The sequence below is a fragment of the Melanotaenia boesemani genome, chromosome 24, assembly GCF_017639745.1.
Source record: "Melanotaenia boesemani isolate fMelBoe1 chromosome 24, fMelBoe1.pri, whole genome shotgun sequence".
NCBI classification, from domain to species: domain Eukaryota; kingdom Metazoa; phylum Chordata; class Actinopteri; order Atheriniformes; family Melanotaeniidae; genus Melanotaenia; species Melanotaenia boesemani.
The window spans coordinates 9,374,318-9,581,720 of record NC_055705.1 but is presented as its reverse complement, the minus strand read 5'-3'; the positions used below and the strand labels follow the sequence as shown (position 1 = coordinate 9,581,720).

Sequence of the window (207,403 nt, the reverse complement as noted above, 5' to 3'; positions counted from 1 at the left end):
AAAGTGATCATTTAACGTAAAAACGTGAAGAAAAACCCAAGTGAGCATTATTATTTGCTGTTGATACAGTAAAAATGGACAGATTTGAGGCATAATCACGATTAATGATTAATCGTGATTAATTTGTAAGCTGTGATTAATCAGATTAAAATTTTGAATCACTTGACAGCCCTAATAAAATAAAACACATAAAAGCAACATTTTAGCATGAGTGCGGAGCATGAAAAGAAAAAGCACATAGCACGTTGCACTATAAAATTTACAAGTGATATTTATGGCTGCCCACATACTTTTATCCATCATGTTCATCTTTAAGATGAAGTATTACCCTCCTGTTTTGCGTTTAACTAGATTTGTTTTTCATGAATTACAAAAACATGTAAAGAATTGTGGACTGTATCATTCAAGGCTTGAAAAGCTAAAATAAATCAAATAAAAACAAAATTCTGATAAGTTTTCAGTGTTTCATTTTCAAAACAAGTGATATTAAGTTTTATTTTAGCAACACAACAACAAGAAAAACCTTCACAGATGTTTTGTTCTGATAAAAAGTCCAATGGTAACAGCAAAAACAACTTCAGTGGTGAATGACACGTAAATACAGCAGGGTTGCCATCAGCAGTGCAACAGATCTGTGATCTGTTTACAGGATTGTGGAGTTTGAAGCAGCGACTCCCCCTGGTGGTGAAAGTTGGCCACTGCAGATGTACAGAGTAAAAATGATGACATGTGTAACCTTTTAGGTTGAACACACAACGCAGTAAATGAAATGTGAGTCTTTAAAATGAAACGTAATATTTTGTTTTCCTTTAGAACAAGTTAAATAAAATGCAAACAAAAGAACGACTGGAACTAAAAGGTGAAATCTGCCATTTAATAGATATATATTTAATTTAACCTCATTATCTGGCTGTGGACTACGTTTTGGGAGTATTTGGACATTAAGTTGAAAATAAGAAAAAAAAAAAAAAGCTTTCTGCTGCTTAGCAACAGACACATACATTTAGACAGTTTGTGTCTGCAGCGCCCTCTTCTGGCCATCATTAGATGTTGCATCTTTAGATCAACTTTCCTTGTCTCCTCCACAGACAAGTGGGAGAAATCATATTAATGCCTTGCTCTTTTCTACTGTTAGATAGTTAATATGCTGCTTGTTGCCTGTTGGTGCTTTTTAAGAAAAGTTACAAAAAAAAAAAAAAAACTTTATTTAAACCTATCTTGGAAGAAGTTATGTACGATGCCAGCTTTTCAGTACAAACCTGTGGGGTCACAGCTGTTTCTAAACAAATGGATTATTTTCCATTTTTAATTATTAAACTTGCTGTTTATCTGAATTCAATCATACAGCTTTGATTGTTTATGTTCCTCTCATTCAGTTTTTCATGGTTCTCCTTGTAAAACAAAAAAAATGAAGATTACCTACTGATTGGTGCTTGAACACAGCGAGACGGTGAGCTACTCTGCATATCATGAATAATGTCTAAAGCAACATATACGGCAGCTAAAAACAGTCATTGTACTATTGTGGTAGAGATGTGCAAGTATTTGTTGCTAATGAATCAGTGGGACTGCCTCCACTACGATCTAATCTAAATTTTTTGACATCTCTGGTCAAAATGTCTCTTATCACAGTATTTTTGATTGTACCGAGTCTGATCTGGACCTTCCCAACACACAGCAGTCCAGTGAGTTTGTGGTTCATCCCTGACGTGCACCTCCAGGAGGTCCCATCAGGTTTCCACTTTGCCGAAGGTGCCGTCGGGTGGTCGGTAGTGTTTGGGGAAGGCTTTGAGCTGCAGCGAGTTAAACGCGTACTTTCTGCATCCAACGTTCTTCACAGTGTTTTCTCGCCTGCAGCCCTCACTGTGGAGACAGAAGGAGCAGGAAGAGGAAGAAGAGGAGGAGACAGGGGGAGGAGGGTGTTCAGAGAGAATGACAGCAAAAGAAAAAGTAGGCATGATGACTGATCTGACATGTTGATATGTTTGCTGTGGAGAGGGAAGTGTTGTAATGTTGCTGATGCCAATGTACAACCCCACTTCCAAAAGTTGGATTACTTAGTAAAACGTAAAAAAACAGAATGTAATGATTTGCAATGATCATGAATCCATATTTTATGGAACATAAACAAAAAGTCAAGACATTTTACCATTTCATGGAAAATATGAACTCATTGAATTTCATGGCAGCAACACGTCGGTAAAAAGTTGGAACAGAGGCAGCAAATGGCTTGAAAAGCAATTGGCACGAATAAAAAGATACTGGAGGAGCATTTGACAACTAAGGTCAATTGGGAGCAGGTCAGTAACATGACTGAGTATAAAGGGAGCATTTCAGAGAGTCTCTCAAACGTAAAGACAGACAGAGGTTCAACAATCTGAGATAAACTGTATCTAAAACTTCTGGAACAATTTCATAACAATGTTCCTCAATATAAAAATTCAAATGTTTGTTAAAATCCCATCATCCACAGTAGGGCTGGGCGATTAATCGATAAAATCGATAAATCGAATTTTCCATTTCTGGAGATTTATTTTTATGAAAATCTGGATTTTTTTCCATAGTTAGTTAGCAGCAGACTTAGCCCTCCGTTCACACCAGAACGGTGTTTGTCTGACAGATTTTCAGTGAAATGACCCTTTACTCACGCCTGGGATTTAGCTGTGCATAAAACTGCAGTGAGAAATGCTGCTCTCTACGAGATGCAGAAGTCAACTTAACCCACAAACCCTAGTTAAGAGACAACCTTCATCAGGGGAATAATTCCTGCAGTGGATCCTGTATGATAATGATCCAGATGGAAAGAGATCACGGATGCATTGTGTCGCATATTTCTATGTTAGATATGAAGTCATTTATATGGTGGAAAAGCTATGACATTATATGCTTTATTTTTGCTGGCATTCATCTATATAAACAAATAAGTGTTTTTAATAAGTTTATTTATGTTTTGTAAAAGAAAAGAAAAAAAATCGATTAAAATCGGAAATCGGATTTGGTTATAAAAAAATCTGAGATTTTATTTTTAGGCCATATCGCCCAGCCCTAATCCACAGTGTGTAATATCAAAAGTTTGATTGAAGAGAATCAAGAGGAATCTCTGTATGCAGAGAACAAGGTAAATGCAAAAACTAGATGCAAAAACTGGAGCATCATGGAAGCAGAAATCCAGCAACCAAGGTCCAGGACTGTAGAGCAGCTAGAATCCTGCTTTAGACCAGAATGGGACAACATTCCTCTCCTAAAACTCCAGAAACTGGTCTCCTTCCTTCCTAGATGTTTCCAGGTAGTTAAAAGAAGAGGGGATGCTACACAATGCTTAACATCACCCTGGAACTACTTTTTTACAGACGTCCTGCTGCCATCAGATTAAAAACAAGCTAATTTTTTCCATGAAATATTAAAATGTCTCAGTTTCAACATCTGATATGTTGTTCCATTAAATTGGGAATAAATATGGATTCATGAGATTTGCAGATCATCATATTCTGGTTTTATTTTAGTTTTACACAGTCCCAACGTTTTTGTAACTGGGGTTGTAAAAATAACTAAATAAATAAATAAAAGAGCATAATCACAGACACACTGACGAGTACATTTAGGACAGACCATATGTGCTGCTAATTTCTTGCTTCAAAATGGATCTTTTCTTTTATTTCTTTCATTCAAAGTTATTTGTCAAGTGTCATCAGCAAGAATCTGAAGCAGCTAAAAAATAGGCAGAAAGATGGAAAAACAACACTAACGTCTGTTCATGTTTTGCAGATGGAAGAAAACATAACCATTTATTTCAAGAGGAGTACGACTAAGTGCACAGAGACAGGAGCTTTTTCTTGGGTTTGTCATACATTTGAAGCAATATGGATGCAGGCATTGTAGTGCTGATCTTAGACAGATGGAACAGAAGAAAATACTGACAAACCAACATTATAATTTCCTGTTGTGTACTGACCTGGGTTATTGCTCTTAACACCAGAAAGGCTGAAAAATCAGTGTTCAGAAGACTGTTCAGAATTGTAATATGCGAGTATGTCTCAAACTTTACTTTGCATGCCATATATAACCAAAACCACTCATTTACGTACACGACATGAAAAAGGCTTAGAGGCTTGGAAATACCCACAAACTTTGATAATTAAAATCTAATAAACAAAAATGTAAAAATATGTATATAACAGTAAGATGATTAAAAACAGGCTCTAATATAAAGTGACAACAGCAGAACAGTTATGCACAAGCAATGTGTGTATTTATATACACTCTGGAATAAACAGAATAAATATTGCATTTATGCAAAACATGTATTTAAATATGATTTATGTACAGTGGTACAATTAGATTCTCTGAAACATCCTGATAGCTAATATTTAAAGAAAAAAAAAATCACACAAAGGCAGCAAAAACAAATAAATCAATAATACTGAAATTTCTTCCTGTCATGCCCATGATCTAATAATATGCAGATGATATAATTCTTTATTTTTCAATTAACACTAATACAGTTTTTGTCATTATGCAAAAACGATTTTGTCCCTGCTCCTTTCTGATATGTTCATATTAGTTCTTTTCTTCGTAAAATAAATGCTAACCTGTACTGAAACTCAGAGGTAGTTCTACAAATGGAGAAGAAGACAATCCTTTAAGGTAGAGATACGGAAAAACATATTAATAACAAGGGGTTTTTAATAGTTTAATTTGAATATTTTGGAATGTTTTTATTAGCTTTTTGTTAAGAGGATGTAAAACACTGCTCTGCCCCATTAGCCAGTTAGCTTAGATTAGCTCAAGTCTTCATACTGAACATAGATTTTACAATCCAGTTTTGAAACAGATCAATTTTCATGAATTATTTTGCCTTTGGACGGAGTCAAGTTTGACGTTTCCTGCTAGTTTTAGTGTTTTCACAATGCAAATTTATCAGTTATGGGCACAAAGCCAAAGGTTTTGGAAAAGGGAAATAGGAGGAGAGCTTGGTGTCTTTCAAAGTTTCAAAGTTAGCGATCCACCGACTATTTCCTCACATTTCACTTACAGGAACTAACAACTATTAATTTCATTCCAAGGCATAATTCAGGTAGCAGGTGATAGCTTTATGATAGGTTATCATTTTAACTCATTTTCCTAACATGCCAAATCATTTCTTTAAATAGAGAAAACAACCCTGTTATTCCACCAATTCACATCCAAATATTATTCTATAATTCAAAAATGTGGAATTTTTCTTTGTATTTTCTTATATTCTGTGTTTTTCATGGTTTATCAGAGGCTTTTTCAGCTTTCAAAAAAGCCTTGAAACAAATATTAACAATAGTGTTTGATCCAAATAATCTTGTAATTAATTGCAGATCAGTTTGAAAATTTGACCATTAAATGATGTTTCATAGTAATGAGTGAATGTTGGGAGGTCACAAGAGCTGGAAACCTCCCAAAGGAGGCTATTTTGGTCCCAATCTAATTCTTTTATGGGTCAATATTAATGATACAGAGCCTCCTCGCTTCAAGGAGATTAACAGATCAAGATATTAATTTTGACCTTTCAAACTTGCAGGTAAAGCAGTCCGAGTGTTTCAGATTTTTTTTTTTCTATAAATATTTTTTATATTTTTAACACATTTTAAAAGGATAATTTGGAGGTACACCTTCTGGGAAAATATAACTGAGTCTAAGGGTCCAGGGGACAGCAATATGGACGTTTATACAATGTGCAAACTTTGTCATTGGTTGGTGAAAACCAAAACATCAAACTTGATTAATTTTAATTACCTGAAACCGATATGCATCTTAAATGATAACTTTTTAATCATTTTACTTCTAAATATTTCCAGCACCTCAAATGTGAAAATCAACTATTCTGGCAGGAAATTTAATATCCTTGAGTTTTGGACTGAATAAGCTCTTTAGACATTTTGAAAGAGGAGCAGTGAAGCAGTTTGGCTCGTTATACTTTAGTAAAGTGACAAGACAATGTCTGAATAAGAAAACTTATTTTTTAAGAGAATTTTTATGTTTATTCTTTTCTTGTTTCATGTGAAATAAACCAACAAGAAGCCTAACAGGGCTCAAAGAAAGACGTTGCATTCCTTTTAAGGATTAAGTTCTTAAATACTACATTGAACAGAACAAAATCTGATAGCAGCCTTTGGCACAAGCATGACTTCATCCATCATTCAGTCGCGATCTATCAGACAAAATCAGTTCCTTCACTCTGCAAATCTTGACTCTATAAAGCTAATCCTAAAGTAAGAGCTGGTACAGATAAATGCTCTGAAGGACGCACAACCTGCAGCATTACTCTGCATAACACATTTCACCTGGATATCCTACAATGATACATTCTAGCATTAGCCAATTAGAAGCTGCATCTAAAAAACCAGAAGAATCAACTCTGACAACTGGCGAGACAAAGCTGATCTCCATTGCATCATGATTCAAACTCAAGGGCAGATTTAGGGTCAGTCACTGACTTGGTGCTTCTCTGTTTGTCCATCAGTGAGACAGCTGATTACTGCCTCCTTCTGGGCAGGTGATAAACCATAAGATTTTATAAATGAACTGAACTAATGAATAACAGGATGCCAAAAGGAATCCAGATCAAGGAGCACACCCTGAAGATTATGTGACAGAATTTTTGTTTTCCCTGTTAGTAGGAAAAGCGAAAGCAGAACAACAGAATCTAAAACCAGCCACATCTGATCACTGCAAAAGAGAAGCTCATTATGGATTGGTAGGAAGCCAAGATTACCTCTCTAAAAGCAATAAATACCACCACCCTCGATCAGGGAGGCCACTGAGGTCCAGAAATGGGCCCCATCCAACTGGGATCCTGCATCTTATCACGCACCTGGGATGCCATCCTGGTAGGCATTCTTCATTAACCCCTTTAAAATCCAAGAATATCAACTATTACAGAATTTTAATGCCAATATGTTTTCAATGTTCTTGGTTTTGTCACGTTTCTACTAAAGTGTAGCTAAAAAAAACAAAAAAAACAACCTGCACTTTGAAGTGCGAATACCCCGAATTGGGACACATCTATAATCTACACAAAAGATGGATTTTTGTCTGTCCCCTACGTCCTTTACGTACCAAATTACTCTGATCTCTGCACTGCCCTCTGGTGGATGTACCGGCAAACAACCATGCTAATGTGATTGACGCATAAAAGTGTAAGGGCAGATGTGTGAAATGAACGTACCTACTTATGTACGTAAAGGGAGCATAAATGGTTTCATGGCTGAAAATATACTTGCTTTTAATTACACGTATGTGTGATTGTCATGGCTGCCTCGTACATAGATACCTTGTTTTTGTATGTTCTCTTAAATTAATGCAATGCTTTCGCAAGCTCCAAATATGTGAGTAACCACTAGGGGCAGTGCCTGGACCAATTTAAAAAGAAATACGGTAAAGGGTCTGAAGGACGTAAAATTGTTTCAAAGACAAGACACAGCATTCAAATTTAACCAAATACTAAACTCCTCTATTTTTCTCATGTTTATCGTTTTGTTTAATTAAGCAACTTTGCGTTCAAACCTACATGAAATATTTGCTATGAATGAGTTGAATTAGTTCAGTTCATTTACATCTGAGCAAACAAATATTCGTTTTTTTATTCTTATTTTTTTACTTCATGTAAACAGAGTCAGTGACTAACCCAGATCTACTGCAAAGTGCACAAGCTAAAGTAGAGGTAAAAAATACTCCTACGTTCTACAAAAATAGATACAGACCAAATATTTGGTTAATTTTGGCATAAAACAAAAGCTTTAGTTCTTTTTCCTGCAAGGAAGTGCCAAAGCATGTGGAAGACGAGAAATCAAACAAGCTAAGAAATGAAATTAGCTTATTGTAGGAAGCTTGAATCATAAAATAGACACTCATTTCCATTATAATAGCTACTATCAGTCCTTCCTGAAACACTATTCATATATAATAAGTTTATTTTTACACATATTCACAAGTTTCATAAATATACCGTTACTTTTTATCTGCTCTTTTGTCAGCTAGTGTTGAGTGAAGACAGTGAAGAATAAGGCAGTCGGGCCACCAGGGGGCGCTGCTTTGCCATTAATGTTGAATTCACAGCGGCACTGACAGTAAAGCTCTTGCACATGTAAGGTGTGTGTTTTTTGTTTGTTTTTCTTGCACAGATTTAAAGATGTACGTTCACACTAAGCCAGCTGAAATAAAAAGAAAACATCCTCCAGCTTTTTAAAATGAATATTTCAACTCTTCATCTTCTGGAATCGAACTAAAATGAGCTTTTAAAGACTGAGCTTTTCGAAGATGATGATGCAGTCTGACTTTGTGATCATAACATCTTCTATTTCAGAGATTAAGAAGTGGAAATAATGCTCACATGGCAGCATTTATAACAGCAGGGAAGCTCATGGATCAAAATGTTTTAAAACAAGCTGTCTCAGTCTCAGATATCATTTTAAAAGCACTAGAGGATGCATGTTTCTCAACTTCCTGTTCAGCAGATTTAGTGTGGAAAGAAACTGGTCCCAGGTTTAACAACCAAACAGTTAGTGCTCATAAAGGAGATGAAACAAGGAGAGGATGTCAGGCTTGGCCCTTAATAAATGGGGCGTTAGTTGTGTAAAGCCCTTAGTCAAGTGTGAGCATGGATTACACACTCACACACACTCTCACACAGTTTCAGAAACCCTCTGGTTAGTCAGCGAAAAGCATTCCCAACCCCTCCTCGTAAACGTTGCCATGTTTTGCAGTCAGCTGAGAGCAGCCGTTCAGCTGCAGCGGAGTTTAGCCAGGAAGTACGCCAAGCTGAGGAAGATCCACACGACCAGGAGGTTGGGGCTCAGGGCCAGCAGAGGCAGCGAGTACAGGAGGCTGGGGTCCAGCCGCAAGTCGCGCACCGGCAGCAAGCCACTCAGGTTCTTCTGGATCACCCCTTCTCGAGTCCCAATGCTGCCAAGTCACCGGGGTTGGGAAGAAGAGGAAAAGGCGAAGAGCAGCAAACAAGGTTGGAGGAGGGAGAGAAGTAAAGATGGAATAAAGAAGGAGAAAAGTGATGGATGAGGAAGAAAAGTGTTAGGAGATAAGGAGAGCGGGTGAGGAAGAAACCAGGCAGCGTGTTGCGAGAAAGCCAAAACAAACAGATGGGACGCACATATGCAGGCACAGAGGTGAGATGGCAAATTAACAAGCATCATGGGAAAAATCACAATGACAGCAGCGACAGAAAGCAGCTTCCACGAGGTGACATCAAAACAGTAATATTCAGGTCAAAATAAAGTCATGGAAACCACCGGGATGAAAAAAAATCCAGCAAAAATGAACAAGTTGTACAAACGAAACGAAAAATAAATACAAAAGATGTCACGGGAAACAGAGGAGGAGGAAAAGGAGGAGAGAGAAAAAGAGAAATTAAGAAAGATGTTCTGTCTGAGAAGGAAAGAGGAAAATACAGCAAATGGTTCACCATGTTTATAAAACTCTAAGACATGGGATGAAGATGGATGAGGAGGAGGAAGGAGGAGGAGAAGCCAGGAAAAAATAAAAAATCACAAATGAAAACCAACAGCCTTTGTAATTTTGAAGTCTAAATAAATAATTTCCCACAACAGACATGCACTTAATGAGCTTTAGATGAACTTTAAGGCTGTTTTGTTCATTTACTTTACTGAGTTCAAACCAGTCGGGATGGAAAAGAGGGAAAACGAGACGAAAGGGAAAAACACTGCCAGGCTCTTCTAAAATGTGCATCTGAGCTCAAACAAATCAAAGTAAAATCTAATCATCATGCTCATCAGCTGATGAAGCAGAGGAGAGGAAAACAGGGGGAGATGTGAGAAGAAGAAAGATGAAGAGACATCATACAGAACCATGCGAGGAATCGGTGGGTTTATTGCACGAATAGACACTTTTACCAACAGATATACAGTATCACGCCGTTTGATCACAACAAAAAACATACAAACAATTCTGGGTTTGACACAGAGATGCTCGGATGTCTAAAGAGGCAATAAAAGCTGGAAATGACATTAACTGTAGATCGATATCAATCACTATGTGTGGGGGTATAAATTCCCAGCACAGCTCAGCCACCATGTATCCTGCAATGACGACGTATGTCATCTTGTTTCTCAGAAATACCGTTTTATTCACCCTTTCTTGTTTTGTAGTGTTATTTATACTCAAAATTTCGCTTTAGTCTGCAACAGTTATCTCTGTAAAGATGAGACAGTAGCACATTTCTTTCATGCAGCAACAAAGAATGACCTTTACCACTAATATTGTTTGGGAATGAAAGGAGAAGTAAAAGTAAAAACTCTGAAACAAAGACAGAGCAGCCGTGTTCAGACCAACTAACAGGCATCTGCAACCTTCACATCGACTCTAAAAACTTCAAAAAGCCTTCAAAAAGTAAAGTAAATTACATCTTACAGATTGTTTGTTTTGCAGAAGAATTTGCTAATTTTATTAGTACATGTGAACAAAGCACATGTCTAACTTTCTATGAGCTTACAGAAGCTTTCCAGCAAAATCTGCACAATGTAAGGTGTTGCTCAGTGAGGCGCCACACTGGGACAGAGTGTAATTTAAACTCACAAACACCTCTGAAAGCATGCAACAGCCCCTTGCACAAACACCTAACACCAACTATGCAACACTTACAAAAGAGAGGAGCACTTCTCAGATGTGGAAACTGTGCTTGTTGTCATAACAACAAATACTAAATCTCTTTGTCATCCTCTTACGGGGAAGAGAATTGCAATTAAAGAATTTAGAAATTTTAGACATCTTGCATATAGACTACTGAAAATGTGCACACACACACACACACCATGCACCTGTTTAAATAAGTGATGATAGTAGTGAATGTGGGATTAAAATGTGTGTGTGAGCTGACGCTAGTATGAATGAGAGGATGTAAAGGTGTGCATGGAGTTCACTTCAGCGCTGCATTACTGGTTCAAGTGAAGGAGAAAAACCAAATCAAATCTTTCATTATCTGTTATTTTAAACATTTTTATGTGGAGCACAAATGAGAAAATTGTTAATTGTTCATTTTTAGATTTTTGATTTTGAATTACCTATCATAGACATTTGTATCAACTCCTCATTCAAACCAGTATCAGCTCATGTATTTCCCAGCATTAATCAGACACTGAGATCGTTGTCACTCACTCAAACGGGTAGAAAGTGTCTCGTGTGTGTATGTGCTTGGTTTTAGTTGTATATGTGTGTGAATTTTCAGTAGTTTATATGTCAGACGATGCCCTTGTATTGTGTGAGAGTTGGTTTTCTGTTTGTGTGAGTGATTATAGAGCTTTAAGCCTGCATTTAATGTACATTGCAAATACATTCTGTCCTATACGGCACCTCATAATTAACAGAAACCATTTCTGTGGTGAAAGAAAACACTAAACATTCAGGATGATCGATGTTAATGGGACAGTAACAGTTGTTTCAACACACTAAAAAATTACAATCAGACGACAACCTAATGCCCTACATAGTCTTAGTGTAAACTTTTTAACAATAGGACATAATTATATATTTTGCAGCTTTTTTGTATGGTAGTAGATGTAACCACAGAAATGTCTCTGTCTTATATTTTCTATGATTAGTTACTGAATCTTTCCATCCTCAGTTGTAGAATTAGTTTAGCTTTTAGCCACATTGACCCTCAGAAACTTAAAGAAAAAAATGTGCAAAGGACTCAAATATTGGACATTGATGCAAGCAGCATATCCTCATTTTCCGAATGTGGAAGGCAGTCTTATAAGTTAGTTTTCTATTTACAGCTCGATGTTTACACAACAGAACAGGGTCATGCACCGTCTTGCAACAAGAACTCTCAGCTGTTGTAGTCGGTGGACACAACATGCCAGCTCCTATCGTTTCAAGTGAGCTGTCAATCAAAAGCTATGAAGGCTTGCTATAGTTTCAAATCATTGTATTAGAATATTTACACGTAAACAAGGATTATAACAAAGATTACGTGAAATTTGAACGTTTTCTGTCAGGAAAGCTCAAACTAGGTTCATGATAAAGAGGTTTTTATAAGCAAACTGCTTTTGTTTTGCTTGCTGTTGGGACTGATTGTATCTGCTGCGATTAGTAGAAGAACAAGAATCACAGCTTTCCAGAAGCATTTCATATCAGCAACCACTTATACAAACACGTGTGTGCACAGCAGTGGGGAGGAAACCTTATTCGGAGAATTTCAGCACCTAGCTACATTTTTCTTAGTGAACTTAATTCAAGTCAAATCTGGAGGCTGGTTTTACTTTTCTGATTTTTAAGGGATGCAACAAATTCATATGCTACCACACAGGCACCGTGAGGGCGTCCTACCTGCGCATGCAGTCGAGGGCCTGCGTGAAGACCTGCGGTGCCATGCCGTGCTCATGCTGCAGGATCAGGCACTGCTCCAGCGTGACAGACATGGCCGTGCGGTCTTTGGCGCTTTTGCAGCTGGTGAAACGGACGCCGTTCAGCCGGCGGCAGATCTGGGATGGTGAAGGAAGAGAGAGCGTTTTATATTTTTACACTCGGATTCCTCACGTAAATTATGTTGCAAACAGCACATGGTTTAGATTATAATCTTTATAGGACAGGAGACCAAACTCCACCTCGGCAGCTTGCCAGAGGATGTCTACGTTCTTGTTCTTCCTGGCGTTGACGTTCTGACCCAGAAACCTCAGCAGCTCAGGAAGACAAGTCTGGGAACGAGACCGCGGCAGGCCTGGAGGTATGTGGAGCAAAAAGCATGAGATCAGCTGATACACAGAGTTAAGCTTCAAAGTGACAAATAAGACGAAAAGTTTAAACTTTGGCTGAATGTGACGGGTTTATGAATATAACTGTAGCCAGTGGAGGTGCAGCTGAATTATCTCTTAATATCAGAAAACTTGTGTGTAGTTTAACAGGGAAAACTTTAGATCAGAAGGTTACAAACTATAAATATGGTAATCGGTGTTTTGAACTTGTTACACTCCTGGCAGTGTGGTGTATTTATACTCACAGTCTTCAGGCAGGACTTCTTTAAACTGTTCATAGTAAGAGTTCAGCCTGGACAGACTCTCCATGTTAATGATCTCCTGCAGGGATGTGTCTCCAAACCTGAAAAAATAACAACATATACACAAAAGTTATTTTACCTTCTCAAACATCTCTGCAGCTAAATCACATGTAACCTCGTCTTCATTTCGCTCACTTCTCCGCCAGCGTCTGCTGCTCATTGATGCCGACGTTAAAGTGCACCGGTTGGACCCTCAGCAGCATGCCGCTCTGGATCTCACGTGGCAGTGCATCAAACATGGTGCCTGGGAGCGGGATGCGCACGTTGAAGCCGTCCCTGTTTCCCGTGATGATGGGCAGCATGTCGGGGGTGGAGCTGCCTGTTGCCTGGGTAACCTTTGTCAAAATTAAAAACAGGAAGCAGTTTGAATTAAAGTTTAAATGTTCACTTTTGAGTGTCTATCCTTCCTTAGATGGTTTTACACAATACAAACTGTATATTTCTACCTTAAAGGTGACATTACGCAGGTCCATGATGCCGATGCTCATGTCCTCCAACATGGCGAGCTCCTCTCCTACACACACACACACACACACACAACCAGGGTAAGAGTTCAGGGTCCAACAGTGGAAATATGACCAGAAAAAGCCGAGCTTGCTGTGTTAGTACCGTAGGTGCTCAGCAGAGACTCAAACTGAGCCAGCAGGCCGATGGTGTAGAGCTGTCGCAGGAACCCGTTGTCACGGAGACAGTTCCTCAGTTTGATAATGAAGCCACAGATGAGAGCGGTGAGCTGCAAACACACATCAATATCAGGTTTGGGTTAGAGCTGGAGGAGGTTGTCAGAGTTCCACTTCCAGCTTTCAATCACTCCTGATCTCCATGTTTAACATTTTTAAACCTTTAGGAAGTTTAATAATTATTTCTTATACATATCAGCCATTCCTTTTTTAAGTTCATTTAGACTTGGAATTTCTTCTGAAGGGAAATAAATGTTTTTAATGAGATCTGTATGCATCTTAACACAATCAGTTACACTTTTGATAACAGACATCTGTAATGTGACACAGTAAATAAACTTGTTTTTGTGGTCTATGAAAGACTGATTATTAGACTTGTGAGTCACTTTCAGATCAACATATGGTTTTATTTTTAGATGGCGTAGCTTCACTGCTTATCATATTATATAAGTGAACAGATGCTGTTGGTTTCTTTGCATGCGTGTGTGGAGGAAATCGGTGTGTGTGTGTGTGTGTGAGCACTGAGCTTTTCAGCATTGTGAATAATTTAATTAAACTTGATGAGAATATAAATAAGATTTAGATTTTTCACTTTTTAGACAAACTCCAGGCTGCTGTTGAAAATCAGTTCATGTGGCTAAAAACAGACTGTAGGTTGGTGTAAACCTTTGGGTCTGTCAATGCATGCTGGTGACAAAATGACAAGGACGAAAGACATCAGCAACTATTGCTGCCCATCAATCTAGAAAAGGGCTGCAAGGCCATTTCCAAACTATGTAGAGTCCATTATTCTACAGTGAGAAAGATTATTCAAGACAGCTGCCAATCTTCCCATCAAGGGACGTCCCACCAAGTTCAGTCCAAGGTCAGACTGTGAAACGCTCAGAGACCACTGAAAACCCTTGAGCTACATCTCAGACTCTCCAGGGCTCATGGTAACGCAGCTTAAGACTACAAAGCTTAAGACTTGTGAAACATTTGGCACCATTCAGCAATACCATCTTTCGAATCTTCTTAAGTTTGTTCTCAAGTTGTACTTAAGAAAATTTTACCCTCCGTCAGATTCAGAAACATTTTTGCATCTTTCCTCTTTGATTATGAAGAGATTGGTATTCACCAGAGTATATTAAAATGATGTGTCAGTTAGCAGAAACACACAGAGGCCAGACTTAGATCAGGTGAAAATAACAAACAGAATCAACTGATTGAGTCACTAATTTGAAGGTTTTTGACTTCTATTAAACTGCAGAATATTTTTCATCACTCACTAAGTGCTGCTTTAGAAAACATTTCACTCTTTAGTTAACTGAATGGGTTGTAGCGTATGTGACTCACAGCTGTGGTGTGAGCTGAAGTATCTGATAAGAGTCCTTTCTGAAAGAGTGACAGTGAGAGGCTCTAAATGTACTAATGAGTTCAATCTGGGCAGAAATCACACACCTCCAGTCTGTAGGTGTGTAAAAATTCTCCTTTTTTTTTTTTTTAAATCCTGCAGTGCTTCAGTGTGTTTGATAGTTGTATTAATGTTGTACAGTCATCCAGAGTTTGACCTCTGCACCCATTTACAATATTTACAGATTTATGACCTCTACTGTGACTCTATGATTAGCTAATGGATGCTTTTATATAAATGTGTGTGTGGGTGAGCATGACTGAGTCACCTGATACTGTATGTGTGTGCATGTGTGTGTGTGCTGACCGTCTGACAGAAGACGACGTCGCGTCGGTACTGCAGCGAGACGTCCATGGATATTGTCGGAGCGCTGTCCTGCATCAGAAGGAACACCATAGACTTTTTGGCCTTATCGCTCATCATGGCGACACACTCTGTTAGCGTGGTTAGGAGGGGGTACAACGCCTCGCTCCACTCGCCTGGGAAAAGTGCAGGTACAGACAAATAAATGCATCTCCACTCAACAAAGGAACATTTAGGACAAAACACTGTAAATGGAAGAGGGTTAATACATTTAATTGGACTTTTTAAAACAGAAACAGATAACAGATGGAACAGAGACACGACAGGAAAAGCAGAAGCGCGCCAGATGTTTTTCAAATCATTGATAAAGTAACCAGAACAGGACCAAAAGCAGAAACTAATCCGTTCAGACAAGTAAAACACTGACCGTCTCGTGTCTTTGCTAACCAACTTCATCAAATTTAGAAAATATAAACCAATTTAGAATTTAATGCAGCAACACACTTTATAATCAAGGCAATGACAGAAAAGTTTAGAGAAATTACAGCAATTTAGTTTTTGGAGGAGTCTATAATCAACAGATGAATTGGTGATAGGTAAGGGTGTCACGGTTGGGTATAAAAGAAGCATCTACTAAAGGTTTAGTTTTTTCCATGCAGATAAGGGTCACAGCCCAACAACTAATACCAAACTCAACCAAAAATTCATCAATAAATCCAAAATGTTTTTTTTCTTAATAAAAAAATATCACAAAGAATTTGTTTTTACCATCCAAAGAGCAGAATGTTGTTAAAAGGGAAATCTTAGAAAATAAAGTCCACATATGGAAAGTGGTCTCTGTCTGTTCTATATGATGTTTGAACTTCATGCAAAACATTCATGCTGCTGGGGTCAATACAACCACATGGAATCTTGAATACCTTGGAAAACCTTTTTCTCTCAACACAGTCCACTGCTGCATCCTTAAATAACCCCTGAAACTGGATTACACAAGGAGAAAGACAAACATTTGCTTCTGGGTAAAAACTGAAATCTATTTCTGTAAAGATGAAAAAGGATGTTGTCAGGAAAAGCTCCAAAAACCAGAGTCTGCGTTGAATTCATTTGTGTGCAATGACCGATACAGAAGACTAGATTAGCATATTGGAGACACATGCTACCATTAAGGCAACATCTTTTTACAGGACGTATCCCCTATTATACAAATCCACAACTTTTTTTTTGGTGTGGTTGCATCAAATTTTTTAATTTACTTGTATTTTTAAAACATGAAGTTGGTCAGAGAAGACACTGAAAATAATTTGTTTGAATCTGTTAAATAAATAAATTAAGTTAATGTCTGAATACTTATTAAAATTGTTTCCAAACTTTGTAGGAAATTTTGTTAATAAGCCCAATTTCTAATAAACCAAAAGGCTTCGTAAGCTTTTAGAAATATTGGCAAACCTAACAGTTAAATAAATACGTTATAATGTACGTGAATGGTTGAAAGTATCTATTTGATTATAATTTAATTAGGCTTAATCTCCGAGAGGGTTAAGGGCAAGGTGGGTCTTACCTGGGTACGCCTCCTCAGCACCGGAGCTTCCATCTGGAAGAGGGGATGGAGGTTTGACATGCATGATTAGCAGGCGCTGTTAGCCACAGAGGGCAGCAGAGACACACACAGAAAACACTGCAGACCAGGGTCAAACATCTACTCACCCCAATAAGGGAAAAATGCAAACTATTAAATGCAGACTATTTAAAGTCCAATAGATCACATTTTAATATAGAATGTGTATTAATTAGTAATTCTCTTAATACATTTCCACTTATAAGACAGGACTGCAGAGCAAGAGGCAAGAGCAGCTATTTTAATATAAAACAATACCTAAACAGAGGAACTATTTGTAGGAACTGTCTCATTGATATAAAGTACAATGATATAATTTTTTACGCCAGTTTTAACCTCAAAGTTTCCAGCCACAGTAGCCGCTGCAATAACAGTCTGTTGTGACAGAATTGGCCCTGATCATAAAGCCACAGAGTGAGTTATAACCCACTTAGAAGTTTGATGTAGGTTAAAACAATACTAAATATATATATATATATATATATATATATATATATGGAAGTTAGGTTCTTTTCCAACACACAGATAAAGACTGAGCATGTGCAGTGTTTGCAGTAGAAGGAATTGAGGGATTTCTGATTTGCTTGCCATTATAATTGCTCCCTTTCTTCCTGATGCCATAAATAAATTTTGACTTTTATTTTTAAAGCTTGAGTCTGGATAGACATCTGACTCTGGTCAACAACAACATGTCTAGTAAGACCAACATTTTAGATACGACTACTGACTGAGAGGCTGGCTGCAGCACTGTGGACAAAGATGAAAGATGAAACACTGAACATTTAACATCTGCACTGAAATAGTTAAAGAACACTTTAAAGGAGGAGGTGAAGCAAATGAACAGACTTGAGAGAAAAGCATGAAAGAAAGCAATAAAATGAACCTACAGGTTTCCTGTTCAGGGCAGGAGGGATGTGCAGAGGTGATGGTAGGTGGAGAGGGAGAGGAGGAGGATGGTGGTTCAGATAATGATGATGGTAATGATGGAGATTCTTCTGTCATACTTCCTGGGTTGACCCAGAAAGCTCTTCTCTTCCCATCATCTTCTCACAGCAACATACAGAAGAGTCATTTCATGAACTCTCTTTAACTCATTTAATTCATCTCGTTTTGTCCATGACAAATGAACACATCTTAATTAAACCACACAGGCAAGAAAGAGCAGGAATGTGTCACCTTTTTTGCTGCTGCCGCCCTGCTGGTCACTCTGGGTACTGTCCTGGCTGCCGGCGCTGGGTCTCCTCTCTTTCTGAAGCAGCTTGTCTACACGCTGGATGATGCACTCCAAAGATTTATCCACATTCAACCACACCTTCTCCTAAGAGTAGACACGCATTTCAAATGCTGCTCTTTCTGTTGTGGATTATATGTAAGAAAGGGTGTAAAGTAAAAATCTGATGGACAAAATAAAAATGATGAGGAACCTCTAAATAAATTATAGCAAAGGAAAAGATTAAAGCCAGAGGCAAGAGATGAATCACATCAATTTTGAAGATATATGTACTTTATTATATAACATCCGGCTGCTCAAGGATACAGATGCTAAACACTGATAGTTTGTAATAACTGTAATAATGAAGATAACAGATACTAATGACTGCATTAGTCTTTCACCGTTTGTGCCTCAAAGGCAACTGAACTATGTTAAATATGAAGATTATTTAAAACAAGATTTACATCCTGTGATAATTTAAAATGAATTTGTTCCCACTGAGCGAACAGTGCTCACTCCTTCTTTTATGACTGCACGAACTGCATCTTAATTATCTATTATAATGATGACCTGGTAGAAATAAGACCGGCTATAAGCATCTCTCTACTTCTTTGTAGTTTTAGCTTTATTTGTTATTTTAGTTAAACTTACAACATCTTCATCATGCTTCTCCAGTAATGGCTGCTCTCTATTAATAAACTTTCCTTTCTGATGAAGTTTATAAGTTACTACTGGCATAGGCGACCCTTAGCCATCCCTTTATGCTACCCTACCTTAGAGTTATAGTGCTTGTTGACCCGTCTTTTCTGCCCTCTCCATGTTAACCCTGTCAAGACAGATGGTCGGCCTTCTTGGTTCTGTTCCTGGATTTCTGCATTTATTTGACTTATGTACTAGATTTTATTCATAGGATTTTATTTAATGGATTTTTACATTCCTTTAATATTCTTACCATTGATTTTATTGATTTGATGAACTATAAAGCTAATGATTTGGTTGACATACCAATGAGCCTCCTATTGTTTCCTTATAATCACTCATCCTTCGAATGATTATTGTTTGTTGTTGTGGGAAAACTGCAAATGAAAACCTAAATAAAGTTGTCTGAACTGAACTGAAACTGAGGCTACAATTCACACAGGTTCACCAAAACTGGACAACAGAAGATGGAAGAACGTTGCCTGGTCTGATTAGTCTCCATTGAACTCCAAATTAGCTCCAGGTTCAGGCTGCTGGTGGTGTAATGAAGTTGGGGGTATTTTTGGCACAATTTGGGCCCCTTACTACCAACATCACATGGTTTAAAACACCCTTTATGACCACAGTGCATCATCTTCTGGTGGCTACTTCCAGCAGAATAACACACCATGTCACAAAACTCAAATCATCTCCAACTGTTAACTCTTGTGTAAATGACGTACCCACTCTTCTTCATGCCAATCTACATGCAGAGAAGACCGGCTGTTACGACCGCTCCACTTGGCGAGCAATGTGTCCTGGTCGTTGCGGAGAACTACTTGTTCAGACTCAGCGGAAGGAGATGCTTTGGAGGCAATATACTCTGGGCGCGCTGCATTCAAGGCCTGAATGGCTGAAGCCAGCAGCTTGCAGTCGCACACTGTCACCAGCTGGCGAGTCTGACCAGACGAGAGGAGATGCTAGTTTTATGGAGCACATAAAGATAAAATAACTTCCAAACACAAATGTCTTTAACTACCTTATCAGCCAGAATAGTGAGCGTCCTTTCCAGTCCGCTGGCTGATCGGTCTTTGGCGGCTCGGGAAAGCCTCTCAGCGTAGTAGCTGACCTGAGTCTTGAGCGTGTTGATGTGGGCGATGATTTCTTTGGCTCGGACGATGTCCTGGGGTATGTAGACGATGGACTGTGAGCTGGAGAGAGCACTGCTGCAGGAAGCAGAGATAATTAGCTTGTATCGGAGCGTATGCTGATGACACTTTTTTCTACACTCACTATATAAAGAATTGGCAGCTCTGACTGAAGAGTTTTGTTTAAAAAATGAAGGGAGTAATGTTATCTGCCTGATTTGTGAAAGACACACAGATAGATATTGTGTTTGCATGCACATGCCTGCTTTTCAGCGTGGTTCTAAATCAGGAAAAAGAACATGAACCTAACTTGAGTAAAGATTTCAGGGGTGAAACTATTTAATCCATACGTTCACAGACTTTTTAAAAGTTATTTGAGTTCTCACAAGACAGAAGCTGTGACTGATTTCCAAACAGAATGTAATTTTAATAAAATGACTGTGTTGTAGGGCTGGGTATCGCCAGTAATTTCCTGAATCGATTCGGTTGACAACAGCCTGATTTGATTATATTAAATCTGATTGTTTCTATGTCGATGCATTTACAGATATTTATGTAACACCAAATTTTCTTGAATATTAAGACATTCTGATAACTAGTTTCATAAAACACAGAGCCTGTTTACATGACCATCAAAATCAGATATCTGAGTGTAATCAGATTACTGTAATAATCTGATATGACCATCTACATGCACTTCTGAAATATTTGAAAGATTGTTGTCTAAATTCTACATTCCAGTATCAATATTATTTTGGTGATGTCACTTCCTGTTATTTTCAAAACAGTCGGTTTTGAACACAGTGGAGCCGATGGTCTTACTGTAAGCTGCTAATCTGAAAGGTAATAAGCTACCAAATAGTTTACAGGTGAATGTTAATTCAATGGTGACTGGGAAAAAAAAATAGAATTTAAATAACCTCAGCAAAAGAAGCTGGTTTTGGGTATATAGGTGTGTGAACATAATCCACCAAAAACCATTTATGTTCCTTATTTATGAAGTTTCTCATTTTACATTTTTATTATTGGGTGTTCAGAAAAAAAGTTATTCTGAGTGCTATTTTAAAAATCCAAATTTGGCATGATCGTGGTGAGAGAAGCTGAGTTTGGACGGAAGATACACAGACACACATTTTCAATTGTTTGTATGTGCTACGATCTTGCCGAGCTTCAGTAAGTCTCGCAAGAGTAGGGTTACTGTTGTCCCCGGAAAAGGAAAAATATACATTTATATATAAAAAAAATGTCAGAGTTTTATGGATCGATATTTGTTTAATTACATTTGAATTCATTCAAATCCATCGATTCTTTTAAAACCAGCTCTACTGTGCTGTTAGAAAAATGTCTGATGATTTGTGGTGGCACTGAGCAGTGAGATGAAAACAAGCAAAAAGCAGTGCAGCAACTCACCATCCTTCCTCATATATGCTGATCAAAAAAAGTAACAAAAACAAAATTAAGAAGAAGCCACAGAACTCAACAGCAGAATTAATGCAGGAGTTTAAGAAACAATAAGTTCATTTAATGTAAAAATCAAAGAAGGCCAATGCTTCACCTGCCTAAAATATTTGAAATAATACAGATTGAATATGAATGAAGCTGAAAATAAATTTAACTGAGGGGAGAGAACGTGCAATTCTCCTGTTATTCCCACATTTAAGTGGACTTACTGTTTCTTGGCCTCCTCAAACTTCTGGCTGAGCTTCCTCAGCCCGCCATTTTTAAAACCCTGGCAGTGAGCAGCCGGAGCGCCGATCGTGATCACATCGTATGTGTGTTCTGGAGAAAAAACAACTTAGTCTGAGGATAAAGAAGAACAAAAAAAAAACCAACAACAATCTGCGTTTTCCATCTGTGCCTCACCAAAGCCCAGCTCATCCTGCACCCTCATCCTCTGCACGTGGAGGTTGGTTGGCATGAACTCAAGTTTTCTGTCTGCCTTCAGGTTACTGGCTTTGAATGACGGACCTGACGTGGCGAGCACAGTCTTACTCAGTCTTCATTTAAGGCTCGCTCAATATCTTTACTGTTTTACCAACATTTAGACACTAACCTCTGTAATCGTTGAGGTCAGACAGTGTTTCCTGGTACGCTAGGATTATGTTTTGGTACTGAGAGACGATCTGTCGTCGCAGGTTCTCCCAACAGGGGGATAACTCTCCCAGCTCCTCCAGCTCACACACCCTAAACACACACACACCAACATCCATGCAAAGAGCTCAGATTATGTCTCTGCAGAGATAATACAGGTTTTATTGAATTAATTGAAATGATAGCTTTGACAGTGTTCAGTAAATGAAGAGTAAATTATTTAAAGGACATAAAGAGAAAAAAACCCAGTGTTTCTAACTCTCCACCTGGGAGAAGTTAATGCTTCTCCTCACCCTCTAATGTAAATTAGACTAATTATCTTGGGTTTTGTGTTGTAGTACTTTGGGCTTTAGCGCTCTGATCATATAAAATATCAACTAAATTGTAAATACATTAACTCCAAAGGATTCTAATCATTTGCAGCTGCGTTTTTGTGCATTCTGAGTCAAATGTGGTCTATGAAACTCTCTCCCGGTTTTTGTTTGGTGTTGATATCCCATCTAAAACCAAATATATGATGGGTTTTATTTCATTGTACAAAAATATTTATATACTGTGTGCGAGAGTAAATTAGGATGGGTTGAAAAAGGGGTGCATTTGTTAAGATTTTTTTATTTTTTATCATATTGTTACAGAAAAAAGTGGGAAAAACTTTTTCTATTCAGATTTGATTAATTTTGGGGATTTTTGGGCCCAGTATGTAAACAAAGTCGGTTAAAGTGGAAGAAATAATAATTAGATTACATAGGTGAAGCTGTGCCAAACATGGCAAAAACATTAAATACAGTCAACAACACTTTTGACTCTATTTTGTCTGTTTAGATCAAATATCTTCACATCAACACTTGACCTTTAATTGATTTCATCACACAGGCCTGTAACTAGTTTTTTTATTCACTAGTGAAGAAAGAAATCTGAAACAATCTTTTAAGTGGCCACAAAAACATAAACTGTCTGATTTTGTAGGTTAAGTTGCTTGTGATACAGTAGAAGAAGTACTGGAAACAAACAGGAAAATAAATGTGGTGGTAGGCCTGTCGCGATAAGCAATAAGTCAATTAATTGCACGGTAATTATGGCATTGTCATTCTATTAGTTGAAAATGGTCTCAAAATGACAACATTATCGCTTTGTGCAATATTATCGTTTATCGCGATAATTTCTAAGAAAATTTATCGTCCAGCAAAATTTGTTACCGTGACAGGCCTATGTGGTGGTCATCCATAAGTGATAAAAGGAGAAAACTATAAGGAATTATTTTGTGTCTGGTAATATCTGGGATATCATATTTGTAGCAGAAGCAGTTGGTGAGTCATTTTGATCTTTTCCAGGTCTGACATGATAACAAAACTAGTTCCATTACACCCAAATGTCCATTAAAGCTTCTCTGAAACATACAAAAAACACCTCTAGAGAGGATTTAAACTTTCTTTGATAATTTCATGGCACATTTCTGGAAACATCCTTTGATTTTAACACGTTATATTACCCTTTTCCATTTTACATCAACTAATCAAAAGAATGGAAACTTAGCTAGTGATGGTGAGGGAATATTATTAACTGATGACCTCTGATCAGTAAATGTTGGACATGTATGCAGGGTTCAAAATTAACACTCGCCAGGTGCCAAATGTGAGTAAAATTTTTAATTAAGTAGGGTAAATATGTGGAGATTTTTAGCAGGAGCCAGCCAAAAGAAAAGCACGGTGAACTGGAGGGTAAATCAGCAGGGCTTACAGCCCCAACCAGAAAGTTTAGTGAAAAGTGACGGTTTGGATTTAGCGGCACCTTCTGTCTGCTTCATGGCCCGGTTCCGCTCGCTTCTCACCCGTAGGTGTTAACACACCTGCGTGTGCCGCGCTGTCAGCACAGCAGCACTCTGTTGGACGTGATGTTAGCCTGTTAGCTTAGCTGTTTTCAACCTGAAGGGTGACGACAGTTGCATAACGGGCGTGACGTGACTCCGCGAGACTACGAACAGCTGTCAACCGATTAACTTATCAATATAATAATAATGATACTTATTATTGTATTGATCAGTTAAGTTCATTATAAATCAGCTTTTATGGTGATTGATAAGTTATTTATATTCAGTATTACTGATTTATCATGGATCAGATCAATAAGCTAACAAATTTTGTTAAGTTTATTTTTTAAACAATAAAATAAAAAACAAAAATCAGGGAGTATGATCCCACCAAGGCTGTAATGCTGTGGCACAAGGACTGTTAGGAGCAGGAGGCCAGACTTCACAGACTGTGTGAAAGCACGGAGAGCAGAGAGGGACGAGTCTGGTTAGGTTTTAGTTAATGAATTCAGACATTAACACTTTTTCAAATAAAACCATTTTTCTTGTTGCCTTTGTTTAATGTTGTTGTGACTTCCACTTTCAGTTTGGATACAACACTACACAGTATTATAGAAATACCATGTCTAGAGGTATGTGTGTGTAAAATAACTTAATATTTTGGCCTGTAAAAAATATGTTTGGCTGGTGGATTTTTTTCATCTACCGGCCGACTTGGCCGGTGAATCAAAAAGTTAACTTTGGACACTGCATGTATGTGCGTACCTGGCTGCGTCCTCCTCCAGCAGCAGTTTGACAAACTGTCTGGGAATGTTGAGCGACAGGACGCTCTCGGCCATCTGCTCCAGCACTCGCAGGTGGTTCCCGTCAGTGGTGGGGAAGCGGTACATCCTGGACATGGTGCCTCCAAACACTGGTCACAACATAGACACGTTTCCCAGACATGTTTGTAACAAGAGAACAGCTTTAACGTATATATGAGAGTCAAGTTTATCTTTACCAACACCTGCTCATCAGCCTCAGGTTTTCTATAAACAGCTGTGTGGTCTCACCTGACCGAAGCAGGCTGTCTTTGCACAGTGAGGCGTACTTGATCCGGACTCCCATCGACTCCGTCAGGCTCTCATCCACAGGTAACACTGTCTGCAGGACACACACACACACACAAACTGATATTAAAGCTCAGGTGGGAAACAATCAGCTCCACCTCTCTGCCTGCTAGCTACATCAGATTTACTTCCTGGGCCCTGTAAATGGACATGGACCAACTGGAAGCTGAAGTAAATGTTATTTTTCCTGGAAAGTAAACAAACAAAAGGTTATCACAATAAAAACAAACAAACAAAGCACATGAGTCTCAGCCTCTTACCCGTCCGTTGATGCTGTCTGGCAGGCGGCCGATAGACATCCTCTGATCTGCCTTGTCCTCCATCTGCCAGGCTGCTATGGTAACGCTCCCCACCCGCTGGTTTTCTGCAGATCTGTCCATCCAAACGATGAGATAAAACTACATTATTTTACACATCGAAGAGCTTAGATCAGTTTAGAAAATGTTCAACAGACCAAATTACTTTTAAAGGAGCTTTAAAAAAAAACACTGCTGAGGTTCTTTATTTTATTTTAAAGTGGCTACATTTTTATTCTGTTTACAGAAAACAAATTATGTTGTTTTTTTTTTCAAAATCTTTTTATTTGGCTTCAAAATTAAAATATAAAAAAAAACTAAAAACCATTTCTGAAGTTACTTCCTTATCCAGTATTTTAGAAGAATCTGGAACTGAGTTCTAGATATGAACTGTCCAAAAGAAGAAGATTCATTAATGTTCAGGACATCTGAACATTTCTGTAAAGACTCATATTCGCTTAGTAAGAGCTTATCACCACTAAAAACCCTTTATTTGACCAGATCAGGTCTGGTTCTTAAGTTATCCAGACATTTACCCTCCCAATATTGATATGTACTAAATAGAGAATTTAATACTACATTTAGAGAATATAAACATAGCAGAGCTCTTAGATCCAAGGACTCGGGTCAGCTAGTCCAGACCAGAGCCCAGACTAAATATGGAGATGGTTACTTCAGGGTTCTTCATGAATCAATGAAAAATAATGATTTTATGAAAAGGTGACAAGAGAAGTGACTTGTTAACATTTTATTGGGATCAAAAAGAGCCGATTAAAAGCATATCAGAGTATGTAAATCTCTTCCCTTTAGGGTCCTTCTCTGTTAGCTTCTGCTATGTTGTGGCTAAATTTTAGCTCATGAAGTGATAAAAACCACAGCTGGTGTTTTTCTTTTACTCATTAATTTGCAGTTGTTAAGCAAGAAGCCGACAACACGTGAGTTGAGCTAATTTTGATGTTTTTGTTTTATTCACCAGGATATCCTCGCGATCTTTATAAAGAAGATGGCCTAGACCGGGCGTCTATGAAGGATCTAGAGTACGATGCAGGATTTGGTATGAAGGGTCTAAATCTAAACTACAGTTACAGACTTCCATGTTTTTACCTGCTTGTTTTTGTGGAAGCTGATAGATATCTCCAGATATCAGAGAACTGAACTGATGGGTAGTTCTCCAATTCAAAACTTAAATCTTTCTTAGATAAAGTAGAAAAATCTACAGTATGACATCACATTAAGCTCTAGTGCATGAACATCTAAACTTTAGAAATACTCGAAGACTTATACAACAATGGCCATTTTGATTTGTTTGACCACTGCTTTGTTTGCCAAAGTGATATGAATCATATGATATGAGCAACAGAAATTCAAGTCTTAGCTTCTTAAAGTGTTTTCATTTTTAATGCCTGAAACTGAAACATAAAAGATTTTAGCGTCCAGTAATAAGCTGTCCAGAAAACCTGAATGGTTTCATTCAGGATTCCTGGAACTTTGGTGATATCGAGCTAAATACCAACAGGCTGAATGTTTTGGTTTCAGAGTTCGTTACCGCAGTTCCAGCTGTAATCTGTGGCTTTTCTCTTGTAGCAGCTCCTTTACAGGAAATAGTGCAGAGCCCAACATGTACATCTATACAGAGAGAGAAAAGATAAACAGTTAATACTGATGCTCAGCTAATGCTGCAGATCACAAAAACTAGGATCAAGAAGCTGCTCTGCTTTGTACCGTGCCCTGGGAACGATCCTTCACGTCATAGACGGCCAGCTTCACCTGCGTCTGCTGGTTAATGAAGGAGTCCTGGAAGAAGGCGATGCTGCTGAGGAAGATGGGGTTACTGGAGCCCTGAGGAGAGATGCAGGTGCTTCAATTTGACATTTCTGTCCAATCAACACTTTTACTTTTTACATAGTATTGCTCTAAGCATTTAGGTGTTTTCTAATCAAAGAAACAATGTGCCTGTTATTGAAGTCAGTGATGTTCAAACTCCTGTTTCACTGTGACTTTAAGAGGGAGGATGGGGAGTCTGACCTCTATGACTTCAGTCTGGGCGTGTTTGGTCCAGAAGGCCTGCGGTGGCGTCGTGCAGCTCACAGCTACAAAGCTGTTGGGTTTTCGATCTAAAGCAGGAGTCAGCAGGTCTGTGCACACTGGATGAGAAGACACACAAACTCTCAATAATCGAATCAAACTTTATTTATAAAGCGCTTTTCATGCTGAAGGCAACACAAAGTGCTTCACATGATAAAAAAACGCAATTCATGCATATTAAACATAAAACAAGCCTTTACACACATCAAAATAGATTGCATAACAATAAAAACACTCATTTAAATCTTTCACACAATTGCACGCACACACGTGTATACACACACACACAAAGCAGCCCCCCCTTTTTGCACAAACATGACTCCCTAATTTCTGTCTCTAAACTGAATAAAGGTATTAAATACTAAAAGTAATAAACATCTGTCTTGATGCTACTGTGAGGAAACAATATCATGAGGATCCGTCCACACCAGGAGCCAGTCTACCCATGTCCACAGAGACCGCTGCCACCCAGACAAGGGCGATCACCACGGCAACAACCCCCAGACCGAGCAAGCCAAAGCCCCAGCGTGGAGGATCCGCATGAGGAAAACATTGGAGTAAAAACAAAGATTAAAAAACCTTAAGAAACAAAAAGGACAACTAAGAATAAATGAATGAATAAATAAATAAAGTAATACAGTTGAGTAAAAATAAAATAACGTGAAATAAAATGTAAAATAAATTAAATAAAATCTAGTTAAAAGCTAAGCTAAAAAAAGGTCTTCAGCCTCTTTTTATAAACATCAACGGTCTCTGCAGTCCTGAGGTTCTTTGGCAGGCTGTTCCACAGACGAAGGCCATGATGATGGAAAGAGGCCTCGTCGGATGTTTTGGTCCTCACTCTTGGAACAACTAAAAGGCCGGTACCAGAGGGTCTCAGGGTCCACGAGGGTTCATAATTTAAAAGAAGGTCCAAAAAATAAGAAGGCCCAAGACCATTAAGATATTTATAAACCACTAAAAGAACCTTGAAATCAGTCCTGAAACACACAGGGAGCCAATGTAGTGATTTTTAAAACTGGTGTAACGTGTTCCCGCTCTAACACACAAGTTCTTCGTGGTTTCTTGAGGTCTTAAAAGTAAAAAGTCATTTGTTTTAAACTTGTGTTACTCACCCACGCTGAACTCCAGCACAGGTTCATCTGGGTCCTGACTATTTCCTGCAAAGCAAACAAAAAAACAACATGTGGCGATTTAAGTAACTGATTCTGTGTTGATGATGATGATGATGATGATTGATTGGCCTTCAGGCTCCAGCGTCTCCTCACCTGCGAGAGCCAAGCCGATCATCTCGTTGGACAGCTCGAAGGTGTTGGCCCGGTACACAGACCACGGTCTCTGTGTGCGCGAGCCACTGCGCTCCCTGACCCCCGCCATGCCGGTCCAGGAAGAGTGGGCGACGGCAGGAGGCGGCCCCAACAGACACACTCACACTTACGGACACACACTCCCATGTGATGTGGTCCTCCTTCTGTGCAGATCCACAGCGGCTCCACAAGATGCTTTATGTGTCTAAGAGGAAAGAGGAAGTGCTTTCTTGTTAGGATATTTTCACCATACGTCTATTCTTTCTATGTTCATCTTATCATTACTGAGGGTTTATGGGCATCGTTCCTGTATGTTGTTTCAGTTGGTGAAGGGCTACTGTGTGTTTTGAAGAACATAGAAAAGTAAACATAATGAGCTCTGGCTTCACTCAAAACCCCTGCAGTTTATTTTCTCTCCCTCGTTCTGAAGCTATGATGGGTGCAAAGCTAATCTGGAAGGACCAAAGATTGTTGACATAAAAATAATGGTCCAATTCTTCAAAAGAAAAACCCCAACAAACCCTGACCCATATGATTTCAACTACATACATTCACATGCCAACATGAAAAGTGTATGGAGAACAGAAACAAGGAACAACACCCATAAAAGCAATACTGAAAGAAAAGGCAGCTTGTACCAGAACAATCATAAGCACCTGCTTCTGAGGTAAAGAAATCAGCACTTTATTCTATTTAGAAATGGAACGGGACAAAGAAACCACAGTAAAAGACCTAGTTTTAGTTTTAGATCATTCCTTTGAAAAAAAAAATAAATAAAATGACCCCAGAATGGTTTTCAATCTAAAGAAAATGGAAAAAGAAGTGAGGAAGGTGGTGTAAGAGAGGAGCAGAAGTATGTCTGCTGTATATAGAGAGCACTAACAAGTGAGGCACATGTCAGCTAGCGTGCAGTTGAGCATCTTCTGCCAGCCGCCTGAATCTCTGCACGTGTGTTTTGGTCTGTGTAAACACATTAAAGTACAGTATGTGACAATACACACCGTTAATCAGTGTGTTTTGTCCCCTCAAAAGCAAGCACATTTGCATTTTGAGTGTTTTTATGTTGCTCCATGACTGCATGTGCTTCTTGTTTCTTTCATATTTCTACTTCTGTGGAATCTGCAGCTACTTCTGCAAAAGTTGTTTCTTCCACCTTCTGACTCGCTTTGAGGTTGTTCCTATAAATCAGTCAGTTTGTGGACAAGAAGTTGGCCTGCTCTAACACTCCTGCTTTAGCTCTTTCTGTCCCATTTTGGTAAAAAGCAATTAGCCTATTTTTTCAGTGAGATGCAAGGGACAAATGGAGAGTCACAGTGGTCTAGTTTAACAATACACAAATGGAGCTCTCTAGTGTATGATAGTGTTGAATTGTGCTTCAATGATTGTAGAAACAACTGCTTTAGTGATACAGGTTCAGGTTAACACGTGTTCCACATTTCCAAATTCATCATAAGAAAAAGGTTAATAAAAATGTATTCAACAAAAATGATAAAAGCCTTAAATATAGACAAAAATGTGTTTTTCTGATAGGATTCAGACATGTTTCTTCTTGCTTAGTTGTTAAAAACTAGACTTTAAAAGATGCAATATTCCCTTAAAAAAAGGCCCACAGAGGGGTCTTGTTTTAACTGTGGGTCTGGGTTAATTCTTGGTGGCCTACTTCCTGACATATGTGGTCCAGCGCTGACAGTGTCCCACTTTACAAGTGTCCTACATGTGTGAAACATCTGGAGCACCTGCAGTCTTGTGGATGAATGAGAATCAACCTGATTTGCATTGAAATTTGAATCAGGTTTGCATGACACACACCTAGTAGCTATTATCTTGTGCCCTTGTGATCTGATAACAATAAAACAGCTCCAAGTATGTTTGTTCACAACATTTCATGTGTGTCCTGCGTAATCATGTGTTATCCAATCAGTCATCTTCCTTGTATGCTAGTGAACATGTAGCCTACTCCCAGTCAGCGAGGCAGTAAACAGAACATGATGATACTCATGATAAACAACATGGTAAGTTATCAAACGCCTCTCGCTCAATCAGAGGGTTTTCCTGATAACACCACCATGGCATTGAAAAGTAAATATCAGATCACATCTGATGCACCTGTCCTGGTCTGTGGGTGTTTTGTTATGTTTTCAGTTCAGTTCTTGTTTTGGTTTTTTTTTACATTATTTCCTTCGTCTGTCCCTTTTATGTTCGGATTAGCTTTCATTTCCTGCTTCCCTGTCATACCTGGTTTGCATTTATCTTTAGTTCCTCAGTAGTTATGCTCAAGGTTTTCCTTTGTTCAGGGTCAGATTGTTGATTGTGGCTCTTGTAGTCAGGATTTGGACCACAGCACAGAAACTACAGGTAGCAGCAAATGTTTAGTTTTAGTTCTGCTAGATCTCAGAAACCATATTTAACACAGTTAACCAGATTAACCTTGTAGACTGACTAGAAAATAGAGTGGAAAGCTTCAGTCTGGTTCTGATTGTTTGAATCCGACATTTCCATTAACTTGTTGAATCTATGACACCATGAATTGAGGCCGTTCTGGAGGAAAAATGGGGAAAAACATCCAATCAAGCTGATATTAGAAACAATGTTTAAAAGACACAAACACACGTGAATCCATCTGAACTGTCAACAAACAATAACACACACCAAATATAGCACATTAACCAATATAAAGAAGTCTTTCTGATAATACACAAAAGGATATCATCAGGTTTGATAAAGGTCTGCTCTTTGTTTACAAACCCTGAAGGAACTTTCCAGCCTCTCAGCCAACAAAAGTCATTTTTTCCACTCCCAAAGCCAAAAACACCACATTTAAGAGGGTTCTTTAAAGCCATCCAGGCTCTTCATAGATCTCTTTCTGTTCATCATTTGTTCTGTCAAACTCGCCACAACCCAGAAACTTTTTCAGGACTCTTTCTGGGATTCAGTAAAAGACAAATAAGCACCATATAACAGAGATGCAGTTGATAAACATCCATTTATTCCTACCGATTCACTCCACCAGTTCCTGTTAAAGCCACCAGATGACAGGGACAGATTTAAAGTTTGGACCAATAATTTGACATGGCGGGGCCAGGGATTCACCATCCTGCCACACCAAAAGCAGCAAACGCTGAGCCTCGCTGAGGGGGAAAAGCAGCCATATAAGGCAGCTCCAAATTTAGCTTGGACGAGTTGTAAGTGTGTGTGTAGGTTTGTGAGTCACATGAACTGGGGCACACACACACACACACACCGTATGAACCTCATCGAATCCTATCCAGCGCTTCTGACATACAAAACACAAATCCAGGATTTACTAAGTGGATTTTGGTTTATTAGATATATAATATCCATTAACAGCAACAGATACACACAGCCCTTATGCACATTGGACTCTATTCTTTAACAAAAAAATAAGCTCTAATTGCACAATATCTAAATCTAAAGGGCATAAATCAGGTGTACCTTTCTAGTTTTATATCACAAAAGAAAGATATTATAAGGTCAGCTGGAATTTTTTTTCAAACCTGTTACATTTCATTCAAATCTTTATTATATATCTTTATAGACAGCTTGTCTAAAATTGATATGAAATGCCTTGTTTGCATCTTGCCCGGTGGTGTTTTTATTTAAATGGTGACAAAAGCCTTTTAATAGGTGGTTTTAATTCACTAAAACAGTAAGATGGCATATCAAAAACAGCTTGAATGCATTGCTGTTGTAAGACAAATGATTCCCTGGTTCTTTCTCGCTCTTGGTCTGAAGTAAAATTGGTCTTTAATTACAAAATTCTACTTCATTTTTAGGGAATATTCGACTGTCAGTGGTCATCTCAACTGTCTGACTAGCATGATGATGAATCTGGAACTCAGCATCCCTCCATTCAAAGGGGAATCCCTCACATCTTAATTATGAAATATTATCTTTCTACAGAGATGATTATCTAAAGAATAAAAACGTAGCTTTACTTTTCCCTTCCTTTTTATATATTCTATAAGAAATCACAAGCGAAATGACATTTAACTGAGTATAAATTTATTATCATTACCTGCACAGTCAAAGGAAAGCAGGTCTTCAGTTTTGAGTAACCAAGTGATTATTTGGTCTTTTTACATGAAAAACAAGGAGAAGTACATGTTTTGAGCCCTTTTATTAGAAAGATTTAAGTATACTTGGACTGCTGTTAGGGTAGTAGTAAACAGTGATGTCCTGGTAATTTCTCATCTCTGAGTTTTCAATCTTAACTGATCAGTCTGGAAATTTAGTTTAAGTAAACTTTAGTGAGACAAGTCCACCATAAAGAATAGTAGGACTTGTCATGTTGCTGATTTATGAAGCGAGCCAGTTTGTTCTGGTTGAACTTTCTGAACCTCGCAATCCGTCCGTGTGTTTACAGCTTCTGGCTTTGGTTTCATCGTCAGGCAGAAAAGACAGATTTGGGGACAGAGTAGAGCGAGAGTCTCGTTGACCATACATGGTGAAACGAACATTTCGCTGCTTCCTCTGGCAGGATGCATTTCACACACTGAAGAGGCATCATACCCAACGTTGTTGTGTGAAGAAGTGTAGAAGTGTCTGATCACATCTCTCAGACAGATAGAAATCACTCCAAATGGGGTTATTCCTTAATTCTAATAAAATAGCAGAAGGGAAAGCCCAAAACAAATCAACATGGATCTCATTACAAAATATTTATTTTAACTATCTGCTCAGTTCAGCTTATTATTTTATTCTAGCATTTGTGTCCATATAACCTACTGATACTGATTGTTGTTGTTGATGGTGCCTTCATAGTTTCCTTATGTAAAGCTTTTTTACGACAAACAATTAGATTTGTTTGAGTAACAAAGATCACAAGACTTTAGTTTGCAAAAGGGCCAACGTAGTATAGTGAAATGTCTTGTTTTCCTTTACAAAAACAGCAGCCAAAGAGCATCAGGGGGAGAAAAAAAGCTATTTGGTTACTGACACCCTTAAGAGTTAAACCCTTATTAGTGAGCCACTTCACTTTATTTCCAACCCATTTCTCAGCTAATCTCACTTTAAAAGCTTTAAGGTGTACATTTGCTACAGCTATCACTGTAGCCTCTGAGGTTTGTAGTTTATCCACTATGTGTCTTGATATAAGACCTTTACTTATGCTTGGTTAAAAAATTTAAAAGGATACTACTACTTGTACTGGCAATGGTAATGAAGGATACTAGTAATAACACAAGCAATAACAACAATATATTACTGATGTAAATGCCTGTGGTCATCCAATTTCTTATAATCATTAATGGAGTACCACAGGGCTCAATTTAAGAGCCTCCAAAGTCTCCATTAAATATAACATCAACCTTCCCATGGGGTCGATTCTATCATTTTTTTTTGCAGTTTCATCTGCCAGTGGCAATGACTTATTTTCAGTCTGCACTTGATCACACCCTAATCTATAACTAATAAAGCTTTTATTTGGACCACAACTTGCTCTCTTAAAGTCTTATGAATTTTACAAGATACACATTCAACATGTAACTGATTAACTTGGCTATTCATACTGAATCAAAGACTAAGTTTATTCTTCATTAAAGTGTAGGTCTCATCACTGTACACCTCAGCAACTCAGTCCATTTAGTCATGTAGGCATGGTCTAGACGACTTGTTGAAGTTCAAACAGAGCATCAGAATAAGTAAGAAAGAGGATCTAAGTGACTTTGAACGTGGCATGGTTGTTGGTCTATTTCAGAAACTGTTGATCTACTGGGATTTTCCCAACCAGCTCTGGGGTTTACAGAGAATGGTCTGAAGAAGAGAAAATATCCAGTCAGCGGGACTGAGTGTAGATTTCATTCATTATGCTGTAGTTCTCTTTAAGAAGACTTGAACAACGTCCTCACAGACCAGACAAAATAATCCTTTCATTATAATAATTTCTATAATTACAACCTCCAAACATCCCCAAACTGATATCTACAATAACACTACATTTATACGTTTCCTTAGATGGTGCTTATGTCCTTACAGCATGTTAGAGCTAGACTTAGGGTTTTAATCCTGTCTTTTTATTTAATATGTTCATGAGGTCTCACTATATTTTATCTGTGTTGATTGTTTTTCTAACACATTTGTCTGAATCTGTTTTCATTAGGGCTGTCAAAAATAACACGTTAATGGCGGTAACTAATTTATGTAATTAACTGCGTTAATATTTTTAATTGTGTTAATATTTTTAACGCCATTAATGCATGCGTGGCATAACAAGTCCCATACATCCGTATAACGACGGGATGTGGAGAGGCAAGACAAAAAAGAAAAAAGATGAGTCGGCTTGCTATATGGGTGGATTTAAGAGTAAACACAACATTAATGGAGCAACCCATGGAAGTTGGCCCCGTGGAGAAGGAGGGTATTTTAACACGGTGAGAAGGTTTCACACCCACACTATTCCTGGTTTTTTTTTTGTTTTTTGTTTTTTTCTTTTTTGAACCGTCCTGGGATTTGAACAAACATGTCTGCTCTAGAGGATCTCTGGTCGTCTCCATGTTTGTGCAGCAGCTGCTTCCTCCCTCTCCTCATGTTGTTCCTTTAATCAAGCTGTCGGTGATCAGCTGAATGGCTTTTCTCTCTTGTTGCGTTTAATTATGGTTCAGTTGAGAAAGAGGAAACTAGCAGTTCAAGGTTCACACCGGCACATGTTTACCCCAAAGTGTTGTTTTTGGTAGGATCTTCTCTAACACAATAGCTGGCTGGTGGTAGACAGGGTTTATACTTCAGCTATGCAGGGGCGGGTCTAGAGAAGTTTTGAAGGGGGACCAGGCAGGAGCACTGACCGGGAAAACGAGACCTTTGTTTTTAGGTCTAGATTTCAGAAATACTGAACTGATTATTATAATTAAAGTTATCATCTAATGTAAAAAAAAAAAAAAAAAAAAAGCGCTTACATTGGGTGATGTTGCTCTAGGATTTTTATCACTGCCGCACAAACACTCACACTTCAATGATCAAAGGAAAAAACAGTTTTTATCCAGATCATCAGTTTAATCAGAGTTTCTCCATCAATGTTGACTTCAGTCATCCAATCAGGTGATTTTATGACAGATATTATCACCATGGAGACAGTTGGTGAGATGATGTTGGATGAATTCTGCATCATGATCTAGGACATAGTTGAGATGATGAAGGACAACATATAAAAGTACATCACATGCTGCATTCACTGACCCTTGGATTAGGGGTGGGCGATATATCGGATATACTCGATATATCCCGAGTTGTTTGACCCGAGATATATAAAATAAGCATATCGCGTACATCGAGTATAAATAGTCAAGCAGACTGCCCCGCTCACAACAGCAGATGGCACTCACCCCGCCCGTACAGCGCATGCGTGTTGTTACATTACGTGAAACGGGAAAAGAAACTTGGAGACAACGGAAGTAATACCTGCAACGTGCGAACTTATAAATGTTAGGGGATGGAAGCTGAACGTGGTACGGACGATTTAGTTATTAAGAAAAACAGCTCTGGATCCATCATCTGGCGGTGGTTCGGGTTTCGAAAGGAAGACGTTGAACAAAATGCAGTTATTTGCAAAATATGTTGTAAAACCGTTGCTACAAAAGGCGGCAGTACCACCAACTTGTTTCACCACCTGAAATGTCATCCTCAGCAACATGAAGAATGTCTCAAGCTCCGCGTGGTCACATCTCCACCGACACGGAAGAAATCATCAGACGAACTGGCAGCAAAACAAATGACTTTGGTTTCTTCGTTTGCTAAATCAATCCCATACGACAGAAAAAGTTCAAAATGGAGAGAGATAACGGCTGCAGTAACAAGGTACATTGCTAAAGACATGGCCCCAGTTAGCGTTGTGGAAAAGCCTGGATTCCGAGGCCTCATCAAAACACTTGACCCAAAGTATGATTTGCCTGGTCGCAAATTCTTTGCAGAAAAAGCGCTACCAGAATTGTACATTTCAGTGCGAGAAAAGACAGCAGAAAAACTCAAAAACGTGACCCACTTCTCTACAACTACGGATCTGTGGACCAGCAGAACATGTGAGCCTTACCTCAGCTTAACTATACATTACATCGACAGTTGGGAGCTTAAAAGTGCGTGCCTTCAGACAAGTTTTTTCCCTGATGATCATACAGCAGAGTTAATTGCACAAGGACTGCAAGATGCTCTCAGTTCATGGAATTTGTCAGAAACTCATCAAGTCTGTGTCACAACAGACAATGGGGCTAACATAATCAAAGCAATGAGTCTGAATGGGTGGAGAAGGCTACAGTGTTTTGGCCATCGATTGCACCTTGCTATTGGTGAGTATTTGTATAGGTTTCCCTCCTTCTAATTGAGATATCATTTATATTTTTTATAACAGTGGTTAATATAGCTAAGATACTATTTTATATTTCAGCACAATTAAAATTAAAAACTTTGAAACCGTTTCAGTATTTTTTATGCATTTAAACAGCTTGAGTACTTTCAATCATATTTTTCATGCAATTAAAAATATGAGCATTTCATTATCTATTCACATCCAGTTAAAAACTAGCCATTCTTACGTTGAAAACAGTTTGTCATTCATATTGTGGTGTTATTGACAATATATATTTTGTAAAGCATATGAGTTTTTTTTAAACATGTCAAAGGTCAGATCTGTGGAGGATAAATTACTTAAACAGTTCTCACTATTAGGCTGAATGAATAATTATTTCTATTTAATCTTTTAAATCGTTTCCCCACCCCTTGCAGAGAGAAGCATGAAAGATCCCCGCATTGATCGAGCAGTTGCTGTTTGTAAGAAGATTGTGAGCAGCTTCTCGTTCAGTTGGAAGAGGAGGAGAGACCTGGCCACTGCACAAAGAGAGCTCAACATTCCTGTACACCAGCTGATCAGTGAGTCTCCTACCAGGTGGGGATCCCGTCAGAAAATGATTGAGCGAGTGCTGGAGCAGGAACGAGCCATTTCTCTGGTTTTGTCTTCAGACAAGAAAACACGTCATCTTGTTCTGACCTGGCAAGACCTGGAAGTTTTAGAGTCAGTGCAAAAGGCTCTAAAACCCCTTGTGGAATTTACTGATGCTCTGTCTGGTGAGGACTATGTTACAGTGTCCACAGTGAAGCCTGTGCTTCATCTTTTCAACACCAGCACCTTGGCAGTTCAGGAGGATGACACGCCACTGACCCAGTCCATCAAAGTCTCCATCCTGGATTATTTAAGAGAAAAGTTTGCTGACCCTGCCACTGATGCCCTGCTAGACATGGCTTCGTTTTTGGATCCACGGTTTAAAACCATGTACATCAATGCAGAGAAGGTGGAGGAGGTCAAGTCAAGAGCCATATTGGAGATGGAGGCGCAGGCGATGCTGTCTGACCAGGGCACAGCACGGTCAGCTGCTTCACAGTCTCATGAAACACCAGCAGTGTCTGAACCAGAGCCACCAAAAAAGAAAACTCTTGGAAGTTTCTTTAAAAAGGCAGCAAACCCCTCTTCCACAGCTATATTGTCACTCAAAGAGACAATGAAAGCAGAATTGTCCATCTACTTGCAGAGTCCAAATTTAATTTTAAATATATATAATGCACTTTAATTTGTAAAGTTTTGAAATGCCTTTCAATGGGATGCTTGTTAAATTATTTTTTGTTGTTGTTGATAGCCTAAGCTGCTGTTGTTAGATGTTTAAGGACCAGGTCACAGCAAGGAGACCCGCTGTGTTGTTAAAGAATATGAGTGTAGATCCCTGGTTTAAAAATAAAGTTTGTTAAATTTAACTTTATTGTGATTTCTCCTCCCCCTTCCTCCCTTTAACAGTTTTCTTAAATTATTTGACTTGAGTCTTTTTTATGTATGACAATGTTAAAATCAACATTTACACAAAATTTTAGAGGAGATTTCAAAACTTTGAGATATATATCGTGCATCGGGATATAAACAAAAATATATCGGGATATCAGTTACAGGCCATATCGCCCAGCCCTACCTTGGATATCTGTCATTAACCCAAGAGAAGGTCAGTTAACAGTAAATATTTGAGCACTGGCTCGTTCAATACAGTAAAAAAGGGGCATAGTCATGAATGGTGATTAATCATGATTAATTAATTTGTAAGCTGAGATTAATCTGACTAAAAATTTTTATCATTTGACAGCCTTAATTTTTATCTTTTTACCTGATTAAATACAGTTTCGAACAAAGCATGTTTACTCAACAATATACTTGATTTTACACGGTTACCATTTTAACTATTTACTAGTCACTCCTTGAAGTGAGTGTTTGTTGAGCCTCAAATATGATGCTAAAAATTTTATTTTTATAAATCTGCTGAATAAGTCCAGCTACAAAACAGCATGGATAGTCAAGAATTTTTAGACTTAAAGGAAGAGCCACATGAAATCCACAATCCTCAGAATAATAATCTATCATTTAATATCTGAAAGAAATTATTAATAACCACTTCCCTTAGTAATTCTGCTTAATGTCTTTGAAGAAGTTAGTATGGAGACAGCGTGACGATAATAAGCTCCGTGTTCGTACTAACAAATCACTTCCTCAGCTCTGGCTGACATGTAAAACAGAATGAGGCTGCACAGTAACTACCTGGCCTTTATCTTCAGTTTCACTGCTGGTTTATGATATGAATTCCACAAAACTATCCGGTTTACTCTGCATCATGCTCACACAGGAGAACTGGTCAAAACTACTTGGTTAGATTGACATGATTTGCTTCTTCATTACTTAGATATTTCCCTAAACTTACTGTGAGCCAGGGGCGAGCCGAATCACTATTTACTTGACTTTAATCAATGCGACACGTCAATTACGATTCCTAAATGTTCAAAATCGATTATTTTTCATATTAATTAAATGACAAGAACACAACAGCAAAGTGTGGCTGAAACATAAAAGTTCCCATGCCATACAGACATATTAAGGGGCCATACAGACATATTAAGGGGACGTACAGGAAGCTTTCATTTATAAGCTTTGGCAACATGCAGACAGTCTGTGTGGAGAGCAAGAAGCAGAATAAATTAGCCGAAATATAAATACCGACAATAAAAATCAGGTTTAGGTCTTTGAAGCTTCAGTTTGGTGGATGAACATACCTACCTACTGTTTTAAGATTTTAATAACTTATGAAAAGGGACCAATTTGACTATGATGTCTGCTTTTAAAGTCATGGCATCATGTTAATCAGTGACATGAGCTGCTGAAGACCTTAAGACCGCAAGATTTTGGAATTTATTGGCCTCAAGCAGCTGTACGATGCAGAAGAATTACTGGTCAAGAATCAACAAATTTTACATAAAGAGATCATGATTACTGTAAACTAAATTTCTTTGGATTTTTACAGCTGGTCAAATAAAACAGCGTGCAGCACATTATCAACTGATGGTTGGGTTAATAGATTTTCTGATGATGATGAGTTATGTCTACTTACAGTCTACTGCTGGAACAAAGGGAAAAGAGAAAGCGAGCTAATCCAGAGTCAGATATAACAAACTTACAGAGGAGGGGGCAGAAGTCCAAAATGGGGGATGAGGTTTTACAGTTTATACAGACTTAATTTGTCAACTTAGTATCAAATTAATTTAATCTTTTCACATCCTGAACATGTCTTTCTTTAAAAACCACAAGTCAAGGAAGGATTTGCTACTTCTAACCACAACACCAAACCCGGTAAACATAAAACACACATCATGTCTGTCATGAACACATTTGCCCCGGAGCTGCTTGACAGAAGCAACAACAAAGCTGTTCCCTGTGTGCGAGTGGACCCTCAGGGATCAGCATTAGAATAAAGGATGAATAATTTCTTTAGAGGGACGGGGCAGCTGTGGCCCTTTCACATGAAAATGAGGATCACGCTCACAGACACAAACATGTATTGGGGTTTCACCCCCTCGCTTTCAGCCTAGCTCTTCTCATCACACCTCCAGCTATTTTTCACTTAATCAACATTAATTTCTGGATTTGGAAGCAAAATGAGCATAAACATTTCTCATCAGCTGCACTAACAGGGAATTATAACTAAGCCCAGAGGTAAACCTTTCAACATCTGGTTTGATTACCTCCTACTGAAGTTAGCCTTGTTGTTGTTACTGCGGCAACATCTGCAGCTGTAGACAATCAAGCATCAAGGTCTCATTTATTCCTGCAGCAATTATGCGTCCGTTTTATTACACATGTTGTTACTGGCTGTAAAACCCCCAGGGGCTAATAAAGACATGAACTTAACATTAGCTGCGTTTCCATTACAGTTTTTCGCAAAATAAAAGCGATATTTCTAAAATTTTTACAAAGTGCAATTGCGATTTGCAGGTGTTTTCATTGAATGGTGTTTAGCGCAATAGCCGTTATTCACGTAAAATCTCATCCTGCGATTAACGAGATTAACGAAAAAGTGTTTCCATTACACTTTGCGACATATCGACACGTCTGAAAAACGCCCTCATGAGAGTGTAAAAACCTTTTAGTGATACTTAAGAGGTTTTTCGAAATGTAGGTGTTTCCATTAACTTTTTTTTTATTGCAATATTTACTTTTTGTGCAATTCGCGGGGTAATGGAAATGAACCTTTTGACTTTTTCAAGCAAAAATACAATTTATTTATCTATTCATTCATTTTCTACACCGTTTATTCCAGTTCAGGATTGCAGGGAAGCTGGAGCCTATCCCAGCAATTAGCAGGTAAGAGGCAGGTACACCTGGACAGGTCGCCAGTCCACTGCAATAACAGCAGAAATTCCTGATATGTGGAAACAAAGTCGTTTGCAGAGAATGAGGTCTGCTGCAGAGGATGCCCTAAACGGAGAACACAAAACAAACCTGCTCTGAGTGTGTGAAACTGTCTGCATTAAAATACGCATCACTTCCTTCTATTGTATAGGGAAGTGTTTAAAACATCTTTCAGTCTGGCCAATCTGATACCAGCACCAACTTACACAAACCCAGTTTCTCTATAATAGATTTACTTTTACATTAGAAAATTGAACCTCACAGCTACTTCTGCATATATTTTCACTTATAACTGACTCAACCACTTCCCAGCAGCTACCTTAAACTGAAATAACTTGCTTTAAACAAAACTAAAATCTAGAAAACAAAAAAAATGACAGGACAAGAAATCAAACTCCAGCTTTAAATCAACCAAACACCCTCCTCATAAATGCAGTTAAAGCAAACATACACAGTTATTTATACATGAGCAACATCGGGATGGAAATCATGATGGTGTAAGAAAGAAAAAAAGAAAAAAAAACTAGTGTGCAACGCAGCGCCAAAGGAGACGAGCTGAATGCAGAAGTGAGCATTTGTGGTCAACTTACAAGTCGCTCTGTGACGAACTGAGAGAAACTGCAAGCATCGCTTCCTCCGACATGAAGGAGGGATCGATGAGGACTTGCTGACCATGAACTTCAACAATGATGTATGAAAACAGCACTTACACAAGCGCCACAGAATATCTGCAAGTCCATAATAAAAGTAACTGAATCCTTTTACAAGATAGTATATCTAGACAGACAGACAGACAGATAGATTGATGTAGATAGACGTCTGTAAAGAATAAACCACCTATTAATAAATGGAAGGGGAGTCCAGGTTTATAAACATGAAATTTTAAAAAAATCTAAAGAGCAACTTTATAAGATTTATAAGGAATGACCTCCTGTACTTGCAATAAACTTGAAGGAGCCTCTAACTGAACATACTATTGTTTCTTCACTATGTTGTGTAGAGCGGTGATCCCCAGCCCTGGTCATCAAGGCTCATTATCCTGCAGGTATTACATGTTTCCCTGCTGCAACACGCCTGGTTCAAATTAAATGGATGTCTGACAAGCTCTTAACGATTCTGCTGCTGAGCCAATAATTTGATTCGGGTGTGTTGAGGCAGGGAAACATGGGAAGTCTGTTGGACAGTGGGCCTTGAGGACCGGAGTTGGGGATCCCCGGTGTAGAGGATATGAAAAAACATCATTTATGGTCAGCAAGATGTGCTGCGTTCTTCTCTGAACAATCAGCTGCAGATCAGTTCCCAGCACAGAATCAGCCTTCTTGAGTCAGTATTTTTCCAACCATTAAAACAGGGGACGGCCCGGCCCTCTCAGGAAGGTCAAGTCAGTTTTATCCTGTCCTCTGTACATCAGGCACGCCAATATTCCCCTGCTTGATTTGTCTGCCTGATGCAGGTAGATAATGGCATCTTCAACCCCAAGCCCATCCTGATAAGCAAACTGTAACGGGTACTGACACGTCTTCTCTTGCTTATTGCGACTATATTTTCTCCTTTTTTGTTTGAAATACATTCAGAGTAGCTTTTACACTATCATAAAAAACTTTGTGGTGGCTATTCAGTTGCATAACATTGCAAAATAAGTACTTGTTTTTAATGTCATCTTATCTGAAGGCAAAACACTTCCAAACAATTCTGGCCTTTGTACTTAAATGATTTGCGCAGCAACAGATTATGACTCAAGTCAAATGCCTCAAGCAGAAATACAACCTGCATGCTTTCAGCAAACTTTCACGAACACAAACCCTATTAAATTAATTCCCTAATGACAAAAATTTTCCATAAAAGGAAGAAGGAAACAGACAGAGTGTCGGGTGGCTGACATGCATCACAGATTGACATTTGAGTGCATCATTTTTACCTGGTATTACAATGCCAGTCAACAAAGGCTGTGTAGTCAGCTTTCTTGCCTGACTGCAGCTGTTTGCAATCATTTCCTCATGCTGATGTGTCTATGGTGTAGCAGAAGACCAGCGAGGTGTGACAAGACATCCCATCAGCATACAGCATGATGGTGCACTTCTTCCCAAACACAACTAAGACGTCTCTCTTCAGACATAAACCAGAAATCTGACTGTGTGTTTGCATGAGTGTTTCTGGCTGATAAACAGAAGGCAGCCTAACTTACACACATGAACCCTGCTGCACACTCAGTCTGCAGCTGGTGGATGTAAACAAACTCACGCTGCAGACGCCGTCACGAGGCAAAGACACTGCAGCTGCTGCCAGCTCTCCTTCTCACCCTTTACGCCAACGATCGCTCCGACAACTCGCTGATTAACTGTTTCTTTGGCTGATCTGAAGCAGCTTCCTTAACACATTTATCATGTTTAGCCTCATAAGCTGGACAAATAAATAAACACCAGCTGTGTACGCCATCGTGTCAATTGCATGGTGGAATCTACATCACTGATGGCTGATAAAGGCAGATTATTAAAAAATATATTAAAAAAAGCATTATTGATCCTGTTTACATGACCATCAAAATCCGATAATTGGGAGTAACCAGACAATTGTAATAATCTGATCTAAATGCGATATTTGAAAAACCTTTGTCTACATTTTCCAGTCAGATTTCTTTCAGAGTGCTATGCAGTGATGTAACTTCCTGTTATTTTCAAAACAGTCGAACTTTGTTGAACATGGCGGCGCTCACGTTGTTAGCATTCCCTGTTAACGTTGGCGCTAATGAACCTTAAAAATAGACTACATTTAATGCTTTATACTCCGACTTTCAGCTGCTACACGTCGTCTTTTTCTTTGGTGTTCTGCTTGCGTTGCAATAATGTTGCTTCTGTCTTTTTAATGGAAGAGGATAGAAAGCACATGCACAGATGTAACAAAAGTAAACTCAGATACGGGTCTACATGCACAAAGACATCAGATTATTGGAGAGAAATCTAGGTGTAAATCTGATTTCTCATAATCTGATAACCGCCACTCTCTGATAGAGGATATTGGATTATGACGTCTACATGATCATCTTAATTATCTGGTAACTCCCAGAAATCCGATAACGATCAGATTTTTGGTGTGCATGTAAACGGACTCACTAACTTTTGAACCAATAATGTGATTTTTATCATAACTGATTTTATAGTTCTTTAGTTCAAAATTAAAAATTGATTTGACATCTGGTTTCTTTATACTTTGCTTTTAAGCAGCCAGACTTTCTTTTTTTGAAGAAGGAGCTGAGCCAAAAGGCAAAGCTCTCGATTTACCGGTCGATCTACGTTCCTACCCTCACTTATGGCCACGAGCTGTGGGTAGTGACCGAAAGAACCAGATCGCGAATACAAGCGGCCGAAATGAGTTTTCTCCGCAGGGTGGCCGGGCTCTCCCTTAGAGATAGGGTGAGAAGCTCGGTGATCCGGGAGGGGCTCAGAGTAGAGCTGCTGCTCCTCCACATCGAGAGGAGCCAGATGAGGTGGCTAGGGCATCTGGTTAGGATGCCTCCTGGACGCCTCCCTGGTGAGGTGTTACGGGCACATCCCACCGGAAAGAGGCCCCGGGGAAGACCTAGGACACGCTGGACGGACTACATCTCTCGGCTGGCCTGGGAACGCCTCAGGATCCCTCCGGATGAGCTGGTGAAGGTTGCCAGGGAGAAGGAAGTCTGGGTTTTCCTGCTTAGGCAGCTGCCCCCACGACCTGACTCTGGATAAGCGGCAGAAAATGGATGGACTTTCTTTTTTTATCTTTTAGGGCACAATCGCACTGGCACTGTTTGGTCTCCTTTAAGTGAACCCTGGTCCAATCCCATGTATAGCGTGGTTCATTTGGAGCAGTGTGAATGCTCGTTCTCACTATGATCAGCTTAAAAACCAAAGATATTGCAGGTGAAGACCTGCAAATGAACCCTTACAGTGTGAAAGAAAATGGACCAAAGAACCCAAAGAGATGACGTGTCATAGAGCAACATCTTTGATACCTTGCTTCCTCTCCTGCTACTCATAGTAGACAGTTAATTACAAAAAACACCAAAGTAAAAACAGAAACTTCAAAACTGCAGCAGTTTATTGTTGACCTCATGTTGTGGTCCTGTGTTTGGCAGCAGCAAAAACACACACACATACACATTCATACAGATTTCACTTTTGTTTCTGATGCTTTTCTATTCTCCCCTGCACTCATGAATAATTAAATTAACTGAGGCATGAGAGCAGCCAGCATTAGCAGACCACTGATCTCTGCACCGCCTCGGCTGACGTTTGGGAAACTGAGCATGAAAAAGCTTTGTGTCTACAAGCGTGGTTAATTTTACATATGAGCCAAGAAGTCTGAAGATGTTTTGCAGCTTATTAACCCCCCGACTACCAAACTCTCAGACGGCTGCAGCATCTGTTGGTAACGCGGCACATGTGACAAGATGCACTGAAGCAGATGAAGACGGAGATGAGGATGAATCAACAGACTTCTGCTTGGCCTTCAGCTCAGAGCTGAGTGGGAGATTTTGATGAGTCACCACACACACACACTGATACACACAAATATGACGAAGGTGGAGGAGAACACCAACCATGTGGTTTTAAATCAAATCACCATCCATCCATGCAGAAGAGTCAATACTGTTAGTAACTTCTACCTCGAAATTAATTCAATCCTCATGTCAAACTTTTTCTCAGAAAAGAGACGAGCAGGATCAACATGTATATTCCCGTTACACGTGTCATATTCCAATTACAGTGGGAATATGACACGTTATAACAAAATAGCCTTATCATGTGACATCATGTGAAGTACGTATAACTTAAAATTTCCTGATGAAGACGGTTTCATCCACTGAAATCTCTTATATTTTTTAGTTTTAGATCTTATGTGTCTTGATGTTAAAGGCTATAAAGGCCATTTTAAATATGCAACGTGGATGATTCATCAAAGACACATCGAAGGAAGAGAGAAAAAGAAAGAGGGAAAAGGACAGAGCGAGTGAGAAGAAGTGTTTGATTTTTAAAGGCTAGAGAGAGCTCAGAGTACAAGTAGGATGCAAGCTGGATGCCAAATTAGCCAAGAAAGTCTGTTAAGTAAGTCAGACGTGCCTCCTCTTTAAGTGTTCGAGACGTAGACCCGTGGTACACAAGGTCCGCTTTACAAATCTCACATGTATTTAATTTATTTTATAAGTTTAACGTGAAGTTATCCCAGTCCTCTGCCACCGTTTTGCTCCCTAGTTCGCAGCCACATGTTTCCCCTGGCGGACTTCATTGCGCATGTGCAACTCTCAGCAGAGATTAAAAAAAAAAGAAGACGATGTCTCACTCTAGTTTTTTTTTCCCCTCTTTGTGCATTGTGCAACTCTCAGCAGAGATAGGATTAGAAGGCGATGTCTCACTCTGTAGTTTTTTTTTGGTTTGTTTTTTTTTTGCCGACAATAGTCGACAGCTAAATTCGTTGTCGACTATTTTATTGTCGACTAATCTTTGCAGCCCTAATGTTTTGTATTTGAATGTTTCATCAAAACATTGTAATCCCCTTTAATAGGCAATGCTGCACCATAAACTCATCATACACTGTTTCCTCCTTAGGAAATGTACAGCAACTCCCACCTGACAAGGCTTCAAAAACATTTACAGCACCTTTTGTTCACTAAATGCTAACACTTGCAGATAAAATCTGAGAATTATCCCAACATCTTGCCTAAATAACAGTTTTAGACTATGCCGGTGTTTATTTAAATCTGGAAGTATATAAAAAAAAAAACAAACATTACAATTGTGGCCAAATGTTTGAGTGAAACATCCCACTGCAACAGAGGTAAAGCTGCAATCCAATAAGGCTCAACTGTTTTTCTCTCTGAGCACCTGCTTCAACAGACATCATCCAAGTCTTTAAATGCAACAGACCTGCATGCTGCTAACACCCAAAGGGAGATAATTTCGCTTGAATATAATCTGATTATTAAGTTTTAATTCGCTGGTTATCCACTTAGATGTTTTTGCTCCCAAACCACAGAAGCACGAGCCCACTCATCTAGGAATTTGTCTTTTACTGCACCTGGCAAAAAATATGGAGTCACCCCTCTCATTTAGCTATTTTATTAAAAATAAATCAAGGGAAAAAAAAGAGAGAGAGAACTCTGGCTACGTTAAACATCCAAAAATTAAATAAAGTCTTCATATTTAATAAGATTTTCCCTCCTTTTGGGTGAAATAAAAAAAATATAATAGATAAAATTAAACAAAAGCCTTCCTTTTAGTACTCTGTTGCTCCACTTCTGGTGTTTTGTGAGGACTTTGTTAAAGAAAAATAATGTTTTTCATCAATCTGGTTCCAACGTTCTCATATATTAGTGGACAGATCTGCCGTGTTAGATGCATGGATCTTTTTCCATTCCCTAATTTTTACTATAAAAATTTAAGAGAATGGAAATGATACCTGAGAAAAAGTTTTAACTCTCTGCTTTGTGACAAGGTGCATCATAATCCTGAAAGACAAGCTCAGCATCACCAAACCTCCTCCTGACTAATGAGTCAGAAAGCCGTGGTCCTTTCTGACATAAACTCCATATAATCAATGATGGTGGAATTTTTATTTTCTTCAGGAACTAATCTCACTGTTTTTTTGGTCCATTTTCATCTCATCCAGTGCGGTGATTCATCACTGAATACCACTTTCATCCAATAACTGCTTCCCTTCAGCCCACTGTGATCTGGTTTTCTTCTGTTTAGCTGTTAGTGATGGTTTATATTCGCCCTTTTGGGTGTAAATCTCATTTCCTTCAGTTGCTTTCCTACAGTTTAATCACAACACTGAGTCCTGTTTTTGCTCCTTTCTTCATTTCTCTGTTGCACATTTTCTCCTGTTTCCTGTGTTAGGGCTTTAACTTTTGTCTTCTTTGGTCTGCCTTTATATTTCCTGTTTAAAGTTTTTTTTTTTTAACTTGCTTCAACATTTACACACAGCTGACAAGATTTTCTTTCATATACCAAGCTGAATTCAGTTTCACTAAAGGTTTTGCAATTGTTTCCATTTTCTTAACTAACGTCTGTCTTGCTGGGGCCATGTTTCCTTACAAATTGGCAACTGCTTCTTGAGGTTTGCAAGACATAACTGCAACCTAAACTTGTGCTGGTATTAGAAATCTTTATATCGATCAGAAAGAAAGAATATTTACAAAATCAGAATGACAAGCTGTAAAATAAAGTTATGCCATCTCTAATGTTTGCTGCTTTATATACAAATTAAACAGCTGAACAGACATTCTTATCATTTATTTCTTGCCAGAAGCAAGGCAAACTTTAGCTCAAGGCATCCTCCAACGTAGACCTTTGACTCCAGCATCACCAGCTCTTCCAAACCAAAGTCCAGCTGACCTTGACTCCTACACAGTGAAATTCAAAACCAGCAGGACTGCAGTGAAAGCTATGAGGACCACAAGTGAGCATCCAGTCAGCATCCAGACAGGGCATGCAGCACACGCACATACGCAGGTTAACTATAGAAAAGGAAGCTTTCAAGACATCCATATAAAATAATAAACATGTGCAGCCGTATCATGGCAATATTTACATCCGCTGACATGCACACTATGGCTTGCAGGAAAATGCACCGTCTCCTAATAAAGTTACGTAATACTGGCGGCAGCAGAGTCAGGCTGAGATCTGAATGCCACACACAATGAGATACTTACACGTTATATTTCGTTTCAGAGAAGGTTATTAATGTTTTATGAGATTTTGCCTCAATCAAAACCAAATATTCTTCCATACTTAATGTCCTCCACGGTTGTTCTACGTCTGATGTTAGTCTGTTGTGTGACATTGTTTTCCGCTGTATTATATTTGTGGTTTTAACTCCAGAAATATCACTGAACTCTGTCTTATCTGCTAGAACACCCACATACAAACTAAACCTTCCGTTCAACAACTTATGGCTAACAGTATAGACACTGACAAAGTCGTTGTCGTTAGCTCTCAACAGCCGACTAAACCACCGTTATGCTTCGTCATACAAGTAAAAATTCGCATTAAACAGTCGTAACTTACCGGTTCAGTCGCGTTTTATGGTAAAATATCCGTTTAGAAGCAAAATATACAACTGTTGGGAGGAGAGTAGTCCTCACACTGCCGCACTGTTCCTATTGAGATGTAGCCGCAGTAGCAGCAGCGACTGCTCCTGGCCACGCCCCTTGTCAAGTATCCCGAGAACGTCATTACGTAACACGCAGCACCTTAAAAACAAAAAAAAATTATATATATATAAAATTACTATTTATATATCTATTAAGAAATAATGTTAAATGATGATGAATACACAGGTTGGTGGGCATTTTGCATGACTATATTTAAAATGGAAAAAGTGATAACAATTTTTTTTCTTTTTATAGTATGATAGATATTATAATAAAATGCAGGTTAAATTTTAAATAACAACAAATAAATAAATAAATAAATCCGCATTACATTGCATGATATAATTAGATTAGAATTCGGATTCCTTACGATATGTGTACAGATCGTAATAAAATTAAATATTGTACACTTTACTCAATGCTATAAGCAATATAGAAAATCAATGGATATTTTGCAAACGGAAGCATGCAGTCAGTGAATAAAAATCAATCCTTTTTACTACCCATTTACCCTTTAAAAGTTATTTAATTTGGGAAAAAAAAGCAAAAATAATTATCCCCATGTTAAATGTAAAACATATAATCATTAATCTTATTTTGGTACCTTAGTTTAACTTAATCAAAAATCGAATTATCAGTTTTCACCACAGTGACAATAGTAGAACAGAGACTGACATTGTCAAGTATGTAAATGTTTGCATTAATGACATCAGATGTTGTATTGCTTAACTTTACAAAATCATGTTGTAAAATTAAGCAAAACAACAAATGCAATATATCAAATGGGTGAAGAGGAAACTGGATTAAAACAACCAAAGAAACCCACGGGTAAGAATACAATGTGCATACAATATATAGAACTACATGTGCTTCTAGCTAGCTTCTAATTTGTACAATAACTTGCAGGCCATTACTAACCTGATAAATTCTAGCATTGACCTCTGCTGCCATCATGTGGTTTTAATGTGGTACTGCAGGTTTCAAGCCAAGCAGTTCAGACCTGCAGTTAAGCTTTGCACCAATCCAGCATCATGTAACTGCCTAAGACACATGTTGACAAAGATTTGTGTACTTGTTAGATTGTGTGTCTAAGTTCTTGAAACATTTATAGTAGTAAGATGGTTCAAAATTGGCTGTGGTCACTGTGTGTCCTTTTTTTAAGGGATGGCTGCTCATGGCCTGTCTTGCCCTGGGTGGCATCCAGGGGTGCCTACTGTCACCAACAGCTCACCTTCTGGAAGGAAGTTTGCTTCCCTCTGGACTTACATCCCCAGACCCCTCTTCTTCCCTGCTCTCTCACACACACACGTAGTGATTTGGGAGGCCTGCACGTCAAGCTGGGTGGAGCAAAGGAGGCCATCTAAGTGGCCTCGTTGGCTGCACCCTATGGCATCTCACCTCTCAGTTTTAATTACACTTAGACATCAAAACACAAGAAACACAACACAACTTCTGGGGAAGTGTGCCATGTAGCCTCGCTCCCATCACGATGTGGTTACTGCCCCTCAATTTTAATTGCAAACAGTACATTCAACACACACACCTTGGGCCCTTTGTTCTGGCCGCCCTGGATGGCCGTTGCCTGGCGGGGTCAGTGGCCGCCGATCTTGGCCCGTGGGTCGGGTGGAGGGGGCAATTTAACAATTTTAAGGTTTCTTTCATTCATTTTATTCCTATGATGCTATTGTGTTGGAACCTGCTTCAAAGACTGACATTAGCATGAAACTTGAAGACAATGGACATGCATTGCATGAACCAGAATGTTCTTTATTTTGTAGTTTTCTACTGAATAGAGATGAGAGAGTAAAATAAAACTTCAAAAGGCATTAGTATGACGCGTGGCCATTGATTCTTTAGACCTGTGAAGCTACACTCATTCACAACTGTTCATCTGTGTCCATGTTTTTTAAGTTTCATGTTAACGCCCAAATTCTTAGCCAGTGACCTCATGACCAGGACAAAGTGTGACTCTTTCCTTTACATGTCAGTTTCAACATGCAGCTCCACCCAGTTGGGAAGGCAGACATGTAGAACAGGTTCAAGCAATAGTTGAAATCAGACTTGCACCTCAAGCCTGATTCTGCTGAGACTGCATGAGGATGACTTGTTTTCTTAATTACAAGTAAATCTAACCTTCACTTAGACCGGTGATGGAATAGGATAAATTAAAAAATATACAATTTCTCAGCCTCAATAGGAACTTTTAGTCCATTTTTGAAAGACACTTTTGGAAGTACTGTTGCCTCCAGCATGATTTTTGTTCTCCTGCTCTGCTGCACTGGAGGGAAAAGCGAGCTTCAGGAATTAAAACCTTCAGTGCCGCCCAGTTTACACCACACTGGCAAACCAATATACAATAACAATCCACCTCAGGCCTACCCTGAAGAGGAGAGGACTAATCTCCCTGTGTTTACAATCAACTACCCTCGGATTCAGATCCCCTTTGAGTTCACACTGTGGGTACTGCTGGCCTCCTTTGCTAAAATTGGTATGTTGTGGATGAGCTGCTTGAGAAAATATGGTTTATTTCAGTGGTTTTACCCTGAATTAATGCAGCAACATCACTCTAAATAACAATCTAGAAGGTTTGGAAGTCAAATCTTGCAATGTTTTCTCTCTAGGTTTCCACATTTACCATAAAATCACCATCTGGATCCCAGAACCATGCCTTCTGATTGCCATTGGCCTCATAGTTGGCGCTATCATGTACTCAGTGAATGAGGAAACCCCCCTGCAGCACTTTACTCTAGTGTCTTCTTCCTTTATATGCTCCCACCCATCATCCTGGAGAACAGCTATTTCATGCCCATAAGACCTTTCTTTGAGAACATCGGCACGGTACTGTGGTACGCAGTGGTGGGAACTCTGTGGAACAGTATGGGCATCGGGCTCTCCCTCTATGCCATCTGTCAATTTGAAGTGTTTGGAGTTCAAGACATCAACCTGCAGGTTATCATCTTTGACTTCTTCTGACAAAAATGTCCAAAGTATATCAATAAGTAATAAATAAGGGTATAGCAGACACATTTGAGCCTAATCTGGTCCATTTATTACTTACTTACGGCCCACATTGTGGCCAAACATGATTTGTTACGTGAGTTTAAACTCTTGTTAGTGTGTGAGTAATGATTCTAAAGACTATATGATACCAGGAGAACCTGCTCTTTGCCTCCATTATCTCTGCCGTGGATCCCGTGGCTGCTCTCTGCGTGTTTGAGGACATCGAAGTGAATGATCAGATCTATATAGTCATCTTTGCAGAGGGACTCTTCAACGATGCCGTCACTGTGGTGAGCGCTAAGGATAGCTGAGGTTTTCTCTCATTGGGCTTCAGTCACAAACTGGCAATGAGCTGCTAACCTGGTGAATAAGTTGATCGGGATTCTTTCCTGACAGTGACCTCATGAATCCATAAGAATCTGGTTAGCTGCAGTAACTCAGAATGAATCGGTTATACTACAAACGACACCTGAACAAAAGTCACCAGCCTTGGTGTCACCAGGTCAAATTAAAACTTATTAAAAGTTTTAATCACTGTGGTCTTTTATTAAAAGTGAAATCTTTTCTGTCTTTTAACAGGTTGTGCATGCTTTTATTTCTTCTCATCTGGATTATTGCAGCGCTCTTCACTCAGACATCTGCAATAACTCACTTTTCCTTTTTTAGTTAGTCCTGAACAACTTTTAACTGGGGCCAGGAAATGCGAACAAATCATCTCTATTTTAGCTTCTTTGCACTGGCTGCCTCAGGACCGGCTCTCCTCAGGGCTGTGTGCTGAGCCCCTCCTTTTCACTCTGCTGACATATGACTGCTCGGCGAGACATCCCAGCTGTCATATAGTGAAGTTTGCAGATGACACAGCGGTTGTGGGATGCATCAACAACAACGATGAGTCGGAATACAGAGAGGAGGTGGAACACCTGGTGCAGTGGTGCAGAGAAAACAACCTCTGCATCAATGTGAAGAAGACCAAGGAGATGGTGGTGGACTTCAGGAAGGATAAGCGCCCTACTCCTCCATGCACATCGGAGGAGTAGCTGTGGAGGTCATCTCCAGCTACAGGTACCTGGGTGTGCACATAACCGAGGACCTCGCCTGGAACACCAACACTTCCCAGCTGGTCAGGAAAGCCCACCAGCGCCTCTACTTCCTTAGGAAGCTGCGGCGAGCCGGACCAGGGAGCGCTGTCCTGAGGAGCTTCTACCGCTGTGCGGTGGAGAGCGTCCTCTGCACCTGCATCATCGTGTGGCACAGCAACTGCACCGCCACTGAGAGGAAGGCTCTGCAGAGGGTGGTAAAGGCTGCACAGAGGACTATGGGGAGCAGCCTTCCCACCACCTCAGACCACTACACAGCACGATGCAGGGGGAGGGCCCTCCGCATCATGAAGGACTCCACCCATCCAGCACATGGACTTTTCCAACCCCTCCCCTCAGGCAGGCAGCTGAGATGCATAAGGAGCAGGACCACCAGGTTCAGGAACAGCTTCTTCCCTGAAGCTGTCAGACTGCTGAACTCTTGCCATGCCTTGTAGACTCCTCCCCACCCTTCCCCCTCCCCACCCCACCCCACCCTACCTCCCCATCTCTGAACATCAGCCCCCCCCCAGGGGAGTTCCTGTCCACATGTTTACCTGCTGTTCATATAAGTGCAATATCATTAATATTAATATCAGAAGTGCTATACTTTGGACTATCACTACCTCATGCACATACATACTTGCACATGTTTATCTAGGCTGCACATGCTAACTGGGCTCTTTAGTGTTTAATGTTATTTTTATTTAAAAATTTGCTGTTTACATTCTATTGTATTTAGCTTATATTCTATTTATATTCAGCCTATATATGTCATGTCTTATTTTAAACCGGGACCTCAGTTCTAATTTCGTACCATAAACATGTAAATGTGAGCTGGTATGACAATAAAGATCCTTGAATCCTTGAATCCTTGTACATTTTAGAATTGATTCATATTCTTTGTATTTAAAGCTTTAAATGGATCTTGTCCATCTTGTCTAAAGATCCACAAGCCCACATGATTTGTATGGTCCTCTGTGTGCTTTAATTTATTTTATCTTTTCACTTATTTTAATTGTTTTAAAAAGAGCTGGTGGAGCTAAAGAGAAAAACACTTGTCTCTTGTTTTTATTTGAGTAGTTTATTTTTAGATTTAAATTGTTTTATTTTATTAATCAATATTGTTTTTTGAGGTGCAGCACTTTGGAGACATGTCTTTGTTTTTAAGATGTGCTTTATAAATAAAGAGGATTGATCATATATCTGTACGGACACTGGTACAAATAAAACAGCATAAATACAATGATGTGCATTTTTCATATTAACATACTGGGATTTGAATATATGCTTTAAGCACATGCTATTAGCAGTTAGCAATTAGCTCATCATCTCTTCAGTTCAACTATGCCTTGACCAACAGGCAAGGTAAGTTTATTTGTAAAGCACATTTCATGTACAAGACAATTCAAAGTGCTTTACATAAAACTTTACATAAAACAGTTCACACTGGAAACGAGATCGTTCATACCATTTTCTTTAAATCTCAACCTCCTGCATAAGCAAATGACTTATTTTTACCCTCATTAATTCTGTGAATTTCTCTGCTTGACTGGGTGGCGTGAACTGAATCCCTGTTTTCTCCATTTTTGTGAGGAAATTTCATCCAGTAACAGGTTTAGTCAGGTTTTACTTGAGAGGCAAGTTTCACTGTGCACTAGCAAGTTTTTGTTTTTATTTTTAGCTGCATCCGGTCTGTCAAGGATGAATAGATAAGAAACACATTACAATCTATGTCAAAAATCTAGATGTCATAAAGCAGAATCTTGTGAGATTTAAACCGTTTTAATGGCCTTGGGTTGAAATTGGCAAAGCAGCTTAACAGGCTTTAAAGTTGCTATTAGATCTTCCTTTATCTAGAGCAACTTGACCCTCAAACAGGGCATTTTTACTTCCTCCAGCCCACACTTTATGCACGTCTTTTCTCTCTGCAGGTTCTCTACAACATGTTCACCTTTGTGGCCAACATGCAGATCGTTGAATCAATTGACGTGTTTCTGGGAGTTGCCCGCTTCTTTGTGGTGGGGCTCGGGGGCATCCTCTTCGGCTTCCTGTTTGGATTCATGGCTGCATTCACCTCAAGATTCACCAACAAAGTGTGGGAGATAGAACCCCTCTTTATCTTTATGTACAGCTACCTGGCGTACTTAGTGGCTGAGCTGTTTGCCATCTCCTGCGTCATGGAGTAAGTAAAGTAAAAATGTCAACAAGGTATTGCATTAAGATGGGCGTATATGATAAACAAAAGCTGGTTATATTGGTTTTTATTTGTAATCTGTCATTTTCACCCCTCCTTCAGTTTCAAACAAGGAAAATTACACTTCACTACCCTTTTAATGGAACACACAAACAAAAACCCAACACTGTGGTTTTTCCCCTACTTACATCGTTGCTTCATGTTGCCAATAGCTGCCCTCCTCTTTCATGGTCGGTATGCAACAAACTGGTTTGTCCACATAGTTTTCAACATTCAAGCTTAGTGTGAGATTTGTGGCATCATATGACAACATGTTGGACTCCTGCCAGATAAAAAAACAAACTTAACGTTCAAACTAAGAGGAAAGGAACCCCCATATCTGATAATCTAATTAAGGGAAAGGTCTGAAAACAGTCCTAAAAACAGTCAAAACATAAATAAATTAGATCTAATCAACCTGTCACTAATCTAGTATAGCATATATTGTCTTATACCCCTTTGGTGCTGTTTTTATTGAGTCCCTTTCACTTTTAAAATGGCCTGTTTGGTTTCACTGCAGGTAACTATGGCAAGTATTTCTGACGTTCATTCAGCACATCATTTTGGTACTAATGATATTCAACAAATTGTTTAAAATCTACTATAAGTAATGCAAGTTTATTACACAACATATTTAAAATGTAGATTATTCTCATAAAGGCAACAGAAGTACAGATATGTTGGATATGTTTGAATATGTTTTATGTCTTTCAGGGACACAAAGACAACAAGAAGATTGTGAAATTTGGTTCTGTATTGAACTGGATCTAAGAATTGGAGCATTGTGATCTTTTCTCCTTGTGTGAGTTTCAGGTCTCTTTTTATTCAGAGAAAGTACATTAATACTGGATCCTACAAGATGTAAAACATTAAATATATTTTTGTTAACCATATCTAGCCAAGCTATTTATCACCAAGCAAAAACCAAGATTCTTGACATGAATATTAGCTTTCAGTGATCTTCTTTCTTTATTGTTAAAATGGTTCTGTGAGTCCTTAGTGGGAGAAGTGTTTCAAGATTCCAGTTTAATTCAGGTGAAGAAACAACAGGTTCATCAGTCCATAACAGTTTAGAGAAAAGTTATATATTATAGCTGTAACAAGCAAACCTGTTATATGAAAAAGGGTCTAAGAATTGACCTCTATGGAGCTCCATATAACTATATATATGAATTAATGTACTATCCCATATTATTTTCACATTGTGACCCTTATCGTTAGCAACATAAAGTTAGTAACATGAAAACTGTAATTGTTGTAAAATAATGAAAATGCCTCATAAATGTCCTTCCAGCTATGCGTTTAATTTATTATTTTTTTATATATATATATATATTTTTTGTTGATATTTGCTTATAAAAATGTACCTTGTGAGGAGCTAAGATATAGAAATATCTCATAGTGCATGTATTTCACCCAAGAAGCAACATATAATGACATAAAAGGATGCACCACCCTCTTGTGGCAAATAAGACTAACACATTAAATTTCTGTACTTTGATCAGTATGATATCTTTGCAGGTATTCTGGTGCTGAGCCAGATCGTCAATCCGTTCCGCACAATCCAATTTCAATTTAAAGGACCAGTTTGGCCTTGCGTACGGAGGCCTGCGAGGGGCAATCTGCTTCGCTCTGGTCTTCACTTTGCCAGACAACATTAACAGAAGGAACCTGTTTGTCACTGCTTCCACTGCCATCATCTTATTCACAGTTTTCATACAGGTTGGCTGGAAAATTTCAGGGTAGATTCCTTGTGTTTTCTTGCTTCTGTAACTCTCTATCTCGTCTTCTCCTCCAGGGCATCAGCATCCGGCCCATCATGGAGTTTATAAACATCAGGAGAACCAACAAAGATCTCAACACCATCAATGTAAAGATTCACACCAGGGCAAGTACCAGCTTTACTTTCTAGGTGCCTCTTTTAGTAGCTGTGACTGTAATTGTTTAATAACGTGCTGAATGTTTTGACCAGATGATGGAGCACATAGTTTTTGGAATTGAGGACCTTTGTGGACAATGGAGTCATTACTACTGGAAAGACAGGTACTTAAATATAATTTAAAGATGAGCATGAGCTACTTTGTTTTTCTTTTTTTTGTGAGACTAAATAACACAAATAAGACATAAAAAAAGCAGAACATGGAGAAATAAGATGAAAATATCACAAATAATGCAGCAGAGTGGGTATAACTTAAAATAAAAGAGCAAGAAATGTTAAACAGCATCAACAGCACCCAGGGCAAGGATGGTCAGTTCATTCTGATTAATATGAACAATAGTGTTTAGTATTAAGACTGCTGTAAAGCTCTGATTCAGAGCTCATGCTCCCATTTAGAACAACCCCAGACCCCAAGGAAGGAGCCTGTTGATCAGGGAGGTTGCAATAATGTCATATTTGTGTAGTCATCTGAGTTTTTAAGCCTCACTACTGAAATTTGGCAGATTTTTGGACTTTGGTGCCTCCCATCAATAGCTAATAATCCCATCTCCTTTCCGAGCTCTCCAGCAAGTCAAAGTGGACTTGATGCTGACTCTTTGTTCTGTTCCTTTCTCTCTTTCTTTTCCTTTTTTCCTCCTATAATGTCGTTTTTGGTTTCTTTGCTGAATCAGCCATGGTGCCATCACAATGGTGCACCAGGATGGGAAAAGGTAATGATGGCTCCAGGAATGTAAATAGTAAATGTCTCTGTGTAATCAAAATAGTCACAAATTTTTAAAAATAAAAAAATATGTAGTATTACTTACTATTGTAATAAATAATAATAATAATAGAAGAGAAACGAATGAAAACAAGAGAAAAAAGTTAACAAAGTTTAATAAAGTTATTATAAATTATTCTTTTGTGTGTTTAAGGTTTAAAAACTTCAACGACCGCATTTTGAAGCAAATCCTGCTGCAAGACAACAGAGCAGAGTCCAGTGTTGTGTCCTTGTACAAGAAGCTTGAGCTGCAAAATGCCATCGAGTTACTGGACATGCCGATGGGAGACATCAGTGCAGCGCCCTCTATCATTTCCCTGCAGTAAGTTATCGGCAGTGTTGGGTAACTAATACTCTAATGCGTTGCTCTGTAAATAAAATAACACAGTTACCATTACTCCGTTACTCGCTAAATACATTTTGGGCAACAGCTGTGAGCTTCTTCTTGTTCACAGCAGTGATGCAGCACCACATGGGCGGTGTTGCAAGGCCGCTTGTTGGGCTTGTGTTTTGCTTGTAAATACTTGTAAAGTCGTGGGCTGTGGGTTTTTGGGCTTGTTTCCTTAAGGGTAGTTGCTTACTTGAGCTTCTCTGCCTCAGTTGTGAAGCCATTCTGATTCCATCACAGCTGTCCACAGTAAAGAAGTAAACCCTGGATGTGGAACGAGAAACGTGACAGGAACCAGGAACCAGTCAGGTTTCCTTGGTTTCCTTGCTTTCCTTGGGCGTCCGAACCAGCACGTCCCTACCTACAAACACATGCGCAACTTTGCTTGACAGAGAAACAGTGACAGTGCCCCCGAATAACTAAGGAAATATTTAAATAAAAAATAAATAATAAAAAGTAGGTGAAAGGAGCAGTGGTTCTCAAACTTTTTGAGGAATGACCCCCAAAATAACCTACCATGGTGTTTACGAGCCCCACTGCTACACAACGACTTAGTGATTAATTGCAGCATCCTCTTAATGTGAGGCTGGAAAACTGTCCGAATCCTCATAAAGAAGGAGAATAAAGTAGTTTTTGGTGGTTCACTGCTGTGACAAGGCCCCTACATGCTCAAAATCAACTTCTCTTGTGGTGATAATGTCAAATTCAGATTGTTAATATGGTGTGTGTATTAACTTTGTTAATGTCTTAAAGAATTTAGATGCGTTCAAAGATTTATCCTTTCAATAATAGTTTAATTTTGACAGACCTGTTAAAAATCCCAAATACATTTGATAAATGTAGGTTATATATTTTTGACAATTATCTGGCAACCCCTTGAAATGTTCTTACAATCCCCCATGGGGGTCCTGTTGAGAACCATTGTTTTGGAAGGCTCAACATAGCAGCATAGATTTAATTTTTTAGCAGCTGTTTTATTACTTTTTATTTCTATTTATTTATTTATAAATAATCTGGTGGTCTGACTGAAATAAATTAGTTTTGAAAAATCACTTTGTGTTTAAGTTGTTTTGCACAAGACCGTAATTTAGTTATAAGGATATTAATCAGAGAATTTTTAAGAATGTTCTTTTAAAAAGTAACTAAAAAAGTTACTTTAATAGTAACGCATTACTTTTTGCAGTATGTATCTTTGTGAAGTTACTTTTTGATTGAAGTAACTAGTTACTTTTTTTCAGTAACTAGCGCAACACTGGTTATCAGTGAAAATCTTGGGAGTCTTTTTCTGGACCTTCAGTGAAGGGAGACTGGAAGTAAACATGACAACGGGCTTCATAGGAGGAACAGTTAGAGATTATAATGAATAATTAATCAATTAATATTATTAATAACAATATCTAATGCAGTATGGTAACATGATAGGTTTCTAAAGGAGATGAAAATACAAAATAATAAGTATTTTGTCAGAAATGTTGTGCTTTAAGTCTTGACTTCTTAGCAACCCACGTTATTTAAAATGATGTCTCACTCCCAAGATTTGAAGTAAGACTTGCATGAAATGTTCGTATCTAATCTAATTTTACTGCTGCCGATGAAGCTGTTTTCCATCAAAAGGAAAGTGCTATCCTATTTGCTGCTTGTCTTAATGCAAAGAGGTATAAAAAAGCATTACATTTCATCTCTCATCCTCTCTTCATTCGCCCACCTGCTCGCCAGTGATGAGAAGATGGAGGCGTCTCGACCGAAGAAGAAGTTCCTGGCTGCTGACATTAAGAAGATGCATGATATGACACAACACAGGGTAAAGAAATGGCCACCGCAGCTCTTAGAATGGGGATGTGGTCTGTTAACCTTCCATAATCTGTTAATGTCCATCCAGGAATGGATGTGATACTCGCTTTGTCCACCCACCCTTCTGTGACTGGCCATAAATTTATACACAGTAGACACGAAAGGCACTCATCCATGTTTGAAATTCTTCTTTATATTTCTAGTTTTCTTTCCTGCTCGTGATTATTCTTCATCATTCAGACTTCAGCAAGTCGTCTTGACCATGTTTACGTTTCTCAATGAGTTGCTGCCATGTGATTGGATGATTAGATACTTGTGCTAACAAGCAGTTGAACAGGTGGAGCTAATGCCAAAAACATGGAACAGCTTGAAACTTATTGGCGTTTCTTGGTTTTGTTTCTGGTTTTTGCTTTGTGAGTTTGTTTTGAGTAGACATTGTAAAAGTGAAAACTTAAAAGTATGGATAGCCATCAGAGAATGCAGTTTCAGGCAGCATCCTGTAAAAAAAAGAGGATGACAAGACAGGAAGGACTTGGCCCGAGTGGTGAAAACAGCACAGGGGATTGTGGGGGGTCCTCTCCCACACCTCGACTCAATATACGACGGCCGGGTCCAAAGGAGGGCCGGTCGTATAGCTGCAGACCCCACCCACCCAGGACACGATCTGTTCGTGCCTCTTCCCTCTGGAAAGAGGTACAGGAACATCAGAACCCACACCAACAGACTGAGACACAGCTTCTTCCCCAGAGCAGTAAAAACCATCACCCCATCCCCTCACACATCCGCCCCCCATCCACCCATAGACTGAGCATTTACCCCTGCAGACAGACATTCCCACTGCACTGCACTTTAATACTGTGCAATATGTGTGATATATTCATCCCGGTCACTGTTACTTTTATTCTTTTATTCTGTTTGTTCTATTTTTTAATACTTTATATTTATATGTGTCTTACTGTGTGTCTTAAGCCGAGAGCTGCTGAACAAAATTTCATTGTGCCTTGAGTTATTAATTTTAGTGGTGGGCTGATCCTTATCTGAGGCTTTAGCATGTTAACAGTAATAAAGAAAAGTTGAGCTATTGGATAAAATGGTTGAAGGCTGAAAAAACAATAACATTAGTATCTTTACATTTATTGTCATTTAAGTTTTTTCTTGTGTTTTGTCTGGATTTTCAGCTGTTAATCTAATTCCTGACATGCCTTTTACATCCTTTCATGTTTTCCAGACGATCGCTTACACCAGAAAATACCAGATACCAGATGAAAGCCAAGCCAGGGAGGTTGTGATTCAACGCCATGCGAGCATTAGGCGCAGCCTTCGAGCTAGAAGCTTATGTGATCAGTTGGGTTTTTGTGACTAAAAGAGCTTCACTCATAGCTTACAACCTTTTCTCCTTCTATTTGTCTCACCTTCAGTAACTTGTCTTTCAGCCACGGCACAATGTTCCCAATTCTCAGAAGTACTACTCGCTCCAGCCTGAAGTGAATCTGGAGGCTGAGTTCAGCCTCAGAAGACGAAGCCATGGTGGGTTTCAGCATTTTTTAACTGAGTAACTTTGATCGATATGGTTGTTTTACAAAAATAAATACAACACTGACTATTTTTCTTATTTATTTAATTTCAGCTTCAGCTGGGTTAGCTCGCCTTCAGTCCTCTGGAATCATCAAAGGAAGGTGAACACCATCAAGTAACTGGGAAGTTAAGAGGAGAACCCATCTGCAAGTCCACCTACACCAACCTCTGGAGTAAACAGCAGAGACAGGAAAGCTCCGGTCCCAGCTCCCAGAAGACGCAGCTCATATCGGGCAGAAGAAAACAAAGACAATGTTGACTATAAAGATCCAGTAGGAGCGAGGGAACCACTGTGTTCTCCTTGAGGCCGGGCTCCTGAAAACTGACCCAAGAGACAATGATGTGGGCGATGCACTGCTTAGACGGTCATTACAAGAGTCTCGAGGCTTGGGGTGGTTTTGACTGTAAGACGCTGTGACTTCGTGTTTCAAGATTAAGGAAGTTCTTCCACTGCTGCCTACAATCATCTTCACACGTAAAAAATAATTTTTTTCACATGTTAAATGATCACAAAGAAAATTTATCATCACTTGTAAAGGCTGTTTGTAACAAAAAATCTTAAAAATAAACATGCGACACATAAACCGAGATGTCTAACAAAAGAAAAAGGATAGTAGAGCTTTCTTTGCCTACATAATAAACAATTAGTTTCCCCATGCCTTTATTTAGCTTTGAGTAAATTAATTATGGAGTAAACTATGACTGCTGAATGCTGCCATCATTTAAATGTGCTGTAGGAGTTTTTGTTGATTAATATAAAGCATTTGACACAATTAATCATTCCTTCTGCAGAAATTGGAGCATTGTGGAAAAAGAGGTGTTTTACACACTAAATTGTATAAGAAGTTATTTAAATATTAGGTTTCAGTACGTTAAATTTAATAATAATGTCACATTTTAGAAAAGTAACTTGTGATGTTCCACAGGGTTCGGTATAAGGACCTAAGCTATTTATACTTTACTTAAATAATATTGGTGCAGTATTTAATAAGTTGAAATTTATTATGTTTGCAGATGATACAGATTTATTTTGTTCAGGACCAGACATAAAAGACAGGAGTTGATCAGGTGAAAAAAAATGGTTTGATATCAATAAGCTGTCATTAAATAAAAAAGTATATGAAACTAAATTCTTGGAAGTAATTTTAGGTAATAAATTTGTTTGGAAGCCACATATAGAATATATAAAAGAGAAATTATCTAAAACTCTTGGTATTATTTATTAAACAAGTGATTTTTTTAAACAAGAATTGTCTGCATATATTGGATTTTTTTCATTTATAATGCTTTATATGTCATATTGTGTTGAGGTTTGGGGAAATACATACAGAACATACAGTATGTATACCCTATAATTAAACTCCAGAAAAGAGCTTTCAGAATAATAAAGCTTTCTAACATGAAACCACTAATAAATTATTTATAATCTTTTGTCTTAAAATTCTTATCGTATACTTACAAGCTAAATGCACATAAATTAAGTTTTGTATTGTAAATTGTAACTGACATAAACCATTCATTTATTCATGCTTGTGCATTTGGATCATTTAAAAGAATTGTTGATGATATTTGTTGTGTCTGCTTCAACAGATGGCAGCCTTATGGTGTGTATAAAGATTTTGGTGTACAGTTTTGGTCAAAATTAGATGCAGGTTGAGACGTTTGAGACTAAACAGTCAACTGTGAGTCAATGTCTGTTTTTATGTCTGCTAATGTTTCACCAGGCGGCGATTTCGTCGAATGTTGAAATAGTTTATTAAAAGCGAAATAAGTAGCATTGACACCTAGTGTTTCAAATCAGAACTGCAGTCGAAAGAGGAAAAACATGGAGAGCATCCCCCCTCCTCACCCTCTGAGAGTTTCACGCAGGTTGTCGGTTTGTGAGAGGACGGCTCTTTTATATATAGTCTATGGGGGACAGAGAACATAGCACCAGCAAACATGATGATTCACACAGAGTAAGTTGCTATGCTTTGCAATGCTAGCGCTAATTTCACACGCTAATTTACATTAGCATAAAACAGAGTGTAAACAAAACCGTGGGGAGTCGCATATGATTGGTTAAGGAACCAGGAAGAAGGAAAGAGCTACACCGTGCACCAAAGTTATTCCTTACTTTAAAAGGAGAGAAACATGACGAAAATATTGTTAATGTAGAGAGACAGATTGTTTATAGGGAAGCTTCCTTTTATCCCTTACAACATTTTAAAGCATTTTTACAGAAAAACAAAATCCTAATTATTTAGCCTAATTATTTAGACAAATAAGTTAACAAAAAAAAAACTTTGAAAGAAGAAAAATCCTTCCTAGTGTTCCCAGAATCAAAACCAATAAACAAATGTTAGCATGACTGGCTAACCGGCTACTTATGTACAGCACCTTTACTGGCCCCAATAAAAGAACCATTTCATGAAGTATCCACATTATTTTATTGTTTCTGATGGCAGCAGATCAACTGGAACTGAACCAACTGATATCTTATTTTTCACTGCAAAATCTCCACACACCTGAGATAATGCATGGTCCCATAATACTTTACGTTCTGAATTCACAGGTGGCAATAACTTGAACTACCTATAGATTGGTGAGGTGAGTCAGTGACACCGTGGGTCCTTAGCCTTATGTTCCTTTAACTTAGAAGCCTTTTGGATTAGAGGTGAAACGTCTTATTGAAGTAGAACTGAGTTTGTACAAGCTCCCAATGTCTCAGTACATTCTCTTCAGTCAAGATTACCAGTATCATATGCAAGCCCACACCATGATGCTCCCACCTCCAAACTTCCTTGCTGGTGTTTTTGGGTTGATGCTCAGAGCCATCTGTCCTCCATACATTCTGTATATTATGGCACCCAAATAGTTAAACTTTGGTCTCATCTCAGCAGATTGGTCTCACAGGTTTGTTCCAAATTCTGTGCAGCAAATTTTAAAAAAGACTTCACGATTTTTCCTCAGCAGTGGAATCGTGCATGATGAGCATTTACAAAGACCATAACTTGTTTTCTGTGAAACAGGTGTACCTGCTAATTCCTTTCTGATGCTCTCTACAAGTGGTCCTTGAGTCTTCTGATCATTCTTTTCACTTCATGGTCAGAAATCTTGAGAGGAGCTCCTGGTCATGGCCAGTGTATGGTCTTTTTTTCTTTTTGTCACATTATGGTCCCAGCAATGCTCACTGGAACATTCATTTGTTAATAAATCCTTCTGTAACCAATGGCATCAGTTGTTTTACAATAAGGTTTCAGAAGTATTTGCTTTTACCATCATGAGGTGTTTCTTATTAAACAACTTGTTTTATGAGTCATAAATTGAGACTGTAATCTATAGATTACTTCCTAATTACTGACACATTTCAGCTGCTTTCTATGCCTTATTGCACAGCCTTTCTCCAGGTGTTAAATCATTTTTTAAGTTTAGAGTATAGACTGTTTTCAAAATGTACTGTATTTTTGCTATTTAGTTTAAATATTAATATTTTCACAAAAATTGTTAATGCTTTAAAAAAACATAACATGCAGATGGTGCAGATTTTAAGCATATGTGTTTGTGTGCTTAATGTGTGTGTGTATTTAAGAGTGATGTTTGTAAGTATGTAAATCCATACGTATGTTTATGCGCCATGTAAGGGTATGTTAGTAACTCACGTGACTTGTCACACGACAAAGCGAGGCACCGAGACGACTGCAAAGTCAAGCTTTCTGCTCGAGGTTAACATCACCAGGATGTTAGAAAAACACAAACATTTCCCCACATCATGTTTTCAAAATGTAATTTCAAATCTTAAGTGATTCCTTAAAAGAAAATACACATCCCAAGACAAGAAGACCTTGATTAGTTATTGCAGTAAAAGCCTCTTCTCTTACACTTTATCTTCTAAAAAAAAAAAAAAGCAAATTAGAAAAATCTAAAAAGATATTAGCATATCTAGCTTTGGTTTCAATCTTTTAGGACACCATCAAATACTGTATGACCTGAATGGACAGCAGGACACTGACCATTATATTTAAGGAGCTGAATTCAGCCTTTAAAAAAATCTGTTGGCGGAACAAACATAAAATGAGAAAGTTTCTGTGAGAGAGAATGCTGTCTTTATTAATGCAGTAATTTTCAAGGTCAAGTGTGGTCATTTCTCTTGAATTCACAACTTAAATCAGTGCTTCCCTCTTATGTTGTGGTAATAAAATCACTGGCTTGGTTGGACTAACGTCCACAAAAACAACCAACAATAGTCAGATGTTGCAATCTCTGCATTTAGATGCAAAAATCAGTTGCAAACAGCTAATGTGAAATGGTCTGTCATGGAAATTTCCATCAGGACATCAATGCAGTTACATCACCTGATGCATTTTTAATGGAGTAATATTACAGTGTTTTTGTTCCAGCATTGAAACAGTACATTTGAAACCAGGCAGAAGGTCCCTTCTGTACTATTAAAGTCATAAGAGAGGAATCGGAGCACTAACTGCTTTAATGTTCTTTTTTATTAGTCCACTTAACTTTTTTATGGCCTTCTGTGGCCACATAATCTTTCAAAGGTTACATCCTCAAATCAGGAACACAGCCTAAAAAGCTTTACATGTGTTTGCACTCTGGTCGCTTTATCAGCTCCACCTGTTTAACTTCTTGTTAACACAGATATCTAATTAGCCAGTTACATGCAGCAGCAATATAATATAATATACAATTCACACACACTCACCAACACTGGACAATAGAAGATGTAGAAACATTGCTGGTCTGATGAGTCTCCATTTCAGCTTCACATTTAGATTGTAGGCTCAGAATTTGGTAGAAACATGATGAAAATATGAATCCATCCTGCGTTGTTTCAACAGTCCAGGCTGCTGGTGGTGTAATGGTGTGGGAGATATTTTCTTGCCCACTTTGGGCCCCTTCGTACCAACATGGCCTGGTTTACCAGACGTAAAAAATTAAATGTTGATTCATTTTGTTTAGTTTTAACTCTCAGAATGAAAAGCAAACTTGAACCAGATCATTTTAGAAGTCTTGGTGGCTTATGGTTGTCAGATATATACTGTATTTCAGACTAGAACCACTCAGAGCTTTGCACACCGGCAGTGTGAAATATTTATATGCTGGCGTGTACAAATCTGGCCTAAGTCTTCAGTTAGAAAAACTGCAGCCTTACTGGAGTTCCGTTAACAATCTATATTTGGATCCAACGTGTACTCTTTACCAGTATATGCCAACAAAAAAAACCTAGGAAAATGGGAAATAGAGAAAATAAAATTTAAATATACATACAGAAAAAGCTCACTTGTGTTACCTCCACATATAGGTGTGTGTAATTGTGGAAGGGATGCCTCTGCAAGACTGGATGAGTGTCGGTTAAATGAACGTCTGTAATCTATGTCTGTTTATGTCTTGAGAGATTGGAGATTTATATGAATGCAAACTTTTAAAAATATATAACATACAACTATAATCATGGAGCAAATGACAATAAAAGAACTGAAAAAGTTTAGCAATCTCAACCCAATGGCCCCAAATTCATTCCACGCTTAGGCCAACACTGTTATGATGTAAATGAGAGAGGTATGTATCTCAGCTAAGTCAATTTTAAAAAGTGAGATGTACACAGTAGGTTAGTTCACACGGTGCTCACACACACACACACACACACACACACACACACACACACACACACACACACACACACACACACACACACACACACACACACACACACACTTCTCCTGCCAGTATTTTGTGTTTTATTTTTCCCATTTCCCCTCCATGAAGTTTGTGGTAAATGTGTAAATGTCTAATCTAGATGCATTAAAAGAATGCATTAATATATATTCAGTTGGTATGTGATGCATTAAAATAAGTGTACCGTGGAGAGCAGAAACAGCCCCAGTCAGTCAGCCACCGAGCCCCAAGACAACCCAACCACCGCTGTCCCATCCAACACCCATCAGGCCACGACCAACCCAGGCCAACGGTGGGACATGGAGCCACCAGCAACAAACTTAAAGAGGATATGATCTGACTGCCATTCTAATGACAAGATTAATGTTATTAATTAGAATATTATAATAATAAATTATCTTACTAATTGAATTTTATTTATTGTCTATGTTATTTACACAATATGTATGGCTCTGCTTCTTGCCCATGGTGTATAGGTGTACAGATATATGGTACATGTGCTAGTTGGGATTGGCTCTCAGGCAAAGAAGACAAGTAGTTTCATGATGGTAAGTAATTAGTAAGCTATGACCAAGATGGATGTGTGTCACATGAGTTGTTTTGTACTGATGTGGACAGATTTTCCATGGCACTAAATTATAAAGGTAAAATTTTTCAAGTAATGTTAATGTTCTTCTTGATTTTCAGTTAATTCTAATTTTTTTTAAGATAGCTAGCGACAGCAGTAGTATTTTGCTCTTGGTTAGTCCCCTTATTTTAGATATATTCTTCAGGCATTGAAAGACTGATTTGGATACTCCTCTAATATGACTTGAAGTTTAGCTCTTAGCTCTTAACATTGCTGACTGAAGCTTTTCGAGGAGCCGTGCAGTATTGGGCCACCTAAGACAAAAGTCAGGGACTGATCACCCCTGACTGGGTCGCCCAGGTGAGGGTGTCTGATGGTCAAAGACCTGAAACACCTTATGACCACAGGTTCATCACTGAAAATTTGTCTAAGTAACACCAATGGGCATTTTCTAGAACCAAGAATTTAGACATTTTCAACCTGTAATCTGCAAGGCAGATCTAATAAAGTTACTGAGTGTATGTCTTTGTACAGTACTTTGTAAATGCAAAGAAACTGATTGCATTTAAGATTCAGTGTAAAAAAAATTTCAATGACAAGTTTTTCTAACATCTCAAGCTCTGAGATGATTTGCTGTAGATATTGGGAGTGGGCAGAGGTAGATTTATATTGACAGGACAGCAGAGAGGAGACACTGTGGGCCCGCTGGGGCAGGAAGCTTTGAACAGGAAACAGACAGAGTCTCCTCATCTCAATGTAGAAGTTCAGCCGCAGTTCATGGATCAATAAAATTTCACTGAAAGGTATATAAAAAGAGGCAGCAAAGGAAGATACACAAAGCAACCGCAAAAACACAGAATCAGCTACAAGCACACAATGCAAAATAACCACAGAGATGCAAAGAACCTACTAACAGTCAAAGTGGTATCAGATGACTTTTTTTAAGATTACAATAAGATTGTGTGTTAGCGTCCAAAAGTGGAAAATTACTGAACATGTTGCTGGTTGTCATGGTGAAAGATATGCTACCAAAAAACTGTAGAGTTACCTTCTTCCTGGATGATCTGAATGAAAATCCAGACAGCTTATCAAGTTACAAAAATTAAGCCCCACATGCTTGGTTTAATGTTTACTTGTAAAAACAAGGAAATACTGCATGTGTCATATCTGTTTCTAACCTGCAGGTATTTGAATTATACACCATAATACAGACTGTGTAATGAGGCAAAGCCAGCAAACAGGCATTTATATACTCAAACAAAATGACGATTACTTTTCTAAACACATACAGTATAATTGGGTAACTTATCACGTCTCTATTTTCTTTTTTGTCCGACAGATAAGAAAAAAGTTTTCATTAACTTGAAATCTTTTAACTAGAGCTGAGCGATAGCGCAGATTTTGGTATTGATACGATACCAAGTATTGCCGAAACCAGTATCGATACTGAAAAGCAATACTGATACTTTTTTGCTTTTTTGCTTAATTATCGTTGATTATTATATGTCGTAATTAAACACAGTATGAAGATTATTGTCAAGTAAAACTAAAAACTAAAAAATAAAATAAGAATCATTTTTATTGACAAACTGAACGGCAGAACTGAAAAATTAAAATTTAAACTTTTTTAATTAGTAAACAATATAAAATAACAACAACAAAGTAACAAAAAGTAGAAATATAAAAATAAAGTATTGGTTGGCTCTCGTTCACATTCTTTAGCTTTTTAGCCCCAAAGCAGCCTGTAAGAAAAATATCGATATCATCGATCAATACCGATACTCACCTTGGTATCGATAATATTGATATTTGGATGGATCCAGCCCTAGCTTCAATGCACCTGTAGTCTTCCTCAGAAGGGTCACATGGTGTTTCTGTGACATGTCTTACTAGCTGTTTACCGGCTGTTTTATCCAGGTTTGCCAGACAAACAGTTGGGACTCTATTCATCTGAACCACCCAGTGTAGCTCGACATACATCGGTGAATAAAACTGTTCATATATTTCTGATATATTGGTTAAGGGTGGCTAAAATACAGCTTCATGCACATATGCAGCCTACTGATGGAGAAGTTCACCAGCAGCTTGAAATACCTGCTCTTAATATCATGCATCTGCCTGATGGAGACTCACCTTGATCTGGCTTTACCTGAATAAACTTGTTTGCTTACTGACTCACATGCAAATGTTTTAATGGTAAGATGATCTCAATTAAGTTTTCATTAAATTTTTCATGAAATTTTTACTGCATGGAAACTGGGACAAACAACCTAATAGTTCTCCTTTAACTGAGCTCACCTGGAAAAGTAATGATCACACCGATCTGAGATATTATCAGTGATTAGATAAGAGAAACAACCCAAACTAAATCTCTTTACATCAGACTAGTTGAGTCACATGGTGCCCAATCACCAGGAAATATAAACCTGCAGTTAGATGCTCTGCACATGACTGAAACTGACAAGCTGCAAAAGTTGTTTTCAATCTCATGACTGACATGAGTAAATGGGGCTTATTACGCTTGATTATGCTGTAATTAAAAAGGTTTCAGTTCGATTAGCTGCATTTCATAGTTCATTGTATTTTCAATGACAAAAAAGGAAAGCACATAACTTGTGTTAAATGGACGTGTTGGGAAAGTTGTGGTCATAACAAAATTTTAAATATACAGAATTTATTAAGATAAATAAACCCAGTTGGGATATTTTTATGTTTTTAGTTCCAAAGACCAGGCTGAAAACTCACATTTCTTTCTTTTATCTGCTATGTAGTGAGTCTGTTTACATTCAAGTCAGCGTCATCACATTATTCATGCTGTCAAATTGATCAAGAGCACAACATCTTAGGGGAACTTCTGCAGGTTTAATGATGCTTCCAACTCCTTGTGAGCCTTTAATTACGTTTTCTCAAGTAAACAGAGCGGCAGAGAAAGATTTTCTCACATGCTGGGATTTCTGTGGGGTTTCTGGATGCAGGCATTAATCTATAATTTGGTTGCTTCAAAGAGAAATGCAGCTCATGACTATTATTACTGTTGCACTTGGTATTGGATTTAAATGCTCTTCAGCAATCATTAAATGCAGACATAATACTTTTAGTCATAAAAAGTCCTGGACAAAATAACTTGGACCTTTTCATAAATGAAGTGCTGTAATTCCTAAACTCTTCATCTGTATTGGTATGGGCTGATTTAAAGAGCCTATAACAAATCATCTGGAGTGAAAACACTCTTAAAAATTAATCAATTAATATAAAAAACAAAATTCCCAAAGCAGCTGCGTCAGTAAATATTTCTAAATTACTATCCTGGAAATATTTTCTTTGATGGATTATTAATTTCAAGTTTCACTTGAATCCATAACATGTTGTAAGGATAATTATATCCATATTAGAAGAAAGTAATCTCTTTAAATTCTTTAATTTTATCTGCCAGGACAAAAAATACAAACACAGAAATGTAAAAAGTCCCATTAAAATGAATAAGACAGCACATGACGTATTACTCTATTATTCACTGAATAAAAACCAAACTACAATGAAGAAGCACTGTGGGAAAAATTAATTTATCAGGCATCAGCAAATGCACTTTATTAAATGATCATTAACAGTATAAGTGCCTCTATAAAAGCAGAAGTTTGCTGCTCTGAAGTTTTTGTTCATACAATGCCAAGGAGGAAAGACATCAGAAGAGATGCTGCCCACCAATCTGTGATGGTTTCGATTACCATTTGCAAACTGGAGTCCATCTTTTTAAGGTAGAAGTGGAAATATTTCAAGACAGCTGCCAATCTCCCCAGGAGTGGATGTCCTAGCAAGTTCAGGTCAGACCATTTAAACCATCTCTAGCTCTCCAGTCCTCAGGTGACTTGTTAAATGTTAAATTTCACAACAGTATAATTAGAAAAAGACAAATTGGAGGAGAAAGCCTCGTCTTTCTAAAAAGAAAAAAAAAAAAAACAAAACATGGAAAAACAGCTTAAAGCTGCATCTGAACAAAGAACAAGATGTCTGGAACAAAGTGGATGATGATTAAACCGAAACTAATCACAGCATAACAGCACAAACACCTCATACCAAGTGTCAAGCATGGTGGTGGAGGGTTGATGATCTGGGCTTGTTCTGCAACCACAGGACCTGATCATGAACTCCTCTGGATACCACAGTTTTCTACTGTCAAATATGAGTTTATCTGTCCTACAGCTAATACTAAAGTCTCACGCAACAGGACAATGATCCCAAACAGAGTGACAGATGTTGACATGATCCAGTCAAAGTCCTCAACCTGGTTGAAATACTTTGGTGGGACCTTCAATGTGCAGAACAAGACAGGATTTTTTTTTACTTGTCAATGAGTAAAATTATACAGGCGTCTTCATGCCCAACAATAAAATATGGTAAGTGGTCAGCTCATCCAATGTGAATCTGGAGCATAAATTCTTAATGTCAACAACAGTTTACTGTAACAATCAACAACATATGCATGTGATGAAATTCATGAATGTTTCATGTAGGAAGTTGATCCCTGATCTACACGTGAGCTTTATGGCTCTATAGATGCTGCAGGCACAACAGAACATTAAAATGAAAGCTGGATTTGTAGCTTAAAGGTGCTGCTAATAACAATCTGCTGGTTATTTTTGCAGCAAACGCAGGTGGAATTCAGGTTACTTAAAGTCGGACTGATGCATTGTGAGGGGCAATTTCTAGTTTGTAGAAACATCAAAGGTAAAACTATTTTCTTTTTTGTTTTTTTCTTTAAAAAGAACATTTCAATTATCTTTCAGTGCAGCTTGGTTGCTCTCAAACAGAAAAATGTTTCACTCCTTTATCTGCTCCTTTCTTCTGCTACTTGGACGCTTTTTAAATTATGTAATTCAATAGATAAAATGAAAAAAGTAACTGGAACAAAGGAGGGGGGAAAAAAAGGCAGGAGGCTGTCGAATGGTCAAAGGTTTAAGCTCAACATGAATTCAAAGTGAGCCCCTTTTAAAAAAAACATGTAAGAGAGCTTTGAATGTAAGAGAAGTGCTTTGAATGTACAAGCTCAACCCCTACGCCTGCAAAATCTTCGCCTGAAGCAAATTTGCATTCTGATCAAGAAACGTCTTCGTATGTGGGAGGCACTGGCGAACATCCTGGTTTATGAACTGTCTGTTAGCTGCATGTGAAGCAGTAGTTGCTACAGAAGAGGAAAGGAGACGCAGAGAGAAGGGGTGGGAACAGCATGTAAACCCATTGAGATCATTCTGAGCCAGAGAAAGAAAAACAAAGGGGTGAAAATAGATTGTTAAAATGTGTTGCTTCTGCTGGAGCTCCAGCAGCAGCGAGGAGGAAGATTTCTAGGGAAAAAGCTCTGCAGGATTCAGATCTCAGTATAATTAGGATCAGTTTCTGCTTTGGTCAGCTCTGAACCGAGAAGCAGCCGCAGGAAGTCAGAGGAAACTTCAACCTCGAGCTGCTCGTCCAGGACTTGATGCTCTGCTTTCAGATTTAGTGAAACCGGGAAGCAAAAATGAACCAAACTGCATCTGTTTCGCATCAAATTGATTGTCAGCCCTCTAAGGATAGCAAGGTAAGATGGATCTGCTCCTCTTGTAGTTGGATTTCTTCATCTTTTTAAAATCTTTGCTGAATTATCTGAGTTTTCACACTTTTTTAGCATCACACCACCATGACACAAAATCTGTTTAACACGTTATAGCTGCCAAGCTGTAAGCCGGGTGCTTATTTTCAGCTTTTCACACTTTCTCCAACAGTAACTTTCATCCACAAATCTACATTACACTTTGTCCACAAAGGTAGGAAATAAGAATTTGGATTTTAGTTTGTATTTATCTGCTAAAAACAGCTGAAAGGAAGGATAATTAAAAAAAGCCAGAAAAGCGCTAAAGAAAAAAATCCAAATTTTCTCCAAAAATACACGATTTAAAGGCTAAATAATTAGGATTTTTTTCAGTAAAAATAATTTAAAATGTTCTAATTTGTTGCGAGGGATAAAAGGAAGCTTCCCTACAAACAACCTGTCTCTCTACATTAACAATGTTTTTGTCAAATTTTTCCCCTTCAAAGTATGAGTTACGTGACGGAATAACTTCGGTGCAATCTGTAGCTCTTTCCTACTTCCTGGTTCCTTAACCAATCATATGCGACAACGCAGCATTTGGTATTTTATGTCAGCAAAAGAACAGCAGCATGCAGGTATGGTAGCTAGTAAAAGAAGGTAAGAACTGGAATTCTGCTTAAATTAACTGAAAAGTTTGTCTTTAATGTAGCTTTTTGTTTATACTCTATGCTATCGCAAAGTAGCGTGTGAAATTAGCGCAAGCATTGCAAAGCATAGCAACTTACTGTGTGGGAATCCTCTGTTCACAATAACGCTATGCTCTCCGTCCTCCATAGAAGAGCCGTCCTCTCACAAACTGGGAACCTGTGTGAAACTCTCCGAGGGGGAGGGGGGAAGAACGTTCTCCGTGTTTTTCTCTTTCGACTGCAGTTCTGATTTGAAACACTAGGGCTGTGTCCGAATGTGCACCCTATTCCCTACATAGTGCCCTATATAGGGGTCAAGCTATTTTGTCGGAGTGTCAGAATGTCCAGAGAGAAAAAGTAGGGCACTCAAAATTACCCACAATGCATCTTGAAAAATAGTGAGCATCGATGGTCACTAGACGGGTCAATATAGACGACAATGCATTGTGGGCAGAAGCTCAACATGGCCCAAGAAGGTGAAACAATTGAGCTGCGCGAAATTACCTTTAAGCAAACAAAGAATAAAATACAACAAAAGGAATATAAATAAAAATATTTACACACAACCTTGGATTGGATTTGGAATGACATCTTGACGCGGGTTGTGGTTGCCATGGTGACGGTGGTAGTCACGTGGTTTGCGGCGAGGAAAAATTAGGCAGCTTCATGTTCGAATCGCCAAGAGAATGAGTGCACTGTGTAGTGTGCTACGTAGTGCAGCCCTATGTAGTGAATGAGAGGATAGGGAGTAACGTGGACATTCAGACACAGCCATGGTATCAATGCTACTTATTTTGCATTTAAACAAACAAACAAAAAAGCTAATAAAGAATGACTTGATCTGTTCAGTTATGCCTTCACATTTAATCTATAAGAACATTTTATTTTTAGGAGTCAGAAAGGAAGACAAATCTTATTTTATGACATTTTAAAAATATATTTTTCTTTGCTGTTTTGTTGCACAATTGTTTTTAATCTTAAAAAACAGGAAGAAATGTATTTGTATTTTATGGAAGTTCCATAAATTACACATTAGTCTGATATTTTTTACCCGTTTAATAAATGTTTTATGTAATTTTTTGTTTAGTTTATTTAAAATAATATTTTAAAATCTGATTTTAATTAAAAAATTATTTCAAATAAAAACAGGTTATGTTTTTGTCTCATTTTATTGTAACTAACAAGAAAACAATATTATTATTATTATTATTTTTTTTATCTTTATGTGGGAATCATCAATTGCACAAGCAAGATCAACACAGTTTAAATCTAAACAAGACTAAAGATAATGAAATTAACTTCATACTTTGGAGAATGCTCCCATTAACTCATCAGAAACAACTGAGCTTATTTCTGAACCCCATGTTGACCATTAGATAAAATGTAGGTTAAGAAAACAGATGGCAACATAAAACTTCTAGTTACAAACGTAGAATCTGTAACAAATGTTTTAATAGAACAATGTAATCTCAAATTTATGTCTGAGTATTTTAGAAACTGCTGATCTACTGGGATTTTCACACACAACCATCTCTAGGGTTTACAGAGAATGGTCTGAAGAAGAGAAAATATCTAGTGAGCAGCAGTTGTCTGGACCAGAATGTCTTGTTGATATCAGAGGTCAGAGGAGAATGGGCAGACTAGTTGGAGATGATAGAAAGACAACAGGAAGTCCAATAAGCACTGGTTCCAACTAAGGTCTATAGAATATCATCTCTGAACACACAACACGTCCAACCTTGAAGCACATGGGCTACAGCAGCAGACGACCACACCGGGTTCCTCCTGTTAGCTAAGAACAGGAAACTGAGGCTACAATTCACACACACTCACCAACACTGGACAATAGAAGATGGAGAAACATTGCTGGTCTGATGAGTCTCCATTTCAAGTTCAGGTGATAGGGTCAGAGTTTGGTAGAAACATCGTGAAAACATGGATCCATCCTGCCTTGTACCAACAGTTCAGACTGCTACTGGTGTAATGGTGTGGGGGATATTTTCTTGGACCACTTTGGGCCCCTTATTACCCATGTTGCATGGTTTAACCATCACAGCCTACCTGAGTATTGTTGCTGACCATGTCCATCCCTTTATGACCACAGTGTAGCATCTTCTGATGCTACTTCCAGCAGGATAATGCACCATTTTCACAAAGCTCAGATCATCTCCAACTGCTTTCTAGAACATGACAATGAGTTCACTGGACTCCAATGGCCTCCATAGTCACCAGATCTCAGCAGCTTTCAGATGTGGTGGAACTGGAAATTCTCATCATGGATGCAGCCGACAAACCTGCAGCAACTGTGTGATGCTGTCATGTCAATATGGAGCAAAACCTCTGAGGAAGGTTTCCAGCACATTTTTGAATCTTTATGGTGGCCCTAATAAAAGATTCTTAAATAGTGAAAATAGTGAAATTCTGCTGTAATGTTTTTGTTTTTTTTCCTTCATTGATTATACAGAGGACAGCCTTGAAAATAGCATCTGTTATACATATGTGAGCAGGGGTTAAAGTGGGCTGGAGCCCTCCGGAGCTGAGCTCCAGCACCTTAGTGATCAACGTGCGTGGCTCTCTTATAAGTACTGAAATGCTCAACAAATCAGAGCGCAGCATCACCCTCTGTGGGCCCGTCTCCATTAACACGCAGCATCTACAGAGCCAGTCACGCCACAGTGTTTTAATTTGAATGAGTGAATGTGTGTCGATTCAGAGATGAGTTTGAAACGATTTTTAAGCCCAAAGCCAGAGTGGCTAATTGGGAGGTCCACATAACTCTTGGACCGTTGTGCCAATTAAAAAAATGAATGAATGAATGAATGAATAAGTAGGAACAGGGCTACGCTTTGATCTAAGTAGTTATATGAGAAGACTAATTAGTAGTGATGTGTGGATCACTACTGAAATATCTATTCCTCCTTTACCAACACTTATATAAATAAACTTTCAGGATAGTTAGGAACTACTTCTTCTTCCGCCTGCCATAGACATGTGCGAAACAAGGCTTATTCAGTGCAACACTCAGTGATGAGTGGAGATATTTCAGCCCCACAAACAGCAATGATGTGCAGGTTGATGTGTGTGAAGACCACAAAAATCCTCAGACATCTGATAATCAGTCATAACACAGAAGCAGAGGTGATGAGGTTGTGATGAGGCGAACTAAAGAGGAGGAGGCAGGTGCTGCTAGGGAGGAGACACACGTTATTCCAAGTCCTTTGGCGCTGCAGACAGGTACTCAGAGGTGGTCGCAAGCAAAATTTCTCAGGGGCCCCTCCAACCAGTGTTCATTGCCCTTTTATTATGATATTGTATTCTTATAACATTAAGATGTTAATAATATTATCGTTAAAGGTCAGTTACAGCATTCAATTCTTCAATTGAAACTAACAACAGTGAGGGGGGTGAATTTTATTCTAACTCATCCGTTTGGATGTTATTTAATCTTGAAATTCAGCATAATTAGCTGTGTGCCATTTTGATTGACAGGTATCTAATAATAGAGTGTAGCACAACTGCAATTTTTAGCCGGCTAACAGCGCGCCCTAGCTTTAGCCCGCCTACCTCCGTTAGCTTGTTAGCTACTGTTAGCTCGGTTAGCTCTTAGCTACTCTTAGCTACAGGCAGCTTGGAATTTGAAGGGTGTCAATCATCCACTTCACCCTCACAGCCCCTCTCTCAGCTCCACCTCTTTGCCCATTTTGGGATTTTCCAGGAATAATGACATGCATGACGCTGCCAAGATGGTGACGGTGGGAACAGTCCAATGAGCTTCACTTCAGCTCTTCAGAAACCTACAGGTGATGTCATAGAGGCTCCGTCAATCTTTTATATACAGTCTGTGTGGTGAAACCTGCATTATGACTCTTTAGGATTATGTTTAAAGCTACAGAAGAAGCAGAAAGCGTACTGGACATGGAAAACAAAACATTAACACCATTTACACATAATTACTTTCATCTTGTACTAAATATCAGATTTCTGACCCAGGAATTCTGTAATTTAATATTCTTAGCTTTACTATTATGAATTGTCAGATTTAATTTGATATTATCCAAGTTATCCGTTGTTATTTTCAACCTCCTGACACCCAGGTAGTCGTCAGGACAGACTGAGCTTCTGGATTATCTGCACTACTTACCACTGTCTTTGTCTCTTCTATACTCTTTCTGTTTTTCTATCTTTCTGTTGTCAGTGCCACATAGAAAACTAATTTCTATAAACCTGCTCTCTCCTCTTTGTTTACATAAGACACACCTCTACTTGCAGCACGACCCAGAAATTGGGGGTGGAGCTCCTTTAGGGAGCACCACTGTCATTGCAAACTCTCCATATTGTCACTGCTCTGTCTTGATTTAAAGCTGGTTGGTGCTCAGGGACCCCCTTCTGGCTTGGGGCCCCAAGCATTTGCGTGGTTTAGGTGCCGCTGCAGGTACGATCCAGGTACTATCAGAGGGAGAAAATGTGGAGCTGGTGGATATGTAGCAATGCCACAGGTTTTTGGGGAAGTGATTTACATCTGCAGCAGATTTAAGTTTTTCTGCTGATGTTTAAAGAACAGAAGTTTCCTGCAATCTCAAAACTACGGCTTCCTGTTTTGTTTTTGTGCAGTAATAAAAGAAATAAGTCATGAAATAAAAATAGCTGCATACATTCAGCTTGGAATAATATATCCCTGAGATCAGTTCAATACATCAGGCCAGAGTAGATCGTAACTTAGACCAGGTGTCATTGAACTGTGAACTTTTGAAGAAAAAAGACTAAAAATAAAGATGGAGGAAGATGAAGAAAAGAGAGGGCAGAATCACTAATTACTTTCAAGGGTAAGGATTGGTTTGAAACAGATAGATGAGCCAATGAAAAGCTGATGGAGTCATTATAGCGTTTAAGTAAAATAATGGTGTTTTTTGGTTAAAATGTTAGATTATTTAATATTTTAATTATTCATTGACTCCTGTTAGTAGCCATGCAAGTTTGCTTTGTGTGGGTTTTACCTGTAACTCTGTATTTTTCTCTTGAGCATAAAGCCAATATTGTATTTGTTTTGCAACCATTTACTTCAATTTTAGGGATTTTAGGGATCCCCCAATTGTGAAATCCAACTTTAACCATGGGAGTGTCATTATACATGGAAGGTACAAGTTTGTGTTTGCACGTTGAGCAAAAGCCTCCCTCCAAAGTTAAAGTTGGCAGAAGGACACCAGATAGCTGTATTCCTTTAAGTTTTCTTCAAATTCATGATGGGTTATGGTCTGTTGTTTCTAAACATGCATGTGGTTTTAAATGCAGAACTTAACTAAGATGTGATTGAAGAGTTATCCTGCAGTTTTAGTGTAAAAACATGATTCTGAAGGTAACGTTTAGGTTGACTACATACAAACAACAGCTTCAGAGCAGTAAAGAATTTAAAACAGCATCTAAACAACCTAATACATGACATTTACTTGCAGATGAGACTCATTTGTACAGTTTGTACATGTATAAAATGATCATGGAAAGAGCATTCCTTTGTATTTCAACATGCAGTCTGTTATTATTATGATCATTATTGCGCATTTCAGCCTTTATGTGCCATTTTAGGTGTTAAATGACCCATGAAATGTTATGGGTTCCCTGGAAATTGCATTCAAAAGGCAAAGTAATAGCAAATAATGTGTTATTTGAGTTCTTCTTATGTAATTTGTGATGCGTGACTGATATAAAAGTGTAAAAGTTATTGTTCCTCGCTATTATTGACTTGAAAGAAAAGGCAGTTTAAATATTTGTTTAATAAAACCTTTAGTAAGTAAATTATGTGTCCACTTGCAGCGTGTCTAACCCATAATGCTGAAAAATGACCCTATTTGGTGCAATATTTGTGGGTTAGTTTCTTTATTCAACATCTTCACAAGTACAGTCTGTATCAGAGAGATGTTAATATTTATTTGCATGCTGGGTTTTATTAAATTAGATGAAAAGAAACATAATTTTAAATAAAAACAGGCTCATACTGGTCAAAATGTTGATTTTACATCATCTGATGGTGGAGTCAGAGGATAACATGAGGATACGTGACACATTTAAACAAAAGGCTATAAGTTAAACATAAGCTGCAAATTTTCTTTCATGTCAGCTTAATTTAAACTATTGATCTTTGACAGATTTTAAAGCTGATTTCTAAATTATTCAAACGTATTCAGACGAGATCTACCAGCCTGCAGGTTTTAGTGTTTCCCTGCTAAGACACCTGACTGGTGGATCTCAAGGACTGATGCTGGTGACCACTGGTTTAGAGGCTGATCCTGTCAGCTGAGAACAGGAAACCGAGGCTACAATTTAAGGAGACTCATGAAAACTGGACAATAGAAGATGGAAAAACTGGTCTGATGAGTCTCCTTTTCAGTTGCACAGGAATAATTGAATCACATCTCTGAAGGAAGATCTGCTAATAAGAAAATGTTTTTGAGCTGAAATCGGATCCTCAATTTTTTAAATATATTCTAGTAAACGTGGACTGAGTGTAATACTTAGTCATGAGGATCAGGTAATAACTAAGATGTGATTCTCGAGGCTGATCCTACAGTTTTTTCCTGTCAGCTAAGAACAGGGAACTGAGGCTACAACATAGAAACTCAAGAAAATAGAAGATGTAAAAATGTTGTCTGGTCTGATGAGTCTCCATTTTAGCTCCACACTCAGATGGTAGGGTCAGAATTTGGTGGAAACACCATAAAAACTTGGCTTCATCTTGCAGTTTGGGCTGGTGGTGTGCACAGTTTATTCTCTTGACACACTCTGGATAGGACATTCACACCAGGGCAGTCCACTAGACTCGCTCCAATTGGGAACTCGGTTCAGTTGGGGGGGGTGCAACATTCATCTGGACCGAGGCTGCATTCACGCTGCACTACACACAACAAAGAAGAAAATTTGTTCATCTATTGGTTAATGCAGAACAATGTTGATTTCTAGAACATAACAGCAAAATAGGGAGCTGCATCAGATCCTAGCATTCTTAGAATTCTTCCACATCATCTCCAACTGCTTTCTTGAACATGACAATGAGTTCACTGGACTCCAACGGCCTCCACAGTCACCAGATCTCAATCCAATAGAGCAGCTTTGGGATGTGGAACGAGAAATTCTCATCATGGATGCAGCTGACAAACCTGCAGCAACTGTGATGCTGTCATGTCAATATGGAGAAACCCTCTGAGGAAAGTTTCCAACACCTTGTTGAATCTATGAGTCCAAGAATTAGGAGGAAAAAAGGGTCCAACCTGGTCCTAGCAAAAAATAAAATGGCCAGTGAATGTAAGATATCTTGTGTTGTTTCCACATGTTTCACTTTAGTTTTACTCCTGGCCAGAATTCATAATAATACATTTAAAGTTTATATAAAAAAATAGTTATTTATAATCATCCCAACAAGTGCAAATTGTAGAATAAAGGATGTCACACTGTTGTGATTAATCAGCATACAGAAAAAGGTTCAAGCTCTCCTCTAACAGAAGATTTTTTTTCCTTTCTGGATCTCTAGAGAAATTTAAGGATCAAAGTGCTGTTGTGTCTTTTGTGATTTTGAAATGTTTTGTCGTATTGCTTGACATTCTCAAGCAGTAAAATAGTGACAGTTCAGGCGCCAACATTAAAGTGCTTCATTATCGCTGGTGGTTTATGCAAAGCGGTTCTCAGCTGCAAGCAGATCCCTCAAACAGGGCAACCCACAGCCAAGAAGAGCATAATCCTGCACAATCCAGTGCTGCTGCTGCAGCCCCACAAGTCGGGTGAAATAATCTGGCAGGAGGAAGCTTTGATAAGAGCGAGAACTTATGCAAAGAAATGTGTCACTTTTTCAAAGTGTTTCCTCAGATACATGAGGATCTGATAATGTCTATCACCAACTTTTATTCTGCAGCTTTTTTTTTTTTAAGTTTCTTTTGAGTTCTCACTTGACATAATTGTGGATTTAAGCAGCACAGATTGACACATGGGTGCAGATGCATTATTTAACCCGCAATTTAATACGCTCAATAATCCAGCTCTTATTATCAAGCAGCTGCTTCTTTAGATACAGTGCAAGGAAAAATCCACCCACTGCAAAGCTGCTCAAGCTAACAGGAAGATACACACTTATATTTTTAGTGTGATTTGAGCTTTGTTGCTGAAAACTGTGTGATTCTCTTGAACAACAGCAAATCAGACCAAAGCAAGAAAGAAAAGACTGAAACCTTTTGGAAAGTTTCTTAGAAATCCCTCTATCTCATATAAACTGGGCATGTTTGGACTCAGATCCTGCCCCTTTGTTGTTGAACCAAAACCATCCATCCATCCATCCATCCATCCATCCATCCATCCATCCATCCATCCATCCATCCATCCATCCATCCATCCATCCATCCATTCATCCATCCATTCATCCATCCATCCATCCATCCATTCATCCATCCATGCATCCATCCATCCATCCATCCATCCATCCATCCATCTGGAGTATCCCAGGGAGTTCCCAGACCACCCAAGAGACATAGTCCCTCCAGCCTGTCCTGGGTTTTCCCGAGGCATCCTAACCACCTCACCTGGCTCCTCTCAATGTGGAGGAGCGGCAGATTTACCCTGAGCGTCCCCTCATGGCCAAACTTCTCACTCTTGCCTCTAAAAGAGAGCCTAGAGACTCTGTCAATCTCCTGTATCATTCTTCCCTCAACAAGACCCTGAGATACTTGATCTCCGTCACCTAAGACGGGTTCTAATTCCACACCCAGACAGGAAACTCCATCTTTTTCTGGACCATGATCCTCATCCCAGCCACATCGCACTCAGCTGTGAACCATTACAGCAAGAGTTAAAGATCACGGCCCGATGAAGGAAACAGAAACACATCATCTGCAAAGAGCAGAGATCCAATCCTGAGACCACCAAACCGAATCCCCTCATCACCTCAGCTAGAAATTCTGTCCATAAAAATGATAGATAGATAGATAGATAGATAGATAGATAGATAGATAGATAGATAGATAGATAGATAGATAGATAGATAGATAGATAGATAGATAGATAGATAGATAGTTAGATAGATAGAAATACTATCAGTTGTCAAGTTTCATAAGGAAATTTTTTCCAGGTTTGTTGAATTAAAGAAAATGTGAAACAACTAAAATGTAAAGAAAAATCCTTCAATTAATGCTGTATTTACATTAAAGTAATAAAACACTAGTGTAGAGGCAAGGATGTGTTATTCTATTTCCTGTCACTAGGGTGTGTGTGTTTGGAGGTGTGTGTGTGACTGGAGCTGAGTGATTGTCTAATTAACATCACCTGTGTCTACCTGTGTTGTTTTGTTTGCTTGGTAAAGAGAGTGAGGGTAGAGGCAGGGTGCCGATATTTTCTGTTGACCGCTAAAAGTTGACCGCAAAAGGTTTTACTGATAAGGTAACATGTAACATCTGATAAGTCCAACTATATACAATAAACACCCTTAAACTGCAGCAAAGACTCTGGATTGTCTTTGGATTAAGCGTGTCAGACAGACCCCTGTGCTCTCCTCTCAGTGACAAAGTTTGTAGTCACTATAACTAGAAAGCTGCTTTCAATGAGCAGACAAGGGATATCACTCGCCAGATAAATAAAGATGGATCTTTATTAAACTCTGTAACTTCACATTTGAAACTTTTAGTTTCATTGTTACCAAAAAACAAACATTGTGTCTAATATATATAAATATTTGGCTTCTTTAAGAAACACATAAAGGTAAACAGACTGTACGAATGTGGTAGAAATACAAAATTGCTATTTATTTATTTGCTCTTTTAAACAGTCTAATAAAATGTAAAGAGTGGCTTATCTTACCAGAGCATATTTTCTTCCTCTCCATCTACCCATTTTCAGGGTCTGCTGTGGTTATGATGGTTGTTGCTAAGTAACTTGTTATTCTGGGACATTTTTATCATATATATCTCAGTTAAATCCCATTTGCACAGGGTCAGAAGAGTGGGAGTGTTCATACGCTGGAATTTTCTATGAGTCAGTAATAGGAGCAACAAGAACTGCTTTAAAATAAAATGCAGTGGAAGATTTAATTCATTTTGAGAGATTGAGTTGACATCAAGATGAACTTTTTTTTGTTTTGCTTTGAAATGATTCAGAATATCTAAACCTATTTATATAAAAAGACCAGCCTTGAGCTTAAAACCTAAATTAAAACACTGAATAACAAGCAGGAAGCTTTTTTGTCTGTGTGAATTTTTAAAATTAAATTATATAAAAATGCATTTTTTTTTTATTTGAGTCCATTTTTTTTCTCCAAGTAACACACAAAAAGCTAGAAGGTAGCACATTAATTTATCAGATTACATGTGGAAAGGTGGAATTATAATTATATTTCCTGTCCACCTACAGAATTTTACACACACTACTAAGCCACATTAATTTAGTGCTAATTACTGTCATGTCTTAATTTCTCCTAAACTGAAATTGGGGTCGAGAACTTATAAGTTTCCCCTAAAGGTATGTGAAATGCACTTAAAATAGGTGCTAATTGCTGCCATGTAACTATTTGTGTTAACAAGCTGTAGAACAGGTTAACCTAATAAAGTGTGGATTCAGTAGCATTTTTAACAGGACAGATGATACTAAAGCAACAATACTGAACCTCTGCAGATTTTTCTACCTTGGTGCCCCCTAATGAAGCCTAATTCAGCAACTGTCTTGCATCCCGTCTCTTCTCTGGGATCTCTTCTGCCAGTAAAAGTCAGTCTGTGTCTTGCTCTGTTTCTTTCTCCGGTGTTTCTCCAAGAATGTCCTCGTTTTTTTTGCTGAATCAACCATTGATTCAGTGTTGATTTCCATTTACTAGCTTAAAAAAAGTTGTGAAGTGCAGCACCTGAGGCTCAGGATGCTGCACTTGACTCCAAAAATATGCATAATGAATGTCAGTATGCTAGCAAAACAAATCAGATGAACAGAGTTTTGGGGGTGGCCTGGCTCAGTGGGTAGAGTGGCCATCTTGTAGCCTGAGGGTTGCCTGTTCGATCCTCCGCTTGTTGAGCTCATGTCCCTGAGCAAGACACCGAACCCCAAATTACTCCTTATGGGTCGTGGTTAGTGCCCTGCATGGCAGCTTCCACCATCAGTGTGTGTGAATGGGTGAATGTGATGTATAATGTAAAGCGCTTTGGGTATCATCCCAGGTACAGTACAGCGCTGTATAAATACTGACCATTTACCAGAGTTTTAAGGGTAAAAAAATACATAGTTTTTTTCTTAACAACAGATAAATTACCAACAACAGTGATAATATTTGAGTATTTTTGTCTAGAACAGTGGTCTGGATGTATTATGTACTTGTTGCAGTACTGGTTATGAAATAATCAGATTGACAAAAACTGCATTAAAATGTTTGCAAGTATCATTGAGCTGTTCACAGAGTGACTTTCCACCGCTAAGCTTTGGTTTAGAGTGTTAACATCACACTGCGTCACACAGTCAGGAACTTAGTGTGACTGGTCATCTCTCACACAGCCTGGTTCTTATGTTAACAGCGTAGGATGTGCAAACAACAAAATCCTCTCTGATTTTTACATGTCCAAACTTCTAAGCTTCAAGCATTAAATGTGTGGACTTGTTTAGGGTTTTCGCCAAGTGTGTGTGTGTGTGTTAGAGATTAAAGAAAATCAAAGACTAACTTGTTGCTTAGCTTTATGAGGCTCTCCAGCACCGTGAAGATGATGATGATGATGCTTAAGAACACATTAGTCACCTCCTCTGATTCTTACATGCTAATAAGCTTTTTAACTCAATGTCCATCTCCATGGTAACAGATGGTGGTAACAGCATGGTGCTAATAATAATACTCTGTTATTATGAAGGTTGTTTAGCACCTACACAGGCAGCTGAACCCTGGCAGGATGGCAATATGTCCTCTTCCATAGGTCTTTGAGGTGATAGTTAAGTACAGTTGTTGCCTCATCACAAGAAGGCCGGATGTGATTAAAGTTGGATCCCAAACTCATCGGCCACTTTATTAAGTATACTGTGCAATTATTTGGCAGATAAGCTATGTGTGTAAACAATCACATGACAGAGACTCCATGCATTTAGACATGTAGACATACTCAAAAAAGACTTGCTGGGGTTTAAACTAAGCATCAGAATGAGGAAGAAATTGGATTTAAGTGACTTTGAATGTGGCATAAGTTCACTGAACTCCAACGGCCTCCACAGTCACCAGATCTCAATCCAATAAAGCAGCTTTGGGATGTGGTGGAACGGGAGATTCTCATCATGGATGCAGACGACAAATCTGTGGCAACGGTGTGATGCTGTCATGTCAATATGGAGCAAAACCTCTGAGAAGATTTCCAACAACTTGTTGAATTTATGACACCAAGAATTGAGACAGTTCTGAAGGAAAAAGGTGGTCCAACCCGGTACCAGCAAGATGGACCTAAAAAATGGCCACTCAGTGTAACTAAATAATGTAGCCTTGGACATTTTACCTTGTGGGTTCAATGATAAGATGTGTCTATATTAACTTGCATTTGGTAAGCATGTGCTTAAATCAAATTTAGATTGGAATAAATGTGTAAATGTTGCACAGGTGTCTGAAGGAGACTCTGGTGACCCTCATCGTTTCAAATTGTCTGCTACTGTGGATTACACTGACATAGAAACAAGGAGAACAATAAAGGTGCTATAAATCAGCAGCTTTTATATCCTGAATAACCTGATTCCATAAAAGTTATTGCATGTTTGAAACAAGGACATGCACTTAAAAGTCAATGAGTGCACAGCTGAATTTAGCCAGCAGAGGGCAGTCTTACACAAGCCTAATCTGCACTGTTGTCTAGACATTTAGATAGAGGTCACATGTACTTTAGGCCTAAATAAAAGCATTAGAAATAAATATGTGGAAAAATAAGTAAGATATTGTTAAATATTAATAAAACATTCAAATAAATCCTGACATTTTAAGCCAGTTACATGCCATCTCCCCCTCTTTTTTTGATTTCTGTCATCAATACATTCACAATGCTATTGTCCTTGTTACACAGGATAGCGTTCGCTTAGGTGTGTTTTATTTTTTGGGTCAGTGAGTCACAGTGTGGCTCACGTGGTACCAAAAACCACCTCAGGAATCATGTCGGGTTATACCGTTCTGAAACATAATTGCCTAGATGAAGGTCAGTGTTGTGAAGGCTGCAGCCCAGAGGCTCCACTGTGCTCACACAACCCTGCACAATGATGGATTTCACTTCACACAGATAGCTCAACAAAATACGACATCCAGAGACTTTTTTTCTGGGTCTCTCTGTGTTCAAATATAGTTTATATATGTCTAAGAAAATAAATTAATCAAGGCAGTGCTGTTCATGTAATAAGAGCACAGAAGTTAATAAGTTCATTTAAAACTGAACCTAAACGAGTAATTAACAGATTTAAGATGCACACTGTAAAAAGTCCAAAATCATTTGCAAAATATTCAGCTTTTACTCAGAATTTAAGCTGCATTATCCTGCTGGAAGAAGCATCAGAAGATGCTACACCGTGGTCATAAAGTGATGGACATGGTCAGCAACAATACTCAGGTAGGCCGTGGTGGTTAAACTAGGCCATGCTGGTACTAAGGGGCCCAAAGTGGGATCAGAAATTATCCCTCACACCATTACACCAGCAGCAGCCTGAAATGTTGATACAAGTCAGGAAGGATCCACGTTTTCATGATGTTTCCTCAAATTCTGAGCCTAGGTAGAGCTGAAATGGAGACTCATCAGACAACGTTTTTCCGTCTTCTATTGTCCAGTTCTGGTGAGTCTGTGTGAACTGTAGCCTTAGTTTCTCTTCTTCAGACTGTTCTCTGTGGACTCTAGAGATGCTTGTGTGTGAAAATCCCAGTAAATACTCAGACCAACAACCATGCCATGTTCAGGCACTTAAATCCTCTTTCTTCCTCATTCTGATGCAGTTTGAACTTCAGTTGTCTTCACCGTGTCTATGTGATGAAATGCTGCCATGTGATTGGCTGGTTTGTGTTAACAAGCTATTGAACAGGTGTATCTAATAAAGTGGCTCATGGGTGTATTTGTATGTTAGAAACTTTCAGTTTAAAAGAAATGTATGTTTCAGCTTCACAGTTTTGTAGTGGTGATTGAATTAGTAATTCATAGTAAGCAAATATTCCAGATGGTGCTGACCTCGGTGGGCCTGGATTTCAAATCTGTTCTTGGCAAACGTTATGTCTTTTAAGCAATGAACCACTGGAAAACATGGATTTTGTACTTTCTAATGTAGAAATCTGAGTTTTCATCCTTTTTCTGTTTTTTCTGTTTTTGTCCGAGTCCTCTAGATGTCATAAAACATCCAAAGTTGAAGACTTCTTCTCTCCTATAAATAAAAATAACCCTATTAGTAATCACAAGTTCCTTTGTAGGTCTATGGTAAAGATTGTCTCCTAAAAGAAGAAGATGAAAAGTCTCATTTTAATCATGCTTGAAATGATGACTATGATTTTAAAAAAGGGTTTGGAGGATATCTGGCAATACAAAATATGGAAAAAAGTCCTTATCATAGCAGCCATGGCAACATATTAAACAAATAGATAAAAACATTGCTTTATAATGCATTACACAACAGCATGATGTAAACTGCATGAACTGTGGGTTTAATGATATTAAACCTCCTACAAAGCAATTAATGTACAAATAATAACCATTTTCAATGTTGGCATTCATCAGCTTTTATGCCACCCAAATATTAAAGATGATGAGATGCCTACATTTTTCAGTCATACCACTAAAACCAGCCACATACGGTTTAGTAATGCTTCTCTTCCTCATTAGTGGGCATCGACTTTACAATTATTTAAGAAAGAGTCAAATTTCTTCCTCCTACCAGCTGTGGCTCACATCTGAACTTATCTTTTATTCCCCATTTCTTTGATTTTCATTGATTAAACACATTGGTCTCTTTGCATAAAGTCTTCAAAATAATTTTTCCCTCAAATTCTATATGAATAAAGGAAATAGTGCAGAAAAAAAAAAAAGAAAAGAAAATGTTCAGTTAATTGCCACCAGCTGTCAGACACAGTTGGTCCAGCGTGGAGCTGAATAAAAAGCAAAGAGTGAGATAAGGACGGGCTGAGCAGCCTGTAATGCCTCTGGTTAATATAAGCTTTTCTCTTAATCAGTAATGACCTCTGTGATCCGCAACTTCTCCCCAGGTGGTAATATCTGAGGTTGGAAGGGGTCAAGAAAAAAGGGAGTGGGTGTGAAAAACTCAAAAACTTTTCTTGTTAAGCTCTTTAGCTTAAATGAGCCCTGATGGTCACATGGACTAAACTGTCGTGAAGTTTGAAGTTTGGGGAAGTTTAAATGACGTATTTTTACTAATTTACATGTTGAGCCCAAAGATAAACAGCATGAACATTTCACAAGGCCGGTTGTTTAAAAAATTTTATCTGGATAAAAGCTATCTGGATTTGGGAATCCCATTTTTCGGGAGGGCGGATCATGTAATCTAGCTTACTTTAACCCCAGTTGTTCAAAGCAACATTGGACTGGATCACTGTAATCCAGAATCCCGTTTTGCAGAATCACCAAATCCGGAAGAACAACAGGTAGAAGAGCTGGCATGAGGTCACTTTAAGTGATTTAATGATTTTTAAGTGATTTTTAAGTTATTTCTGACCGCGCTGCCAGAATATGCATGTGTAGTTTAGCCTACCCTGTGCCTTAATGGATATTTCACCAGCTTTAGTACCTGCTACAAGTCCCCCAATTTCCAATAAAGATCCAAATAATGTAACTTTGCAAGCTGATGAGTGGCTGTTGTGATTTTATGTGTGTGTGTCCAAGTGTTAAGAATAACTGACAGTCAAACATTTTATCACCAAGGTATTGCAAGTCCAGTAAATCTGTCCCTGCTAGTCCCAGCATTTTGATCTTTTCAGAGTATGCTCAGACCATGATCATCAATAACTGTTGTGAATTTGGGGCTGCAAGTGGATGGAAGATATAGAAGGAGGTGCATATTCTGGCAGACCCCGCTGCTATAATATAACCCCCCCCCCCCAAGTAAATCTGTCCCTATGCATTCTGTCAGAATGAGGGACGAGGTGAAGGGGTGAAGGTACAAAACAGCTGACCATGACTATAATGGGCGGCACAAGGAAAAAAGTTTCAGGCTTTGGGATGTTTATTAAGGGGTGACAAGTTTCAACAAGCTCCCAGTTGGGATTCAAACCTGCTCTGACTGCTTTGAGGGGCTGTGGTCATTGTATGCAAGGCCATTGTTCAACCAGTTACTCAAAACCTCTCCCTGAGCACTGGGAGAGTGTCATGCACAGCGCCTCATGGTGATTTCAGATGGCAAATGCAACACATTTGAGTCAACTATTTAAATCTAATATATTATATTATATAACCTTCCTGTGGGATTCATCAGATACAAGGACGGAGAAATGGACTGTAGAGGCTACATAAGAGATAGAAGTTCTTCCTGGAAACATGTTTGGAATCAAAAATAATGATGACTAATAGATACTGAATTTAAATATCAGACAATTTCTTTAACTTAATGTCTTTTCATATCCTCCTAAAGAAATTGCTTTGTTAATTTTCTCTTCACTTAATCCAACCTCATGACAGAAAGGGGCTAATGATAATTACAATTCCTACTTTCTTCCCTCAGGTGAACACACACAGCTAAATTACACCAGCTCAAACCAGCTGCTTCTGTTATCGTATTCAACAGTGATGCTCGGCCATTTTGAAGAGTTACGGCTGCTGCTGAAAATAAAGGCATATTTTTACTTGTAGTTAATTCCAGTTTCTTTGACAGCTCCACTTCTATGTTACGTTAGCAGCTTTTCTTCTTAGCTTTAAAGCAGCTTAGTTTCTTGTCAAGCATCTTTGGAAAATTGATAAGGAAACGTTCATTATTGAGCATGAGACGTAGCCTGAGCTATACAAACAATAATCTCATGATAATTACAGAAAAACTGCCTGTGCAGCTACCTTTAGGTGTAGTTAACTTCAGCAAGCATTTTAGCATTAAAGGCCTTTTTCCTTATGGGTTCTGTGTTTTAGCTGTAAAAAAAAAAGTTCTGTTCTGTTATCCACTGGTGGATTTCGACATTTTGGGTACCAAGGGAAATTTTTTTAATTAATTTTTACTTTCTAGAAGTAAAAATGACACGACACCTTGTGGTTCAGATGCGAATTGGAACTACATGATCAGTTCTCATGATGGGATTTAGCACAGCACAGTGAGTCAGCAGTTATTGAGAAAATTTAGCATGTGCTGTGTGAACTGATGGTGCCTTTATAAAATAATGGTAGATTAACTCAAAGATTCAGTGTTCTTTATTTTCATCATAACTTATTGTGGATACAATGTGTATGTGATTTAATGCATTTTATAGAAGTCTGTAAGCAGCTAATCACCTCCTTGACAGTGGGATATTAGCATGTAGCTGCATGCTAATTTAAGAGCACAGTGTAGCAGTTACTTGCTATGCAAGTGAGCAAGATTTCATTGGTTTAAAAAAATATTTAGGACTGTTAAGGGAGGTTTATTGTGACTATTCATATTAATACATGTTAGAATTAAAGAAATTATTGCCACACCCATTTGTATTTTATTTAAAATGCTGTAAACTACCTCTCTTTAGCTGGTTCATCCTTCAAGGAATTGTCTCAAACTTTATCGAATTTTGGCTTCAATGTATGTTTTGTTTGGAGACCACATACCCTCACGCTCTCAGGTTATGTTTCATCAGTATTGATGAATAAAAAGATAATAATAAAAGTAAAGGACATCTCCTCTCTGGAGCATATTTCTCTGACCGGAATCAATAGTTCATATTATCGCCACAACCAGCATTACAGCCTAATGTGGAGAATCATTACAATTTAACACTTTAACACACTTTAATTTTCAGTCCTTTTTTATCTAATAACTGTAGCTATTTTTTCCAATTGTCTTCACTCCAATAACCTGTTTTGCTGTCATTCAAGTCAGCCAGAAGTTTCTTAAAATTTCTTTCTAGCAGTTTGCCCTAACTGTGAATACAAGGACTCCACCAAGGCGGAGGTCATCTCTTGGGTGGCGTTGGTCTGTTAGCAACATAACTCAAAATGTTATTGATGGATTTTGATGACACTTTCAGGAAATCTCAGAAACAGAATAAAGAACAAGTGATTCGATTTTGGGGGCGATCTCAATCACCACCTAGATCCAGGAAGTATTTTAAAGAAATCTTTAATATGGGGAGATAAGGATAATTTTGTCTAAACGTTCTAACTAAAAAATAAGGCCCACAATGATTGCCTCTGCTGTTAGCTAGCAACTTGTGAGTTTGCTGATGCCAGCACTCATCGTGCATTCCCGTTATCCTTAAAACCCGGAAATCCGAGGAATTTTTGCCAGAAATGACCCTGTAAACCCATAAGTTTCAGAGGAACCTGAGATTCAAGAATAAAATGGTTGCGCCCAGTACCACTTGTAGTCCATATCTATCTTTATTAAATTTTTTTCCTAATATGTTTAATGTCCGTTAAGTTTCTAGTGGAAACAACATTGAGCTGTTGTTGATAATCACGTTGTTACGGCAGGTTTATTTGTGAAAAATCGCGGCAATACGTACGGTTTATTGATCATTACCACAAAAATTGGCTTGTGTTCTCACAGTAACATTTTCACAAAGGGGTTTGTGATTTTCTATCTTTATTTCGCATATGTAGATGCTCACAAATTGTCTGTTTTGGAGGTGTGCATTTGATCCAAGCTGGTGGAACTGGAACATCAATTACCTGGTAATGATGTCACCGGCTCTCAAACGCTTGGAATTGACTACTGCTTCTTCTTCTGTTGGCTCCAGGCCAGTCTAGAAACTTAAGTGACTCACCATCTAGTGGTTGAAAGTGGTATTGCAGGAAAGTCCCGTCCACTCCTCAAGTTTCTCGTGATAAAACTCTTATGAGTCTCATGAGTGTTTATAGGTACTGCTTTTTATGTTTATTGACAGATAGATTGATTGATTCTCAGTCCCAATGAGAATTGATGAAATTTTAAGTTTTTTGAAAGCTTTGACTATTCCTCTTCCAGATTTTGGAGATATCACAGTGCTAAAAGAACTGTCAATGCAAGTTAATAACAAAGGATTATCTGTGCCTGGAAAAAAATGAATAATGGGTCTTTATTCATGACTTTAAAACTCTAATGAGCTTAAATTCTAATGATGCTGCCATCACTGCTGGAAAAGTCAGTGTCAGTCAAAGACAAGTGCTTCAGTGCAACAGCTCCTCTTATTTTAATTTCTATAATCTGCATAAGTGGTTTGGGTTGACTTTGAACTCCTGTTCTGCAGCTTGAATCCTTCCATCTGGACTGAGGTCTCTTTAGGATTTTCGCACTTTTTGCTGTATTTCCTGCTGCCTTTCTGTACCTTGATTAATAAATTGGATATTTGCAGTTTTAATCCTTTTATTAAAGGTTTATAAAGTGTTGTAAACAGATTATCTATGACATAAATATATAGCTAAACTTGAGTTTGGTCTTTGTTTCAGTCACCAAATAATTATGTTGGATATCTGGTTGGTTTCAGAGATTAGCAAGCAGGAAATCTACACCAATAATAGACTTGTGATGGTTTACATTAGGCAAGGCAGTTTATTTGTATAGCACATTTCATGTACAGGACAATTCAAAGTGCTTTACATAAAACAATAAAAGCATTACTAATATTAAGAAATAGTAAAAGGCAGCAAAAAACAGCAAGAATCACAATAAAATCGTAATTACATTAAAATAATTAAAAGCAAGATGAGTCAAAAAATTACCGTGCAGAATTCATGCATAGGCGTATGAGAAAAGAAAATGTTTTTAACCTGAATATAAAAATGTCTAAATTTGGTGAAAGTTTAATCTCCACTGGCAGTTTGTTCCACTTATTTGCAGCATAACAGCTAAATGCTGCTTCTCCATGTTTAGTCTCCAGGTGTTTATTAATACTGGCCATCTTGTCTTTGCTACCAAACATTATCACAAAGTTTTTAATGAACTCTGTATTGTGCAGTTTGCAAATAAATAGAAAGGAAATCCCAAGTAAGAAGTCCCAAAACAAGTATTTCATTGGGTTACAAATACAGTAACATTTGGACAGTAAAATAATAATGAAGCAAAAGTGATATAAAATAAATATAAAAACAAAAAAACAAACAAAAAATAAAAAAACAATATAAGCCTGGGACAGGACAAGTGCTAGACAACACTAGATTAATATTATTAAAATGAAAAAAGAAAAGAAAAAAAAGAAATAATAATAATACATTTTTTAAAAGCGCCTTTCAAGTCACCCAAGGATGCTGTACAATAAAAGAAACAATAACATAAAAACAGCAATTTAAAAGAAACACACACATACAGGGATAAAAACAAAGGAGAATGTAACTACAGAGTGTGTGCTAAAAGGTGAGTTTTAAGTTTGGATTTAAACTGAGGAAGAGAGTTTATGTTTTGGATATCTGGTGGGAGTGGATTCCAGAGGTGTGGAGTAGAACCGTTGAATGCTCTCTTCATGGTGCTGAGACTCCATCCACAGCACACAGTGAGGTGGATGGAGGAGGAAGACCCGAGGGAGCGGGAGGAGGTGGCAACATCTGACAGACAAGGAGGGGCAAGGTTGTGGATGGCTTTGAATGTGTGCAGAAGAATTTTGAACTCTATTCTTGATTTAACTGGGAGCCAGTGCAGCTGCTGTAGGATTGGGGTGATGTGGTAAAAGTAGGGGGTTTTGGAGATGGAGAAACTATTAACCTTAGAAAGCATAGATGTAGTTCCAATGAGGAGGATTTCTGTTTTACTGCTGTTTAGTTTCAGAACGTAAAATGAAGACTGAAGGAAGGAATGGGTTGGAATCAGATTTGCTAGAGAGGTAGAGCTGGGTAGGTTTCATTGCTTGCTGATGAAGCAATGAAAATGGATGTTGTATTTACGGAAAATATTGCTAAGGGGAAGGAAATGAGGAGAAGAGGCCCCAGGACTGAGCCCTGGGGCACACCAGATGTAACGGAGGAGGGGTGGGATCTCAAGGACTTGATTTGGATGAACTGAGTGTGGCCAGAATAATAATGAAACCAGTCCAGAGCTGTGTGGGAGATGCCAGTGGAAGACAGTCTATTGAGGAGTGAAGGCTGCACACAGGTCAGTGAGGTTGAGGATAGTGAGTAAACCAGAATCAGCAGGTCATTGGTGATTTTAATGACAGCAATTTCTGTACTGTGGCGGGAGCAAAAACCAGACTGGAACTGTTCATAGAGAGTTTTGGCTCAAATGGATGTGGAGTTGAGTGGCAACTATTTTTTCAAGAATTTTGGAAATGAAAGGTAGGTTAGAAATGGGGCGAAAATGATTGTAGTTGTTGGGATCTAAACCACTTTTTTCAGTATTGGGGAGACAGCTGCTGTTTTAAAGAAAAGGGGAACCGTTCTAGTAGTGAGTGAGGAGTGGATGATGGTAGAAAAAAGTGAGAGCAGAGCAATAATGCAGGATTTAACCAAGAATGTAGGAAGGGGGTTGAACTTACAGATGAGGTCTAAGATTTCTGAAGCATTTGGAAAATAACTGAGAGGGTGTGAAACGGTCATAAGAGGAGCCAGATGAGAAATCATAATTGAGGAGCTGGTGGATGTTTTTTTTTTTTTTTATTTTCTTGCTAAAGAACAGCATTAGGGAGTCACAGGTGTTGGATAAGTGCAGGTGGGAGGGGAGGGAGTCTGGGGGTTGGAGACAGTTTTGGTGTTACCATCACTGGAACAGATTAGATCAGACTAGTAGGTGGCTTTGGAACGTGCAGTTAAGTCCTTGTAATATTGTAAATGGATATTGTACGTTGGTAGAGTACCAAAGTATAATGTTGGTCAGTCTGAATGAGAAAAAATAAACTTGCCAGCAGGCCCTGTCAAATTTGCAGTGTCTCCAGCATAATTGGCTGGAAGAGTGGCAAACCCAGTTGGTTTTAGGGTCATAAGCAAGAAAGAAAGGAGTTGCCACCTGTGATAGGAAGATTTATTACTTTCCTCCAATCAGTCAGACCTAAGATCCTTGCTATGTAAAAATACCTTGATTCTGGCACTCACTCAATTGAACCAATTCTCCAATTGTACTGAGTCTAGCGGACTATTAGAAGTAAAAAAGGTCTTTGTAGGTCTGACTTTGCCTCTCTGTGGTTGAGTTACTCTGCAGAAACACAGCAGTCATGTTAAGTTGAGAAAGCAGATTTTAGGAAAAGAGGACCTTAACAAAAATCAATTTTCTTGTGACAACAATAAAAAATATAAACTTAGTTATGAACGTTTAGAGAATTTCTTTAAGCAAATGTATTAAAACGATGCCTTTAAGGACACCAGATGCTCCTTTTATATATTGTAACTTAAAAAAATTCCATTACATTATTTTACAGCTTCATAATGGCATTTCTAAATAAAAAAAGGTTTAAGTGCTAAAGAATCTCCTGTTACTTTTTGTTTTAAGTTAATCATTTGTTTTTTTTCTGCAAAAGAACTTACAGTACAAATAGAAGTGATCAACAAAAATGAAAGTCAATAATTACTGTATGTACAGATGGCGCAGAGATAAAACAGTTTTTACAGCGTAAATACAGCTGGTTGTATAAAAAGATCAGTATGTACAAATGATAGTGGAACAAAAATGGTATCTGTGAAAGGTTTCTAAATATTTTTATAAAGTGAACGGTTGACTGAAGGGAAGCAGAGCATGACCTCTTTAAATGAAAACATTTAATCTAATAAAATTTGCCTCTAAATGAATGTACGGCCTATACCACTATGTGACTTTGTTAATTCAGCAAACAAAAGCTTAAACTGTTTAATTTTTCTTTTTATTTTAAAACCCAATTTAGTCCAAATTAGCCCTCTAACACAGAAACCAAGTAAATTCATCTTCTTCGGACGAATTCCCCCGACACAGACTATCAGACTAATGATGCCAAGCGAAACTGGGTTGACTGATTTCACTTGTGAAAGACACCACTTTTTCAGTAGTAAAATCAGAACAGAGGGTTTTTGTGTGTGCATGTGTGTGTGCTGGATGGCTGTTTACTCAGGATAGAGAAGCCTGGCAGATATGACAGAAGCAGGAGAGTAGGCTTCAGTTTTACTTAACTGTTTGACAGAGCAGACACTTCTTCACTGTGTCTGGACCACGTTGCCACTATTAAACCTGAAGGAGCATCTGAGCTTGCTGGTTCGTTGGAGTGTTTGTCCTGCTGAGACGTCAAAATGATGGACCAAGAGCTCAGGTTCCTGGAGGTGAGATGCCAATAAGCTCTTATTTATATACCGTTAAAGGGCCTTCAGCAGCCTTCTGGTCAAAGCTGGAACTTGATTTTTTTTTTAAAGTAATGTCTCAATTTAATCCCTTTTTTGAAGAATATTTTGCGTTCAAACAGTCTGACCTTGTAATCCTTTATAAGCAGTCTTCAGAGTTTTCTTCATTATAAGAGGAACGTGTTTCTTAAGCCACTTAACTTTGACCTATGAATCATTCAAGAATAAAAAAGTGTCCTAACACAAGAGATGAGCTAGTTTACCAAAGAGCCCATTTTAAATGGGACCTTTAAGCTCTTTTCTGCAAGTAGCCTATCACAAAGACACATTATTGTTCTAATTTCTTTATTCGCATCTCTGAAAAACACCAAAGATAACACAGTTTAACAGACAGAAAAGATATTTTTGCAACAAGTGAGGGCTAAAAAACTATACAGAGCAGATGAGGAGGATCTCGAAGTAATGTCCTGAAGAAATAAGAACAAATCCTGGACCTGAGATGCATCTGGTGGCAGCCAAAAAGCCATTCCTAAGGAAAGGAAACAGGGAGAGAAGGCTTAGGTACAGTGTAAAACAACAACAACAAAGCTGTAATATTCCAGGGTGCAGCTGGGGCATCAGGAAAAAACAAAACCAAAACAAAACATTGTAAAAATCCAATGGGAAAAATGCAGTTTATACTGGATCTTTAGTTTTATTTTGGCTTTTTAATCTTTAATGAAAGACTTTAGCACACCCAAGTTCTCCTCTTTAACCTCTAGGCCACATCTTTTTATTTAAAGTTAAATTTAGCTGTTTTTTCTTAAAAACATGTAACAAACTCCTTTTATGGGAATTAAAATATTTCCCATAATATAAAATATTAGAGGTTTTTCATGTTATTTTACATTCAACATGTAAATCTGTTTTTCATTTCTGTAATTTTATTGGTATTTTCCTGTATTTAAAGTAGGGAAAAACCAAATGACACAAGAACTCGACTAAAAATCAGTGGCAACAGATTTGATAAATCCTTCCCAGATCCTGGACCTTAGTGTTTTTGAAGTATTATGAAATAACAGGAATAGAACAGAAGTCCTTCAAGAAGCCTGGAGATTACTTAAAGAAATGAGAAAAAAAGGGGTCAAACTGCATCATAAAGCTGCTCAAACCAAATATTCACTTTCAAGCTTGTTAAAACAAACATTTATTGTCTTATAAACTGGATTTCTATTTAAATCTGCACATATTTCAACAAATCACTACACCTACCTCCAGTTATAGAGAAATGTGATGTGGCTGAAGACTCTTGCACAGTACTGTCTACATGAGATCGAGCCTTTCAATGCATAATAAGGCATGAAATCAAGCTGAGGGACCTCCGTCAGAGAGGCAGTCGTTTCTTTCATGTCCCAAGAGAGTCTGCTGCCTCCACAGAGAACTAAAGCTCAGAGAAACAGTAACACGTCCTCTGGGACCTGAAGTGTGTCAGGCTGTTGTTGTGAGGGTGTAACACACTGTAAGAAATGTTTTTGTGAGATTTAAACATAAAATGTTTGTGTTATAAAGTCCACAGCAAACAGTAAACCTGGAAACTCACACCTCCACTAGCTTTTGTTTGAAGATGCTTTTCTGAGGAGGTTATGGTGTAGTTTTTCAGTTTCTACATGACATCATGAGAATAATAGTAGAATCAAATGTAGACTGTGTTTATTCCACATTACAGCAACAACATTTCACAATATTTTTATGCAATAAACAGCAGAGATATTTCCATCCATGCTACTTTTGTTTACCACACATGCAAATTAGGGGAACATTGTAATTACTTAACCACTTTTTAAAGCTTAAAACACAACATATCTTCAATCTTCCCCCATGTTCTCCTTCCAGCTGGTAGCAGCCAGACTTGAACTGGTACATGAGTGATTTAATCTCTCTAATAAAACCTAACTTTTCTGTGTAGGGGTTCGGAGTGCAGACAGTGTTAAAATAAAGCAGCTTGGGTTTGTTGCAAGATGTCTGCGTGTGTAACTGACATCTGGAGTCAAACTGTTAGACCTGCACGGCTCCCGAGTCTCTGAACCAGACTGTAGTTTGTTTATCCCGGCAGTAACATCGTCTTCCTCCAAACACTCAGCAGGATGAAGCTCTGCAGGGCCTCAGGCTGGTTAGTGGGTCACTCACTCAACCTTGGCCCACTTTTTTCTAGGTTAAGGTTGTTTTTCCCCGACAGCTCCCACTGCTCACTTGATAGCATATTTTACTGGTTTAGGATTCTATGATTTTTGTTTTTTTTTTGCAAGTTTACATGTTTATTTTTGTGCAATCCCTGCATATAGATTAAAACGTCCACGTGTGTTGCATGTGCATCGGGCAGCATCACACTTTCACTAACTGTATTGTCTTTGTGCAGGAAATTTGAAGCAGAAGATCAATGTTTTTGGTTTCTCTTGCAGAGAGACAAACAATGTAAAATGAACAAAAAGGTTAATTAATGCCATTATTTGAAACTGTTTTCATTTATAAGTTTAATCTCTTTTGTCCTTTTGGATCTTTTCAGTCCATTTCATGTTATTTGTGTAACGAAGCAGAGTTTCTGCTACATTTACTATAAATAAGGATCCTGGAAACTGTGTTAAAATAATCAGAAATACAAAACATTTTCCCCTTTTGGCTTTGTTAAATAGTCAATTATTTCTTTTTAAATGGTTTTATTTGTTTTTTTACTATGTATATTTTACATAATCCAATTATTTAATTTACATATTAAATTATACAATTATTGTAAGCCCAATCTTATAACAAAATCTGAAATAAATTTATCCATATGTACAAATTGTAATAATGTCAGAATGTCTGTGGGACATTACGCTACATCTTTAAGTACGATACTGTTGTACAATATAATGTTTGGGAAAATTTTATGTAATGTAACACAAAGACATAGAGTGGTTGGAAAAGAAAGAAGTGGAGTAGGAACGTTTATGAAGGTTGAAAATGGAGTAATTTGTGTTACTTTTGACCATGAAACACAAATGTTGGCATATTAGGATTTTAAAAAACAGATGTGAAGCTAATCTGGGCTCAAAAGAGCCATAATTTTATAATTGTATGCCTTTACGCAGCTGTTTAAGGTTAGGTTTTAAAATGTTCTTTTTCTTTTCTTTTCATGACCACAAAGCACTGTTTACAACAACCAACCACACAAAACAAGAAACAAAAAAACAAACCTTCTCCTCATGAAAATGGACAATAAACCACCTTCTTTTCACATACCCCACTAAACAGAGATGCATCTCTCTTTGCTTTTTGTGTCAGGTTTCTTTGGCATTGAAGTGTTTTATGTAGCAGTACTTTCCAAAATGTGTCGTAATGTTTTTATTCCTGAGTGCAGTCAGCTTTTAACTTTACATTTACACTCACTGACCACTTCAATTCCTCGTTAACGCAACAATCTAATCAGCCAATCACATGGCAGCAACTCCATGCATTTAGCCATGTAGACATGATCAAGATGACTTACTGTAACACAACTATCACTAGGGCCGGTTGTTCAAACGTAATCTGATCAGATTTTGATTGTCAGATAGGATCAAATCTTGAAAATGGGTTGTTCAAAAAGTAAATCTGGATTCCGAAATCGGCTTGGATCACGTGATCCAATCCTGGTTGTTATCCGGATAAAACCCTCAGTTTGGGTTGTTCAAAACTTTTGAGTTGGATCTGGATAACTTTGATGCAAAAAAACAGGATTACCCTACAAAAGGTAGGATTACAAGACGGGTTTTGGGATGAAAATGCGGTAGAACCTCAAATTTGATCAAACAATAGTATCTTTTCAGTCAGTGCATATGCTAATATTTATATGTTGCACCTGACTTGTTTAAATGTTATAGGGATAAAGTAGATAAAGTAGCATAGGCCACCTATTAAGCCTGTCAGCATAGTACAGCAAGAATAAAACATAACACCTGTCCTCATGAAATAAACCCAATAACAAAAACAAATATATCAATCCATTTTCCTGTCAGTCATCACTGAATATTTAGGGAAGAACCTGTCACAAACAATGTCTAACAACTGCATCCCTTACTACACATCCTGTCCATTCCTCATTCAGAAAGCCGGAGGTTGGTCCGGTTCCTCAACATGGGGCTCAGGTCCGTCATTAACATTGTCACAGACAGGGACATTGCACTTTTTTTTATTGAAGACGTTCCTATAACATCCACAATGTAGTTGTTAATGGATTAGTTCTATATTTGTTGTGGCTCCGATGAGAAATCATAAAATTATACACAGAAATGGATGTTCATGATTTCCTGTGTGTTGTCACACAGTGAAAAGTACCTAAAATTACACCATACGGGCTTTTCTACCTGTTGTTCTTTACATAGCTGGAAGCCCACATTGATGTACATGCTGGAAATCCACATTCGGTGGATCAAGGTGATCCAATTCAACGTTGTTTTGAACAAACAGGGTAAAAGTAAGCTGGATCACATGATCTGCTGTCCTGAAAAATGGGATTCCCAAATCCAGATAGCTTTTATCTGGATTAAATTTTTTTGAACAACTGGCCATTACAGAGAAAAGTCTGAAAGAGAAAATGTGCAGTGAGCAGAAGTTGTCTGGACCAAAATGACCCTCTGTTGCCATGACAACAAAGGACCAATTGACCCATATTCTGACAGAGATAAAGTGTCACATAGTCTGACACTGCTAAAAAAAAAAAAAAAAAACTTTTTAGGTTTTCCAGTTCCTAAATGTTTCAGTCACTTTCCATGGACGGCATTTTCCAAAATATTCAGTTTTACTGCTCAACCCATAAGAGCCCAACGTGACACAAAACCCCATTATAATATTTTTAAACTGTTACATGGTAATAAATGGTAGATACCCCCCCAAAAATGTTAATTTTGTTTTACATTTTGTTAAAGGGCCAGATAAAGACCTCATATTTAAAAAAAATTGACTTTTCTTACCATTTTTTCATGGGTCGGGCCTTTAGGGGTTAGAACTACAATTGCTAGTAGGTAAAAGCTACAAATAAAAAGGAAAAAAAACAAACTATCTGCATTCACCCATGCAAAACTAAAACTTCTTCTGCATTAAAAACTACATAGAATTATTCTTTGCACCAGTAATAAAAAGACAAGACAGCCATCACTCAGTGGGTCCAGTCTCAGAGCCCTGCAGGCTCCCATCCATGCAGCAGGTTAATTATATTCATCTGGCATCCCAGGTGTAATCCAGCTCTGCTTAGACATCCGGAGTGAAGCACAGGCTTGTTTTGGCTTGTGTTTCAATGAGACAAACTCAACTCTTATTTCTTTCTTTTTAAACTTGTGGATTATGCATTTTTATACAAATTCCAGAGCAGAAATGTAAAATCTGTGTTAGGAGTGTTGAAAATTGAGTTGTTGGTAGCATACATATCTCCAAAATTTCACAGCCCTATTTTACAGCAAAAAAGAAACAAGGACAGTAATTAACATGCAGATTTCACAGTGGTCGATGATTTCAGTGCAGACATGTGAATACTGTTCGACAACGGGCAGAGAAGCTTGTAGTGTGATAGCAGTGGAGAGAATTTGGGCCTTGGGGACGTTAGTGAACTTCCCAAACACCGGCAGAGGTCAGCGAGAGATCACTTCCATGTGGTCTCTGATTCCATCTGTTAAATTTTTAATGGAGACAAAAAGAGAGTCCAAATCAAGCTCTGAGGATCTGTTCCTGTCTCTTTTTCTTCTTCCATCCACCTTCAATCTGCCTCCCTTCCTCCACAGCTTCCATCTCCCTCAGCCCTTTTCCTCTTATTTGCTTTATTTTCTGAATTTCCAATCAGCGACACAGCTTCTTTCCCTTGCTGCCAGCTCTCCAACCTTGTGCCTCTCCTCACGTCTTTGTCTAAACATTACCGCTGCTTGGTCCTTTTCTTTCATGTTTAAACACACATGCATTCATGTTGCTGCATGTCAGATGATTCTTACAACTACAGTCCTTGAAGCTGATATTATTGTCTTTTAAAGATGCATTTGGCTCTGGGAGGTAGCTGAAAAGACAAGAAAAGCTCCATCAGTCTATGCTGAGATGAATCTGAGTGTAACTAAAGATTAATTTATCTGATTTTTGAGTAGATAAGGCGCAAAAATATGAGCCTTGATATAAATATATATTTTTAGATGTTTTCTAATTCCTCAGCATGACTATCAAACTGACCTTGATCTATAATAATTAGCGTAATGCCCCTTTGTCAGTTTCGTCTGGTAGACTAAATCTCATCAATATCCTCTGCAGGACAGCCTGCCTACTGAGTGTAATTGACACATAATAATGTTGCACGCCTCAAATAAAGAGGAGCATGCCCGTGAATCAGAGCGGGGATTCAACACAAATTTCTTGTGACAAGCTAATCAATCATAATGCAGCACAACAGGAGAGTGAAACTGCTTCATCACCTGGATTTGTGCCTTATAAACAACACTATTTGGCGTTTATGTGACATAGAACTAACCTTCACATCAAAATCTTAATTAACTCCATTCTAGTATTTAATGTTTTGTTATATTAATTGAGAAAATGGTTATATTTTTAATATACTTCAAAAAGATATATAGCAGTGTTTGAAGATGCCCATGAAAAAGAAATGGTAAATTAAATTCATTAACTAAAAAATAAATAAAATTATTAAGTTTATCCTTAAATTGGAGGAGTTGGGGATTATTTATGCTCCCTTTACTTACGTAAATAGTAAATAGTCCATGTCAAATTTAGTCCAACATCAATACCCATGACGTAATGACTTTCCGTCATTTCTATTGCTGTCAACCCTCTAAAACTAAAAAATAATTAAACAAACGTAATAAGAAGTATACAATTTTTACCCATACACAGGCCATTAGTAGAAAAATATAGACACCTATGCAACTATCCTTTTTGAATAGTTGTCCACTTTAATAACCTCTATGTGTGAAAGGATTTAGGTTTTGTGTCCAGTTTGCCATTGCCTTTTATGAATTCTTTTTTTTTTACAGGCCTGTGCCTCACCAGCCATCCTTTGATCATGTTGCGCCAATTAATTGCTTCACTTCAAAGCAGTTTGTGGAGATATGCTCAAAAAATCCCCTTTAAAAATGTTTCTTTGGTGTATTATATTCATGTACAATTTTACTTTGTTATTCTGGAAAATATGATTTATCATTATTTTCACGTTTTTGCAGTGATCAGACTGGTAACTGTTCTACTTTGACTTGTTAGCTTTAGCTTCAGTCTTTTAAACTTGAGCTTGAATATTGTTAGTCTTTGATAAAAAAAAAATCACGAGTAAAATGAAACATGTCTATATATTTAAAATGGTATTATTATATATATTATGTTTAAAAGTACCACAGAGCCTATGTTAGCTTAACTAGCCTGCCTAGCTTAGTTAGCTAGTGCAACAAAAGCTACTAGCTTGATTGTTTCTCACTTTTTTTGAGAATATATTTATTTATTTGGGAATATATTTACAAAGGGTTAAAAATTGGTATGTCTTGTGCTCTTGTGACTTACAAACCATCAGATTGGAACAAAAACACCTGGAGCTGTCTGATGTCTTTACATGTGATATTTTAACTGCCTCTTACACAAACACACACACAAAAAAAAACCAATGTGAGAACATTGAGAAATGCTCATGTTTTTAAGTTTCAACTTATCTCTTGATTGTTTATACCTGTGTATCAAATTTAAACTTTATAGTTTTGCATTGTAGTTTTTATACTGATGTCTGCTGCCGGCCTCTTGGCCAGGTCACCTTTGTCAAAGAGATAATCTCAATGGGTTTTTATCTGGTTATATCAAAGTTCCAATAATAATAATAATCATTTCACCACATTTGTGCTTTTTGCAGCAATTTTCATTAGGAATGATAACAAAATATAATGGAAAAATATTTTAAACAAGCAGGAAATCCTAAGACAATGTCTATTTTAAAGCAAGCCATCATGTTTTACTAAACCTAACCTTGTAGATTTAACGTCTGAACCTGACCAAGCAATAAGTTAAAGCAAAAATCAATACTAGCAAACCGCTCCAACAATTCAGTGCATTTTTAAAGTATTTTAAAACTAGTAAAGACTCTATTTAAGCAAATTTATGTCATGAATATGCATGAATAGAAATATGTCACTGCTTTTGTTTAGTAGTGTCATAAGTACTTTGCAATGTGATGACACAGTAAGGTGTTTGGTCCCATGAATCTTTTTCACCCAATTAATAAAGAAACTTTTCAGGCAAGTCGATTCTCATAACATGATTCATGGCAGATGTTAAATGCCAGAAGTGACCACTTGGGAAAATGATGTAACAAGGCTGCGTGGCAGCAGAATAACAGTCCTTCTACTACACGCTATAATTCATATTAATGGCAGATGGTTCATAATAATCAGGCTTAAATCAAGTCGTTTTGAATTTGCTGCGTATTTTGGGGTTTTATGAAAAAGCTTCAGAACTGATCATTCAGATATTTTGATAGTCCTGCCTACACTGATTATGTGCTGCAGGATTGACACACCAAGAATAGACATCAGAAAGGGGCAGGGCTTTCTAACAATTACTTTTTTAACTATTTAAATAGATGTAAGAAACAGACTGTAATTTTTCTGTTCTCATACTCATAACTCAAACATTAGGAGACAAATACCCACAGACTAGCATGTCTCCTCCATCTTCATTTGCATGGTTTTTCCATTTTCCTCCCCCCTGTTATCATTATTATTTTTAGATGGGATAGTGGGCACATTATGTGCATGTGAATGTGTGTTGTGTCTTTAGGGCTTTCTCTATGACACCTATCCATTTTCATTCAGCCACTTGGCAGCAGGAAAGGCCAGCTGGTTACTGATCTGCTGGTTTCTGATCTCATCTTCCCTCATTCTAGTCTGGAGGCATCCCAGATGATGCCTCGGTCCGCTTTATTTTCCAGTGACGTGGGGAGCAATAATCCCATAATTTATACTGTGGGATGCTCCAACACTTGATATCACAGAAGGGCTCTTAGTCCCTGAAGTGATACTGTAGAAAAAGTAGTGTGACATCATCAGAGGTAAAAATATCACAAAGAGAGCTACACACACTCTCTGTAAGTCTCCATGGATTATTACACTGCTGTACAACCTCACTGGAAAGCCATTGGTACAGTTATCATGCTTGGGGATTGAACCTTAAACAATAAGATTAAGTTGAATATTAAAGAGAGATTGCTACAAAGAAAGCTAAAAACTTAACTTTTGGTTCAGTTAATGACTAAAATATTGGCTCCTTTTGTAGTTTTGTTTTAACTTGTTATTTAAGATGTGATACTTTAGTATATTGTTAGGGGTTTTTAAGTAAATATCCAGAACTTTCTTTGAGCCTTTATCTTTTTATGGTGACAATGTAAACTCATGAAGTTGTTTGAAATGTTTTCATTTATATTTAACTGTGCTTGGACAATAGGGTCATGGGTAGTTCAGGTAGTCAGATGACAAAGTCCAAGGATAAAGATAAACTTTATTAAATTTAATTTAATTCTGTTCATTTCAATTAAATTCATTGTAGTTTTATTTGATTTAATTTGTAACTATAAACTTTAATTTAATTAAGTGAATTTAACTTGGAATGTCATTTAATTCAGTTTAATTTAGAAGTGTATAAAGACAAACAGATTTAATTTAATTAATTCAAATTAATTTCATATCAGTCTGTTCAGCTCAATTTAATTTGATTTGGCTCAATATATTGGATGCAATTTAGAACTGTCTGACGACAAATTTAAGGAATGACTGTACAGACAGAGACAGAATATTTAAACTACTCATATGTCAATATTAAGTGGTGTAAACAAATAAAAGGCCCAGAGAACTATTGGTTAATACTACTATGATCAGAAATTCTGGGTACTTGTGGCAATAAATAAATAAATGAATGAATGAATGAACGAATAAATAAATAAATAAATAAATAAATGAATGAATAAATGAATGAATGAATGAATGAATGAATGAATGAATGAATGAATGAATAAATAAATAAATAAATAAATAAATAAATAAATAAATAAATAAATAAATAAATAAATGAATGAATGAATGAATGAATAAATAAATAAACGAGGGCCCATCAGAACTTCTCTTGGTCTGTGTGTCTGTATGTAACATTAAATAGTAATGTGTTTATTTGATGGCTACCCTTTGAACGGAAGAACAAATCTTTAAGCACCACGGACAGTGCCGTAGAGGACACCGGAAGTTTGTCTTAATTTTAAAAATAAAAGCTGATAAAAATGTGGTAAAAAGTTTTTATTTCCTGTTGCGTGAGTACAACGAAATAATTAAGAGGTAATTTTATTTGTAAAGCGGCTTTCTTTAAAACAAACCCAAACAGTGAAAAATTAAAATAGCCTAAAATAAATAAGGAAAAAGCATTTAATAGAGGGCTGAAAAATGAAACACACAGGACTTTGGCTTTGGCACTTGCTTTATTAATAAGCGTTGACTTTTATTTTGAAGCTCATACCGGAAGTCCGTGTTGGTCTCGCGGAACTTGATGCTCTGCTGCTAAAATGTCTCGCGCCGAGAGGTTTTTGGACGTTATTATTAGGAGAGACGCTTGATTCAGACAGAGACACGAAGCAGAAACTCCAGTACGATGACGGCGTCCAAAGACCCGACCAAGAAGAAGCCGAAGGACTCTCAGCAGGACGAGGTACTGTAATAACAAGCCGTTTGCTTTAGTAACTCAGCTGGTTCCTGCGTGTGCGCGGACAGACCCTTCAGTTATCCCGAGACACGGTTTACAGGGACTGGGAAAACCAGACGATGCGCTTTAGTGCGTTATATTTGATTATATTCTTAAATATATATAAAAATATATAGTTATTATTTTAAATGTCTCAGCTGATTTGTGCTGTTTGTTTTCATGCTGCGTTCAAATACACAGTTAATTACAGTCTGTGAAAGTTTTATAATTTGAGATCCTTAAATCAGGAATGAGTCTCAGTAATTACCACTCCGCTAACACTCCGTGGTGCGTTTGTGTGTGAGCGCAGGTAAGAGCTGAAGCTGTTTGATCTCAGTTAGGTATGAACAGGATTACATATAAAGTCATTATGTATCTCAGAGGGAGACCTGTCGCCTCTGACAGGAGAGCCCAATTATCAGGCTGTTTACTCAGGAATGATGTGTACAGTATCTGAAACAACATGAGTTCAACAGGATTCAGTTTCTCATCCTTTGGGACTTTTTTCTTTTTATTTAGTTTTAGGAGATTTGCTGTTTATGCGTGGTCTATAGCATTATAGGCATATCTTTATTTGGTCATTTTTTTTTTATCTCTTTTTGTGTCTGCTTTGGTCATTCTGGTCAGTTTTTAGATGTTTTATGTCTTATCTTCATTAACTCGGTCCTATTGTGACTCATTTTGTATCTGCTTCATTTAATTTAATTGTAGTGTTTGTTGCTTATTGTCTCAAATAGCTTTTGCATAATTTTGTCCACCTTTTTTCTGATGACAGAAATAATGTTTTTGCTAATTTTTTCTGGTCTAATTTTGCACATTGTTTTGGCAAAGGTGTTGCATTTGTCTTTATTTGGTTGCTTGCATTTCTCATTATTCTCTTTTCTTGTCTCATTTTTATGTTGAGTCATTGTGGTCCTTTGTAGTATGGAAATGTTTTATTTTGATTATTTTGAATTTATAACTGCTTTTTCTTTTCTTATATATGTCTTTTCTGTTAATGCCTGTAGCATGTTTCCAGTTATTTTGTGCATTTTCATTGATTCACGAAATTTCTCCCAGTTTTCTGCTGCACAAAACTTACCTTGTCTGATTGCAGCATATTGTATATTTCAGTAAAAGTCTTTCCAAAGGACTTTTTAAAAAATTATTTCCTGATTACTTGACCAAATCCAAAGTTTTTTAGTTCCTTGTAGGTTACCATAGAAACACGACTTACATTTATAACCTACTTCGTATCAGTTTATGTTCTGTTTTGGATTAAATGGTCGCAATAAAACAGCATTGTTTCATTAAATTTTTATCCTGATGATTTCCAGACAGCTGTCAGAGTAAGAACATGTAAATGTCTTCACTCTGAAGGGTTTAAAGTTAATGTCTGACACATCAGCTGACCTAGAAGTGCTTGATTGACTCTAGATAAATCAAATAGCCGACAGGAAATCAATAATTTAACCATCTGAAAAGCCAACCATCATGTGAAATTTAGATGCTTATCAAATGTTTGGTTTTATTAGTTAAACTGAACCAAAAATACAATATTGAGCCAATAAATGTAATATATCTTCTATTTAATATCTGACTGAATGTAAAAATAAGCCCTTTTTGATCAAAACATTTGATGTAGTTTCTCAGCTGAGTTATCAAATAACCAAACCTGTTAAACCCAAAACTGTGCCACCAAATTAACTTTGTAGTTACAGTAAAACAAAAACTGAGTTACCACGGAAACCATGCTTTCATTCAGTGAATGCAGAACGAGCTACAAAGCCTTTGTTTCTATTATGTCCAGATTTGTCAACAAGTTCTGTATTTCTGCTGATATCAGATCTAACACAGATGATAGTCAATCAATAATAGCATGCTTTGATTTACTGTTAGAACTAAGTGCATTTCTGTTCATGTTTAATGGTTTTCTTTCAATGTTTTTCACACCTCTACATTCATATAACCTGTTCGTCTGAACCAGAGCCGTCGATATACTCAGAGTTGTAACATCCGTTGACTTCATTGTAAGAGCGGTCACGTGGGTCATGGAGCCTCCAATAGTTCCAAACAAACCCAGAGCTGCTAGACTCTACTACAGAACAGACAGCAGCGGATTACCGAGGGTGAAAACTAAATAAATATATTATTGCTGCACATATACTTTTGTCAGTGAATGCATTATTATGTTAATGTTGATTTAAGTGATGATCAAGTCATGTTTGACGATAAATTAAATAAGTGTAACCAGCACAATAATTTCATACATGTTTGGAGGAAAATATTCATACCAACCAACAAGCTAGCATTTAGTAAAGATCAGACATGATGGTCCTCATTAGCCTCTATATTTCTTACTGCTAACCATCCTTACAATTCACTTTTTTAAGGTTAAATGATTAGCTTGTTAGGGCTTACTTTCATCTAATTATTAAAGCCAGCCATGTGGTAACATGTAATGTCAGTACAACACCGAATATCAGACAGTACTGTGTCTCTCAGCTGCATTTCAATAGTTTGTATGTAAATCCAAATCTGCTAAATTATGATTCATATATTCTTATGTTTTTAATGTCTTTGTAAAGCCCTTTGAATCCCCTTGTTGTGGTACAAATAAAGTTACTTTGCTTTGAATGTAAAAGGAAACATCTCACTGAGTAACTACTTGATTTAACTAAAAACTCACCTGACTTAGTGGTGGAACTGGCACCGACAGGCACAAGAAAGCAAGGGAAACCTTTCAAAAAACAAACATTTAATGACATAAGACAACAGGGCAAAGCAATAAAGTAAATACATCAGTTCCAGTGTGCATAATGAAATTTTAAAAATAAATCTTGGGGAAGGAAAAATGACAAACGTTAAAAGTCTGGGATAACTTCTCGTTAAACTTACAAAATAAATAAAATACATGTGAGATTTGTAAAGTGGACCTTGTGTACCATGGAAGTACGTCTGCAATGCTCAAACATTTAAAGAGGAAGCACGTCAGACTTAACAACCTTATGCAAAATTTCAAAGCTGAAAGTGAAATAAGATCCATTTATAAAAATCATGAGATACATAATCCGACTGGTCGACTAGTCGTTTTAATAGTCGGTGACTAATCGCCCATCAGAATAGTCATTAGTTGCAGCCCTAGAGACAAGGCAGTTTTATTAAATAAACAGTTTAAATAAAATTTAATGGAAAAAAGTCAGTAGCCTCTGGAGAATTACGTAACAGGTCATCTGCTCTGGAACTATTGAACGTCTCCAGTAACCCGGAAGTGCGCCGCCATTTTTTGTACACGGGAGTCAGTGAGAGTGTCGTGACTCTTGAGTATATCGACGGCTCTGGTCTGAACCATGAACTTAAGATAATGCCCAGTTTTTGTGATTAGGTTTTTAGGTTTATTTTTTTTTTTTTTGGGGGGTGGGTGGGGGGGGGGGGGGGGGGGGGGGGGGGGGGGGGTTGTTGAGCCAGCTGACATCTTGTTTGAGTATCTCATGAGTTGGTTTTTTATTATGGCTTGATTTTTCTTTGTCTGTGTTTTTAAATGTACATGTTTGTTTAATGTGGAAGTTAATGAACGTCAATACAAAAGACCACAATGTAAACATGCTGCATTTTAGCTAAAACTACTAGTTTCCAGCTATAGTCCCAAGGCAGGTAAAAAGACATAATACAAACAAAACCACACAAGAAAAATAACACAAGATTTAAAAATGATCAGGGGCTTGTTGTTTTTTCAACCATTGCTAGAGACGAGCCTTTAACAACTTAAATTCTAAAAGAAAGTTAGGACAAAGTTGGGTAAAATGTGAATTAAACCAGAATATGATGATCCGCAAATCTCATAAACCCTTATTTTCTTCCCAGTAAAACATAAACAACATATCAGATGATGAAACTAAGAGATTTTACCATTTCAAGTAAAATAGTAGCCTGTTTTTAATCTGAGGGCAGCAATACATCAGGAAAAGTACTTCCAGGGTGATGTTTAGCATTGTGTACAGCTGTCTATAAACATCTGGGAAGTGAGGAGACCAGTTGCTGAGTTTTAGGAGAGGAATGTTGTCCCATTCTGGTCTGATGCAGGATTCTAGCTGCTCTACAGTCCTGGACCTTGGTTGATGGATTTCTGCTTCCATGATGCTCCAGATGTTTTGTATTGGTGAAAGGTCTGGACTGCAGGCAGGCCAGTTCAGCAGCCGGACTCTTCTCCTTTGAAGCCATGTTGTTGTGATGGATGCAGGATGTGGTTCAGCATCGTCTTGCTGAAATCTGCAAGGTCTTCCCTGAAAGAGATGTTGTCTGGATGGGAGCAGATGTTGCTCTAAAACCTCCATGTACTTTTCAGCATTGACAGAGCTTCACAGATGTGGAAGCTGCTCACGCCATAGGCACTAATGCAGCCCACACCATCAGAGATGCAGCTTTTCACCTGTCCACTGATAAAAAGCTGGGTGCTCCCTCTCCTCTTTAGTCTGCAGGACACGCCGTCCATGCTTTATAAAAAAAAAAAGTTCATATCTTGATCTATCTCACCACAGAACAGTTTCCACTTTCCCTCAGAACATTTTAAATGAGCTTTGGTCCAGAGAAGACGGCGCTGTTTCTGCATCCTGTTCACATCTGGCTTCTTCTTTGCATGATAGAGCTTTAACCTGTGTTTGTGGATTTCTGGGTGAACTGTGTACACAGACAGTGATTTCTGGAAATCTTCCTGAGTCCATCCAGTGATTTCTAGTAGAGAATCATGCTTTTAATGCAGTGCTGCCTGAGGGCTTTAAGCTCATAAGTATCCAGTTTTGACCTTTAACCTTGACCAATGCACACAGAGATTTCTCCCAAATCTCTGAATCTTTTGAAAATATTAAACATTGTAGATTGGTGGTGGGGAACCCTGGTCCTTATCCTGCAAGTTTTGCTTGTGTCCTTGCTCCATCACACCTGATTTAAATTAATGAGTCACCATGCAGAACTTCATGGGCTGTTGGATCCATTTGATTTGAAACAGGTGTGTTGGAGCAGGGAGACATGGAAAACCTGCAGAATTGCAGCCCTCACCACTGCTGCAGATGGTGGGTATCATCAAAGTTTTTCTGAAATTGTTTCATAATTTATAGACATAGTTTGTCTAAAATTGGCAAACTTCTGTCCATCTTTCCATCTGAGAGACTCTGCCTCTCTGAAATGCTCCTCTTATACCTGTTTTCAGTTAATGTAATTTATTGTAAATGCTCCTCCAGAATTTTTTTATTTGTACCAGTTACTTCCTCAGCCTTTCGTTACCTCTTGTTCCAACTCTTTAGAGATATGTTGCTGCCATTAGATTCAAAATGAGCTCATATTTGCCATGAAATGATAAAATGTCTCAGTTTCTACATCTGATATGTTGTTTATATTCAAATGGGAATAAAACATGGGTTATAAGACCAAATCATTGCATTCTGTCTGGACTTAAATGTAACACAGCATCAAAACTTTTCTGGAATTGGGGTTGTGTTGTATTAGGAATGATAAAATTCTAAAAATTAAGGATAACATCAATTTTCAGGTTGTTATAATGATGAATTATCAATAGTTTCTTAAGAAGAAATTTGAATGCTTTCCTAAACAATGAATTTGTCATTTTTTTTATATTTGTTCCTTCTAGAAATGACAGGCTAGTGATGTGGTATTTTATTAATTTAAAACACGATAATAAAACGCAGAATGTCTAGATCCTCCTAATTCAGGAAAACCATTTTGTGAGGTATGACTTTTGGTTTCTTGTAAACGTAAACGTAATAAACAATGCTGCTGTGAATCAAGTTCATGATAGGCTTTTTAGATCATGTCCCTTAGTTAATATTTTTAAAAAAGCATTAAGAGTTAAGGATGTTTTTGTAACATTTTCAGTCTGTATCCTTTTAGAGATTTTGAAAAATACCAGGTTGATCAAGTGTAAAAAAGTGGTCCAAGAACAGAGCCTTGAGGGACCCCTCAAGAAGATTTGATGCTGTTAATAATTACACATTGCTTTGTATTTAATAAAAAAGATTTAATGCATAAAATAGCTTCATAAAAAAGGTAAAATTAGTCAATCTAGATAAAAGATTATGATGGTTGATGGTATCAAACGGCTTTTTTAAGTGTGAAACTTTCTTTTCCATGTGACAGCGTGTGCAGTGGATTTTTTCAGTTTCATCCGACTGCTTCCAGTTTCTCCTCAAATATCTGAACATTCAGCAAATTCAGATGTGTTTTTTGTTATGACCTCGGTACATACCGCCATCGGAAATATCCCCGTCACTAGATCAGTTTTTAGGTGTACCAGGTGCACAGGACGGGGCGCATACCCCATCTCCACTCCTCGCAGGATCACGCTGTAGCCAGCGTGCGTTTCCTGCGAAAAGGGAAGGGTGCTCGCCAAAATAAGGGACTGGGAAGCTCCTGTGTCCCGAAGCACGTCGACCTGCTTACCTCCTGTGGTACAACCGGGGACTGACACGGCCCCTTTCATCAAAAATGGAGTAAAACATGGATCTATTGAGGAACCTTCTAGGGTACTGACAACCTTACCTGCCTTGCCTGTATTCTGAACAAAACCCACAGACTTTTGTTTTGAAGGGGAGGAAGGGCTGTCCTGCTTGTACTTTCTGCACTGGGCAATTAAATGACCCGTCTTTTGGCAGTAAAAGCAGGCTCTTTCCTCCTTTGATCGGCCTCTTACCGATCTATATTCAGAGACAGGTTGTGCAGTAGAGTCATACACCGTTTTATGTGTTAACACAAATTCGTCAGCAACCACTGCAGCTGACGCTAACACCTTCACTCGCTGTTCATTTAAATGAACAACGAGACGCTCAGGGAGCTGCTTCTTAAATTCCTCCATTAAGATCAGCTCCCTTAACGCCTCGAGAGAAGTGACCCCACATGATGAACACCACCGGTCAAACAGGTTGCACTTCTCCCGAGCAAACTCCACATAGGTTTGGGAAATCTCTTTCTTATAGGCACGGAATCGCTGTCGGTAGGCTTCCGGTACCAGCTCATAAGCTTTCAACACCGTTGCCTTTACAATGTCATAGCTTTGACTCTCCAACAGGGGGAGTGCTGCCACCACCTCCTGAGCTTTCCCCGACAGCCTGCATTGCACCAGGAGGGACCAGCAATCCTGTGGCCACCTTAAAGCCAGCGCGATGCGTTCGAACGCTGGAAAATAACTGTCTATGTCTGCTTCCCGAAACACCGGCACAAACGGAATGAACTTAGACACATCAAAAGGGCCCGAAGACGTGGCGGCGCTGTGGGATCCCAGCGGGGTCCCAGCGCTTGGCTTGGCACCGGTCGCCGCCTGGGCTTCCAGCTCCAGGCGGCGCAGGCGGACAACCTTATCAGCTTCTATCTCCATCCTCCGGATGTCAAGCTGCATTTGCCTCTGGTGGGCCTTTTCCTGGGCTTCCAGCTGTAGCCTGGCCAACCTGACCTGTAGCCGGACGTCCCCCCGAAAGGGACTCGAGCCGTCCACAGAAAAGCGGGGGGGATCAAACCGGGGCAGGGTGACAGGGGTCGCGGGCCTGTCATCCCCCTCGGCCGTCCCCTCTCCCGGACTTCCAGGATCACTCAGATCCTCGCTCTCAGGTTTGCACGGCCCCGTCTCACCAGACGGACCTGCTACCTCAGGCACAGTCGGAACACCCTCGGCACCACCCCCTTCCAGGGTCAGCACTCGCCGTTCCACCAAACCAGCCACAACCAACGCCTTCAATTCCCTCTTAAGTACCTGTTTTGGCACCGGGATCTCGTAGAAGTCAGCAATGACAGCTAAATCGTCCTTACGACATAACGCCAATAAATCCAATGTCGGGTTCTCACGGAACCGATCCAAATCGAATTTAGCCATCTCTCTGGCTGCCACAGCCCCTCACAATGCAGTAAGTTTGCAGGAAAGACAATCCAAGCCACACACGCTGATCAATCTATTCACGGCTGATAACTGTTACCAATCAGGTATTAATTAGGCTATTGTTCTCACAATAAACTAATTAAACTCCCGGACGAGCCCCCATTTTGTTATGACCTCGGTAATCTAGGGTGTAGGTCGATAACAAACCGGGCCGGAGTCAAATCAAACAATATCAAAGATTTATTGTACAAAACAAATATCGAGATATAAACACAAATACTGCCTCCGGCTATAACCAAATATAACAAAAGGTGTCCACGGTAGGTGCTTTAACAATTATATCTACAAAAAAAAAAGGGGCCACCAGACAATTAACGTACTGGGACTATCAAACAAATCAATAAAGAAACAAAACAATTGCTGAACAAACACAAATTCCTCCTCCTGTTGAGGGAAAAACCAAACCAAAACAGTTAGCCAAAATCGCTCTAATAATGTAACTCAAACACAAACGTCTTTTCTTCAAACCAAACTTAAATCACTGTCACAGAAAGCTCTCACAAGTCCACTATGTCACAAAGAGTTCCCAAACCGGCAAGACTGTGCTCAATGCTCACAGCTGCCACGACTGAAGCTGGAATGAACCATTTATGGGCGAGGCCTCCCAGCCGAACGGTCCTTCGGGCGAGTCCGGAATGCCGGTCGACCAATCCCGGTGGAGGAGGGCGGAGCCGAGGCAGCAGCTCCTGCCGGCGACTGACGAGGCACAGCTGTTCCCAATAATACGGCCTCAGGCTGGCAGGCTGGGGGCCGTAACATTTTTGTTGTGTTTACGTCTCTGAATGCCTCCCTCCTTCCCCACACACAGCTTTAAACACACACACACACACACACACTTTCCTCGCCTGCTTTACTTTCCACCGATGTGAGTCTGATGAACACACTGTTGCAGTGAACTGTGTCTGATGAGGAGCATGCAGAGAATTAGCTCCGAGATGTTGAACTAATACTGGGAGAGGAGTCGATGGCCCAGCGGTGTGCGCAGTGAGCCCTACCTACTGCTGAGTGTGTGTCTGAATGTGTGTGAATCATGTCTTCCTGCTTCACTGATTGAACAGTTTCCACCTCACCGGCAGCGCATGTGATACAGATTGTTCTGGACACGTTTGTGTTTCTTATCTTTAGTGCCAGGCACGTTCGTTTCAAGTGGTTGTATCACTGTAATTCTTCATTTAGACTAAAGGCAGTGCAGGAAGGGATGTTACATACAGCCAAATGTTAAATGCTGTCCACTGTATTAGATTTTATTTGGAAAAACAAGCTCATATTTTCAGGCATTTTATGAGGAAATGGCAGCATCAGCACCAGGTTTCTACTGATGGATGAAGGAGGAAAAAAACATGAAGGTAGCACAACTCACCATCAGAAAAGCATCAATGAGCCTCTGCCTTCTCCTCTGTAATTCACCAGCATCCCCTTCATCAAATCTGCCCTTTTACTGATGTTTTTCTGTTGGGTTTAAGCGCAGATGCCACTTTAGTCAGTGTTCCCATTAAAACACTGGCCCGAAGCAGTGAGCGGCCAGAGCTCGTTGCATCTGCGCCCCAGCAATGAACCCGGCCTTTCAAAGTCACTTAGTCCTCCCTCAGTTGTGATGGAAAATTAACTGGATGTGCTGGGCATGTTTATACTGAGCTCATTTGGATGTTAACTGCTTCATTGTCATGCAGAACATGAAGAGACATCTATATTTGTTGGGATTATTTGCTGTTTTTAGTCAGTCATGATCACTTTAAGAAAGTCCGACCTCAGCAGGAAGTGTTCTGTCAGGTATAAGGAAGTTTGGTTATTTTGCCTTTTTTTTGTTAATTATTTTGGTTTTTAAAGACTTGCTTTAACTCTCCTTTTTTATGTAATTATTTGGCTCAGATCTGGTCATTTTGCATTTAATTCAGTATCTCAGCTAATCTTCTTGGCTGTCTTGTTTCTCACTTTGGTTCTTATTTTGTTTGTTTTGAGTCTTTTTTGTGCCACAAAATGGTAATTTTGTCTCATTTGCATTTTGTGTCAGTAAATAGTTTTGAAAGAATGTGCATCATATTTCTTATGAATACCTTTATTTTCTGATGTTAAAGTATTATTACTAAGACTAAAATTTCTTCACATAAGTACATAGAGTCGATCAAAGTGAGGCATTTGCCTCTAACTGTTGTGAGGCGGAAATACTGAATAGCTTTGTGGCTGTAGTCAAGAGGAGTAATGCAGAGGCAGTCTTAAAACTTTTGGTTGATTTATCAAAGCTTTGCTTTAATCCACTAAGTTCCAGACTATTATTTAAAGTTAATAACATCCCCAAATTCAGCCAGTAACAACTTTAAACCACAGGCAGCAAGACTTTCTGTGAGTTGTACAGATCAGACACCCTGGAGAGGAATTAGAAATATAAGTGTGCAATGCTGGAGCATCAGGGGCATAATAGACGATGATAACTGGAAGTGAACTGCACTTGAAATGAGTTGCAATCCCGCCTGAGTTGCAACCACTTAAACTCACTCAAGCTTTTCACCAACTTTCCGGTCAAGTGCTTTCGTTTATAGCAAAGCTTCCTTTTAAATCTGCATATTTAAGATTTTTTTTTTTAATGTTGTATTTTCTTCCAAACAGCTGCTTCAAATATAAGTCAGCTTGCTTTTAAATAAGTGGCCCACCTCTGAAGCGGTGGGAGTTTTCATCTCTGGTGTTCAGAGGAAACAATGGCTGCTGGTAAAAAACTTTTCTGTCTGGTGCATTTGACGTGTGAAAAAGCTTCACACTGCTTTCTTTGATGTTTTTGTCTGTTAAGCTCTGAGGAAAGGCGATTTGGACGCCCCATGTCCGCTGCCCATTACTGTCCCCTGCAGCGTAACTGCAGGCGACGTCTGAGCGCACGCCATGGCTCATCTTCCAAACTGAAATCTCAGGTTAAACTGAAGGCTTGCATCATTTTACACCATTTTCATAGCCTCTGCCACATATAAAACTTTCTTGACAGATTGCAAAGAGAAATGATGAAGTCTGGTAACCTCCTGATAGACTACATAAAAACGTTTGGATGTCTGGGGGTCTTTTATAAACTGCAGGTTTTCTGCAGATAGGAGCTCAAAGACTGAACATATATAATCAAAAGACTCAGATTACATGTTTTAGACTGACAAAAAGCTGCCTGATGAATAATTATTGTTGTGTCTAGACAGGACGGAGTAATTTGCTTTCAGTATTTGAATCAGAGGACATAAATTGAAACTAAAGAGGAATGCTAACAGGTCTGCTTCTACATCCAGTCTTCCATAAACATGTTAAATTACCTCTAATTTTTTTCTAACAGAGAAGCAGCCTCTGCTGGTTTGTTTGTGTTTTTGACTCGTTTGAGTGTTTCTGCAGGAGTTCGTGGACATCAGCCCCCCTCAGAGGAACTGGAAGGGCATCGCCATCTCTCTGCTGGTGATCGTGGTGGTTTGCTCGCTCATCAGCTTGTCGGTCGTCGTCCTCACACCCAGTATGTCAGATTGGTTTATTGGACAGAAAAGAGATGTTTTCTTCTTAAATCCCTGTTAATAACCAGGATTTCGTTGTTTTGCTGCTGTTCAGCTGAGCTTCCTGGAAGCACCAAGTCCAGGTTGACTGTGGCAGACCTTTACAAACCAGAGTTCAATGCTCATGACCCTGAGGCCCAGTGGATCAGCGGTGAGTGCTGCATGTTTACCTGCTCTGACTCCTCACTCAGCAGGAAAAAAAGACACTGGAAATGTACATGTCTGCAGCCTCCAGAAAAGTCTTAAAATCTCATAGCGATATTAACCTTATTTACAGCTGGATAAATGATTTAATGTGCAGATCAACAGCGTCTTCTGCTTGTTTTTGGCTCTGCTGTGGGACAAAATAAGTCAGGTTGTGAGATGTGGAAGTAATGCTGGAAGCCAGAGTGACACAAGAATAAAACTGAGACTTTGATGAATCTATGTGGAAGTTTGATGCATCATAGGAGAGTTTCTGAGGAAGAATGTGCTAGTAATTTTTCAGGGATGAGTACTTTCTTGTACTTTTGTCAGTAGAGGGATGACTTTTTAGACCTGTGCATCGTCTTTACCCTTTTCCCTTTTTGTTTATTTGTTTACTTTTATTTAAGTGAAAATAACTGCACAATGACAATACTGTCTCATGATTGTATTATTTACCAGACTACAACACTTGTTCAATCTTACCTCTGCGTCATATAATAATAAAAGCTAAATTAAATTGTTATTTTAGTCATTTCTACAGATTCAAAGCTGGCTGTCAATGAAATGAAACACCTGTGTATGGCAGATACATTTATTAAACCACAGGATAAACCACAAACAGGTGGGGTTCGGATCACTGTGACGCTCTCCACCTGAGGTTTTATTACAGCCTCCAAACATGGAGCCGGGACAATAAAAGTAACTGATCTTAATAGAAAATAATTCCAGCAGTAAATAAATAAATCAGTGCACCACAAATTTTATAAGTCTGTATTTCTAAACATCTTTTTAAAGTAAATCTTTAGATTAAATAGTTTTTTTTTTTTTTTTTACATATTTGCATCTGAGTTGGGACTAAAAACATGATAAAATTCATTTAGTAAAAAAAAGGTTAATTTATTTTGTTGTCAGCTTTTTTGGGGAGATTTTTTTTTATACATCACTGATTATTTTATCACATAAAATATTTTCCTTAACCCTTTACCTGTTGGTAGAGCAATTTTTCAGGGACTATAATTAATTATATTTATAATTATTGGAAATAAACCTGCTGCAGCCATCTCTAAACCTTGGTTTGCGTACAGTATGGCAAAAATTAAAGTTTTTAATCACATCACTATTTCATATTTGGATCATTTAACTATTATTACTATATTGTTCGCACTAAAATCAAATTACATTAAATTAAATGTATTTAAAAACTTATATTTACATGAATTGTACTAAAAAGCCATATTTACATACATAAATGATATAGTTAGACTAATTTATGTATGTTTTTTAAATTTTATTTTATTTTAATGTAATACAATATTATTTGATTTTTAACCAATTGTTTTCCATTATGAAATAATAAAAACTTTCATTACAAATGAAGGGAAAACATTAGAAATTAAAAAATAACTATGTTTTTCTGTAGAAACTGATCACGCCCTGATCTTGTTTCTAATTTGTCTGTCACGTCAGTGTCATGAAAGAAACTGAAATGACTCCTGCTGACCCGTGTGCTGAAACACAGATGGCCTCGCAGTGTCACGCCTCAACAGGCAGCCGGGACTCACTGTCAAAATCCTCCCGCCTCACCATAAATGATAGTCAAAGACTAATAGCAGTTTTTGTAACATTCACCCACCGGCCACTGGTTCAAATGCTTGTTAACACCAACATCTAAACAGCCAATCACGTGGCAGCAAATCAGCACATTCAGTCATGTAGACATGGTGAAGACAACTGGCTAAAGCTCAAACTGAGCATCAGAACTAGGAAGAAATGGGATTTAAGTGATTTTGAACTTGCAGTGTAAAACTGGAAAACAAAAAGCAAAAAACAGTACTTAGGTTTTAAGGAAAATAACTTAAATCAAAGCACAGACATCGACTTTGCTTTTGATATATGAAAAAAAAAATTAATACTGATACTCTGATTTAAACTGTGCTTTTATTTTGTACAGATTTTATACTGGCTGTTGTTTATTTTAGTGTATACGGAGTTGCACCCGTCAAATCTCATAAAACGTAATAGTGACAATAAAGACTTTAAACCTGAACCAATAACAGACGGCGGCGTGCAGCGATGACGTTAATGATGCTCTTTTCCTGATATGGTGACACAGAGTCAGGGGATCCAGCCTTTATTCCAGCTGGACCACATTAGATGTTCTTGTCTCTGTAAACATTCCAGTGCAGAGACATTAGATGTTACGTAGTTTTATTATATGACGTTATTAGATGACGAAAGTGAGACCCAGTCGAGCACAAAGTGGTAGAACCCATCCGATCTATAATGCAAGTCCACCGCTTGTCACCTAGTTGCTAAGCTATGAAATAGCTCCCTGCCTTTCTGTAGATCCACCCCTGGTAAGATTTACCCATAAACAATAGCAGGACATTAAAGGAAGGAGCAGAAAGAGTTGAGCAACACAAGATCTGGCTATGAGAAGCCCTTCCTCGTCTTCTTTACCACATCTACAGCTCAGCTGGTCAGTCGTTATTTAACCATTAGTGTCAAATGGTGAAGCCGTATTGCTCCTAAAATATATGAAAAAAAATAGACATTCATGTCGGGATAAATAAAGCTCCCCTGCTCTTCAAAGATGTTTTCCTTGGCATTGTAATGAATGTGGTCGCCATGAAGCTCACTGACCTTTCGCCTCCTCAGAATTCCTCCAGGCCACATCACAGACATCTCCTGATTACATTTCCTACCCGTGTTGCATAAGATGCACTCTACCGGAGACAACCTTGACCCGTAACCGGGGGCGATATCTGGCCCCACCGTTCCTCTGCATCCTCTAAGTCATGTTTCTGCAGAGTTTCACTTGCGGCTCTTCTGCGGCGTGACAGATTGTGTTTGCATCTATGCTCTGAAAATAAAAAAAAGACAAAGAGAAGTAAACAGCAGCTATTGTTGGAAGAGAATAAAGAATGGCAGCCGTTTTCTTTTACAACATGACAGCTAAATGATTGCCTTCATGGTAAAATCGGCCGCGTTGATGACTAAATATATCCATAACACCTTTGTGGAGACTCGCTGGGATAACAGAAGGTGACAGGAGGGTAGAGAGCCACAAGGACAGAGGTGGAGGGAGATGGTGAGAGATGGTCTCGCTGCTCTGGATATGAAAGAGATCCCCTGCCTGCTGCGTCTTTCCCTTCCACAGGGAGATAATACTAATGACTAGTTCTGTGGCCTGTGGCTTCTCATTATGGGCTCCTGGATGGTTCAGCCTCTTAAACACACACTGATGTATGTGTACTTCTGAGGACTTGGTTTCATTTCAAATTAAGGTGTCACGACTAAACCTAACTATGGCCAATTTTTCACATCTTTTAGCTCAGTGTCGTGGTTTCTCCGCCCACTCTCATCACTCTGTGGCCCATGCATTCTCGAATGAGGAGTGACATGAAAGTCTATTAATGTCTGGAGGGATTTTTTGTGTTGAATATTTTTTTATTTATTCTCCTTTACAGTGACAGCTATCAGCAGTTAGGACAGCTATTGAGGAGGAATAAGTACATTTATGGCCAGATGCACAGAACTGCCTGAAGTTTAACAGCAAAAATTGTTTGTACAGAAACAAATCTGACTTAAAAAAGCTGTGCATCTGTGTGGATCACTTCTTTAATGAATTCATTGTGACACTTCATGCGTTTACCTGATTACTTCTTCCATTTTTAGCTACAAATGGATGCAGACACTCTTCTGTTTAATAATTTGTGTATTATAACTTTAACACAAAGATCTTATCAGCCAATCACATGACAGCAACTCAATTTAAACATTTAGTCATGTAGACATGGTCAAGGTGACTTAACTGAGCATCTGAATGAGGAAGGAAGGAGATTTAAATGACTTTGAATGTGGCATGGTTGTCAATGCCAGGTGGGATTTTCACACACAACCGTAGTTTACAGAGAGTGGTTGAAAAAAACAGAAAATATCCAGTAAGCAGCAGTGGTCTGAACAAAAATGTCTTGTTTATACGAGAGGTCAGAGGAGAATGGGCAGACTGGTTGGAGATGATAAAAAGGCAACAGGAACTGTTTTCTTGGCACAGTTAGGCCTCTGGCCATGTCCATCCCTTTATCTTCTGATGGCTACTTCCAGCAGGATAAAGCACCATGTCACAAAGCTCAGATCATCTCCAACTGCTTTCTAGAACATGACAATGAGTTCACTGGACTCCAACAAACTCCACAGTCACCGAATCTCAGTCCAACAGAGCAGCTTTGGGATGTGGTGGAACTGGAGATTTTCATCATGGATGCAGCCGACAAACCTGCAGCAACTGTGTGATGCTGTCATGTCAATATGGAGCAAAACTTCTGAGGAATGTTTTTTGCCACCTTGTTGAATCTATGACACCAAGAATGACGGCAGTTCTGAAGGTCTAAAGGGGTCCAGCCTGGTAGTAGCAAGGGCTTACGTGTAAAGAACGACAGATGTGTCGATCATCAATTAAATGAGATCTTGTGAGGACCAGTTATGGTGACTAGTTTTCTCTAGAAAATGAAAAGCCAGCTTCTCAAGAAAATTAGAAAAATTAACTTGGGTGAAAACACAAGTGAATTTGAAATAAGTTCCACTTTAATGAGGAGCTTTGGGTCAAATTAATCGAGCAACATTAAAACCAGGATTTTACTTTTTTTTTTGTAATTTAGAAACACTGATTGTTTTTTCCATCCTTCAGACTTCTGACTGTATGAACTCAAACTGCATTCTCATTATTCTCAAGACACTCTTAAATTTGACTTGTTATAACCTCCTGTGCTGCATCAATAATGGTCCCTCCCCCAACCCAACCGGGTCAGCCGTCCCATTAGCTGTTTTATTGAGACTGATGATGAAAAGGGGAAATTGCCTGACATGCTGCGTGGTGTAAAACTAATCTTGATCAGGTATGATGAAAGCTGAGAGCCTGTACAGACGAGGGAGGTCTGGGTTTGAATTTATTGCAGGTGTTGTGGGTCTAATTCAGACATGACCATGATGGAAATTGCTTCCTTGACAGCCTCAGACTCATTTCCTCTTCTCTCCTCTAACATCCGAGTTGTGCTTCAATAGCTGCTGACCCGCTTTTAACGTTGTAAGGGACCGTTGCATTAAATCTCTTATGATTGTCAGTCAAGAAACAGTTGAGGAATTGAGGAAAACTAAGCAAAGCCTTAACCTGCCATAAAAATAATTAGCTCTGGTTAGGAAACCAGAGATAAAATAATCCTACATCAGCTCCCCATCTTAGCTGACATCACAGAGCAAACAGAAGTGAGTGAAATAGATGTTACTGTTAAAAGTAATGAGCTGCAAATCATTTAAATCCCACAAACTGAAAAGATCTTGAAATTTTGAACATCATAAACTGTTATTGTTTTTGACATCAGCAGGTTTAAGAGGTTTAAGGTAAAAAAAAAATGAAGACAGGAATGTTTGACTCCTGCTTTCAGCTTTTCTTTGACCAACATTGTAATAACTACAATGAGAATTTGACCTGGTTTGATTATATCTCAGTGATTTAAAACCTTCTGTATTATTTTTATTATTTTTTCTGCTATGTGTGATTTGTTTTCCTTTGGTTGTAACTGGAGCCTATTGTAGCAGTTACTAGTAAGAGGTAGGGTGCACCCTGAACAGGTTTCCTAGGCATCGCAGGGAGTACAAAACATGCATCTGATTGCACAGCATATACTTTACTTTTACTGCATTGCTATGCTCTTATAATATGTGCATATAAACACATTACAAATGGGAATGAGCTAGGGCTGGGCAATTTATCGAGACTTTATCAGATGCGATATAGAATGAGGGATTTATATTGAGCTTGTAGCTTGTTTTGAGTTAAAAGCATTTTTTTTGCATTTTGCACAGCTGTATTTTTTATGGTCATATTTATATGGTAAGTATTTTTCATTAATTTTGTTTTAGTAGCATTTAATATAATATTAAGCTACTTTAATTTCTGTCAACTGTTTTAATGCACATGTGCTGCTGATCTTTAATAAAAGTGTATTTAGCACTGAAGGCTGTAAATTATAACTGTCTCTTTGGTTACTTGACAAAAAAAATATATTGAGATATATATCGTATATCGTGAATCAGGTAAAATATCGAGATATAAAATTTGCGCCCAGCCCTAGAATGAGCTTGTTATGTGGCCCATGAGTCCAGATTGACCATGTTCCAGAGTGATGGGAGCTTCAGGGTAAGAAGAGAGGCAGATGAAGTGGTGCAGCCATCAGGCCTACTGTACAAGCCTGTGGGGGCAGCCTATGATCTGGGGTTTCTGCAAATGGTCTGGTCTAGGTTCAGGTCTATGTTCAGCAACATTATGTGCTCAAAGAATGAGGTCAGCTGACTACATGAATATGCTGAGTAGGTTATTCCATCTTCCATTATGGCTTAACCATATTCCCAGATGAAGAACGCCAGGATTCATAGGGCTCAAATTGTGAAAGAGTGGTTCAGGGAACAGGAGACATCATTTTCACTCATGGATTGGCCACCACAGAGTCCAGACCTGAGCCCAGGGATCTCTAACTCTGGTCCTCGTAAGAAACTGTCCTACAAGTTTTAAATGTTTCCTTGCTGCCACACACCTGATTAAGATCAACAAGCCATTAAAAGGCTGACACCTCACTCAAACAAAAAGTTTGAGTGAGGTGTGTAGGAAACATCTAAAACCAGCAGGGAAGTGGTTTTTGAGGACCAGAGTTGAAGATCCCTGAATCCCATTGAGAATCTTTGGGATGCTGGAGAAGACTACATAGTGGCCAGACTCTCCCATCCTCACTACAAGATCTTGGAGAAAAAATAATGCAACTCTGGATGGAAATAAATGATGTGACATTGCAGAAGCTTATGGAAATGATGCCACAGCGAATGCATGTAATCAAAGCTAAAGGATCAAAGATGAAGTTGGACGAAATACTAGGATGTGTCTTTCTTTCTTTTTTTTTTTTTTTTTTGTTGTATGTGGTTTGTGTTGCTGAAGTAATCAAGACCTTTCTTGAAAAACTAACATCAAATTTGTAGAAATTCATTGAACCTTTTTATGATACAAAAACTGACTTTAGAAATCTCCAAGACCATTAAGTTTTACATTATTAGAGTATCTTTTCACACAATCGGCTATAGTGATGAACTCCTCCTCTTTGCTTTTGAAAGACTCTGAGACGTTATTTTAAATTAATTATGTTATTGGCCTGTTGCCAGATAGAAAACTTCACCTGTCCCTCAATATGTCTCTACAGACAAGGTTTGTACACCTGCTTCCAGCTCTTGCTTCCAGATGGTGCATCATCAGTGTCTGGGGTTTTAGGAGGAATAAAATGTCTGCAACAATAATAATAATAATAATAATAATAATAATAATAATAATGATGATGATGTGAATTCCACTTGTTTCCATTATTCTAGTCAGTTATTAACTTAAACCACACTGCCCTAAAACCTTTTCTTCAGTCCCTGGAAAAATGTTCAGTTTTGGCTGGTCTAGCTGATAATTGAAGGAAATGATGATCAGAAAAGAAGAAGAAGAAAAAAAAAAAGACATAGTTTTAGGTGGATTCGGTTCACTGCTGTGACAAGAAACCTACATGCCCAAAATCAGCTTCTCTCACAGAGAGACGTTTTATATTGACTTTTATTAAAAGAAACTGCTGTTAATGTCTTCTATGCCATTTACCAAATTCATCATGTGAGCCAGACTAGAGCCTCTGGTGGGCCTTTTTTGGCTCCTGGGCCGTATGTTTGACATCCCAGCTTTAATGCAACCATCCTTCTTAATCCCTTCTCGACATCTATTCCTAGTATATAGAGGACATGTGGATGTATTGGTTGCCTCCATGTGGAGACTCATGCATGGTGATTTGCATGTGGGCGCATACTAACACGCATTGTTGATGATCCGCTCTTGAACTAAACTGATTTGACCAACTCTGGAGATAATAAAGCAAAGGCGACAACGCTCTTTTCCCAACATTCACACTTATCACACTCACCTACTCTCTGCAGTTGTAGTTTCTGTTCAATTTCTCACCATTATGAGTGTTGATAGTTTGCAGCAAACCTATAAATGCCTGGTAGTTTACAGCACAAACACCACACGAGTAAGGCTGCATGAACATAAACATGTCGGTGTGTAGACGAAGCAGAACAAAGAGGGATGCAATGTCATCATTATTCCACCCTTATTTCCAATTTCCATGCTTATCGCAAGCATTATGGATGCTACATTGATTTGACGTTGCCACGGAAACCGTATAATCACTGATCAGTGTCCTGTATGGTGCGCCTAACTGTGGAAGTAAATTATTCATGAAGTCTCTGTTTACATTTCATGCTCTTAATAGTTTGTGTGGGATTTAGCTGAGGATGAGGAAGTCATTCCGGTGCTGATGCAAGGCACAAATGATGTGGGTAAGTGATCAGTTACAGACGAGTGCTTCATGCTGCTCAGCTAACAGACGTGATTGCTAATGAGGTTTACACAAACAACAAGCTACATCTTTAGCAAAGACCCATATAAACATGACAACATGAATAATGCATTATTTATGAGGACATTAAGTAAATATTGTGGACACGTTTGCAACAAGAGGACACTCTGAATCCCACTTAGATGTCATGGATTATGGGAATAAGATATAATTAAATGAAAAAAGTAACTCAGCATTACACTTAAATGGGATAACTTTTATGTGATTGATTAATTAAAAAAAATGTGCTCACTTATGTACAAAACCTCCCCAAAAACATTGGAGGTCCTCATTGTGAGCAAAAGGTAAAATCTGGTAAAATTTTTTAAATCACTTTACTTTTGTTGGTTAGGATCCTTCTCTGTTGCTCCTTTTTTCCCCCTGTGGTCCCCACCAACTGAACTCAACTTCAGTTTGAGTGCAGCTTCAGCTGACTTCATGGACAATGCAAACTGCCTGAATAAGCCAAAATAAGTGCAGTTTGAAAAATCAGAAGTCACTATGGCTTCATTTTACTTTAAGTCGAGCTCAGCTTCAGCTAACCTCTCAGTAACATTGAGTAGAGCAAAATATTTACCAAGAAACTCCATTTTTATTTAGGCATTGCTATCAAACATACTGAATGCTAAATGCTTTACTACGTCTTTACTAATGCTACACTGATGCTACACTGTGGTCATGAAGGGATGGACGTGGTCAGTCCAGGGCACAGCTGCATCACCAGACTCATACCAACTGCAGCTGCATTGTCCCTGCAAAGGTTTAATGTCACAGACATCATGATGTTTACTGGCTCTGTGCAATTAAATTGACACCTTTGTTTTCTAAATGCTCCTCTGTGGTAATCCTCAATCTTTTTTTATTTAAATTTTTTGCTGCTAAACATTTCAGGAAATTTTACAGAGCTAAAAAGAAAAAATAAAGCAAGTGATTGTGAAAAGAAACTAAAATGTTAACAGACCCAATTCTCCCTACACTGGTAGGAAAACTGTGAAGTTGTATTATAATTTGCTGTGGCTTTATCAGAGTAATTTCTTCCTTTGTTAATATAAATGTATTGGTTTAAATGACAGTAGCTGTAAAATAGTTAAAGCTAAACATGCTTGAAATCCTGCAAATTGACTGTAAAATGAGATAATTGATGATAATTGCTAACCAACAGAAATTCAGTTCATATTTTCAGAAATGCTCTGCATATTAATTTCTTTCAGTGAGGAAAGGTATAATTTGTGGGATTGTTGGAAATAAAGGACTGCATTTAGGCAGGCGTAGATGGGGGAAGGCCCATTTTAAATGCCGAAGTGTGGAAATGTTTTGCGAGGACAAATGATCCATTCTGTAAAAAAAAAAAAGTTTAAAAAACAGTAATATTCTAGCTGCTGTGGCATGAAAAAAACAGTAAAAAAACGTGAAAACAGCAGATTGGAATATTATAGTTAAAAACCATAATAAAACCCCAGTTTTTACCTTTACTTTTACATGGGATCTTTTATTTTATTTCAGCTTTTGAATGTAAAATTAAAGATGTTAATCCAACACTATATGTACATGTAGCATACAAAATTATGGTAAAATAACAGTATATTAGTTTATTAAACTTGAATTTAGGTGTTTGTTTTGAAAAATTACATTTTGGTTAAAATATGTAAATTTATTGTAAATCTTTTTTTGTTAAATAAAATTGTATATTTTCTTAAAACAATGGAAATTTGATCTATTTTCACTTTTTTTTTAATTTATTTTACATTAGACATGTAAATGAACTATTTCTGTAGTCTTATTGTTAATTTCCTGTGTTTATAAAATACAGGGGAGAAAAATGCGAACCGACGTCATCACGCACAGAACTGTGGGATTGTTTACACTTACAGCCTGTTTATATTGGTCCAGCAGTGGCTCTCGTCTTTTAAATTTCCATCTTATTCAGAATATCTGACAAGTACCTTATCTTATCATTTTTACCTGACTTGTGCACTCAGCAGCAGCAGCAGCTTCATGATCAGCAAAAGGAAATGAACCAGCAGATTTTCATCATCCGTTTCCGTGTTGATGCAGCGAATACGTTGGACAAATGAATCCCAGGGAGCCGAGGACTTCTGCAGAAACTTTTCCAGCTGATGTGCTTCTGGGTGACCGTGGGTTGGGTATAAAGGACAGTTTGGGCTTCATGCGAGCTGAAATAAATCCTCACTTCTTTTACAATTTTTAATACTTTACACTACTTTACATATTTGCTTAAAAAAAGATGTATTAAATTAATTAATCCTGTATACTTAGACATATTTATTTTCCTTTTATAGCGCCTAGAATATATTATTAATCCACACAGATGATCAGATAATTTTTTTGATTTCAGAATAAAAATATCAGAATAATACATGTTTAATTACCACATAAATGACCAGTATGATGGTTTAGTTGCAGCTACACTTTGCAGACTTGCAGATTTTTATCCATCCGCTTGTAAAATGACTGCATGAACATTTAATGATCAATAGTTTTTAAATTTATGTACGATATTAAACACAAGGTACACTGACATCCCAGACTAAAACTGAAGGCAGCGCATCTAAACCTAAACTTCGTTGTTAAGCTGATTGTAACGATCTAACTTATCAATAATTAGTGTTTCTGTATCATAACGAATCATCACTTCTCTTGTGAGCTTATCTCAGTAAGGACGTTTCCATTCAGTGTGTTTAAAACGTGTTTTTAACACAGTTTACTGGTGAGAAACCTGAAAGTGTCGATGGAAACGGTTGCTGGGTTCCCCCAAAATGGTGGACTATGATGTGATGACATCACGTATGCATTCTCTAAAGGGAGAAAAACTTAATATAACAGATTTGTTTTTACAGTACACATCCGTCAATTTTAAAGTTAAATTAAAGGATTAATTAAATTTGTTAGAAGAGATTAGTTTGGCTCTAAATCTTCAAAGTCTGGTAGGATTGTTAAAAACAAAGCAAGTATAGCCATTTGTTCTGGCACCAGCAAAATTACATAAAATGATCCAAGATGTTCATGTGTTTTTATTTTATACATCCTCCACATGGGCCTAACCATGAATCTCAACATCTTTAACATTGTGAATCCACATCAGCAGCTTTACACTTGTGTATTAGTGTACACTCATCAGACAGGGAGCGAATGCCTTCCCTGCAATCAGCCTCAAATTCTTCCTAAATTAGATCCAGGAAAAGGGATGGAGGCACAGCTGCCTCTGGTTCAGCTTAATGAGGGTGGTTAAAATGTCAAACAGAGGATTTTCTTGGAAGAAATGTCTCATGCCTAAAAAACAAAATCAGTTATAAAAATAACTTTACAGCTGCCAAAACACAAATGGAAGTTTTTAATAGTACTGTAGCAAATAATTCAGGATATACTCACATGGGATCAATTTATTTGCGACACATTGTCGGCCTGCACAGCCATGACCAGAGTGTTATGTGACAGATTTAGGGCATCGTATATACATCAGCAGCTTTACACTTGTACCGCTAGCATGGTTACTTGTGTTGCTGTGAACTCCTATTAGACAGACAGGCCGCTTCAGAGCGATGGCTAATGAACTGACAGACCCTGAATCCCCTGTGCAATGGAAATAAGAGAGGAGGAGTCTGTCTGCTTCTCCTGCAGGTGTGCTGCTCGTCCTTCTAATCTTCATAAAAGACCAGCACCTGCTAGAAAACATCTGATCTCTTCTGCTGATTGATGTCACTTTATATTTTCATCTTTGTTTTACACTAATGAACGTCACAGCTGTGATGTTACCCCAGTTCAAATATGCTTGTGTTGGAAACGTTTTCTTTCTTGTTGGCTCTTAGTGACGGCCTGTGTGTCTGATCTGAACTAGTGTTTAGTCTGAATAATGAAGACAAATATGGCCAAATTTTATCCCAGTTAGACCTCAGGCACAGTCTAAACACTTACTGCCTACATGAATGTTACATGTCGCTTTAAAAACATTTACTGTGTTTTTATATCATTGATTGGTCATTTAGAAAATGACCAAATTTTCTAAATTTGTCACTTTTTTATATCTCTGTCAATAATTTTGGGTTGAGCTTTTAAGCGTTTGCTAATATAGATGTTTAGAGTAAAGAAACAATAGATATAATCTGCCATTTACACACAATGAACGGTGGAGGGATTCCCAGTGACAGAGGAACTGGTATGAAAAGTCAGCTTATACCAATTTTTTATTTAGATTAGATTAGAATATTAAAAACCCTTTTGGCCTTATATATCTGGACTTTAGGTGAGGAAGACAGTCAGGGGTCTTGAATGGTTGTTTTTCAGAGCTCTGAATTTTTTTTAATATAAAAACCATTGACAGTAAGCAGTAACAGTTAGTTCTAACAGCACCAGACATCAGACCTTCCTCAGCTCTCTGTCCTCCTTGTGCACTTGTATGATTATAAGTTAAATCCTTCTATTCAGTGAAAGGCCCTCACTTTCCAAATATACAAATAAATCACCATTTACAGCCTCCAAGGAAGTGATTTACATCTTACATACATACAAACTAAATTAAGAACATAACAGAAAAGCAAAACAAACCAATCAAAATCCCCATTCACTCCCATCCCTCTCTACTCTGCCTGGAGTAACATACTTTGGATATCTCTCCATTACCTGGTTTGACTTAACCAGACTCCAGGAATCCTGATAAGCGCTACTAAGACGCTGGTTATAAAAAGGTTTGGTGTTTGCAGCGTCTGGCCAGTTGCAAACATGGAGAAACCCTGCAGAGCAGCCTTATTTAACTGTGGAGGGGCAGATGATTATCCTTCAGAAATATGAAGAATGTAAACACATCATCCATCCAAAAGCAACACTGTTGCCACAGCAACAGCCAGGAAGTAATGCTGGCAGAAAATTGCCGACCCTGTTAATGCATAAATTAGTGAGATTATACAATATTAATTCATGGGACAGTATAAACGGGCATCACTTTGATCACTCAATTTCACTTTATTACGGCTCAGACGTCTCAGGCAGAGCGCCTCCTCAGTTCCTTTCTTTCCTTTAGATTTTCCATTGAGTTCTTTTGAGGCTCAGCCCCTCCACATGTGAGTGCATTTGTGTTAAATATTAAATCCAGCTTCATAGTACAGGCCTCAGGTAACTATTAGTATATCCTGGGAAGCTTAGGTCCTTAGGGGTTTCCTCATGAATGCACTTTATGAAGCCACATCCAGCAAGACCTCAAAGAGAGTCATGTTCATGATTTTTCCAAAATAATCACAAAACCAAAACTTTTTGGACAAAATAATAAACAAAGTCAAAAGTCAGATCATACAGTATTACAGGTTTTCCTGGTGATATACTTTGTTAGGTCCAGCTTGCCAGTACCAGGTTGGACTTCCTTTTTTCCTCCAGAACTGCCTTAATTATTGGTGTCATAGATTTAACAAGGTGGTGGAAACCTTCCTCAGAGGTTTTCTCCATATTGACATGACAGCATCACACAGTTGCTGCAGGTTTGTCGGCTGCATCCATGATGAAAATCTCCCGTTCCACCACATCCCAAAGCTGCTCTGTTGGATTGAGATCTGGTGACTGTGGAGGTCGTTGGAGTCCAGTGAACTCATTGTCATGTTCAAGAAAGCAGGTGGAGATGATCTGAGCTTCCTGCAGGTTTTCACTGTGTCCCTGCTGCAACACACCTGGTTAAAATGAAATATTTCACCAGCAGCTTGTTGTCAAGGTCTGCGCCCGCCTCTTATCGACCCAGTGTTTGAGTCAGGTGTGCTGCAGCATGGACATATTGAAAGACACTGGAGTTGATGATCCCTGATCTACACAGTGTGTTGGTCAGTGTTGGGAAAGTTCAATTTGTACCTGAACTACTTCAGTGTTCAGTTCACACATTTTAAAATGAACTAGTTCTGTTCATAGTTCATAATTCAAATTTTTAAACTAAGTTCACAGTTCTAAAAATGAACTAGTTATATTTTCCCAATATGTTGCTGTGAGCTATTACCCTCAGAATATTGGTATTTTTTTATTGTTGCCACCCATTCAGTCTACGCTCGTAGAGCTTTCACTCCTACAGAATAAAAACATGAGGAAAAACTTGTCTTTTTGAATGAGGAAGGTAGGAGGTAGGAACTAGGCTTAGGTAGGAAACAAAGGATGTATCTCAAAGTGAAATATTTAAAGTGCAAAACATTTAAACGTTATTTATCTTTTCATTAAGTCACTTTTCAATGTTTTTGTGAATCTATATTTTTCTGACTTGTTTGTCCAAAGAAAAGTTCTAGAACTTGGGTCATAAAAGTTCAATTTTCAGCCCAAATTAAGAAGTAAAAAACAAACAAACAAAGACATGCAGACCATATGTCTTGCATTTATTAAGTCTATGAAAGCTGAAGATTCCTCTTTCCTCAAAGGCTGCGGGTCTCGGACAATATACTGCAGAAGATTTTCCAGCTGCGGCTGAAGATGAAGACAACGGAGCTGCTGCTACTGTATTTTAGGTGGTAGAGGATCTGCTTTGCCAAGTCTTTAGATTGTTTTTAGTGAAATTTAGTTCACATACCTTCAAAGGCTAGCCGGGTACTTTGTTTTAAAATTTGCTGTTGATGTTGTTGATGTTCGGAGTTGCTTCTTGACACCCGGCGGGCAAAGTTTACACAAAAAAGCAAGATTTCTCCCTCCTGGATCATCACTGACCTTTTCAAAAAATTATTTTAAGTGATGATACGAAGATGCTGGAGTGATCATTGAGACAGAGGTGGTGCTGCTGCCTTTATTGGATTTTACCTCCATGTTTTACAATCTGATGACGCATGCGCAGTGCGGCTCTGGTGTTGCCAGATTTGGTGTTTTCACCTATATATTAGGGTTGCTTACGATTTTGCCGGAAACACTGGTGTTGGTTACAGTTAGAAAGGAATTTGTTAACTTTTAAGCAATACTTTAACTCATTTGATGGCAACTAACCATGATTATGGTCTGCAAGACAAATTGATTTTATATCTGCAAATATATGATTCTAATATCAATACATCTGTGATGGGTTAATATCAGCTCTTCCATATACCGATCTGGCTCCATTAGTAAGGTAAGACAAGGCAGGTTATTTGTATAGCACATTTCGTGTACAGGACAATTTAAAGTGTTTTACATAAAACATTTAAAGCATTACAGATATTAAAAGTAGTAAAAGGCAGCAACAAATAGCAAGAATCACAAAATCGTAAATTACATTAAAATAATTAAAAGCAAGATGAGTTAAAAAGTTAGAGTGCAGATTTCATGCACAGGCACATGAGAAAATAAATTTTTTGGATTTATAAGTGTTCATATTTGGTGAACGTTTAATTTCCACTGGTAGTTTGTTCCACTTGTTTGCAGCATAACAGCTAAATGCCGCTTCTCCATGTTTAGTCTGGACTCTGGTCTGGACTAGTTGACCAGAGTCTTTGGATCTAAGAACTCTGCTAGGTTTATATTCTCTGAACATATCACAGATGTATTCTGGGCCTAAACTGTTCTGGGATTTGTAAACAATCAGAAGGATTTTAAAATCTTTTCTAAGCCAGTGTAAAGATTTCAAAACTGGTGTGATGTGTTCAGATCTCTTAGTCCTGGTTAAAAGTCTAGCAGCAGCGATTTGGATGAGCTGCAGATGTTTAATGCTCTTTTTAGGAAGTCCTGTTAAAAGACCATTACAGTAATCCAGTTTACTGGAGATGAATGCATGGATGAGTTTCTCTTGGTCTTTCTGGGAGACTAAACTTTTAATTCTGTTGATGTTTCTGAGCTGGTAAAAAACTTCTTAGTGACAGCTTTGATGTGGCTGCTGAAAGTCAGGTCTGAGTCTTTTACACTCCAAGGTTACCAACTAGGTTGGTGATTTTTGAGAATCCGAGTCTTCAGGTTTTTACCAATGCTGACCCTCTTCTCTTTGCTACCAAACAGACTTTTGTCGTCATTTGATTGTAGAAAATTCTCCCTCATCCAGGTGTTTATTTGCTCCACACACTGACACAGTAAGTCTGTTGACTGCAGTCGTCTGGTGACAGAGACACATAAAGTTGTGTATCATCTACATAACTGTGATAATTAATGCTAAAGTCCTGTAATATTTGACCCAAAGGGAGCATATACAAGTAATATCCACCGCTGGGTTACTTTCCTATATTGTACTGCATCCTATGTAGGTAATATTTTTTCTGTTTTCAGATTCAGAGCTGGTGTACAGGAACAGAGATGGTCATGTCATCAAGTTCAACTTTGTCCTGAATGAGACAGAAGTCATTCTGAGTAACAGTACATTTGTAAGTATTTTTACTGCCACTGTGTTTTATCCTTTGATTAATTACACCTCCGTTATTCTTTAATGAATATGCTGACTTTTGTCATCTGTTACTAAGCTATTTTGCAGCTATTTTAACTGACATATATCATGGTCTTTAACACTGACACTGAATTAACACTAATTTAAAATATTGCTTCAAACATGTAAGAAAATGTTAATTTTTTTTAACAACTCTAAGAACTTTAGCATGGTTTTACTCTGGGGAGGAGATACCGAACAGATGCAAGTTCAAACCTCCAGATGGGGTCTAAATGCAGAAACTGCAAACAGCAGACAAGTGGCAGGCAAAAACTATGATCAGAGGGAATAATCAACAAGAGCCGGCAATAATCAGCGACATACAGGGTTCATACACCACATGGAGCAGTGGGAACTGCTTTCCTCCAAAAGCACGATAACAATTTGGCAAACTAAACCAGGCTGTAACAATACTTTATGAATGATAATTAAATGAATCCACATGTGGATAATTTACTGACCTAATACAGATGTAAAGGCAGAAGACTTAAAAACTAAAACTATAAAATGGATTCTGGTGTCTAGAAGCAAATGAAACATCAAACCTTGCTGCTGTCTAGTCTTCTAGACCTTTCTTTTTAAAACAAAAGAGATAAAGCTGCTTTCTTTTTATCTCACTGGCCTGATTGGATCCCAAGAGTCTGCAGAAAACAAGCCTCTTCACTTCTTCACCTCAATAACATCCTGCTCGTACTTGCAGGTGGATGGTAGCTCCTAACCTCAGCTCATCTCAAATATATGTTATGAAGCACCTGAAATACCGTTTCAAGTTGTTGCTACAATTTAATACATAATCATACTTCTGTTAAATATGTACTTGTTTTCTCTTCTGTGAAATTCAACCAGGAATATTTTCTCTTAACAGGAGCTTAAATTTAGCCGTTCTCCAATTGCATCATTATAATCCTATTGCTGTTCTATAATCCGCATGTACTGGGACTAATCATCAACCCTCTTTTTTATCTCTTCACCCACACTGTGAAGCAGTATGGGCATTTTTTATTTATTGAATTTTTTCAACATGTTCTGCTGAATTTTGCTGAACAGCTTCAATCACTGCATCTGTGTTTTTGTCGAGGATTTGAGGAACATTTGTCAAACCATGTAAACAACATATAACAAACCAGATTACATCAACTTTAACATATGAGTTTACATTTAAATAACCTGATCTGTGTGTTGTTCTCGTATTATCATGAGACATTGCAGGATTAGTCCTCCATTCTTTGAATGTTCATATGTGGCATCACTGTAGAGTATAATGTGTTGTACCAGTTGTTAGAGGCTGGCTGTTAGAACATAAAATCATATGTTAAGATTTTATTTTACAATATATTAATTTAAATCAACAGATGCTTTGAAATTTCTTACTGTTGTTGACTGATTTGGCAAACAGATTTATATATATTCAGACTTGAAGATAAAATATATTTTATTTGTGAATTTCTAATTGTGATTGCTCAAGATCTGCTGCTTGTTTAGCTTTTTAGACTGTGTTTCGAACTGTTTTCATTTCAAGGTTATTATTTACTCTGAGCTGTTAAATCTAAACTCTTTTTTAATAATTTTCTTCTGGTTTATTTGCTGATTATTTTTCTGTCTATCTGTTGTCTAAAGAGCTGTCCAGTTTGAGGTACAGTCTATTTAACATGCTTTCAATGACCTGAAAAATAGTAAAATTGTATGTTATTAGTTACAAACACTTGTGATAGACTAGCTGGATAGATTTGTCTTCACAAACTTGAGCTTGCAGATGAAGTATGCATGTCAACATGCTAATTAAGTTTACCTGTTGTTTTTGGTTTTTATATTTTGCCTTTTAAGATACATAAAGTGTGAATTCCATTCTGCTAACCAGTCTTGAGTTATTAAAAAAGAAAAGAAGGTCTTCTTGGTATAATTAGATTGTGCTTTAAAGGCATAGTTACAAGAGCATCTTTCGAAAATGTAGAAATATTTGCTAGCATTTTTAAGCTAATTTTTAAAAGTAGCTTCCTATTGCAATTTACTTACATAGCCAACTTAGCATATATAGCCAACATTATAAGGCTATGTGTAAAAGTTTGTTAGCTTATTATAAGCCAACATAAAAAGGTAACCTAAGCAAATAAGTTATCTTGTAAAAGAAACTGACTAAAAATGCCGCTTAGCAATTAAGAAAACAAGCTATCAGGATTAAGCCAAATGTTTTCAGTAGCCTAGCAATGCTAACAAGCTACTTATAATTATAGGCTACTGAATAACAGGTATAATTTTATAAAGTATCCTTGATTTGCTAATGAACAAAAGACTATTAAAACACAATTTACTAGAATTAACCAATTAATTATGACTACACAGTTGCCTTCATAAAGGCTAGCTCTTAAATTGAACGACATTTTCAAACAGCCACAAAGCTACATTTTAAAAGTAGCCTACTATTGCTAACAACTTGAGTATAGCCATCATCATAAACTTTATCAGTTAATAATGCTTCTTATCTTGTACAAGAAGCTGCGTAATGATGCTGCTTAGACATTTACGATACAAGCTAACATGATTAGCTTATACTTTTACAGTAGCTAAGTGATTGTATTTAGGTCCTTATAATGCTACTTAATGGCAGGCTTTATTTTTAAAAGTAGCCTACCTAGCTGATACAACGGCTAATGAACAAAAGACAGTTAAAGCTACCATAAAAAATTGAGTATGTGAAATTACACGGTTGTGATCATGTAGTATACTTCTTAATTTAACTGTATTTCCACACAGTTATAGGTTATAACATTAACTTTAACCTGTAAAACGTTAGTGTTTGACGGATTAAGCCTTTATTTAGTTTTAGAACATGCAAGTAAAACCCGAGCAGGCACATGAGAATGGAAAAGACCAAACTCTTAAGCGTAGTAGGAGTGAGTAGGACCTACTAGAGGTGGGCGATACTGCAAGATTTGGTATCGATCTGATACCATCAAAATTAACACATAAATGCAAAGAGAATAATCTGTGTAAATAACGCAAAAAAAACCCAAACATTTTACTCATTCTATAAAATCATAATTTGGCATTATCTCGGCAAGAGAAGCAGATTTTGGGCATGTGGTGCTTTGTTACAGCAGTTAACCAAATTCACAAAAAACATTTTATCCTCCTTATTTATGAAGATTCTGATAGTTTTCAGGCCTTACATCAAAGCAGTGGTTCCCAATCTAGCTTCCTTGGGGACCCCCTTCATGCAAATACTAAAAAGCCATGGACCCCATGCCCCACCTGAAACCATTCTTGGTTTTATTCTTTCAAAAGTGAGATTCTCACCATAAATAATGTATTCTGTCTTACTTTTTTTTCTTAAAATAGGGACAGGGAACTAGAAAATTTCTTGAAAGTCTGAGAAAGCAATATCTAAAATCCCTGTTGCTAAGATGTGGTATTTCTTTCTCTTAGGTTGCTTTCAAGGTGGCGAAGTACTCTCTCTCTCCAGATCTGAAGTATGCGCTCTTTGCATACGATGTTAAAGCGGTGAGTTTGTAAATATTAAACTCCTGACAGCCTCCCTCTCCCCTCCAAAGAAAAAAAAAAACAAGACAAAGCTGCTTTATATGTGTAAATATATATATTTATATATATTCATCCTCATCACAAGTTTTGATTGCATTTCATTTTTATTGCTGTTTTCTACTGTTCCAGTTTTTGTTTTATTTCCTGGCAGGCTGACATTTACATTGAATCCTGTACAATACCCAAGAGCACAATCACTCATCAGCATGCACAAACACACTCATACACGAGGTCTAAGCCTTTACCTTCAGCTTTGTGATGTCTTTGTATTCACGCTTTTCTGTTCCCTGACAAGTGATTTTTTTCTGCTTTCAGTCTCTTAAAAAGGAACAAAATTGCAACTGAACTGGAAAAAAAAATTTCAATGCTTTCGACAATTCATGTCAGAAGAGGGACTAAGCTTGCACTAAACATGAATGCTTGGATTACACTGTACATAAACACATTTGTTTGCTAAAAATACTAAAAAAAAAAAGCTTATTCCACAACCTGCTCTGAGTAAATGTGCACATAACAGAGAACAGATGTCTTGTCATTTCAGAACTTTGTCGTGTGAGAAACAAATGTAAAATAATGCAGGGTTTAACTATAATTTTGGGAAATTTGGCACGAACGTTGCTGGAGGTCAGTTTTAGTCGTCCAGCTTTAAATCTGTTTATTAATCTACCAGATACAGTATTTTCATTTGTATACAAGCCAAGCCAGTGGCTCTTTGCTTTATCAGCTTTCCACATGTTTCCATAATATTGCGTTATGGGAAATGTAGGAAGAGTTTGGAGTGGTTTCTTACAAGTCATCTCACTTTCTAGAGATTTAATGCAAATTGCTGAAGGATTATGAAATATTAAAAATGTGTATTTGTGATTTATAATTAATTTGACTTTAAGTTTTTATTAGAACAATGTGACTGAAATTCAAAGTGTTTCACACTTTTAGCTGCTTTGTTTCCTAATGTTTTCCTTAAGTTTAATGCCTCTTTTGCTTTCTCTTCTCAGTGAGTCAGACATTGACATGAGGTATCAGTAATGGATCAATGTTTGCATTGTGTGATGGGCTGAATTTTCCTTGCAGGTGTACAGATATTCATACACAGCCTCTTACATCGTGTACAACATCTACACAAGGTAAGCCTGTCACTGCTGCTTGCCCTCTGATGCGTGCACAGTGGTGGCATTCAGAAACAGATGGTGGTTGTTGATATGTGTTTATCAGAGAAGTTTGGGAGCTCAACCCTCCTGAGGTTCAGAACGCCGTGCTCCAACATGCAGCCTGGGGAAGGCAGGGACAACAGCTGGTAAGGCTGATCCATTCTCTCATTTTCTTTTTCCTCACCTCACTTCTCTTTAAAAAACAACCATGCCTCATCACTCCAGAGGGATCTGCTCCAATGATGTGGTTGTTTCTAACTCAATATACCCTCTGCTTACATTCATATTGTGCAGTCTGCTTAAATTTAATGTGTGCGGTTTGTTATCATTATATTACTGACAAATAGGTCAAACCAAAAGGTCCTTTTATAAATAATTTCTGGTAAATATCTGGATGCAGCTTCAGATATTTTACAGTGTAAATAACCTTAAATTGCTGCACTGTAAGATACAAGGAAGACATTTACCGGCTCAGCTTTGACAATTTGAATACCCTGCTTTCGGGTGTAATTGCGTACATCTATGAAAGCAATGAAACAGCACTGTGACATCTCCAACTCTGCAAAAATAACAAATGTGAAGTAAAACTAGATGGTGATATCCTGAATAAATGTGACGGAATTTAAGTGATTGCAATTTTAAGTTATATGTGTAACAAATTGGAACAAAACAAAATGTGGATAAATTATCAGGTCACATTCTGCAGTGTGTAAATGTTGATGCTGACAAATGGTGTGAACATATTCTTAGCTTTTATACTTGTAATGAGCTCACGCAGGACCATGATAATACCAAACATGAACAATATTTATGACCTGGGAAAAACACGCTTCTCTGCCTCTCAGTGTGGGGGCTGAGCTGTGGAAAATTTATGACTGCAGGACAAAATAATTTCTCCAGGACTCTCGATGTTGCTGTAAAGGCAGGACATGTTTGTTTTTTGCAAAGACAAATATTAAAATAAAGAACAAACACTGCATGGTAAGCTGACCACGTATGAAAGTGAAAGCTCAGAGAGGACACTGAAAAGAAAAAAAGTGAATCAAGGCCACAAACAAAAAGCAGTTCAACACCAACATGGGGAAGAAAAAGAGTAAGAAAACAAAAGAAAAAAAATGTGGTCAATTTCATCTGTTTGCTTTTTGTCCAGATTTACATCTTTGAGAACAACATCTACTACCAGTCAGATGTAAAGAGCAACTCGCTGAGAATCACCTCCTCGGGGATGGAAGGAGTTATCTTCAATGGGCTCGCAGACTGGTTGTATGAAGGTGTGTGATGGGAGGGTGATGACTACTCAGATCAAATCCAGGTCTCTTCTTTGAGTATTTGGGCTTTTAATAAGCAGTCCTGTGAAATTAAAATGGATAAAAAAGTTCTAACTAAGTGCTTTAGACGAGCTTTTGCACAACCAAGCAGATGGAAAATCTTGAAAGTCTATAACTTCTTGGTGTGTGGATGGTGAATACAGTTATGATTAAGCCCCGTCATGGCAGATGCTGCATTGTTTATACTCCTGTAAGTATGCACTCTGTCACAACCTTGAATCTTTCTATAGGAGCCCAATCAATGTTGTCTTTATCGTAAAGATTGCTAGAACATGCTGGTGAATGAAGCAAAAGCATCAGCTTGAGTTAAAACGAGCTCAACTCACATTGTTGTCCTCTTCTTGCCTAGCAACCACAATCTTAGCAAGTCAAAGAAGAAAACAGCTTTATTTAGCCGCAGAAGCTAACAGAGGACCATAACCACCTGAATTTTTTAAAGCTTCAACCAAGTGATCACTACAAACTCTGACATGCTTTAACTCAGCTCCTTTTGATCCCCAATGGAAGGTTAACGTTGAGGTTGATCTTAAAGTAAAATCCTTGGCGCGCTTTTTTTTTTCCTGACTTAAACAATACTACAGTGAGGCAGGTTGAATCCACCTCATTTCACACAGAAATAATGAGACGTCACCTGAATACTGTCATGTTTTAACATAGGAGTAAATTCTGTCAGAAATTTACAGTTTGAAAACTTTTATTTTTATTTTATTGTATTTTATAAGACCATGTACAATTTTAAACATAATATTGCCATTTGATGCATTGTACCAGTTAGCCTGGGGCTAATTTACATCTACAGTCTCCTGGCAGGACACAATAAAAACCTTACGAATACCATATACGGTTACACCCTTCAACCCACCCAGACACCAGCACACATTTTTATAGCAACATGAGAAAATACATAAGGTTGATGTAAATCAGTGGTTACAGATTTGAGTGGTTTTTAAAACTTTCACGTGAGCGTAAAACAGTTTATGGAGCTGCAGCTCTTTATATTGTCACTAAGTGTATTTTACTGTGTTGTGACTGCAAAAAAACGCAGATTGTCCAGAAATTGTGCGGCAGAAAGTTACATATCATTTAAAGATGGAAGCTACTCTGGAGATCTGATGGCAGATCCATTGACCTGTCCCTAACAGGTGATACAGTATGACACGATGGAAAAAATCAGAGCGTGCATGAAAATGTATTTTGGCTACATCTGTAGGGCGAAACGATCTATGTTTGAAATTTACCAGGTTGTTTTTGTCCATTTTCCTGATGTGTGATTGGAAGTTAAGACTTAAACTTATCCGTTCAGATTCCAGAAAACAGGAAGGAAAGTCTTTGGAAGGTAAAGTGAGAGGGATCGACTGAAGATACGGTGTTTTTAGAGATTTATTTTTAGCATCAATAATGAACTACAACAGACTAACCAAACTACCTTCATATTTTAACCGTTTGGCTGTTGTTTGTGAGACACCTGTAGTGTCAGATTTCCAGATATCCTATAACTAAACATCCAAGGACAGGAATGAAGGTAGAGAAAACAGCACATTATCAGCAGTATAATCTTAATAAAGAGCAGTGTTGAATCAGAGACAAAGTGGAGTAAATGAATTGTTTGAACATAATGTTTTGTCTCATTAGAAGAGGTTCTTCATTCTCACCTGGCTCACTGGTGGTCACCTGACGGAGAGCGACTGGCTTTTCTCACCATTAACGACACCCTGGTGCCGAACATGGCTCTGCCTCAGTTCACCGGCAGCGCCTACCCCCGAGGCACGCAGTACCCGTATCCCATGGTAAGGCCGCCACGTGGGAAATATGTCCTGTCCAGTAGTAGTGCTCTTATTCAGTCTGTTAGCTGCATTTTAATTAAACAGTTGCCTGTTTTAGTCAAAGGAGAAAAGTTTTAATTTCTTGCATTTGTCCTGTTTCAGTCATCTCTTTTTGCAAGCCAGCATGTTTTCATCTTTATGAGGACATATTATAAAACAAACAAACATATATTTAGGTATCTACAGTTACTGCTAATTCAAAAACCCAACATTATAACTTCCCTCTGTCTTTAAATATGGCTTACTTTAAATAAGTAAGCAATCTTATCTTTTACTACCACTGACTTTATGTTCTAATTAGACTGTTGTTGCTTTACCTCATCATCACATCATCAATTATACATTCCACTTAAAGGACTCCGATAACAATGCTCTTTATCTAATGTTTTATGCCACTGCTATGGAAGCTGACTTTTAATTGGCATCATTTTTTTTTTTTTTTGGTAATGAAATGTACCATTTTTGGCTCCACCATCACTAAAATAAACTTGTAAATGTAGTTCAAACATAGCCTATATAATACCTCTAATACCTGAAACAGAGGAGTGGACTGACAGGGACTTTGGGCTTTAATCAGCTGGTCTTTAACTGAGTTCAGTCCTCCTGTGTGTGCTGCTGTATGCACAAGCAGTACAGAGTGTATGAGACCAAACTGCAGACAAGAGCAAAATTCATATTTAAAGGCCCATTTATGCTCCCTTGCGTACGTAAATAGGGACGTCCATCTCAAACCTTGTCATACGGCGCCATCCTCACACTTCCATGCATCTTTATGTTGCCATGGTTATGATGTCCATTCCTCCCTACTGGGCAGTGCTGAGTTCAGAGCTCACTCCCCGCGATCCCACGTCAGTTTCAGACACCGTTTGGCTGCAATAATGCGTCGCTATAAAGTTGTTTCCAACTGCCCAACACGCCCTAAACACTCACAAAGCAAAAAGCTTGCGTGATTTCTACAGTCCCGTTTCAGAGCGGATTATCGGGACAAATCAGCTCGTAACACACCACAGACCAAATGATAATTGGACAGGGAAATCTCACGATGATCGTGTGTTTGCCGTCCGAGATCGGGAAGAGGCAAAATCGGAACAAAAACAGCCTTAAAATCGTTATGCTTACCAGGTCTTAGTCACATCAACGCCCAGAAAGCAGCTGGTCCTGATGGTGTCCTGGTCCTTGGAGACTGTTCCAGGGAGCTGGCTGGAGTCTTCTGCCATCTTCAAAATCCATAATAGGGCCTCCACCCAAGCAGGCAGCAATAACAAGCCTAAGTGCTTTTAGACCAACCTGTTGTTATGAAGTGCCTGGAAAGGTTAGTGCTGAAACACGTTCTGTCTGCTATTCCAAACATTCTGGACCCCCACCAATACGCATTAGACCAACCTACGATGCCATTTTTACTGCCCTCCATAGTGTGCTGCTACATCTGGAAAAAACAGGAACATATGTGAGATTGCTGTTGGTGGACTATAACTCTGCTTTTAACTCCATCTCACCAAGCAGACTGTTCCATGTGCCTGTACCCACACGACTGCACCCCGACCCACAACACCAGCATCATCATCAGATATGCAGTTAGCATTGGAAGCGGTGGGGCTGATCGGGGCAGGGAATGAGACTGCTTACGGGGAGGTTTACAGAAACTGGTGGGCAGTAAACACCATCGATTTCAGGAGGAAAATCAGCCTCTTGTAATAAATGGGAAAGATGTGGAGAGAGTAGCAACCCTCAACTTCCTGGGCACACACATTTCAGAGGAATTAACAGGCTGGTCAGGAAGGCACAGCAGCAGCTACACTTCCTGAGAACCCCTAGGAAGATAAATCTACCACAACGCCTGCTACTGTCCTTTTATCACTGCTCGGTAGAGAGAGTCATAACTCATGGCATCCTCGTGTGGGTCAACAGCAACTCAACAGATGATAAAAAGTCTCTTTAAAGAAAATAAACGCATGGCTTCCTGCTCTTGAGGACATTTTCACCTCCTGCTGCCTTTTAAAGGTTAAACACATATTACAGGACTCGTCCCATCCAGCTCACCTCCTATTTGAACTCCTGCCCTCAGGCAGCCAGAGGAAAAACTACCAGACTGTTCAACAGTTTTTATCCAAAAGCAAACATCACATTTAAGACCACATTCTATAACTGACTATGTGCAGATGAAGTATTTGTGGAATCTTTTTGAAGTGGCATGTTTTTATTTTATAAATTTTTTAAATGTGAAACTTTGATGCTTACTGTGCAACATGTTTACAGTGTGGGTGGTATATGTGTGAGTGTGATCAGCATGCATATTTAAACCTTTTATTATTATTTATTGATACTTAATATTTAAGTGCTCTGCTTTTTTGACAGTGTCTTCAATTTTGTGGTATTTTAAATTGATGATAAAGAATGTAATTCTGAATGTAAAATTGAAAGGAGGTGAGGTGGACAATCATGATGGAACGAAGGGCTGTTGTACCGTCTTTCAGAGGCAACAATATAATTTTGCTTAATTTAAACATTTTATTGAAATTAATATCCAATTATCAATATATATATATATATATATATATATATATATATATATATATATATATATATATATACACATATGCATATTTTTTTTTATTTCTTTAAATCCTCCTACCAATTAATTTAGTCTGTCCTGTCCTTTATCTTGTTTTGTTTCATCCTGCCTGTCAAATGTTGGTTTTGTCCTTTGTTGTCTGTTTCTGCTTTTTAACACTTGGGTAAAAGTAGGGATGTCTAGCTCTCATCCTCGTGGGCCACAATCCTGCAGATTTTTGATGCTTCCCTGCTCCAACACACCTGACTCAAATTAATAAGTCATTGTTTAAAACTTTATAGGCTGTTAGATCCATTGATCTGAGTCAGGTGTGTTGAAGCAGGGAAACATTAAAAACCTGCAGGACTGCAGCTCCAAACGACCGACTTTGGAAATCTCTGGGTTAGAGAATATTGAGAAGTAAATAATTTATTTATTTTATTTCAGTGAAACTAAATTGTGATTTCCCTCCCACATTCATAACTCTCTTATACATGTTTTGTGTCTTTCTGATCAGGCCGGTCAGACAAACCCTGCAGTCAAGCTGTCGGTGGTCAACCTGTTTGGTGTGACACACATTCAGGAGCTGCAGCCTCCAGATCAGCTCAGACTCAGGTGACGACACATTAATGCAGCATGGGAACAGAAAAGGCAAACCACTCCCTGATCTGACCGTCCTGTCTGATGATCTGCAGAAATTTCTACGTCACCATGGTGAAGTGGATCAGTAACACGCATCTCGCTGTTCGCTGGCTTAACCGAGCCCAGAATGCCTCGCTGCTGACGGTGTGCGACACCACGATAGGAGTCTGTCTTAAGGTAGGTGCACTTCTAATGGGAATTATTTGTAACTTAGATTTAATTATATTAGTAAAAAACTAGTTTCAGATGTAAACAGGTGGTAAACTCTTGTACATCACAAGTTAAAATCATGAAAATATATTGTTTAGACGAACAATGCAAGAAATAGTTGCTGAAGTGGGCGTGGACACATGGCCCGTCAAACATCAGCCCCTGCAAACACTTTCACTTATGTTGTGGAATTTTTAGTTATCAAAGATCACACACTAAGTGAGAATCGAACAAAGTAGTTTTATTAAGAGCCGGCCGGCAATGAGAGTCACACAGTCAAAGGAGTTTGTCTGCGAGAGTCTGCCAGATACAAGTGAACTCAGTTAATATACCAGGCATGAGCTGATAACATCACAGTAGGAGGTCATTGTTTTAAATTTCTCACATAGCTGTTAACAAATGTTACGGAGTGAAGGGTGCAAAGGAGGAAGCTCATTAAACTCTCAACATCTGTTGAGGGGATGAGAAAGGGGGGGAAGGTGTGAGAAGGAGTTCTTATCTAAATACACAGACATACAAAGGGGATGAGAGAGGGGGGAAGGTGTGAGAAGGAGTTCTTATCTAGATACACAGACATACAAAGTGTAACCTACAAACTATAAGGGTATATATTGTAAATTTTCCATTACAATCCACCCCTTTGATTAAAATGCAACATATTAATCACACATAAAGAGGTTAAATTTTCCAAAGAGATTGATAGATCTTCCACAGTCCATGCTAGTTCCCCAACCCCCCACCAGGGCAAAGCCATCATAAATCCTTTCATCTGTGGAGAGAAGATACCGCGTTTAACACGATGGGGGTGATGAAAGGGTTCGGGAAAAGGCCGCAATGTACCATTTGGGGTTAGAGTAAACGCAGAGACATCAGGGAGCAGATAAGCCAGATAACATGTTCCAGACCAATTGACAGGAAGGTAAATATAAGAGTGTCTGCCACATGTCCAAACCATGTTCTGAGGACATCCAAAGCCGGTATCTGATGGGATATAAGACCAAATGGTGTTAAGAACAGAATTATTGTACATAGGAAGGTCAGGAAAAGGTAAGAGAGCTGTAAGGTTAAACACAACGACTCCTGAGGCCCACTCTGTAGAGGGAGAACTATCAGGGAATAAATCACGAGGATTTAAAGTGAACGGGTCAGAGCGTTTGGGGCAAGGTGAGGATATACATGAGGCTGAAATGATACGCTGACAACCTAGAGTGTGTCCTAAAAAGAATAGTGCATCTGTCCCATTTCGCTGAAAACAAAGAGGTGGAGAAGAATATGGATTTGTACGATCCCTTAAGCGGAAGACAGTTCTGGATGAAACACAAGTGGAGTTTGTGTTGCTGGAAAACTCAGCTGGTCTCCTCCAGGAGAGGGGAGGGCGCTGGTGTGGCCAAGTAATGTTCCTAGGGTGTAATCTATTACCCATGATCAGAGTCCACAAAGTGGTATTCAAAGGGACTGGATATGGAATAAAAACTGATTGAGTGGGTGTGGCATGCGGCACCAGTCCACAAACATAGCAACTGTCATTTGTCAATTTATGAGCAGACAAATTGGCAACTTGCCACCAAAGATTCTCAGTGTGATCATGATGCTGAAGGATGTGGTTATCTCCTCCTGAGGGAGGGTGCTTCTGTCCCCTGCAGTCGTCTGGCGGGTTGGGACGAAGCTGGGGTGCGTTGTGTCAGGTGAGGTCCGGTTGGATCCAGGTACCAGAGGAGGGAGGTGATAAGGATGAAGAGGATGACGCACGACCATCCCCTCACGGCAGTCTGGGTGTACTTCATGTTGTCCCGTGGAGAATGGACCATCTCGCACGGGGCTGACCTCAGGGATTATTCTGCCCTGTGGTTGAGAGGTCAGCTGGAGTTGGGGTACTTTGAAACCTTCTACAGTGGGACGCGTGAATCCACGTGGACCTTTCAGCGACCTTCACGGCTGTATGAGTGACCAACAGGACCTGGAAGGGACCCAGCCACCTTTTAGACCGCCAGTGCTTTCTCCTCGTCTCTCGAACCAAGATCCAATCTCCCGGAACCAAGGAGTGAAGCAGATCTGATGCTGGGCGTGGCAGGGCCTCTTTCACCACACTCTGCACCTGTGAGAGAACTTTGGACAGATTTTGACAATAAGCAAGCATGTTACTTTCACAGTATGTGGTAGACACGGAGAGTCCTGGAGGATCCAGACCAGTGTAGGGAGGTCTGCCAAACAGAATCTCAAATGGACTAAGATTTGTCCGGGCACGTTTCCTCATTCTCATGTGCATAAGAATGAGTGGGAGGGCTTTTGGCCAAGACAGTCCTGTTTCTTCACAACATTTAGCCAACTTACCTTTTAAAGTGGCGTTCTCTCTTTCAATTGCTCCGCCTGATTGCGGGTGATAAGCACAATGAGTCTTAAGCTGGAACCCCAATAGTCCACTTACCTCTTTCAGGGCCGCATTTACAAAGTGTGAACCATTGTCAGATGAGACCTTAACTGGAATCCCCCATCTTGGAATGATTTCGGTCACCAGAGCCTTAGCCACGACTGAACTTGTGGCATGCTTTGCTGGAAAAGCTTCAACCCACTTTGACCACATGTCTACCATAACTAGACAATATTTCTTACCTTCTGCAGGTGTTAACTCAATGAAATCCATCATCAAATGATCAAAAGGCTGATTAGGTGGTGTATGACCAGCTGGAGGGCAGGCAAGAGGGCGGGCGGTGTTATAGCCTGCACAGATCAAACATTTTTTGCAGTAATTTTCAGCCACCACAGTGAAGCCTTTTGTGAACCAAAGAGATGTTGTGGAAGATACCATCCCCCCTTTTGACACATGGTCCAACCCATGTGACAACTTAGCAAACCAGGGGAAGAAATGGCGAGGAAGGCAAGGTTTTTCATCAACAGAGCGCCATACACCTGCAGAATCAGGGGTGCAGGAGTTAGCCTTCCAGACAGAGCGTTCCTCTGGAGTAGAAAAAGACTGGATGTCCTGCAGAGAACAGGGAGGAGAGTGACCCTCTTCTGTGAGAGGAGAAGAGGTGAGAATGTGCGGAGAGGCTGACAGAGCTGCCTGCTTAGCAGCCTGGTCGGCCAAGGCGTTGCCACGGGCAACAGAGGAAGTGTCTTTAGTGTGAGCTTGACATTTCACTACAGCGACATCTGAAGGAAGAAGAATAGCGTCAAGGAGAGCCGCAACCTGTGTGGAGTTCAAAATAGGCTTACCATCAGATTTCAAAAAATTTCGGTGACGCCACAACGCACCAAAGTCATGAACTACACCAAAGGCGTAACGTGAATCGGTATATACAGTCAGGGACTTACCTTGTGCGAATTTACAGGCCTCAGTGAGAGCAACAAGTTCAGCTGTCTGAGCAGAGAATTGTGAAGGGAGGGAGCCAGAGAGGAGAACTTGATGCTCATCACAGACAGCAAAACCCACTCTGTTCTTACCAGAATGGTCTCTGAAGGAGGAGCCATCACAAAAAAGAATGAGATCAGAGTTAAGAAGAGGCTCATCAGATAAATCTGGTCTCGGAGTGCAGATTTCAGACAGAACAGTCTCACAACAGTGATGAACACCATCTTCTGCGGTAGGAAGAAGAGTGGCAGGGTTAAGTGATGTACACCGTTTCGTAGTGATGTTAGGCATATCGAGAAGAACTGTGGTGTATCTCAGCCATCTAGCTGCAGACAGATGAGAAGTCTTTTGTTCGAGCAAAATAATGGATACAGAATGAGGAACAAAAACAGTTAGCTCACTGTATCCCACAATGTCACGTGATGCAAGTACAGCCTTCTCACATGCAGCCACAGCTCTCAGACAGCCAGGAAGACCCGCAGCAACAGAGTCGAGCTTGGAAGAGTAATAGGCCACCGGGCGCTTGTGAGAGCCGTGCTGTTGAAGGAGAACAGAAGACATGAAACCATGTTTTTCATCAACAAACTGAAAGAAAGGTTTGGCTGGTTCTGGCAGAGCCAGGGCTGGAGCAGAACACAGCGCTTGTTTCACAGACAGGAAAGCCTGCTCAGCCTCCGGGGTCCAGACGAAATGGTCATGAGTAGATAGATTCTTACCATGTATACAGGAAGTCAGGGGGGCCTCAAGTTCAGAAAAATGTGGAATAAAGGCCCGACAAAACCCTACCATACCTAGAAATGACATCAGCTGTTTCTTGGTAACAGGTTTTGGTGCTTTCTGAATGGCCTCAATCCGTTTAGGGGTCAGGGCCTTGGTGGTGGCAGAAATGTGATGCCCTAGAAAGATGACTTGAGGCTGGCAGAACTGTAGTTTACGCAGACTGGCTTTATGACCCTCAGAATGAAGATGGAGGAGGAGGGCCAGTGTGGCCTCCTCACACAAGGAGGCAGAAGGACAGCAGAGCAGAAGGTCATCAACGTAAGTTAATAAAACTACGCCCTGTGGAAGCTGCAAAGAAGAAAGAGAATCTCTTAGTACCTCATTGTAGATTGTGGGGGACTCACAGTACCCCTGGGGAAGCCGGGTCCAAGTGTATGGTTTCCCATTGAACTCAAAAGCGAACCAGAATTGGCTGTCTGGATGAACAGGAACAGACGTAAAAGCATTTGCCAGATCTACCACGGAGAAATGTGTAGCAGTAGGAGGAATCTGCGACACGATGGTGTGGGGGTTGGGCATCATAGGGGCCCGTGAAATAACTGCTTTATTGACAGCTTGGAGATCTTGGACAAAACGCCAGTCAGGTTTGGCTGGTGGTTTACGTGGTTTCATGATTGGGAAAATAGGAGTGCGAACAGGCGAATTTGGACAAGAAACAACAATACTACTCCTAAGATGTGAATTAAAGACAGGTGTAATACCCTCCAAAGCTTCAGGTTTGAGAGGATATTGCTTCTGGCAGGGGCGGTAGTCAGATTTCGGAGTGATGACTACTGGGGGGCAGTTCTTAACCAGGCCCACATCATGGGGCGAAGTGGCCCATAAATCAGAGGGAACCTGAGAGAGAGATGGGGGAACAGGTGGCAAGGGTGAGTCAGCAGATAAACATGTCAGAAAATCATCATCTACCAACTGAACACTTTTCTGGCAGTGAATCACAGAGAGCATGCTCTGCTTAAACACACCCAGCCTTGGAGAAAACAAAACTGCTGAGTCATGAGTGGATTGCCACTGAGACTCTCTGAGAGCAGTAGCAACAAAGGGGCCCAAATCCTTCCACTCAGTCGAGTGGGACTTGGAAAGAGACACGTGTGGGTGTGTGTGACCAACAACTTCTGTTGGTCAGAGGTTAGTGAGACAGACAAAACACACATACTTTCATTCCAAAACATACATGTCACAGTCAGTTTGTCAGAGCAGTCCCTAAAAAAGATTTTTTCATACTGCTGATCTGGCCCATCAGGACAGATGTAGGATGTGCAATGTAATTCCCTCTCCCCCATCACCTCTGCCCCAGGGGAGACTCTGGCTCTGCAGAGGGACAGCCAGTGTGAAGAAAGAGGGGAGCTTCCCATTTTCCACTGATAAGCATAGCAGGGAGCTCTTGGGTTATATTTAACCATCATTAAATCTTTTTCCTCAGTGTCAGAAGATGAACATGATATGGTCAGCCCCTGAGACCCAGAGGAAATCTGAATTCCCAGTTTGCACATAAGATCACGGCCCAGTAAATTTACAGGACAAACTTTGGACAAAAGAAAGAAATGTGTAAATGGATGCTCACCTTGTACTGAGCAGGTTAAAGGTACCGTGAATTTTTCTTTGTCATGATGGCCTCCAGCAGACACAGAAATAACAGTCTTACCACTGAGTGGTGGTGTGGGATTTAGGGTGCCTGTCTTAAGAACTGAGTGAGTTGCACCACTGTCAACCATAAAAGAAACTGGTTGATTATTTACAGACAATGTAAACAAAGGAAAACGTTTATAAGCTATAGCAGCTAAATGAGTGTATGTGTGTGTGTATGTGTGTGTGTGCATTTCACTTCCCTCAACAGTTGCTGCAGCGAAAACTGTGGTGGGTGGAGAAAAAAAGCTCCTCTGGAGTCCTGTCTCCCGGGTCCGCCCCTCAGTCAGCCTGCTGGTATTCCTTCTGGTGGGTGGGCCCATTATCCTGAGGGCAGTTATCCTTCCAGTGTCCATATTGGCCACAGCGATGACACGGCCCATGTCGTTGTGGGCAGTTATCCTTCCAGTGTCCATATTTGTCACAGCGATAACATGCCCCACGCTGTTGTTGGTTGCCGCCCCTCTCTCGTCTTCCTCTGCCCCTTCCTCTGCCTCTCCTATCTCTATTGGATTGTGGCTGATTTTGGGAGGTGAACAGAGTCAGGGCTGTTGACATCTGTTTTTCTTTCTTGGATTCAGCTTTTTTCTTGTTTTCATCCATGACATCTTGTGCGTGTTTTGCTTGACGTTGAAGCTGAGCCAGTCTGGTCTCATGTCTCATCCCCACATACTGTCTCTTCACCACTTCCAACATATCTCTGTTCATACCTTCAATGATGGTCTGACAGAGAAGGCGTTCCCATGGTCCTGGAGTGTTCCCCAGTTCTCCTGCAGGGCGCTCCAAGCCAGAGTGTCTGGTGAAAACAGTTTCACAGCGGTGTAGAAAAGCCTCCATGCGCTCATCTGGGCCCTGTATCAGATTTCTCAGGGCAGCCAGGCTTCCTCGATTAGGGAACACAGTCTTTATGCCATCACAGAGTGTGGTGATGGCTTCTCTGTAAGGTCGGTTCGGCTCATCGTCCCAGTTTGGATTTTTCAGGCCGGTGTCATCAGGAGGGAGGTGGGGACGGATCTTAGCCAGATCACTAGCAGTGAGCATTTTAGCAAGAATTTTTCTCAGTTCAAGTCCAGTGGGGCGGTGTTCACGGCAGAAAGCTCTCCACTCCTCGCTAGCTTTCTCACCATCTTCAGTGGGGTCAGGAAGATTTTTAGCATGTTCCATGATTTCAGAGGGGGACCAAGGGCGATAAACCAATATGGGGCCGGTGGGTCCTGATACTTCCACCATGGGGGCACTAAAAACCTCAGTGTCTTCATCTTCAGCAGTATTTTGTCCCAAAAATAGGCCCTTTGCAGTCTGTCCAAATTTGTAGAAAGGGGAGGTTGCTGACACCTCCGGTCCGTAGATCTTCCCGGACTTGGTACGTGAAGGGCTGGTCATGTCTGCTGACGGTCTTTCGGTTCCCCCTGTAGCTTGGCCATGGTTGGAGTCAGCGGGACCCGATGTCTCATCTCTCCGTCGGTCCTCTGGATGACGCTGCTGAGGCTGCTGGGGCTGCTGTAACACCGGGGGACAGGAGTCCAGATCTGGATCCACCTTCAGCGCCTGTAATCGTTCCTGCAGTGAACGATATGGAGAGGGTTGTGAATGCCCTAAATTATTATTATATGGTGGAGGTGCACTAGGCAGGGATGCATTATCCCTCCTGTTTCCTATATCTCCAGTCATATCTAATCCCCCACCCATTTCTTTAGTATTAGCTTTCCTAACCCTACATTCACTCTCATTCTTCCACATTTCAATGCATTTATTATGCCGTTCCCACTTCTCTACATCCGTTGCCTTGATTTTCTTTTTTTTCTTTTTCTCATCCCAGTCCTTCTGTGCTGCCTCATTCAGCTTATCTAATTCCTTCTTACTCAAACTCCCGTTCTCTGGAAAACCATGTTTCTTTGTCCAGTAAGTCATGCAGTCTGTGCAGTCAGGTCCATATTTCTTTTTCATATCTCTTAAAATTTGGGAGTCCCATTTACTCTCCTTCCCCGTCACAGCTGTGTTTCCCATTTCAGCTAGGACGTCTCCTTGCTGGATTTTCTCTCGGTTTTCGGGTCGCCCAAACCCAGGCACAAAAATTGACTAAAACGCCTATTATTACCACCGAAGTTTTCACCTCAGTGCCGGACTAACTCTACTCTACCGCAATAGAATAGTAATCTACCTTGCCTCACAAGATAGCGGGACCCTGCGAAAAGGAGCAGTAAATGGGAGTCTGATATGAAAACTTCTCACCGTGTGTGATTCTGGATGCTGCTCCACACGCAGACTTCGTTCTGGATATCAGTGGTGCCTGAACGGAGTTCCTCCGCCGTCCCCTGATGGTTAAGGCTGACCCAGGGGCTGAAGTATCCTTCAGGATGATCAATCACGGGTTCTGGTCCTCCGGTCAGTCACTCAAGATATCCTGCCGACAACGCCAAGAATTGTTGTGGAATTTTTAGTTATCAAAGATCACACACTAAGTGAGAATCGAACAAAGTAGTTTTATTAAGAGCCGGCCGGCAATGAGAGTCACACAGTCAAAGGAGTTTGTCTGCGAGAGTCTGCCAGATACAAGTGAACTCAGTTAATATACCAGGCATGAGCTGATAACATCACAGTAGGAGGTCATTGTTTTAAATTTCTCACATAGCTGTTAACAAATGTTACGGAGTGAAGGGTGCAAAGGAGGAAGCTCATTAAACTCTCAACATCTGTTGAGGGGATGAGAAAGGGGGGGAAGGTGTGAGAAGGAGTTCTTATCTAAATACACAGACATACAAAGGGGATGAGAGAGGGGGGAAGGTGTGAGAAGGAGTTCTTATCTAGATACACAGACATACAAAGTGTAACCTACAAACTATAAGGGTATATATTGTAAATTTTCCATTACACTTACAAATATGGAAATTTGGTAGATTTGTAGAACATCCCTACACCTACAAAAAAGCCTCCAGGAGACATATGCTGAAACGTACAGGAAGTCTGCCATTTTGGTTCAAATACACAATTTTGGTGTTTTACACGTAACAGTTTACTACATATTTGATCATATTCTCTTCAAAGTTGGTCAGTACACTGAAGGCATTTGTGGTTAAAACTTGTTTAAAACTTTCTAATAGGATTGGGCATGTCAGCCAGGGTGATCCCTTGGAGTCTGATGTTTTACCCTGAAACACAAAACTGATATAACTCCCACATGCAACAATCAATCTGCACCAAACTGAATATGTTTAATGCTAGGACAGGAAGTTATTCTGAGTTTAGCAGCTGATGAGCCTTCACTGGGAAAACTCTGCTTCCTTTTACGTCCATGGTAGGAAGACAAATTTTGATATCATGCCATGACATCGGAAGTCCTCATAAATCAATCATATTTAATTTGATTGCCACCAACTTGCACTGCTTCATCAGGGTCCAAATGACTTAATGTAGTCAACGCTGTAGCCCCGCCCACTGAGAACTGAGCATATCAACTGGGTAGCCTCCAGTGGCCTCCGTTACTGCACATGAATACATTTCATTAAACACTGCATTAAAGCAGGGCATGGTGTAAACCTTACTTCTGTTTAGAGTCTCCAACCAAATGCCTTTTGGTCTCAACATTGTCCTCATCACATTAAAATAAGACGTTTGTTTGTTAGAACAAAGCAAATGGAAACAATTCCACATGTTCTCACTTAAAAATGTCTTACAGATGATCACTGTATCCATCACACATAGCAAAAATTGTTTGGCCCACATCTGTGACGTTGACTCCATGTGAGTATGGCTGCCAAAACTTGCTGTGATCTGTGTCCAGGCTGGCTTCTCATGTTTGGGCTACTTGTGGCTCGCCCAACACTTGACACGTAACCCACGTCCAGGCCAACAACTGACATCTGGCCCACATAACAATTGCCAGTGCCGTAACTGAGCCACAAGTGCCAAAAGTAGTCTGTATTAGGCCCAAACATGTCTGCTACCAGGGTGTAATTGATCCAGATTTTCAGTTTGGATCAGTGCTATTGGATTGCTGATCATTGAATCATGTGACAGTGCAGATTAGGGTGACCAGATTTTACTTGTTAAAAACAGAGGACATGTAGTGGTGGTGATAGGGGGGTTCTATTTGCAGGCTTTAATCAGATGCAAATAGAACTTGATAGAAAACATTCAGTGAGATCCCTTTCTTCTCAGTACACCACAGCAAAATGTAGACAAATTCTGATTTATGTTTCATAAATCATAATAAATATATAATTCATAACTGAGTGTGACGTTCTGGTTGGAAGTGTTTATGGCCCCATTATATGGTAGATAGATACAAATGATGAAAAGGCCAACTTTCCTCTGCTCTTTTTCATTTTTACTGAATTTATATCGTCCTCATAAAAAACTTGTATGTTTTTATATTTTTTGGGACAATAATTAAATAAACTGTGTGTGTCTTTCTGTTCGATGTTTGTCCCTTTATAAAGCAATAACATAATAAATATGTAGAAACATACAAACACAAATAAAGAGCAAGAGAAACTTGTCTTTGGGCAGAGCTGATGTGAGCTTACAGCTCTCTGCTTTCCCATGAATCACCACCAAGATGAAAATTGGATTTTTTTCTGTAGTTCATCCGTGAATTTACATATATGTTTCTGCATTTCCTAGTTTTACTAGATACTTGGACACTCAGATCTAAAACACCTGAACAGCTTCTTCCCCAGTTTGTCAAAACCATCAGTCAAAAACACAAACCTTGTATTCGCCTGTCTTATTAAACAACCACGGAAAAAGTGAGGGAGTGAAACCTCACTGGGACTATATGAGAAGAGAGATTCACTCACACAGTTTTGATGCTCAGCTTAATAAGATGAGGTTATAAAAACACAAAGTTATGGTGCATCCCAGTTTAAGTTCAAGCAGGTGAGAGGAGGAGACGTCGTTACCAGATAGCTCTGGTTACGTCTTACAAAGACGGCATATCTGGGTAACAGAGGACGTTTGGTCACTATAATGTAGATTGGGTTTTTACACCCCTAAATGTACCAAGCAGAATTCCACCAATTGTTGTAAAGAGGTGCATCACGAACAAGATCAGAACCTCCTCCAGTATATTTTATTGCAGATTAGGCACACTTTCTTTAAAAATTGAAAGAGCGTTTTAATGGAGTACACAATAAATGATGGAGGAGTTTATTCATTAATGAGGAAACAATGGTAAATAAATACACGACCTTCAGAAAGCTGAACCATTATTGCTCAAGACCACTTAAATTTTTTTCTTTGGGCGTTTTGTCCCACTCATTTCTGTTTTTGCTTTGTTTCGACATATCAGAAAGGTAAAAGCTGAACTTTCATGTTTTGCTCTGTCATCCAGAGACACGAGGAGTCCTCAGAGACATGGATCTCCAGACAGGTAAGTCGGATTCATGCGTCTCTCTGCATAGTATTTGACAGCTGTAACGTTGTTAAAATTAACCAACATAAAATAACCTGCAGATGTCTCATTCGTTTGGAAGTCAAACTAATTAAATGGACAAGTTTAAGCTTTACTTGCAGCTGGAAAAAAAAAACCAAAACAAAACACTGTTGTTTATGTCGTTTGGATCAGGGGGGCGATGACATGAATAAAGAAAAGGGAGGAGATAGGACCCCTGGGAGTCTAGATGAGTAGAGTTAGCAGGTGTGTGAGACTTCAGATGAGACCACTTGTGCATCATGAAGAGATGGAGATGGAAAAAAACAACAGAATAAAGAATTATATGTAAAAAAGAAAAAGAATTGGACTGATTGGCTCAAACAAAAGCAGGTCAGAGGCTCATTGGAGCAAAGCTGGGATGCCAAGTTTAGGAATGAGGTGAGTTTGACAGCGTGGGAAAAATGAGGTGACTCCCTGGGATAAGAGCAAGTGAGATGAAACAAATCTTCCTTTGTGGGCTTATGCCAAAAGCCTAAGATTGTGTACAAGAGATTGTGTGTACTCAAATCCAGCCAAATTCAGAGATAAATAGCAGATCCTAAATTAGCCAAAGAGCCTGCAGAGAAAGAGCTAAACATGTCTCTAATAAAGTCATGTTTTAAAGAGAATTGAATATAAGTTTTATTTGATTTTTACGTGCGTATGAGTAATAGTAGCACTAATGAAAGCTGAGGATTTGTACTTTAATGCAAAATCCATTCTTTGACTTCAGATTTAGGTGAGAAAATCAGGACTGTAAGTTCCTTTTCTGCAGCTGAGAGCGTTCATGTATAAAGTGTGTTTCTCCCCACAGAGACAGGAGCCGCTGTTCTCCGAGGACAGGAGCAGGTTTTTCCTCACTCTGCCCGTCAAACAGGGAGGTCAAGGAGATTTCCACCACATCACCATGTTCACCAAGAAGGTGACCGGAAACTGGCTTTGTCCTGCTTATTTCACATGTCTTTGTGTCTGATTTGTGTCCTTTTCTCATCTAATAAGTCTCTTAGCCTAGGCAGGATTTATTTCTCCTAGGAAAGTAGAGTAATTTTGTCATTGCGAGCACTGAGTGGTGAATTTAATCCCAACCAATGTGTCGCTGCTATTACCTGCAGCTTTTCAAAGATTTCACAGCTTCTACTGTAATATAAATTAAATCTTGTCAGGGAAAAAACAGCCCTGTTTTGTCACCCTCTTTGGCTGCTGGAGGTGTTTTCTGAGCCTAGTTATAATAAATCAAATGTATTGGTGTATTACGCGTAATTTCAAGATGACAAAACAGTAGCAGTATAATATATACTTATAATATTTCACATATTGGTGGCTTATAAGTCGCTAATAATTGTGCAAGCTGCATTTGTAGTTGTGGAGGAATGTAAACCAGGGTCGGTTTTTCCTACATGGGACTTTGGGTTTGGTCTAGGGCGCTATCTACAGGTCAAATTTATCAACATTCTTTGTTGGCATCAAAATGAAGATCTGTTTAACAAATCTTTTATATTTGCGCTCATTTTTTTAAACGCAAGTATGAGCAAGAATAATTTAATAAACATACTTTGTACTTTACTTGTTGCTTTCTATATGATGTGGTTTTTCTTTTAATTTAAAGAATGCATATAATAGGGGTGGGATTCTTCAGGTACATCACGATTTGATGACGATTCAGATGGCCGTGATTCGATTATAAAACCATTATTGAGGCATCTTTTTTCCCTGTATGATGACTCGTCACACAACCATTATTTATACTTAATAATACTCTTTCCACTATCTACTTTCCAAGTGAAACATGTAATATGATTTCTCATGTCGTGACAAACAACAGAAGAAAACTCCTTCATCTAGTAGTTAATGCAGGAAAACCTCTGTTTCCACGACTTCAGAACAAAACATGGAGCTGCATCAAACCCTAGTGGTCTTTGGTTGATTATATTTCTTCAGAACTTTTACTGCACCCCTCTACGTCTGACTACGAGCTACGAGCCACAGCCGTCTATTGTTTGACCCACAATGACCTTTGTGCTGGAGTCTACTTCCTGTATTTGGTTCATTTAAAGCTAACCGAGAGATACGTTTGTAGGTGGACCAGAGTTCACTTCTTTGATCCGCATTAGACTTCTGGAGGAAAGGAAATCACCCGCAGAGGCCAAAGTACTTCCACACGCTAGCTTTTAATGTGCCAGTGGGATTTACACTCAGCTATATGATTTAAGTGCACGCCACAGACGGTCCGGGCACTGCACTTCAAAACACTTAAAGAATACATTTTTTTTACATTTGTACATTGATTAAGAATCATCTATGTCCGCACCGCAGTGCCATCCATCCTTTCATTTTCTATACTTCTTAGTCCAGTTCAGGGCAGCTAGAGTCTATCCCAGCAGTTAGCAGGCGGGATGCAGGTACCCTGGACAGGTCGCCAGTCCATCGCAGCGCATCGCAATGCATCTAAAGAAAAAAACCTTTTTCCCCACCGCTAGCTTTGTTGATGAACACATCCTACACAAAGTTGTTCAGTCTAGATAAAATAAGTCCTTCAACTGAGACGACCATATTAGTCATAAGATTCCATAACAGATCCATAATGCCTACCTGTAAAATATCGCCCTCTACAGGTGGCAGGAAGAAATAATTTTAATTTCTACATCAGAGCAGACGTTCTCAAGTGTTTACTTTATAAAGTCACTAAATGCTCATAAGAACTTAGCGGACGGTAGATGGTGCAGCAGCATTTTGGAGAAGAACATTTCTCTATTGTTTTCTGCTACACCAGTCTACTTCAATAGAGTTTGCTTATTGCAGGGTGAGAAGTCATAAAACCGAGAAGTCTTTAATTTCCTCACATCTCTTTTCTTTCAGTTACGAAGCGACCAGGTTGAAGTTCGTCACTTAACAACAGGAGACTGGGAGGTGACGAGAATTTTAGCTTACGATGAAAATAACCAAATCATGTAAGTCAATTTGACTTTTCATCATAAATATGAAAATAAATAATCCCTTATCATCTCAAAGTTTATCAAGCTACTACAGTTTAATTATCATTTTACTGATAATATTCTTGCCAATAACTTAAGTACAAACATCAGAAATTACTAAATATAGGTAAAAGCTCAGTTTTTTGGTATTAAATAATTCTACATAAAAATGTGTTTTTCTGAATTCATTCATTAATGATCATTGAATGAATCATTAATAGTGTTTTATATTGAATAAATCTATATTGGCACATATTTAGGGGCCACTACCCACATGTTTAGCTGTTTTGCTCAAACTACAGAAACACAATCATTACAAATTATACCTCGTTGTAAAGGTAAGTAATCCGGCTTCAGTTCAGTTTCAGTTTATTGAACATGGTTAGACATTTTGTTTACACTTTCACAATCAATATAAATCATAATAAAACTCCACCGGAGAATTATTAACGAAAAGCAGAAACAAATTACCATTTGAATGTCTAATAAGTCCAAAAGGAATAGGCTGAAGCCTCAGCTTATTATGCCCTCCCTTTAGTACATTTTTAACTTAAACAATATTAACAACTACCATCACCGAAGTCTCGCTTTCAGCTTACTAACAAGTTTATATAATATATACATCATAGCATTTCAGACAGCACCCCTATCCCACTCCACTGGGTTGACTCAAAATATTCATCCGTCTTTTTATGCTTGCATACAGCCTTCTGTCTCAATATAAGATTTTATAACATTTTCTTTAAACATTTTTTTAAACTGGATAATTGTTGTACAATCTTTTAATTCTTGTTCTAACTTATTCCATAAATTAACCCCCGCCGCAGAAATACAGTGTTTCTTTACATTAGTTCTTATATAAGGTTTATTAAACACTTCACTCCCTCGAAGATTGTAAACGTACTCTCTTTTTTTAAACAGTTCCTGGATGTGAATAGGCATCTTATTAGTCTTTATATGGTACATAAATTGTGCAATTTTGAAGTCAATCAGGTCCTTAAATTTGAGAGCTTTTAGATGAATAAAAAGCCGATTTGTATGTTCTCTATATGTTACTTTGTTAATAATTCTAATAGCTCTTTTTTGAATTATGCAAATAGGATTTAGATTTGTCTGGTACGTATTCCCCCATACCTCTAAACCATAGGTCATATAAGGAAGAACCAGAGCGCAGTACAGAAGATATAGATTTTTCTCGTTCAAGAACAATTTAACTTTGGAAATTATTGCTAGAGATTTACATATTTTAGCTTTGATATGGTTTATATGAGGTTTCCAACTAAGTTTATTTTGTATAATTATTCCAAGAAATTTCACTTCATTCACTTGTTCTATGTCATTATCATCAATTCTTAAGTTTCTATCGTCGTTAATGGCACGATTTCCAAAAATTTGAAATTTGGTTTTATGAAGGTTTAAAGTTAATTTATTGAAATCAAGCCATTTCTTTAATACTATTAATTCTTTTTCAACAGTATCTAACAATGTTTCTAAATTCTGACCGCAACAAAATATACTAGTGTCATCGGCAAATAGAATTAAATGAAGTTTTTTTGAGACTAAACAGATGTCATTAACATACAGGATAAACAACAGAGGACTCAGCACTGACCCCTGCGGGACCCCGCAAGTCACTGGCTGCAATTGGGAGTCAGAGCCGTTAAGGTGGACATATTGGGATCTATTGTCCAAAAAGCTACCTATCCAAGAGAGTGCAATACCTCTAATTCCATATTTGAACAATTTTTTTAACAATAATTTATGGTTAACAGTATCAAAAGCTTTAGTTAGATCCAGGTATACCCCAAGTGCATATTGTTTATCTTCTATTGATTTTGAGATTTTTTCTATGAGATCCACTAGTGCTAATGTTGTCGTCCTTTTGGGCCTGAATCCATATTGTTGATCACTTAGTATGTTGTACCTTTCTACAAAACCATATAGCCTTTTATGAAATAACTTCTCCAGTATCTTAGAGAACTGTGATAATATAGAGATAGGTCTATAATTCGAAAATTCCTGCTTATCTCCAGCCTTATAGACAGGGATCACTTTTGCGACCTTCATTCCTTCTGGAAATATTCCTGACCTTAAGGACAGGTTAAAAATATAAGTGATTGGTTTAAGAATACATTCAATTATTTCTTTTAACACTGACATATCCATTCCATTCCAGTCAGCAGACTTTTTTGACTTACATTTTTTAACAATTTTAAGTACGTCATTTTCATCAGTAGCTTGGAGGAATATGGTCTTGTCAGATTGAGGTATTTTCCTTAAAAAGTCGTCAGCTTGGGAAGGATCTACTATGTTTTTTGCCAAATTGGGTCCTATATTAGTAAAATAATCGATCTGTAATACAACACTATTTGATATTATTAAAGGAGAGAAATATTTGACCAAACACAAATTTAATCGCCTTTTAAAATGGCTTGCATATTTTTCTTTCTTTACTTTATACATTTACAGTTCACCTTTTCTTGCCTTCTAAGCTGTGTATGTCCATGTTAATCCTCTGTTAGAAGATGAATTATGCCCTGTAGGCTCTAACTCATTAATGCCAGTGTCTAATTATAAGAGTCTCTTAATATTTCACCTTACGAATACTCCTACACATGAACAGCAAAGTATGAAAAATAGGGAAAAAATGTTGTAATAAATTATTATTTTCTAGCCAGTTTTCCATCTTGCCTTAAAAAAATGAAATGATTTGTTGTGACAATAAAATACATAATATTGATTTTAATTTTTCCTTTTCAGCTTTCGCCAAAAAAAGACAATATCACCACTGCTGCTCATAGCGCTGCTCGGTTCTTTAAGGAAAAAAATTTGTGTTAATAGTCGGCAGCAATATAAATATATTAAGCAAAGGAGGATGTATAGTGGATATATGGCCTTTTCCTACTTTATTTGCTCTTCTTTCCCTCTTGCAGATATTTCCTGAGCACAGAGTACGCTGCCAAACAAAGACATTTATACAGGTGAAATACACCTCACTAATTAATCCCCAAGTCTGTGTCATTATGCAACAGCGTGTGGATGGCACACTGGGGTTTTTGTGCTCAGGTAACACTTGTTTCTTTCTGTTTAACAGTGTGTCGACCCTCGGCTCGTTTCCACGGCAATGCCTGACCTGTGGCTTGAAGGAGGGGTGTTCTTTCTTTGACGCGGACGTCAATCCCGACGCACAGCACGCCATCCTGTGGTGTAAAGGTCAGAGACAGTTGGCACCAAATATGTATTAACCACATCCTGTCCAATCGTATTGGCCCTCCCTGGACCTATAACACATGATAAGGTGTCCCCTTTTTCCTTTTAGGGGTATCAGAGTGGAGGTTATATGGCCATCTGGATGGCAAAATTCCCATTTAGTTGATTTAATCCGATGAGCATTTTGGGAAATTTGCATTTTGCAACTTTCTTCAAGTTGCACAAAAATTCAAGTTTTGATGGATGATTATGTGTACTCAGACAAAAACAGTTTAAAGTAGCAAAACACCCTGTTGCTGTTACTAATCCCAACAAGCTCCCACACTGTACTGATAACTGATTGCAGACAGATTGGGCACACCCCAGCCTGATTACTGCTGCCTGGTTCAATCACATCACCACTTGAAGAACAATTTTGGCGCTAAGGTCCACTAGTAGCACACAGAGCCAAAATCAACAGAAATTACAGCACAGGTGATTAATACACAACAGTTGAATAAGAATTGCAAAGCTACTTTGTAAGAGCTATTATACACCAAACTCCGTTCATGAGCCTGTGGGTTGTCAAATAAGAAAGGAAAAGGCAAAATAAGGTTAGGAGAAACCACAGTAGTGAATAGAATTATGGGTTCTTTAACTAATCAGGACTATATGTTTTATTTCAACATGCTGAATCACCTAAAGTGATCTTGAAAATGGTCTGACATCTTCTGATGGGGGTATATGGAGCTAAAGACGTTACACAATATTTAATCTTTCCTGAAATATCCAAACTTGTGGGCTCCTATATAAAGCAAAGACTTGTGCAAGATTTAAGGAATATATGGTATATAAAAGAAGAAGTGACATACCATGGTTGTGAGCTACAAGCAGACCAGAGATGCACTCTACTACAAAAATGAATTATAGTGCCTTCTGGCATATCCATAAAAAAACCTAAATAAAGCAAGATGAAATAAAAGCGCCTGAGGTAAAGGGCAGCACAGCAACCTAACTTAAGAAAATTTGCTTAGTCAGTGAACAAGTCAAGCTTTGGTCACCCAGTAGGAAACAAAAAGTTGAGCTGCCTCAAAAAAAATATCCTGGACGAGCCCCCAGAGAAATGACCAATACAAATCAGAGAGTGACACAAATTATCACTAATTGAAAGAGGAATTACTGCGGTAGGTTTGGTAGAAAACCAAGAGAAGAAGAAGAAAAAGGACCTAATTGTCTCCAGACAACAGATATGACTTTTTTCTATGTTCAAGGTCATTGTCTGCATCAGCTTCATTCACTGCATGTTCTGCTGCATGTTTACTGGTGCAGCAGTGAAAAAGGTCCCCCCTCAAAATTTTCTACTGCAGCACTTTCCCAACATTGTTTAAACTATTTAAACTGGTGTTCACAGTATAAGACATATTCATATCATAACAACGACAAATATATATATATATATATGTATATATATATATATATAATTGTTTTCAGTACAAGCCAGTATACCCTAACCCTAACTCCATGAAGTAAACAAATCCAAGTCACACCAGACATGCCTTCACATTTATGGCCCATTGTACACTCAGAGAATTATGCACTGCATGACCATTAGAGATTTCTGAAAATGGCTAAAAGATAAATAGAATAAAGGTTTAGGAGTGGCAATTGGAAAAATATGTTTAGGCAAGGCAGTTTATTTGTACAGCACATTTCATGTACAGGACAATTCCTCCTGCAAAGGCTTCAATGTTGCTGCACAAAAGAAGTTGACTCTCAACACAGTGATGTCTAACAATGACATCAACGTTTCTGGTTGTTGTTACGTGTGGTCTAACTATCTGCTAGACCTTATATGTTCACTTAATTGATTTGGCTGCTAAATAACCTTTGAGCTTCAGTACAGTACAATACAACTATAATTCTGTACATTTTTTTTAAATTTTATTTCCATGTTTCTTTAATTCTGGATTTATTTTGAAGATGTTTGCTTTACAGACCCAATCATAATCAGGATGATCATAATTTTGCAACGAAATGTTTGCACGGTAGGTCGATGTCACCAGCTCCTCATGCTTCTTGCCAATTAATGGTAATTATTATACAATCAATTGAGATTAGATATGATCACGGCCTGCAGTTCAGAGACAAACTTCCAGAGGAAGTGGTTGATTTGCTGATGAAGAGACACCAGGCTCTTTTATTTGACTATTTAAATATCTCTAAAAATGTTAGATATCAAAGTGACACATCTAAGTCCCAAATGTTTAAGCTCCCAAACACTAAACCAAAAAGAAATGTATTAGCATGAGTTTTTCTTTCATTAAGAACATTTTGTTGTCTTTTCAGGTCCTGGCGTTCCAGCTGTGCTGCTTCTAAGTTTCGACAACGTGGACTGTGAGTAGTCTTTATTTACCATTCCGGTGTTTGTGTGATGTTTGCGTGGGTAGGCAGATGTGCTTTTGCTCATGACTGCTCTGAAATGGAGAATAGTTTGCAGCAATTAGGCGACATCATCTCATTTGTGTGGAAACATGAGCAGCTGGGTGATTTGATACGGCGCCAGACTGCACCGATAATTTTTACATTTCAAGACGTTTAAAGCGTTTTATGGCTTGTTTAACAGACAGTTGTCAGCCTTACTGTGCAGGCCTGGAGAGTGAAAAGGATGAAAGAAATGTACTGATTTGTACACACTTGTGTAATTTAATGTTATTCAGCTTAGAGGCTCTGCAGAAAGAAGCAAAATTATTTGAGATGTGCTGTTTTCATGCACTGTGCAGGAGGCCTGCATACCATGTGGAGAAGTGGTTACTAAAACAGAAATACTACGTATCTTCTAGATGAAGGGCTGAATAATTTATGTGAACTGCTGCTTATACTGCCTTTCCTTCTGCATGACACTATACCTCCACAGCTCCTTCCCGCCAAGAGGACAAAGAATTCTGGGAGAAAAAGAAAAGATTTGTACTGTGAGACGTACTGACCTAGGAAAACAGTTTCTGTCCACCATGGGCAGGCCAACCTTCCTGTGAATCATAGGAGAAACTATTATACAACTGTAATCTAAGCAAATGTCATTGAACACATCACTATTCTGACAAGTGTCAGTTTGTTCAGACCAGAGCAGATTTTGACAGCTATTACATTTATGTTGGGGGGCACTGGGAGCAATGCTTTTGAAAAGGGGTTGATTTAAATGATTGACACTTCTATCAACCAATCAGTCAGGACAAACTATAACTAACACCAAATTCACCTTAGAAACACCAATAACAAGCCAGACGAAAGTAGAAAGTAGACCTAAAGGTAGTATATTTTAGAAAGATAAACCCCTTCTTCTTTACGTAAACAACCTGGATCTTTGTGATTCATTTCAAGCTAACACAGATTCAAAGGAGTAGACTTTAGCTGTTTTTTCTAGCTAAAATACAAGTTATTTTTTTTACCACCAAACAACAAAAGCAAGACATGCTGAACTGTGTTTCATTTGGGTGGAAAGTAGAGGCATTTGGCTGAGTTTCGCCCCATCACACCGGTAAGTTACATGTTAGGCAGGGCCGGACTGGAAAAAAAGTCAGACTGGGAGTCATCCTCCCACCCCAAATTATATACTGCAAACTATATACATACAGGTCAAGTCATTATTCCATGTTGAACAACATTCATACAAAGCTATCAGCCACCAGTCCAGTTCTTTTCTTTCCCCTACCTTCACCAAAAAGACTCAATACTTCAGCCACAACAGGACTCCGATATAAGGAGGGGTTCCAATCTAAATAAAAAAAGTTCCCTCATCTGCATTTAACCTGGGCTAATAAAACATTCCTTATTGCCACAGTTTTACTACTATTTCAACATTTGTATGAGGACGGATGTGGACAGTATTTGTGTACAAACTAGTATAACCAAGCAATCTAAGTATTACAACATCAGTTTAACAGCACAATATATTAACAAATATTTTATCCAGGTTATACCAGGAAATTCAGATAATTCATATAAGACCTCCTGTATATCCAGGGTTGAAATATTAAGTAGCTTTTCTATTTGGGCAGAGATATAATAGAACTGCAACAAACCACAGAAATATTTATAATAGCAGGAAGAAGTTATTTACAGCAGGTACTGCCAGGATGTTTATCACAGGTAAACAAACATGGAGAATCTCAGCTAGTGACCATCATGTGATGTTCAGATAAAAGTTTGCAGCTTGTAACACACCAGCCGTCTCACCTGTATCACTGTTTTATTAAACGGTGAACTCACCTGCTGTTGCCACTGACTGCTCATGCTGCAGGTGGCTCTGAAAATATCTGAAAGTTTCTGACATTTGCCTTCTCGTCCTGATGTTCCTTTTTAAAAATAAAAAATAAACAAAACATAAGGTTCCTTTCTGTTCTCTCTTTCCTCTGTTATCCAAGCCCACCTGGGCAAAAATGTCCCTTTGCCTCCCTGCTGTTCCACCTCTGTGTGCTTAATTATTAAAAAAAAAACTTTATAACTATCATTTTGACCAATCGCAGGCTCGAGACAGTGCGAAGCAGTCCAATCTGCTACATCAGTGCAGTGCATTGAAAAGTCATGCCACTTAGGGCCCAGGCTGCTGGTAATTGTCCCGCCCCTTCTGTGGGGCCTGATGTTCTTCACATGCAATCCATGAACAATAACTTGGATTTGATGGTTTGAGGTGCATTACGGCTGAAATGAGCTTATCTGCAACCAGCAGTAAAACGTTTGCAGAAAACCATCAAGCACAGAGCTTAAACCTTTGACACAATTTAGTTCATTTTCATCTAAATTGAAGATGAATGCCTTTGCCTTTCCTTCTGCCTCCTCCTCGTGTTGCATATGTAATTTCCAGTGACATGGTATTAGTTTCACTGTAGGGCTTATATTCAGGGAGGACACCTACATTTTATTGATGGGGGGGCTGTAGGGGACATGAATAATGAATAGGAGGCACTGCCTCAAAAAAGGTTGAGAATCAATGTTTTTTGAGTTATGAGGTTTTCAAACTGTTTAAATATCCAAGATTAACTCACAAACTCTTTTTGTACTCGATTTAATATTTAATATTATAAAATCCACTAACAGTTTTGAAGTTGGATCCACAGTATTGACTGAAAGATACCAAAACAAAGTCCAATATCCATTTTAGAGTCTCTGGAATGGGTCTTTGATGTTAGTAAGAAATGTAAGGAAGTTTCTGTGAATTGATCTTCATATATCAGGTCAATCAGTGAAACATTCTGAAACTTATGAAAAAGTTTGATAGATTGTTTATTTTTGCCAACATGCTTTTTTTGGCACATGAAAATGGAAGCAGTTGTATTTTTATTACAGCAAAGCAGCTATACACAGTGATGGAAGTCATCTTACTCTGCAATATGATATCATTTATTGCCCTCTTAGGGAAATGTGCTTTGGACACATCTGCTTTCACAATATCTGCTCAAAGGTCGAAAGACAGGCATCATAAAGATTGATAAATCAACCATAAAATGATAAAATAGAATCAAATATAATATAATCCAGAGCATATCCTACTCAGGCATACATTTCCCAAACCCCATAATAATGAGGAAAACATGTAAATAACAGCCAGCTGCTACTGCACGACCTATTCAGCCCTTTTACATTTTTGAACTCTATACGTTAAGCCACAAGATATAATTCCTCCCCCATTTCTTCCCATGACGCATCTGAGATAGAGGACCATCATACAGAGACTTCTTCAGATTCCACAGGTTCTGTTTAGCTCATTTACCGTAACATCTCTCCATTCTATGCTCCTGTTGGTTGGTTAGTAGATGCAAGTTGTAGGATCATGCTCTAAAATTTATCCACAAAAATGATCACCACAGTTGTTTCATGTTAGTCATCTGTTATCAAGAACATCTGAGAAACAGACAGTGTAAACCAGCCTTAAGACTGTGTAGTAAATATACTCACTGGCCACTTTATTAGGTACATCTTGTTAGTACCAGGTTGGACCCCCTTAGACCTTCAGAACTGCTTTGATTCTTGGTCATAAATTCAATAAGGTGTTGGAAACATTCCTCAGATTTGTCGGCTGCATCCATGATGAGAATCTCCTGTTCCACCACATCCCAAAGCTGCTCTACTGGATTGAAATCTAGTGACTGTGGAGTTTGTTGGAGTCCAGTGAACTCATTGTCATGTTCTAGAAAGCAGGTGGAAATGATCTGAGCTTTGTGACATGGTGCTTTATCCTGCTGGAAGTAGCATCAGAAGATGCTACACTGTGGTCATAAAGGAATGGACATGGTCAGCAACAATACTCAGGTAGGCTGTGGTGGTTAAACCAGGCCACGTTGGTACTGAGGGGCCCAAAGTGTGACAAAAAAATATCTCCCACACAATTATATTTCCATTGGTACCCGGTGTGGTCTTCTGCTGCTGTAGCCCATCTGCTTCATGAATGGATGTGTTGTACATACAGAGATGCTATTCTGCACACCTTGGTTGGAACCAGTCTTTATTTGACTTCCTCTTGTTTTACTGTCATCTCCAACCAGTCTGCCCACTTAGATCAGCGGTTTCTGAAATACTCAGACCAACAACCACTCCATGTTCAAAGTCACTCAAATCCTCTTTCTTCCTCGTTCTGAAGTCAAGTCATCCTGATCATGTCCACATGACTAAATGCATTGATTTGATGCCACGCGATCGGATGAGTAGATGTTTGAAAGTGTGTACCTAATAAAGTGGCCAGTGAGCGTAGATCCAAAGAGGCCTCATAGTTTGCATTTTCTAGCCTAGTCCACAAGCGACAGCAAGTGAATTTAACACTTGAAAGTAAACATAGAGCAGCTTCCAAAGTAAGATTTATGTAATAAAAGTGATTCCACTTCTAAGTTTTTGTTATAAACAGAAAACAGAAATGACACAAACTCACTTGTCTTTAAACTTTCCTGTATTGAAGCCAGAAATGTTTTGGAACTCATACCTTTTTGTCTCTGTAAAGTTTGCATTTCACAACACATGACAGACTTTTTCACACCTCCTGTATATGCTCTGTATACAAATAACAGGGTTTTTTATATGTAATTGTTATTTTCAGCATATTTCATCCTGGAGAACAACCTCCCTCTGCAGTCTGCACTGGCGACCAGAAGGACGACTCTGACAGATATCCAGATGATCACAAATGACAACTTTGGTACAAATTATCTGCACTTAACAGCTGTGTTGGCGTGTGAGCTCTGTGAGATAATTGAGCCTCTCAGAGTGAATGACACGAGTCTGTATCTGTCTGTTTGGCTGCCGTCCTGCTGCTGACCTTTTTGATTTATTTTTAATTTTTTTTTTTTTTGCTGTGTGTCGGTCACCTCTCCTCCTGCTAATGTTGTGTCTCTTCCTGCAGAGCTGCCTCTGAAGCTCATTTATCCTCCTGACTTCTCAGAGTCTTTCCTCTACGGTCTTCTCCTCATTATGTAAGCCTTCTTTACTTTACTGCATTTGCATGTTTTGCTCTTACATTGATCACATCAATGCAACTGCAAAGGTCAAATCCAGCGAGGACACCTGTGAATGAAACACTTCACTCCTTTGTTGCTGCTGGCTCGGATGAATTATATAAAACAACAGGAGCAATTGTAGACGGCTTTCTGTGCAATGTCATCCTAGAGGTGGTAACATGGTTTGCTTGACAGAGACTAGCTTTTCCCATCAGTCCCAGTGCTTCAAAATGCTATGATTCCATAACAACCTAGCACTTAAAACTACCTAAGAAAGTGGGAAACATAAATGCAGGGGTGGGTCTATAAAATAGTTAAAAGGGGGACATGCTGCTTCCTATTTCGGCCTCTTTCTCTTGACTTCTCCGTCCACGTCTTTATTGACATCACATGGATAAACGGGGATTAAGTCAGCACTGCCAGCCACAAAGATGGGTAAACACAGTTCCTGTTCATTTGCCTTCTTGACTTAGCAGTTTGAACAGTCCGGAGTCGCTCTAATTTCCTTGGTAAAGACAGACTCACTGCATATTTCAATTGACACTAGCTTAACTTTCTGATCAGCAAAAGCAGTTACGAGCATGTACAAGTGACATATGCATAAATTACAAAAATCATCCATTACTCTCTTAAAGACAATGCCACTTAGTCCAGGACAATGACTGGAATTGGTTACATAATGAGCTTGTACCATATTGTTTATATCCATAAATATGCCTTCATGGATTGCTTGAAATCTGGTTATACACAAGTCATATTTGCTCTGATGCTTTCTCTCATACAAAAAAACAAACAAAAAAAAAAACAACAGGGATTCTTTTCTCTTTTATATGATCGCCGGGTGAAGAACTTGTAAACTGTACATTTTATATAGAAAGTACTCTGTAGATTGTAGATCTTTAAAAGCAGCTGTATTCATCAGCTGACCCTTGCCACCCGTCAGAACAGCAGAGGAAAAATTTAGTAGTTTACTGGCACTGAATGATTGACTCAAATCAGCAAGCGCTAACAACAAACTGCATTTAATTAACAATTTTTACATTTTCTGGGAACACAGGCATCTTTCTAAGATAGACACATTTTATCAAGTCAGGGGTGAAACTGTTCACCTCCAACCTTTTTTACTTCCTGCGTCATCCCTCTGCACTCAGTGCCAAGACTGAGATACAGGAGGAGTTATCTCATAGGATAGACAAAAAAAAAACCTAGTGGAAACCCAGAGGACGAGCTGCATCTGCCCCCACTCAGCCTAGAAAAAACCAAGACACCATCAGAGGCAAGTAGAAGGATCTTTATTTGCTCCCAACCCCCTCAACAGCACCAGGGACCAGGATGGTGAACCTTCACCCCACCAACCCCCAATAGGTCATCGTCATCCTTACTCTTATATAACGGTGTATAACTGAAAACATGAGTGGGATGTTTAACCAGGTCTTCTCTTTAACACCTGCCTTGTCGGGGGGTTCAGTCATTGACTTTGTCACTAGTTTTAATGCTAAAATGTTAAATATTATGAATGCCATTGCTCCTATTAAGGTGAATATTGTCTCTGGAAGGAAAAAAGTCTTCATGGATAAATTCCCCACTAGTGAAAAATGACAAAAGAGGGTGCTGGAAAGCCGAGCACAGATGGAGAAAAACAAATCTACAGGTTTATTATGACACATATAAAGAGAAACTTCACTCTTATAATTTACAACTGAGGAACAAACACTCCTGGGTCAGGAGTGTCCTCTTGCTGTTCGAACATCCTGCAGACAGGTTTTTCATAAAGATCTCAAAGACTCCGGAGCCTGTTCTGTTACAGATTGTGAACTTGTTTTTAATTACGGGCGTCTTCCCAGTCTAGGCAAGACATAAATTAACAACTACAGGCCGATCTCGAATCTTTTGTTCCAAAATAAGAGCGTCAAAAAAGCAGTTTTTCATCAGCTAAATGACTTTTTAACACAAAACAACTGCTATGATGTCTTCCAGTCAGGTTTTAGACAGCACCACAGCACTGCTCTGACCAAAGTCATTAATGACATATGTTTGAATACAGACGATGGAAAAATGTCAGTCTTAGTTTTACTGGACCTCAGTGCTGCATTAAATATAGTTGACCACAATATATTACTTAAACAACTGGAGAACTGGGTGGGCCTCTCTGGCACTGTGCTACACTGGTTTAAGTCTTATTTAGAGAATAGAAAGTACTTTGTGTCAATTGGTAATTTTACATCTGAGCAGACAAGAATTACACATGGAGTTCCCCAAGGTTACATCCTGGGGCCTCTTCTGTTTAACAGCTACATGCTCCCACTGGCACAGATCATAAATAACAATAAAAATAGTTACCATAGCTACGCAGATGACAGATAGTTATTACAATGTCACCAGGAGACAGAGGCCCTGTACAGGCTCTTGGTAAATGCATTGAGGAGATTAATGACTGAAAGTGTTTAAACTTTCTTCAGTTAAACAAAAACAAAACTGAGGTGATGGTTTTTGGAGCCAAAGAGAAACAATTAAGTGTCACCACAGAGCTTCAGTCTATACACATACAGGCCAGAAATCTGGGTGTATTGATGGACTCAGACCTTAACTTTGAGAAACACATTAAGGGAATTACAAAATCAGCCTACTATCACCTTAAGAATATATCAAGGATAAAAGATCTGATGTCTCAGCAGGACCTGGAAAACTAGTCCAGCTTTCATCTTTAGTCGGCTTGATTATTGTAACAGTGTTTTTACAGGTTCTACCTAAAAAATCAGTTAGACACCTGCAGCTGATTCAAAACTCTGCTGTTCGAGTCCTCACTAAAACCAAGAAAGTGGATCCCACCAGTCCAGCTCTGAGGTCTTTACACTGGCTGCCTGTTCGTCAGAAAATAGACTTTAAAGTTCTGCTGCTGGTCTATAAAGCTCTGAATGGTTTAGGACCAAAATACATCAGTGAGCTCTTGACCCAATATGAACCTACCAGAACCCTCAGGCCATCTGGATCCAGTTTCTTATCAGTTCCCAGACTCAGACCCAGACATGGAGAAGCTGCATTCAGCTTCTATGCTCCACATGTCTGAAACAAACTCCCAGAAAGCCTCAGATCAGCTGAAACACTCAGTTTATTTAAATCTTGGTTAAAGACGCACCTGTTCTCTGCTGCATTTCACTAGATTTTATTTAGAAGTCCAAATCTGCATCTGTTTCTTTTAAGCTGGAATCTTTAAACTTGATCCTGTTTTAGTACTGTCTTTACCCAATGTTATTTTTCCTTTTTCCTTCTTTTCCCTCAAATTAGGCTTTTTTATTTTCTGGTGTTTTAATGTTTCTGTAAAGCACTTTACCCCCACATTTCCCCCACATTTTAACAAGACAATTTAGTTTTCTTTTAAACTGAGGACTTGGTCTGAAATAACCTCATGCAGTTTGTGTCTGTTGGTGCTCGTGAGAAGTACCCCACTACCTCTTTAGCATTGTTGGTTTGAACCATCTATAAATGTAGTGGATCCCTTACAGGATAATAAAACAAAGCCAGAAAATGGAGCATCTGGACCAGAACTGGGCCAATGTGGCTATCTGATGGTGGCACACACCCTCTAGTCTGTCAGATTCTGGTCTCATGTGGTTGAATTAAACTGAATTAAATTTAACCACAAAGGCTGACTAACATTTGATTCATTCAAAAGTTGAATTAGTCAAATTCTTTTTGACTTTGTCCATAAAGAACAGGAAAAAAAAATCAGAAACTAAATTTAAAACCCCCTTAGCCCAAGAAATATAATGATTTCATGCATTTTTTGCTTTCTGAACATGCATGAAAAGGATTTATGAAAATATGAAGAAAAGGAGATTATAACCTTTTTTTAATTATTTTATATAGTTTAATTTTTAAATACATGACATTTTAATATAAAGATAAAATTGTGTTAATTAAATACACAGAACTATAGCATCCTTTTCATAGGCCAAAAGCCTCTATACAGCTTAAATTTTCAGGAATGTTTTCTTCAAAAAAAGAGCAAATCTTAATCTAAAGGTAAAGAGACTTATTCCAGTAATGAGGCCATTTTTCCCCCAAAAATGAGTTGGTGCATGTCTTGACAGCGGCAGCGCTCCAGGAGAACAGGCGGTGACTGAGGAGTTCAGGCTGGGCTGGGACTCGGTGCTATCAGGATCCGAGCAGGTTATCGTGGTGCGGCTTGACGGCAGGGGATCGGGCTTCCGAGGTCAAAGGTGCTAAAACTCAGCAGCACTTTTAGTGGAAAAATTATCCGGATAAGACTTTCTGTCCTCATGGTCTTTGTCTTTCCACAGGGTTTTACAGCAGGTCCATCAGAGGCTCGGCACGGTGGACGCAGACGACCAGATAGCAGCTCTGGAGTGCGTAACACACATCTGCATCTTTATTCTTGTGGTCTGGACGGTATTGTTAGCATTTTATATATGAAATATATTTTAAATTAAAGTGATGGGAAGATTTACAGAATAAATCTCTTTAAACCAGATTTGAAATGCAAAATAAAGAAGTCTTTGAAATTACAGTGAGCGATTATTTACAAGTAAACAGCTGCCATATTCGCAGAAGTGGATGTCCCAGCAAATTTAGTCGAAAGGTCAAAGAAACTGTTAAAAATCTAAGAGCTACATCTCAGGCTGTCCTGTCTGCAGGTAGCTTGTTAAATATTAAATTTCTGGACCAGACCAAACCAAAGTTTAGATGTTTGGTCATAAAGTACAGCAGCAGATTTTAAAGGAAACCAATCACATCTTGTCAGCACAAACACCTCATACTGACTGTCAAGCATGGTGGTGGAGGGTTGATGATCTGGGCTTGTTCTGCAATCAAATGAAACCCAGAGAAGAACCACATAAAATTAAATTAAAACAAATTAAATGACTTTACTGACCCTTGTAGAGGTATTATAAACATTCAATTATTCATAATTTATAGAAAATTAAAAAATTTAAGCTATTAATATTTTTAATTGATTTAATTTTATAAAAGTATTGTTCTATGTTAATTTAAATTATTAAGTTAAAAAAATTAAACTTGGTAGGTAAAGTATAGAGTCTGATTTAAATGTTTTCCCTTCTGATTTTTACGTTTGGACAAAATGCAGGTTTCATCTTAATAAACTCATTTTAGCCTCGAGGGACGTTTTCACCACCATCTCATGTTTTAGATCTCAGCTCTCAATATTAGCAAGTAAAGAAAAATGACTGATTACTATGAAATGATTACAGAAATTATATATTTACCTGGTGAATAAATAAAATTCAGTTAAGGTATTTCTTCTATTCTTTTTCCTTGGCCTGTCCGAGCTTCCGTAGTGTAGGTTTGGTTACCACATTAAACCCAACAGATTGATGTCTTGCCAGACTGACATCCTTCTTTCCTTCATTAAATTTTCTCTGACACGATTAGTCAAGACATGAAAGGCAGGCTGTCAGTAATTCCCTCTGGTTTTAGCCACTGGCCTCCTGATTGGTGGAACTGCAGCTGATAGTGTGATGTGTTAAATGAAATAAAATAAAAATCTCTGTTGCCTCTCACGATCTTGTAAACACTCCTCTGTTTTTCTGCAGATACCTGGTAAAGCTGCCGTTCATTGATCGCAGTCGTGTCGGAGTCTTCGGAGAGGTCCGTCCATCAGACCTTCACTTTTCAGTTGCAGCACATTGACTGAATTGATAAATGACTCAGTAATTCCTAATCAGGATCATCTGTAAAGCAAATTAGACTATGTTCAGATTTTTATCTGAGTTCTACAAACAAAGCGTTTTAATAAAAGCACCCATGGAAGTTTGTGAGCAGTTTAGCTGAGTATTTTAATTGTATTGCCCTTTTATCTGATTTACATTTTAAGTAACTCGTCCTTGTGTTATCAGTAGGTTGCAGATTCAGATTTTACACACAGAATAGTAAACTAAGCTGCATTTTTGCAGATTTAGCTGCTACATAGTGTGTGATTATTACTGAGGGTCTTCCTGTGTGCATGCCTCTGCAGGGATATGGTGGTTACCTCACGCTAATGATGCTGAAATCAACTGAGAGACTGATCAGGTGTGCAGCGGTTCAGGCTCCTGTCACTGACTGGACCATGTATGGTGAGCAGAAATAAAAATCATCATTACTGCATGCTGCAGGAGTATAAAAATATTTATTACTTCTGCTGCTGCAGAACCAACTCTTATTTCCTTCTTCGTGACATTTTTATCCTACATGATCTTCTCTCACATAACCTTTATCAGGGTTATCTTGAGGCTCTGCTTTTGGGAATTCAGGCTTATTGGACTGAAAGATATAAAGTTCTCCTCAGAGTTAGGACTCCTGTACAGCTGACGAGATGCTCCTGGATGTGTTTACTGTTTAATAGCCTTTAGAAGCAAAAGGAAAAAGGAATGAGCTTTTTTATGGTGGTTACAACCCATTTAAACCAATCATGCATGCCAGATCTTTGTCTATATTTGTTAAAAGTATAAAGAAGGAACTTAATCTCATAATCTCTTTGCTTCCAGCCTCAGCCTTCTCTGAGAGATACTTTGGCTCTGCTTTAACCGAAGAGAGCAGATACCAAGTAAGCCTATTTGCTTTCTGTTTAGTCTTGTTTTCTTTCCTGTATTTTCCTGTATTTAAGTTTTCTTTTCAGATGACTTAGTGATCCCCAAATGCTCAGATGATCTTGTTTATGAAGTAAAGGATTGTGTTTATCACTGGTGCAGCTGAGAACTGTGCAGATTCTGCTTGACATCTTCACCCAAATGAGTATTATATAAAGAGTGTACACCTCCAAGTACAGTTCAATATATAACATGTTGCAAGGCAATGTCACTGAGGTTACCACATTGTTTACTTGAGTTAATTTCACCGTTTGCCAAGACATTTCCTTGTCTTTCTGTGTTTGCTGTCAGTCTTACTTTTGGTTTGGCTTTTGATCTGTAAACCATTCACTTAGAATCTGAGTCAGAAACTTTATTGTCATAATACAAAAGTACAATAACATTGTATGTGGTCCCATTCAGTGCAAGGAGAGCACTTCACAAAATCTAATAAATAAACCCATAAAAATATATATTAAAATATAAGTATACTTGTTTATGTTTAATTATTTCTTTGTTGTAATAATGCTTCTTGGCCATAAATCTTATACCAAACCCAGCGTTTTAAATGGTGCAAGGGATGAGCAGCAGGGCTGAGTATGTGGGTTGCACCCATGAAAAACTCAGTGCCACACAGCTTATTCTGCTACGTACCAACCCGGGCAAATATCAGAAGTCGACGCTCCACAATTACTCCGGTAACGTTCCTGTGCATGCCAGAGCAGAAGAGAAGAGAATCGTATAGTTTTCTGGAAGGACTTGTGCTGGTCTTGGCAGTAATGGGAAGCTTCATTTATGGAAAAAAGTGAATATGAAGAACAAGGACCTTTACTTTCTGTCTGACGGGCAGGCGGGTCCAATAATAATATGGGAGGAAAGGGCAAAACACTGGACTCTATTCCTTACAGCACAGTCAGTTTTGGTGAACAGATGTTTCCTTAACTGGGCAATTATTTTTTTATGAATTGGCTTGTACAGACAGTTACAAACTGGACTTATGCTGATCTGTTTTAATTGGATCAGAATGAATTGGCTTGAATTGATTATGTCTGAAAAATACCTTGAGAGATGCTAAACAAATAACGCTGAACTGAAATGACAAGATTAAATTGTACGTATCTATGTTGCCATTAAGCTTAACGTGGCACAGTGGGTAACGTTTGTTATTTAATAAATGTTAATGGACTGAGAGACAAGAGACGGTGAAGTTGCTTGGAGTGAATTACTCTTTTTGGTGGCATCGTTAAAAGTAATATTACTTGCTCTTATCAGGGCAACATTCTGACAAAAAATAGAAATCTTTCAGTCAGTAAAACAAACAGATAAAGTACACGGTGTCTTGCAGCCTAAAGACTAGAGTAACAAAACTAGGTCACATATCTGATAAAGTAGAAAACTGACAGCCTTCACAAGAGTTTGAAGCTATTTGTTTACCAACGTTTAATCTTATTATAACAAGATTTGTGTTTAAATATTCCAGTGTGGATTGTCTGCCATTAAAGGCAGTTTGTCAGATGAAGCATATTTAATGTGTCTAGTTAATATGAAAAAACAGCACAACTTTGAGCTTACCAGATAAGATTTGCCTCAGTGTCTGACTAACATCGTCAGGTGGTAGCAGGTAATTAGGTCTCGCCACCGCAGTAATGGTGGTGCTGCAAGATGGTGCAACACACCGATTCTTCTATTGACTCCCCTTCCCCGTCAAAGTGTTTGTGCTGGTGTTGCCAACATGTGCACTGGATCCTGGACATGTGGAGGAACGTTATGTTCTGTGATCAATTCAAATTCTGCCTCCAGCAGTTGTGGCAGTTCCACTGTAACCCCAGATATGGATTTAGTTCCTCCGGTTCAATATATTAAGCCAACTATTACAAACCTGAGGGTCATAGTGGATGCTGATCTTGGATTATTGTAAATCACTTTACATAAGGGTTAGTGCATCCTCCACTGCCAGTCTCCAGAGAGTGAAAAATGGGTTTTTAATCTCTCCTTAACACCAGTCTTTTCATTTTGGCTTTATCACCATGTAAGATGTTGATCTTATTTATTTTTTATTCTATTAGTTTTAATTTATTATGTTGTTTTTTGTGATTTTTGTGTTTTATCTTTTTACCTACTTATTTTATTTTATGTCATGTGTCTGCTCTTATGACTGTTATTTGTGGCTTTTATTCTGATCTTCTGTACTAACCTTTGGTCCGGTGTGGTTGTTCTAAAGAGCTTTATAAATAAAGCTGGATTGGGGTCAGTGTGGAAAACACTATGCTGATTGCTGCACCAATAAGGTAACAGCTTTTGGTGGAGGTAGTGTGATGATGTCATTTTCCTCATTAGAAAAATTAGACTGTTGGTACTAGAGTGAGCAACACAACTTCATAGGCTTGCAAAAAATGCAGGTTGAAGACTGGGATGCTATCCCACAGTAGTGTGTGGCCAAGCTGGTGACCAGCACTGGGATGCATATGGTTCCTCCACATGATACTGGGGCTCCTGCTTCTTAAATGAATGAATTGTTATATTGCCAAAATGTCTTGTTCCTTCAGACTTTAATTATCCAAATCCAATAAACAGCACCAAACAAGAGTCAGTAGCAGAAAAAGCTGTTTGACATTGGATGAGAAGATTTTCATTCATGCAACCTACATACTCACCCTGCTACTCATCCTGCAAATACGATTCCTTACAAATGTAGTAGCATTTAAAAGGGAAATGAACAGGCTTTTTATTGGTATATGATTTATTGCCAAGGAGCATCATTACAACAAAGAAATAATTCGCCAAACACTAATTTCCTTACTTTTTGTACTAAGTTTATGTGTTTTAAAACATTTAACTGCATAATAAATCTACATTTAGCAGCAATGCTTTTAAGTCATGTGATTTGCACAGTTAAACGTTAGTGAAAAGAAATATAACCTCCAGTGTTCATTTGGTATTGCAACAGTTAATAATGCTTTCTTGGTGAACACCGTGATGTTGGTTTTCCAGGTTAGGTCATCATCCAGATGCAGGCCAAGAAACCTGAACTCACAAACCCTCTTTAAACAGACCCCATTGGGCTGAGGGTCAGATCTGTTTCTCCAGTCCACTGTTTCAGTTTTTAGATTTTGTCCCTGTATGTGGACTCATGTCTTACTGTGACGAGCCCGACCACTGTCATGCCATCCATGAACTTCATGAAGTTGCTTGGCTAAGTAGGGGTACAGTCATGTGTGTAGAGAGTGACCAGTTGAGAACTCGGCAGATACCTCTGAGGGGAGCTGGTGCTCCGTGCTGAGGAAAGGTGGGACTCTACTTTGAGTCTTTTTCAACAGTCACTGAGGAAATCCTTAATCCAAAGATAGATGGAGTGTGAGAAACCAAGGTTGTCCATGCAATCTGGTCATCCTTGCAAACATCAACAAACTAGCATTCACTTGATTAGAGCCGGGCTTCTTAATTCATCACATACCAATGCTTCACCAGGCCCTGTTTCCCAAATACTGAATACCCTTTAAGCATAATATTACAACCAAAAATCCAAATTAAACTAATGTTAAAGCAGTGAGCTCATATGGTGGAACCTCTAGCTCCATGGTAAAAGTCCTACAACATATACCATCTACTGGCCCTCCTACCTCTATCTCCATGGTAAAAGTCCTACAACATATACCATCCACTGGCCCTCCTACCTCTATCTCCATGGTAAAAGTCCTGCAACATATACCATCCGCTGGCCCTCCTACCTCTATCATCATGGTAAAAGTCCTACAACATATACCATCCACTGGCCCTCCTACCACTATCTGCATGGTAAAAGTCCTACAACATATACCATCCACTAGCCCTCCTACCTCTATGTGCATGGTAAAACTTCCTACAACATATACCATCCGCTGGCCCTCCTACCTCTATCACCATGGTAAAAGTCCTACAACATATACCATCCACTGGCCCTCCTACCTCTATGTGCATGGTAAAAGTCCTACAACATATACCATCCACTAGCCCTCCTACCTCTATCGCCATGGTAAAAGTCCTACAACATATACCATCCACTAGCCCTCCTACCTCTATCACCATGGTAAAAGTCCTACAACATATACCATCTACTGGCCCTCCTACCTCTTCAGTGGTACTTTGTCTCTTTTTTATGTTGCCAAAGCTTTTTCTGTCTACATATAATAATTCATGCAAAGCCAAAAGCTTTTAACAAAACATTTTGAAGCTGTGAGATGGAGAATGGAAAGCTGGGTCAATATGCTGGTGTTCACGTTGGATGGGAAATATCATGATGGAGAACCAGGGGGTTTAATTTGCTTTTCTTTTCAGTTTAACTGAAAAGAAAATGAATGCTGCAGAAACCTGATGTGCAGATCAGTAATTTTGGAAAGCTTTTCATTAATATTCTTCATTTTGTGCTACTCCTCATGTTCCTGAAGTTCTCAGAAATGGAGAGTGCAAAGTTATCATGACACAGAGCCCTGGTAGCAGCATTAATGAGAAATATGTCAAGTTTAAATCAACCGAACATCCTCTCAGGGAAGATTCAAGACTGAAGCTCACTAACAATCAGCATGTCGGTGAGGGTCTCACCTCTTAGCTAGAGATTAATTTTTTCCAAATTTATTTTTCTGAGTGAGTTGAAAGTCATATGGCTCTTCATCAGTGTTGGGCCTGTTTAAAAAAGTAATTAATTATAGTAACTAGTTACTTCACACGAAAAGTAACTGCATTATTAACAAAGTTACAGCATTATAAGAGTAATTAATCACACAAAAAGTAATTATTCTAATACTTTTTAAAAATATATTCCCTTTAACATCCACATGTTGATTTATGGATAATAAAAATGAATATTAGAGCTGACTAATGAATGAAGGGAAACCTAGTGGAATAAATTACTAACAGAAAAATCTACACTAATCTGAGGCTGCTGGAAGTAATGTCTCCTCCTCAGGGGAGGTGCTTCACGTAATGCTACCTGCTTCCAGCCACCATAAAACAAAACGCTGCTTCTGGTCGTGATGAACATTTCTCATAACGTTCTTGTCTTTTATCTCTGTGAGGGAAAATTGATCCTTGTGGTTCCAGTTTAAAACATTTTTTAGAGGAAAACACAAACAACCTAAAAGTACACGGTTATTATTATTATTATTTACAAATCTTGTCAAATGCATCAGTGAGAGTAAGATAAACATTCATAAGTAAGGAAATACCTTACATGCAAGCTAAAAGCCACAACTGTCCTCCATGTGAAGGTTGCCGTTGATGCATTTTTTTCTGAAGTGGGTTGCCTAAAACTAGGCCAGAGTGCTCTATTTTTGTGATCTCGCAGCAGGAGGAGATCAGCCTTAAATGACATCCAGAGATGGAAAAGGTTACATGATCTGATCGGACAAAATTCAGTGGGACGCCATCAATCATCCTGTCCTCTGAGACACAGATGGAGAGAAAGAAATGGGATATAAAAAGTCTGGATGTCGATGAGCCACTGTAGTGAGAACATTTTCCTTTGTGCGCCCCAGCGACAAAGACCAGAGTGATGGGATCGAGATTGAGATTTTACTTTAATATTACAGATAACCATCCTCACTCCCCTGAGCAATACATCTAAAAGCAATCTGGCTTCTTGCTTTGCAGAGAACACAAGCAGCAGTGTGTGTGCTAGTGTCATTTTCTTTCTGGAGATTAGACCTTTATCACATATATTTTCATTTCCAGTCACATGAGAATCTCAATGGGACCTGCTGAAGTCCATATACTGTCTGAGCTTCACAATGAAGTGCTATTAGAAAACAATTTATATTCCACATATCTGCTTTATGAGATGCATACTTCTCACAGTCCCCACTTTCTAGGTCTGATACATCACTACCGGTATGTTGGATCTGTCTAAAGGTGACACAATCCTTTTAAACGCGGCTTTTGAACAACTTTTTTTTACCCGAACTTGATCAAAATGTTTACCAAAAGTGTTTTAGATTTGAGTGTAGATTATTAACCTAAGGAGATCTGCATTTCCAGGCAATATATTGATATTTATGATGGATTTGTGGGATGTATTTCTCTGCAAGAGCAGAGAAGAGCTACTACACTTTTGCCGTGGTTTAAATTTGCATTGAGGGAATACAAGAAAGAAAAATATTGCTTTTTCAAGAGGTGAAATGCTTAAAAATAAGAGCTAGAAGGGTGTCAGTGTGTATGTGTGGTGGTGGGTGGGTAGCCGGGGGCAGTAATACAACACATTAGCGAGGGCAGCTGTTTTCATACACATCATTGTGGCTTCAGGGAAATTCTTGACCTATTTATTTTCATTTAGATTTTTGGGGGCTCTTTACTCAGCTTGTTAATTGGTGTGTGCATTTAACCTCTTAGTACTAACTCAGCATGGTTTAAACATCAGTATTGTTGCTGACAGTATTGTTATTCCCTTTATCACCATCGCCTGATGACTACTGGTTTATATGTTATAGGAACTACATTCTGATGATCATCCACTAAGCAGGCATCACGCAAATGTGTTACACAGGGATGTCACTGAGTTCTGTCAAGAAACAGAAAACAAGCCTGGGCTGCAAGTGATGCATTCAGGAGTGTCCTCTAGGAGAGAATAACATCCCTTTGTGTGGACTTTCACTGTGCAGACCTGCATGAACATAAGCTGAAGAAAAGAGCTAAACCCAAAATTTATATTTGTTTCTTGACCTTCTTATTTAGCTGCTCAATTATTTCCAAAACACTTTGATACGCCAATCCAAAATCAAAACCACTGGCCTTTGAGAAACAACAATGCTCTCATAAGGCTTACAAGAGCCATTAGCTTGTCCATTAAGTAATCTCAAAACGTCTGTGAGACTGAAGGGAAATGATTTGCTCATGCCACATATTCTCTCTCCTTTTAACGTTCCCAGGTGTTTTCATTCAGATACCTTTTCAACACATAAGTGGATATACCTCACAAACATGTCCTCTAGAAGCAAAAATGCGCAAAAGTGAGAGAAAACCCATTTAAATGTTTATATAAATGTTTATAAATGTATATTTATTTATTTATTTTTATTTTTCTTCCATTGCTCAGTTCACTAACCCCTAATGTTTATTTGAGGACCCTCAAGAGAGATTCCAACCCCTGCTTTAGTTTATCAGTCAAAGGGACACATTTCATGTCTTTTTTACGCTTTTTGTAATGTTTCTGGGATTTGAGTTGACATTTATTAATATACAGTTTAAATGATTAGACTTGCTTTTTATTTTCAGGCTTCCAGAGTCCTGCCCAACATGAAAGGTCTCCAGGGAGGAACTCTGTTTCTGGTCCACGGCACTGCTGACGGTACGTACATCTCCATCTTCCTTACATTACAAAAGGAGCAGAAGCTGTCATTTTTATTGTCTCATTGTGACTGTAATGTGTGTTATTAAAAGGTAAACCTGAGAGGTTTAGAGGCCGGCTGATATGTCGCTTTGAAATAAACCTCTCTTCAATTGAAAAGCTTTATTACTTGACCTTAGCGAGAGTCTGGGCTTTTATCTAGCTGTAGAATTAACCCAGCTGACACTTATTTACATGTCATGTTTTTCTCTGCAGCAAATGTTCAGTTCCAGCACTCAGCAGAGCTCATCAAGCACTTAATAAAGATCGGGGCCAACTACACTTTGCAGGTAATCATTGCTCACTAAAAAAAGGCACATATTAGCTCCTAAAAACCAGCTTATTCAAGTAACCAATTTTCACCAGGTCTCACTGAGTCCAAAAGGAAGAAATCAAATGTGATCCTAAAGAAATTTTTCAATCCCAAAGACTTGAGAAAAATTTTCTGATTGGCGAGTCGGTTGAACTAATCCAGCACAGGTGAAGAAGTGGAGTAAAGGAAGGAAGGTTAAATGATTTTATAATCGCACAGGAAGTGGTTAGTTAAGCTGCCAATAAAACAAACTTAAATCCTTTAAATATAAATAATTTTTAAAATTATACTTATAAAAAGGCAGATTTTGTTAGACAAGCCTAAAAGTCCTTCCTGTTTTCAGTCTGTCTGAAAGCTAAACTAAGCTAAGCTAAGCTAAAACCACCTGCCGATTCACTAATAAAGCAGTAAATCATGTTCACCCAATATATCACCAATGAAATATATAATCAGCCGTGTCCCCCACTGTCTGATATTCAACATAAATGGTAAATCCTTTTCCAACTTTTAAGAAGATTTGTTAGACAATGCTAAAAAGTCTTTGCTAAAGCTAAACTTAACATAAACAAAGCTTCACTAAACTAGATAGAATAAAATAAAATAAAAACATAGATAGATAGATAGATAGATAGATAGATAGATAGATAGATAGATAGATAGATAGATAGATAGATAGATAGATAGATAGATAGATAGATAGATAGATAGATAGATAGATAGACACAATTTGTTCTACAGTGTCTGTGAATGGACAAACAACTGTGTGTGAAGTGAGAACCTCTGAGCTTAAAAACTGCAGCATGGCTTTGTTTGATCGGTGTTAGAGCACCGTTTGGGAATGCATTACGCATTAATGTAATACATTAAAAGGCACATGGAAGAAGACAGTACACGTCATCGCTGCACCTGAAGCATTTCTGGAAGAATTTTATTTATTTTTTAACTTGTTTTGTTCAGCATGGTAGCAGCAGAATGATGGTCTGACTGCTGTGTTGAGCTGAACAAATTTGTTTGCCAAGAGGCGCTTTATGGGTAAAAGGCTCCTCATGATAATCAGATTTTTGTTGTTGTTTTTTTATTAGACAATTGTTTTTTTTACTGAATTTACATAAAATTATTGGACCTGACAGGGGGACAAAAAAGGATAATGGGTGAACAGAAAAGTAAAGAGGAGAGGAGAAAGAAGAGATAAAGATACACCAGATAGAAAGCAATGGTTCTTCAGTTGACCCAGAAACACTAAGAACCAACAGCTACACCCGTACAGAATAACAAAGAGCATCTCATAACACTGCTGGCCAAGTTCAACTACGATCCTGCAACTTTTAGATGCTTCTCTTCTCCACCATCTGTTTACAACTGTGCATTGTCACTGTTATGCACATCTTTACCACCAAATGTCAGTAACTCTCACATACTTCGTCTTTAAGACTACTTCATTCCAAAAGGAAGTATTGTGCACATATTAGGCTTCAGTTCATACTTGTTTCCTCATATTAATGGGAATTTTAATAAATTTGGGTAAACTCAGGATCTCTATTAGAATTTCAAATACATTTTATGGTTCTAAAAAGTTTTTTTGTGTAAAAATAAAAACTAATTTCAATCATCCTCAAGAAGACCAGTCTTGGTCCAAAAGATTAAATCCACTCGATATATTTTTTAAATCTAGAAATAATATTGTGCTTCATTTTCCACTGCTTTTCTGTAACTCCCTTTTGAAGTAAACAACTCAGACACGTCAACAGTCGACATGCTGAGCTTTTGATCAGCGCCTCACTTTCCCGAAGGGAGCATCCATGTGTCGTCAACAGGCTACTATAACTGCTGGCAATAATTGTTGAAAGGAAGCGCCTACCCCACTTCTTCTGAGTCTAGCCTGAGGAGTTATATCCTCAAAGAAGCAGAAATCCAGCGGAAAGCAAAGCCACTGATTCCTGTTGAGGTTTAATGATGAAAATATGGTCAAACACACAATAAAATTTAACAACTTGATAACTTTATGAACAAACTTTTATTCTTATGCAGTATAAACCCAGGGTATTTCTTTGTTTATTGTATTTAAGTTTTTAGAAACATCCATGTTTGCGTTTCAGGCCTGCAATACATTGTAAAAAAAAATTTACACACAAAGCTGTTAACACTTTGTAGAGTTTCCATTTCTGCTCATGGCACTATAAAGATGTTTTTTTTTTTCTTCTGTCCATTACCTGTACCATCTTCCTCCTCGGTGTTGTCCTGGCACTGTGTGCAGAATGTGGTTTTGCATTGTCTTGTTAAAAAAAAATCCATAGATGTCTGAATAAGATGTGTTCTAGTTCAATTTCCAGGCATCAATTTTACAACATATGTTGCAAAATCTCAGTGAACTCTTCTGCAAATGGAAACAAACACTAATATAACCCATATATATATGTATGTGTGTGTATGTGTGTGTGTGTGTAAAATGGTTTAATGATATTCTGTACTTTTTAAAAAAAGATCGTGTTTTTTTTCCAACACATTTGTTGCCACGAAGTCGGTTGTCTGCCCATCTTTGCCCTGCGAAAACTTAGTCTATCATGCACTGAATCATGATTGCAATCACCTGTTGACATTAAAGGTGCATTATTTTTCTCTTACCTTCTTACTAGTGCTAAATGGCCATTTTTGGATAACGGGTTTGGAACGTTTTGAACCCTGAAATGCAAAAGAAAATAGTGAAAATTAACAAATACAATGAAGTTGACAAGGAAAAATCTATATTATTTCAATAAACTAAGATAAAGTATTTACTCCAAATAATTCAAGAAGAGGTCTCAGTATGATCCAGGTATCACACTTCGTCTGAATAATGGTTAGGAATAACTAAAAGTCGTTGTTGTGTAGATATAGAGAATTTCTGATCACAGTTCACTGACGAAACCTTGACCTTGAGTAGAAAAGTTAAAGAATTAACCCTCGAGTTCAATTCAGACATTTTTTTTGTGTGTGAAAAGTTTCAGTGACCTTGTTTGTGTTTTTGTCCTCCTCCTCTGTGCTCTTCTGGTTCTTTGTGGGGCAGATCTACCCAGACGAAGGCCACTTCCTGTCAAGACGCAGCCAGATTCAGCTGAGTCACTCCCTAATTGGATATTTCAGAGGATGCCTGCTCGACGCGTCGCCGTTACTCGACCAGCGGGACGACGACTGAGGTTGTTAGTGTGTTTCTGAGCTTGTGTGCCCCTGATAGACTGAGCGTATGTGTGTGTTGTGTTTTATACCTGTAGCACAATGTTTGATGGAGAAAACAAGCTTCTGTGTGACATATCAAGATTAGTTTCTACTGTTTGCCACAGTTCAGCAGCAGCTTTAACGTCCAGTATCTGTCGTCAGCCTCAGAATGAGATTTTTATGGGCTGATGATTCATTTTGGTTTCATTTGCAAAATGTTGGTGGTTTCAACTCGAGTGGTAATAAAGACTAAACAAACTGCAGAATTTACAATAGCTGGCTTCATGACAGTATCTACTGTCTGTACAGCCTTATACCAGCGGCAGTGGTTTGGTTTCATGGTGTCAGGTCATGTTACACCTGTCCTGTGGCACCATGTTTATTAAAGGTGAGTTCAGTTGTCCCAGTTCAGCAAGAAGAGAAGCAACATCAGAACCAGAAGGAATTTGCAAAGGAAATGTAAGTGACAAATAAAGCAAATAAAAGCTAGTGCTAAATTACAAACAGTATGTTGGTGTACATTCTCATCATCTAGGTTATGGTAATGCTGAGAGCTTGAAACAAACCACTGAACTTCTTTTTCTTGGTTCTTGAAGATGCTTCATGTCTCACCTGAAAGGCCTGAGCTCTAACCAGTCGCTGGAGAGTTTTAAAAGGAAGACTTTTCCACATGGTGGTGACTAAATTCAGTTCAATTTAGTTCAGTTCAAAACTGTTTTGGTCACAATAAATGCAATTTAATTTACTTCTTTTTGGTTAAATTAAATACATTTCAGTTCATTTAAAGTCGTTTCAGTTTAATTTGTTTTAAATCAATTCAGTTTAATTCAGTTTTATTTATTTATTTAAAGTGCCAATTCACAACAGTCCATGTAAGACAGCAGGTCACTGATGTCCCGTTATAATCCAGTTAATACAAATGTACTATATGATCCACTTTAATCCAATTTATGCCAATGGTGTTGATATGAACCCAGTCATAAAATGAATTGTCGAGCTAAGGAAACCAACAGATTCAACCCTCTATCCTGAGCTGCATAAGGTGACAGCGGAGAGGAAAACTAGACCAATTGGAGGTGGAGAAGACAGGACAGAGGGGTCACCATGACTCTAAGCCAAGGAGGCCTGCTGAAAAAGAGAAAGACAAATTACCCAGTGCATCGTGGGTCGTCCTGCAGCAGCTTTGACCTACAGCGGCAGGACTAAAAGGATGGATCAGGGTCACCAAGCCAGGCCTACTATAAGATTCATCAGAAAGGAAAGTTTCAGGGTGATCTGAAGGTAGAGAGGGGGTCTGCTTCCTGAAGCCAGACTGGGAGCTGCTTCTTTGAGAACCTCTAGGAACCACCTACTGGTGGGAAAATCTGGAGCTATGAGATCCTTAAGCCGGAGGTCCAGTGTGTGAATTGTTATAAAACAAGGCTCTATTGTGGGTGCTGGGGAACTGATATCTTTCTTGATGCATATATGTTCTTCCCGTTTTCTCTCCATCCTTGTAGGGGCAGTTTCAACCAAATAGTGTGAAGGACTGATGACGGACTATGATCATAATAACCTTTATTGTGTGAAACTCCCCACAGACTTTCAGATGAGAGATGAAACAGCTTCAAGGCACAAGAAAAAAAATCCAGTTGCCTTTAGATCTTTAGATCATAATTTCAACTGTTATCAGCCCTGATCCGAGTGAATCGAACAAAGAAAAAACTAAACCCAGACCTGTTTCAGGCAATGAAATCAAATGCGAGACATTTGAACACATTAGAAACACATCTGCTGACAGTAAATCCCAGCTGCCCTGTATGATGGGCTGACTGAACTTTAAAACCAGCTGGTGGAGCGGATCGTCTCGTCTTGATCTGCCAGTGCTGCTCGTCGTAACGGTGATAAATATGCTTACCAAGTAGATTTGAACACAAAAGGTCTTCACTCAACTTCTATGGAGCACATCTGGTGGCATCTGTGCAGGAAATATTATAAGTGAGGTCATGTGTTACGTAGTGAGAAGAGCAAACACGGGGAATGGAATTTGATTTCAGCTGAACTTTTATTTAATAGCATTAAAAACTGACATGATGTTGTTATTCATGACATTGGACAACAACTTCCGACTCATTTAATCCTAAAAAACGTCAAGATAAACTAAATTAAATGCAACAAAGAAATAAGTTTAAATGCCTTTAAGTTTTTATTATTGTTAATGTTTGCAGGGAATGTTTTTGTGCCTATAATCACATTTTCTTTTAAAGAAGCCAACTTTTTTCATAAGTATGATTCATGTTACACAGATCTGGGTTGAAAGTTTTTGTAGATTAAATGATGATAAAACTTTATTTCCCGGGGGATCGGCTTGCAGGCGGTTCGTGGTGTGGGTCTTGTTCTGTATGTGGGGCAGCTCAGCAGGTTTGAGTCATCCAGCTTGTACACAGCAGCAGTGCTACACAAATGTACAGTTCTTGATGTGACAGGATGTTTCTTTTTAACCAGTCAGTGTTGGTGTTCATACAGAGATTTGTTTTTATTGCTTCCAAAGGTATTTATCATTTCACACCTTCTTTGTGGTTGTTGTTTTCCAGATGACAGTCTAATATGTATATTCTAGTTGCAGGCTTTTGTGTTAGTTTTACATTAATGTGTCTGTGTTTTGGTGAATGATTTTTGGATTTAAAGTAATTTCCTGGTTTTTTATGCAACTTTTGCAGCAAACTTTGTGCATTTCCAGCTGCTTCAGGTTGTATTTTTTGGGAAATAAGAGCAGGTTAAAGTGTTATCCTTAAAGCCCTGCAATAAAAGGCATAACAAGTGTTATGGCAACACATTCCCAGAGTGCACTTCTCACTTTAATTATGGTTATGAGAGCAAGTCTCGCAGTTACTGTCGGCCTCACTCGAGTGCCATCAATCAGAGCGATGAGTGTCCTCGACATGGTGTGTTCAGTATCCGCCGTTTCATTTCCAGGCTGCCTTCAACATGCAGGAACAGAAACGACTGTAAACACCGGTGAGGCTGCGGCATGCATCCGCGATCATAATCCTCCCTAGAGCATGGCAAGCAGGTGGTTGCCATGGCGACTGCCTCAGCAGCCCAGCGCACGGTCACTCTCATAGCTCACTTAGAGATGAAAGCCGGAGTGAGCGGCTGCTGATGCAACATCCTCAAAGCTACATGTACCTTCTCAGAGCCTCCGCTCCTCTTGAAACAGTGTGTGAGATGTGGGTTTGTACCTGACTTTGTTCTGGTTGGAAACACTGGATTTGGTGTAAATGAAGAGAAATTTGACATATTTATTTTTTTCTGTTTTAATATTAAAGATGGCTGCAGGAGCAATGCTCATCTTTACGTATTCCTAATCCATCCAGGAGACACCATAAAGGTCCATATAAACGCTTGTTTCTCTCTAAGAAGGGTGTTTATTTTTTGACAAGATGGTACATGATGACTACCACACTGGTTGTTATGAAATTTTCAAGGTATTGTATCTCTACAAAAGCTCAATATTCCTCTTTTTCAAGCCATTAACCCCAACCCTATTTTACTCTAGACTGCAAGGAAAGATGTAAAAATAAAAAAAAAGTTTTGTACAGTAACTAAAAAGCTCTACATCCCTGCGTAAATGAACAGCTCTCATTGTTTCTGCAATCTCCTCATTCTGCTTCATTTTAATAAAATAAATAAAAAACATTGAAGCATTTAGATTTCTTATCAGTTGTGACTCATCAGTACGTGATACTGGGATAAAGTCTATAACTTCTATTTTCTCTGGTGGATGTTACTCGTTCTCTGCCAAGTAGATATTTTTCAGAACATTGGATTTACACTGCTCCTTTCACCACAAGCTGTTTGCTTTCCTGCTGGCTGCTCAAATCCAGCCATATCCCCACAGGTGTAGAAAGCATGCCTGCAACATCTCCAGCTTCTGCTGCTTCATCACAAAAGTTCTAAAGCTGCTGAAGCAACAAAAAGTAGCTTGTTTTTATGATGTGTAAATATCTCTTGAAGCTAAATTCACTATTTTCTTACAATAAATGTGCTTTTTTTGTAAAGAAAAATGTTGAATTGTGGACACTCCTGCAGTCCCAAGCGCAGCATCCTTATTGAAAAGTCGTATACACACAATTATTTTCAGGAGAAAGGGAGGTCCAAACTTTCAGGTAAGCAGAGAAGAGGATCAAGCAGCAAGTCTCAACACCGGCAGCAAATATTTGCTGCTGCATTTGTAAATTGTCTCCGCCACTGGTCTTCCAGAGATTCCACCGAGCTCAAGAGGTCTGGATTGAATCTGCAGAGACTTGCATTCACACGCCACTGATCCAGATCACATCTAGGACACTCCAGTACACATGTGCACACATGTTGTTTTCCCGTTAATGCAGACTTGAGCTGAAGCTGATAAATATTAATAACCACTATCCAGTGAGCTGGTAGATTCCTAAAGTTACCAGCCAATCTGAATTTTTATTCTTTTTTTTTTTGTTTTCAGGTTTCTGGGAAAATAAGCCAGATTATAAGTGCAGCTGAATCCATTTAATCATACAACACTCCCTTAACATTTTGTTCCAGCAAGGATCAAAGTAACTTATGATACTTTAGGCTTGGGCTTAGTGTTTTTTTTTTAACATTGTTTGTCTCACCTCCTCTTGTCACCAGCATTTATCTAGCTTCTTTTCTTGTAATCAGGCTTAAACTTTACACCAACAGACCACATTTTATTTATCCTCGTTCAGCTGCACTTTGCTCAGGCAGACCCTATCCACACCAATCAAGCGCCAACAGATGGATGATATATGGAATAGAAGTAGAAAATTATTTGCTTCATTCATCACCTGCTAAACTAGCCAGTATATTTTCATTTCTACCCACCGAAATGAATTTGTAACCACATTTGTTGGGTGTTCATTTAGAGCCGTGCCTCTCTGCAGTCATTGCTATTAAAACCAGATGTAGCAGGGGTTACAAGGCTTTAAAATATACCCATCGATGAGTTTGTTGTAATTTCAGTATCAAACATTTTTAGTTCCAGACAGGTACAGAAACCAGGCCCATTATGCTCTGATTGAGTGGTGTGGCTTCAGCCTACCTGAAAGATCTGCAACCCCCACAAAGCAAAGTGCCTGATGCAGTATTTTTTAATGTTTTTAGATGAGTCACTCATAAAGGAAACTCTAAAATTATAAATGATGCTTGTTACACCCCATATGGAGCAGCCTTTAAGTTATCTTGTTTCTCAACTATAAGATGACAAGAATAAGATTCCCCCATTGTTCTCTGTATTAGCTTCTCATTGCTGCTTTGAGCCTGAACTGAGCCTTTGAACTGAATCCAGGAACCTGTTTGCTACATATCCTCCCTATTTTATCAAACTGTTGCACAATAAACTGCACTCTGAGCATCAGCTCCTTTTAATTTAATTTAATTTCTTCTTGTCATATTGCGAAGGTGTTTGGCAGCGTTAAAGCCTGACAGATCAACTTGAAGCTTCAGCATCTTGTTTAAAGAGCAGAAAGTAAAAGTAAAGTCAGCTGAACTGCAGCAGCTCCAAAGTGCAGGAAAGAACTGTTATCTTTGTCTCTGTCCGCTGTGACCTGTCTAAATCCCCATGTCCACACTGCAGAGACTCTGCTTGAACTGGGCCGTAATTACATCAAAGCAATTACAGCGGCAATATGAAGGCCTCATCCGCCGAGGACTGGAGGAAATGTGGCAGCAGGAACTTCAGAAACACAGATTTAAGACCAGAATGGGGGACATAAGTTTGTCTCTGGTGGTTCTGCAAAAAAATCTATAAAGAAGTGAAACTCTGCTTGCTGTCTCAGAAAGGAACCTCTTGAAAAATGTGTTTGCATTTATCATTTACACCTCTGCTGGATTAATTTTGAATACCAAACATGACCAAATAAACCTGTAGTTTAATATACACAATGCTTTTGATTGTTCCATCATATTCTGCTGCAGATTACGCTTAGTTATTATTTATAAACTCCAATTAAGGAAGAAAATATAATCTCATTATTACAGTTCTTTAAGCCTTTTGCTATAAAGGCATAAAAATGATAAGCTGAGGTCCTAGCGGTAGGGATTGATGCAGAGACAGATGAAATGAAGTAACTTTTGTGGCTACACATGGACAGGATGACTATAATGATTCATTCTTTTCAAGATTTGTGAAGGTTTATTTTTTTCTCATAGTAACCCCACACTGCCATCTTATGGTGGAGAACCCACAACTCACTCAGAAAGCTAAAATCAGCTCCTTGATGTTTATTCTTTTCATTATATTACCTGGAAAGTCCATGATTGTATTCATTTTTGCTTAATCAGGTCCAACTTCAGGCTCTTTAGTTTGGGTTTGCTAGTTCTGAAAGCAAACATTTGTATTTTTCTGGACATAAATGGGGTCCTACTTGGCTTCATGTCTATGCTCTATGCATGTTCTCTGTGTTTGTTATTGAGTCAAATGATCACAGGCGACTTAAGGAAAACTCATGGATTGTGTATCCAGCAGCTGTAATTTTTTATTCTTTAACACCTGCAATTTAAAGTTTGGTGTAATTCTACCCCACGGCTGTAAAGTTAAGGCTAGCCAATTAACATTTAATGTGGTTTTCATTGATTTAAATGGATAAAACCATCAAATTGAAAACATTTGTTTGTAAAAAAAAAAATAATTATGAATGAAATTAGTTGGTTTTTGTGAAGTTTTGATCCAGACCAGTGCATTAGGTGCACCAGCTTCATTCACTGGACTGAGCTTAATCTGCTGCTTTTAAGTGTTTTTTTCTGGTCTTACACACCTCATTAAAATGCAAATCACTCAGACGGGCTCTGGAGGGGATTTGCTTCAATTAAGTTAACCCTCCTCTTACCTTTAAATTTAATAACAAATTTTATCCTCTGGGTCAGTTTGACCCCAACAATTTGAACCTACAGGAAATTACGATTAAAATTGTTACCTAATTTAAATTTTTTTATGTAACATATATATTTTATGTTTGTCTGCAGACTATCTAAAGAACCATTTAACCATTTAAAGCATGGCCCAGGAAAAAATGGGGAGAAAAGCTTTTCTTTCTTTAATCTGCTGTCTTTATTTGGCTCTTTAACAAAATGTAAAAAAATAAAATAAAATAAAATAAAATTCGGTATGTTTTTGTATATGTCAAAATTATTGTATTATCGTCCTCTGGCTCCTTGTATCCACCAGAGGACAGAAGACAGGTATCAGATTGTGTACAACAGGGTTTTGAACTAAGTGTTTACCATAAAGTAATGCAAAAGGTCTAGCTGTTATGAAGTGTTCAAATGACAATTTTATGTCTTCGACATAGCCAGCCTAGAACCATTTTGATCCCAAAATGAGCCTAAAATCTACCCCAAAGACCACGATACGTACAACATGTATACCCGACACTGAAACCATGCTACTTTAATGTTTGCACAGTTTATTTAGAAACATTAAACACTGAATGGGGTCAAATTAGCCCCAAAGATAAGAGGGTTAAAGTATTTTCTCCAAGTCCTGTTAATATTCCTCCCCTTCTTCGTCCTCTTCGAAGGAGTCAACGCCAACTTCTTCGTAATCCTTCTCCAGGGCAGCCATGTCCTCTCTGGCCTCTGAGAATTCGCCCTCCTCCATCCCCTCTCCCACATACCAGTGGACAAAGGCCCTCTTGGCATACATCAGGTCAAACTTGTGGTCCAGTCGGGCCCAGGCTTCTGCGATGGCGGTGGTGTTGCTCAGCATGCACACAGCCCTCTGCACCTTGGCCAGGTCTCCACCAGGAACCACAGTGGGAGGCTGGTAGTTGATGCCCACTTTGAAGCCAGTGGGACACCAGTCCACAAACTGAATGCTGCGCTTGGTTTTGATGTTACTGATAGCCACATTGACATCTTTGGGCACAACATCACCACGATACAAGAGGCAGCAGGCCATGTATTTACCATGACGAGGGTCACATTTCACCATTTGATTGGCTGGCTCGAAGCAGGAACTGGTTATTTCTGCCACAGTGAGCTGCTCATGATAGGCCTTCTCTGCAGAAATAACAGGGGCGTAGGTGGCCAAAGGGAAGTGGATGCGAGGGTAGGGCACCAAGTTGGTCTGGAACTCTGTCAGATCCACGTTCAAGGCTCCTTCGAAGCGCAATGAGGCAGTTATGGAGGACACAATCTGACTGATGAGCCGATTCAGGTTGGTGTAAGATGGTCTCTCAATGTCCAAGTTCCTGCGGCAGATGTCGTAGATGGCCTCATTGTCAACCATGAAGGCACAGTCGGAGTGCTCCAGGGTGGTGTGGGTGGTCAGGATGGAGTTGTAGGGCTCTACCACAGCTGTGGACACCTGAGGAGCTGGGTAGATAGCAAACTCCAGCTTGGACTTCTTGCCGAAGTCAACTGAAAGGCGCTCCATGAGTAGAGATGTGAAGCCAGAGCCAGTTCCTCCTCCAAAGGAGTGAAAAACCAGGAAACCTTGGAGTCCTGTGCACTGGTCAGACTGAATGAGAAAAGGCCAAATTCACAATTCAAGATTCCTTCCAGAACAAAAACAACATATGCCTAACCCTAAGTACTTATAGTAAGTAGAGTCCTTCCTAAAGATAGATTATTATGCCATTACTCCCATTACACCTATGCCATACTCTAAATAAACAGCTTGACTAATGATGTTTCAGCTCTTTGTTGAAGGCTCTTCTTGTAGCTCATCTTACCAGTTTGCGGATCCTCTCCAGGACAGCGTCAATGTGTTCCTTCCCAACGGTGTAATGGCCTCGGGCGTAGTTGTTGGCTGCATCCTCCTTTCCTGAGATCAGCTGCTCAGGGTGGAAAAGCTGGCGGTAGCTCCCAGTACGGACCTCATCTGAAGAACAAAGATTGTTTGACAAGTTAGTGCAAGATCTTCAGGGGTGATGGGAATCTGGCACTGTTGCAATCACTGATGGGGGAAAAAATGCGGGATACATGCCTGCAAAGAAAAAAAATCGCAACCATAGCCATCATTTAACTGTTATTGTTTCTCCAAACGCTTCTCTACGTTCTTGTCAATGACACTGACGTCATTTCCTTTAAATAGTTTGCACCTTGCAGCTGCAGCTGATGAAACTGTAGCGTTGGCTCCAAATTTGTCTATTAGTGCTATTTATGGCAAGTCTTACGGGAGATGGTGCAGAACTGAACCGGATACCTGTTTCTGCACATTATGCTTTCTAAAATGGACATATGCCACAAGCGGAAACAAAGGTTTTGTCCCAACGTGAGTCAGACAAAGTTCATAAAGCAGCCTTATGACTCGTTTGCCATGGGCTACAGTCACCTCAGACACACCATCGTCCATGGGAGTCACACCCAGTTGCTTTTTGTGTGTTGCTGCTCCAGTCACTCTTTGTCTCTGTGACTTCCTCTCCTCCTCCTCCTCCCTCTCTGTTGGTCCTTAAATCATGTCAGCACTGTCGGTGATCAGCTGATCGACTTTTCTGCCCCAGCATTGTCTCTCTTGTAGTTTGTTTATCGTTCAGCTCATGCTGAGGAGGAGGAAACTAGCAGGATGTTGATGTAAAATGGTAGCCCGTTTCAGTCAGATGGCCTTTTGTTTTTATTTATTTTATATTATTTATAAACTGAAGTTTGCTGGTGACACAGCTGTAAAAGCTGCTGGTCATAACGCAGCCAGATGGATCAGGTTCAGATATCTAACCAGTGTCCAGATTAAAGAAGAGGATGTTTTCTCTGAATCATTGGTGCTGTGCAGATGTTGGATAAATAAATTATGACCCGATTCTAAATACAAATCAGAGCAGGACCTTCTCTAACCAGGTGGTGGACAGGTTATAGAAAGGATTTATATGCAGGGGCGGGTCTAGAAAAGTTCTGATGAGGGGGCCAGGCAGGGGCCCTGACCAGGAAAAGGGGGAGCAAATGAGAATATTTTATCTTTTTTAAGGCATAGATTTTAGTAAATAATTAGCTATTATAAAAACTTGAGCCGTCATCAGATGTTAAATATGGAAAAACAGCCGATGATGTTTCAGTGTTGATGTTGAACATGTAGAGATGCATCACTGCTGCTACAGTCATGCTGCAGATCTATAATTCTGTAAATGAGTGATGGTTAAACTTAAATGTCAGACACGTCGCACTTTTAGCCTTCATCAGACTTGATAGAAGTCTGATCAGTGATGGATGCTCCTCCATTTGACATCAGCTTGTATCCGTTGCTGGCTTGACTGTAACAAGGCCTCCCAGTACAGAACGGCTACTGGTTTCTGATTATTTGACCCAATTACTTTCATTGCTGTTTTCACTATATGTGTGGGTCTAGATTGAGACTGAACTGTTAATGTGCTGAACCATGCAGCCGTATGGTATCTGGTGATGCTAGCAGGAACAGCATGAAAGAAAATGAAAACCCCAAACAGCCTGAGTCTGCACAAGAAATGAAGCCTTTGAGCCGTCTGCAGCTCAGATAATTAACAGGGTCGCTCCAGCTCAGGGTACAGTAGTATATATTCAATTTTATTTTTGGATATTAAAAGCATTACATGTGTGAGGACCATATTGTAGTAACATGAGTATTACTATTACCTTTTTTTTATATTGCTGTACCATAACCACACATCTGGCTCTGCCAAAGGACAGGTCAGAGATTAACAGTTATTTTTAAAATAATCTCTTACACATTGTAATTTTTTGCTTGAAGGCAATTAAGAAGAAAATATTTTTAAAAAATTGTGGATTCAACAGGAAGTTATTGTGGAAAAAGGTTTAATATGTTCTGTGTGATAATATTGTGCTAAAATTTCAGATCAATTATCGCAGCGTCCATTAAAGTACATCCTTTTTTTTTTCTTTCTTTTTTTGCCATCACCCCTGGATCTTGAACGTACCCCTGCCTTGAGGACAATTAATGTCTACATCTGAGAGTATTAAGTGGACAAACGTAGAATTTCTACTTAAAAACTCAGACTTAAGACACCAAACACATCCCTCCACCGGCTTTTGTCAATCTGTGCCCACTAGATACTCTCTGGTGTGGACATCCGTTGGCAAAAGTCATGGTTAAGACTGTATGAAGACCATAAAATGAAACTGTGCGTTCAAAAGTTGGGTACAAAATCTTTGAAGTATCCCAGATGGTGGTGTGAGTTTATGAGGGCTGTGAAAGACTAGGAGCTGACCTGAGGGGGACTTTGCAGACCTTGTTTAGCACAGTTGCTGACACTGCAGAACTTTCTCAAAGCAGAAATGTTGACTATCAAACCAACAAACCACTTTTTACAGTGAGCTTATGTGATGTGTTTGCATCTATTAGTTCATTTCAACTCTAATCAGTGGAGCTGCAATGAAACCTATGAATGTTATTACATAACAATATGCTATGAAAGCTCCTGTTCATGTAGGTAATGATCAGCTGGCTTAATCTTTACAGCTTCATGACTTTGTACTCTTAATGGTTGTCTTCTCTGTCACACTGAAATTTAACTTACAATTTAAATAGACTCTAACTAATCTCTTTGTTACTGGAGTACATTGATTTTGAGTTCAGTTGGTCTCCAGCTGCTCAACATTCTGTCTTTTAGCTCCATGTTTGGTCTCCACCACTATTGAGGGAAATATGTGACTTATAAAATGTGTAAGAATGACTGACATCTAGCAGTAAAGATGGGAATAGAAATTACTTCAGCTGCAAATCACAGTTGTAAAGGGATCGACCGTTGTAAAGCTGAAGGGACCATGACCATGGCCAGAAGTCTTCCAGACTTGTGAGAGGATGTAGTGACTCATTCTAAGCTAATAAAAGCACAACTTATTTTAGTGAAGTAATTAGATACCAAAAGAAACACAGTTTTTAATGATAAATAAAAATTTTTGGTCATTGATCTTTGATTTTGTTTGTTCAGCTGCTGTTAGTGCTGAGCTGGTAGTGAAATAATATAAATAACATGGTAGCATCTTAGCTTTTGTTAGGGATGCATGAGCTAATTAATTAGACAAGCCACAAAAAAAGGCTGAAAGAGTTCCTGGAAAAGTTACCGCCATTTTAAATCCAAAGTTACTTTACCAGACAAGCTGGTTTAATTCGCCAGAATTTTATGTTTAAAATGCTTCCTCTGCTCCTTCAGCAGCTTTTGACGCAGCTCCTAAACACACCACATCACAGATAGAAAAGCAGAAACTAAATCAGAGTGTTACTTCTGTCTTAAAGCTTAAAAAAAGTCCTCACCAATGACGCTGGGCTCCAGGTCCACAAAGATGGCTCTGGGGACGTATTTCCCGGTGCCAGTCTCACTGAAGAAGGTTGTGAAGGAGTCGTCGTACCCTCTTGCTGGCCTGTCGCTGGGCATTTGGCCATCGGCCTGGATGCCGTGCTCCAGGCAGTACAGCTCCCAGCATGTGTTGCCCATCTGGACGCCAGCCTGACCCACGTGGACAGAAATACACTCGCGCTGTGGAAGACAAAAGAACCATTTTATACCAGGCTTTACAACTAAGGTGTTTTTAGCTGCATAATGTCAAAATTAACAATCCATTGTGGGGGTAATTTGACTTATTCAGGCTAAACTTGTCCAAACTTGCTGGAAATTATGCTGAGCACAGTTTGCAACCCGCCTTTTTTTGTATTCAAAATTCAGTCTGCAAACTAAATTTAGCCTGTGACTCAGCAAATCAGCAACAACAGATTTAACATGTTGATTATCACCGGCTCATCAGAGCTTCTGCAGGGGCCAAAGTGCTCCCACACCCTGCTCAAGTATGTCTAACTGCTTGTAAAGACGTGGGTAAGGGTGGGGGTGCAGACGTGAAGACGAAAGGAACGAGTTTGGTCTCATCGTTTGGAGGGAAAGTTTGGCTTGAAGGTGTCCTGTTTCAGAAACAGGTCTTTCAAGAGGAGATAAGATGTAAATTACATTAATTTCTGTTCTCTGTCAAACTGCAGCCAAAATGCTGTTCATACCTGCCACATAAAGAGTTTAAGCATATATTATTAAATATGACAAACAAATTAATGTCTTGAAGGCAACTTGGAGTGAAAACAGACCCTCATTTGGTGCTGACCATGGTCTCTCAGCTCTTTTTAAAAATATGCAAACCAGGGAAATATATGAAATTCTTGAGATGTCAGCCAGTCTTTCATCCTGACGACTTTACAGAAACTAGGAAGCAGCTGAATGTGTGCAACTCAGAGGAAACTGATCATTTTGCAGCTTCTTTTATCTTTGCAAAGAAAAAGGAAATGCACTTATTGGACATTTTCCTTCAATTTTAATGTTTTGAATTTTGATTTCACCCCCCCTTCAAGAGGACAAGGATAAGGACAAAGGAGGGGTCTGAGTGACAGAGGAGCTACTAAGTATGGTGATGGCAGCCAGCTATTTTGAGTGAGGCGCCACTCAATCGGCCCAGAGCTAGACTTTACCCCAGCAGCCTGTTTGGACTCTGACGTTTGAGCTTAAACCAAGAAAAGTTGCAAAGAGCTCAGAAAACAGGAGCATCTGATCGTGTCTCTGCAGAATATCGCAAACTCATTATGAGCTGTTTTCTGAGTTAGAAAATTTCGATTTTCATGGGCTGCGTGTGAGGAACGTGGGTGTGGAGGCCTGTTTAGTTGTTGCAACACGCCACTCCGATACAGCCTGTGAAATTTACGCTTCCAGGCAAACAGGGGGTGTGTGTGTGTGTGTGTGTGTGTGTGTGTGTGTGTGTGTGTGTGTGTGTGTGTGTGTGTGTGTGTGGGTGGGGGGGGGATATAGAGTGATCATCTGCTTCCTGGATCTAATGTTTGAGGTTGAGATTGCAATGCTAGAGAGCAAACACAATGGAGCATTATGTGCGAATGTGGCTGAAAAATAACTAGTTTACTGGAAACACTGGATGGATGTTGATACCCCCCCCCCCACCCCCTTTTTTTTTTAATTATTGCATCATAAAGAGTCTGCAGTAAACTTTATATCTATGTAAGTTTAGACCACAATAAGCTAATTATAACTCCTCCTTGCAGCACTAGAAGGCTAGAAAACTATTTTTGTGCATGGTTAAAGCCACAAAAACTGCCTGCACCCCCCCACCGAATGACCTGCAAGTATTACAACACTCTTACTGTTTACTGAACAAAGGCACAAAGTCAAAAGAGGAAGATAGTTCTGGGTTTCCTCATAATTGAAGTCCACAAACAACCCAAAAGCAGTAAATTCTGCAGCTCATCAGGACATTATGGAGGTATAAAAACACACAAGGGGCCCCTGGAAACCACATCAGTGTTCACAAAGAGACAAGACAGTCCTCCTGCTGCCATATGGAAACAGTTAACCTTTCCTGAAGCCAGCTGCCTGGAAGCATGTTTCCACTGAGGGACTGTTTAAACATGTAAATGCTTTCCATGGTTTACGTGCAGCTAGATTCAGCTCGAGGCCGCTGCTGTAGAAACAACACGCCACAGTTTTAACATGTAACTGAATTTAGGAAGTAAGAGAGAAAGCAGGAAGCTGTGAGTCACATTTCAAACTTTTACCACCTAAAATGATGAAAATTTAGCTTATTTTGTATATTTCTAAGAAATACAACCATGAACTGTTTAAAAAGGTAACTGTGAGTAAGTACTCACCATTGTGGTGTTGTTCTTGTCTTTTATGATGAGGAAGTAGTTAAACCCTTTTGGATCTCACAGTGCACCTATAATGAGAGCTCTGTGAGCAAAGTCGTGTCAGAGGGCGACACACACACTTTTAAAGCTACTACAGGAGGCGGAGGAGAAGAGGTGGAGTCAGTGGCTGAAACTTTATTCTGTTATTCTGTGAGACAAATGTCCTGTTTTCATTATAAAATAAACCAAGGTGCACAACTTTTAAAAAAACAAAAAAAATGTTGTGAAAAGTGAAATTTTTTTTCATCCTGTTTTAAAGCAAATACTTTTAATCCACTACATTTTTATAACAACTGAAGCTACTTAAAATCAAGACTGCGTAAACAAAACACTCACCTACACTCAGAGGCCACTTTATTAACTCTTTCAAGCACAAACCTGGCTCCTCTTTGGCTTCAGAACTGCCTTAATTCTTGATGTCTTGTTGAGATTTTGCTGCATATTAACATGACAGCATCACACAGAGAATCTCCTCAGAAAAACTTCAGCAAGTCATCTAGACCATGTCTACCGAACTAAATGTATGGAGCTCTCTTCTCCATTCAAGCCATATATACTTGTATTTGTTCATACAACTACTCTAATAGAAGAATGTACGTTTGTTTTGTCTGCCATATTTATTATAAGTCACAAACATTTCCCATGTAGATTAAATTATTTCTTTGTAACATACCACATACTGTCATGATGACAATTTCACAAAATTCTACTTGTATTTTTTTTACATTTTTTCTTGAAATTGCTGATTATTGATAAATAAATAAAGGAAGAAATATCAAACTTTGCTTTGGGATTAATTATTTTCAGCTTCTGTGTGGAAAATGGAAGACAAACTAGGCAAAAGTCTAAATCTTATGGCCAGTTCAGCCATAAAACTTGGCTTCAGAAAATCACTCATTCAACAGGTAAGTAGTTTTATCCGAAAATAAAAATAAAATCCTGTATGTTTTATATAATTAGTGATTTAAATGTTGTTTAAGCCTCGCTTCTGATTAGCAGCATCTGGTGGGCGGGACCTAATGATATGAAGCAACTTTCTATTGGCCAGTTTTGATTTAAGTGACAGCGAGAAGCTGTGACGTTTGCTGCATTCTGAACGTAGTAAATTAGAACTTTTAGTCCTTTCACAACAGAAAGTTTCCGCTAAAATGTTACGAAAGTTACTCAGTTTGTTTAAGTAAATCAATTAAAGGAAATATTTTTCATTTTAAACAATGTATTTTGTGGTGGTCAACATAAAATAAATTCGAGGTGAACAAACTTTACTCAAAACAAGTGAGAAACCTTGTTTTTCTTGTTCTAAGATGTAATGTTAAAAGTTCCCAGTTGAACTGGAATGCAGCATTAAACAGAGAAAAGAGCGGACTCTGGCCCACCAGAGTCAGCAAATCCCACCTGAACGTAACAATCCACTGTGAAATCATCACATCGGATAGTTGGATTAATTACAATAATTTAATTAGTAGTTGTTTAATCGGTCTTATACGTAAAAGACAGAAACAATTTTCTTTCTGATTCAGTCCATCTTCAAGCTTGGATCAGACTCCCCTCCGTGTTCAACAGGTCAACACACTTTATTCTGCTACTGAGTCTGTATTTGTAATATTGAACACTTGCGTTTTTAGCAATGCAGCAGTGTTTATTTAAACACGAGGCAGTCCTGTTTCAGCTCTCAGTTGTGGTTATTTTGTTTTCGACCACTAGATGGAGGCCTTTTCATACATGATGTCACCCCAAGTGCAAATTTATTTTTTGACTTTGCTGGGAACCAGTCAGACCTGCAGCAGACCAGTCCAAATTGCATAAAGCTAATGAGACCAAAAGTTAAATATCTTGAGTTCATACTGTTTAAAATTGAAGTAAAGTCGAGCCAAAGAGGATGCTACCACCTT

General features: G+C 38.6%; 3 protein-coding genes and 1 pseudogene across 15 annotated transcripts; 2 read left to right on the top strand and 2 right to left on the bottom strand.

Annotated features, from left to right (window-relative positions):
- Nucleotides 1-236: 236 nt before the first annotated feature.
- On the bottom strand, nt 237-49,666 carry LOC121635697 (inositol polyphosphate-4-phosphatase type I A-like). 12 transcript variants are annotated; one of them, XM_041978991.1, is made up of 26 exons: nt 49,540-49,666; nt 28,741-28,984; nt 28,588-28,632; nt 27,413-27,531; nt 27,110-27,226; nt 26,934-27,013; nt 25,352-25,463; nt 25,035-25,125; nt 24,748-24,895; nt 22,138-22,268; nt 21,948-22,052; nt 21,755-21,863; nt 21,495-21,512; nt 19,976-20,159; nt 19,680-19,895; nt 18,222-18,363; nt 17,933-18,088; nt 16,989-17,021; nt 15,434-15,606; nt 13,664-13,787; nt 13,501-13,568; nt 13,190-13,389; nt 12,998-13,095; nt 12,606-12,718; nt 12,328-12,482; nt 237-1,863 (listed from the first exon to the last, which is right to left on the bottom strand). In XM_041978991.1, the coding sequence occupies exons 2-26, from the start codon at nt 28,847-28,849 to the stop codon at nt 1,731-1,733; spliced, it is 2,979 nt and encodes a 992-aa protein (XP_041834925.1). In that variant the 5' UTR covers nt 28,850-28,984; nt 49,540-49,666; the 3' UTR covers nt 237-1,730. The 12 variants fall into 12 exon arrangements, with proteins under 12 accessions (XP_041834925.1, XP_041834919.1, XP_041834926.1 ...); XM_041978985.1 differs by having other exon boundaries at nt 238-1,863; nt 19,976-20,162; XM_041978979.1 differs by lacking the exon at nt 237-1,863 and adding an exon at nt 3,756-8,931 and having other exon boundaries at nt 19,976-20,162.
- A 2,209-nt stretch (nt 49,667-51,875) lies between these two features.
- Nucleotides 51,876-62,495, top strand: LOC121635181 (annotated as a pseudogene).
- An 11,314-nt stretch (nt 62,496-73,809) lies between these two features.
- LOC121635798 (inactive dipeptidyl peptidase 10-like) lies at nt 73,810-193,694 on the top strand. 2 transcript variants are annotated; one of them, XM_041979135.1, is made up of 27 exons: nt 73,810-74,200; nt 120,223-120,337; nt 120,430-120,525; nt 137,231-137,325; nt 140,808-140,882; nt 141,993-142,045; nt 142,134-142,215; nt 143,220-143,340; nt 145,030-145,184; nt 148,289-148,386; nt 148,467-148,590; nt 159,711-159,749; nt 160,606-160,713; nt 162,648-162,739; nt 165,697-165,744; nt 165,858-165,976; nt 168,299-168,346; nt 173,037-173,135; nt 173,340-173,409; nt 177,525-177,653; nt 177,735-177,800; nt 179,007-179,061; nt 179,429-179,528; nt 179,940-179,998; nt 187,263-187,335; nt 187,591-187,664; nt 190,731-193,694. In XM_041979135.1, the coding sequence occupies exons 1-27, from the start codon at nt 74,141-74,143 to the stop codon at nt 190,857-190,859; spliced, it is 2,382 nt and encodes a 793-aa protein (XP_041835069.1). In that variant the 5' UTR covers nt 73,810-74,140; the 3' UTR covers nt 190,860-193,694. The 2 variants fall into 2 exon arrangements, with proteins under 2 accessions (XP_041835069.1, XP_041835070.1); XM_041979136.1 differs by lacking the exon at nt 73,810-74,200 and adding an exon at nt 108,750-108,911.
- A 4,601-nt stretch (nt 193,695-198,295) lies between these two features.
- LOC121635800 (tubulin alpha chain-like) lies at nt 198,296-205,848 on the bottom strand. The gene is made up of 4 exons (XM_041979139.1): nt 205,473-205,848; nt 203,094-203,316; nt 199,585-199,733; nt 198,296-199,370 (listed from the first exon to the last, which is right to left on the bottom strand). The coding sequence occupies exons 1-4, from the start codon at nt 205,473-205,475 to the stop codon at nt 198,396-198,398; spliced, it is 1,350 nt and encodes a 449-aa protein (XP_041835073.1). The 5' UTR covers nt 205,476-205,848; the 3' UTR covers nt 198,296-198,395.
- Nucleotides 205,849-207,403: the final 1,555 nt, after the last annotated feature.

What these genes read in the sequence shown, in the direction of transcription:
- LOC121635697 (XM_041978979.1), bottom strand. Translation starts at nt 28,849, where the DNA reads ATGGCGGGGGTCAGGGAGCGCAGTGGCTCGCGCACACAGAGACCGTGG. An exon ending in CTGGAGGAGGACGCAGCCAG is followed by an intron (nt 22,269 to 24,747) that starts GTACGCACATAC and finishes GTGTGTGTTTAG; the next exon opens with GGTGTGTGAGCTGGAGGAGC. An exon ending in GCAGGATGAGCTGGGCTTTG is followed by an intron (nt 21,864 to 21,947) that starts GTGAGGCACAGA and finishes TTTTTTCTCCAG; the next exon opens with AACACACATACGATGTGATC.
- LOC121635798 (XM_041979135.1), top strand. Translation starts at nt 74,141, where the DNA reads ATGAACCAAACTGCATCTGTTTCGCATCAAATTGATTGTCAGCCCTCT. An exon ending in AGCCCTCTAAGGATAGCAAG is followed by an intron (nt 74,201 to 120,222) that starts GTAAGATGGATC and finishes GTGTTTCTGCAG; the next exon opens with GAGTTCGTGGACATCAGCCC. An exon ending in TTGCATACGATGTTAAAGCG is followed by an intron (nt 140,883 to 141,992) that starts GTGAGTTTGTAA and finishes TTTTCCTTGCAG; the next exon opens with GTGTACAGATATTCATACAC.
- LOC121635800 (XM_041979139.1), bottom strand. An exon ending in CCTGGAGCCCAGCGTCATTG is followed by an intron (nt 199,734 to 203,093) that starts GTGAGGACTTTT and finishes TTTGTTCTTCAG; the next exon opens with ATGAGGTCCGTACTGGGAGC. An exon ending in TGGAGAGGATCCGCAAACTG is followed by an intron (nt 199,371 to 199,584) that starts GTAAGATGAGCT and finishes TTTCTCATTCAG; the next exon opens with TCTGACCAGTGCACAGGACT.